The following is a 288,358-nucleotide window of genomic DNA, read 5'->3' on the forward strand; positions in this document are numbered from 1 at the left end:
AATGTCCTTTTTGAAATTAACTGTGATCATGGTCCAACTCCTGGTGGATGGTCCCCATCTCCCATGCACTGTTACGGCTGGCACTAATTGGCACCCTTGTTCTCAGTCTTAGTAGGCAGGTTAAACACCAGATTGGCAATGAATTATTTTCTCACTCCTGGGTGTGATCTACCTGGTCCAAGTTGAAGCAGAAAACAGAAGCAGCAAAGGAAAGCCCAAGTAATTACTGATTTTGCTGTGCCATCTCTGTGACTCAGATCGACAGGGGCTTTTCACATTTTGCAATCTTGGAGTCAAATGTGAAACAAAGTCACTTAAGAGATGCCCTTGAAAAACAACTTCTATTTTTATAATTCTTCAGTGAAGAATAGAAATCTGAATGCTAACACAATAACAGGTTGGCAGAAATATTTAATTACCTTGATTGTGGATGAGAAGTAATTCTCCAAAAAAGAAAGAGGTAACTTATCATCCCACGCTTCAGTGGGATTCTCAGCCGTATTCCGTTAGAAGCAGAGTGCTATAATGTCAGATGGTGGGTCCCCCAGGCTCCCTGGCAACCTGCATGCGACTAAGAAAGAGGCAACAGCTTGCTTCAAGTATCCTTCCTAGAGATGACATAGTTAGATAAACCCAACAGGGAGTATAGCACGTGGAGGGAGCAGTCTGGTAAGAGGAAACCATTCCCTGTGGGACTGGCTCCATATTGCCACATGAAATGTTCAAAACACTGCTAGCCAGGAAAGTTGAATTTATTGCTTAATGAGCAGAGGACCCGGAAAAGATCATTGACAACTGCAGTGTAAACACAGCCACTTAATAGGGTGTTACTGAATGCCAAGAGGAAATTAAAAAAATCTGTCCTACAAGCAGCACTTTCTACCATATAGAATATGATTGGAATAAACAGAGAACGCAGAAAGCAGCTGTAGAGAACAGATGAGATATTGGATATGGTGGAAAGAAGAGAAGAACTTATATCCAGAGGGCATTTTTTAGACTGCATTGAGTATGAGTTGTGTAAAAGAAAAGACGAAGGAAGACAAGTTAGCATAACAGCAGCAGAGTGACAGAAGTAACGCAAAATGACACTGTGACATTATTAAGAAGCTCAGCAACACACTCAACCTCCATCACAATGTCATCAGGACAGATGGCAACAATTGGCAAAGACAAGGCACAGCATGTCTGGAAAGCAATAAGAGCCTATAGAAGAAAAGAAATCATATGAGCAGCTATGGAAAACACAAGAGAATACTACAGATTTTTGTAGAGGTAAAACTACAATTTACCATCCACCCTATGCGTATTTGTCACAACTGCCTAGTACACATGACATAATTTCCCAATTTGTCAAAGATTTGCAAAGAATCAGGGCTTTCAAAGAACATATTACTATAATTTATTATTCTTTTTAGTACCTGTGAGACCAGCTGTGAAGGACTGCATCATGCTAGGTACTTATCTAAATATGAATTAACAAATAATTTCTGCAAAATGAGCTTACAATCAAAATGCAGCATGAAACAAAATATTTGTGTGCAGGTGCAAGGAGGTGCAGATGCAAAGAGGTACAATGAAAAAGGCTGGTCTTCTAGGAGTGTCAGCAAAGGTCAGAAAGAAATGACAAAAAGAGGAAAGGAAGCCTACAGATCATGTGGCAGTATTGGGTCATAAAGATCTCACATTTAAAATTAATTGAAAAAACAACATACATGAAGGACAGAAATAATAAAACTCAGATAGGAAGTAGAAACTTTAGGGAAAAAATGTCAAATGTACAATTATACCTGTATTATCTAATAGTGCAACATCTGAGACCAGGAAAGCACTAAATAAACAAATTTTTGAGTAGCAGAGTGGTGTATGCCAAGCAAGACACATGAAGCTTGTTCTTCCTGCACCAGGGTCATCTGTCATGAAGTTCCCTCAGTATTGCTGGGCAGTATCACAAAAAATTGAGCCTCCATATGTTGAGCTCCCACTGGAGGAGAAAGTTAAACTCCTCTGGCTAATTGAGCTCCTGGAAAAAAGGTTTTAAAAAATCTTCACGTGGTAGGGCAGTGGGTGCAAGAGTTGAAGAAAAAAATATTTTACTAGCCAATAGTTAGAATTTCATGGGCTTTGGCTGGACACCTTTTGTCTGAGAAAGGCTATCCACATGGTTTTTTTCTTAGTAGAATTTCATATTATTTATTTTTTCCTCTTTGTTTTTCCTCAAAGACACATTTTGAACATGAGTTATGTGAAATTTACAGTAAGGTAGAGAGCGGCAATACATAAAAAAGGAATGTGAGAAGCCGTATGTGGCACCAGGCCCTGCTGTTCAATTCCATGTGTGTTGGGTATTTGTTTGACCCTTCCCAGCTGTTGTGTACTTCCTGATCCCCTGGATAATATGAGCCCCTTGCCTGATCAGCTTCCAGATGCTATACTGTTCCCAGCTCCTCCTGATCGTAAGTCTCAACACCAGCTCAGTTCCAGCTGCCATAACTCTCATCCTTCTCAGTGAAGAGCTCCCTACCCAACAGTTCCCCCAAATGTCATAACCTGCCTGACCCTCCCCAGCTGTTGCAATCCTCCTGATCCCACACTGTAAAACCTCTTTGATTTGTCCCTTCCCAGCTGCTCTGCCCATTACCACTGAAGGCTGTGGTCCAGATCCTGTCTCCTTGAAGTGTCCTACAAGTGCAAAAATTTACTATTATAGCTCACAGATTCTTTACAGGATATAACTTTTCAGCCAGATTTCAGAAAAAATTTCCTGCTGCAGTAGATTTGCAGAGGTAAAAAAACCTGACTTAATGTAGATTTATCAGCATCTGGAATTTTTTTTAAATTACATGCTATAATACATACTATTTTGAATACACAATATCAATATTTTATTAATTTTATGTTATATAACCAATATAAAATGTTGTTATTAGAAGATTATGTAGACTACATAATCTTCTAATAAGTAAATAAATGAAATTTATTAATGAGCATTGTATTATGCAGTCAATATCTTAAAATTTATTTTTAATTAAAATTTACTCCTAATCAATATTCTTAAAATTTTACTTTATGGTAACTGAAATGAAACTGCACAGAAAACTGAAGCTCCCTTTACTTTACTTAGGAGCTCTCCACCAAACCTAGGCTTCAGACATCTTTATCACATTCTAACAGCATAGTCAAAATCTTCTTAACTTGTTTCAACTTCACATTGTAAAACTGATCCAAAGAAATACTGGCATAAAGGGAATTCAGAAGTCCTCACAACCTAATATTGGGATACAGAACTTTCTTTGTATACAGATTGTTACAAGAAAAAGATCATTGATTTTTCAAACACAACTATTAAACACATTAGGGGAGTAAGCTCATTGTTTACATTATTTTAGTATCTCTTGAATATACATTAAAAGCATCACAGTTTGGTACTATTTCACTTGAATAGTTTTCTCCAGAATTGCTGAAGAGTTCTCTATATGCCAATTGTTACGGTCTTCTTTTAAAAGATTCAATTATTTATTTAGAAGGTAGAGGGGGAAAAGCAAAACAAGACAAAATGTGTAACTCCAATCACCACTCCTCTAACTCAAATAATCTATATTAAGTATATGGAGAAAGGATCTGTGCTTCAATATCATGTCTTCAGCTTTTCAGTAGTGGGTTATTCCACCTCCACCCATAATTTCCCTGTTGCCCCATATACACTGTTAAAGGTGCTTTGGTAGTTCTATTTGCTGAACTAGCACATTTCCTCTTATTTCACATCCATTTCATGACCCCTAACCACACGTTGGTTCAGTAAACGTGAGTACCAGCTGTGGTACTCCCAGCTGGGGATGTGATGATACACTGCGATGGATGAGCCACAATTGTAGCTACAGGTATCAGGAACACCAGTTTAGATAAAGGAAAAATGGATCTGTGCATAATCTCACAAGCATGTCTGTGCTATCCTCTAGACTTTTTAGAGATCATAGATTTGGCTGCATGAGTCAACTGGGAAACTGATGCCTGAAATAATAATCACTTTAAGTAGTTCTAGACATGAGGAACTTCTAGATCTGAAAAACTGTTCTTCTATGATACAGAGGAAATACAGCAATGTAACCTTTCAGCGTTTTGAAGAGATTACTTTTTATTTATTTATTTATTTATTTATTTATATATTTGTTATTTTTTAAAATAGTTTTAAATTTATTTTTAAAAGCACAGATTTGCTAATGACACTGCACAGCAGTCCCTATAAGTGGTAAAAGTCTATTTACGTCTTCTTTTAAATAAGAATGTAATCCAACACCCATGTCTTCATGCCCCTCTATACATAGTGGAAAGAAATAAGAATAAATTTATCTCAGAATCACTAAGAGTAATTGTATCTTCTGATTCCACACAGTTGCAAAACTGTGCTGTTAATCTCATGACAATATTTCTGAAACACTTCCATTTCTGTACAGTCATCAGTATGACAAAGGCAAAAAAACGAAACAGGAAACAAAACCAAAAATGACAGCAAGATATTTTAAGTCAGACACACTTGGGTTTTCTTCAAAATTGACAAATGAATTTGTTGCCTTATAATTCTGAATTTATAGCGAGGTACAAAATAACTGTAACAAGGTTTTTGCATTTGCATTTTTTTTCACTAACAAGATATTCTAAAACAAATAATATTTATCATATAACAAAGTGAACAAGCTAATAAAGATAGAATGCCTCAGTGTCAATTTAGAGAAGCAACTACGGGGAAATGTGTAAAACAGGTAACATCTCTTTTCCAGGGAAAGATACTTTCAGATACTTTTCCTCTATGCTAAATTCAAATGGAATTCTTTCTACCTTATTCCCTAATAAGGACAAGGGTTAGTCATTAAATAGTTTCTTTCAGTTAGTAGTCAGAGTAGCATTTTAACATCTTCATTGTATAAGGACACAATTTCCAGTAGAAGTTCTCAGAAGAAAATGTCTGACAAGGACGATGAAGAGCAGGCAGAAGGTGAGGGTGGAGATGCAAAGGAGATGCACACTCACAGCTGGTGGGTTAAATGTCTGCCTCAGACTTGACAGTTTCTATTAGCAGCAGTCCCATGAATGCCAGTTTTTTATATATAGGAACCTGAGGACAAGTGCAGTTCACTAATTTGGAACAAATGCAGAAAAAGTAATATTTGCACAGGAGTCAAAAAACCACTCATTTTCCTTTGTGTGTGTAAGAGAGAAAAAGAGAAATCTCTAGTAAATCATATCTCTATGCCTCATTTTCCCATTCATAAAATAAACAATTGAGTAATTTTCTTCCTATCCCAGCATGCATAATTCCTGATGCACAAATATTTGTCATCACCTTTCTTAAAGCATTTGTTTTGCATAAAATTGAAAATAATTGTTCATTTCATTAATAGAATGTGTTTTGTAGCATCAGGTACTCCATTAATTTTAATCTCAATTCCTATATTTGAGTTACTGCTGAATACTTCTTTTCTAGATAAATGCAACATTTATCATGTCTTTTTCTATCCCATATGTGTGGACTAGTTACACAGAATCCCTTGGGATCAGAAGAGACCAGAAAGCCAGCCTGTTTTGTTAAGCCCCAAGGCCTGGCCTCAGGCACAAGTATGTTCTGTCTGAGAAGTTCATTCTCATCCTGAGCACATACGTAATGTTTTTTATTGTTAATGGAAGTGATGCACTTACACTGAAAGACCTGACATTTTGTTGTTTCTTCATTAAGAATATCAGAAATAGAGAGCAGAATTTTCCAACCAGGCAAGGAAATCTCTCCCCAGGGTTTGCTCCTCCTTTAAAGAGGAACGACCTGGAATCCAACTTTTGAAGTGAGAACTGTGATGTGTTCTTAAACTGAAATATGCTTGATATATATTGTTTGTGAAAGTTTCACTCATGACCTGGAGCAGTGCCAACGGGCCATTGAAAGAGAACCACACCAGCCAGGTTCTGGCATGGTAGGTGTAGTTGACATTGACACAGTAAAGCTGTTCACAAATGAGAGCAGGAAGTATAGGTATTACATCTCAAGAGGAGCTGCTTTGAGGTGGATTCTGCTCTATCATGCTTAAGGATATATTTCCTGCAAAGGAGATAGACTTTCCAATTCTGTTCATCCAGAAGTTTACCACCCAAGTGAGGGAGTAAAATGAATTACTACAGGCTACCCAAAGCTACATTCAAAACTTGATACACAAACCTTTAAAATCACTGTGCTCCTTTTAAATCAAATCCCTGATGTCTCATGGTACAAACACTCATATTCCACTTCTGTAAACTTTAGTCAGAGGCCCATGTTTATGTTTGAAAAATATCCACAACAGAGGTATGAGGACGCTACTGGCTCAGTTCAAATCATCCTTAAGTGTTTTCTGCTTTACACTCACCTCTCTTATTTTAAGGCAGCCCAGTTCCATACTTCACTGTTCACTCATGCAGTCTGAGATGAGGAAGATGAGCAGAGCAGCAGTGCTAACCAGCGACCCCCATGTATGTGCTGTGAGCACAAGACTGTCCTGGGCTGGAAGGTGCTATTCCACAGCCCAGCTTAGTTTGTAGCAGCTCATCGTGGGCTAAACTGGCTGTTTCCAGCCCACAAGCCTGCCAGATGGCTGTAGCTGCCTGGGCACCCTGATCATGAGATGACTGGGACAGCAACCGGCCCTGCTGGTGAGTCACTGAAGATGGGACAAATGGGAGCTGATCAGGAAGGCAGCTCCACTGAAGTGAGGACTGCAGGCTTGGATCAACAGCTCTCAGCCAGCTGTCATAGCACAAGCATTTATTGTTAGTGAAGGAAGGGAGGAAGGGGGAAAGAAGGTTGTGCTTTGACTGAAAGGTGACATTTTCTAAAAATGTGGAAATAGAATTTCCATGGGAAATAGGATTCAGTAGTTTTATAAGTCCTTGGATGTCAAAATAATAATTTTTAAAAATTGTCTCATTATTTCACTGACAGGGTTTAAACAATTCAAGAGCACATGCAAGACAGCAAGGCAGACAGAAGTGCTATATTTGTATACAAATGACCCTAAACTTTGTGGTTCCATGAGAGTTTCATCAATCTAACAAAGTATTGTAGTATAAAAGTCCAGCATTTTCTGGCAACTAGTCCACAGAGAATAAATTACAAAAGTTATTTCTTTGCCCCTTCAGGATTCAAGAAGAAAGATGTTTACCAAGGGACAGGGCAGTTGTATATAGGTTTGGAAATATTGTTCATATTGTTGTTAGCAGTGTTGGTGTTACTGCTGTTGTCATTATTATTCAGATTTTTCCCTCAAAGTGAACCCCCCCTCACATTTGGATGATTAGACCACATTTGGCCAGCACTCCACCAGATAGAAGAGCCGTCCTCCTTTGTATATTCAGAACAAGTTTCATGAGAAGTATCTCAGAAACATCTGCCTTCATTATAATTATATTTCTATTTCAGCTGCACCAAGCTATTTACAGATGAGCCTGTTCATAAAGAGCTTTATAATTAAGCAAACAGAAATATCTTTTTATAGGATGCAGATCTAGGGGTGATAATCACACACAAAATACACAGCAACAGTTGCAAATAGAGTGTTTAATGCTAGTTATATAGTTAGTGATGTGCTCAATAAAGCCTGACATGTCTTTGTTCCTAAATGTAAGAAAATACGGTCTTTACTACACAACTGTGTAAACTGCCTTTTTCATATACAAAAGGCCATACATTTCAAGGGGTATGTCTTGAAAACCTACATGAAAACAAGCCCTCATGTCTCCAATGCAATATGATTATCAAGCTCTTGGTGGAAAAAGGAGCTGACAGCACACATATGAATTTCAGATATGTGAGATCTTCCTTATGCATGAACTGTGACCTGATATTTCTGCTGATGGACACCAAAAGACAGAGAAATTAAATGAGAAAGCTTTGGCAGAAGGAAAAAAGATAATCTATTATTTACCAAAATTACTGTCTAAGATATTTTCACAGTGCATGTGCTCCAGAAGTTCAACTTTATCTCTTCTAAAGAACATATTTGTCACTTACTTCTCTCAAGATTGCAAACTTGCTCTTTTGCAGCATTTTCTTGGAATTTTTATAACCATTTGTAGAGCAACAAGTGGGTTTGTAAACTGAACTGCTGTGATACACCATATGAATCCCAAGTGTGAGCAACATGCCAAAGAAAACCACACAAAGATTAAATTAAACTATACATGACACCTCATTTTTCAAAAAAAGACTTTATTTGTAGGAATTTTTATAGTGGGTTTTTTTTCCATCCTCACATTTAAATCAGCCAAAATAGATGTCTGAAAGTAGACAGTAGAAAGCAGGCCCCTAGATACGACCTAAAAAATAGCTATGAACAGAAGTGATGAGTACAATAACATACTTGCTAAGATGTGTGCTAAATCATGTGCAATCACTTTCATATATATATATATTTCAGGTAAACTAGATAGTCTAATTTGGTTAAGAAATGGCTTTATTTTAAAACCCTTGAACATATTATAAATATTCTTGTGAGATATTCCTAGAAGGATTTGAAAGAGAAATGTGTGGAAAATTTCAGTATTTATCAATATCCTTTAGCATGAGTTCTTACAAGGGTTGTTCATGCTTTCTTCTTCAAGTTGGTTTTACACATTCAACATGGGTACTTTGCCTCCCTGGAGCACCTCTCCTTTGTTGACTACACAAAGTGAGGTACAGAGCTACAGGTGTGCAATGCAAATACTCTCTTGCATTCAATTGCACCACCTCTAAATTGGTTTCTTCATGGATTTCAGAAAGCAGTAAGTGGTTCTTACAATCACATTAGACAAACAATCTGAATCTCAGTGATGGAATTATAAAAGTGTTCTGATGCCTGACTTGTACTTCTGTTTAACTTCTTTTTATAGGGTATCCCAGTAAGCATCCAAAAATTACTTCATTAAATTCCTTGAAACTAAAATCTAAACAGTAGTTAAGCACTGGGTAAGTTGTGACATTCCCTTGTTTCTCCAATCAGCATGTTATTCTGATTTCTCCAGGCTTCTCAACCAAGCTCTTAGAGAAGGACTTCTTGCCATTCTCTCCATGCAATGAAGCATAATAGAGTCAAGAGCTATCACTCTTAGGTGCCACAACAATACAACTAAAAAAGAGTAAAATATTTCTTCAGGACTGCACAGAGCAAGGGACTCAATGGAAAAAAGTGTTATGTAAACAAGAATACTATTTCTCTATTATGTTTTCATGCACTAAAAGCAAGCTTGTTTGTTGATTATCAAAGGGTTTCTGGTTTAAATTACAGAGGGGGCAAAAGAAATATGTCTAAGTAAGGTTACAAGATGTTTCTTGCATACAATGTGGACAGCAAAATCTCAGAGAAAATAGTGTCCCAAGGGGATTGATGGTGTTAAAAATATGACAGAAACCATATCTCAAATAAAATTGGGCAAGAACCAGGCAATCTCCTGATGATCAACATGATCAATCCCTGAAGCCTGGCTCAATGTGTGACTGTTAAGCTGTGGGAATGCGTGAAATTTGGCAGCCCTGAAATCTCAAGTCACACGCAGAGAAAACTGAATGCATCACTGCTGTCTGTTTCAGGTTTGTTCCAGTTGTAGCTGCCTAGCATCATTGTCCCAGTCAAACAGATTCCAAATGAACTGACATTTCTAAAATTAGATCTACATTTCATTAACTTCTTAGTCTGCAGCTTGTGAGGCTAATAACACAGTCCTAGATTTTAGTCGAAATTCCCAACTGGATAAAGTGTGGAAAGAGAAATGTTAAAGAAGAAATTAAAATTGATCTTATTGATGGTTTCCATCATCTCTCTCCATACGCCAATATGAAGCTGGAAGGAATGCAAATGCAAAACATCTGATTCTTGAAGTCTTTGCTCCCAGAGGTGCTGGTTCTGGGTTAAGCATTCACTTTCTGGCTCATTCCCAGCTTGCTATCAACTCACATTACTGCACTGTTCCAGACCAAAATCCAACTCCACATAAGAGTGTTTGAAAGAAATGGAGGAATTATAATGAAGCAGCTTTCTATCAATTGCTTTTGATCGTGTCTGACAGCTGAATTTAAATGATTGCTGGCAAGCATCAATTACTGGTGACTACTGGATAACCTTTCTAGCTGAACAAGTAATGCAGCTAACTGTGTGCACATCAGGTGGGCTAAAATTTCCTGATAACCTCAAAGCTTCAAATGAAGACCTGTCACTATTAAGGATGAAATGTTGGTAGAGTCTGTGTGAGATGCAAGTGTTAGTACTGTAAATGCTGTCTTGGGGCCAGCAAGATGGCAGGAGGTTTTAGGTGTTGTCATATTCTCACGAGTCAAATAATCTCCTCCATGTTGTCCTTATGATATGGTCAGAACCTTATAATAGAACTCTTTGATGCAATTCAGTGCAGGCTGGATGAAAGAATAATTTGTAGTAGACAAATACAAAGCCTCTTAACTAGGGTTGTGATGTGTTCTGTGTGGGTTATGTTTCATCAGCATATTCATAGCATGCCCCTCTGACAGATCCGACTTTGAGTCTTAAGGTGTGAAGGTGTCAAGCTATCATCAAGTCCCATTTTCCCATGCATCAAGTTTCTCATGTTTATCAGGAGAGGAGAGCCATAAAGCCGGGTATCTTCTACTGTGACTGTAAAAAGGAAGAATAAGGATGAGAGTTGTAGCTGCCTTTATCAGTCTTCTCAGCCAAACAACAGGTTTCACTTAGTTCCTCCGCAGGAACCTGGCAATGGAGCTCCCAACTTCTTGTCAGTATCAGAAAGAAAGGGATGTAGTTTTCCCAGTCTTTTAAAATGACAGAAAATCCTTATGACAAGAAAAAAAGCATGGAAGGAATTAGCTTGGACAATACATGTTGTTAACAGTCCATCATCCAATTGTTAATGTGATGCGTGTGGTCTCCAATATCTGAACTGTGGGAATAAAAGCACTATAGCAAAAATAATAACTTTAATAATATCTAATTCTTGGATTTCATTTAGATAGCTTTTAAACTATCCTTACAAGAAAAAGAAAAGAGTTAATTAAGGCTTCAGCTGAAGACTTGGAGAAGGTGAATAGGGATAGTCAGAATCTGATATTGAAAGATAGCCAAGTCAAAATAACTCTTAAAATCAAGCTTGGTTTATAAACTGTCAAAATTATGTTGCCATTGGTTAAGAGGAAAAAAAAAAGTGAATTACCAAAATACATTTTTCTCTGTCTAAGTTTAATTTTAAAAAGAGAGAAGGAATAAGAAAAGGGCAGATAGACTGTCATCTTGAAAGCAAAGGATGAACTCAAAAGGGAAGCCCATCAGTCTTCTGTAGTACCTTTAAACCTAGATCATGAAAAAGCCCAGCATTCAGATCACAAGGCAAACAGTGGTCTCTTGAGACATAGCTCAAGATGAGGGATATTAAATAAATAAAAATATGTCTTATTATTCTACAATAGAAACTGATGTTTTATTTACCTTTTCTAAATGTCTCTAAATTTTTTTTTCCTGGAGAGCTTAACCCATTGCTAGGCTAATTGTGCTTGTTTCTAGGAAAGTCCACGTAAAACAGAAAAATGGGATACAGAATAATAAATGATCACTGCAGGTAATAAATATTCAGTTAAGCTGAGATGGCCATAGAATAGTTGAGTACAGTGGGAGGCAAGGGAGGGATGCCTTGTTGTCTAAAATGTCACTTTTCCTCTGACATTTGGAGCTCCAGGTTTTTGGGAGCAACAGATCCAACTGCAGGAAGGCAATACATCTGCTCCTGCTCCTTCGCTCCACTGCCCCAGCTCCCTGTTCTGGCACTACCATGGCATGACAACAGTCAGTCCTCCACAACACTTGCTCTACACCATGGTCAGAAACTGGGAGAGACAGTTCCTTTTCCCCGTGGTCAGACAGACTCAGCCACTGGTGAACCCTGAACTTGAGCAAGTCGTGAGTCAGGGACTGAGGGAACCCCAAAGAGTCCATCAGGACAGGGGAAGAGACAAGCTTAGTGAACAAGAAAGAAGTGGTGGCAAGCTGGTTAAAAGAACTTTTCTGGACTACATTAGCCAAAATCCTTTGTGAATGAAATTATTAATAACAGATGCATCTGTACAGCAGAAAATAAAATCCTATTTTATCTATATATATTTGTTTTAAAAGAGCAGAAGGCTATTCAAAGCTGAATCAATAGTGGTACTACTGGAACTCATTTGGAATGGACAATGTTTGGCCTATTGTGTTAAATTCCTGAGGGTTTGCCTATTTTTGTATCAGATTACAGCTTTATTAGGTACAACTGTTTTTACATTGCATTTTTGTGATTAATGATGCTAAAAGGATTTTGGCATTTCAAATGTTGTACACAAACCTAATGGGCAAAATCTTCTGTAAACTTCTTCTAAGCTCTTGGCAAACTTCCTTCAGGAGCAAATATTAACTCCAGATAGTGTTTATTAGCTTTTATAAAATAATCACTGTAATAGTGGCATGTAATTGCTAGAGGTAAGGGAACATCCAGGCCAAGAATTAATCAGGTTTGAGCTCCTTAATAGAAAAAGGTCAGGAACAATTTATTTCTTGCTCAGTTTGTATTTAAAATAATGTAATTTTCCTCTGATTTTTGTTTCATATACCAAGAGTGAATTCATACACAACATTCCCTGGATAAATTGTGTTCTTAACTAGAGATATGTCTGAACAGCAGAGTTCAGGACCCACTTCTTACTCCGACAAAGTATAGAGACAATTGAACTTTAGATTTTAATTTGCATATTATATGGGGTAGAACAAACAAAACATTCAGATTATATGAGGTAGAACAAACAAAACATTCAGATCTGACTCCAGCTCCATTGCCTTTTTTACCCTCTGCCCAAATTTTGCATGTTTCTATAGGCAGGTTTTTTTTCAGGGGTGTCCTGACAGCATCAGGCAAATGAGAACTTGTTCTTCAAAGGATTCAGAGTAAATATCCAGACTCATTAAGGTTTTACTTGTAATAAATTATAGGGTATAGTTGATTAAAAAAAAGTCACATCAGGAGGACTACTACTGTGGCTTCTTGTATGTGGTGCTATTCATGTAACAGGCATAGAAGTTGCAATTGCACTTTAGAAAGTAAGAGATGCCTTCCTGTTGAACAAGTGTGTACCAGTAACTCCTTGATCAGAAACAGTTTTTTGACAAGAGACATGAGGAAGGGTTAAAACATGAATATAGACATATATAAGATGATACCAGGTGGAAAAAAAGCCTGGAATTGCCCCCAAAATTGGACTTCTGAGTTTAGTCCAGTATAAACACCGCTATATAACCTCACAGTTTGGGAAACTTAGTAAGGTAGATTTATCATTTAGGGTTGATGTTACTTCAGACACCTTTAGTTCCCACTCTGTGTGCAGTGAAGCTGTTAGTCATGCTTTTCTTTGAGGTTAAAGCCATAGTATAAGTTGCATATCAGGAAATGTGATCTCTCAGGCGTATCAAGCTGCATTAGGACGTCCAAGTTCAGCTTCCACACAGACAAGTTCTTCTTGTTATCTCAGCTGATGTCTCTGCAAAACCAGACATGTTTAGAACCTTTGAGCAGTGAGGATGACAAACTTGGAATGTTCTGTGTCCGTGTTTGACTCTCTTACCCTCCAAAGCAAGGTGGTTGCATCTAAAATGCTTTCTGGGTAAAGTCAACTCTGCATTCCTATCTGGAAGTTATCTGGGAGAATGCCAGTTTGCTGAGGCAAAGTCCATGCCTATGATTACCCTAACAATTTAACAGCATGGATAACTGAGTCCTGGTAACTAGTTTTGTATGCTGAAGCTGGTAATTCACTAGGAAACAGAAGCTTTATATATAGTTATTCATAGGGTTTGTTTTGTCAGTTTGTTCTGGAAACAAAGAATTCTTAGTCACAGGCCAGACCTGGAATCTGCCATTTTCTGTTTGAAAGACAGTGAGAGACTTGCCATGGAAGTTTTAAGGCTAGGGTCTTACCAACAGGATGAAGTGCTCTGAAGGAATAAGCAGGAATCAAAAGCATGACACCCGCAGTGTGGAAATCCATCCATTCTCTAGTGCTAAATTTCATATTTTTATTTAAAAGAGCTCAAAGAAACTAGTTTGTTCTCCTTTTATAATCTGTTGAACATCAGCCATCAATCATATTTAATGTATATAAACACCTCTGCACAAAATCATAGGGGATTCTAATTCAAATAAAGCTATTAACTATAAGCTTTGAAGCTCCTTTTTTATAATCATAAGATTTGCCTTTAGATTTGTTCTGATCAAATCAAAGTTATTTCAATGTTATTATTTTCCTAACCCTAGCTTTCTAGCATATACTGTGAAATCACAATACTGTACAGAGAAACATTGTAAATGGATAATGACTTGCAGTTGTTATGCATTACATCATGGAAAGCAGCATTTCCCACTTCTTGATTCTGGAGCTTCACTTAAAAAAACTGCTATTTCAGTGCCTCACGGGGCTCCCCAGCTCCACAGGTGTCAGAGCCTTCTATTTATCTAAATCACTTCTGCTATCAGCTGTGGAAAAGGTAGTATTAAATCCAAATATATAAGCCTTTCCAGACCTGGACTTCATCCAACTCCATGCAGACCCACACAGGTGTCTCTGAACGCTGATCTCCAGGGCTCCAAGGGAAAACAGATCAGAAAAGCCCACGCTGACCCTCTCCAGAACCAGCACTGGCTAAAGATCAGTTGATTTACATGGGCTGTATATCTAATGATTGCCCTGCAAGGTACACCTGACTGGATAAAATACAGTGATAATTTTGATAAACTTTCATTTTGGATGGTCTATTTGGAGAACTAAATGTGGGCATGTAATTACTTTCCAAAAATATAATCACTTAGGTACCACAACGTACTTCTTACATAGAAAGAGGGAGAGAGTGGAGTATTTCACAGGAGTACTATTAAGTACCATTTACAAGAGGCCAGAGTAACACAATTGTTTTCAGCATTGCTCAGAAAAATCTTTAACAGGCCTTGAAGAAAAAAAAGGATTTTTCTTGCTTCTCTTCATAAATTGACTAACCACCAGAGCAGCCTTTCCTTCAGGTAAGAATCTCTGCAAGAGAAATTAAAACTGTAGGAGAGAAAAGGACTCTCCCCTCCCACTGCAGCTGGCCAGAGAGCAAGCCAGCATTTCCAACATCAGGACCACAGCAAATGCCTTCATGCAACAGACAGCCTGAGTTCTCACTCGACCACATATACCAGTATTCAAAAAAGTTCATATTAGTACCAAATTATAGTCCTAGTGAGAGCAAATGCCATAGAATTTTTATTGTAATGCAATTTTATATTGCATATATAAGAGTACAGTGCTCGCTGTACAGTTGAGTAAAGCTAAAATTCATCCCTAGAAAATCTGTGTAATCTTGTGTTTAACAGTACAGGACAAATGTAATTTATGTATAGAAAAAGACAGAAGACATGCAGAGAAAGGGCAAAGGAGAAAATTACAACATGAGATATTCACCTGAAAAGGCATTCATCAAAAATTATAGGTTTCATCCATTTCTGGTCACTTAATATAGCTTCGTGAAAAAGTACCTCTTAAAATGAAAATACACATCTCAGAAGTAAACACAGTTTTCTGACAGGAACAGGCTACCCAGAAGAAGCACAGAGACAGAACAGAAATACATGTAGGACAAGACAAAGTTTGCTTCAGTGTAGACATGATCTGTAGGGAGGGACAAGGCCTCCTTTCTCTAACCATTCTGTAGACCATTTTTGTGGGATCCTAGAAAAGAGCTATACCTGCTGGCATAGGTACCTTTGCATCTTCACCACTGGCAGTAAATTATGAGAAGGAAAAAAAAAACTAACTTGATTTCCAGTCTCCAAGGAATCTGCTCAGATTTCAGTAAGTCTCAAGTGTGATATCCAAAGTATCATGGGGAACAGGGTTGCCCACTGAGGCACGGACATGCAGCTAAGCCACACTTCTGGGCTTGTGCCTGCTCACTTTCACCAGTCAGGCAGCACTTTCATGTGAAGCCTTTGCAGTGATGGTGTCAGATACGTCTGTTTCAGACATAAAGTGAACTATAGGATGAAAGTCTAGCTGTAATTTTATAATCACTCATCTGGAAGCATATTACTATGTCAGTGTGACAATTACTCCAGTAAAGCAAATACTGTTTACAAAATCTTTTTTCTTAATGAACAATACCTACAGGGCACTGAACAATTTACTAATGATTAAAAACCAAAGTCCTTGTTTTAAAGGTTCATAATCTAAAGGAAAAGCATTGGCTCAAGAGAGCTTGTGTGATGTAAGAAGAAAGCTAGTAAGCAAAAAATTCTAGACAGAGCTCTTTGGATTTGGTACTTTTTAGAGAAAAATAAAAATCAAGATTTGCAAAAAAAAAAAAAATAGAGAACAACCCCACCTATTAAAGCCATAACAAGAAAGCATTTTGGAATGTTCCACATTTCTCAGTTATGTTCTTTTGGCGTCTATTTTCATCCACTTTTTTGCAGAGCTTTCAGCCTATGACTGAACTGAAACCAGCCAATCTTTCTTTCTGGTTCATGTATATTAGCTCAGTGCTGTTAGGTTTGTTTCTCCAAAACAGCAGGGTGCTGGGATTTTTTAAGGTCTCCACAGAAATTAAGAGGAGAGGCATATAATACCTTCAACTCAAATTTATTTCTTTTAATTCATTTTATATGCACTTGGGGCCTAAATAACTCAAGAGTAATTACTGAAAAGTAGCCTATTGTGTGACTTGCACCCCTTTGTGAGCAGCTATTGCCTTAACTCCAGATGCAGAGTGTTTTGTAACATGACTACGCTCCACATTCCCTTTGTGGAGCATACAGACAAGCAGTGGATCCATTTTTCACTTACATGCCAGAACAGCTAAGCATGTGTGTACAGTTACCAATTTATATAAATGCCAGCAATCAATTACTGCTACTAGAAGGAGCACAGATGCAACTCCTCACAACTGTCTCTCTTAATAGTAGTACCTCCCAAGCCTACCGCAATAACAAATTAAAGTTGCTCCTGATAACACAATGAGTCCTTAATATTTTGACTAATAAATGCCAACCTCTGGAAATGTGGTCTTGCATAACAATAGCAATAACAGGCAAGAAATTTTAAGCATTCATTCAAGTTGCTGGTCTCTGTCCAAATTGTTACCACTAACAGTGTGGCTTGAAAACTTTAAAACATACATTTGTTTAAACAGAGTCCACTTTGTGTAAGATGAAAAAGGCATCTCACACAAAAAAATTTAGGCAGCTGCACAATGTACATATCATTATTACAGGTCTACAAGGGCTGTGTGAAATACAAATCAATGTGCAAGGGTTATCAGAGTAAAAGGGCAGAAATGAGAAAAATCTGGAACCAGCTAGCCACATTTCTCTGAGCTAGATAACTACATCATTCCTCTCTTCATTTTTCCTCTCCAATACAAGCATCTGGAAAAAAATTAATAAGGTGTGTTGGGACGGGAGTCATGTCTGAAACCTTTTTCCTTTGCTTCAATAAGCTGAAAATCTCAGCTGAGATTTTTCCTCCTCCATTCAAAGAAAGGGGGATGGGTTTTTCCTTCCTTAGCACAATGATTTTTTTATTATTATTTTTCTTATACAGAAACTGACGCCTCTTTCTTTTAGAAGCATTCTTTGATTAGAAAACATTTGTTAGAAAATTAGATTTTAGATAAAATAATTAAACCAATACTGTTCTTGGGATGTTTAGATTTTCCATGTAATTCTGAATCCACATTGCATTATGTAACATAGACAGACACACATCTAGCTGAACACACACATATACTGTAATGTAGTCTCAGAATTAAATTTCTTTAATGTATATATTCAAATATATATATAAGACACAAAGAGACAACCTACAACTCAAAAATGGCAAATGGCAGAATTAGCATTGTTCATGAAAATTTCACTCATGCATCCTTTGGGAATATATATCATGAGACAGTACAAGATTTTATAACTGCATCAGCTTCTATTTTTGCATGGGACCTTGACTCATTTTCCTTGCCTTCTTCACTCAGTATGTGATGGCATGAAGTCTTCAGCTGGAAGACTTATTATTAACTTCTTTCTGAGAATTATTAACTTCTTTCTGAGCATTATGGCCATCCTGTCACCAGAGTAACTGAATTATTCTCTAATGTGAGTGAATATATACGCCTGACAAGAGTATTAAAAAAAAAGAAAAAATAACGATAATAATACTACTATGTAACTTAGGAACTAATGAGATATTAAAACTAAAATTTTCTATTTAGAGGAGTTTCTCAGCTGAAGAATCTTGTTTAAGACATATAGAACCAGATGTCTCAGAATGGCAAATGTTTTAGAGATCTTTGTGCATTCAAACACAACCACAATTACTTGTGTCTGTAGGCAGTCAACATTCCCATAAACCTTCAACAGCATCCTATGTTAAGCTCCCTATATATAAGAAGGGCCAAAAATGGTCTATACAAGAATGGACAAGACTAAAACTGTAGGTTTAAGCAGTGCTTGCTTAGGCACAAGAGAACTCCGTGGAGAACTGTAATCACAGAGTAAAATTGCATTACTTTGCACCTCTTGGGCCAGTTCATCTTTGCTGCAACTCCTTGGGTCTTTGTCCACACCCACTTACAAGATTAGGTTGTTTAGAGAATGCTCTTTAACAAATATGTTTCAAGCAAGTGCATAACCTTTCTGATGCACTAAATAAAAGAGATGCTGAAGCAAAATAAAAATATTTAAAGTTATATATTTAGTCAAATAAACAGCAATATTTTTAAAATTGAAGATACAAATACCCTGTAATTAAACAGTGTTATAGAATCATAGGACCATATAAATGCTTGGGTTGGAAAAATCTTCTAATTCCATCCCCCCTTCCATAGGCAGGGACACCTTTCACTTGGTCCCAGGGCCCCATCCAACCTGACCCTGAACACTTGCAGGGAGGGGGCAGCCACAACTCTGGGCGACTTCTCCCAGTTTGGACTCATGTCTAGGATCACCCCAAACCAAGTACCTTACACTTGGACTTGTTAAAGTTTATTATGTTCTCAAGCTTTTCTATCATACTGTTATACCATATCAATTTGGAAAAACAATTTCCTGATAAAGAGGCATGTTTCACTGGTAAACATATTTTCTACAGTAGTCTGTAATTGGGGCATCTTTGAACATCTGATTCAAAACTTCTGTTTGAAAATATGCAACTTCATAAGAGATAGGTAATTGGTTTCAAGTCAATTCTCTTAATTAACATACAGAAAACAAGTGAATTAAAATTATGTAAATACGTTTAAAATAGTATTTTATTGCTTTTCAGACCTTCTACTCACAAAATTAAAATTCTTCCACATCCCACAGATAGGATTGCAACCAATAATACTATCATATGGAACTAAACTTGTCCAGCATGGTCGTTGACAAGTCCACAATATGAACTTTGCTCATTTGGGCCAAACAGGTAACCAAGCATTCCAGTAAATAATCTATTTTCATGTAAATGTAATATACATTTTACAAGGGCATTGCAGAGCAAGCAAACATGCAGTTTCAGGAAGACTGAACTAGGATGAAATTTTCATAGGATCATAGAATTGTTTATGTTGGAAAAAAACTTTGTTCATCAAGTCCCCATAAACCTAACACTGACAAGTCCTCCACTAACCATGTTCCTAAGCACCACTACCCTCAATCAGTCCAATAATTCAGCCCTGAGTCGTTTTTGCAATCTTCTGTCTGTAGTTTCTGTAAACTGCACAACCCAGTGCCTGAACCAGGGCTCCAGCTCTCTCCACAGTGCCTCTTCTGGGAATAGGAAAGGCATCTGGACATGCTTGCCATGTCCTATGTGCCCAGTTTGATGCCCATGTGGAGAAAAGACATATATGTATGCCTTCCTAATGTGTGTTGTCCATGTTCACTTGGAGTGTGTGTGTTCACAATAGAGCAGCCATTTTAGGCAAGGCCTCCAGTGTCTCACTGAGATACTGATGTTTCCCTTTTCTAAGCCATGGTGTCTTAGGGCTTTATAGGTCAGCTTCCCACTGAATAAGAAGTAAAAAATCAGGGACAATCTGGGAATATTAGAGTTTACATACTTACGTCCATACATGCACAGACACCGAATGAGTAGCGGCTGAATTGGATATAGCTACTGTACATCTCTCCTTCAGAGTTCTTTGTATGATGGCAAAGCATGGTTGGCTGAAAGCAACTTTGTCTGAAAACTGTAGGATATTGCAGCAGCATAAAGCAAACAGCTCTTTCATCCCTGTCATTCCCTCCAATGAGGTATAGTGGGTTTTGCGTTTCTTCCCAAGACTGAACATTTGCTCCAACACAGAAAAATAACTTGGCAGACATGTACAACAGCACCACCTGGTGATTCCCTGCAAGAGCCACCTGCTACCCCAGCACTGGTGTTACAAAACTAAAATTGTCTGAGAAGCGCTTCAAATACTTAAACACTGATGCTAATCTATATAAACTATGCTACATCTTAAATTGTTTACATACTGTTTTGAAATTTATTATTCTTAGAAAAATGTTTCCTTTCGATGATTCATGAGTAAGCTCAAGGGAGAAACAATTTTTGAAACAGAATTGAATGCATTGAAAAAAAGGATTTGCACTATTAAGAGATTCACCGACGCTTTTAAAATGAAGATAATATTTTTTAATGACTTAACTGAAAATGTCTCATTATTGTTTAAATTAATCTCTTGCAGCAAAAATATTCTGATTTCATTGGAAAAAAAAAAAAGTTTTAGGATAAACTTGGCCCAAGTCTGAGCAAAGAAGCCTTTGAAATTACATGTATTCCATGTATGAATGTAAAAAAATGGTAGGATTGTTCTTAGCACAAAGTTCCCAGGTTGGCAAAATTTGCCAGGAATGAACTTCCCACAAGAATAAAAAACACACATTTTTAAATGTGTCACACCCCAGGTAGTGAAATATCTTAGCTATTCCTTGAGCTTTTTTTTTTTTTTTTTTTTTTTTTTTTTTTTTTTTTTTTTTTGTGTGTGTGTACAAGGATATTTTACACAATGAATGTCTAAATTTGAATGTGACCTTACGGACTTAAATGCTTCAGATGCCAAAAGTTTGGCTTATATAGAACACACAGAATTTCACTTTTAAAAAAAAGGTTAAGACCAATGAACACAAGGATTAGATAGATTCTAAGTCCTTGACCTCCTTTGCTGAAGACAATGGAAACTTCCATTAACCAAACTAAGGCCAAAAAATGAACATATGTAAACAGACACATGTTTCTGTGTGTGTCTACATATCCCTACCTATGGATGTGTACATTTACTACCTTGGATATGTGTATGTAAGTGTAGAGTGACCTTAGAAGAAATCAGGCTTTCTAAAAATAAGATGAGGATGGATGATGGTTGTACAATGGGCTTCTTTGCTTCTCCAAAATTTGTGTGTCACAATGTACTAAAAAGCATGAAAAATAATTAAGATTAACCTTTTAAAAAATGAAAATGTCTAAGCCCTACTTCTTGTCAGCAGTCCTAACCCTCACCAGGGACAGATCAATCTGCAGCAGCAGCAGGCAGCTATTTAATGCCAGCGGATGGGGCCAGAGCCATGGGAAGTGCAGGGCTGTAGCTCTCGCAGCCACAGCTGCTGCAATCCTGAGCTCAGGACTGAGCCACACACACTACTTGTGAGCAAGGCTACCATCGGTTTGACTTCTTGTCTCCTTGTCTTTGTCTGGCATCTTAATTTACATAGATCCCAATTATCCCCTCTGCATTTGTGCATTATTTTAAATGTCTGGGGTTTGTTTTGTTTTAACGTAAACTTTTGATACCAAAGATTCACTGGAAATGCCTTGAGGTAAGGGTAAAAACCAGGACCTGAGCAGGATAGGTGGTGTTCTAAAGTGTGTGTGATGTTTCTTCTTTCCTGAGTGGATAACCCCTCTTTAGTAAGACCTAAGACATGGTTACATCATGACATCCAGCCAGGACAAAGTGGCCTGAAATAATATTGCTCTAAGATGAAAATTCCTTCAGTGCAGCATAACGTTATGAAGGGATCCATGCTTCATCTGGGAGAAGCAAAACAGAATCAGCACCACAATAGTTGGCACACCTGCTAATCCCAGACCCACACTACACTGACTGCTGCACCACATGGGATCATGAAGCTATCCTGAATCCTGCAGCTTCGGCCTGACCTGCACCATGGTTGGGAGTGTGAGCCTAAAGTACTGTCATGAAATCGTCTCCACTCAGATACACCCCAGTTGCTTTATTTTCTTTGAGGAAAGAGTGGTCCTCATCTCTACTGCAATTACCAACTCTTTCTGTGACATTCACAGGAGCAGATTCAAGCGGGGTGCCAGATAGAGGTGCCTGTATGATATCAGTGTTGTTCTTCACCCTGCAGCTGAGCTCCATGAGGTCAGCAGGTGGTCCCAGGGCAGTGATTGCTCATGCTGGGATACCCACAGTGGGCTACAAGACTTATGTGGCAATAAGAAAACTAAAAATCTAAAAGATTTCCTTTTTTCATTTTCCTCTGTGGCCATGGGACTTAGACACTGTAGACAAACTGAGAGCTGTATGGAAAAGGTGGAGCCTCCTGCCCTGTGTGGATATATGGTTTCTTGATTGTTCTCCTTCAGGTAACTCATCTCTCCTTGTTACATTTGGAAACATTAAAATAACTGAATAGAGGACATAGACTGTACCAACTTCATTTTAGTAGTCTAGAGTATACAGGAATTTTAAATGTGGATCTGCATTTTTCTAATATTTTTTTGTGTCACCTCTCTCACTCACATTCTGTTGTCATCTACGTTTTCCATGCTCTGTTTTCACAACTCATTTTCACCTTCCCACATGCAGGATATCTCTGGCAAGGGACATTTATATTGTAAGCGACCTGAAAGTTTGAGTTTGCACTTATTGCACTAAAATATCAGTCAGAAGTCTTATAGCAATAGGGAAATGCATAGCCCTCGGTGGCCTTGAAAACACAATGTAATGTACATGGGACCTACAGTCTGTTAAACCCCCCAAGTACACAATTCTGCCATTCTCTACATTCATGTTGGGCTATAAAACTTAAACTTTTATTTTGCTCTACAAAACAAACTTGAAATGCAAGTAAAGGCCTAGAAGAGAGCAGAGGTCTGTTTACACATGATTCAATGGTGACTTCATGGAACAGAACTGTCTTATTTTAAGATAGGATAGAAAAAAGTGTCACTGAGAGTCACCACCTAATTTGATCAGGGAACCAGCTTTAATACTAATGTGGCACTACTTTGCATGTTTCCCTTAAAAAAAAAAAAAAAAAAAATACAAGTAGGTAAACACTAAAGAGATTTGGGTTTGGCAGTAAGAAGACCTCTGGGGAAATCCAAAAGTTTACAGTGTTTGCTTCATAAAAATGTTTCTTCTTAAGAAAAAGAGGAGTTGCTGTACTCTGGTTGGGCGCTTCCCCTAAGGGCCTTCAAAGAAACCCTGGCAGATGAAGTGCAATCTCACAAGGGAGCCTCAGTAGATGGCACTCCTCCCCCTGAGTCAACACAGGGGCTCAGATATGAATTAGAAGCTGTTCTTCCAAGGGGAAGGGGTCAAATTGTCTTCTATAAGATTTGGGATTTAATATACACATATACACAAAACCACTTATATTCAAGCTGTAATAATGCATAAAACTTAAACAGTCTTAGACCCAACTTGCCTGGAGATACCTTTCTCCATATGTCTCAGTGTGACCCATTTCCTTCTAACTCCAGCTGTGGTGGTTGGAGTAACAGATGCTGTGGGGCCTGGAAGGGACCAGAGGAGCAGACCACAGGCTACTGCAATACAAAATTACTTTTGAATATGAGGGGAATCTGTTCAATCTTCCTGTTTGCACAGGACATGACAAATGCAGTTCTTTAGTTGCCCTATTTGGATAACTTCTCTATGAAAATATAAAATCACCCTCCTGTTCTACACAGGAGATGATTGCAAGGTTTAGATAGGTAATTGTGCATAGGTAATAGGTAGCTGTGCAGATTTTTTTAATAATTTTTTTTATGTTTAGAACAAAAAGTCCACAACAAGCAGTTACTATTAATATATACAGGGGAAATAATATATTTATATCTAGCTACATCAGTTCTCATGACAGAAATACTAATTTACACTGCAGTTCCTTCAGGATGAATTTTCCATATATTTTACTCAGCTGAACAACATTTTCTTAATTCTTGCTGAAGGACTTACCAATCCATAAATGTAGTTCATATACCTCTATGTTATCTTCCAAATCAGAGTTTGGAAGAAAATTGTAAAGTCTAATGACAAATAATCTCAAGAGGGAAAAGTAAGAAGATCTAGAAAATAAAGAATTGTTGGAACAGATATTAGAATTTTCCATTGCAAATTATCGCCACGAACCGGCTGTCTGGGAAGCACTCCAACCTGATGTTGGGTTCTCTTTGATAACGTGGTGTTTCTAAGCAACATTTCTAGTCAGTCCGTATGTATGAGTGGTCAGCCACCACTTGGAAACTTCAAAACATGAATTTCTTTTGTTAGATGCAGATCCAATTTGCTGTTTGGTTTTCATATGAAAAATACAGCCGGCTTTTTAAGATACAGTTTTTAAAAAGGGAAAAAAAGGAAGCAGCACTAAATATTGTAACATGTTTCAACACATATAGCAGCACGTTTAATTTATTCAATACTACATTAATGAACCCCTTTTTAGTTCTTAAGCTAAGCAGATGGGTATTCAGGTAGCATGTGTTAAAGTTGTCAAGAATTTATGTTCTAATTCCTTTCACATAGCAGCCGAAGGCACTTCTTACATAAGAATGACAGTGATAACAATTAGCTGGTCTCTTCAGTCAATATGTTTGCACTACAATCCTAAATTAAATATCTTTCAGAATTTGGACCTCCTGAACTGGAATTTCTGAAGTTCATTTCTTTCAAACCTTGTGTGTGAAAAATATGTGAATTCCAATCCTACAGAGACCACGGACTGTCTGTCCAGCTTGCATCTATGCTTTGCACATATTCAAGTGCAAGGCATATATAATGATTAGGTAATTCATAATTTATTTTGGAAACTGTTCCTATCTCACACAAAAATAATTATAGTTTGATATGTAAGGTTCATCTCACTGATAAATAAAGAACAGGCATTTTCCTGTGAAGCAAGGAATAATCAGTTCTGCAACAGACAGGCAGAACTTCATTGTGGCAGTAGAAGGGACCCAGACCAGTTCCTAGTTCATGGACTTAACAGAGACCTATAGACTGCTGGCAAGGATGGAAATACAGTGGAGCCACAAGATCACAGTGTTTTGTGCAGTCAGGCACCATTTCCTGTGGCTGTGCTTGCACCTCAAAGACTGACTGCAGATCGCTGGCAAGGACAGTTGCATTCCACACTCACTGCACTCCACATTCAGGCAGAAAATATTTTAGATTTCTATAAAATCATCCTATCAAAATGAATATATTTTATCAACTCAGATCTGGAATACATGCATCCTACTAGCGCTAATTATAACAAGACATATGGTGAAACAGCATTTCAGATTGAGACAGTTTGGGGAATTTCTCTACTATGATTTCTTCTTGACACTGGAATCTTATGGACATCTGTCAGGATGTAAGTTCCAGCAGGAATGTGGCACACTCTGCTCCTTCTGATCCTTTTCTTCCATATTGACATAAAACCCACAGTAGGTGACAGAAAAGTTGCTTGCACCTGGTTCATGGCTAAAAATACTGAGCCATTAAACTTTGATGATCCCCCATTTAAATGGAGCACACTTGGATAAGAGATGGCAGCTATCCACAGCAAATAGTTATTTCAAGTCTGATTCCCAGGAAAGATAGCAATTGAACTACAGATTAGTTACCAAGAAGCAGATCATCTGATACACCTTATCTAAAGATCCCTGAGGTATAGCAAGGCTCTTAAAGAAGTTGTTTCCTCTGAGATTACTTCAGAAAAAGGAAAGAAGGAACAGAAAGGACAGAAAAAAACCTAAGTGGTTCAGACCTGAAACTGGAGAAATGTCATGGACAAGACAGAAAATCCTGACCAAAGGACAGAACCATCCAAGGTAAAAAAGAAATTAGGCAGAAGGCTGAATGTGGAAATGTTTTGTCCACAGATATATGCTTCTAATGCTAGCTGATGGAAAATGACATAGTCTTCATCACACATTTGTTCACCTCAGCGATTTCATATCTTTGAGAAAATAAACTGTGGGTTTATGTCGACCATAATGAGGAGTTCTGGGAAAATATATGCATGGAGAAGTAGGGGAGGAGGCAATGGGCTCTAGGAGTCTTCCTTTTCTGAAACAATAGTAGATAAAGAACATATCAAAGAAGTCAGCCTCAGTATGATTTAGCCTCTCTTTCTGGCAAAATCATAAGAAAGCTTAAAACATTTAGATATCTTGTAATATTACCCAAACACAGCAGCTTGGAATGTACAAAGAGAACTGAGCTTTATCAAGGCTATGACACACACAGTCCTAGCAAAATTAATTCATCTAGCCTGCAGCAATGTGTTCCTTTCTTAGCACACTGGCTCCCCTTGTTATAAGTCACAAGAGTATTTCTGTCACAAGCTCTCCTTTTCACAACAGCCACTCTTTAGAGAGGCCTCAATTTTGACTGCTCTTGGGAATCATCCCAAGGTGCAATAGATGAAGAGAGGGGCCTTTTGACCTTCTCTAAAGCATCCGTCAGAAACCCAAGTAGTCCATGGATTTCCTGAGTGCAGTAGGAAAACCACCTAGTGCAACCTTTTGCATTTCATGGCCATGTGAAAACATGACTAGACGGGTCACAGGTGCAGGCAGCTTCCTCTCTTGGTCTGGCTGCAGGCACTGGGAACACTGTTACAGCACCATTGGAATGGTATTTTATGCCTTCCTCTACTGGTGCTGGGTGTTTTTCTCAATGTGCCTGGAGTGCCCTGTATCTTAATGGAGAAAGACACAGTTCTCCTCTGGAAACTTACTGAAATTATGGAAGATCTGTATCATGCAGTCAACTTGTCATCTTTTAACATTCAGCATGAGCAGAACTTAGGTGGCATAGAATTTAAAATCCTGAAGTAAAAAAAAAAAAAAATGTTGATTGAAGACTACAAACATTTAAGATCACAACTGCTGGTGGAACTTCACCAACAAAAGTCATAAAAAAAATTAATCTGTAGAAAACTCATCACTAAAACACTGAATGAATTCTCAAATAAAGGAAACAACCCCAGCCATTAATTAATCCACGTAAATTATTCTTCAACATTTTTTTAACCTGGTGCTGTGTTCCTTGAGCCGTTGGAGATTTCCCACCAATATGTTTGTCACCAAATGCTGTGAAGAGATCTGTGTGACAGGGACTTCCCAGGACAGACCTCGAGAACAGCACAGAAATCAAACCCAAGGTCCATCTAGGAGTTTCTTTAAAGAGCAGTGAAAAGTAGATGGTTAAAGAAAGTACAAGTGCTAGGAAAACAATATGATATTTTGTCTATTACATCATTCCAGCTTCTAGTGCCGTGTAGATAAGTGACTTCATAAACCAGATGTTCTAACTTTGTGGTTAACAATGCTTGATTGATTTTCTGCTCAGGATTTTAACTGGTCACTACATCTGTGGTTCAGGCCACGGGCTCATTTCATTTCCTTCTCTCATGAGCGTTTCCATGCTTTCTACCATGCAGGCCACTACACTTGAAGTAACTTTTGCCTATTACTTCATTTGATTCTTCCCATCTTAAAACTCAACATTGCTGCAGAAAACCTCTGGGAAAGTAGCAATGAAAAGATTAATGAATGTAACTTTCAAGTTGTGCGTATGCTCAAAAGCTTGATCCAAAATCCCTTTGCTGACTAAGCAAAAACCAACATAGATTTGAGTCAGATATACACTACCTCCAATGTGATTTTGTAGTGAGAGATGCCAAAAAATCTCATGGCACTTGAAAACTCAAAAGTGATATAAATTAAGCTTGAACTTGAGATCCTATATTACCAGGGTTTGTTCCCTGATTTAATTAAAGCAATAGTGTTTTCATTGCAAATACAAACAGTTGTTAACTTGACAATGACATTTGGAATTATATTTACACAATGTGCATCAAATATTTTTGCCAGTTAACATGCTTGGTGAATATTCACAAAAATCTAGTATATAGCCAGATCAGAGTTTAATATTAAAGTACCAATAAACATTATAGTCACTTTCGATAATCTTCATCAATCTCACCAGTCCATGATTATACCATTCAATGCTGTAAAAAGAATAGCAGAATTGTTCACAAAGTCATTCAAACATCTTTGGATGTTTGATAGATTTGTCTCTTGCTGTTGAATCTGTAAATATGAAATCAAGAGATCAGCTTTCTATACCATAAATGACACCCAAACTTTAGGTTCACAAGATGGATCAGTCTTAAAAGACTCTTTTACATCTTTGAAAATGGGGTCACAATGATCTATGTCACAACTGATCAGTCCAACAGGACTGCCATTTGTCATTCCCTTTCTTTATTTCCTCCAAAATTTCCTGATCAGATAGCATAGGACGAAGCCATCCTTACTGGGAGCTTTTCATTTCCTTTACCTGACAGCTGTTGCAGTTTCAGAACAAAGCCATTTTCTTAATCTGCACCCCTATAAGCCCCAGCACATGCATCAACACACTATCCCAAGTATCAGCTCTTCCTGCTTGGTTCCTCTAGCTCCTTTTAAGCTCCTATTTTAAGACAGTCTGAAGACCTTGATTATCTTTCCTGCTCACCTTAGTATTCACCATGACTTTTTCCTTCCTCTCCCCAGGACCCTTAATCCCTTCAGTGACTCTTCACAGCCTGCAATGGGAAGCTTCTTGAGGATGCCAACATGGCAGCTAGCCTGCCTTCTGGTTTATCCAATTATTCTTCCAGGGAGAAGCCTGTATACACACTGTGCTCTTGCTGTCCTACTTCAAGCCTTTTCCTGCACTTAACTGTCCTGTTCTGTTGTTCTCCCTTGTCAGCTTTAAAAGGTTCATTATTCCTCCTCTCTTTCTTATCCTAGTCTCCCACCTCTCACACTTTGCCAAAATATCTTCTGATGTCTCCAGAGACCCCTCACCAGCAACTGAGATTTCAGAAAAATTTCTGCAAGCCTGTGTCCATCCTGCCCCTCTTTTTCCAGTTATTGTATTCAACATTCTTAATCAGTTCCAGTTGAGGTGCAAATGTTCAACCACAGGAAATTACACTTTGGTTTATTTGCCATCTCTCTGACAAACACTCCTCTACTTCACAGGATTGTGTAGGATGAGTCCTTTCAGGATCAGAACACTTTCCAAAGTCTTGGTTTGATTACCCAAAATATTTCAGGGTGCAGAATCAAATTTTATTCCTCAAATGTTCCTAATCTCTTAAAAGTCAGGACATTTTTTACTTGAACCTTCCACCTCAGTGATCAGGACTTGTGTCCTACACACATTGTGAGAGATCCTTGGTGCTCCTTGATTGCATGGAGTCAATTAGAGCATGGGCAAGTGTGGCTCAGCACCTTCAGGCTCCCTTGGCTGTGGTGAGGTGGTACAGGTCCTGACAGCACTTTTGCAAACTGCATTGCTTTCATTGTATGGCTTTCTTTTAAAGTAATCCCATTGCAGGCTTGGCCCTTCAATGTGCCTAAAGTTAAGCATGTAAATACTTTAACTGATGTAAAAGAAATGGCCTACATGCCTGCACATGTGATTAAATGCTTTGGTGGATCAGGCCAGAATGCTGAACACATTGTTGAATCAAGCAATGAGTATGTATATAAACAAGATCTTTACAAACTGACACAAACGTAGCACTTGCATTTCTTTAAGAATCTCATAATTGAGTTCAGCCCTTGCCTAAATGTACTGGGTTTTGTGGGAAAAGGCTAGCAATTACTTTAGCCTCCCTTCTTTTCTGATGCAAAGACAAATTCCTTAAGTGAAAGTTTGTGGTGTTATTTTATTTGTTACAGAGATATTTTTGTCCATTGCTATACAACCTTATATGATGATTTACAGTATTGACAATATGCAAAAACTTTAAAAATATTTAGATTTCTATTTCTACCAAGCTTCAGTTGCTTTCATGAAAGATGGTGTTTGTGTTATTGGCCACTGGAGCCCAGCTAACATCAGAACATTATCCTGCCCTGCCCTTGTAAGTAATGAACTCTTTTCCAGTCTGTAAAATGTTGGTGTTTTGTGGTTTCCTGAAAGGGAGATAGCAGCTAGCTGTTCCTGCTACCACTGAACATGGTGTCAGGGTTGTCAGCTTGTATCAGAAATTGCAGGCCCCTGCAAGCATGAGAAAAGAATTAGGGAAGAAACATCCCTTTATTTTATTTTTCTATCATGACTACACCACTGCAAGTAATCTCCAGCCTGATAGCTCCATTAGTAGTCAGCCTGTTAGCCACAACTTCAGGACAAGTAGCAGTGATGCTTTTACAATACCAAAAGTAAATAGGGATTTACACATACTATTTTTATCTTGATTTTGTTTCTTTCAGTAGTGAAATTACTTTTAGTAGTTGCTATGAATTTCCTTAAAACTTATAGCACTTCTTTTTTTTCTCCTACTTCTATACTGAAACTTATCACAAACCATTCTAAATGGCATTAAACTTGTCCCTCCAGAAGCCTCCCAACAGAATTCCTACTTTTTCCTGTCATTTATTCTGCACTTTGAGAAGACAGAGCTTCCACTGACAGCTACACATTCATATAACTGGGATTATTTGTGTGGGGTAAGAAAATGAATAAAAAATTAGAAGCGACTATTTTTGTAAATGGATGTGGAAATATTCCAACCTCTCCAGTGCTGATCTCCTGTCTACAAGTGGGGGTTCCATGCACCTCAAACATGCTGGCAGTAATGAGAATGATCTCTGCAAATGTGCTGCATGCAGCTGGGAAAGGAAAAGACTCCAGTGCTCTTGCTTATTAACATTCTTCTTTGTTTCTGCCCTCTCCAACTCAAATGTTTTCTAGATATTTTTCTGGCAGCTTTAGCACTATTAATGCATTCCAAACTAGAAAAGTTTCTACTTCAGTATCTTACAACTAACTCAATATGTACTGACCTCAAACCCAGGATAGTAGTAATTTGATATTGCAGCTCATTATTGTTACTCCCAGCAAGTTTCCCCTTGGAAGTGCCTGATGCTTCCCCCTCCCTCTCACACACCCTCCCACCCTCCATTCAGAATTTGTTTTTAATTGTTCGGGAGAAAAAATTCAGACTGCAAGCCAGGGATATATTTCCAGGGGGTACAAGATATTAATAGAGCTACATCGTGGCCCCATATATTGTAATAAACTGTGCTGTAATTTGTTTACCCACCGTAGACAGTAACTAACATTCAGATAAATGGAGTTGGCGCCTGCGAGATTTATGATATACTTCTGTGCTTAGCAATGTTTAATCAGGGAGTTAAAATATTACAGTGTAAAATCCTTTACAAGCATGCACAAACAGAGAACTACCATTAGAGGCTTGGCAGACACACTCAGTGTCAAATAGTACCTCCAGACACTCTCAAAACACAAAGAGGAATATTCAAAGCAGCTACTAACTGACTAGCATTATTTGAGAACCACGTCAGAGCTCATTTTTTTAGGGGGGCTTGCTTTTGAAGTGACAGAATGATAGGCAGGGACAAGTGGGCTTGTCTGCAGAGCCCATCAGGCTGAAAGAAGTTGGGGTGGGTGGAAAGCATTGAGGTTGAGGAGGGGGAAGGGAGGTGAATTTTGGTCAAAAAGGTGGTAGATGCCTGTCACAGAGCTTAGACTGTTTGGATAAGACAGGCTAGCATGTGGGGGGATCAGCATGAAGCATCACACCTGGAGGAAAAGACAACTAGCTCCAGCCTCAGTGCCATAAGCCTGGCTCCACAAAGTCTAGCCAACATCTGGAATGGATATCAAGAGACACAGTGCAGCCCTGACTGGCGCTCTACTCTACCTTTGTACTTTTCACTGCAAATTGAAAAGCAAAACAGACATCAAGGATATATTTATATAACTGTCTTCAAGCTGCATTTTCTACTCCCATCTGCTGCACATGATAAGTTTCAAGTGTTTTCTAATAAAAAAAAAAAGTGGTTTTTTTTTTTTTTTACTCCCTGTTCAGTATACAGACTGACCTTTTTTTATTCACAGTTTTAAAGGAACAGTAAATATTTTACAGACAGAGGAAGTGTCAGCACTGTAAGACTTTCTGCTATTGACATTATTTAACCACGCTGGCTATTGAGCCAAATGTGACAGGGTGTGAGTCTGTGCATGTGCAGATGCCTGCATTTGCCTCAGTGTGCAAAGGAGCTCGTTCATGTGCATTTGTATGAGCACATGTGCTTTGAAGAGGAATGTTCCTGAGAGTTTTTCACTTTATTTTCACATCATGCTGCTGTTATGTCACTGAAAGGGGGAGGTGAGCTCTGTATGTTCAAACAAGAGACCCTGTGTAAATTGCTCTTCAGGAGGGACGTGCTGAAGGAATGCAGCCTCCATATCAAAAAGGCTCTGGTTTTGCTCTCTGCTTCCCAGCTATGTAGCAGATGAGACCAGATCAGCCTTCTAGTCAGGTTGATTAATTATGAGGGAAATAACCAGGGTGAGAAATGGTTACATTTCACAGTGAAAATTTGCCTCCTGACCATAAGATACCAAGCTGGGCCCAGCCATACATGGGTTTTGGCAGAGACACAGACAGCATGGATTGACGCCCTCCTCAATAGAACCAGAAAGAGTCAAATATTACAAAATATTTTCTGGATCACATGGGCAGTGAGATGTATGAGTAGCCATGAGAAAGTACAGTTATCTGAAGCAGTGAAGTTCAACCTATGAGAGACAGTAGGAACCAGAGATGAAATATATCCTCTTTAGTACCAAGCCTATCCCTACCTACCTCATCTATTGAGCTGCATTAGTTGGAGTTATACTCCATGTAAAATATTCAGAATAAAAAAGTTTTTTGAGTCCAAAGGTGAGAAGTTTCAGCAATACCAGTAACAGAAATAATAATCCTAGAGAAATTGGCTGGAAAACTGTTATTTACTATTACTTGTTGCTCTCTTTAGAAAGGAGAATCATACTGGGAAAAGCTCCTGTTTCTCCCCATATTGAAAAATTCCAATTTTCAGCTGTTTTAGTACTGTGAACAGGAGATAGGGATGTAAAACATGCTGTTCTGTTTTGACTGCACAATTCACCTTATAAGCCTGGAGAAACAGTAATATCTCTATCCACTCCTTTGTAAAATGCATATTACAGGGAGAACATGAGGCTTAAACAGTGCTCCTAATTAAAGTAATCCTGAATTTTGTGTTGGAAATTTACTGCTGTGTTATGTGCATCTATTGAAGGAGAAATTTTTTTTTTTTCCTCAATGGGAACCAGTACCCTTTTTTCCATAAAATAGCATTCAAGGAAAAATATGTTGTCTTTAAAAGAAATTTTATTTTTTAGTAAGATATTTTTAAAAGTGAGAAATATTGTTTTCATCAACATTTCTTATATGAAAAACTCCATAATTTCTAATCCACTTTACTTGTAATATGCTTCAGAATTTTCAGTTAAAAAGTGCTGTATAAAATAATATCCTAATAGCGTGGTAAGAAGGTATACATTGTGAGACCCCATGAATTTCAAAAGAGACAGGAGATGTTTTTAGCTGAACTCGTCTAAAGTAATATCTCAGTCAGTGCAATCTCAAAAGTGGATCATTCCATGATATCTATTGATAACCTTTCTGTGTTAGCTAATGAAACATTTGCTCTCTTCTGTATTATGGAAGAAAATACCAATATCTGATTTTTGTTTGCCACTGTGTTTTCAGCAGCAATTATTTTGTTAGACAGCTTAAAAGATTTTTGTATTTGGGGTATTTTTTTTACCATTTAAAAGCCTATAACTACACACCATTTGGAAAATGGGGTAACATAGGATCCGTGAAGTGAAACTCACAAGAAAAAGTCAAGCTGGTGAGAAACCACAAAAAGGAGAAGCCTATTCTTTAACTGAAACCAGTCACTCTGAATGAATCAGGCAAATCTCACAGACAAAAAATAATTAATAATGCTTGTACTCTTAATTTTGTAAATATGTTTTTCCTTTGAAATCTCACTGGCAAAATTCAGGCATCTTCCCAATGTAATTTTAGAATTTATTACTTCTGAAGCTATGGTCCCAAGGGAATTTAATACAACAAAAGTAGCATATGACAAAAGAATTGCATGTGCTTTTAGTATAGAAACTCTGTGGAAAGAAACTCCAGGCCAGTGTTTGGACATAAAAAAGGAAGTGTTATCTCACAGCAGTATTTGAGATCTGTTTTGTCGTGCATATCCATTCAAAACAAAAGCTCCATGAGTTTGCTTTCTGGATAGAAGGACATTTCATTTCCCTTTTAACAGAAGGGATCACAGATCAAAGGAAAGCAGCCAGGTGGATCAGAGAGAAACACCAGCATTTCCTGACCCCATTACTTGTTTACAGATAAACACCAGACAGCTGTAAAAGTGGCAATATGTTTTCACAAGAGCAAGAAGGAAATAGAATTGAATAAATTTAAAGAAACAAAAGAATATGTCTAAATTTGAAAGTCTTGAGTTTGTTCAATAATGTTGCTGTAGTGATTTAGAACATGTTCAATATTATTTCTCTATCATTAATTTGTATTGTCTCATTTATTAAATTCTAATTAAATAAGTTTTACTCTACAGAAGGTCTAAAGAAAACAGAAAGTCATCTATATGTATTTTGGAGTGACTTTTCAGTGAGGATCTGCAGCAGACCATAATACCAGGTCACCTCATGCAACAGAGTAATGACATTTGCACACTGTAGAGTTAGACATCCCACACTGAAAGGCCCTGACTGCAAATTCCACATCAAAATTACATTAAACTCCTGAAATATGCTGAGTGAGGCTCAGTTTCTTAGTTTGTTCCTCCTTCATGTTTCAAGCGGTATATTTCTCAAACAGGGAACCTGTTCATTCTCTCTGTTTACCAGTATCTGCCTGATAAAGTAGAACTGAAAACACTCTGTTGTGCTGGAACGTGAAGAAGTTCAGAGTTCAAAACAATTGCTTGCTACAAAAATAAAGGAAGGCCTCTCCTATGAAATCTATGAACTCAAAACAGGGATACAGAACTAGTCGTTGCCAATAACTTTAACTTCATTTATCTATATTTGGCAAAAATTGTGCTGCAGCTGGAGATGAAATGCTGAGCTAAATAACTGCAGCGATGTGAGTTCCAAAACAGCAATTACTAAGCTGTGCTGCCTTGTGTAAGATTTTACTTTTATTTATTGTATTTAAAGAAATTCTGTATCTATGTACATTACAACAAGAACTGCCTGATCAAATAATGCCTGATTGCAAGGCATCTCAGCTCCACTGTCAATATAACTCTGTTTAGCAAGGAGAACATGTTTTACATGAAGCCAGACTACAATGCTGTGCATGGCAGTTTTATAGTCCTACATACTTTTATATTGTCTCTAATTGCAAGGAGTAACTCATATTAAACCTAAATTTGGCTTATCACAAATGATGAATGCATTTTGTTCTTAGTGTTAGAAAAGATAGTAGTTTTAAAAGGCTGAAAGAAAGGTGCACACAATCTCTTTCTTCATGGTGACAAGAAAAAAAAAATTAATAATGTTGTTGGAGGAACTGCTCACCAACAGTATTTCTATCATCTTTTTAAAAAAGAGAACAAGAAAGCTGGGGGCATATTCCAGGCAGATGTTTCTGTTCTCAAAAGAGAAGCCCTAGTAGTTGTAATAATGGGTGTTCTGTGGTACTAACTCCACATATGTGTCTACTATCACAGCGCAGCCTCACAGTGGCCTCCCTCTAAAGCACTTCATCTAGGGACATGTTGACATTTCAGAGAAAGAACAGGAGAAAATGAAGTGACATATGAGTATTCTTCTAGTTGTCCAAGAAAATGGATGCTGACACCATAAATCTAGCTCCTTCCCAAAAAGTAATGTGACTGAAATAATATCACAATGCCAGAAAAGCTGACTAATTGTCTGGATTCCAAAACTGACATAATTTTTCCAAGATGACATAGTATTATTAGTAGTATCCAGTCCCTCAAACAGTGAGTTTTGTCCTCGTTGACCATATTTTTAACTCCCTTTCTCTTTACTCCCACAGACAGAAATTCTGATACAGAGTCCTCCCTGCTTTCAATTTCTTGTTCATTCATGAGATTTTTAACCCTAACCAATACAAACTCTTTCACTATCAGTCATATTCTAGATTCAGTCAGCAGCATTTCTTAGGGACAAACTGCCTTTCAGCAGATGGTTCCCAGATATTTAGGGCCAGTGGATTATTGCTGCCCTTCAAATTAATCAAAATTACCCTGTACTCTTATAATTTACTTGAAGGTAATAGAAAAATTCTCAATGTATTTGCAGATTATCTCCCATGTCTTCATTGACTGACCATGAGTCACTGGTGAATACAAATCAACTGATCTATTAGAACTGGTGACATTTTTTCCTCATCATCTGCATCCTGGAAGCATCTAAGTCAGAAAAATAGACACATGGGTTATAGTAGGTCATATTGCTTAATTTCTTGCTAACTTCATCAATGTTAGATTTTTCTGTGTTTAGGGAGAACCAAGCTGGATCTTTATATGTCCTGGAATGCTTCTATGATTATTTCAACATACTGGTAAAGGCAAGAGATGGAGATTAGCCTCTTGCCACCTCCTCTGAAATTTTGGGCCCACCGTGTTCCATTGAATTAATGAAACCTTAGTCCAGCACTGGACAGAGAGATACATCTTTTGTTCTGATTTTTGTTACTCCAGTAGATCTTGTGATTCCATCCTCTGTTAAATTGCTTCATCTCTGAAGAGAAAGGAAATCAAAGCAAGGCAAAGCAAGCCAGGGAAAGGGATAGGAGTCCAGTATAGATCTTCAGAATTTTTGATGGAACTTATCCACCTTCCACTAGTGAATAGTTTGTCAAAGCCTGGCTTCTCTCTTTGTTTATCCATACAACATGTTACTCTTGCAGTTCCATGGACATAATGTAGAAATATTTCAATGTTAACCTACAACTGCATCCCCACCAAAGTCATCTATAGTTGTTGTCATAGTAGTTGTTAGTATAGGAGACATTTCAGAATGGAAATGAGGCATTGCTGAGCACATACATCTAGCAGCCTTTTGCATCCCTAGATCAGCTCTGCTGAATTGACTGAGAAGCTAATTCCAAAATCTTTCTAACCTGATATTCAGCCTGAGCAAGTCAGTGATTAGCTGCTCTTCACAGCCAGGTCCTTGTACCTTGAAGGACCTGAAAACCACATTGTAGTTTACTCTTCCTTTGTAGAGTCACTAAGAGACGGCAGAGTTAAACATTTCAGCAGCTATTTTAAATTCAGTAAACCAAATGAGCCGAAGCATTCCAATATCAGTGCTAATGCTTTTAAAATACAGTTTGTTTTCTGTTTTTAAATCAGAAAGTTCATACTTACATGGACATCCTGCTAAAAGAGAGAGACTGCACACATTTTTTCAGGGTAATCTAACTTGTACCAGAGGCTGCTAGGGATTAAGTGACTGGATGTTAAGGATGTTGACACTCTGATATATGGCTCTCCGCTTCTGCTTTAACATCTTACAGCCATCACACATGTTCAGTGTTGTTTGGGCTGTGGTGTTTCAACATAACACGAAGCAGGAACTACAGCAACATATAATTTACAATGGAGAGTCTACATTTTACTTTCACATATAGAACACATAGAGAATTCTTCCTTTTAAAGTAAAGTTTCCTTGTTCATTCATCACACACGACTAATCACCACCACTTAGGCGTCTTAAAGAAAACGATGTACCATGTATCAGAAAAACTGACAGGGCAAAACGACTAAAATTGAACACATCTGTACAAATTGTGAAGAAACTGCAGGACTCTTAAACAAACAATAATAATGGCAGTCACATTTCTTTTCTAAAAATGGAATCATTCCCCTGCCATTTACAACAGTTTATGCACGTCCACAATTCTTCAAACTATTCTTGAGTTGTTCGAGACCAGATTGTGGTTCTGTCTCTTTGGAAAGACCAACAACTAGACAAGAACATAACAAAATAACATCCTGGCTAACTCTTTGTGTTCAGCAGGATAATAGCACTAAGGAATCTACTCCTTGTGAACAAGGTTACATTCTGCTTCAAAAAGATCTTCGTGCACATGGATGTCTGATTGCACTTACTCTTTGCACTGAGCTTACTCTCCATTATCTAATTCACTGCCCTGAAGCAAATTACATAATTATCTTTTGTTCCATTCTTAGCTATTAAATAGGAAAGACTATGGTGTTGAAACTTGTATTAATGTATATATCACCTTGGTAATGGAATCATTTGGTATCTTCTTCAAGCTGATGATACGCATTGGCTGTTCTTTGTCCGCTATAGAGTTTTGCTCCTCTGGGCTACAGTGTCCCAGGTTCTCTGCTGCAGACCAGACATAAAGTTTATGTCACCTCCACAACCACTCAGATAGAGACACAAGAAAATAATGTCTTCTAAAACAAGGAGCTTCTTCTGAAGCAAAAAGCCTTTCAGCTGAAATTCTCATGGTAAGATATAGGCTGCTCACAGATTTTCCCACTCCTGCCTCAAGTAGACATTGTGCTTTGCCCTTCTAGAGACATGCATTCTCATTCACATGAGGTGCTGACATTTTCAAAAGATAGCTGCAGTGCAGGTAAATTACTGTCAAAGCAGTAAGGCAATTCCCATTTCCACACTCTTCTAATCTGTCTCTGCCTCAATTCAGCTCCTTATTCTGATTTGAGACAGTAATTCTTTCATTTTTAATGCCAGCTGAGGGCCAAGCTCATCAGCCTCTTAGCTTATGGTGTATCTCCTCTGTGAAGCTCATGGGTTTTTGTTCTTTTTTGTTTATAGCACAGAATTCACTTTTGCCTATTAAAAGAATAACTTAGCTCCATACATGGTAACATCCTGCATATTTCAACAAAGCACAGCATTGCTGTCATTCTGGCCTGACTATTGCCAGTGACTATTCAGATACCTCATAAACCTCATATTGAAGCTAAAGTATCTTTTACAAGGAAGTGCACTATTGTTAGCTTGTAACCTGCAATCATCTAAAAGGACCAGCAAAATCATATTGCACATCGTGACTTGGGATTTCAGCAAGGAAATAACTGAGTCAGTCATGTTATTTGATAGCAAACATTTTCTGAAGAGAAACTATTGTCCTAACTTCTCTAAATAAGAAAAAATAAAATACATGAAAAACAAATTATGAGGCTTACTAGACTTAAGGCTCTCAATTTTTATTTTGTTGGTTGGCCTGTTGGGATTTTTTGCTTGTTATGGAGATATTTTCTTTCGTTATATAGAGTGCAATATTGTTAATAACAAAGGATATACTGTTGATCGTAGATCTGGCCTGAATATCATTCAACTAACTTTCACTATAAGGTCAGAACTAACAGTTATGCTGTTATTAAACCCATATTCTAGCACAAATACTTTGCTAGCACTTTTCTTCATATGGTAGACAGGACTGAGGGAGGCAATAGTGAGGGACAATAATGTGGAGTCTCATTCATCCTAAAACATTGCATAAAACTTAGTTTGTAATTTTCATCTGCCATGCTGAACTGTTTCTCCCTAAATTCCCAAGAGAAGCCAGGTGAATCAAGAAAGTATAAGAGTGAAGATTAAACAGATTTCCTTTCCTACTCTTGCACTCAGATGAGGGGGAAGGGCTCCAAAAAAACAGTTATTTTAACTGGGTTTTTTTGAGAAAAAAAATTTCAAAATTGAGATGGTGCATTTTAATTTGCTAATTAACAACTTTTACTGTGGAGAATACTGCCAAAATGGCTGAGATTATTTGATAAAGATTCATTAGAGAAGAAGAAAAATAGAAATTCAAGGAATGAAGATCTTAGATAATTCAGAATGTTCCAATGAAGCCAACAGAGCCAAGGATGCAATTTAGGGTACATAGTTTCCAAATTTTCGTTTCCTGTATTTTCACATATTGCCTACTAAAGCAGCCATTATGAGCAACTCGATAGGTGCTGTGGGCTGATTATATGACAAATCAAGATCAGGTGAAATAACACGCAGCATTTGCCAAGAAGTATAATTTTGGGAATCCTGAAATTATTTCTGGATTTACATTGAACAAGTGCAATTAGGGTTTGAGAGCTAGATGCTGATTATGTTGCTAACTATCACTCTGTTTACTTACTCTATTCCAATTATTACAGCCCAACCCAGACACATGAGAGTGGTTCCATTCTGTCCTTCACTAAACACAATTTTAACCCAAACCACTTTTCTCCAAAAAGAATGCCCAAAGACATTGAACTAGGCATTTAGATTATGCAGACACTCTCTACTGTTATTTTAATATTCCTTGAGTTGACAAGAAAATAGCCCAGTAGCCTAGTGGCTACTGAGCCTGTAGACTACCTTAGCCTCAGGCACTGTTCTGAACCAATGACAACACGATCTGAATGTTATGTTAAAATCTTCCATTTTTTCAAGTGAGTATCTCAACAAGAGACTGCAAATCAATCTAAACACTAACCTCTTCAATCTGTTTCTGGTGATGTCTCACATTTATTTGTTATTTATCAGTCCAGTGAGTAAATCACAGTTTAGCCCAGTGGCCAGGGCATTGCTCTAAGAAACATGAAAGTAGCTTTTCATCCTCTTCCACTGATAGTCATTAATGAAGTCAAAACAATAATGACTTAAGAGCATTTTTACTAAGACATCTTAACCAGATGGCTCACATTTTCTACTATTAGTAAGACCCCAGGATTCAATCTTCACTAGGAGAAAAGAGGGAATGTTTCCCACACTGAATAAATAAATGATCAATACTTAAACAGACTAAGCATGGAAGAAGAAGAGTGGTAAAAAGGAGATAATGGAAAATGACCCTGTCTCAAATAGACAGCAGGTTAAAAGTGGAATTCAACCTCCTGTCAGCAAAGGCAGGCTCAGTTACTACAAAGCCTTGCCTGCCCTCACTTCTTTTGCTGCTAGTTTTCCTACCTTGTCAGACCCATTCATCAAGCCCCTTCACGTCACCTGGCTTTAGAGCCCAAACAGGCATTGACAAATTGTCCCTACGCTCCATTTCTGGAGACATTTCTTCCTCTTAATCTGGGATAGGTTCTAAGGTAGCTGAGGTGAAACATCCCTCCAGATTGCAGTGTTTGACTAAAACAGTGGCCGAGAGTGGTGAAACTGAACTGGGATGACTTATTTTCAGATGCCTGAACTACACAAGAGAAACCTGCATAATCCAACTGCTCTGTCCACATAAAACACCTGTTTACCCTGCATAGATATCATGATAGTTACTGCATGTTTCAAAATCTTCAGAAAAGGTATCAAGTATGCCCTATTTTCACCACTTTGCAGTCAAATTCAAATTCATTTATAGGTTGCTATTACTCTTCAGTTCTTAAGAAACCCATCCTAAATTTTTACAGAAGTTTCAGTTAACAAAGACTACGTTCCAACAACACAGTAACCACCCTCAATAGCTGGCTTTTTAATGGCATCCAAGACAAAGAATATAAAATGTTTCAGGGATGCTGACCAAAGAGATGTGCCATCTCTTCATGAATAAGAGAAAGCAAAAAAGCACTCCACAACTGAGCATACTCACCAGCTGGAAGAGATGGAGAGGCAGCAGGCAGGTGCAAGAAAAGTCATTTTGGGGCTCTAGCTGGTTCTCTCCGTATTCCAAAGGACAAAGAGCAGAAGAGCTTTCTGTGAAAAGAAATAAATCTAGATTTAGTCCAGAACTGACTAGTCAATTTAAAGAGACCAGAATCCAAACTCACTCATTTTTAAGGATTAGGCCCATCACACACACACTGTTTTTCAATATTGTTCTCTGCAATAAAAATTGAGATTGTTTTCTGAACAGGATGCCAGCTGCTTCCTGTTCATGCTACTAATACATAACACTGCCATTGTATCACATCAAGGGATCCTCACTCTGATCACCAGCCAGCAGAACAAATGCACTATATTAAGTAAATCCTCATAAAAGGCTACAGAATCAATTGGTGTAATTCAGCCTAGTCACACTGTCTTCAGCAACATTTTACTCCTGCTTAGGACCTAATCTGATTCATAATTTATCTTTCATGTGATTAACTAATTGCTGTACACTTATAAATAGGAAATCCAATTCTATAGGTTATGCACGGATCACATAGTTAGTCACACTTACATATTATGAACTCAGGTGCATTTGCAATGAAAAGGTACAAAAACAGAAGAAACCTCCCTGTGGCATGACTTGTCTTGCTGTCCTTTGCCATAAAGAAGCAAACTCTGACCTTCTGCAGCTCTTACTGTGAACGTTCCCTTCCCTCCCAAGAGGCGATCTTCCCCAAGAAGCCACGGCCTCATTCCATGTAACTCAAAACTGCTGTTACCATGGCTAATATTTCTGACTTGATTGGCACCACTAGTAATTGAACTGCAGTCTCTTGAGCACAGCAAGCTCTATTCATTAGCCCCTATTGTGTTAGGACACTGCATCAACCCACATTATTTTTCTGTGTAAAGGGGAAAAATCAGCCATGAATACAAAGTTATGTTGCCACACAAAATTTTGCAGCTTTGCTGTTGGATTAATTTTATGAGATTAAATAAAATATTGCACATAAATTTTATTTATGTCTATAACAGTACAATATGGGAAAAGGCACCTTCATTTTCACTGCATAATATTATGTACATCTAAAACACAAAATAGTTCAGTATCAGCTTTTTGAGAAGACTTTTGGTTTCATCACAAATTAACAAAACCTTTTCAGTCTTCTATTTTTCTCCTGCTTAATATAGAGTTACACTTTATATGAATTTTCTGATTTGAGTCACTATGTGACAGAATGCTATATAAGTGATGAAAAGAACAATATACCAGAAGTTTTCCTTCTGGTAAGGAAACAAGACAGATAAGCTTTAAAAGTCAGCTTTCAACTGCCTCTTTACACAAAGACATTGCGTATTTTATATATTTTAGTCGTTTTTATAGATGACACTTGTGTATATGTAAAGGAATTAGACCAATTAGAAATTACTTAATAAACCCTGTCAAAGGGGAGCTGACATTTTAATAGAAGTAGACAAAATATGAGACATATTTCATCTTCTGATCCCATAAACACTTCCATAAATTAATAACCTCCAACATCAAGGAGATGTCCATACCAGCAAGTTGTTCCAGAGTTATCCTTCTGTTCATCCTGCTGCATTTTTAGTGTAATAATGACCCTCTTGGTTTCATCTTTGCAAAAGTTTTCATATTTTGTCTGTTTTATCTCTTCTTCCTTTCTCCCTTAGACAGGACCATGAGAGATGTCTGAGAAATATTCATTACATTGATTTTATACCCATGGGGAAAGGGGGAAAAAAAGAACACAGTAAGAGAAATAGAGGTGCTAAAGGAAAAAGTTTAGCTTTACTCCATCAGCCTGCTTTGGCATTGTGAGACAGATGTTGGAAGACTAAAGAGTTTGCAGGGCTACAGAAATGTGAGCTAGAGGTGGATGCAAGAGAGAGCAAGAGACAATGTCAGATTTGACAGTGGAAAAACTGCTTCTCATCGTAGCTTGACATTAAGTGGAGTAAGATATTCTTCACACTCTCAATGCCGAGATTCTCACCTTTCCAAAATTTACACTCTGTGTTGAAATACCAGTAATTTATTCCCAATTCCTTCAGTTTCCAGCCTCACCTGAGTCCACTGTATTATGTAGAGACAAATAAGTGTACAAGGACAAGTCACACAGAATCACACATGTTCTAGCAGAGACTCACTCATACAACAAAACAGTGCAAAAGGTCAGCACTGAGAGAGTTGCCTTCCCAAGGGATGGATGTTCCTGTCAGTGGTTCTGACTTGTTTCAGCTCTCTCTGAAAGTGTTCAGTTCTTGGAACATCAGAAAAATCTAGTTGTGTCCCATTTTACACAAATGACTATAGAAGCACACAAAATTGGTGGCACTGTATATTTAGATCCTTTTCCATAGCAAATAGATAATACACTTATCTTTCCTTTTATCTTTGTGAAGCTTACTTTATATTTGCAAGGTATTTGGTTGATAAGACCAGCAGTTGCCAAAAGAAAATTCATGGCACTGTGAAAATTCCTTATCTGGTCCATGCCTGCTGCTGGGACTGCATATGAGGAGCACTAAGAGTGACAAATAGACTGTGAAATGCAGTATTAACTGAACCTGCTTCATTCTGAGTGAGTGATTCTCTGATACCTAATATGCTGGTTGAGCCAGCCTAGCAAGGTTCTGAAGACGCACACTATTTCCCCCTTCCCCACGTCAAGTGTAGATTAGATGGTCCAATAGATTTAAAATTAGAGGGAGTACTGTCCAGCAGAAAATAACAAAATACTCATTTCTCAGGGAAAAAAAGGTTAAAACTAATTATTGATCATCTGTCTCATCCACCAGTCTCTGTCCATGCCATTCAATAACCAATGTAAGCACCCTCTGGGAAACAATTATATGTGATCAAGTAATAGTTTTCATAGCACACGTGCCAATGGATATGTCTGCAGGAGCAATATTGTATTTATTGTATTATAAATTAGTATTGTGAGATCCAGAGATCAAAGCCTGGGGATCCCACAATACTAATGCATTCATGCTTCTGATTGCCTCATTTCCCAACTGTAGGTTGTTTTAAATGTAATCTTCCATTAATTTATCTTTGAGTGTGCATAATCTATACAGCTACATGTCTTCTTATATTTAGTCTGCATTTTGAGGTTAAACTGGTAACTTGATGCACCAGCCCACATTCAGCACCAACAGCCATGTGCTCCCAGAGCATGGGCATGCATGCTCCTGTAGCTTTCTGCCTTCTTTCTTTATTTCTCCAGGGCTCTATTAGGAAGAGCATTGCCAGCAGGTAGAAGGGGGTGATCCTTCCCTCTACTCAGCCCGGGTGAGGCCAAACCTGGAGTGCTGTGTCCATTTCTGGGCTTCTCAGTACAGGTGAGACATGGAGCTCCTGATGCAGATCCAGCGGAGGCGTCAAAGATCATTACTTGACAGGAACATCTCTTTCACAAGGAAGGGCTGAAGGAGCTGGGCCTGTAGACTTGAGAAGAGGTGACTGAGTGTGGATCTCATCAATATCTCTAGGTATATGAAAGGAGGGTGCCAGAAGGATGAAGTCAGGATCTGCTCAGTGGTGCTGAGCAATAGGACAAGAGGCAAAGGGCAGAAACAGATGCACAGGAGTTTCCATCTCAACATGAGGAAGAACTCTATTGTCCAAGTGACCATGCACTAGAGCAGGTTTCCTGGAGGGGTTGTTGAGTTTCCCTCACTGGACATATTCAAGAGCTATCCAGACACAAACCTATGCAATGTGGTCCAGGATGACCCTGCTAAGCAGGGAGGTTGGACCAGATGCCCCACTGTGGTCCCAGTCTGTGATTTCTGCTCTTCTTTTCACAGCCTCATCACCATGTAGGATTTGTAGCATTAAGTAGCCCCACAGATGGTCATCTATGCATTAACTATATATCCTTGTGTTTCACAATTTACACAGTCCTCTTCAAGCTCCTGCTGGGACCACTGCAAGCAAATCTCATGTATGAGCAGACTGGTTATTTTCATGCCAGTCAGCTTTCTTTCTTTTTGTTGGCCAACACGCCTGCTACATAAATAATCATGGTTTAAGAATAGAGCTAAATGCTATTTCTCTGTTTGACATGCTGAACTAACTGTGAATATTCTCAGCTCAGCTTTTTAGAGCAGTTTGTAAACAGCACAAAAACCAGATGTGACTCAAAGGACACTCTCATGTAAATATAAAAAGTCATAATTCAAAGTACAATGTAATTCACACCAATTTGAGCTTTCCACTTTAATGACAACAACCCTGACCTGACAAATACTACTGTGTAAATTTGTATAAAACTGAGTACATTACAGGGTCTCAAAATCATAGTCACATTATAATAATAGCACTGGACTTTTCCCTGGAGCCCAGTACATACACACAGATTTTCTAGAGCTCCTGAGGAATGTAGATGTATAGGCACTACTGAAGGTCAGTGAGATTTCCATGGCTAAATCCCTAAGATATGTTGGAATCAGTCCCTTGTAATTAATAATTCAGGTACCATATACAGCTGTTCACTTCTATATTTTAATATAGATGAAACAATAGGCTCCATTTGGACTGATCCTGAATCACACCTGCTTACATAACTTTACAGAGAGGTAATACATATTGGTAAAGTCATCTCTAATGGGAGAGAGAACATCTGAGTCTGGCTGTGGCTGTTTATTATCTTTGCTTCTATTCTTTTGGGTTTTTCTCTTTATCTTCAACATTTCCCACTTTCAAGATAATTTTTTCATGTATATTTTGTTATACACAGTGGTTTTCTTCTTGGCCACACACTTCTCTCTGCATCACCAGACTGGAATCAGAAGGTTTTAGTGACTTAGCTGCTTCCTTCTCCAAGCTGCATTTGAGATCATGACAACAGCATTTGTGTTAACTCCTTCTTGTTTTCTGATAGGACTGAAGCAAAATTAAATGTGTTTGTTAGCCGGACACTAGGGAAGTTTTTGAAGTTAGAGGTATGTCTGTGTTACCAGAACACAGTCAGGGACAAAAGAGACAGTCACACTACCCCCGCAACCCTCCACCCGTACCCATCCAGATTTCCTCTCCCTAACTTCCCTGTACATGTAAGTGGGATTCTATCCTGAACAGGCTTGCAGAGCCCTCTGATCAGCAGCATTCATTACATTAGAACAATTTTATCCATTACAGCACAAAATCCATCAGTGAAGGAGCAAATCATTGATATAACGCATGAAGCAATATTGTGCCTGCATTATGGAAAGGGAGTGCTCCTTGAGCAAACATCAGGTGCTGGGGAGAAACCCCCAGGAGGAGACTGCACATGAGGTCTTCTCCCTGAGAGAAGAGGTGAGCCCCTGAGAGATGACAGACATGGATACAGATCAGTGCTGCAGAAGGGCTACACAAAGAGATGTGCACTGGAGAGCAGCTGCTTGGACACGCTGCTCACTGCTACATATTGGATTCCAGTGAATAAAATGGTCACTGTTTCACTCCACAAATGTGAGGAACAACTGCAGCAGAGTCCAGGTGTATGAATGCTGTTCACTGCACTGATATTGAAACAAAACATTTGAAACTATTTTGTTTGAGTATTCAAGCAATAAAAATAAAAGCCATTTTAGTAAAATATTATCCTAATGTTTGACCCAGAGTCCCAAAGACATGGGCCATGTGAGGATCGAATCCTCAGTGTTCAGCTCCTTCAAACCTGGAAAGCAGTAAGATTTAATTATTTTATGGCTGGAAGATAAATAACAATCCCTGTAGGAAACTGCAAGTAGTATTTGCAAAAGATGAACCTTATTTGGTTTTGTTTTCTTTTACACAGAGTGATATAGTTGCTGAATCATTATTAATAATTGTTTATGTCACAGTAATGCCTTAAGCAACCCTCCAGGACAAATACTAGAAAGGATAAACCCTAAGCAATAGCTCCAGCAGAGAAAGGGAGATTTTGTTTTCCCTGAAGCTGGAGCCTCTTGCACCTGCAGTTGAGCTGCTCCCCAAACTGCCAATGCCACCCATGTGTGTGATACATGGGGTGCTACTCAGCAGGTGGTACTGCTTTCCTTTCTTCTGCTGTGGAAACTCAATCACCCCTCAGATCCTTAAGTTCCCAAGAGATCTGTCAAGGAAAATAAAACAAACCTGGCATGCACTCAGCTATGATAGTCAATCTGAATAATTCCCTAGCTTTGGTATCAGGCACCATGCAGCTCCCACTCACCTCAGTAGGAGGGAACTGGCCCTGTGCGCAGCCCAATTTATCAACATGATACATGAAGTCTGTCTGGAAGATAAACAAGGGGACATATTGCGGTGACATACAAACTCTTCTCAAGTTGTGCACCCTAGGAGATAGATTACATGATGAACATGTGCAGTGTGCCTTTTCCAGCTTGTGCTTCTGAGCTGAATTGTGATGTCCTTCCTGAAGAAAAGCTGCATTTTATCTCACAGATAAAGCTGGCTACCCTTTCAGGAGAAGCCTCTCAAAATTTGGTTCTCAGGTACTCGAGTGCCTAATGAGAAGAGGTTCATAACCCTTTGCCTGATGGCATTTTGTGTTGTCTTTCTCTTTGAGGAGAGGTGAAGCTGTACATTCCCTTTCAGATGAAGACAGAGGAAAAGGAACAAGCCTTATGATGTAAAACAATCACAGACCCTGTCTGCCTCCTACCAAAGCTGTTTGCAAAGGCAAATCCACCTCAGTTCCATGCTTCCCCTCTAACTCAACATCACTTGAGAGAGAAAAGCAGACAACACACAGTAATTTCTAAAAGGCATTAGGAGTAATATTGTGACAAACAAGTCAGCAGCATTTCAACACCTCCAAACACAGAATGGCAGAAATTTGCCTGTCAAAGCACAGCTACAGAACAATTTCTGGACTTGCCATCCCCAGTGTAAAGTATGAAGGTGGGAATTCTTCAGGAACCTGAAAGACACATTAAGACAGCTTCCCTTCTCCCAGCCAAATTAATGTGGGGAACTTTTCACTTCTTATGCCTTTGAAAACTTACCCTCCAAATGTAGTGGATGTTAGAGGTATTATGAAATCTGCTACACCTGGACTGCACTATTGCTGACAACAGATTATCTGTAGATAGTAATCTTTTAATAACATATTTTCAAATTATCTGTTCTCCTTTTGTCATTGATATGTTTTCATATGCTCCAAATTCATTATAAGTATTGATGCTAATCTGACTGAAGAAAACAGGCTAGCATGGGAGTTTTTAAGAAATCAGTCACAAAAATAACTCTCTTAAAAATAAATATATTCATATATGGGGAATATATTATTGAGATAGGTAGACAAACAAAGAGGTTGGCACTGGATATACATTTAGACTGTTCTGAAGTATTATTTAAAATGCTGGGTGCCTTAATCCAGCTTTTTACATTCACACCACTTACCCCAAGGCTACATGAATTTGTATCTTACCTTTTCAGTCCCAGGAACAGGCAAAAGTCAGTGTCCTGAGACCTCCAACTCACATAAACTCTTTCATCAGGTTGCCTACTGCTCCCTTGCAACCATGCTGCCCTAACACTGGAGTCTCTCTAGGCAGCACGTTTGAGCTGCTCAGACACTAGGCCAGCTGGATGCTATCACCAGGTACAGAGCATCCAGACCTGTCCATGTGAAGTATTCTTTTGCCCTAAAGCATACAATTCAGCCCTTGAGATCTTAGGTCTTCAGTGGTAGCCACTGGGTTACCTCAGGGCTGCAAGGCTGGCACCTGAGTTTGGCTCTACTGGGCTCCAAGGAAAAACCAAAATGTGCTGGTAATGACCTATCTCTGCTCCAGCCACATCTGTGTTTCGTTATAGCTGTGCAAATACGAGCAAACTAGAGACCTTTTTCTCACTAGAGATCTTTCCTTAAGCATGGCCCAGCCCTCATTCAGACATAGTCAAGACCTGAAAAGGATTGACTAATTGCTTTTTAAGGATAGTTCTTGTGACGTGTTCTGCCAGCTAGGTGCTGGTTAAATCCACTACAGGGGCCTTGCTTGGCAGTTTATGTGTGGACAATCCCATGCCAGTGATTGAGCATACACTGTTAACTTCTGTGTCCTCAACTGCCAAGGGAGAGACCAACCCGCTCTTGTCCTGGGCTTCCAGCACAAAGTCTCACCGGGGCCCACTCTGCTCAGTATTCCAAAAAAATTTGGGTCCACTTTTTGCCCAAACACACTCACATATGGTGGACAGGAAAGCCTGGGTGGCATTTATTAACACTGTGGCTGGTAAAATGAGACTTGGAAAGTGGTTAGAACTAGGACTAGCTGAGGGGTTGTACTTGAAAGTGTGTATCAAGACATTCCAAAAGAAGCAAAAGTAATGGGGTCTCTACATAATGTCAATAGATGTCAGAGCAGCCCAAAGGATTAATGAAACAGAAGGCACAGTTTTGTCACTTTGATTCTCAGCTTCCATGCAGCCTTTTAAATTAGCCTCCTTAAAATCAAACACACTCCTCTCTGCAGAGAAGCACAACACACACAAAAAGGAATATGCAATGCAATTTGGAGAGACAATATTGGGCTGGAAAATTTTGGACTCTTTCTCTTACAGACACAATCAGTGTCAGTGTTGTGTATCTGCCTACCTGCACGAACGAAATAATTACCAGACTACAGCATTCTGCAGTAATGATCATTAACTGCAGTAGCAATATTGCAGACTCTAGGGCCTTATTGTAATCCTCCTCATTTCAGTGTTAAACTACTCTAACTTCATTAGCTTCACTGGAGATACTCCACTTTACACCTACATAATTGAGAGCAGAATCAAGCCTCCACTGCTGTGGAAAATACTGGGTAGTGCAGCACTTTTCAAATAAAATGTAATTAACATGAAATTCTAGATCCATATTGCAATTTGCAGAATGATCACTGTGGGTACAACACGACTTCCAAATCCCTCTCTCATCTTAATTTAGTTAGAAAAAGGGCTGCTTGTGTAATATTTTCTCCATAGCAGGAAACAGAGGCATATTTCTTTTTCTTTTCCTATTGTTATTTTTTTCTCTTTATAAATCTTTGTCAGCAAAGGATTACTAGCTCACCTGAGAGAGGCAGTTAAAGTCAGATACTTGCCCATAATTAGGGAAACTTGGAATCCTTGACAGTGAACACCTGGCTTCTCATTACTACCTGAATTTTATACTTCCAAGTGTTAATCTCTCCTCAGGGTTTGCCTTGGAGTTTCATTCTGGTATTCAATGAAACCATCAGGTTTTCCAGGCACTGACACCTTTGAAATGTTTTCCACATGGGAACCAATATGAAACATGTGTGATTATTACTGATTTTACTGTGTTGATTTCTATTATGGTAGCACCCTGGAAAAATAGTACAGACAGCAGTAATAAAATCTTTCATTGAATAACTTCATACAGCGGGAAGAGTTGTGTTTAAAGGGGCTGGTTTGATGTGAGGAAGGGGTGGACATTGCTATGATGAATGGTGTTCTCATGATTATAACTTAGTTTAAAGGACTCTAAGAACTTGCACATTTTTAGCCTTGAGAGTAAGTTCTACCAGCACTTCTTTCCTCTTAAAAGCCATCACTGCTGCCATTCCTCATAGCTCTAGATGAAATACATGGGCTAGCTGGGAGCATGCTGATTGTGAAATCCCAGCTAACAGGGCTACAGTTCAGGCAGATTACTGTAATTTCCTTTACTTTACTGGGTGCAGAGTTTTCTTCCCAACCTTTACCAGCCTTATGGGCAGGAAAATTTTCTCATTCCCACAAGACCAAATGTGCTGGTAACTTTGTACTTTTTACTCCAGACATTGGAAAACTTAGGCAAAAAGGATATCTCTGGGGCTTTTCTTCTGTTAATCAGAGGGATTTACTATCCTGTATCTGAATAAGAGTTGTTTAAATCACTCCAGGCCCAAAGCTTTTACTGACTACTGCAAGGCAATAGAGGTAATAAGAAGTCAAAGTCTTCTGAAAGAAAAACACCAAAGAGTTTCCATGTAGCTGAAACTCACCCAGGAACATGAAAACAAATTAGTTTTAAAAAACTGGTGCATTTGGTTTTGGAAAGCATCAGGTGCCAATGAGAAGAAAAACAGCCAGATTTTCTTTCCTTGATCAAGTCCAAGCCCTGATGCCCTTGACAATTTTTAAAATTTTCACTGAAGTTGGGAAGAGCAGACTTACTGCAGGAGTAAGTAGCATGCTCAGTCAAAGAAAATATGTAAAACTTTTTTGGGATCTGAAGTGGAAAAAAAAGGAAGCAAAGCAGTGGAAGATTTTGTGACTGATTTAAGCCTGAGCATCTGAATTAGTAGTATTTAACTGATAAAAGAACAGTTGCCATGGAATTGCAGAAGAAAAATACTGAAGAAAATTGAGAATCCCCAAGTTTACCTATGGTGAGCTTTATATGTGAAATTAAGCAAGAATGCAAAAAAAAATGTAATCAAAACATCAAAAACTCCAACGTCCTGATCAAAGTAGTCTTTGTCTTGAAGGTAAGTAACAAAAAAACAGAAAACACCTTTGAACTACAAGTTCAACTCAGGTTCCAATGTCTAATGTGTCAAAGATGCTAAAGATGAGCATCACACATAGTCCAGTAGAACAAGAGAGTTTATTCTTCACAGGAGATACAGGAAATTTCATATCCCTATTTCCCAGAACTCAGTTTCATTTAAAAGCAACATGAGTCCAGTTCTCACCACTGACAAAGGACACCTGAAATTTTTTCCCTGGAAAATAACAATTTTTTTCTTTAGTTGCACAATTATTATTGGAGGTCTGGGTACAGGCCTGGGACACACTGCTGCATATACTTTGAAGGAGACTAAATAAGCTTGTTATCAGAACTGGAATGCAAGCATGTTTCCCCAGACCTTTTGTGAGGTCCAAGATGTATGGCATTTCCCAAATTCCTTGGGGATATCCAATAATCTTCCCAGTCTCCTGGTTGCTTGTGGAGTAGCTACAGAGTACTGACTCCTATTCAGCTGAGCTCAAGTTAAAAAAACAAATACGTCTTCATAAATATATGCTTCAGATTATTCAGAAAATAAAAACAAAATAAACCAAAAACAAACAAACAAACAAAAGGCACATATACCATAGGAAAAGTGTACATTATATACCTATTTGTATGTCATGCAAGGTAAAGTTTAACTTAGGTGCTTCTTTCCTCAACACTTTTTCAACCTCCATTGACTGTTTCATTTCCCTCATTAACCCCCTTCTCCTCAACTCCCTACAGCCTCTTTCCCCTCTCTGTTGTAATACCCCTCCTGTCTCTGCCTTTGATTTTATGCAAATTTGGGTTGTCTGGGGTGATGATTATAGAACTGAAAACAGAGTAATACAATAGTCCTATGCTAGAGCTTAAGACTCATACAAAGCACAGAGGATCACTACCTGCTCTGCTGGGAGCATTTCTGAGCACTCAATGCACCTTGTGCAATTCTTCAGATCTTACTATTTCCTACAGTTATGTGTGCCAGGAATTAATTGCCTCACAAGGCTACAGGGCAGATTTGTGTAACTGGGACTGTTGTCTTGCGTCACACACATGTGCCCTGGAATGACACTATGCCAGCTTTCCCACACTCAGCCATCATTGATCTAATTGTATCTGCATATAGATGGTGGTATGTGTCATTTGATATTTCTGCAAGTCTCACTTCCTTTGACATCAGCTTCTCTCATTATAGTTCTATAATGAACTATAGAGACACTATAGTTCTCAGTTTTTTTGCTAAAAATCCTCCATAGATGAGGTCATGAAATATGTTGTGGCGATGCCTCCTGTGAAGAGTTGGTGGCTCTGCCTCAGTAAAACTCCATTCACTCATGAAGTTACAAGGCAAATTGTTGGGCTCTGAAATGTTTCTATTAATTCAACTATAAATGTTTCTATTAATTCAACCCAATTTCAACTCATGGGTTCTCACAAGATGATGAACTCTGAGGAAACACTAATCTTAACAGCCATGATTTTATCAATTTTCATGGCTAAGGATACTGACTGATGAACCAGCTTTTACTGTCTGTCAAGAGAAATAAGGAATAAAAAGAAAATCCCAGAAGGTTTTAGATACATGCACAAAAGCGATGAAGGAGAAGGGTCAAAAAACTCATAGGACAAAGAGATATGTACATTCATGTGATGGGGAGCATCTGACTTAGCTAATGGATCAGCTCAAGAGGTGGAAATTCTTTCTTGTACAGAAAACAAGAGAAATATCTAAACAGAAGCAAGAGCACCAGCTTCCAGCACAAATGCTGTACCAGGGGAATAAGGAAAGAGCAAAAAAATGTGTATAGGATCTATCAAATTTATCTTATGCTAGTAAGTAAGGAGCAAAAGAAAGCCTGAACACAGACCTTTCAGACATTATTAATAAATATACCCATACCACTCTGTATACTTGAAATATAAAATAGTGTGCTCACATACTTGCCACTAGTGATTTCTAAGAAAACACATTTAAATTTGTGAAGTCTAGAGAGTTGGTGTTTTGTTTAGTGGAGGGAACCAAAAAAAATGTTGTTTTGGATGAGAACAAATGTTTCATTTTGTGTTTTCCAATTCAGTCAACAACAAAATATACTTCATTGCTAGCATCACTTGCATGTCAGGCACATACACAAGAAAACAAAAAACATAGATTTATGTTGTCTATTGCACTGGAGAAACCCAAGGGAAAAATCTGTTTGACAGGCAAAAAAAAGGAAAACAGAGAGGGAAGAATTCTTATTTCCAAATCTCTAACTGGATTAAAGTGACAGGGAACAAATGACTACAAGCCTCAGAAGCTGAGAACTTCCATTTCTAGGTGTGCTGGTGTTTTTATTATGAGCCTCCACTTCAAATATAACCACAGAGACGAAATTGATTTTCTGGTTTTATGACCTTTTTAAAGGCACATTAATGTTCTACATAACTGAGTATTTGCACAGTACTTTATTATGTGAAATACCATTAATTTCAATGGGAGTTTGTGTAGTATGGTAACGATGTCATTAAACAGTGCTGTTAAACTCATTGGGCTATTTACCATCCTGAATTACACCTGGACACCCCCTCCCCCTGAGCAGCATGGCCTCTCCCACACCTCAGCCCCTGAGCAGCACTGCCTCTCCCACACCTCTGTACCTGACTCATACTGCGTGCCCCTGCTTCCTCTGGCTAGCAGGGGCCAAAGACCAAAGCTCAGCAGCTGCAGGTAATGACTAACAGGAGGTTTTGAGACATGGCCCATGTTAAATCCATCTGCACAAGAGCAGGATTTGTCCAAAAGACACTTACCTTTACTGTGTGGCTATGGCATGAGTTTGAATGGTTTAATTTATCTCTCTATCCTAAAATGTCCCAGGTTTATTCTCACAAGACCTTTGTGAAGAAGAAAAAGAGCAATTTAATTCTGTGGGGTTGAATTAATGCACACGCAGAAGATATGATCTGCGCACAATAAATTCTTCCAGCAGCCTGAGCCCTGAGCAGCATCCTGGTCAGAAACTGCTTTACAGACACATTACTCCTGCAACCAGTAGGAACATAAGTATATGACATGTTTTATAGGTGATTATTTCCATTTTAATCCATGGATAATAATTTGCATGTTCAAGAATTTCCAAGACTTTGTCCCTTTAATGTTGAGGCATTACACGGCATCTTCAGGAAATGCTTGGAATAGGGGGGTTGAGTAAACTACACCATCTTTGAAGCAGCTTAAGGAGGTATTGTGCTCAGCATCCCTGCTCTAAGGTATCATCAAACCTCTTTCCTGTGTGTGCCAAGCTGAGAGAAGACCTGTTTTCCTTACTATTCTATCCATGCTGCTTGCCTTGAAGAGAGGAGAGAAACTGATGCACAGATAGATTAGGGAATGAGAGGCTGGAATGCAGCCCTGCAGGAGGAGATCTGAGGGTTTTGATTGATGGAAAACTCAATTCGAGCCAACAATGTTCCGTCAAAAGGACCAACTATGTACTTGGAGTGCATTGAGCACAATGTAGCTAACTGATCTAAAGGGATTGTCCCACTATACTCAGCACTGGTGAGGCCTCACCTCAAGTACTGTGTGTGGTTTTAGGCTTCACAATATCAGAGGGATATAAAAGGTTTAGAGAGTGCCCGAAGGAGGGCAACAGAGATGGAGAAGGACAGCTGGACGTGACTTAGGAGGATTGGCTGAGGGTCCTAGGTTTGTTCAGCTCAGAAAAAAGGAGACTGAGCAGTGACCACATTCCTGTCTGCAAACCCTCAAGCTGCAGAGCAGAGAGCAAGACACTGATCTCTTCTGCCCAATGTCTGGTGATAGAACACAAGGGAATGGCTTTATGCTGCATCAGATGAAGCTTGGACTGAATATAAGGAAAAGGTTCTTCCCTGAGAGGGAGACCGAGCACTGAGAGAAACTCCCCAGGGTTTAGGTCATTGCCCCAGGCCCCCTGAGTATTCAAGGAGCATTTGAACAATGCACTTAGACACCTGATTTAAGTTTCAGGTTTCCCTGAGTGGAATAAAGAGTTGGACTCAATGATCATTGTGAGCCCTTTCCAACTCAGGATATTTCATAAATTTATGAAAACACAGACAGCCCCATCCTCAGCTTTCCACTTGATCTGGACTCAGCATGCCAGGACAGACCTGAAACCAGCAAGGACCTGATACAAAGGAAGCTCTCATTTTCCATCTTCACATGACAGCTTGTAGCCCAAATCATGTCTTTGACTTTAACTTCTGTCATTTTCTCTCTTTCTCAGTAATGGGTTTTTTCTTTACAAGGGTTTCTTCCTGTCCCACTGAAGTCAATGAGAAATAAGATCAAGCTCTTTTCTTTTTGGATTTTTTGTTTCTTGGTATCTAATTTGGATTGCAGTTGTACTGACTGACAGCTCTACTACAACTGCATTGAATTGCTGCCCAACTCAGTAATCTACTTTGGTGTCTTAATTAACTAGAATCAAATTTGAATGGAATTGCTTTTCTTGGAGATCTTTTAGGGTGGTTGTCAATCCAAAGGTAAAGGCTTTTATAAAATAGCTGCTGCTTTTTATTTTGTACAATTGCTTTAGATAAAGATTTGTTTTCATCTCTTACCTCTCAGTACTTGCTTTTTCTTATTTCATATTTCCTTTTTCCCTTTTTAATGTATTCTTTTCTCCTTCTTTTTTTAATTAGCTTTCTATATGAATTTAATTATTTTTTTCTCTTTCAGTTAACTCCTGTCTTATGCAGAACACTATCTCACCACCCCCTTCAATAAAGCTTTGTCTCTCAGCTTCACCTGCCTCTTTGAATCCTCAACTCTCTGATTTATTTTCTCCTTTTCTAATTCCCTTCCCCCCAGTAATTCTTTTTTAACTCATGAGTTTCCATTCCAGACACAGAACCTAGGTTTCTCCTCTTTCTCTTCCCTTACATCAGTGCAATTCCGTGGGTCCCAAATGAGCAACACCAGATCTGTACCCTCCTGGTGTAGAGAAGAGTCAGTCCCATACAGCAAACCCAGTTAAGATAACTGAGATGTTTCCTTTTGAACACAATGGGAAGCAGCTGTTCAAAGTATAACAGATAATAGGAAAAATTTTCAAATTTCTGATCCTGTGAAGGGGGAAGAGCATTGCAGTAAGCAGATAATGAATATTCCTTGTCTTTATCCATTCCCTACCAACATTTCTCTTCTCACTCATCTTCCTTCTACAAAGTTTACACATGATGTCTCTTATGGGCAGAGATTCTGATCTTGCTTTTACACTGCCTCCACTGTTAATTTCTGTTCATTTCTCTTGAGTTATTTAAGCATTAGCAAGAGCAGACTCAGGCTCTCTGTTGGGCTGGGATTTTCTCTTATTTTTTTTCTTTTACTTTTTGAATTTTATGTCCCAGCTGATCTTAAACAGATGGCTTTTTTTCATTTCAGGAGTAGCTTAAGTCTGCACTCTCCAACATACAGCAGTTATCAGTTAATGAGATGACTTGTACCCCTGTCCACACTTGCAGCACTACGGCTGCCTAAATGAGCTGATGTGCTGCAACTGAGGATTAAACCATCTCTTTCAATCCTGCATGCACTGCAGCACAAGCTACTCACTCCAGCAACCACAGAAGCAATTGCAGTCCTGGGAAACCAAGATGAGCAGAAGCTGTTGTGCATTAAAGGTAAAGCAACTTCAGCAGTAGAAAAATGAAGAGGAACATATCCTCTTCCTGCTGTTCAGATGCTGCTGAAATCCCCTACCATTTTCTTTTCAATTTTATACTGTTTTGTGCATTTTCACATCCTTTTTTAATCCACCCACCCATGCTTCATTTTTGTAAGGCAGACTGTGAACCTGCTGTAGTTAAAAAGGGTACCCCAAAATTCATGTCTATAGACTACACCATTCTAAAACCATCCACACAGAGTATAGGAAACACTTTCCAGTAAAAGAAGAAAATTCCTAATGTTGGAATACAATCCTTGGGACGCCATGCTTCCAGGGTGAGGTAACCACTCTGGTACCATGAAGCTCAAAGTAGGGCTACTTTTATAATAACTCTGCATTTGTTGACGCCACAAGGAACGCAGAAAATTTGGCAAAATTATTATAAAGGTTTTAATCCAAGTTGCACCCATCCTAATATTCAGCTATAAATGACTACCTGGCCATTTAAACTGGGGAGCTGAAGAAAATTACATACATCTTTTTGCTTGTTATTGATTACAGAAACAAGGCAACCTAACTATTTTCACCCTAGGGCCAATTAGGTTCAGATGTACCCTCTCCTTTCTATGCAGACCGTAGAAAACGAAGATCCTTTAAGGAAGGCTTGGAAAGTGGTGTCTATTTATCTGTGTGAAAGTATAATTTGTTCAGAGAACCTAAATTAATTGTTCCATTTCCTTACTACAGAGATAAAATTAATAATGCTTCTTCATATGTGAAGGCAACATTTGCACTAACATGGTTATATTTGCCAAAACAAGAAAAATCCTCAGCAGCCAAATATTTTTTCTGTAATATGCTATTACTCCCTCTCCAGAAAAAATTCTGGATTAGACTTCTTTGACTTATTGAAGTAGAGAGCTGAGGCACAATTCTTATAAGCGGCTTTTTGTAGTACAAAGATTCAGCAAGATCCCAACACAGCTCTAAGCACTATGCAGACACCTACAGAAAGACAAGTCCATATACCCATTCAACCCTGAAAGATATTTATATCAGTGCAAAATGAATGTATAACAATGTCATTCTGGCTTGATAGTAACTGAGGTCCATCAGCTAATTAATTGTGTGCAGCACCAAAACAGTGCTGAAGAGACACAGCACTCCCTGCCCTGGCAGCTTCACAACTACTTTCCCATCCTTTCCTTGTTACACTTGTGTGAGCTCTACACACAGGCACCAAGTCTTCTGACTTAGAAAAGATTCAAAATAAAACACACCAAAACAAAAACCCCATTGTGTACTTTCTGATTAATTTTTGAGTGCACCTGAAGCAATTACAAGAGTAGTACTGGTATTCTTCATAGAGTCTGTCCCTTAATGTGCACCATGATTAGAGGAAACTTGGATCCCAACAGGCACGGTCTCTAAAGACTTGAGAGGTTGGTGAGGGAGGGGGGGAGCAGGGGGACAAGGAAGGTCATTAAACATAGGCAAGGCACCTCCGCTTGTCCCTCTCAGCACAGACCAATGCAAATATGTGATCTGAAAATTAACACAGTTAGGAAGGAAACATCCCAAAGGGAGAATCAATACCCAGCAAAGGATAATGGGAATCCTGTGCAAGCAGCTGTGGTCTGCCCTCTGAACATTAGCACCTGTCGAAGACAGCAATCAATGCTAGTCAATGGGCAGCTCTCCTTACAGCTCAATTCACAGTGATCCTTAGCTGGAACCAAAACAGTGGCATCCCATGCTGCCAAATGGTGTCCCTTTCTTGCTAAATGCTGACAAACAATGACTTCCCCAAACAATTGGCACTGATCTTTTTAATCTTCTGATTTGTCTTTTTGCAGTATACAAGGAGGATCTGTAGAATCCACAACTAGAAGTTAAGTTATTCAGGCTGATTTCAGAATGTGTCAAGGCATAACAGGCACTTCAATTCAGCCACAGCAAGGAATTTGAGTTTAACCGTTTCCATCAGTGCCATGTTTTTCTTGTACTTTATTATCATTATTAATGAACCTTATTTATTACCTTTTCAAGAAGAGTGGAAAAGCTGGAGATTCTCCAAGCAGGTTGGTATTTGAATTATTCTCCACAGGACAGAGAAATTTTGCAGGCAGTGACCTTTACATCTCAATTGCATCACTGAAGACTGTCTTGTCACAGCCTTTGTGCACAACTCCATACAATAGTAAAAAGGGGGGAAATGGATGTAAGCAAAGAATCATTTCTTTCATGGGGTCCATTGGACAGGATGATGAATTAACCTGATGTAGTCAGCAACAGGTCCTGAGAACATTTCTTTCATTCAGAAGGACCTTCTTTTCTCTGGTACAAGAAATAACAAACAATATCAAAGTCTGCAGATTTTTTAGAAATTTTAAGCATGTCATTTTGACCCATGACTGTATGAATCCTCTTAATAATCTCCAAATACTGTTGTACTTCAGTATTCCAAGAGAGTGTGAAATACATGCAGTAAACTGAACTCCAAGGAAATCAAAGCCTCATTCCTCTAACTGCTATGTGACTACTCACATGCTCAAAACTAGAAGTGTGCTTCATTATGAGTCTGTGAATCTTCTTTAAATACTAAAAGACAGAAGAATGTCTCCAGAAGTTTGCAGGAAAACATAATAGCCACCAAAAAATTACTCCAGATCTCGTGGTTCCCAGTCCCTTGCTCTCAACATAATAATATTCTGTTTCCCACTAGAGAACCCAGTAGCATTAACAAACACAGAAATGCAGATTGAGCCTACTGAGATGCCAGCAAGGGCGCTGAAAGGTAGACAGCTGAGCAGTGTACTGGAAAATGACCAGATATATTTAAACTGGCACGATCCAGTTAGCTACATTCTGAACTGATGCCAAAAGTTCAGGGGCATTGTGAGCACATCTTACATAAGGGACACACGTTTCTGCCATCTACTCCTGCTACCAAGCACAGCTGAGTGGAGGGCAGGGAGCAGAGGGCAGAGGATATCCTAGACTGTTCTTCCAAACTTGACACAGATTTCCATTTTGTCACGTTCTTAGCATGTGTGTTTATTTTCCTTGAATATTCAAGCATTTGGTGCTTTACAGTTGCCAGAGCTTATGAAAAGTGCATATTTAGCTCAAAGAGTTCCCAGATGTGAATTTCAAAATGACACTGTGTTGATTAGCTATAGAAGGCAGCCAGTCAAAGAGCAGGAGCAACAACATGTGACTTGGCATTCCCCAGCCAGCCAGAAAATAGTCACCCATTTAATTTTTCATGAATTTTCCAAAATCTGGGAATACAGCAAAAGTTAAAGGCAGGAACAAATGTTTCTGTTTTCTAATCTGCACCTAATGTTTTACCTTATCATCACTACTATTTTGACTCCTCCTTATGGGAAAGGGTTACAAGAAGACCTATAGGGTCACTGGAAAACAGTTGCCAAGACTTATTAAAGGTTCCTCCTTAACTAAAGTTATCCCACTATGAAGACACCTGGGGCTCTGCCCCACCTCTGGGGAAAAAAATGAAATTACAGTGAAATGCCTTTATTTTCTCTAAATGTTATGCATTGTTTGTAGCTGATCATTCATCATCACAGCTCCCCCCATGAATGATTCATGAGGGGACAGCTGTTCCCAGGGCCTCTGCTCCTGAGCTGCACATACCACAGGAGGCTTCCCCAGGCTGGCTATGCCAGAATCTGAGCACCTGAGAAGTGCAAATGCTTCTTCAGCTCAAAGACCTTCATTTTTTCAAATGAAGGCCAGGCCACAATGCACCCAAACAGTTCAATTAAGGGGTATGTAATGGGTAAGTGGGTTATATAGAGAAATAAAAATGTTTTAAAGCATATAGTAAACCAGACCACTGGAAATACCGGGATTAAATATCCTGTAGAGGATTCTTCTAGCTTCTGCAAAATGCATGCATAAAACACACAAAACTGCATTAAAATGTTGACATGTTCTGCAGATCCTATTTGGTTTGTGTCTTATTTTTCAAGAAAAGGACAGAATTTAAACTGTAGGCACTACAAAGGACTGAGTAAAGGCAGTTTTCATATCCATTTCTGATCTTCTTCTGAGTCTTGTCTTTGAATAACAAGCTGTATGTCCCACACATTCATGAATGGTGTGTATAGCACTTTCTACTGCAGGCAGAACTAAACTTCTAATGAGGCTTTCCTGCTTTCAATTAATGGTAATTTAAAAACAATATCTTTCCTCTCTCTTTACCATTACCTCAACTGAAGAAGAAAGGCTTAAAATAGAATTTTTTTAATCTACTCAAAAACCACAGTTGGTAATACCACAGTAATTGTTATTGTAAATCAGCTCTTTTTTAAACAAAATTATGATTTTACCCTAAGAAAATAGGAAACTAACAGTAGAACTGAAGTGACAAACAATTTCCGTACTGTGTCTAAAATTGCACAAATCAGGAACATATCCGATACCTTCTTCTTCTCCTTTGCATCCTTGCCCTTTTAAAAGAAAAGAAAGAATAAATTACTTCCAGAATTTTACTCTACTGGCAATTTTAGGAAGTCCCTATACCCCAACAACTGCGCTGAAAAAAGAGTGGTGCAACTCTTTCAAGCTCTACCAAAAAAAGAAAAAAGAAAAGAAAAAAAAGATTGGATTGCCAAAATCTGATGCCATTTCTAATAAACAGCACAGATGTTTAAAATACAGAGAAAATGCTACTTAGAATTTGGGGTTTGAACTCTTGGAAACTGCTTTGATTAGAAAAAACATCATGCACTGATATGTCAAAATAATAGTTCCTATCTGGAAAGCTTCAAAATCTGCAGTCCAAGTTTGGAATTCACACATCACTTCCTTCTTTAAGGAAGAGTAGTTGAGAATAATGCAGAATGGGATTACCTATTTCTTTTTCAACCATACAGCTTTTGTCTAGGTGTTCTTTATCCTTTTTGGCTGGTGTTTTCTCTCAGCTGCATTCTGACCTTTCACTCATACCACCACACTCAGTCTACAGAGTATTGAAGGTTATTTATACCACAATCATTTTTTATACAGGAGTGGGCAAGGGAAACTCAGTTGTTTGCATATGCAGGAGGGCAATTTAAAATAGAATGAATTTCAGATGCAGTGCTGGGATTCTTTACCATGTCTTCATAAGAGATGTACAAACCACTTAGTCTGCAGCAAACAAGGTTACAAGTCACACATCATACACACACTGGAATTACATGGTTTGTGGTAGACCTCTCTGACAGAGCCAAACTCTGTTCTCAATCTCCGGAGACAATGGGCTTGTGTTGATATAAAGTTGCAGAATTTGACTTTAAATCAGTAAGCAGAAACACCAGACAAAAAACAACAGGCCTCTGCAGACATATGTCATTGATCAGATATTACTTGCACATGGAAATTTTTTTTAGCTACAGAAGAAAACCTTTTGCTGACTCCAGAAACACCAATACTATGTATAGGCAGCCAAATGTTAAGTATTGCCCTGAAAATATTCACCTTTGATGTAAGGAAAGAGAACCATGGGAGGGTTTCCCTGGGGAAGAGGCAACTTGTCCAGCCACCTTTTTACCCATTACCAACACTTAGTGCAGTTCAAATTCCTCATCACAGAGACATATGGCACCAACAGCATCATACCTGCTTGCAGCTAGCCACCAGCTGGTTTTGACTCCATTTACCACCTCTCACTGAGTCCAGCTGTCCTGTCAGATTTTACCCAGTGGACAGTTCACCCATCTGAGCCCTGAGCAGTCATTTTCTCCATGAAAATGTTCTGGGAAATGGAGTCAAAGGCTTGACTAAAGTCCACATAAACACCCACAGCCTCTTGCTCATCCACTGATTGCCTTGTCATAGAAGGAGGTCAGGCTGGTCAAGAGGAGCTGCCTTGCATAAGGCAGCCTGATCTCCTCGCTGTCCTGCACGTGCCACAGGATGGCACTCAGGAAGATCTGCTCCATCCACTGACATTCCTCAGTACCTAGGTCAGGCTAACAGGCCTGTAGCTCCCCATACCCTCCTTCCATCGCTTCTTGTAGATTGGCATCACATTTGCTAAGCTCCAGTTAACTGCAACCTCCCCAGCTGACCAGACTCCTTACAAATAAGTGAAGGTGAGCACTTCCACCAGCTCCTTCTGTACACTTGGGTGGATCCCATTGGGCCCTGTGCGTGTCTAAGTGGTGTAGCAAGTTGTTAACTATTTCCATTTTTATTTTCCACTGGATTATGTGGCTGCATTCTGCTCTCCATCAATGTCTTCCAGCTCAGGGGTCTGGTTAACCCTGAGAACAAATGGTTTTATGTTAAAAACTGAGTCAAAGAAGGCATTATTGCCTCAGCCTTTTCTTTATTCTCTCTATGCCACTATGTTTTCCCCTACATCCAAAATCCATGGTGATATTGGATGTAGGGGAAAACATAGTGACATAGAGAGAATAAAGCCTTCCATGTATTTATAGAAATATTTTTGATTGGTTTTGATGTCATTAACTAGATTAGGTTCTAGTTGGGCTTTGGGCCTTCTAATTTTCTCCCTAAATAAACTCATTACATCCTTGTACTCATCCTGACTTGCCTGCCCCTTTTTCCAATGGTCATAAACTCATTTTTTTACCTGCTAAAGCTCTCTGTTCAGGCAAGCCAACCTTCTTTCCCACTGACTCATCTTTTAGCACAGGGGGATGGCCTGCTCCTGTACCTGTGGGATTTTCGTGAAGAATGTCTTTTCTTGAAGAAAGTCTTCCTGGACTCCTTCACCCTTCAGGACTGCTTTCCAACTAGGCTCCTAAATAGGTCACAGTCTGCCAAGGTGACATTTCTGCTGATCCCCCCTCCTTACTTCTATAAGAATAAAAAATTCTATCATTTTGCAATTGCTGTGCTCCAGATAGCCTCTAGCCATCATGTCACCCATTAGTCCTTCTCTGTTCAGAAACACAAGGTCCATCAGGGCACCTTCCCTAGCTGGTTCACCCATCAGCTCTCAGGAAATTAAAGCAACCCACCCTGATGTAGACCTCTATACCCATAATTGAACTGTTCTTGGGTGATCTAAGAGAGATTCTACAGGAGTTTCCTCAACCGAAAATTGATGAAGAAAAAAGAAAAAAATTCTGTGTATGTAATGATCAAGAGTGGAAATTCTTTGAACCAGTTAGCATAGCAGCATGTTCACAGTGACTTATGAAATATCTGTGGACTTTAGGCATTGTTCTGCGATGCCTAACAAACCATATATGAACTATAGGTATATACCTTATATATATGACAAAATAAAAAATTGAAAGGTTAGTTTTTCTTACAGCAACATTCTCTACATTTTTTTCCTTGCAAAGCTTAGGTTTCGGTTCCCACCATGAGTAATTTCACATCCTTACCTGAACACAGTAAATATTTGAGAAAACTCTGGAATAATTCATTCAGACAGATGCAAATGTCAGAAAAAAACCCAACTGCATTAAGGTCAGTTAGAAAGGGAATGATTTTGTAGGTGCTGTTGTTCACCACCTAAAACATCACTTATCTTTCTGAAGAACTTGTCCCAGAATAATGCCAGACACTTTTTCCATAGTATCAGTAGGCTTCTCTGCATATATTTATATCCAGAATGTCAACTCTATGTTTAGTCATTTGCAGAGATGTTTGTGTGCTTTGGCCCTTTTAAACACTACTAATTCCTGCAGAACAATTAACCCACTGCCCACTAACCCACTGCCAAGCATCACTGTGGGGGACAAAACCTCACCACTCAGCTGAAACTACTTCAGATCCACTCTGCCTTTGTGAATGTACTTTCTGTATAGTAAGTGGCAAAGAAAACTGCAAAGCAGAGATTGGACTAAAGTACTTCCAAATATCATTCCTCTAAATCTATCACAGAATCATAGAATAGGTTGGGTTGGAAGGGATCACAGTGGCCATCTGGTCCAACATCCCTGCTTTAACAGACTCATCCCAGAGCAGACTGCACAGAATTGTGTCCAGACAGCTCATTAATATCTCCAGTGAGGAAGACTCCACAGCCTCTGACAATCTTGTGCTGGTCACATGCATAGTAAAGTTCTTCCTCAAAATGAAGTGGCATCTCCTGTGTATCCATTTCTTCCCTTTGCCTCTTGTTCTATTGCTTGGCACCACCAGGAGGACCCTGGCTCCACCCTATTAAGGACCTGCCTTCAGATACTTAAATGCATTGAGGAGATACACTCTCAGTCACCTCTTCTGGAGGCTGAATAGGCTCGTCTCCCTCACTCTTTCCTCATGAGAGATGTTCCAGTCCTTTAATTGTGTTTTTAGCCTCTGCTGGACCCAGTCCAGGAGTTCCATGTCTCTCTTGTACTGAGGAGCCCTCCCTCAACCGGCTGGAAATGCCACTCCTAATGCACCCTTCTAAGCCAAAAGGACACACTGCCAGCTCATGGACAGCTTGTTGTCCCGCAGGTCCTTCACAGAGCTGCTTCCCAGCAGGCCAGCCCCAGCCTGTGCTGGTACCCAGGGTTGTTCCTGCCCAGGGGCAGGGCCCTGCATTTACCTTTGTTAAATTTGAAACTGTTCCTCTCTGCCCCACTCTCAAACTCATTGAGTTCCTTCTGAAGGGCTGCACAGTCCCTGGGGGCACTGGCTGCTCCTCCCAGCTTTGTGTCATCAGGGAACTTGCTAAGGAGACTTCCACCCCTTCATCCAAGTCATTGATTAATAAGTTAAACAATATTGAACCTTGGGGAACACCACTAGTGACTGGACTCCAACTAGACCCTGTGCCATTGACTATCCTCTGGGGTCTGCTCTTCAGTCAATTCTCAATCCACCACCTTGTCCACACTTCCTGAGTTTGCCTAGGGGGATATTGTGAGAGACATGGTGGTGATGCATGGCAGTAGAAGAGACAGGAGCCTGTCTTCCTGCAGAAAACTGAGGATTTACTGTCTGTTATTACTAGACTGTTGTTACAGTTCTCCCATCTGAGAGACTGATCATGTGAATTGTCTTCCTCTAATACACTTTTCCACATAAAATACTAATATATTTGTCTTTATAATTAATATACATGTAAATTATAAATAATACAATTCATTATATAGCCCACACAACAAAATCAATTGAAGATAGTGTGAGCTAAAATAAACCCCAAGCAACTCTTTGACAAGCAATGTCTGTGCACTGTACTACATCTCTTAAGCAGAAGCCCACACATGAAAATAGAATATGAAGCACCTTTCCTGGGGCTTTACTGGGGTTTTACAAGGGTTTTACTGCCAGGAACAGCACAGTTCTCAGCCATGTTCAACAGTTGTGCAACATTGATTTGGACCAATATCAGAATGGGATCCCCGCTTTGTGACAAAAATAGGGCTGACAAAGTTCTGGAAGGTGACAAAACTTAACAACAGATACAGCATGTGGTGAAAGGGAACGCTACTTGGAGGATAACGTAACACTCTCAGCATTGCTGCTTGCAGGAATAGAGATGTTATTCCTGCCCACCCCCCCTCCCCAACACAGAGACACTCACACATTGTAATGAATCACAGATTAACCACTCCGTTATTCCAGCAGATTCAAAGGGCTGTTGAAGAGTAGAAGGCTGTGGGGGTGGTTGTCCTGCTGCTAGCAGTGCCAAAGAGTTGCCTCATTTCACTTGAAAGAAGGCATTCCAACATTACACTAACAGAAAGCCTTAAAAACCTCTTTTCCCATGTATGCTGTGCTTGCTGTCAAGAATGCAGGTCTCAGATATCAACCATTTCAGGTTATTTCAATTAACAGTCCACTACCTGGTGTGCATGGCCAGGCACTCAAAATCCCCAGAATGACTCAAAGTAGGCACACTTCAATGGAGAGACATACCCTGACTTCCATCCTGGCTCACATGGGCTGAGGGTCAGGCTCTAAGAGTCTGCACATGACTGGTAATTTTAAAATTATTACAATGAAAGGAAAGACTGCCTTTTTAATGTCCAAGCACAACAGCTGCAATGTCACTGAGGTTGAGTTTTGAGATGCTCCTAGACTGCAGCCCAAATAAGCATCTTAATGATACTTTGAAAATATGTAAAGCACTTCTTTCGTATGCAATGACAATTCTGTCTGGGCACATTGTCTGTTTGTCCAGCCAGAACAGAATTAGAATTCATTAAATGGATTCTGCTCTAATTCACACAACGCGAAGCTACAGTAAAAAAAGAAGGTTACACCGTGTGTAAATAAGGGGAGACTTGGACTGCTTTATTTGTGACAATGAGATACAATTAGATAACACCTTTCGGCCCCATGGAATCTCCAGGTTCTCTGAAAAGCGATGTGTTACACAAGGCTCTGCTTTATTTACATGCTTCTACTGTTTAACAGTTCTCAACCAGCCACTTCAGAAATTTCATACAATAATAAAATATTTTATTAAAGTGACAGAAATTTTAGAGAAACAGAATACAAATACCTGTACAGGAATTTGGGCAGTATGCAAGCACTTCACCTCTGCTCCAAAGGTAAGAAATACCTTTGGAGCCTTCAATGATCACACATAATGATCGTCTTGTCTTGTTACCATATTGACAAGACAGCTTATCTGGCATAGTGTCCCAAAGGAGACTATGAGGACACAGAGGTGAAAGCAAATAGTGGTCCTAAAAGTGTATTGCTGACTCAAAGAACTATCATTCCTTAGCTGCAGTAATTCTTATGTATAATTGGATGCATAAATACATAATAACTAATTTGTTATATATTGAAATTTCATATTGAAATTATACATTTATATAGTATAAAAAAGATAAGTGGTGCTAAACCAGTAACAAAATGTAGGCTAGCTTCTTGTCTTTAAAAAAAGATAAATAAAATAAGTTCATTAGTGTGTGCAGCATTGTCAACTATTGACAACTTTGTCTCCACAGCCAAGGTCATGCAAGTCAGCACTATTGACATCTCAAAGGAAGTAAGTGATGACCTAAATGCAACACAGAAAAAAATAATAGTTGACAAAGCAGTAATAGCTGACTGTATTAGTGGGAGGTGAATTAGGAACAGACAAATGAAGCAATATTACTTCCCTCAAATTTCTCATATTCCAGCAACCCAGACCATTGTAAATACAGCAGCATCTCAGGAAATATCTGATGTATCCCAAGGTTATAACAGCTGTCACTGGAAGACATTTGGCTTTTGTGGGTTCTTCTAGAGCACATGAAGTGATATGCAGGAAGATATGAGCTTGTCAAAAGTTCTTCCAAGTTCTGAAAGACAATCCACCACTAATTCATAAACTAGTAAAGGGGGAAAAAAGGAACAGCTTAATTCCAAAACTCTTAGCTTCTTGTAAGTAATGTCTTGTTATATAAAGTAGGACAACCTAATGAATGATACCTGCTTGTCAGCATTCTGCACTCTGCACATTTCCTCATACTAATAGATTCATTAAAATCTGGAGATCAGAGAAGTCTGTCACTCTTCTCCATCCTGGTCTTTCACTTGGTTTTACCTAGAAAAAGCAGTTGTTAATTTTCTTCTTTCTTTCAATGACAGTCCCTGTACTTAAAATAAGACCTGGGGAAGAGGGTTCAGGGGAGAGGGGAAGGATGCCAATATAAAATACTGAGAAATTTTAAGAGGCCTCAGCTGTTCATTAGGTGACATCTACACAGCCACCAGTGTGCAGGTGAATAAGGGAGGCATATCTTAAAGACAAGCAACAAATCAAGTGTGAGACTCCAGCCATCAGATGAAGAGGCCCCTGGGAACTGGCAGCATGGTCCTGGATAGTAAAGTGACTTCAGTGAAAACGTATGGATGCCAGCATATGGTTATGCCATCTGACTCCTTATTATATTTTAAAGGACAGGTCTGGTAATATCATGAGGTTGTAATGCTACAGCAGTCCACAGCATATGTGCTTCTCTCCCAGTAATACTTTTTTCACACACCTATCAGGCAGTGTCTGTCTGATTGACTACAGCAAGTGACTTTGGCCGTGCAACACACAGTCCTGAGGAGGAAGGCTACAACATATTAATATCAGAATGTAGTTGATTACACTATAAGCCACTGAAAGTGAGCTGACTATAGCACAAGGCCTGAAGAATGTGGCTGTCTGCAGGGTCCCGCCGGGAGAATGCATCTATCTATACATGCAGTGTGTGGCTGACCCCAGGCAGCTGTCCTGCAATCTGAGTGGAGTTGTCACCTATCAAACCATTGCATTGCCATTATTTTGGGTTCAAAGACACCTCCTGGTAGCAGCTAACTAGGGTTTCTCTCCAGCAAGGGAGGAGGAGGTAGGAGTCTCACTGGATTTGTTAAGTTTGTGAATCTCCACCTTGACAGAAAGTTTCATCCTTCAACAGGCAAATGCCATTCAGCTCTTGTACTCAAGGGAGTGATTCCATTATTAAGAATCTGATTTATTTTTAATAACCCTTCTGCTGTTTATATAGGAACACCCTGAACATTATAATCTAAAAAAATCCCTAAGGGTAATTTGTTTTGGAATAAATATACTGTCTGGGATTTTTTGAATAGTGAACTGTAATCAAATGAGGTGCATTTTCTATATCTGATGTCTTATAAGACAGCACTGAAGTGTATGGAGTTTTTGTTTTCTGCTTCTGAAATACACAAGCAGCATTTAAATAATAAAGCATTATAAAAAATAGATCTAAATAAATTCTTAACAAAGAATAACCAGTCCTGCAACTAGACATATCAGGCCCATCGTTTCTGAAAGCCAAAGAGTCCACCTGCTCTGAGCTAACTGCTATATTTATATATCAGACTGGGATTTGCCAGTTACTCTCTGCCAGTTGACGGAGCTCAGCCCTGCATGCTCTCAGAGAGGATGCTTAGGATAACTCTGCATGGGGCTGTGGCCACCCTCTCCAGCTGGTGCAGCATGCCTTCCCTTGCCCAGCTCCCCTTTGGAGCAATGGGCCCTTTCAGGCCCTTATCTTCTCCTTAGTGGAGCAGCCCACTGACTTTCAGCTCTCACCTTCCCTGTCCAGATCTCCTGCCCCAAAGGTTTCACAGGGATGCATTAGCTGGCCTCACCTCACTTTCTTCAGCACTGGTACATGGGGGTCCATTTAAACATCCCCAAATGGAGCTTTGGATATCACCCTCCACCTCCAGATCAAGAAGTCTGAGCTTTTTCTTCTTCAGCTGCATGAGCTATTAGTATGTGAATGTTTTGTCCCTTTCTTCCCCTAAAAAAGAAAGCTTTAAATGTTATTTGCTTTGGATTCTGAGAAGCACAAACTCTACCACATGGCAGACACATGTGAATCCATATGCTAGCATGTCTGTAAAGCCGAGAGAGATTAAAGCCTGAAGTTTCTATTAAATGCTCTACTTTTTCTCTTGCATGCAACATTTTTAGATCAAACTCTAAATGTTCACCGACTCATGAATATTTTCAAGCCAGCTCTGTTCATTGTGATAAATCATACTGCTTGTATGTTGGTTTAGTGACAGATAGTTACCTGAAAGCTTCTAATGTAAAACGGTTTATGGCCATCTGAGGGGAATAAAAAAAAAAAAAAAGTGATCTTTGCCTGACTGCTGGAACAGTATGACAGAGGAAACATACTGTATTCAAGCTCCACAGTGTGCCAACTTTCTTTCTTTCTTCTAGAAATGGACAGAACTGAAAGGAAAATGACTGCTGGCATATTGTGAAAGTACTTCCAAGCTTCAGTGATAGATGCAAACACAGACAAAACCCTTCACAGGCAATGAAAAGTTTTGCAAAGAAAGCTGAAAAACATCCTATGAAAGAAACAGAACTATCATGGTTAGTCCTTCCAACAAAAAGAAACAAACGGTCTCTAGGCCTATGTTCCAGAGTCAGATTTATTGTAGTTTCTAGGCCAAGTATAGATATTAAAGGATGCTATTCACAGTGTAAAAGCTGCATATCATATTTGGAGTAATGTAAAAAAATAAATAAAAGAAGAAAACCAAATTTTCTTCTTTTACAGACCTTTTACAGAGATGGCATTGTCTCCCAGAAGGCCAGTTACCTTGAATCACCTCACATGACCTTGCTGCATGACCATAGAAACCAGCACTTCTCTGACAAGGTTCACCCTGCATGAACTGCCCTGTGATAGCAGCTTGGACATAGATATCACACATCTGTAAATGGAGGACAGTCTCATTTAGCTGATCCCTATTGGCTATCAAATTCAACCCTCAAGTTAGAGGTCCCTCTGGGATAAGGAAACAGTTGTCTTCTGTTCAGGGGAAGAATGAGAAGAAAACTACCCATAGACACCAGAGACCTGATATTCCTCTTCATGACATTGACTGAGCAGCAGCAACTTTTACTGGAGTCATCATCAGATGTCTCACATGCCCCACACCTGTGATAATGAAAACAGAGTTCTTGCAGTTCTTCCTCTGCCAATCCTTTTTTCCTAAATCATTTCTAAATGCCAAATTCTTTGTAGAATAAGGCATCTCCCAGTTTTGGAGAAATATGAAATTTCATTCCTTTGGGATAGTAATTTAAGAAGTATTGGAAAAAATCTTCTCCTGCTGCTGGGTGGAACTGCATTAGCATAGTACACGATTTTGCACTTAGTCTAAAAAAATGTGTTTCTTTTCTTGATTAGGAGTAAATCACATTACACCCCCACAGCAGGGGGTTGGAACTAGATGATCTATAAGGTCCCTTCCAACCCAAATCATCCTGTGGTTCTAAGATAGTTATAGTACTATCAATAATACAGCATCACTCAGAATCTTTCGGCTCTGAGATCTGAGTAAGACCTGATAAATATTTCTAGCAGGGTGAAAAGAAAATTCACTATCTATTTTAATGATGAAAGTCCACAAACAAAGACTCTTTCATCCAAAAGAACTGAAGGGAATAAACTATCAATAGGATTGTCAGTGATATCTACTCCCAGTAGATGCCTTTGAAAATATTAGTCTGAAGAGCTCAGCCAAGAGTGAAATTTCGCTCAGTAAATCCAGAAAACACCACTAACATCAGTTGCAGTTGCACTGAATGGGAAGGATGAAGGGTAATTACAGTCCCAGCTGCCAATTCACCTCAGTTGCAAGTAATCATGATTTGCACTGGAATTAGGAGATGGGGAGACACAAACACTCTGAAAATCAAGCCACTTTTATTAAATGCTAAAACATGGACATTAGCACTTCATCTGAGTTTGAAAATCTTCACCTCAGTGACTGGGTAAGGTCACTAAGTCTGCACAGGGATGTGAATCTGGATTATTGGGATGCACTAAATCTGCACAGGGATGACACTAAGATTACTGTGATTCCCAACAAGCTGACTATGCCTCCTCTTTTATTAAAAATATCATAAAGTACTTTGGTCCCTACCCAGATAACTAGTTTTGCATCTTTTATAATTAGATAATGCTAACAATGAACTTTGCATAACTACTTTTTACATAAAGTTATATGTATTTGTAGTAATAGTATAGTTGTTTATGAAAATTATTACACTATTATACCACTGTTCTTTACTAAACTACCCATTTGTTGTTCTTTTATATCTATCTGATAAACTAGTGTATTATAAAACAGCCCTTCTCATAGAAAGTGTTATTTACAGCACAAGAGCAGTTTAGACCAGGAATCTACCACCACGTGTAGCTCTTAGGGAGCCTCTGCAGGGATAAAAGAAGGCACATGTCTCTCTCTGCAAGGGCACCACTTCATTGCTGCTTCCCAGTCCTCTGTAGTGTCCAGTGTTTCCAACAGAGGTGCCCACCCAAAGCCCTGGTGCTCAGCACTCCAAGCAGGCTCCCAAGCCAGCCCTACAACAGCCACCGCATACAATTGCTGTTCTAATTTAGAGGAAACTCCATCCTGGAGAATTCATTGTAGTAAATAAGGAGACAAGATACTTAAGGCAGAAAATAGAGCTCTACCATGTCACCTACCATTCTTAGCATCAAAAGTCATTTTCATACTGTACCACTAAACATGCCCATCAAAACAGAAATGGCAAGTGGAATCAAAAAAATTTCTTAGGGAGAAAAATCAGTTTTAATGTTCTGCAAAGCTTTTGGCTCAGTGGCTTATTGATAGCATGCAACATTTCTCTCACACCATTCTGCGCATTTATCAGAATATTTTCAATAGAAAACACTCTATTGCTTTCAGTGGCCTGAGGCCAGATTTGAAGCAGGCATGTTGCCCTTACTAAGCAACCAATATCTTACAGATAATCACTCCAAAAGCTTCAGTCCAGAGCAACTTATTGTTCTCATAATTGTCATATCTGATCACCTTTAAGAGCAGACTATTTGGAAGCAGTAGGTAAAGATTAATAAATTAATGCCTTAAGTAAACACACCTGCATTTTTTCCACAGCAAACACTGCTGATCACTGATCTGTATCTAATCTCTTCCTTTCAGTGAAGCATAAATTCAGCAGTGATTTGGATCTCAATCCAGATTTGAAAGTTAGATATTTAATAGGCCAAACTAAGTCCATGATATGAAGACATTTGGAATTCAAGAAAAAATATGACTGATAACAATGCTATCACTTTTTTAACCTTAGCCCCCCTCTTTGTAATTTTTTCAGCTTGACAGTTTCAACCTGCCTCAAAACCACTCACCATAGAAAGCAACACATTTATCTGTTACTGAGAGTCTTTGCTTTTATTCTTGAGAGAATGAAAGGGAAAGCAAATAGTTTTCCCCAGAATCATCTTATTAAATTATCACCCTACAGTAGCTGAGCTAATTGCTTTTAACCTATGATTCTAACCTTTGATGACTGTTTTATAAACATGTCTCCTATGAGTTTCCCAGAAAAAACACTCCACCACTTAGAGTGATGTAGTCCTTCCTTGAAGGAGAGGTAAAGTACCCTGGTCCTTCTCCAGAGTGAGTTTTAAGGAGTTGAAGTTTAAGATCAAAGTTTAAGAGCACTATCCCTTATTGTCAGCGGAAACTATCAGATGAATAGTTATGAAGGGTAGCTAGATAACTCCACGTTTGGACTCTATGGGAAACATCTCATTACAGCCACCTCTCAGGATTCTCTGGACACAGGCATTTATCTAATATTCCAACATAGCCATAAGTTATAGATTTGAAGCAGTAACTAATTCAGCTAAATTTAGGAGTAAGGTCAGGAAAAAGGAAAAAAAACATGCCAAAAGTCAAATTGGGTTGTCATGATGGCTGATCGTAGGCTTAAAATACACAAATGTAGACCTGTTGTCCTGCAGAAATTTTTATATAATGCTGTCACACACTTCCTAGCCACAAAGATCACCACACTATCAGTCAAGTACTCCAACATTGTTATTATCACATAGAAAATGTTACAGGAAAAAAAAAAGGTGCCTTTTTATTAGCCAGTCTGCAAAATTCCCCTCAACTAACTCAAGGGAGAGTGGCCTTAAGCTGAAGGAGAGTAAGTTTAAACTAGATATTGTGTAAAATTTATTTACTGGGAAGGTGATGAGGCATTGGAACAATGCCTCATCACCTTCCCAGTAAATAAATTCAGGTTGCCCAGAAAGGTTGTGAACTACACATCCTTGGAAGTTTTCAAGATGAGGATGGATGGAGCTCTGAGCAGCCTGGTCTAGTATAAGGCTCCCTACCCATGGCAGAATCTTAGAACTAGAGGATATTTAAAGACCCTTCCAACCCAAACCACTCTATGATTCTATGTGCAATATCAAGCATGCTGTGACAGGAAACATCCTTCAGACAGGTTTATTGTTCCCCTTTCAGGTACATTTCAGAGGCTTGGTCTCTATGCAATCAGCACATCAAAGTAAATTTGTCTGTACTTACCCTGCACATTTTCCTGGCTTTCTGTATACAGAGAAAATACATGTCTAGTTTAGGTCTAAAGTCTTCACATTATTATTTTCAGACTAAATGTTGCTGTCTGGATTATGTGCAAAATGGGGAAGACAATCCATGTTATTTCCACATTATAACTGAATACGGATGAGTCAGATGATTACTGTTTTCTAATAACTACATGCCTTTTGTCTTTCCAGATTTATATACAACCATGTTGATTTTAGGATCACAGTGATTTGCCAAGGACCGTTTTTATTATCAGAATTTAAAGACAACGCCGGGCCACTGGATCTCAAGAACAATCTTGAGCACACAGACAAATTTACTGAATAACAGATTAATAGATATAGAAATCTAAGGTAAAGATGGAAATTGCATTCAATCATTCCAGTAAATAAATATATTGTTATGCTTATTTGGAAAGAAGCATCTAATAAAATCTACTACAATCCTCAAAAAAATTAAAGGTTATACTTTTCAGTTTGCACCTCCCCTTATTATGAATATCCCAGGATACTGTCAAAAAAACACCAATATAAAATTTCTATTTTTCAGCTGGGGTAAATGTTGAGTGCTGTCTTGCAGGACAGGAAAAGTTTGGAGCATCACTGCAGTTGTATAAGCCTTTAGTAGCCTACATGAGTGAAATAAATTGGTTTAACTCAGACATGTCTAGCTAATAAGTGTTCAGAGTAGGTTTTTTTTTTTTCTACTAGTGCAGTGTGCAGGTGTGTCACATCCTGTTCTGGTGTGACTAGCTGAGCACAAATGCCTCCCATAAAATTCATCCATGACTGTAGCGACTGTAAATCCAATTACCCCAAAATGGCTGTTGTATTTCTGAAGTTCAAGCAAACAATGCCAGAGGAGTGCTTCAAGAAATCTTTTCCCCCACATCAGGAGTCTTTCATGAAGTACAAAGAACAGGTGTGCATGTGAGCTAAGTTGTCTCTATTGTTTTATAACAAGGCCTCTCATTTTTTTGTACTTCAGCCCTGTGTCCATTAAATGTAATTCAGTGGGATCATCAGAGCTTGAAAGGGCAGATCAAACAGCTTGGAGAATCCCAGCTGTGCAGGGCCCAGTTCAGAGTGAACATTAACCTAGGCATTCAGCACTAATTTATTCTACTTGATACAAGAAGATGATCTATTTCTGTGTTGGATGTTGTCCCCATTCATTTTTTTACTTCTGAAAAATATCATAGAGACAGGTAGAGAGAGAGAAAGAGATATTTATGTATTTATGTGTGACAAACTAAGGCAATTTTTATATGAATATATGTACACAAAAGTATGTGTGGCAAGGAGAAATATAAATCTATCTCCCAGCTAATTTTGGATATGCACAGGACTGGCCTATTATCTCAGAAGCCCCTTCAGAGGAGCAGACTATTTCTGTTATCATTATTGTTGTTGTTGCTGTTATTATCAGTAAACACAATGATTCTACAAGCTTGTGTTCATGTCTCTGTGGTACCATGGCTGAAACCTGATGGCTGAGGACTGTGGTGAAAGCACATTTTTTAGGCAGAAGATGCTGATCAGTAATTGTACTTTAAAGGTGAAGAGTGAAGCAATGTTGAGTTGGGTTTTTTCTTCCCCTTTTAGTCCAGTGTTAGCTAAAGTTCCAAGCAAGACTTCTACTAGCACCTGAAGACAAGAGATGTGCACAGAGTGATTTTTCAGCCAGGCTGCACCTCATGTGACATAACTGTATGAATATCTCTCCATTTTGCAGTGTATTTTTTTAACAATGAGAGATGTACAGTGGTACAAACTCCAAAAGCTAGTCAAGAACCAAAACCTGCAATTATGCCTCAGGTAAAGGAAAGCAACAGTATGGGGATTCATGTCTGTGACCATCATTGCACAAACTGTTAAATTATGGACTTTCTCTCTTTCTGTTCTTTGCTCTGTACCAGATTGTGCTACATGAAACATTTTGCCTGCTTTGATTTTTCCTAAGTACTGAAGTTTATTTTGGATCAGTGAGGTGAAAAACCTCTGAGAGGCTCATGAGACTCCCTAAGCCCAAGAGTCCAGCACTTGCACCTGTCAGGATCATGGTTTCCTTCAACAGACTGCTAACTTGGAAATTTAGCAGACACATTTCTGCATTTATTTCCTTCCCTGCCTTAATGTGAAAAGAAGCAGTATTGTGTAGGTAACATGTAATCAAAGGTTTCACTTGTCAGATTAAGTGGATTGTGATTTTTTTCAGAAGTGAAAGAAAGCTGCAGAAAACTCTGTCTGCATTGAACAGTCCCTCAGGTACACAGAGACAGTAGTGAGCTTGTCTTAGAGAATGTTAGAAGGATTAAAAGACTAAATAAAATAGGGGGAGAAAAAGGAGTTGCTCTGATTAAGAAAAGCAGTAGTTGCCTGTGTGTTTGTTTAAATCTTTACAGTCACATTAAAAGCCTAATTACTTTTTAGTTAAGGATTCAGGTTCTACTGAGGACAAGAACTATGAAGAGACAAAACTAATTAATGCAAAATATTCAAAGTCATGGAGCACAAAAACCTCTTCAATATCCATTTCCCTTAAACACATTTACATTAGTGAAAGGTACTTCCAATAATATCATACAGAATTCTTCCCCTGAAGTATTGCAACACTACTTCTTTTCTCCATTCTTCCTTAACTTCAGAAATAGATCTAGTTTTTAACTTTTATATAATAAATTTAGTTACAAAACAGAAAGTGAAGAGATCCTGGGATCTGGACTTTTATAGACAGAATGTATCACAGCTACAGAAAGATATAAACATTATTTCAGTGTGGAGGTCAACAGTTTCAGAATCTCCTAAGCTCATTAGCAGTCCAAGTTATAAAGATAAACCCTGCTTTGAAAAGCAAGAAAATAAGAGCCTACGCTTCACCAAAAAGGGGAGAGATCATGCTCCTAGGTCACTTCCAGAAATCAGTAATAATTTTATTTGTATTTTTCAGAAATCTGTGCCTGCAGTTATGAACCCTATTGGAAAGCAATACTGGATATTACTGGAAAGTAATTTGAGCCTTCAGAAACCTACCTGCTTTTTAGGATATGGAACTATGGCCTCAAAGTATCTTAACCTCACCTACAGGCTGGCTACATCTGACTGCTGCTTAACTTGGAGCTGCAGTGTGAAAGGGCCATTTGATTTCCAATCTATCAGAAATACTCAAAAGCTGCTCCAGTTACTGCTTGGCCATAACACACTGAAAACCAAAATCTCTACCAATAGTCAACATGAACAAGTGTGAATGAAACACTACATTGCTTCCCCCAGTGCCTCGTCCCTTTGGACAACCACCCCCTTGATTTTATGTCAACAACACTAAGGAAGAGAATTGTAGGTGCCCCACAGCAGCTCATCATCTCAGAATTACATTTATGCTGAGCCAGATCCTCCTGCTTTCGTGTGAGTTTATGCTGACAGTGCAGAGAAAAGCAGCTGCACAATAATGGAGACTCCTGCCCTACATTTCTATTTCTATCTAACCCACAGGAACCATAAGAGGATGACCATATCAATCATAAACAATCCAAATGTATTTTGAAGCATACTATGAAGTTGGATGAATGTTGCATCAAAAAAGGTTGTGCCTATTTGTTAAAATAGAAACCATGGATGCAATTACTTTCGACTTCCTGAATATTCAGTGGTTATGTTGTGCTGTTAATATGTTCAAAGGATGCACATGTGCACTGAAACATTTACAAGCACATTTGTGCTAATATTGATGGAGGTTACAATCTCACTGCCCTCTTGACATCTCTTCATCAAAATTCATTTCAAATCAAGGGACAGAGACAATGGTATGTGTGTTTCTTAATCTCTCTAATACAACAAATAAAGCCTGAGTTAAAACGATCATGAAAGCTAAAGAGATTACATAGATTGTTAAACAAAGGAAAGCAATAAGGGAATTACCAAATATCCAATAAAATATAAAGGAAATTCATAGGTGAAGCATGAAAAAATATTCCCTAGAGTTAGTTGACACTTTACCATTCCAAATTCATCACATTCATATCACAGAATCTTGGAAAATTATCTTCACTTTTTACATTTACAATGGGTATCTAATGCAGCAACATGCAGTGAGGGACAGCCTCAGTCTCAAACCAAATTTTTGTCCAGCATGAGCCAGGGAGGTGAGTAATAGGATGAAGCCAATGTAGATGCATTCTGTAGATGCTCACACTGAACCATGTCTCAGAGGTGTGTCCCCAGCACTGTGGAGATATCTGCCTGTTAGAGGATGGCTCTCCCCAGCTTTGCTGAGCATGGACAATGGTGGCAGGCTGGCATTCAGGCCAAGCAGCAGAAAAGTGCTCACACCTGCCAGAATATGCTATGGGTAATTGACAATGGGGCAAGGAGGAGAGAAAGCCCCTCCAACCTCTTTTCCCCTGGTAAATAGATGCCTAGATAAGCCACAGAGAAGTGAAGTTATTGTCCTGGGAGTCATGCTGCAAAGTTAGGAAACCCCAGGCTTCCCAGTTCCCAACACACTGTGCTTTCTATTAAAGCATATTTTTCCCAAGTGCTCTTTTAAATTAATGTCACACTGAAAACTTAGCTCATAGTGTGTCATCTATTAACAGGCCACACATCCATTCCATCCATCTTTCCACCTCAAAAATCTTTTTTTGAAAACTATATTCCTCTGTGCCTTTGAATATAGAATCTATAAGAACTGTGAAGGGAAGCTCAGATTGAAGACTACAGATCTCAGCAATAGGCTTGCATCAAGTGTTGGCCCTGCATTCATCATTGCTGGCCTCTGTTTCACCACTGATTTATGCAGAGGTGTACACAAGCTACACTCACTCCTGAGAAAGTTGTTCAGTTGTCGCTGGAACCAGCAAGAAGCCTTGACAGATTAGGCATGGGCAAGTCTTCTGAGAAAGGGTTTTTTTTGCTAAAGAAAGAAAATTAACATGGCAAAGCAGCATCCAAGTGCGATATGATCCATGTAGCATTTTATTTCCTAAGTTGCACATTTCATGCTGCCTACCAGCTTTTAAAGGTCAAACATGTAAACTTAAGAAGGTGTGTGAGTGTATATTAGTTGCAAAGCTCTTTTTTTGTCAGCTCTATGAAGCAATAACCCATGAAATATAGTTGATATCTCATGGGCACATTTCTCCATGCCTGCAAACATTTAAAATTGCACTTGTGGTACATAAAAGATTTATAATGATCTCACCCACAAATATAAATTTTATCCCACATAGGACAAAAAGACCTAGAAGCAGAAGCAGTGAACAGCTGAACATGAGCACAGTGTCATAAATTCATAACACTTACAGCTTTTTAACAGCCAGTCATAAATGTGACTGATTTCAATTTAATTTATGAGACTTTGAGATAGAACCAGGAATACCTCCTCAAAACTGAGTTTTAAAACAGAGTGAGTACAATTATGGCCTTACTAGGATATTAGGTGAGGCAAACAGGATTGGGGTGGCCATCTGGAAGGTTCCTGAGCCATGTTGCATATACAGGGTCAGACAACTGGAGCTGAGTGGGCTCCACCAAAGTTCAGTGGAGATCCTACTACCACTGCAAGTCAGCAGCACATCCCTTTCCAGCACAAACTGCCAGAAAGGGACACATAAACACAACTACTGCCACCAAAACTCGGGTTCCTCCTATGGGTACAGCTGGGCAATAGATGGCCAAGTCATCCATCTTTGGACTGGAATTTTTCTGGCTGCTATTTGGAAGGAAAGGCTATTTGGGAAGGGAATAGAAGATAGGAAACAACACCAAACAAGACAACAAGGGATGAAAGAAGAAGAAGTGAAACATTCTTGCTTGAGTTTGCTTCCTCAGGCATCACTAGAACAGCTCGTGTAAATCAGATGTCATACATTAAAAATGTGATGTTACCTTTCTCTCACAACTGTATTGTTTCAATACAGAATCAATGGTAAAAATAAAAAAAACCTGAATTTCATCTACATGAATCTCATAAAACCTTCAAGACAAGCTCTTATATCTAGCAAGTCAAAAGGACTATTTATTTTCTTGGACATAGAGACTGAATTTTATTTTGAGTCTGGCAAGAGGAAAATTTTTTAAATACCCTGGGGAGTCAAAGTTTGCCTCAGAGTCTCTCTTTCTGCACCTGTCAGAAATTTGATTTTTTTTTCCTCTACTGTACATATTGGCAGCTTGGAAACCTAACAAACAAACAACTTGTATATTTTTCCTGTAACTTCATCAGGATAAAAACAGAAGGGAGAAAACATGTTTTACTACCTAAGCCTTTTGCTTCCAGCTTTATCTTATGCTGCACTTGTTCTTACACATGGAAGATAACAAACAGTCCCTTGTGTTGCTTATGTGTATGAAATTGAAAGCCAAATATTATGCCACAGTGTGAAGTTTTAATATTGAGCCTATTAAAACATCAAAACTAACTCAATATAGAAAAAGACATGGTGAGGTCAAGCTGCAGATGTGTCCCTAAAGGTATGAACCAAGGAGGACATTTCAGTCCCAATTATTTTTAAATGTGTGTTGATAACTAAAGCATAGTTCTTCAGGTTTTGGAGGATAATATATTTGCTATTAGATAATGGCTACATAATCTGAAAAGGTTAAAAGTTTTTATTTTATTGATTTTTTTAATGTAAAGCATTTAGATGTTTTTATCAAGAAAATAGTTGACCAGTTATGGAGACAAAACTTCGAAGGACTGACAGGTTAGTAATATTTATTAGTTATGGGTGGGTACCTTAGACAAACTAAATGTGGATCATTGAAGAGACGCGTGGTGGTCAATGTGAAATGTAAAAGTGACCTGAGTTTCTTGTATAAACTTGTATGGAAATAACTGTCATCAGTCCTGGATCAAAAATTAATGCTGAATTCTCACAATGCTTATAGAAATTCTTAAATCAGTTTGGAAAACAACAGAGACAATGCTTATATGTTCTGTTATAAGGAATAAAAAAGTGGCCAAGCATACCACCAAAATTCAGTGGTGTCAGCACTGGGGTCTGAGGACATGATCTGTGTTTTAGGAAAGGTATAGGAAAAGAAAAAAGCAATGCCAATTGTCAAAAAACCCTGAAGAGCTTGCATAGCTCTTTGCTTTGAAATAAAGTGGTTAATATGAAGAGCTCTTCTGTCTCTGTAGCACACTGAAATCATAGCAGCACCCAAAGGATCCAGATACGCCCTGAGCTGAGGTGCACAGTTGCAACAGCCAGAAGTTCCAGTTATGGCCTAAAAAACCACTGATCTAATAAAAGATACATTCCTGTCTGTAAAACCCCATTACAGCTTCTATTCCTGAGACCATCACAGTTACTAAACAATTGTTTCAGGTTCAGGGAACTAAAACACCTTCATCTCTGAGAAAAGCAAGAGAATCAATATGCATTCAAGAGTTTCACTAAGAAGCAAAGATTTGAAAGCATAAAATAGGATTTTTTTGTTTAAATAAGAAATAACATTATCACCCAAAATATCTCACCTTTCAAAGAAGGCAAAGTAGCCTCAAAATGCTGAAGATATATCACTGGAAACCTCACCTGTGACCATTAGTGGGATCTTTCACACAAAATTGGGCTGTGATATTCCATTTATCTGACCAATAATTAATTTGGAGGTTCTTTTAATTTTCTGCATGTATTCTATGATTACTTTTTTGCCTCCAGCTAAAAAAGAAGAGGTTAAACCAAGAAGAAACAGAGTTGTTTGTGTAGCTAGCACATGTCAGTGATCTGTGTCTTGCTCTGAGTGTGACTTCTATTCCAATGATAGAGGTGTGATTCTTTCCTTTTCAGCTTCATCACAAAAAATATCAGAAAATTTTACTTTAAGAAAGCAGAACTGGAAGACTTTTCTTCATCTGTGTTTAGTCTTCCACTCATGACAGCTTGGATGTTAAATTTACCATTGCCTCTTTTAAAATAGAGTGATGCCTAGGAGAGAGAAAGGACAGGTATTTATATCCTAATTGATGCAGGGACACAATTCACATTTGCACTGGTGCTTCAGCTATTAGCTAAAAAATAATATTAATTCCTTAGTGGCTGAGGAGAGAGAGGGATAATGTTTTCTCCTTGAATCAGTGGCTTGTACAAATGACTGGAGAAAACTGAACAAGAGGTTTCTGTGGGTTTAGTTCTTCATGTCAAAATATAGTTAGCCATATTTTTAGGGAATTTTCAATAAATTCTTTCAAATATGACAGTTCCAAAACCACAGTTATGATGTTTGCTCATTTCCGTTTGTATCAAGAAAAGAAATGTGACTATATTCAGGTAGCCTGAATTTGTAGCAGAATTTCCAATTCAGAGCATCTAGAGCATCTACCTTTAAAGGGTTTGGTGAGGCATCATCGCTTACAGCTGTCACACCCTGAGTCTCCTTTCACTCATGGGGTAACAGCAGCCACAGCCACCAAACTGGACACCACAGTAGAGAGTGTGAACAGCATCCCATGCCTGCAGTCAGGATTTATTCAAGAAGTTTTGTATGTGCCAGGGTATAAATAAGAGGTTCCAGAAAGGCTTTAAAACTGTAAATATTAGGGTTATCAGAGCTAAACTATTAGCAACTGAGTCCACCAAAAGAACAGTTACTCATGTGCACAGTACAATTTCAGTAGCAGATCCTAAATCTGACCTACTAGAGTAACTAAAACATTCTCTCTGCTCTTTCAGAATATTATACAATTGCCATCAATGTTTACCCACCCCAATTAAAACAAGTATTCATCTTGGCACTCCAATTACAGGTAGTAGAACAGCTGTGGAGTTGTAAAAATGAAATAGCCAAGCAGTTTTTCAGTGCTGAAGTAAGTGTTACTGTTTTCTCATTTTTTGGATGCATAACTTTACTGATCCTGTGCCGTAAAGCTTAAGCTGAACTAGTTCCCACTTTGCCATCAAAAGGATAACGTATGATTTTAAATGATTGTTTGACAGCCTAGACACAAAACTTCCCAGATAAGAACCAGGGAAAAATTTTAACATTCATTTAACTGTTCCATAGCTCTACACATTTCAGCTGAAAATTCATACAAGCCTGTTGTCATCCTATGCAGAATGTACTTTTAGTTTCCTCATAGACCCCAAATTCTGCCAGATCTTGTCCATTTACCAAGAAGGTAAAACAGATTGGGAAGACTTAAAAAAAAATTAGAATAAATTAATTCTTTAATTAGAAAATTAATTAATTTTTTTTTCCTCTAGTATCCAAGTACCTATACACCTTTCATGTGCATATTTATTATGGCATCTTTTTATCTAAAGATTCAAAGATGTAAGCCCGAACACTAATCATATCACATCTATTGGTGATCATTAACCCATTTTTTGAACTTACTTAATCTTCTTGGGCTTTTTCCAGGCTTTTTTTACTTTATTTGGAGACAAAATGGATGGTTACACAATGGTATGCCAAACTATCTTTTTTCCATGACACATGAGGCACCAGGTAACTAAGAACTGAAAACTCCAGGATCCAGACATTTTTAGATCTGAAACATTACTTGGTCCATACAAGGAAAGATGGACCAGCACCTCAGCCAACTACTGGGAAGCAATAGGAGACGCTGAAGGTGGTGGTGATGAAATTCATGAGGTGTTGGTTCTCATCCTGGCTGTGCTACTGGCTTACCTTACAATGAAACTGGAAAAAGAAGTTAAAATGTTGCACTCTCTGCAAAGAACAAGGAGGTCTTTGGGCAAGAATAAGCAAAAAGAGCCAGATATAACCATTATTCTGGCACAATAGCCACATAGCCACTGGAACATATTGAATCACATGGTAATCATGTATCACTTGCAGAGCTATCAAATCTCAAAGCAGTTACACCCTGAAGAAATAGATTTAGTCATCACATTCCTGCAGGACACCATGGGGGCTTCTAAAAGGCAGCCAATATTGGGGAGGTCATCACCCCCTCACAGTTTGACAAAGAGCAGGGGCACAGGTGGCTCTGAACTGACACCAGAGTGTATATACATGGTGTTGCTATTGATCACACTGTCATTTTTCTCCTTATGCTGCTCCTTTTCATTGTCCAGAAACTTCCATCCTTCCTTCCTTCCTTCCTTCCTTCCTTCCTTCCTTCCTTCCTTCCTTCCTTCCTTCCTTCCTTCCTTCCTTCCTTCCTTCCTTCCTTCCTTCCTTCCTTCCTTCCTTCCTTCCTTCCTTCCTTCCTTCTCCTCTAAACCTGTGACAGTATGAGGATGTTTCCAAACTGCACAGAGAACACTGTCAGGGTAGGAATAAACCACATCTGAAAAGGCAAGCATTTCTATTTTTCTTGTTTAACCATGTAATTACAAACAGGAGAAAAGGGGTATTAGACATACTTGAGATTTTGCTGTTTCACAAATTCTTTTCTTCACCTTCCCACATGCACAGTAGATATCCAACTATATTTTAGTCCCCTTGGCTTGTGAGGAACAGTAAACCAGTCCTACTGTTCTTAAAATGAATGGGTAGACCCACTAACATTAGACAGAGCCCAGCTAATGTAGACCAGAAACAATAAAAGTCCACACAATTTACTGCTGGTTTAATGAAACATATTCACACTGAAGAAATGCTACTTCTTTTCTTTTACCGGCTCCACTCACTTTATTACACAATCTTCTGTGCCTGTGTCATTAAATCCACCAACTTTCTGGACCATAGCCTCTACAGACATCTTCCCCTGGTTAATGAATATCTTCCAGACAACATTCATTTTATTGACATCCATAAAAGTCCAGGGTTATTTGCCTTGCAAAAGTTAGACTTTATTGGCTGTGTATGCTTCAGTTAGTTAATTAAGAAGTAACCAGCAACAGCCTTGGCTTATCTTGATTTTGAGAACTTTGTCTGGGTCAATTTCCAGTGCTTTAACACGTCAGTTTAGCATGACTTTTTTTTTCTGCACATTTTCCCACAGCGTAAAACAATGGCTAAATATCATTTACTATTATTTCTTTCTATTCTAGCCAGGCCTGAAGGTTCATACTCAACTGTGCATCTCATATGTCTTCCAATACCATGACAAAAAAGGTCCATGCTTTCCAGAAGCTCACAATACAACAAAGTAACAGCAAAAATTATATTATTAATGAAACATTGACTGATAAAGTGACCTAGTCATAAATAAAATTTAGAGCCTGTAGAAAAGCCACAGAAATTAGAAAAAGTTTGAGGGCATCAATTGTTAATGGATTTTAAATCCTGTGAAGTTCATAATGTTGTATCTAAAAAACAGCAAGCATGTTTTAGGCATTAAATATAATTTGTTTGGTGAGGCTTTTTCCTCCCATATTGGGTTTATTCACACCTCTGAGTATTCACATATTGATGATCAAACAAGCCTAGTAACAAAGCTCAGCCTTATTGAGTCTTCATGGTGTTCATTCAGCGATGAAGAGACTGAACTGAACAGTCACTTTGGATCGTCGCTCCTGATTGAGATGTGATGTCATTGCAGGATCAGGTCTCCAGGAAGCTCACTCCTCTCCTTCAGGTGCAGTGCGGGGGATTAGCAGGACTGGGATTTTTGCATCAGCCAGGGGTCAGGGCCAGCATCTGAAGACAAAAAACCTGTTTGTGGCAGGGACGTTTGCTAGCAAACCTACAGTGAGAAGCAGCAAATACCCATGGAGGATGAGGGTTGATCTATTCATCAAGTGTTTCCAAAGGGCACGGGTCAACAGGAAAATATTTGTGATTCAAAAACCAATATTTCACTGTTTTCTGACAATGAAGAAGAAAATACTCTTGGACACATCTGACTGCACATTTTTTAGTAGCTTTTCCATTTGTTACTCCCACCTATATGTGAAATGAAGGGCCATTTTCTATCCCTATAAAGTATATAATAGAATATTTGTCTGTTAGGCAGGTGACCCTTTTGCAGAAACTTCTTGAACAAGGGTATTATATACTTCATTAAATCATTCATACTTTCCACAGAGTGATTTTTTTACAACACAGATTTAGTACAAGGCTCATGGAGTAAAAGCAGAGGACAAGGGACACATCCAAGGCCCTCCTCTAAAACACATGGTCCATGGTATTCTGTGCTGTCCCTACAGCACCATCTTCCCCAACCCATTTTAACCTGATGACCTTTGCAATGTAGAAAGAATCCAAAGGTTTCCATTATATCAATCTTTTTCCTATTATTACCTCCTTATAAGAAAAAAGTACATTTGCTGACCACAATCAAAAATCTCTATGCCTCTCCTCCTTGACTTGCTTTTGGAATGAAGGAACAAAATCAAGCAGTGGATTTTCTTGCCCATTTTACATTACTCTAATTTAGAATATCTTGTTGAAATACTGCACTGAACAGAAAGCCTCTCCCTGTCCCCTGAGGGCATTTGTGATGCATTGATATACATGCTAAAGAAAGATTAGTGTTCCACATGGACCACGGCTTCAAAAATAGCAGCATCTATGCAGTACAAAAGGTGCATTGCTCAGAGGGAATGTTCTGGAGTCAGTCTGATGACTTCTGTGACCTTTTTCAACGAGATGAGGAAGATCATAAGACCTATGCATTGCCCTCTCGGTCCCCAGCCTCAGAGCTGTCAATGCCTTGGTGAAAGCTGTAGCTGCACATACTTCCCTTGTAGCAGCTGCAATCTGACACAAAAGATGACTTTGAAGACAGAGCCAGGCCAGCCACAGTGCCAAATCAGCACAGGGCTGATAGCTGTGTTCTGATAATTACAACTATTAAAGTATTTCCTGAATTTATCGTCAGAAAACGTGAGTCTAAAAGTAACAATTCCTGCATGCAGTGGTCCAGAATTTTAAAAAGTAATATAAAAATCACAGCAATCATTGATTGCACATTGAGAGTGAAAGCTGTTTAATGTCTAGGAAGAACAGCTAAGACATCTGGGTTTTTTTCTAAGCTCTGCTACAGATTTTTTGCATCTCCTGGGGCTGGCTACTTCAGCTGTAGAAAACTGCTCAGCAGCTGCAGCCTGCAGTGCTCTTTGGAGCCCTGGACCTTCACCCACTAAGAATGGGGATTCAGCTGGGACACACTGGGGCTCTCTTATGGCCTTCACGGGAAGAGGAGATTTCATTGTCTCACACAGCTTGGAGTGAAAGCAAAGAAATCGTCCAGAACCTGGGCAAAGTGTTCCTAAGCTTCTCCAGTACTGACCTCATCTAAGAATACAAGGATAGAGGAGAGGAAAGATGGGAAAGGCAATATGAGAAAAAAATATAGAAAGAAGGAAAGATGGAAAAATCTCCAGCTCCAGTGGATCCTAAAGCACCTAAAGTCTTCACATTAAAATGACTGTAAAAATTCAAAGAACTATTGTCTCCATACACTCAATGTATTACTGTGCCTTTGTGGGTTATGCCAAGGGAAGAATGTGTTGGTTGAAAGACATTAGGAACCAATGCTAAAGAGTAGCTTGCCTAATTCGGGAAGCTGAAAAATATAATAAGCAATATTATACACACTCAGAAAATTCCCTTCCTTCACTTGCTTTCTTGAACTGTGCCCCCAAAACCTGTACAGAGGTCTGAGTAGTGTCTTAGATTCTGACATTTCCAAACTTTTAACTGACAGGGAGCAGAAATGCCACTGGAAAAAAGAGCATCAACAGATGAGAGAGGAATACAGGCAATTAGGTCTTCACCCTGACACATTTCCCCAGGGAAGCAGGCTCAGCAAAGTCAGAACTGTTGCTTGAGCAGGGTCTAAGACCCCAGTGCAGAAAGCATTTAAACAGGTGCTTTTGATCTGAACAAGACTTGACCAGATACTTAAGCACAGTTTGATGAACTGATGCTTGATGAATGATCACAGAATCAGACCTTTACATTATTCAGTTCAAAGCTAAATTTAAAGATCCTTCACTTCAATGTTTACAATGTTCTCTTCTAGAAACATCACTATTCAATATAAACCTTGGTTTTTTTTCTTTACAGTGGCATTAACTCCTGAAATTAAATTAATTAGTTGCTAATTTTCACTCTGTAAAAATGTGTTGACACAAGTAGTATAATAAACAGTGGTTGGGTCAGATAAATAGTGAAGCATTTACCTGACCCCAAGCCATTATTATAATTAGCTTCCTCTGACACATTACAGTGTGTTCTTCAATCTACCACTCATCAAACATCCAAAAGGACATCCACACAACAGCACCAGTTCACAGTTCCTGGTGTACTGAGGAGAAATGCTTTCTGTCCCATAAACAGCATAGCAGAATGTAGTGTTAAGTCTTTCCAAGGCTTTAAGCACTGTGGGCATGGCTGTTCTTTCATTTTTTTAAGCATCATTTTACAGGAGAGTTGTACATTCAATTTTCTGTCAGAACAAATAAAAAACTTCTACACCTCAGGAGCAACAACAGCAACAAATAACCAACACTCATACAGAACTGCACCCACAGTGGAATCCTACAAGCCAACTGTGTATCATGCTTATTGCCCTTTGTCATGAATTTCCTCTTATTTGAATATCTGGCACTATTATGGATGAAAAAAAAAAGATTCAATTTAAAGAAGATTATCAGCTGTTCTGAGTTTTCGAGTCAAATGCCAGATCTTTCCAGTTTTCAGTATAAAATACAAACAGGTTATTTTTATAATCTGAAGAATTCTGGATTGTTTTTTTCTCTTTTTTTAAACAAAGGAATAAGTGATGTCATGGACAAACAAATATTGTGTTAGTTTGTTTCTAATAACGGACACATTTTTTAAAGTAAGGATAACAGGAAAAAACAAGATAAAAGGAAAAAAAGATGAAGTTAGTGTTGAATGAATTAATAGCAGGCAGGTGGCTGGGTGGGTGTCATGGCAGATAAACACTGAGATGAAGCCAAGGTAATTATAATTATAATCTGGCTAGTAATACTGTCAGCTGAGGGTGTATAAAAACCTCGGTAAGTTAATACAGAGATGATCAGATCAACCTCCTTCCTGCCTGATCCCACAAAACACAATCTCATACATTCAAACGGACATTTTATGCATTTTTATTTTCTGAGTATTTCATGTATATTTTAAGAGAGTACATTTTAAGAGCGCTATTCTGCTGTAACCAGAGTTTAAACAACTTTCCACTCTCCTCATGAAATGCTGGAAAACATGAGTATGTAATCAGCTGTCTCTCCTGACCTCCATGTTTTGCTGGACAGAATTCACCACTTTCTATCATTCTTCTTCACAGGCTTTCTCTCCCCACTGTGCTATTCATGGGGGTATAAAATGCTCAGGCAAACAGAAGTCAATGGCAGATGTGTCGGCAGCACTTCTTTCTGCAATTTTACTAAATGGATGTAGTCCATAAAAGCAGACTTAATTAATGGAAACATTTTAAAGGCACTTATAATAAGCCTGGAAAACAACAGTTGCCAATAGCAAACTTTATTAAAGAATATTTTAAAATTATGTTCCTGAAGATGACAAAAGATTTGTGGTGGGTTGACCTTGGCTGGGTGCCAGTTGCCCACCAAAGCTGCTTTATCACTGCCCTCCTCAGCTGGGCAAAGGAGAGAAAGTATAATGAAAGGCTCATGGGTCAAGATAAGTGCAGGGAGAGAGCACTCACCAGTGACCATCATTGGCAAAACAGACTGCACTTGGAGAAATTAGTTTAATTTATTACAAATCAAACCATGGAGAAATAAACCCGTATCTTACAACACCTTTCCCCCAACCCTCCCTTTTTCCAAGGATCAGCTTCTCTCCTGATTTCTCTGCCTCTTCCATCCCAACAGCAGGAGAGGGAGGGGGAATGGGGCTGTGGTCAGTTCATCCCATGGTGTCCTTTCTGCCCCTTCCTCCTCAGCAGGCAGACTCCTCACGCTCTTCCACTGCTCCAGCATGAGGTCCACCCCACAGGAGAGAGTCCCCACAAACTTCTCCAATGTGAGTCTTTCCCATGGACTACAGTTCTTTATGAACTGCTCCAGCCAGCATGGATCCCTTTCACGGGGTGCACTCCTGCAGGAACAGGCTGCTCTAGACTGTACCCCACAGGGTCTCAAGCCCTGCCAGCAAACCTGCTCCAACATGGACTCCTCTCTTCACAGGGGCACAGATCCTGTCAGAAGTCTGCTCCAGTGCAGGCTTCCCATGGGGTCACTTCTTCTCCATAGGCTGCAGGTGGATCTGTGCTCCATCCTGAACCTCCCTGGGCTGCAGGGGCACAGCCTGTTTCACTCAGCTCTGGCACCTAGAGCAGCCCGTCCCCCTCCTTCTGCACTGACCTGGGGGTAGGTTGGGTTGTTCCTCTCACATATTCTCACTCCTTCCTCCAGCAGCTGTTGCACCCCAGATTGGTGGGGGTTTCTCCCACTTCTTGACTACACCATCCACGAGGCTCCACCACCATCACTGATGGGCTCGACCTTGGCCAGCGGTGGGTCTGTGTTGGAGACAGCCGTCATTGGCTCTGCCAGACATGGGGAAGTTTCATGGGGAAGCTTCTTACAGAAGCGACCTCTGTAGCCTCCCCCTCTACCAAAACCTTGGCATGCAAACCCAATACAAGATTTTATGTGGGCAGTATTTTAAAAAGGTATTTCTTTATTCAAATCCTTTAAAAATCTTATGGGACTCACGCTTGCGACATGGCATGTTTTCTGGAGGATAAAAGTGAGACAGGACAGCTTTCCTGCTCCTGTGTGAGAGGCAGGAAATGCTTTAACTGTGTCTCAAGAGTCTTTTATTATTTAGAGACCTGAACCTGAAAGGTGCTGAGTGCTCTCAGCTCTCATTGACTTCAGTGTCACCCAGTCCTCAATCAGCTTCAATGGGATCTGAGGGAACATCACATCCCATAGCAGATGTTCACCCCACAGAGCATCTCCTCTAGCACACCCCAAATACAGAAATACTAAAGCCAATTTGGATCCAGCAGAGCTTTTAGATACATACTTAAGTCTCTCCTTAACCTAACACTCTTGAGCAGGATTTAGCTACATGTCTAAAAATTAGTATGTGTTTAAATATCTTACCTTCTTGAAAGAAGATGGCAGATTTTTTTTATTTTCTGTGAAAGATGTGACAATATATCCTTTTAAGTAATAAGTCACATTTTTTTAAAAAATAAAAAAAATACACAGTAAAATATATTCTCAGCAGGTAAACAAGCCTCTTGTCATTTTCTAAAGCCATCACAATCCATTTTTGCTGACATACACTTTGCCTTGTTTTGTTGTGGTGGGGATTCTCATGGAGAAATTGAATTAGCCCCACATTCTTGTTGCACCAAAGGAAATGTCTTTCCTTAGAAAAATGCCCCCTCACACACCATCTGACACTGGCTTTCCAATCAAATATAAAAAGCAAAAGCAAACTGTCCCCACCATCTGTGACAAAGTCCCTTTAATTCTTCAAATACTTCTCTGCAAAATGTGGCTATTAGTAATAGCCACACATTTTGCTGCATTTGTATATTAGAGCTGTTTTCTTTCATTCCTGATTGAGACAGAATCATTGTATTATTAACCCAGAGAAGTTCTCTGTGCTTTTTAATTCCAGAATAATGAAACTCATTGGAACTTGGCGGCATTGAGTCTTGCTGACTAATCATTGGCATTGGCTAATGGCAATTTTTAATCAAATCTTATTATTAAATCAGAATATAAAAGATTTAGAAAATGCAAGGTTGCAGCTAGAGGTCATTAGTCATGAGCACAAGAAGTAATCAATACAATTATGGTTGCTCAAATTGTGTTGGATGGGCCAGGTGGCGCAGTGTGATAATGCGTTACCCTTTCACCCCGGCTGTCCTGCCTGCATCGCAGATAGCGGCGCCTCTGCTGCCTCCATCTAATCTCTGGTGGATGCTTCAACGTGCAGAAACCATTAAAAGGAATTCAGCAAAGTGGGCTAAATTCAATTCCTGCTCACACGGGTGTAAATTTTCAGTGGAGTTATTCCAGATTTATTCTTGTCCCGTTGCAAATTCTTTAGCTGTCTGTTTGAAAACTAAGATATTGTTTTGGATAATAGGCATGAGATGGAAATGCTCATTTTACAATGCCATCAACAGTCTAACCTACTGTTATCCACTGTAGTGCCAGTATGAAGTAATAAAAATAAAGTCATTGCAGATTTATACTAAAGCTAACGAGTGCAGAGCTGGTTGTTAAGCAGTTTCTTGCAGTTCCTTTCTGTTACGAGAATGTGATACCGAGGTTGCCTTATTTTCTTTGTCTTAGGAATTTATTTAATAAAGGATCCTCAGGAAGAAAAAAAGGGGCTAGGAAAGGCTAAAAATTTTGAAACTCTGAGTACCAGGTGGAGCTAGAAACAATCTGTGAAAAAGCTGCACCTCATCCTAATAAATAATTTAATCTCAAATGGGTGATATGGCACTAGAAAAATTACACTACCTGTAAATCTGGCCCTACTGGCAAGCATTCAAACAAAAATATTACCATCCATAAGCATTTACTTTCCAGAAGACATGCTTTTCTTTATCTCCTTTCAACAAAATGATTGGCTCAACTCCTATCCTAGGCAATTTTTTTAAGGATTTCACACATGCATCTGCCTGGACAAGGGGTGCTGGTCTCCCTCCCCTCTCATCAGAGAACATTGAAAAATGCTTGGTTAACAACAGAGATTATGTCTGAGGCATTCACACATCAAGAGTATTACCTTCTCTGAGAATTGCAAAATTTTCCTAAACATTTTTTTGGAGTCCATTTTCTCTAACAGAAATATCATCAGTTTCAATTTATGTCATTTTATTCCTTGCATTTGTCTATACATCTACCCTCTAATGCAAACAAAAAGAAATTCCAACATTGTAAAAATCCTGTGTACTCATCAAGGTGACATTTCCTTACAAAAGCCCACAGGCCAAAATAAGTAGACTACTGATTTTTTCCCACGTTTTTGCAAACAGTGAAAATATCTCCTTTTTTATACACGCTTCATCCTGTGAACCTTCATATATGTATGAATAAGAAATAAAACTTCACACAAGCTAACTAACTATCAACCATATAGACATAATTGCTTTTGGAAATATTGTACTTGAAGACATTTTCATGTCAGCTGTATGTGTTTGAGTATCATCATAACATGGTGTTTACACCAGATTAATACCATATGCTGTGTGGGAATTATGTCAGGTTATAAATGGAAATACAGTATAATATCTGAAATTCAGGAGTGCTTTGGAATCTGATTTCTGCTAAAGTGCTGCTATTCTAGAAGAACATAAGTTTGAATAACATTACTTTTGATTTACACCAGTATAGCGCAGATAGAACCCCATTCCAGCTGCCTTAAATTTTGTTAAACAAGTGTTAAAATTATCACCAATTAAAACTGTTTCCACACACTGCTGGTGGATTCATAACCTCATTAAGGCAGCCAGGAGTGCTGCCACAGAATCATGGTGAGGCCTCAGATCTGATGAGAGTCATTTTTCTAGCTGTTCTTCTCCCAAAATGATGCCACTCTCCCATGTCTCCTCTAGGCCTCTTGTGAGACCTGTCAACACATTTTAGCTCAAAGCTGAAAGCACTTCTTTAATCTGCATTTTACTCACTGCCTAAGTAATTTAACAGTTGTCGAGCGGGTCAGGAATAGGAATAAAAGTACAAAAACACAAATGTGGGGAAAGATGAGGGGTGTTTAGAACAGAGCAGAAGTGAGCCTGAACAGAAAGCAGTTAAAAACAGAAAAAAAAAGGCAAATTAAGGAGCAGAGCGAGAGTACAAAAGCCAGTAAAATCCAAGAGAGCTTTCCACTGATTTTAATCAGACCCCCTGGGAATGACAGAGAGGAGAATAATAAAGGACATTGAGAGAGATGGCATCATTACAGTAGAAGGGCTTAGCAAAAGGAGAGCGGATGCTGACAGCAAGTGAAGGTTTACCAAGGGAGCATCTTCCCACACCGCCAAGGAAGAGGCAGCGGGCTCCTTCCTGGGCTAAGCCGACCAGCTTCAGGAGCCAGACTGCCACATCAAGTCAGCCTGGTGCTCCAGTCCCCATTCTGCTCTCCATGGGGCTCATTATCCGTGACTCCAGCTCAGTGCTCGGGCTCCCACACAGAGAGGCTTCCCAGCGAGCCGGGGCAGCACGGGGGCAGAGCAGCAGTACAGCTGGGTCACCCCCAAGTCCCTGCAGACCGACCCACCTTTGTTTCACATTCAGGCTGCTCAAAATTAGGCAAACACCTGACACCTTGAACAGCTTCTTAAATTCACACTCAACTTCTCCTGAGCAGAGCACATTACTCAGGTCAGCAGATTGGAAAAAAGGAAAAATATCCAAAAATGCCCTGAGTTTAAGTAACATTACATCCTTAAATGTACAACATTATATGAGAAGCTTTCAGAAAATTACAGTATCTGAGATCACAAAAATAGAGGGTGTACTAGTTCCTCAGAAAAAAAAATTCAGGTCTAAAGATGATTTTTAATTTAGAGTGGATATGCATGCTAGCATCAGAGCATCTCACGTAAGGACTAAAGTATCTTCTAGATATTCCATGGAATGCTTTCTGTGTGCTGCAATAAGTTCTCCCATGCATTTTCTACTGAAGCATATTCATCTTATTCCCTTAAACATTATTTAACTCTCTTAGGGATGACAGATTGCCATTTTGATTAAAAATTTAAGAGTTTGCTGTTGATTTGACCCTGATTCATACACTGAGTAGGACGTGATATCTTTTGTGCTAATCTAGTTACAAGCAGATAAAAATATATATTTATATATATATGCACATATATATGTATATAAAAAAAAACTATGTTGGAGGATTGACTGTAGAAGGAGAGCATTAACTCTGTCTTTACATGGGACCTATTAATATGAAAATTATTGTAATATGATTAACGGCTCCTCTTAACACCAAAGAGAGTGAGTCTTGAGAGATTATTCTGCAAGATGATAACGTTTCCCTATCCAGTTTGTAACCCTAGGGAAAACTGAAAAAATATGGATTTTGACTTGAACAATAATGAAATGGTAAGTGATATAGCTTTGCTGTCTTATAATGACTGTATTAATTTGCAAGCTGTAGTGCTAAACCAGAATAGAGGTGCTCGAGGAGATACACCCGTTATCTAGGCAACAGTTAATAAGATGAAAATGCTATTTAGAAGCGGCTCCGTATTTTTATCATAAATATAACATTAATTCCTTGAGAGTCTCCATAAAGTCCTGGTAGAATGTAATAAATGCCACATAATCTAAAAGAGAAGACTGTCATTTATAACCATTCCCAATATTAGTTATGGATCTTTTACAGTTTAAAAGCACTTTCTATAAGAGAATCTGTCCTATATATTCCACCCCATATTACTTCCCCAGTTTAGAAAAATGACTCAACTGTGATAAAGAGATTCAATTTTTACCTTTTGCTTGCTTTTTTGAGTTAGCATGGCAGACCTTATCTATTAATTTGCCAGGGAGAATTTCTCTTCAATGATGTTCTTTTCCTCAAAAGTGAAAGTCTTTAAAATTTTAATTTTAGTGTGAGAAGGAAGTACTCCACAAGCAAATGACAAAATGGAACTATATACAGACTGATGTTTTATCACTTTTCATCAGGCTGAAAGTGCAAAGCTTCTGTTAATGCAATTCTCTTACAATTGTCAGAATTTTATATTACTGATATTTATATAAGACTAGGCTGAATAAGCCTTTTTATTCACTGGTGAGGCTGTCCAATACAGATTTCATGTTATGTTTACTGACATTGAACTTAATTTGAAAAGACCATAAATGACAGCTATTTTTTCTATGACAATAGCCTAACTTCAGCTTTTGGGAAACAATATTTTTTAAGTTTCCTGGAAGTCAGCATAGTGGTCTGAGAGCTGTAGGACTGAACCAAACAATAAACACAGGGTCATAACGAGTAACACGCAATTATACAATATATAGTCCAGACCTCAGTCAGAGCCTCTCTCGCCTGGCTTGTGTAAGGAACTCACGTTTTTTCTTGTCTCTCCTTGGATCACAGTGCAAATATGCTGGCCCACTCTACCCACACCCCTGGGCAGAAATGATGAGGCAGGATGAGAAGGATGTACTGCAGCATGTAGTGGCCTCCACATGCTGCAGTACATCAGCTCTTCTGGTGCTGCAAAGGGCTGTTCTCCTTCACCAGCCACTGCTCCAAGTGTTTCACCCCTGAGGATCCATCTTACAGAATATCTAACATCAGCTAGCAGTCTGATGTCCATAAAGGGAGAGTATTCAAGATAGCATTGATAGATGTTTGCTCTTGCCTGGCTACATAAAACAGACAATCAGGTGGGTTTTTTCCCCAGTTTTCTTACGGAGTGCTGAATTAACTTTGGGCCTAGACATTATGGAAGTTCAGTTCAGCAGCTGCATGTTCCTCATGAGACAGATGTCTGCAACAGGATGAAGGGTGTGATGTTGCCACAGAGTTTGTAGGCAAGTCTGATGTTTCCAAATACTTAGTGGTATGATGGAATTACCTGAGGATCCTCAAGGATGGGGAACACTTAAATCCTTCTGGATAAGGGACAAAAATAAACCCTGCTTTTCAAGGAAGGATTGGGAGTTCTAATTCTGCTTAAAGCAAAGAGAGAGAGAGAGAGAGAGAGAGAGGGATGGGGTTAATTTGGTTCAGACCATGTCTTATGTTTAGCTGTGAAGTAAATTATTGGGTTTATTCTCCATGTGACAGTGCCATCAAAATGTACTGTGACATGTTGAAACAGACATCCATCTCTGAAGGAGAAAAACACTCAGGGAACAAAATATGGAGAATGTATTAAAATATGTATTCTGTTTAGGTTTTTTTCATCAAATATAAAACTGTTCATCAGCCAAACCAGCAGCTGATTTATTATAACTGAGAATAGGAATATCATGAGACAAGATTCTCTCTGCTTACCATCCTCATAAGCAGCTGCTCAAATAAGTTGTCTTTCTTTCTACATATTCTACACGTTGATGTGATAGCCACAGATTTCTGTATCACCAAACACAAAAGCCTCCACCACCTCCTCCTGAGACAGAACTGACAGAAATTTATGGGGAATCTGGAGGATATTCTCCCCACACTTGTATTTTCCTTTAAACACTCTCATTTTAAGGGAGCAGGAAGGAAGATCTTTTATTCATCTTTGGTGTGCATAAAGTCTCAGTTTCTGTGCAGATTGCAGGATGTTATGGCATTGTCTATGTCAATATTGTCTGAGTGCATTCTTAAACCCTGTAGCTCTGAGCAGGTAGGATTCTGTCTGTACCTAAATGATAAGACTGTATCTGCTATAAATATAATAACATCATCCACACACACATACAGATGGCTACAGAAGAGTAGTGAGACATCTTGTTTTGCCAAATATACATCCTAATGAAAGAAATCAGAGACTACTTTTTAGCTCTTGAGACTTTTAATCTTTAAACATTTGAGTTCAAGTTCCTCTTGGCTCTGAGAATATTCAGCTTTTTATTATATTATTTTGTTCTTCCTTTCCCCACTGAAATCCTAGTGCATGATTTAATTACAAATAAGACTCTTGGCACATGTTTCAATTTAAAAAGAATTTTTTTTCTGCTAAATTTATGTCTTTTCTTCAGTGAAGGGACAAGTTTAAATTGCAACAGGGAACACAATCATCCCATAAAGGTTTGGAAAAGCCCTCATTTTCTTCTAAAGCTTAAAATACTTTTCAAAAACTCACTCCCAGCAAGGCTCTTTCAACACAGCTATTAAAATACAAGTGACCATTTTCATTTAGGTTTATGCAAAAAAGAATCCATTGTCATTTAAGTCTACTGCCAATTTCTCAGCTGGTATAAATCACCATTATTCCAGCTTAGTGGAGTAAAACTGCTGTACCTCCAGTCCAGGATCTGGCTCCTGTTTTCTATTAACTCGGGTAAAGTGTACCTGGATGAAATCCTCTAGCCTGTTTTACAGGTAGTTAGGCTCCAAGCTCTAATGATCTCTCTTCTGCCTTTGAAACCTATGAATCTAATGAAAATTATGTGCATGTATCAAGGGGAAAATATACCTGTTTCCTGCACAAAATTCTTGTGCCTCATTTCACAAGACATAGAAACCTGGATATTGCTTAAGCCAGGATTTCTTTTTGCAGTATTGATAATTATATTACAAACAGCAATTAGCACATGAAATTAATAAATCTTTTGCTCCTTCATTTACACCAGTTTCCCATATTGTATTAGTAACCACACATTAGCTAATCAGCAGGTTGGGAGGAAAAGCTGCCAAAAGCAGATCTGATAATTGGCAGCAGTCAAACAATCATAGCAGGAAACTTTACACTTCCTGTGGACAAGGCTACTGATGGAGACAATGCTGAGATACAACATCAGGGGAAAAAACTACAATGTTTTGTTCTTTCATGTTTCATTATCTCCTGTCAAACTGGATTCATATATCACAGGGAGATACAGGCATTTTGCACAGAAACGATAGAGATAACCACCACTGGTTAAGGAAAACTGGGTAATCTAGTGATCACCTAGGAGCATTCACAGATTTGTCCTCTGCCAAATTTACAAGACATTGAAAACACAGTTCTATCTCTGTAAGTCCACACATGGTACAATTATTACTGTAATAAATGATCACTTGACACATTTCACTGCCCAACATTGCTCTGAGATAAATATCAACAAATCCACCCTCCAGCAAGGAAATTTAGACACACATTAGCTGAATTTTAGACCCAATCCAACACTTAGATGCCTCAGGTAATATTTAATTCAATATTCTAAATTTTCTCTCATCTACTGCTTAGCCTTTGCAGCATCTGAAGTTCTTCAAATGTTAAGACTAAAGTTTCCCTAGTCATCTCAGTGATTCTCCTTCTAGACACAGATAGAAACGCTTCAATTTTACAGTATAAAGAACCCAGGAATCAAAAATAGCTTTGACTCCAAGCATTATCCACAGCTTGGCATCCTTAATTTATCTTCTTCCTGAAGGCATTCTTGCTTATGTTTTACATCAAATATCCCCAAGACTAAATACAGTAATAGTATTTCAGAAAAGCAGAGTTGAAGAGCTCCCACTTCTGCTCATTCAGAGGTGACTTGGTCCCTCTGGGCCCCCATCTCTGTAAGTCTCCTTCACAAGGAGGAACATTTTCCATAGGAAGACATCAGATTTCTTTTCTGCAAAATGGCCTATATCTGGACAGACAGGACAATTCCAAGAACTGCACTTCATGCTTTAACAGATACAACTGATATATATTCACTACATAAAGCAAAGGGGTAGGAGAAGGCACAAGATTATAAATCCTAAGAATTAGCTTCCTATATCTTAATATGCGTAGTGTCTACACACCCCAAGGCCAGCATTTAAGAAACACCCTTGGCACTAGCAGTTTCCACCATTTTTCCCCACTACTGAGGGCTAATCAGTGTCTCTCCTTAAATTGTAGCTCCCCTCATGCCAAGCTGTCAAATTAGGGACCAATCCTAACAAATTTCTGAATGTGCAGAAACCAATCTATTTAGGCATCTTTTATCTTCCTAAAGAAATAACATGCAATTTTATTAAACAATGGGGAGCGGGAAGGCTGAAAAAAATCTTGAACTTAAAATTATAGCAAAACACAGAATAAAAGAATTTCAAATGGTAAAGGAAGAGGAGTCATGTATCTGGTCATGTATCTGGTCTGCCTAGACCTATCTGTCCTATTCACTGTTTTTACTGTCTTTTACATTGGTTTTGGGCTGTGTTTCTAGTCCATGCATATACAGGGCCCCAAAGAGAGGGTTCTTATCTGCACCGCTTTTCAGGCAGGGAACAAATAAACAAACACAAATCAATATAAACTAATGACAGAAAATTAACACCTGAAGAACAGTCAGTGCATTGCACTCATTTTCAAGCACCTTCAGATGACAATGCTTCAAAGAAGAGATGAGAAGTTCACTGAGATGTCCACAAAGAGACATAAGAGTAGGATCCAGAAGAGCAAGATCCAGTCCAGTCTGCCAGACTGCCTTTGCTGACAATGAGGGTAGATACACTCCTTGGAAGGTGTGGGTTTTGGGAAGAGATTTGTAATACTTCTGCTATGTAGGAATATGATCACCATCTGCTCAAGTCTGTTGAATTTTGCCTCTAAGATTTCCTTTAAAGATCTAAGATGGAGCTCTTTGGCCAGCAAATTCTGGGACTATACATCCTACCCTCAACTGCATCAAATATATGGAAAATGAGTCCACAAATTTGCACTGCTTCCTCCTACTAAGTGCTGAATACTTTAAGCTCTCAAGCATAACAGGACTTCAAAGGATATTGTCATTACTACCAAGTATCAAAATCAGAAGGAAAATGCAGGGTAAAATGCCATCCTTGAGGTAATCCCTAATCTCCCAAAACATAGCAGCAAGCTTTGCTTTTTACTTTCAGCGCAAGCAGATCAGGACCCTCTGGTAAACCATGTGTTTAGTGGATTAAATGTTCACATTTCCAAGGTCGCACAGCAAAAGGGAATGATAGTTTTCCCCTACAAATTTCAGATTTACCATTTAATTAATTGACTTTGGCAGTTGGCACACAACCTTTTTAAAAAAAATTCTGAAATGTCAGCCTTGAACTGGGAAAAAAATAATTTGATGAATTTAATCTAAGTGCCAACCAAAGCACAAATGTTCCCTGTGGACCCGTTACAACACTGGAGTTCACAACTGATTGCTTGGGAATGAGCAAACTAATACAGCAAAATATTTACTAGCCTAGTAGATGTAGTTTAATATATACACTCTACTTGCCAGATATTTATACCTGTATCCTGTAGAATGCTGAATTTTTCAAACTTGTTAATTAATTAATTTGATTAAGGTAAATAAATAGAAATACAGGTTGCTCTTTTCCCAGTCAAGAAGTTTCACTGACAGAGGGTATTCATTTATTATTTCTTTTTTTGCTGTTGTGTTGTTTTAGAAATGTAAGAAAACACAAAAAAAATTTGTTCTCCTTCTAACTCTACATACTTTTCATGTAAATTATATATAGTTTACTGGATAGTCTTCAGAAATGAACTTCAGGTACCATCTGTATATTTTTCTGGCACTATTTATTTGCAATTAACCAGGGCCTTATGTTTAATCCTCTGCAACTTAGAGTCTGAAATCCTGGAGGAGGTAAGTTTAGCAGAAGGGAATATTGAATTCAGCATCAGGCTTTCTAATGAGCAAAACCTAACTCACTATTCCATATTTAAACCATTGTGCCTTAGAAAGACTGTTTTTCCTAGGTAAGAAAATTCTCTTGGAAAAAAAAAAATACAAAAAACCCAAACAATCTCAGTTTTAATAGCACCTGCAAGTGCAGATTAAACTATTTGTAACGATTCATTAAACTTGATGGCTCAGATACTACACCAGTGAGAACAAGCTCCACTGTTTTCACCAGAACACAAGGACTTAACTGATAACTGAGACACTGTAGCAATTTATCCCAAGGGACTCAAGGTGTCCAGTCCTATAATAACCTTTTCATGCTGCAGAGCTTCTCCTGAGGTCAGTGTTTAAAAAGCAGAACCTGCAAGAGAACAGATATTCATGAGGCACCAGAAACTTTATTGATGCTGGAGACCGTTTCTTCTTCTCTTCTTTCAACCCACAACACTCATCCCACTCCACCCACAGAAACCACATATCTTGAAACTTGCAGATGCACTCATCTATCAGCAGAGACACACAGCTTTAGGAGAATGCTTGAGCAAAATGCAGCAAGCTCAGAAAAATCCCTTTATTCATAAAATCACCCAAATTATCTGTGTGCAGGTTCCTATATGAGATGTAGTAGCCAAAGATACAGCAATGAGGCATAGCTATGACCCATATCAACATTTTCCAGGAAGAAACAGGCAGATAAACACAGACAACTGCATCACTATTAGCTAAATCATTTCTCTACTTTTGAACATGGAGCTAAACCTAGCAGGCAGCAAATAGTTTGTCACAACATGGCACACCTCATGTCTTCATAGCACTGCTTTTACTAATTGTATTTCAGTGTCTTAAATGCTGAGTGTTAGGTGCTTTAGCACCCTTCCCAGAAACACCCACCTGTGATGGTAAGATTAGTGGAAATGACTTGTGATGCTGAAAATATAAACTTTTCATCCCAGACATTGGTCACATTCTGCTAAGCTGAGTGAAATTCTCTGAAACCTTATAGTATGCAAGTACATTTGTGTGTGAGCATGTACAAAAGCAAGTGAGGGAGTGGGTGGGGGAAATATGTGTGGTACAGAATAAATAAAGCAGAAAACCCCAACCTTATCTCTTGCTGTGCACAAGGAAAGTCTATTTGTGTCAGTGCAAGTAATTCTGAAGCAAACAAACAAGACAAGAAGGAGTAAATGACCGTGTTTCCCTCCAGTTTTTTTTAACATCATCCCTGAACATTGGTATCAACACATTAAGGAGAAGGAGCTGGTGAATTTTACAAGCAGAAGAAGACGAATAAACATCAACATAAAACAGGGAGCTAAGAAGTGATGAGGAATTTTGAAATTGGACTGCCTGGTTAAATTAAATCAGGACAGGGGAAAAAAAATATGGCCAAACCACAAAATATTGGCCTCTCCATTTCATAAAAACTATTTCTTGGTACAAATTTACTGGAATCAAGCAAGAAACACAGATAGCCTGAACTCCCTTCTCTCTTCTCAGGTTCATTAGCACCAAAGGGCATGATGAGGAAGCTGTGACTTGGAAGTGGCCCTGCTCTGAGCATCTCCTCACTGTGGTCACAGCAACTGCCATCAGCTACCACACACATTCACATGTGGGCTTTGCATATCATACAGATTACAGAGCAGAACAACAGAAAGTACCCTTCAATATGAGAACAGTTTTTCTGCATGAGACCAAGAGCATTTCCAGCCTTTTTTCTCATTTCCAGCAATGGAGCTAAGGAAGGGCAAAAGAACAGGGCAAATATATACTCAGAGTTTGTTGGTTGACTCACGCATCCCTTCATGATGTGTTGTCAGGGACTCTCTGATAAGAAGATATTTTAATAGTTCAGTGGATTTTTACTCCACTAAAAAGAAATGTTTAACAGCTTTCTATGAATGTCTAAATTTCTTTTGCGTTCGTGAAATAACGAGCTGCACACCTCAACTATGCACCTGGTATTTGTTTCAAACCTGCCATCCAGTGATTTACCTGTGGTGCTTTCTAGGTCCAGTGTTACCAGAAGGATTAAATAATAATTCTGTATTCACTTCCCTCCTCCTTGATCTCAGGCATTCCCTTCACTTGCTCCTTTCATACCAAAGACCCACAGCCTGTTTTATCTCCCTCTGAAGAAGATGTCCCACACACTTGACAACCTCCTCCCTTAATCATTGTTGAGATCTGGGCTGGTGGTTTTGGAGAACTCAGATATTCCTTCTGAGTTATAAGAGCCAGTTCAAAAGCCACTACTGTATATATAATGATAGCATCTCTTTACACTTCTAATTACTGAATTGTACCTGACATTTTGTCTGTCAGACAGTCAGTATCATCATAATCCTCTACAATTCTTTCCAGCATATATTTTTTATAGCTTTATATTATTTGTAAACTATGTTGTTTCAATATTTCTTTTGCCAGTTCTTCTACTGACTGTCTCTCATTTATATCTTTGAGGGACTTCACTGATGATTTTCTGTTGGAAAAGCTGACTGTTTATTCTTATGTTTTTAATTAGTCTTTATGAAGAAGCAGAGATGCAGAAGAATGGGATTAAATAAATATGAAAAATTGGTCTCTTATGATGCAGTGCTGCAAGTTTCATTATTGGTTCTTCTTGTGGTACCTGTGTTATAAGATCCAAATAATAAAAGTTCTTCCAAAACCACTCCACACTACAGAACTAAGGATCTTTGGTCAAGCAGATATGTCATAAAGTTAAAAATAATGTATTTTAGCTGAGAACCCTTCATTAATTTTCATTAATAGTTCTGGAAAGGTTTTTGTATTGGATACTTCCAGTTTTCCACAAAAACATCTACTTCTTCTGGAAATACAGTATTCTGAGAAAAAATCCCCCAAACACAAAGAACTTAAACTTGTAAATGGTGCCACGGTGGTGACTTATAGCAGTTGTATATGATTTGCCTTATTCTCATGTCTCTGAGCAGGGCTCTCTGGCTGGGTACTAAGATATTATTTCTCAGTGTGCACCACGGCCACAAAGTTCAATGATGGAGTTTCAATATTCAAACCCTACCTTGCTCTTCAAAAATAGCTGCAAGATATATGTAGAAAAACTCAATCATCTCCCACTATTTTCAATTCTTGTGCTTTTTAATTTTTTATTATTATTACTATTCTTAATTATTCTTGAGCTGAGTAATTTTGGAGTTCAAAGGAAATTGAATATCTGGGCTTCCAATGCTACCAAGAAGTTCAACAAATAATTTAGATGTACATTTTTAGAAATTCTAAATGTCCTATTTCCCTTCTACAGGAAGAATTAGGGAATGGTTATTATCCAGCCCTTTTCAATTGCAGAATATTGGTAATTATTGATTTTTGCAAATGATCAGATTCCTTTGAAGGCATTATTTGATCAGTAAGCTGCATTGGCAAGCCATAAATTGATGTCATAACATAGACTGCATTTAAATAAGTATTTGTAAATGCAGAGGATGTGTGTATCTTATCAAGTTGTTTTGTATTTTACAATATCATTATTCTATTTTTCTTTTCATTTACAGGGCTAATGATTTGCTCTTGCTCTGAATATCATTGTCTGCATAGGTCCTTGATCCCTCCACATGCAAGCATTATACTCTGCAAAAATTGTGGTTCTACTTCTCTTCACATCTAAGTCTTTGAGATGAGCCTAGGTGGCAAGGTGACCAGAACCTATCTGGAATGAGGAATTTTTAAAAAATGAAAGTAACAGATCTGTAATTTCTGCCTTCTCTGTACCTTGTAATTAATTTTATAGTGAAACACTGAATTCCTGTTTGTCAGTAGTTTGTTTTTTTTCAAGAAATTTTTCTTTTTTATATTGCTGACTTCACAAGACTCTCTTTTGAGTCAGATATTTTGTCCCTCTGAAATTTGCATGGTTTTTTGCCAGAAACAAACAAAACAAAAAAAAAAGGAAAGGAAACTTGATCTTTTTGGAGGTAAGGTTTTTCCTTTTGTAATTCAAAGCACACATATTAGCAGTTCAGTAGAATTTGCATTTTCCTATTTTTTTTTGTTAGTCTTGATCAGAAGTGGTCAAAATTAAAAGGCCTGGCATGAGATTATTCATCTAGCCATCCAACTCCGAAATATAGCAGTATATATTTGTGATAGGCTATGAGGTGAAATCCTTCTGTTTTCCCCTTTGTCCATTACCCTTTGTCCATTTTTTTTGACTAATCCTCAAGGTACAGTGACAATCCCTAGGAGCTAGGAAGTCCAGGAGCCATGCCTGATGGTACCCAAAACTCAGGGCAAAATGAATCCAGACAAGAGGATTGAACATATGGTTTTCTTCCACAAATTTCTACCCTAACCATGTCTTTTACATTTGCCTGGCCAATCACTTTCCCAAATCCATGGAAAACATAATAAGAACACATAATATGTCACTGGAAAGCTTCTGGATGAGATGGGAATCAGTTCCTCCTCCAAGTCTGTCATGCATGATATTAATTTGTGAATAAGACTTAACTGGTTGGAGCCTGCATTGCTATCACAGCAGCTACATGTGCTTCCAAGATGCTTTGTCAGACATGCAGGGTCAAGGAGAGAAAAGCTATGGGCAGGTACCGGGCCCAAGAATCCCTTGTGAAAGGCTATTCATCTGTGGCAGACAGATATTTTTTCCTTCTGCACATAAAAATGGACAGAATGGACTTTAAATAGTCTGGAGGTTCTTTCATAAATTTTATTTATGCTGTCCTGTTATTGGTTTCTTAAGTGGTCCCTTTCATAAAGTATTCTTTTAACAGCAAGGACTGGACTTGGCAGAGCAAGCACTTAGTCCCTGCTGCTCCATGGACTTTACTGCCAAACCATAATGCCATTGATCTGTTAAATAAAGGCAAACTTTGAAAGAAGTAGTACCACTTCCCCTTCACAGTAATTTTAAATGAAATGTACTTTTCATGCAGCAATTTAATTTCAGTAGGACTAGCTCAGTAAGTAAGGTCAAGACCTTGTAAGAACTATAGAGGCTAATGTTGCTGATCTCGACAAATTAGGTAGAGTGTCATAGCATTAGTTCATGTATTAGTTTAGGAGGTCAGTAAAATCAAGAGATGGAGGGTTAGAACATACTGTTAAAAGCAGTGTTCCTGCAGTTATATATCTAATACAATGACTGGAGACTTGAACATGCAATTTGGAAATGGGAAGGTACCAATCTCTATTTCTTATTTGGGCTGCAATGTTTTATGTGGCCTTGAGGACCATCTGCCCTTACAATAGTCTTACCTATTCAATAGAGGTGCTGTGAGCATTAGCTAATGACTCCTAAGTGCTTCAAACACATAAAGCCCTATGTCTCACAAATACATATATATTATGAAATATAATTGCATAGTTATTGGAAAAGTCCCCGACTGTCTCTCAGAAACAGCTGTCACGCAGCACTTACTATACATAGGGAGTGACACATAATGATGAGGTAGTTAAAATGATACTCTTGCTTCTAGACAGAGCATTTGCATTTTTGGAGAATTTTCTTGGTTTTTTTCAGGGATTGGCATAAGAAGCTTTCAGAAATGCTAAAAATATCTTTTTTATATTAACTAGCTTTCCTTTTCTTTGGGCTAAGCACACAGAGGTACAAAAACAGCTTTGATGGCTTCAGAATAATGACACTAAGGTTAGAAAACTGCAAATGATAGTATGTTATATGAACCTATTTTATGTAGTAGTAGGGAACATTCATTACCAAAGAATTAATAAACTCTGAAATCATGACTATATAGATTGCCCTTGGGCACAACACATACCCATCATATTTCACCCAATGACTCCTGCACAGACCCTATAATTTCTGGTCAAAGTCAGACAGCTTTTAGAAAAGGTATGTTTTGAAATCTTAAAATTACTAAGAATCAAACAATACCTAAAAAAAAAAAAAAAAAAAAAGCTGTTACAATCTCAAAAATGCTACATCTTATGTGAACTTGACCAGATCAAGCATTCAATCACAGGACCTTGCTATGGCTTTTGTCTGCTAAATTAGAGATTCCCCATGTATTGCAAAACTCTTTCTCTGCTTGGGATTTTGAGACCATGATCAAGCCATCTCTTAACCTTCTTTCAGATAATCTAAGTACACTGATCTTCTTTAATCTCTCAATGTCAGGCAGGATTTTCAGACTTTCAATTGTTCTTGCTTTTCTTTTCTGCAACCTTTCGAGTTTGCCTTAATCCTTCAAAAGTAAGGATATTCAGCAAAAGGATAACAGGATTCTGGGATAGAAACCCATGGGAAACACCCATAACTCTGAAGCACCAGTGATAGGATAGTATTAAAATCAGTGGCCATCGGGGTTTTTTTTGTGTGGCCCCAAAAACGTCAGGCTGTGAGGCTGCTCTTATGGTGGAAATTGAAGAATTCTTGTGACCCAGTGGCTGGAAGTGAGAGAAAGCAAAAGCTTTCAGAGCCAGAGCCACTAGAACTCAGTCTTCAGCAGGAGAATTTATATTTATGGGATTTTTTTTCCAGTCTGAATTAGAACCAAACAATTATTTTTTTAAAACTCAGAAATGTCTAGGAAATTGATGCAGCTTTCCTCAACAATTTTATTAAAGATACTAGCTTTTTTCCATTCCTTATTGACTGCATCCCATGACAGCATTTACAAGATCTGAAACTGGGAAAATATCTCTTTAAACTTTACAGATTGTTTTGCTAAATCAAATGGATTTCTATTAGCAGACCAGACTCCAATGACAGAGCAATTAATGGGTGAGAACATACATATACATTAATATTTATACAACATGATTATGGAGTATTCTGAGTATTTGAAATTCCCCAGTTAACCCAAAACCACCTTGGTGATTTAGACAATAGAACACTATCACACCTAATTTATAGATGTGTTGTCTAGCCAAAATTGTACTGTTGCACCAAATTGAAACTACTGCTGTGAACATAGAAAAAGAAAACAGAAACAAGTTTTGTTGAGAGAGATCTGTGTACAGGTGATCAAGAGTCCCCTTCCTGGTAGTTCTGACTTCCTGATAGATAAAATTAACAAGTTGCCATTAATAGGTTAAAAATAGAATGAATAACTGAGATGATTAATGCTGTTATTATCCTTATTCTCTGCTGTGTAATCTGTAAACTGTTGCTCTAGGCCAATTCATCATTGCCCTAATGCTTGTTTACTTGTTACTGGAATGTGCTTACAAATTGCTCCTGAAAGAGAATAATGCATTGGTGTGAATCAGGTCACATGATGCTCAACAGCAATGAATGGGGGTGTGGGTTTTTATTCTTTCTCTCTTCTTCCTACTCCTCTTGTCAGAGCCCACCTGTGCATGGTCCATCACCCCCAAAGGCACTTTTTCAGTAACTGTGCCATGCTAATGCCGTGCCCTGCGCTGTGAGTGAAGAGTCAGGTGAGATGCTGAAAAGACCCATTAGGTATCAGTCTTTCAGCTGACATCTTCCTCTCCTATACCACCTATCCTGCTCCATCCCTGAGAGCCAATGCAGAAAACCCAGCCCTTCAGGCCATATCTTATACAGTAGTATGTGTTCTGCCAGTTTAAATCAGTTCTCTGAAAGTCCAGACAGTTCTGTAAGCAACAGAGCAATCAGCCAGCACTCACAGCCATTTCTCTAAGGGAAGAAATGTAAACAACAATAGGAACAATGCAGGTGTATAGGTCTTCTGCAAAAAAGTAGCAAGTCTTGTTATGTCCATTGCATCCTGGGCAGCATGGAATGTCTGGGGCAACAAATGCTGGCTTCAAAATACAGTGGTGTATTGTGTGTCTGTGTCTTAAACACAGCTCTAGGAGTGTTCAAGGTCCCACCTGAGGAAAAGCTGGCTTGGGGTCTTGGCCAAGGTCAGCCTGCTCAGAGGAAAGCCTAAGAGGCCCCTTTGCTGGGTGGGAGCATAACCAACTTTAAAAAGTAACCCTTAATTTCAGAGAGAAGTTCTAACACCCATTCTGCTTCTTATATGTCAGAGACCAGGAAAAAGGACAGGAAAAGAAAACTTCTGGTCCCTTTGTTTTTAATATATTTCTGTTTATCTCTTTGTTGTATCATTTTGTGAGGCAGTTTCAAAGCTTAGTAGGCAGGCTGAATATTAACCATCCACTGCGATCCTCTCAGTCACTCCTGGCACAGGTTAATCCCTGTATCATAGGCTGCCACCAGTTTGCTAAGCAGCTTAAAAGGACATGTTATAACTTTGACAATGACCTGCTAATGGTTTTACATTTCTCAGAAGTATTATGAGCTATCTTTGTCATTTTTATCTTCTAATGAGATCAATAAATTTAGGAAGCAGACATAGATGGTGCAAACTGCAATGCCACAGCCAAGGACGTGGCATGTATAACTGTTAAACTATAAATAATAATGAAGGAACTATAATAAAACCTTGACTTTTACACAGGAAAATCAAGTTGCAAGTGCCACAGCATTAAAAAAATCTCCACATTTTTAAGGAAAAGCGTATCCCTTTATTTCTTCTTTGATATCACACCATATATCAATCCTTTAATGAAAATCTTCACACTGAGACGTATGTTTCACTTATGGATTTTTTTTTTTTTTCCCTGTGGTAAACAGCAGTTTTTGACGTTTGAGCCCTCTCTTCCCATCCTTGGTGACTCTCCCTGAAATACGCATGTCAGGTTAAAAAGTTTGCAAAGCCGCATGACAGATCTTGCTGTTTCTCACACACATAATATTGGCTCTCCTTCTTCCTTCCAAATAACTCTGAAAAGTTCCAGGCTTTAAAAAGGCAGAGATTGCAGGTTGCTTTCAGTGCTCAGGGCCAAAGCTCTGGGTGATATCTGTTCACATGTGCCACATGTACCTGTTTACACCACACCTTGGGGCTGGGATCCTGGGCCATCTCTGAGCAGCATGCATGCCAGAGAGACTCCTCTGCAGTATCCAAATGGTCCCCAGACATAACAAACCACTCTAAAAATGTTTGCAAGAGGGGTAGTTGTACACAACACCTGAATGGCCTGGGAGCAAGTTATCTTTACCCTCCTCTGAGCTTTACACCTGTGGTTATCCTCTCCAGGGCATATCTGGCCCAAAGAAACATGAAAACAAACTAACATTCAGTGACCCTAAGACCCACATTTGATTTCACTGTGTCTGCAAGTTCTGTTGGATGAATCAGAAGTTTAAAGTCAAGCAGATGAACCACTACATGTTTCTCCAGTCAGTAACCATGTGCACAGGAAGGTACAAACTGCAGGGCAAAAAGGTCTCTGGGAACATATGCCTTCAGGTATGAGTCCCAGGCAGAGAAACACCAAGGTATGAGACGGATAAATATTTAAATGGTCCTCATTTCTGCAGAATGCACGCACTTGTCATGCAGTGGTTGTGCTAAAGACAGAAAAAGGAAAGTACTATTTTACAATACATCAGCTGGCTACAGCTTCACACACAAATATAATAGTTTGTATTTCTCAGAGCAGGAGTCTGCTTAACCTACAATAGTTTTTAATTTTACCAAACTCAATGTGAAAAATACATTGTGGCAAACCATTACACACCTTACCTCTCTATTGTGTGCAGAAGATTAATTGTATTTAACACGGTTTGGATCTGTGTGCTAGTCAGATATAAAAATTCTCTGACAATTAAATTTGATGACTGATTTTTGCCTTTACAGTAATGATATCTTTAAAGAGATTACCCTTGACAATATAGAGGAGATACTCCAGTAGAGCACAGGTATTCTACCCCATTCTTAGGCACAAAGCAAACTGTGCTGCCTGATTACAGAGCCTTGCTCTGGAACACTGCTCAAGCTGTGATTGTGTTAAATGTGGAACAAGAGTCATACCAGCTGAATATGTGTCTATAAACAAAGAGAGGGCTAGCTACTCATCCAAGTACCCCAGGAACACAGGGATTGACTTGAAAAAGGTTTTCCAATTGCAAAATAGAATGGTTTGGTTGTTTGGTTTTTTTTTAGCAAATGATCAGAGGCAATGAAAATTAGAGCACTGAGCACCTTTGAAACACCAGCAGTTCCTGACTCAGGGCATTGCATTGTTGTGATGTCAGGAAAGAGCCCCAGGAAGGCTTTCAGTGGCCCTGCAGCCGTGCTGCTCTAAGTGCTTACTGCTGACCCTGGCTCAGATGAGCCCAAGATATATGTGAGCAGAAAATCCATTACAGAAACTAAAGATTGGGGAAGGGAGAAAAACAAGTCTCCTGTTATCAAATACCTTTCAAACAACTGTACACTCACAAACCAAAAACACTTTTTTCTGCCAACTTTAAAAAAATATTCCTTCTGATTTGGATGACAAAACTGGATTATGTTTTCTATTAGCTGTTAATGATGCCTGAGGTAGACATGAGTGCCCAAATTACTGGTTTTTGCCTAAGAAAAAGCACAGAGTTTAACACACACATTGTCCCTCAAGTATATGTGAGCAGGACGAATGTAAAGATACATGTAGAATATTTAATGTAGGATTTATTTCTCCAGCAACACCTCCATTCTGCTCTTCACCTGTTCCAAAAGGAGGTTAATAAGGGCTCCAAAATGGAAATTCTGGTCCCAGCTCTGTACCCTCCCTCAGCAGATGCAGCAGCAAAATCTCTTTGATGTCAATAAAAAGAAAATAAACTGCACTGTTTGTTGGGAAGTTCATGTTGCTGTATTCCAGATACTGTGAAAACCCACCTGGCCTTTTGTGGAGGGTTTCTCTCCTTTTTTATTTACCAGCACAAAAAAGCTCTTTCAGACCCTCCCTTCACAGTGGAATGGGTGAAAATCATGTGGCGTGTCTCCAGCATGATCAGAGCACAAATCACCTCACCTGTTTCTGATTGTTTATAAAGAAGGTGTTTGTGCCTGATGTAGCAGGCTAGACTCCAGTCATTAGAAAGAGCAGAGGCTCCACTAATCTGAAATCAGATGTCAGCCTCAGGGTGACACCAATCATGCCCCAGCAGTGCTTATGTCTCTCTGAGGACTGCTAAGTATGTCTAGAAAATGAGCTTAGACTTGGAGCAGTCACAGTGCACTCATCTGTGGTCTACCAAGTTCTCCACCAATTTATCTTCCATTTTCATGGACATTGTGGCTGAAGCCCTGGTTTTCTTGCATCCTTATTATTCCTAGCCACATTTTAATAAATTTTGATATTATCTATATCCAGGTTCCATAATACATCCAGCTTTCACTTTGCCTGGAACTACACACTTTTTGAGACCTCCCTCTACAAAGGTAGTTGGTAGTGATTAACCTCACATGTCAGCTTGGAATCTAATATAATTTGATGAGTGCACCATGTCTCAAAATCCTGAAATGCCAGTGAAAATCAGTTACATTCTGTATGCAGACAAGCAGGCCCCTGGAAGAAACACACTACAACCTGTCTCCATATCACATCCAGCTCATCTCTAGCATTTGCAGAGGATGTTAAATCCTAAGGTGAGAATCACCAAGCTGATACTAGGAGACATTCAAAGTGCTGAGTGAAATGGCATCTACTTTTGATGTAATAGTCTGCAGGAGTAGAGGAGCTGTGAAAGACAGAGCCTCTGGATATTTCTATACCAAAACAGATCCAGGAAACTGATAGCAAGGAGATAGAAAGGATTAAAAGATTTTACAGCTATTACCTTCTGCTGCTTTTCAACTTGTTTCCAATATTTTATCTAAAAATATTTATCTAATTTCTAATAAGTATGCTGTCCTTGTTAAATATATGTATTTTAATCAATTACTTGCTGAAAAGGCTATGGGAAGATCTAAACCAGAAGCAGAGTAGACAAGCAGTTCACTCGTACTGTTAGAGCATCCTTGGTACATGGAGGTTTATGACATGTGAACATTTAACATTTCAACACAAAGATAAGAATTTATGTTTTACTTATGTTTTAGAATTGCTTAGACCATTACATATGCACTTTCTGGCTTCACTAGAGACAAGCTAAATACAAAGGCTTAATATTATTGCAATGGATGGAATCTTAATGTCCACTGAAGCCATTGACCTAATTAAATATACAGAACTACCTAAATATATTAGCAAAGGTCTACCTTTGAAAATGATATTGCAATGCCTATTGGAGAATATAAAACATGCTCCCACACACACATGGAGTATCAGTGACACTGATGAATGAGTATTAGCATTTCAATGATGAAATCAGGAGACATGAGTGAACACCACCTGATACTGTAAATAAGCGTGATTCAGAGAGAGGAGGAATAATTTTCTATCTACAGTCTAATCATGACCTCAGTCCTGACCTGAAAAGACCACTTTCCTTAGTGATTAGATCAGAGTTAATCCCACTGTGGCATGCACCCAGGTGTGTTGAACTGAGCTGAAGTGGTTATGTGACAAATGCTGCATTTTTAATATTCAAAAGCAGGACCCGGCATATCTTGCAAGCTAAACTCAATTTGGGCACAGCAAGAATCCATTATTTTTAACTCTTTTAACCAACCACACCTGAATTTCATGCAGCATATTTTAATACCTTATCAAGTGTTCCAATTTACTGGGTTTTCCATAAATGTTATTTATTACTAGAACTGCTTTGTGATCTCTAAAACTCTGTTTTTTCAAGAAGATAGACTTTGGTGGTGCTTTATGTGTCTAGACAATCAGAACACTACTGGGCTGGCAAGTACACAGCATTTTGCTGATAAAGGCACTGAAATGGTAATTCACAGTCCCAAGCCAAGCCCTCCAAAGACTAAAAACCATGGTCACAATGCAACTATGCTGCTGCCTAAACTTGCTGCATACAAAAGTACATTTCATCTCTCGATGCAGTTATCCACCCCCACCCACTCAGCTACACAATTTTTCAACTGCCTGACTTGAGACTTTTTTTAAAATTCATGTGCAACAATAATCTTTGATCCCCAGCAGTAACAGACTTCAGCACCTGAAATATTTATCCTTAAAGCATGAAGTAGAAAAGATCTAACCAGATGCTGCAACAGAGTGAACAGAGCAACCTTCTCCTCATTTCAGGACTGTGCTCTCAAGCAAACAAAAAAAAAGGCATCTTTTAAGTCTCAGATCTCAGCCAGACAAGATATCAACATGAATCTGCAGTAATATCTGCAGTAAAAAAAAAAGGTCTAAGGTTCAGCAGACAGAGTACCCAGGCTCTAAAATCAAGGATAAGTACAAGGGTAGCAAATTGTTGCAGTATCTTGATCCAAGAGCTGACTGATCCCAGAGACCTGTGAGTGGATCATAGATCCCAAATCTCTCCCTTCCCTGCACTGACCCACAGGGCCACTGACCTGCCTTCTGCCACATGCAGAATCTGTAAGCCTGGTGCTGGCTGCAGGCAGGACATTCCTATTCCCACATGGAATCTTTAAGGTTGGAAAAGACCTCCAAGACCATCAAGCCCAACCTCTGTCCAAACACCACCAAGCCAACTAAACCGCAGTACTAAGTCCAGTCATTTCATGATCATTTCCAGGGACGATGATCCACCACCTCCCTGGTCAACCTCCAAAGTTTGACCACCCTTTCAGTGAAAAAATTCCTCTTGATGTCCAACCCGAACCTCCACTGGCACAGCTTGAGGCTATCTTTGATATTTATTAGCATTTATTCATTGAGATGCTTCAGATGTAAATACATGGCAATCACAATGGGATTTTGTACACCCCTATTCTACCAAAACATTTAAAAGTAGTAAAAGCTCTTTGAAGAGTCTCACTCATGCAGCAGCATTCAGGTCTGATGAGAACAATTTTCAATTTGTCACAAAGGGGTTTTATTTTAAATGTCAGTGTCACACTGGCACAAGACAAATCAATTGTGATGAAGCATCTCCAGTATATCTGTTCTTAGGGTCAGATTTAAGAGACACAACCTCAAGTGAGAGGAATTATTAATAAGACATTTTTAAAGTACAGAAATTTCCCCTAATTTTGCAGTAGCTATCAATTTCAATATTACACTTTGTAACTGGACAGGTCCAGTAATGGGTCCACTCTCAGGAAAGAAGTGAAGCAAGTGGACTAACTTGTAGTGCACTTCTGCATACCAATAAAAACACTGAGAATGACAAGCTGAAATTTTAGGTACCTTAAAAGTATGGTAAAGTACCATTCTTGTCACTATAGTTCAGGCTTGCTAGGCACAGTATTTTGTACCATAAATATTTTCTCTCTCATATCAAAGTGAAAAGAAAGCTAAGTCCAGAAATATTGATGATGTCTGGGGAGGAAGCACTTCTCACTGAACACTGCTACTGACCTTCCCTCTGGCTCTGCATCCTTTGAACTACTCTGAAATGTTTATCAAAATCACAAACAAGGAATAAGTCAATTACACTCTTAGAGCATAAAGCTCTGAGCCTTGATTACATGTGCAGGAGGAATATTGGCTTTTTAATCAGGGTTGACTGTGGGGTGTGGAGGTAAGGCTATTTTGAAGATTAATTAGTTCATATTTGTATATTGTTTTGAAGATGTGAGATACTAAGTATTTTTATGGCATCCAGCTAATGGCCTTAGCTCTTTCAGTAATACTGATGTCAAGGCCTTGAAGAGTGGCCCATCTGAGTTGTTTTTATATAAACCTTTGGAGGCTGTATCAATAAAATACAGAGACAGAATTTTCAGGCTTGGTCCCAAACCCTCTTCCATTTCTGCCAAATCCTACAGCAAATGATACATTTTAAAAACATCAGAAGAAAAGGTGGGCAGTGGGATAAGATAGACTTTTATGTCCTTCTGATTCAGCATTGGGGCTTAACAGAGATGAGTGGCTTACATGTCACAAACGTGGTACATCTGTTCTCGTGACAGCCTGCTGAAGAAAACTATGAGCCTCCATGCTCATTTTGCAGATGAGGTGCTCTGAAAACCTTAGGTTTTTGAAAATTTGGGCCTTTCTCCTATCCAGGTGGCTAAAGCCCACAGTGGGATTCAGGTGCATAAGTATTTTCTGGATCTCAGCCTGTGTGACTTCCACAAGGTCAAACACAGATCATACCTATACTATAAAGAGAGAAAAAAGTTCCAGTGTTCTCTAACCACTGCTTCCTTCATCCTTTCCTATAACAGACAGATGAGCTCCCATGTTTTGCATTAGGACAGTAATTTTTAAAAAAAGAATGAAGGAGTTTAGATTTATTTAGTCTCATCAAAAGTCAAATCCATGCAGAGGATCTGAGGTCATGAGAAGACATAAACGCACAATCCCTTTCTTAGGCAAGCACAGAATGTAAAATCACAGGGGATATTCAAACCTTGGGATGTACCAACTGCATCCCTTTTGTATCCCCCACAGCAGCTGGCCAGAGCACAGCATCAAACCCCAGGAGGAAAATGGTTATTCTGACAGCCACAATACTGGTGTGCATCTGCCACTGTGAGAAGGGGAGATTATGAAAGCAGGAAAAACAATAAAGGTGGCACACTGTGCCAGTCTGATATTCCAAGATCCATCCTCACGAAAGTTAAGAGGCCTCTTGGCATATGGCTTCAGCTGAGACCCTGGGTAAAATAAAACCCCAAGGTCTCCAGCTGAAAATACAAATGACAAATAAAGAGAAATTTCTGGAGGAGAGAGAATAGAAGGAGCCACCATGCATATAACTGGCATTTAAAATCAGAAAACAAATGAGAATCTTGTTACCATCAATTATGACAAAACATAATGTCACATAAAAGCTCAAAAAATGTAAGAGACAAGGTCCTTTGACTAAATATGCTCTAGCTGCATCCAGCACAAATTGCACAGGCTGGAAAACTAAGCAGATTCTTACAGGATCAGGTATTATGTGAAGTGTTCAGGATTTGGGTTAATGAATACAGCGTTCTCCAGATGTTCCATCATTGTTCCAGAGTGGGAGGAAAACTGGCTGCAGACCAAATCAAATTTTTATACTCCTTTAGATAGTGCCAGACACTAAGATTTCACCAATATAACATCTGAGGCACAGAGACAACGCATCATGGTTGGATAACCCTATATTCAATCCATTTTGCTGAAGACAGGACAAATAAACTAAGAATCAGAACATTCAATGAGTCATATCAAAGGTATAAATTGAAAGTCAACACTTGTACTGCATATAATCTAGCTGAAAAAGAATTTATAGTCTGGCATTTCCCATTTAAACATTGCTGCTGCTTCTTGCAGATATACTGCAAATGCTAACTTTAAACACTGCCAGTCCTTTTGAGTTGGGTTTTCTGCTTACTTTATAAAATTTTTAGGATGCACATCCTTCTCCAGAGTAATGGGGGGTTTGAGAAAAGAAATTAATTGCTAAAAATGCCTAGTTTGTTTAGAAAAAGTTCACCATGTAGTGTTTACTAAGGAGCTAAAAATCAGCCTAATTTTTTTAAACATTTCATTATTTTTTTTAACAGAGTTAAACAAGAAAGTTACTCTGTTAACAGAGTTAAACAAGAAAGTTTCTGGGATATGCAGAAACAGAGATTGTTAGAGACAAAAAAATGGCAGCATAACACTCTAGAAATGTCCAAGAGGTGATGACAGAAATAGAGTTAACATATACACTGGTCAACAGAAACCCACCACAAGAAATAAACCAAGCTTTTAAAAAAATACACAGAAATTAATAATCATTTGCAAGTGCATTTTGAGTGCATAGCTCATCCGCACACTGAGCAATAGGAAAAGGGATATGAGGGAAAAGGGTGTACTTGGGCAATGAGTTTCAGTTTTGAGGCTTAAAAGCAGACTGAGGATGAGGTCTGCAACTGCAAAGCTAAGGTCCAGCTCAGTCACACTAATCTGATTTGGCCCACACTTGTGCTTAAACTGATCACTTAGGCTGAGGACTGAAGGGGTGGGGGTGTGGGTGTGTGTGCATGTGTGCTTGCTTCTGGGAACACATCCATAAGAACTAAACACCTGCACAGATGTTTTTTACACTCTCTGAAAGCAGGTCAGCAGTGAGCATTCACTGGGCATGAAACAACATTAAACTATAAAACATTCCCTGCCTGGTGCTGGTGAGGATTTCAGTTTTGTGGCATAAGCAAGTATCTGGGAGTACTGTAGATATATTCACTATGAGTATTTGCTGTGCTGCCTCTACTGGCATGTGTCTGGGGGGGGTCACACTACAGGAGAGAAAACACAAAGGGAAAAAGAAAAAGGGAAAAAGAAGACTGCTGCCCAAGAATAGATCCTGGCTGTGGTCCTCTTAAAGCCCAAGGGCTACACCAAGGGTGCAGTAAAAACTTCTGTGGCTTCAGGGACACAGCAGAACCTGGAGGCAGGAAGCTGCTTTATCACAGTGCATAGGTAGATGAGACAGGAGGTGTGGGACAGCTGACTGAACATCACATGTGGAGCACATACCAAATTTATCTTGTGCTAAGCCTAGGGCTGCATCTTCTCCAGATTCAGCAACAACCTGGATCAGGACAGTAAGAACTAAAATATAGTCACAGCATTGAGAATTCACGGAAATGTATCTTGTTTGAGTACATCAATACTGAAATTCATCCAGAACATAGTGTTTGGATGATATTCCCTTATAAAACAAACCTAATCAAACAAAACAAAATAAAACAAATTTACTGAAACCTACCCAAAATGTTTAAACTTTAAGGAGACCAAGAAATTCTCACCTTCATTTATTTCAAACCTTTCACTTCTCCAGTTGCAGAAACATGTCATGTAAGTAAAACAGTATTGACTGTTTCTAAAAAGGAAAAATAATTTGCATAATACAAAGTAAGAGTTTCACAAAGCCTATTTTTATGTGTGTAACAATACAGCAAAATGATAAAGAAGGTGCTGTAGACTTAGAAATTCAGACTTCAGGTCTTGTTGACCTGTAGGTGAAAAATTGAATTATATGTATTCACCTGGGGAATATCTTGTCTTTTAAGCATAAAACATGCTCTCTTCTCCCTGCATTTGCCTAAATAGATCTTGAATTTCAATTCAGATCTAGCTTGTTGGTTTATTTCTTTTTAAGTAATTATTTACAAACTACACTTCTTGAGAGTAAACTATCCAAGGAGTTACACTCCCCTCTCTTCAAATGTATGTGATAGAGCTAATTATTTTTCTCTAAAACTACAAATAACCTTTTAAATAATGACAATCATTAGAAAACATTAGGGTCTGTCAATTATAATCCTTGCCAACTGCTGATAACATTTTATTACTGCTTAGAAAGGTTGATTAAAGCCTGTAATAGATTTAGTGAGGGTGAAAGATTAACAAAAAGGTATTTACGATAGAGACACTAAAACATAATATGTTCTCAGTAAACACTGGAAAAAACCCATCCCTGTGACATTTACAGAAGTTGCTCAAGATATCGTTTTTCATCTGCACAGTGAAACTGATAACAAGTTTCTGCATGCTGGGGGAAAAAAAAGACAGAAAGGAAGAGGAGCACATTACATTTGCTTGTCTCATGTCAAAGCGAGTGAGAAAGTGCTCTTCAAAAATAAACCATCTGAAACCCCTGAAGGAGCTCCTGGGAGTGCTCTTTGACCATTTGGACAAACTCCTTTGAAACTACAGCAATGAAAATTAAAAACCAGGCTGGATAAGAAGGCAGTGTCTAAGGGGTATATCTTTAAGCCTGGCCTTAGCCTCAGCCCAAACACCCCCAGCCCAGCATGGGGTTATTGACCCTGGTGGGGCTGGGCACCACAGAGCACAACAACTGAATGCAGCCCTCCTGGCACTCTGTGACAGGCTGGCAAGATGGACAGTCAGGTTTTCCTCCTGCTCATCATTCACTGGGAGAAAGTGCTGCCAACAACAGTCCCCATCTTTCTGTCTGGAGAGGTTACTAAGGATGGAGAGAACTGCAAGAGCATTTGGAAGTAACCACATCCCTCACCAGCAGTGATCTGGTGAGAGATCCCATCCTCCTCTGGAGGTGCCAGCCTTGCAGTTCATGGCAAAGTCTCCGAGTGGCTGGTGTCTCAGGTGAGAACACGCATTCCTGTGGCACGTTACAGTCTCCCTCAAACATCTGGTCATTTATCCAGTCATAGGGGTGCTTGCAGGTACTAATTTAATGGATGGCAGGATCAGCTTGCTCCTCACTTCAGAAAGCCTCTGCTGAGGTCAGTGAGAAGGACCTGGTGCAGATGAGAAGCAGGTGCCCAAACTCAGCAATTACAACCCCAGGCCAAGGATGTGGATGCAGGTGCCACGGCAGAGAGCTTCAGCTGTTCTAGCTCAGTCCTGACCTTCAGCTTCCTGCTCTGCCTCTCTCTACATCCCCAGTCAAGGAGATGGAGCAGGAGAATTCATCTGGTTTCCACAAGCCTGCAGCTGACCTTTCTGAAATAAACAGAGGTCCATTCCAATAAGATGTGAGTCACTGCATGCTGAGCACCCACAGTCAGACAGCGGGGAGCAGGACAAGACACCAGGAGGGAGCTGGAGCAGACATTGGGAGGACTAACTGGTTCAAACTACCCACCTTAAAGCAACACAGCAGGATTAGATGACCTGGCAAGGTCTTTTCTGACCTGATTCTCTAACACCCTCTATAAATAATCTTTGGTTTTTTGAAACCAGTGGGCCAATATTTAACACCACTCCACAACTGACTATCTGGCACCACAAAAATCATTTACCAGCAATAAATGACCAGCCAGATCACAGTCAAAACCAAACACATTTAAAAATAAAGACAATTTCTGTGCTGTGCATGTCTTGACACATCTATAGCCAAATATACATACACAGTCTGCAAACACACTAATGTGCTGCTCATCAGAGAGGTCAAACTGTGGTGAGGCAGAATGAGCTTGTGGTTAATCTGAGCAGAGAGCCATGGTCTGCAGCCTGTGAAAATGTTAGTACATTAAAGCACTGCAAAGTGGAGGATAGACTATAGAACCTGTGAATGCAAGCTAACCTGCCCCAAACCATTCCTCAAATGCACTACATAGGCAACACTCATTTCAGGAATTATTCTTGGCTTTCATGTTGAAAAGTGGAAAATTATTTTTAATGTCAAGTGATGGTCAAAGCTAGGCCGTTAGGTATACCAGAAAATGCAACCCAAACCTGGCTCAAGTTTACTTGTATCTACTGTGTCACAGCCAGCACATAGCTCAAACACAGCTTCTCAGATTAGGTTATATAGTGACACTTTTTCCCCCTCATTCTTTCATACATTGGAAATTAATAAAGCCTTGAAAAAATGTTTCCAGGCTATATAAAAATACACAAAGAACAATAAATGTAAACAAAGACCTCATGTTTATGTGTTGATGTAGTGAGTCAGAATAAACATGACAGTTTTACCTGAGAAGTTAGAGTCTGAAAACAAACGTCTTATGTTTGGCAACAGGCACAGAAGATTTTTAAAAGAAACACCAAAAATAAACTTAGCAACATACTTTACAACTCCCACAGGTAAGCCTCATTCACCCAGGCAGACTCACCAAAGTCAAGAAAAAATCAGAATCCTATAATGGTGGGTGCTGAGCATCTCCTTCAGGCCCTGTATCCCACACGGCTGCCACTTGAAACCTGTCCCTACAGGGCCAACCTGTTCAGACAGCAACCATGGTCCTGAAAACAACAACAAATTAGTTCAGCAAAGTTCAGCTAGCATAGTGAGCTAAACCCACAGAGCCCACAAGAGAAAGAAAGAGACTGGGATAAGCGCAGTTATTTATTTCCAGCTTTTACACACTGGACACCAGCTCAGACAGGATGTGACATACAACACTATGGCAAGGACTTGAACCCCATCAGGGAGTGCTGTCAGCCTCTTCTATCTCTTTGGTAATTCTGTTCTGACCTCTGTGACACATTAATTCCTCATGTATGATCCAGAATGATTATTTTATACCAGGGTAACAAGGAAGCAAAGGGGATTGTGAAAGACACTTCTAACCCTGGATGGTGGAAATGGAAAATTAATTCCACACAGTCTAAACCATTAGACAATGGATAGGGTACTTCCACCTGGCAGAAATTCCAGCTCAACTATGACAAACTTACTCATGGAAGAAACAGAGGGATATTTTTAAAGCTGGGTGTATGAGTAACATACATTTAATCAAAGAATAGATAAAATATCAGAAGAACTATGAAAGCCACAAAAACTTCCATACTATCAGCATCTGAATAAAGCTAAATATCCTGAGTATTAGCTCATCAGATGCAAAAGCATAAGATTAGCAGAGAAATCTGGATAGGTTGGATTTAGTAGGATTTCTGGCCCCAACCTCAGATAGAAGTAATATTTCAGTTTTTACCTCCCAGTTAGAAGGTACCACAACACAAAATCACATCAAAAACATTGGTCTTTTGACTGTATCCACTTGATTCAATAAAAATATAATGGTATTTCCCCCTTACATTTAAAACCAAAGGTTAGCAATCCAGAGGTTGAACCATGAGCTTTTTAATCAGGACTCTTTGCTCTTGAGTGCCAAAGCATTGCTTCCTTCTAGCTTGGGACACAGCTGCATAGTCAGAGTTATGGCTTGTGCTAACCACAGTCAGAGAAATGGCATCCTGTCTCTTTTTTTAATTCATAGTACAGTCATTTTAGGAAAAGATGCTGAAATAATGTATATTCATGAAGCAACAGAATAATTGCCCTTCCCAGAGCTGTGAACTCTAATTTTTGCCCCTTCTATCATTTCTTACACCTCAAGTATCACACATTCACTAATGGTGTGTCTCAAGCTGAATAAAGGAGAGTTATAACATGGCCCTCTGTGTGTTATATCTGGTGTGTCTTATTAGAAAATAAATGACTCTGTGTGTTATACCTGGTGGTTTTCGTTAGAAAGCAAATTAAACCCTAGTTCTCAAAATTTTACTGGCTAGATGACATGGGGATTTTTTTATCCTTCACTGAGTTCAGCTTGGTATCTTTTGAGGTCAGTGAGAGTTTTTTCACTGAATGTTGAAATACATCATAATTAATCAATAATTATCCAGAGTTGTTTGATAGATGTGACCTCTGTTATGTTCCACAGATATTAAGAGAATTTTCTCCTGTGTTACTCACTTTCATTTTTTCCTGCTGCCTGGTGTGGACACTCTCTGCTTGGAGAGAGCCAAATTTCCAGCAGAATTTTTTTCTGTTTAATGAAAGTGATCACTCTTCTAGAGAGGTTTCCTTTCTCTTGGCAGTATCTTAGCTGTTGACAGTCTGTTCTTTGAGGAGTCAGGGCCCCACACCTGCTACCCTTAGGGTGGGAATAAGCTTCCTAGAAGGAATCACTTCTGGAGGTGATGGGACAAGCCCTGGATGGTAAAACTCCTTCATTCCCAGCCTAGGGAGTCCCCTGCCACTTCTGGGCCCATTCCCTATGGTGCCCCTGCATCATCATCTCTCAGTGTTACTCAGCATTCATCTTCTTCCACTTCTGCTTGAAATGTTAAAAAGCTGAAAAAAAATTGGTGGCCCTATTACATTTCTTGAGGAAAAATCATTTAATTTGAAACATTTTTTCATTATTACTTTCTTTCTCTGAGTTCCTTCAATTTCATGAGTTAAGAGTACATAACTTTAGTTCTTGACCTTGAAGGAAATCTGATCCATCAGCAGAAATTTTATCTATGTCCATCTTGCACACACATAGTACAGAAGCAAATTGGCCAGAAAAGAACAGAAGAGTGCATATGCCTATCAAATGAGCTCTGGCTTGCAGGAACTACCAAATATCTTTCTATGTACAAGAGCCAGAGCTCTTCAAGGAAAGCTTGAGCATGTCAACTGCTTTTTTTGGGCTCCCCCAAAGCCCTGGAAAGGAACACAAAACTTGAGGTTCAACATACTTTTTTTCCCCCTTTGTGTGCACAAGACCCCCTTGCCTTGTGCTGATCAACCAAATATTTTACATTAGTATAATTTTCCTACTTTAATAGCTGCCTTTCTGTCCCACATACCAATTTCTGTTGATATGGGAGATATGAGGACTTTGATGTTACTACACTGTGCCTGTATACCAGTTTTCAGAATACAGCTTTTATGCTAGCCAACATAAGAAATCATCCTCTGCACAGGCCAAGTCAAAAGCAAGGAAATATAAATACTTATTTATAAAATCCAAAATAAGCAACAGAGTTGTAGAGATTTTTAACATATGGCTAGCAAAAAGGAAAGAAAACTTTCTCTCAAATCAAGTCCAAGAGGCCCACCATCATCTCTTTCCCCCTTGTCTCCCTTTGTATCTAACTGCCCAACAAGATCTAAACCACATCTGACCCACAGGGACATTGTCTCAGAGCCGGTGTACGCCCTCCATCACAAACATATATTCACAGAAAGGAACTTGCAGCCAAGGAAGAAGGCTAACTTATAACTTTGTACTCCATCTTGGAGTTTTGCACAAAGGTTCGTTCAGATTCATCTCCCCTCCTTCATTCAGGTGTTGGCTTCAATGTCATCTCCCTGGGTTTATTTACTGGCCTAACATTTTCAAATGCAAATCTCCCTTCAATAGGCCAGGTGCAAATATCTCTTATCCTTTACTGAGCTATCAGTAAATCATTAATCCACAGAGGAGCAAAACACTCCCAGTTATCAAGACAAATCTCAGTGTGAAGCTTTTCCAGGTTTCAAATTTCTTACTTCAAGTCAGCATATAGATAATCACAGCTGATGCCAGCATTAAAGCATGATCTGTGCTTTTGGGGTAGAGGTCTGTGGGATGATTAATGTACTCCAGCTTCTCCCTGAATGTGACCATGAGCCTGATGTGACATGGACACCAGGCCTGGAGCAAAAGCAGAAAGAGTCCTTGTTGTCAAGTGTGAGAAGGACAAGGATTAAATAGTTCTTCAGAGTTTTAGGCTTCAGGAATCTGCAGCATCTGCAATGGAGGATCTGAATAGATGTATTCTTCCAGCAGATCCGACATGTATTTACTAACACAACATGAAAAAAGGGGGGAAAGCCAAAGCAGAATCTAAGCCTAAGAATGTCTTAAGCCTCAGCAACACCACAACACCTTATAAAAAATGCCAGTAAGTCAGAGGGGCTGCTGACCCTCGGACAGCCCGAGAGCACAGCTCCAGCTGACCCCGAGCAGGTGTAGTGAGCATGAAAAGCAAACCTTGCTTAGCTGGGCCACATCAGCACCTCATCCCCCACACATCACCTGGCCCCACCCCATGACCAGTTATCTGAAACCAGACCCTGCACCAAGGCACGATGAATGTGGAACTGCGGCGCTGAGTCACTCTGTTTGGGGCTGCCCCCACATTTAAAAACATTTTGGTTATTGATCTGAAGATCCATGACTCACAGGCTCAATATAGCACTGGGTTTAAAAGACTGCTTTGTTCTTGGAAGTGACACATATGGTCTCCTCAGGGCAGCCACCCTCCTCTGCGACACCTGCTTCCTCAGAAGAAACTCCACAAGGAGTTGAAGAGATGCCCAAAAATTAAGTAACAGGAGAAGTGGGTTGTGCAGCTACCATACATACTCCATCCATACACTCTTTTCTAGCCTGCAAGGCTCGGATGTGGCAACATTATCCATTCTGTGGTGCATCACAGAGGATTACCAGAATGTCTCTTCTCACTTCCCAGGAGATGAAACTGAGATCTCCAGGACCATAAGGGATCATTCACTATGTGAAACTGACTGAACAGCTTTAAACCAAAAGAAGAAATCAAATTGGACTCTATGCACCTAAAATGTGACCTTGACCTAAAGAAGCACTCTCTAAAGCCACAGATATAATTAGGGGCCAAACTTCAAGGATCTCATCAAATTCATATATGGAAGCAGCAGCAGCTGCAAGTGACCACGTTCAGAAAATACAAGAGCGTACTCTTTCTTTGTGCTCTAGCATACTTTCCTTGCCTGGGGAAATTCATTTTGAATGTGTGATGTCTCTTTGAATTAACTGGCACGAGTTTTGTAATCAAGCACTGTTGAGCCAACAGGAAGACAAGGACTTATGGTATTTTAGTGTGGAATACACACAAAAAAAGCAAAAAATTTGGCCCAATATGCTGTAAAAGACCACAATACACGCATTCATTCATGCAAAAATTAAGTATATAATCACATGATGAGCAAAGGACTTCATATGATGGTATACAAATTTAAAACACATACAACCCTATTTAAATAAACTGCACACTCTGCTAGATTCCAAAAAAGATGAAGTTACATTAATTGTCACTTTCAGTTTTATATAATTTTCCAAATAAAAATGTGAGAGTTGCCATTAACTAGTACTGACAATGCACATACAGTACACACATTTGTCAATTTCATTAACCTTCCAAATTAGGTATTCACGGGGAGCTAATGGCAGCATAACACATCATTACAATATTCAATGCAATTTCATGGATATTATGTATAGGGAGAAATTTTAGGCTCTCTTGTTCTTACAGCTGTTAGAAAATATTATACTTTGCAAATATCACATTAGTGATCGGCAAATGCTAAATAGCAGAATCTAAATAGCTTGAATTATGTCCCACTCTCCCGCCTCTCCTCATTGGGAATGGGGTTTGCCTCTATTTGTGTCATATTTGGCCGTAAGTAAGAAGTGCAAATCATCTGCCTGGACTTTCCACCCTCCTCACCATTGCTATTACAGCTTCCACAGCCCAAATTAGGATCCACGAGATTTGCTCTTAATTTATCCATTAACTTTCTCGATGACCTTGGGCAAATCACTTAATTTCTTGCATCTGCAACAATTTCTTCTTCACAGGGCACAGCGCAGATAAAATCTATTATGGATCATGAGGGTCTGAAGGTTACTGGTCTACTGGTGGAAGGGTAATTTCCTCCTCATAACACTTAAGGGAGTTTTACTACAATGGGAAGAGGAGGTCTTCCAGCTGGAAATGAGAGTGGGAAGGCACTGGATTGAGAAGTAGAATGTGGGTAGGTGTGGGAATAAGAAGAAAACAACAGATACTTTGAATTTTCTAAATTAAGGTTTATTTGGTGACAAGGTGGGGGAAGGCGAGTGCCTCTTCAGAAGAGAAGCAAAATGAAAGGATCTTAAGTAAAAGGAGCGTTCTTAGGAAGTCAGAACGTGCAGGAAAGTAACTTTGTGGCACACAAAACAGAGAGATGGGTCATAGATTTGTACATCTCAAAAAATAACGTGCTCTTACCATCAGCAAAGAAATATGAAGGGAAAAGATCATCCTGCAAGGCCAAATGTGGACATGAATGACAAAAGCCAGATTTTTCAGCTTTGATGCCCTTTAAACGGTTTTTTTTTTCTAGATCTCTTTGAATCCTTCAAACCAGTCATATTTTAATAAAGTCAGCAGGACTGAACCTCATGGAAATTGCTCTAGCTTGAGCAGAAAATCCTTGATTCTAAGACTTCTACCTCTTTTGAATTACAAAGCGTTTAGAAAACAAATAAGGTAAAGGAAATTCTCAATACTTTTCCTTCTGATCAGCATTAAAGTGTTTAAAAAATAAAAACCATCAGCAGTTATGGCAAAACAAACACACACCCATGTGTAATCTAGGAAAACAACAAATTCCCAAGCAAACCATCCCTGACAAAACTGGTCAAGGTTACCCAAAGCCATTTTAATCGAGATTTGCCTCTCTGCTTGGTGCTGATTTCCCTGCAGACCCTACATAGAGCTCAATAAGAGACCTGTTTCCCTTGTCAAACAGGACTAGAGCTAAATGCCCTTATAGAATTCCTTGCCAAAGCAAAGTGGGGTTCTCCATAGGTGGCAGCATGGTGGGCAGCCTTAGCACAGTGCTTCTAACCCAGTTGGCTATGTTGCATCTTAAAATATCTGAGGTTCTCTATTAATGGGAAATAATTTGGATGGACCAGCTTCGCAACAGCCAACTCGTCTTAATTTGAATCACTTTGGTTTGCTTTTCTCACTGTTGCTCTCACTGCCAAGGGCTGTCAAAACACATTGTCCTGCTTTCAGAAAAGAGCCACATACTGTGTCATGGAGAGATACAAAACACAGCTGATAAAACTGCACAGAAGAGTTCAGCTGTCTTCCCAGTCTATGTATTTCAATAGCATTCTCCTATAGAAGTGAAGCAGTTTGTACATTAATTTGTCTTTCTTCCCCTCCATATGGAGCACCTGCTTCACTTAGCCACCTCATTTTGTATTTAGTTTTTTTCTTGTAGTTCAGTTTTCCATTTTGAAGATTTGAGAACCAGGAAAGTGAGCTTCTATCCTTCTTACTCTCAGAAGAGTTAAAGTCATCCAATCAGTTCTGGGGTTTTAAAAAGTGCTGCATTGACAGACTTTTATTGCTCACTGTCTCAACTTCTTGTTGTAGCATACAGAAAAAATATACAACAAGATGGGTGACTCTGCATCTCAAATAATACACAGAAAAAAACAAAGTAATGTTCCAACTTCTTAAAATTTGGGCCAGCACAAAACTGTCTGATAACTAGGAAAAAAAAATAAGATAGCAAGCTATATAAAAATAGCAAAATCAATAGCAACATTTTTTTTCTTATAGTTGGAGATTTACCACAGGCAAAAAAAGAGCAATCTTTGACATAGGAGAGAGGGAATATTTTTAATAAAGTGCTGTGCCAATTTGGCTTGTTATTCCTATGCATAAAGTATCCTGGTGCCCTTTAAATTAAAAAAAAAAAAAACAACCAAAACAAAAAACAAGTTCAAGCCGGACAGAAGTGCCAGCAAATGTTATAAGCCAGTGGATAGTGGGTGGGTGGTGTGAAAACGTTTCATAACTGCTAACAGCAACCCTGTTGTGAACCAAACAGCTGTGCACAGAACACAGGTGTGCTGCACAACAAGGGCTATTCATGCCTTCCCACAGGGCGCTGGCCAGGTTTGCAGAGCCACAGCTGACCACATAAAGCATCGAGGATGGAAAAGGCTGGGAGTGAAATGTCCACTACAAGTGTAAACACCGAAATTCACACACACACACACACACACACACACACACACACACACGTACATTTTTAGCACGTTTTGCTCACTGCTGTAAAGAAAAGAAGTAAGCAAAGCCTATTCTACTGTGAGAAGCAGAGAATATAATGACATAGGAAGTTAATAGGAATGTTATGTGCATGAAAAAAATAGGCAAATAAAACTGAATTGGGATATGGCACAAGACAAAATATTCATAATTTAACTGAACATGTTGTTCCAATAAATTCTTTCCTCAGTGTATCAAAGACATTTGTAATTTTAGAAAATGTAGAAGATATTCCAAATAATGCTAGCATAGGGGTTACAGAGTCTCTTTCCTTCTACAGAACCTCCAAGAGAGAATAAAAATTTCAGGAAAGTAAAATATTATGGTTAAAAATTAAAACCATTTCCCTTTCAATGCTCTGCATAAAGTGTTTTTGCAGCTTTTCTTCCACAAACATCAGTGCAGTAAAAGGTTGGGGGGGGGTTGGGTTTTGTTTCCTTTTTTTTTTTAGCAAGATTTTTAGGAAATTGTGTAAAAAAACAATTCAAGTGAAAAAGGAACGATAATCAGGAACCCTTGAATTCTAATTCTGGATTTAGAAATCCTGCATTGGGCATTTCACTTGAGCACACAAGTAAATATTATGATTCAGTTGCAAAAGGTAGACTACCTCTGTGTAGAAGGAAAGGACTGCCTGCCCAAGCAGATCTTCTCTATCTATTGTACCTATTATGAAAAGGTAATTATTTGTTAAAAACACAGTCTCCAGATACAATATTTGTAGCCACATGGTACACATAAGGAATGAATGCTTTCCAGTTGTAGGTACAGAAAAGCCACCTTTCATGAAAAAACATAGCAGTGAAAATGCAGCATACCATAACTGTGATGCTGACTAGTATCTCCACATTTGAAATTCTCACCAGCCATTTCAAGGTGAAATGCCAGACAACACCAGCTTTGACACAGCAAAGTCCTGTCTGATTCCTACCACTGCTGGTATTCCTGGCTTCATTTCTGCTTTCAAAACAAACTACAAGTCATTGACACTGAACAGGGTTGATGTGTCAGCTAATAAAGTGACTCTATGATACAAATATAATGTATCTATAATATAGAAAATCTTTCAATTCTTCAAGTACCCTTTTGCATGACCACAGTGAAGAACTCTAGTTCCTCTTTCGCATGATAGTCCCATTTCAAAGACATTTAAATATTGAACCAAAAATCCTGTTCGTTGCAGAAGTAAGACCTCAGTACAACTGTCAGAGATGAGCAAGAGCAGCATCAGAGATAGGTTCACTGGGTAGCTGCAGCCGCACATCTTTGGCTCCCGGCGGCGGAGCCTAGATGTGTATCTGCCCAACGCTCCGAGTGTGGCTGTCCCACCCCAAGAGCAGAAGCTGGTGGTCAGCCTCCTGAACCACACATCAGAAAACAGCACACACGAGCCCTGCTGTTTGTGCATTATGGCCACTATCTGGGGTAAACTGAACATCCTCTCTCACCAACTACAAAAGTCTAGAGAAACGTTTTTATCGTATTGTTATTTTTGCTTTCTTCTAAGATGGCCCCAGCTGTCACGGGAAAATGGGTCCCAAGATAACCAAGATCAGCAATTTGCATGTGTGTTTTTGCTGCTGTTTGAAAAGCTGATTTAAAATCCAGGGTTTGACACCATTAAAATACTTGCAACTGAATGGCCTGCAGGTCTGCACTCATCCAGTGAGCACCAGCAGCTGCGCTCCAGCAGGACACGCATTTCTCATTAGTCACAATTTTGCCCATAAACCTCAAGAAATGGAGCCATCTCAGGAAACCAGAGTGTAGTTCACACTCTACCTCCATTAAGTCCCTGGCCTCTCTGCCAAGCTGGTGGAAAATGTCTGAAGTAGCTGAACACCCAGATTTGGGCTGAGATTCCCAATTTTTCACCTCTAATCCAAGAAATATTTAACATATTCAATCAGAGGAGTTACTTCTGCTTCTTCTCACTGTTATTCCTACGTGAGGCGACTGATGTTGCAGGTACTTAGTCACACTTTCTTGTCTATAAAATATGCTGTAGAAATTTAAGTAGTACTAAGGCAAAAATAGTGTAAAGATTGGCTAGCAGCTTGTAATTAGGAACATTTCATTCGTCACAGCTTACTTAGAAGTGATTTACACTTGCCTCAAAATGTTGGGCAAACCTGAAGCACATGCTCACAAAATTCTCAAATTTCTTTTGGAGAACTCCCTGTAACTGACAAAAATCCAGCTTCCTTCCAAAAGTACCAGGATTTGATATCTATCAACTGAATTATATCTATCTCTCTTGCAGCACTGCCGTAAGCCAGCATCCTGTATTTAAAGAGTCACTGAGCAAATTACAGGACCACTGGATCTACTGTCTCTCAGTAAGTGCTGGTACTATGGAACCAACACGTTTGGCTTATATATTTGGCTTATATAATTGCTACAAGGATAAACACCCTGAGAAAGGTTTTCAAAAACTAGAGGAGCTGAGGTTCTGGACTGTCATATCTGTCAAAAAATTGTTTAAACAATGGCACTGGCTCTCCATTTATTCAACTGCTGCAGGTTTACTCTAGCTATGCTTGAGCAAAAGCAAGACCAATTCCAGCCCAGGCAGACCTAACACCTTTTAAAGAAAACCTTCACACTGACATTCTCATATTAAACCTTCCAATCAGTCTTACAGAAACCCTATTTTTATGCTTTTTCATGTGGAAATGAATGACTTGCTGTTCTTTTGTGTGATAATTTAGCTAAGCAACAATTATTGCTTTGTGTCCTCAGCTGTGGAAAGGACAGAGTTGAGTTACTCCAGTTCATTCCCTTTCCTCTCTCTTTGGAATTATAAATTATATATTTTTGTCTTTATAAGAAATTTGCAATCAGAAATAAATCAAACTCATCTGAATATTTACCTCACCTAAATATTACTATAGAAATTCGATTTCTAATCTCAAAAAGAGATAGAACTTTGCACTCATATTTTTTCTTCACAATTGTTATGTTTTTGAAATCCAGATGAAATATTGCCCTTCACTTTCTTAGAGAGATCTGCACATAAGGGTTAAGAAGAAAATATGATCAGAACAACTGGTGTGTAAAGGATTTTATTTTTTACATATTTTTTGTGTAAAAAATAAAGTCCTTGTTCATAAGATCCTTTCATTCAAGAACTGTGATTAAATCATGGATTAATATAAATTATACAAGTTATCTTTACAACAATAGATTAGTATACTATTAAGTCACACATAGTATCTTCTCTTTATTTATTACAGTGGTGAGCCCAGTAGCACTGGTATAGCTAATGCCGCTGCAAAAATTCAAAGCCCAGAGAAGCCTTCCATGCACAAATCACACTAATCACTTCTTAGAAGCAGATTACCTTCAAATGAGAAAATGTGAAGAAATTGCACCAACTGCAGCAAACAAAAAACCCACTCGTTATTTAAAGAAAATTGCACACAGCAATGTTGCCAAGATGTTACAGTGTCTCCATCACAGCTGGAGGTGGATGGCTTCTGTAGGCTCGGGCAATTCACATTTCAGATTCCTTTCCCACTGCCCACATGTTCAATTTTATTCAACAGCAAGCACTATTTCTCCCTTATTTACCTTCTAAAGCAAAGCCTACATTGGTGGGAATGAACACCGAAGTGACACTTAGAAAAAGCAACATCATTTGAACAGCTGTAGACAGTCTGTTATTTATCAGAAATTTTAACAAAGGCCAAAGGAAAAAAGCAGCAGTTCAGCAGAGAGCGAGTCCTGCCCTAGCACAGCTGTTACACAAGATGCGAAAATTTCAAAATGAGAAAGTAAACATCACTCTATATTCTAGAGAAGAGGGAAGAGATGTTTCTTCCCAATCCTTGGAAATAGCAAACTTAACACTAATGAAATGCAAACATCCCCCTACCCCTGAATACAAAAGCTGGGATCCAGTTGTGATTCTTTCCTTGTGGAATTACTTTGCCCACACTACCCGCAGGGTAAAAAGCTGCAGGTCCCCAGCAGCAGTAAACCAGGACTGCTTCAGCGGTGTTCACGTTCACTGCTCTCAGGGTCTGCTGGACAGGCACAGAGTTCACAGACAGACTTTGCCAACAGACCACAACTTGGTGTACTGCAATTTGGGAAAACACACGGGGGTAAACTCTGCCTCCACTCACCAGATTTGCTAAAAGCAGTGCAGAGAAATCTTTTCAAGGGTCTTTTCAACAGTTCTTTAATTGAGGGCAGGAACTGATGCTCCTGTGATATTAGTATTAAGAATTCCAAATGGTGCCCATTCTGCAAATGGAGACAAACTGATAGTAGCTCTAGCACGAGAGCTTGATTTGGCTGCTCTGTCATTTAGAGGCTTTCACTACTCAGTGCTGTTATTGACTGCTAAGATGGCAAATGTACAGAAGAAAGAAAATCCCAAACCTTCCCTTGAATGAAGGTGGTACTTAAAAATGCCCTCCTCTCAGCAAAAGGCAAGCCAAGCACAGCCCAGCTTTGCACCAAATAGTGCAGGTACTATACAGGCCTGCACTATTGGAGCCTGACAAACAAAACAGCCCTACATGGAACAGTGTGGTCCTCAAAAAACACACTCAACATGTCAGAGAGGTGAGGAGTGCCCCACTGCTCACTCATGTGGATGCAGGGCTGAAACTAGTGCAAGCAGACTCTGTGGGAGTTGATCAGTGCATGGAGGGAGACAGAAGCAGAAGGTCCCACCACCTGTGCTTTGTTTGTCTTTTACATGGTTCTACCAGTCACCTTCTTTCCTCATAGCTGGTTCCTAATATTACAATAGGCCAGTTTTCCCAAAATAAAACAAACACCTGGAAAGCCGTTCAGAGTTACTTACCCTGATTTACCAAAGGCAATATCTCAGGCTGACAGAGGATGCTAAGAAGTGGAAATAGGCCATCTTTATGTCTTGATCTCTGTAAAGAGAGGTTTGGGGCTTCAGCATCTTCCAAGCCATACATAGGGAAGTCAGGTGCCTGACCTAAGGCTAAGAAAATCTGCTGTGGGAAGCAGACAGCTTATCTCCACTGAAGAGGATGATGGGCAGGTCCAAATCTGCCCTATTTCAGATCTCAGACAGGCAACAGCCTCAAGAGACAGAGATGGCCAAGCTCTCTGTCAGGCACATTTGCCACAAGGTGATCCTGCAGCAGGAGTGGTGCTGACCACCCCTGCAGTGGCCAGGTGTCCACCCACCTCCAGTGGCACCACAGAGCAAACTACCCAGTAATGCAGGAGATAATAAGAGATACAAGGGTGGCAGGGCAGGTATTTCTTTGTTTAATTGTACTATTGGCAGTTTTCTTCTCTTCTTATTGTTATGTCTGGGGAAATCAGGGAAACAAGGTCTGGCCATCTGGGCATCTAGAAGAGCAGCTGTTTTGTACAGACACCTGTGCCTCGCAGGGCTGACACCAAAATCAGGCACAAAGCAACACGGGCTCTGTATCTCTGAGCACCACTGATATTCTTTGAATATTTTTTCATACAAAACAAAGGAAAAAGGCAGCTCACCACGAGCAAAACTGTATTTGAGGCATCTAGAAGTCAGATACAGGCTGGATATTAAATCTTAATCTTCTACCATCGTTTGAATGTCTGAATTGCTAGTACAGGGTTATTCTGGGATAATCACTATCCATCTCCCTTGTTGGAATAACTTCATTTCGTGTAAGCAATAATATATTAACTGGAAAGGGAATCTCAATCATCATCTTCCACCTACTGTGGAGTTCTTCATTATATAAAGACCCTATTTTTCTCCCTGATTCCTAAAGAAAAATTTCCATTCAGGGGAGCGAGAGGCCCATGCCAAAAAGGCTCAGGGCTCACTTCAGAGAACTACATTTCTTGCCTGGCCCTAAGCACTGAGCTGTTGGTTAGTCTGGGGTAGGAGACCAGAACCTCATCACAGTTAAGGCATCCTGGGGCTACAGCAATCTGACATTTGCCAATGAAAAATTGTGTAGTCAGAATTATTGCTGACCATCATTCCCCTTTACTCCATTCTACAGCTATTTCCCCTGGTTATTCAGTAAGCAGAAAGCTGCTGCAGTGCTCTGAATGCTCTGTGCCTTATATCATACCCCAAAGGTCCAAAGCAATACGCCAAAGAAATAACATTCTAGCTGTGCTCAGTTAGAACACCACGGACAATGGAAAAACCTCAATTTTCCAGTTATTAATAGAAAATCAGAAACTTCTGAAATTTTAATAATTCACTTGCAATATTTTCCTTTCTAAAACAAATATTCACATTTCTATGAATTGCTGACTACTGTGTTTATAAAACTGAGCCCATTTTTGCTATGTCTAGGGAAGGATAAGGAAAACATGATGCACAAACTAGGAAAATTGTAGAAAAAATATTGGCTGCAAAGTCTGTGCTCCTGAAGACAACCAAGGATAACATTTAACCAGAAACAGGTTTAGACATTCAGCTGTCAGTATTTCCCTTAAGCACTGGAGACTCTCAGTCTGCAGATAAAATCCTGATTCATACAAATGCATATGCTAAATAAGTATGTGAATCAACCAAATCTTTTCAGAAAACGTAATGAGAAATGACCATTCAAAAACTGATGTGCATTCAAATTGATATATATACTCATGACATATAATGCATGGCTTTGTATGTTTCATTTCACTGACAAAGCAAAATCTAATTGTTATTAGGAGAGCAGCATTGTTATTAGCATATCAGTGTATGCTCGTTAGCCAGGTGTTTACAGAACTTGCCTGTATGAAACATGATGGGGTAAAACCTGTTTATACTACTTGCATCCACAGCAGCATTTCCACATACAACCTCCTATGTTTTTCACCTTTGAAATTTAAAGCACATTAGCTCAGTGTTAACTTAGGACATCAATGTCTTTCTCTGGAATAAGCTGAAACTCTTTTTTTCTTTCTTATCATACATCAGCTATTCATTAGAGATCCAACATGTATTTTCATGTTCACAAATTATACCAATTAAAATATAAAAGCTGCAAAATGTAAGAATGGAAAGCAAAGACCATAAAAATAATTTATAAGATTTTTTTTCAAAAATAATATCAAAATAATTCATAAGAATTTATGCAAACCTATCACTCAAATTTAACAGTCTTCATGGCATTTGAACACTTGTCTTCTGAACAAATTTTGTTTAGCAGAAACTACAGCCTCTGCTAAATAACTACTAGGTTTTCTTTTCAAAGGACTCTCCTATTGTTGGTAGTTAACTCTGCCATAAATAGTATATTGTACTTAATAGGTTTTCCATAGCAGAAAAGCTATGTATATATTTTTGCTCTCATACTATATACTGACAATATTCTACAATCTAGCCCTACTAATATTTTAAAGGATTCAAAATAGAGGGAAAAAAAAAAGGCTGGTTTTTTTCTGAAATCTAAAATCTAAATTTTAGCTGAGATATAACTAGGGACAATCAACCGAAGAGATGAGGCTACAGCAACACCTTCACAAGTTTTCCATTACAGGAAAAGGAAAAACAAATGCCATTTTCACAGTTACCTTAATTGATATTAATAGGGGGCACAGGAGTTGTGAGCCAAATCCTACCTAAGGCAGGAGAAAGCTATGTAATGGCTGCAGTGGTGCTTTGGATCAGAACTATTTCTATCCTACTGAAGCTGAAGTTATAAAGCAACTTAGCTCACTCAAATTCAGCGAATCTTACATTTTGCAAGTGCTTGATGAATGCCTTTGAATAAGCAATGCTCTGAATCAGGTGAGTTTTAGGAAGACATTTAAATGGATAAAAATAGCCTTTCCTTGAAGAGCACATTATTGATGTGAGATGCCCCAGCTGGGACTGCATACTGTGGGAGTGCCCTGCTCCTGTACCATCCACCAGCATCTCCTGTCATCCTCTGTCAAAAACAGGACACCAACCTGGCAACCTCTGTCTAAAATAGCCTTTGAACCTTCTTATGCACTATACAGAAAATCCAACAAGTATCTTTGCAAAACTTCTTCCCTCTCCCCTCATACTCCCCACTCTCTCACAGTTACAGCATTCACAGTCATCATTCCATAAATTTTATTTTCGAAACTTTTTCAGTCTAAATCACTATCAAATTAAAACCAGGCTCATAGGACCAGTTATAGCCAAGTGCAACAAGCAAGTGGCTTGAACTTATTTCTTCTGGTAACAAGGCAGTGTAGGGCTCTCCCTACCCAGCATTTTACTAGAGCGTCTTTCAGAAGCATTAGCAGAAGATTACATAGCCCTTCTTGATTATCTTAGACCTTAAATTTATTATGGCCCTATCACACACAGCTATTATAGTAAACTGCAGGTTTGTAATTGCTCTCAGTGGGAGAAGGTTCAAGCCCTTTATTTCTTCCTCAGAAGGATATTGGGTCTGATCCAGTTCAGGCCAGACTCATAGTGTTCTCTTCTCTAAAAATCTATTTTCTTTTTTTTAAGATTAATTCAAGGTACAAGATGTCATCTTTCTCTCTGGCCCTTGACCTTCTAGATAACATTTCTTTACACCAGAAAATTATGTCTAGGAGAATATAATATTAAGTAGAAGGCAGCATACTTTTGATCTACTATCAAATAAAAATATAATATCACTGAAGAAAAAAATCTTGACGGTAGTTCATCATATAGACAGCAAGTAAAATCAAAGTGTAGCTGTGAGTCAGTATCAACAACATGAGCATACTCCCCTCTGGTGAAGATGCAGTCACTCAGCTGTGCTATCACTTGAATGCAGGGGTGGGATCCTTGCCCACTCACAAGCACTTTTTGTTTGCCCCAGAATCCCCCTGAGTTCTGCCAACCAGGAGAAGGAAAAGAGCCACTCACCCTGGGGTCCTCTCTATGGCAACCCTGATGCATAAATAATATGAGGCACCCACCCCTCACCCCCACACACAGACCTATACATCACCTGCAACTGTACTCTGGTGAGCTTGTGTCTGGGTATTCTCTTAAAGTAAGAGGTGTTTGTCTTTCCCATCAGTTATTCTCTGTGAAAATGCAAACTTTGCTGCCCTTTCTTTTCCAAGGCAATAAGAAATATTGTTCATTATGAATAATTATGCATAAGAAAAAAATGAAGCTCAAAGATTTTTGTCGGAAACCAAAATAAATAATAGTGTTTGCAGGGAAAGGTGGTACTTTTATTGCAACTTGGTGATGTTTCCAGGAATTCTGAATTTAACAGGAGCTCAATAGGGCAAACAGTCCACGTGTGAGCTTGGCTGTCACACATTATGAATCTACAAAACCTACCCCTCCCAAAAGATTCACTCACTGGTCAAACTCCTCTGCTTGAGAACCCCCCACAAAAATTACTTCCAAAGAGGAAAATCAATAGAGTCCTTCAGACAGAAATGTGCTATAATCAGATTCAGAAAGTGATTAGCATTGAAAAGATTGCTGATTTAGGAACATTAGTGACAAGTCCCCTAACATTTAATTTTGTTGGTAATCTGCACCACAAAGGCTACTACTCTTCCCAGATCCTCACTATTGAGCTAAAACAAGGAAAGGACTAAAATCAGCTTACAATATTTGCCAATTCCAGCTGCTGGTTTTGTCTTCTGTTTAAATGCTATTCATTCCTCCTTTACTACATTTTCAGCAGAAAACATTCAACTCCATGAAACTTAGATTTGGGACCAATTCTATATTTAGAAATATTTCAAAGCTGAGAGTTTTAGATAAGGAATTCTCATTTAATGAAGGATTAGAAAGTAACATAAATGGTCATTACCTATAATTTATAAAAAAACTAACCAAGCTAAGCTGGAAGATGAATATTGAAATACCTAACTTTAATTGGTGAATTAAAATGCTTAACAGTCAAAATCCAGTTGGATGATACATAGCACTATTGAGCAAAAATTTAATATCCTTTGGATGGATGTCATAACTATGTATTTTCATAGCCTAAAATGCTTCATTTTAATACTAAATTTCCTGTGTTTTATACTTATGTAATGTAGGGTTAATTTCAATACATGTACAATGTATGCTATGCTTATGTCACTAGAACATCCTGTCAATTTTAATTGCAATTTAGCATTTTTTCCTACTTCAGAGTAAAAAATCAATCATTGCTTTCTGTCAGTCTCTCCAGTAAGCTGCATAATAAAATACCCTAAGACCCCAATATTGTTGCCACATAAGCCAAGTGCTTTAATAATTTGGTTTATATGTATTGGTGACACACCTGAGTTTTTATATTTGAGAACTTCTGCATTAGCAATGGACTGAAATTTGGACAATTTATGTGCTGAACTGTCAGAGACTCTCTGGGAAGGCAAGGCTCAGCAACGATGCTGTGGCATGACACAAGATCCAAGCTAAGGATGTTTGTGAAACAGCTTTCATTGAGCCAAAGAGATTTTATGAGACTTCAGCACAGTAAAGCATTATTATGGCAGGACTATTAGGGCAGCTCACTGTTTACCCAGCACAGTCCTATTTCTGGTGTATGCAAAAAAAAAAAAAGTGTGAAAATAAAGACTACTTAGGCTACTAATACAAAATCTATTATCCCCAGAAATGCAGGGACTTTTCACTGTTTCCTATAACAACCTTGTCACACTTTTTAAGAATTGTCATAATAAGGAAACAGTTACAGCATTGATTTACTTAAAACTTTGCTACTGAGAACAGTCCACTTTACAAATTGCCAATTAGTCATGTTCAAGTAGTTGCTAATACAAATTTGCTGGAATAAATAAGTAAAATAACAACTGCTTTGATTTTTTTCATTTTTAATCTACTGGAACTTGACCTTTGGGAAATTGAGATTTTAAAAATGTTCTACATGCTGATTTAAAATATGGAACCTGGAATTTGCCCAAAATGATGATATCCTCATAAAAAGGCATGCTGGTCAAATTTGTTAGTATAAAGCAAAGACATCCAGGCTTTAAAGACCCATGTGCTGAGAGAGTCTCACATTGACATGGCTTTAAAGGTCACATACATACTCTGCCTCAATTGAACCCCAAGGGATGCTGTGGCTAAGCACACAAGATGTTCAGGCACTACAATCAGGTTTAAATGGGCATATGGCAGAAGAAATCTGTTCCCATAGGAGGAGGAAAAGGAGAAGTAATATCACAAGCGAAATTAAGAAAAATCAGGATGACAGCATATTACTAAACTAATAGAAAGGGTGATAAAAAAGGGAGGAGGTTGAGTTGCAGAGAGACACTAGAAATTAAGAAGGCAATTCTAGGAGCATGGCAATGCACTCAGTGTTCTTGCTGACCTTCAGCTGGAGGAAAATGTCATTCCTTTTGATTCACTTGGATTTTGGTATATTTCATATTTATCTAATATTTTCAGTACAAAGCAATCTAATCTCAAAAAAAAAAGAGCTTGGTTTGAAAGTTTAATAAATGAGGGAGTTCCCACAGGACAAAGAAGCAAATGAGGGATTACAGAATGATGGTTTTTTTCTACCTGTCTAAAGAGAAACTACTTTCACATACTGGCATCTAGACCTCAGAATCTTTCAGACACTACTGCCTCTGTCTGGCAGGCCTCACTTAGAGAGCAGAGGTCAACCTTGGTGATAAGTTTGGACCCAAATCTGTCTATGATACTTTCTCCTTGGATTTCCTTTCCTTGGGCTAATAAGACAGAAATCAGCCTCAGAAAAAAATGAACATTTTGTGAAATAGTTTTCCTTCCTTCATGTCTGCCCCCAGCTCTAAATGTGAAGCTGCAAATGCAGAAAGGCTCATTTGCCTTCCAAAATACATTTTTGATAGCACTTAGCTCTGCAGTATCAATAAAAGTGTAAAGGGCAGGTCTGTGAATACCTCCGTGCTATAGGCACAGGAGTACAATGCATCATACTCAATTTTCACATAAGATATTATAAATAGGAACACAGATTAAAAAAAACAACTTTCATCAAAGTTTTACTATCATGCACATTTTTAAAAATCCCTAAAGCATTAAACAAATCACAAGACCTTCCATTTAAAAAACCCCTCAAATCTACAAAGTCCTTTCTCCACCTGCCTGGAACAACATCATTTTGGGGAAGACTTTTCCACATGGACATATAACAAATGATGCAAAAATCCTCTTCTGACACCTTCTCTATTGTATCCAAACAAGGCAGTGTAGCCCCCACCAGTCTGGGAGCTGGCTGCTGCTGGAGCTGATACAGAATGGAGTGAGACACACCAAAAGAGGCACCACCAGGAGACTGAGCAAGAGAAGCAAATACCTCCTGGACCTGGCCCCCAATTCAAGCTCTCAGATGTGGACTCCTCCCAAACACAGTGCAGATGGCAAGAGCCTTTGCAGTGACTGGGAAGGACTGGATAGGGTCCTTTTTCTCCATGTTTCATTTTTTTGTGGCTCATTTGTTTCCTTTGTTTTCCTTAACAGTACACTCTAACAAAATTTTAATTAAAGTCATATCTATATACAACTTTGACTGCATCTTAATGAAGGTTTTTTTGTTGATAATTTGGGGTTGGGTTTTGTTGTTTTGCTTTGGGTTTTTTTTGGTCTGGTATTTTTCATTTGTAGTTAAAATATCTAATTACCAAGGAAGCTATAATGAAATCCACTAAATGTGAAACAACAAACAGAAATTCCAATTAGCAGGGGGACTGATAAAAGAATTTACATTTCCAAAGCTGTAGCCAGATACTTTTTCTTATTACATTACCTGTTATTCATTTCATGCTATCAAAGCTCCTTTGCACAACAGAGAAGCATTTATAAATTCCAGCTATGATTCTGCACCCAGATAAGCAGCATGTGAGGGAAGCAAGGAGTCATCAGGAACAAAAGAAACCTAGGAAGTTTCAATGAGAGTTTGTAGTGAGAAAATTATGAGATTTTTGTCCCTATTTTTCCTACCTGTCTAAATCTCATATAACTGTTTCACCCACAGGAGCACGCTTAAATCCTTCAGTTATTTTTGCAAATTTTGACTTTAGAGCCAGTAGAAAATAACAATAGGTCCTAAGACTACTGTAAAATACTTCACCTGCACACAGGAAAAATTAAGTCAGAAGACATCTGACTAACTGCTGCTTTCATTGATTTTGCTCCCAAGACTAATCATCTACTGCAATGTCACTCCACTTCACTCTGCTGAGAAGCTGCACCTCAGCTTTTGTTTACAGACTTTTTTAATTACCAAGCATGTGTCCCACAAATGAAGGAACTATTGTGCACAGAGTAACAGCACTGTCACCATCACTGCATTCAGGCAGTCTCTGGAAATGATTAGCCCAGCGTTATGTCTTACAAGAGTGAATTGCAAGCTATCCATTAAAAAAGGAAAAAAAAAAAACACTAAACCTCTTTTCAACACAACATTTAACAGAATTAGGGTGGGAAACATCAGTTGTAACGACAATACTTCAGTGTTATTAACAGAAAACCTCCTCTCAAAACTCAGATTATGGCAAATTTTAGCATTTTCAAACCAAATTTTCAGCTGATCAAAAATCAGATCAAGGGATTTTTCATGTTTCACCTTTAAATGCTAATAGCCTGTGGAAAATAAAGGATATCCTTTTCTAAACTCTTACAAAAAAATCCAAAACATTTTGTTTAAAGAAATGGAAAAAAAACAGGATTCTGGAGGATTGTTGATTTTTGTTGAACTGTTTTTATGGGAAACTCACTTCTTTTTCTCTCTCCATCCTATTTTTTTGGTCCCTCCTCCTCTGGAGAGACTCTGGCTGGAGCAGTGGCAGCCAGGAGATTGCCCCTGCTAAGGGCAGCACTGAAATTTGAGCCAGGCTCCAGCTCCACAAGTCAACCCTGTTGCTTGACACTGGGGTGGTTGGGAGTGGAGTAGGTGGCACAAGGAGCCAAACTCACCCCTTGTTTCAGGAAAACCAAGAGCATTCTCTGAAATAATCACATCTGTCCAGGGTATAGGGAGCCCAGCACCCTCATACCAGGAGGCCTCTTTGTGGAACCTCAGACACACAGGTGGAAGGGCTGCAGAGAGAAATGGTCTATGAGCCAGAAACAAGAAGCAGTGCCCAGATACCCCTGGCCAAGTCCTGGGAACCAGGATCTTGACAAATATTGTGAAAGTCAGCTATAGTTATCAATAACAATATGCATTACCAGCTCTGAAACAATCAAAGAAAAACGTGCAGCTGATTTTATCCTTTTCCTCAGTCCTCTCTGAATTTTAATTTCAATATCTGCTGCATCTTTTCCTGTTTTGTTGTTTTGCCTCCTTTGTATTTTCTGCTTGACACTACAAAATATTGAGTAATGCCTCTGTGTAATGGTAGGAAGATGTTCTGCTCCTCAGAGCTGCCTGTAATTCAGTGGTGTGGGAACTAATTCATGTGGCCACATGTAATTTGTATAGCACTTTGGGACCCTTTTGGAAGAAAGACACTATAGAACAGTCAGGTCATTTGCATTATAAAGGTTCTGGTGCCTGCTTCTTGGATTAGACACTTTAGGTTTGTATAATGCTTCTAGATCAGAAGAAATAAGAGCCAAATTGAGGGGAAAAATTTCCCTGAAGTCAGATATACATTCCATATATTGAGTAATTCTATATTCATTATTCATTAGGATTCTGATTTTCATTTTACCTTCCAAAACACACTTGTTTTCCAGATTCTCTTTCACTGTTTAAAGACAAACCTTTGAAACACTCAAATTAAAGTGTTGCTTTCTGAGGTTAACGTAAACATTGCTCTTTCCCAGCAGTAAACCCAACAGCAGAAGCAATTCCAAGCATCCAACTTCCCAGATCATTAGATGAAATACCATGGTCACTCTCTTTGATGGGAGAGTCCTCCTCTCACAGCAGGGAGCATTCATCAGTGCTTCCTACAAACCAGTATCCAGGAAGGGCCAATAAGATTTTTCTGAGGCAAAATGTTGTATTGTCTCTTCCTACAGAAAAAGCACCTGGAGAAAAAAGGGGCTGGGGTAAATGGGAATATCTGAATGAAGGAAACATCATAAGTAAAAGAGGTGTTAATATAAAAAGAACTGTAAAAAATAAAATTCTGAATCCTCTGCCCCAGGTGTACTACCAATAAAAAAATAAGATTAGCTTCATTGACTTCAAACTCAACTTACACCAGATGAGAATCTGCCTGACTTAACTTTATCCCTTACCTTTTTAAACAATGAAACGACAATCTCTGTAGTCTTACCTTCAGTAACAGCTGAGCAGAACAGATTCCCTACCAATAATAAGAATCTGTACTTTTTTTGCAGCTTTTAGCTTCTCTCAATAGTTCAACAATGCCCCACAGAGTGGTTTTTTACCCATATTGTAACACCAACTATTTCCCTGTGCAATAGGCTTATTCCAGACTTCATTGGAATTACTCCAGATACATTCAAATGAATGTACAATCCTCAGTATCCCTCTGACCAAATTTTTATATATGTGTCATATGATCCTGTGCCAGCACAACACTAAATTGTCACATTTTTCATGTCATTTCCTATAAACAGACCCTCTTCCTTTTTTAACAAATATTTTATAGTGAAGAAGTTGTTCAACATGATGCTTCTGAGTGGAGGACACAGTCAGAGATTCCACTTCAACATGTACAAAAAGAGCATCCTATTTTAAGCTATTCTGAAGAAGTCCTGCAGTTTATGTACTTGCAGTGTTAGCACTGTCTGGATCTGTTTCTTTATTGCATGACAATCTAATTATGCTGCACTTTCTCCCACTTGGAGATGCACCAAAAGTCCACTGCAGTTACCACAAATCTAGCTTTGGGTCAGGACCTTATTTCATAAGAAACAGTCTTTCAGCAGTAGGACTTACTGCTGGTGCAAGCAGCTATTCAGTGTGGGAATGAATGTCACAGTCTGGGCCTGAGAATGTTTTTAAGAATTCTTCCATAACTCTTTGTGCATGTTCTAAAAGTTTGAGCAAAACCTATAAAAAAGAAGATGCTACAGCAAACTACCCTAAGGAAATACCCCAGTAGAGAGTGTGACAATGTTATCAAATAAAACAAGATAGACATCTGTTATTTAAGTTATTACAAAGCATTTGGTGACATACTCAATAAATAATATTCCAGGAAGTTTAAATGTAATCCTGATGGACACTTAGCAAAAATAATTTTAAAATGAATAGCATATGTGGAGCGTATCTGATGGCTTTCCACTCTAAAAAAAAAGAAAGAGAGCTATTTGTGCCAGAAATTGACACTCTTCCAGTTATCGCTGAGCTCCAATACAGTATACTGTGTGCATAAAATATCCTCCAGTTTAATGTGCACCAGAAGTGTAGGGGGGGAGTGAAAAGGAAGGAAAAACCCCCACCACTGCTGTGGTTAGGAATTCCAGGCTGCTGGCTATTAAAGTGCCCTCCGTTCACCTGCTACCTCCAAATCAGCAGCACGGTGATTGGCGCCTGCTCCCGAAAGCGGGTATTGTGTGAGCAGTGGGCAGCTGGAACCCTCTGAGAATCTTCACTTGTCAGAGATGAATCAATCATCTCAAAAGATGTCAGCATCTGCCCAAACCATTTTATATTAGAATAAATGGCAGATGGTGGTGTTTTTATATTTAATCAGTTCCACCAAATGCAGTTTCATCTCTTATAAAACTAAACCATCTGCAGTGTGTAGGTGTACAAATCTAGCTAAATGCCCACTGCAGAGCCTTTCCTCTTAAAAGTAAACTACATGTTTAATATTTGTGGATGCTAAGTTCACTAAATTTCAAAAGCTTTAACAAACCACCCTGATTCTATAAACAATTTTATTTTATTTTTATATTTAAAATACTTAATAAGAATAGTCCATGCCTAACTCTTGCTTTTGAATCTTATTATGTAAACTGATGATACTTGGCAGTATTAAAATACTTTCTATGCAAGATCATTCCTTCCTTCTTTTTATATAATTTCAGGCCCAGCTTCATGAAGCATAGCACAGAAATAGGCTTAGTGACTTGTCCAGGGCAGAAGACCTCAACAGTGGTATAACTCAGGGAAAAAAGAGGTCTCACCCAGCAGAATCAAACGTGAAAGTCTTGACCATAGTGATGCTTTCTCTTGATTTTAGCCCAGCTTTTAATACTATCTTCTGTAACAACCTCATAGATAAACTGATCACACTAGATTAAATGGACAGTGAGGTGGACTGAGAACTGGCAGAACTGTTGGGATCAACAGCACAAAGTCCAGCTGGAGACCAATCGTTAGGGGAATATTATGGCTTTGATATCTGGACCTGTACTGCTTAATTTCTTCACTAAGGACCTAGATGATGGGGTGACAGAGCACCCACAGCAAGTTTGCAACCAATGGGAGTGGTTTATGAATCAGATATTTGTGCTGCCACCCAAAGGGACCTCAACAGGCTTGAGAAATGGACCAACAAGAAAGTAATGATGCTCAAACAAAGGGAAATGTTGAGTTCTTCAGCTGAGGAAGAGCAATCTCACATGCAATGATGTGCTGGAGGTTGACCAGGCTGAAAGTAGATTGGCAGGAAAACATCCTGCTGAGAACACAGAATTGAACACACACCAGCAATGCACCCTTGCCTCAAGGAAGGCGGACAATGTCTTGGGCTGCATCAGGAAGAGTTTTGCCAGTAGGTCAAGAGAGATGATCTTTCTCTGCTCAGCACTGGTGAAAAATATCTGATGTGCTGGGTCTAGTCCTGGGCCCCCAGGCTCAAGAGAAACAGACATACTGGTGCACATCCAGAAAGAGTCACAAAGATGGTGAAGTGACTGGAGTCCAGTTGTGCAGAAATTACTGTTCTTTGACTTTTTTTTCTTTTGTCCCAGTTTTTCCCTTTGTGGCTTTGCTGACAGTAGCAAGGAAACACATACAAATTTCAAACAATTTCTCCAATAGAACCTGGGTGAAGCCTGATCAACAACAGGCTGAATATCTGATTTCAAGTACATTTCATGGGATTTGATGGGGCAAGGGGGGCAGCAATAAAGCAGTCACATATCACAGCACTGTCTTCAGTCTTTGAGCTTTTTTCCATTTTATTCAGTCAGCACTGATGCTGTTGTGCAACATCCAGCACAAATCAGAACAACTGACATATACTGGACTCTGTTCTGATAAAAATTAACAGTGAAATCACTTGGAGATCTAGAAGTTCCCAAACTTTCATGAAAAAATGCTAAATTCTCAATCAGAAAGAGATACAATCCAACAATGGAAAATATTAAAATATGTCTAGCTATCTAGTAACTCTGCAACTTCAGAAAGTGATGTAAAAATCAAGTTTAGAAAAAGATCCTTTCTTATGCCATAAACTTACAGTCCAAGACAAAATTTTCCTTAGCACTGTGGCAATAAACATGGTGTGAGGCTTTTGTGCATTGTTAAATTATCCCTACTTTTCAATCCAAGAGTGGCTATGTATTGGAGAATGGCTACAGATTGCAAGAAATCAGCTGGTGTGGGAAGCACTTTGTAACCTTTCTACTTTCTCTAAAAAAAACCCGAAGATGTGTTTGAAGGATAGCTCCTTCCCAGTGTTTCATCTGAGGCAGAGCCCTTTACTCAGGGTCATCCACTCTCCTGCTAGTCCACAGGGAGTAAGTAGACAGGTGCCCCAGCTGGGAAATAGGGCACTCATCTTGGTTAACACAGTAGTTTCCACTTATAGCGATTCATGGAAAGCTTTTCTTCAGTTTCAGCCCAAGTGCATTCACAAACAGTCCACTCTGGTTTCAGTTTGACTTATTCTGTCAAATACAGCTTATTTGAAACCAAGTGACTCCTGAAACTGCTGTTTACTGCATGAAAATGAAAACTATCCCTCTGCTGTATTGTTGAAGACTTTGGGGTTTTTAGTAACTTGAGAGCTCAATACTCAAAACTCAGTGGTTTTTTTCAGAGTTACTAATTTAGTTTGAGCCTTTCAGTTTCTCTAGGTCGGTCTTTTTTTCCAAAAGCTTCCTATCTGTCTCTAAGGAGTTATTCAGGACATGTCTACATGCTGTACAAAAGCCTGGCTTCAGTGTAGGCATCGCTTGTATTTTTATGTCTGTCTTCACCATACCTTGGTTCATTACAGTTTGTATTAATAAGCAGGGAAGTGGGGCCAAAAAACTCTATCATTGAAAAAGTCTCTTGTAAGGGTTATTGTCTGGGCACAAGGGCAGGGCACAGAGAGGACTCAAATCTAGGGAAAGGCAGAATGTCTGTACTGGCTGCCAGAGCTGGAGCCTGGGAATTTTCCTACAGGCAGAAGAATGAAATGAAGCATTGATACAGTCCTACAGAAGCACATACTTTGCCTTGATAAAATCTCACAGATTAAGAAGCTGGGAAGGGCAAGCTGAGTAAGAAAGAAATCAAGACCAAAAAATGGAGAGGGCAGTGAGCCAACTAAGGAAGTAGGGACCAAATGAAACCAAGCCCATGAAGAGCTGTGCACCACAGGAAGGCTTGGACATAGACAGCTCCTGAAAGCAGAGGGGAAACAGAGGAAAGGAAAAGCAAGGAGCCCATATTTTTTTCATTTTAGGAATATACATATACACAGTTTTGTGCTTAAATACATATTTTTGGGTTCACAAACATGCATGTGCACTCATATATCCTTACACGTACATAAGTGCATGTGTTATTTCTTGTGCTATTTCAGGAAATAAGTGACTGGTGTGCAAAGAGTGCAAGAGTGTTTGTCTGTTTGCTATCAGCTGTCACATGCCCAAAGAAAAAATTGTAAACTAACTTTTCCAGCAGGACCAACATTCCTAGCAAAGATGAGCCAACACTAGTCAGGAGCTTGGTGGGGAGACCAAAGGGGCTAATACAGCTGTGAAAGCGTAACAGGCTGCCAGACTGTTTATTGGAAAACTGCCAGGGAAGCCAAAAGAAGAGACCATGTTTCAAACCACCCAGTCACAATGGAGCTTGGGAATTCACCATAAGTCTGAAAGCTGACTTTAGCACCAGCTCAGAGATGCCCTACCAATGCTGTGACACATTTTAAATAACAGTTTAGTATTTGTATAAAAGTCTTACTTGATTCATTCTAAGCCACTGACAAATCATTCCAAAGGGAAAGTCTCTGCAACACTAATTTAATCAAAACTGTTATTCCAAATTTCCAAACAGATATTTGTTCCAGAATCACACAAATGCATAAACACTTTATCTACAGTATCTACGTGTTTAGCTGCAAAGGACTGCTGTAATTAGTCTAGCTGCAGATTATGCCACAAAGTACTGGTCTCTGGCCCTGTCCTCAGATCATTGATATTAAGATACATTCAGAGGTTTTTTTATTATGGTCTACTGGGATCCTTTACACAGCTTTCAAAAGCACGATGCCACAAGAGTATTACTGATCTTAGCCCACCAGACATGTATAAATACATATCACCCATGACAAGCCAAAATAAACTATTTCATTACTCAAAGTCCTAATGATATAGATGAGGAAGGTACAAAAGGTATGTTAGGTGAGCAAAGAATTACTGACACACAAAAGCAGGAGGGTTTTCTGGGGAAAAATTGTAGCAGGCATAGAAAATATAGGGAGAAAGCAAAAGTGTAGGAAGGGGACAGATATGAAGCTGCTGAACTAATACAGAAAGGTGACCTGGCAGTGTAGGCAACATCTGTAAGGCTCTGAAGATGGGGTTGGGAATATTTCATGTGGGGCAGCTAAACAGGAAGACAATGAGTGACACAGAAGGAAAACAAAACTACTACTGGCTCACTTAATCCACTGTCAAGTCTCAACAGAATTCACAGCTTACATATTTACCAGCTAACACACAGCTCACTGCAAATTCATAACTGAGCCAAGTGTACACAAGTTTTCAATTCAGCTGCACCAATGTAGGGGGATACAATATAAGAAAATAAAGGTAGTATAGAAGGTAATCTTACCCCTTAAGGAGTTGCAGCTGAGCCATTTATTAGAGATTAGGAACAGGCCTGACTCTAACAGGCCACAGCTGTAGCCAATAAGAAGAAGAGTGCTATAAAAGAGTGGGTTGGGTGGTTGAGGGGGAACTGGAGTCAGTTGGCTGCTGTGAGAAGAAGGGTCAGATCTTAGAGGAGCTGCCTACAAGAAACATCAAGGAGGTGGAAAATTCTAGCAACGTGGAACCTTTGGAATATAATGACAATAGAACCACTGTACTATAATAACAACAAACGGTGACCCTGATGTGACTTTGGGAGAAAAAGGGCTCAAATACTGAACTACATGACCCTGGGGATTTGGGAAAAAGGACTCAAATACTAAAATGTATCATCCTGTGATTTTGGAAAAAAGGACTAGGGGGCACTTTATTAAAGTAATTGTAAGAACTGGAAAAACAATAGTTCTATTATTTAGTACAATGTGTTTATTGATTAGTGGTGTTATTTATGTCTGTTAAGCATCAGTATAAAAGATTTTGAAGATAAGTACTTTGTAAACTGAGAAGCTGTGAAACTGAATCAACACTTAGAAATATATATATGTACTGTAATATGTTGTCTGAACATTTGTGTAACTATTAGTTCTAAATGAAATATGTGAATGTGCCATAGGGCTAATTTATTTGAACATGTACTTCTAGAAATGCTGCAACTCTGTAATTAAAGGAAAAGGGGGAATTGTAGGGGGATACAGTATAAGAAAGAAAAGGTAGTATGTAAAGTAATCTTACGCCTTAAGGAGTGGCAGCTGAGCCTGTTATTAGAGATTAGGAACAGGCCTGACTCTAACAGACCACAGCTGTAGCCAATAAGAAGAGTGTTATAGAAGAGTGGGTTGGGTGGTTGAGGGGGAACTGGAGTCAGTTGGCTACTGTGAAAAGATGGGTCAGTGCTTAGAGGAGCTGCCTACAAGAAACATTAAGGAGCTACAAAACTTTAGCGGTGTGGAACCTTTGCGATATAATAACACACCAAGAATAATATTTTGTTTACAGCACGGGCAATGCATGAGGGGAGGGCTCTCATTTTCTGTCACTGTCATTCTACAATGTCCAGCACACTGATGGTGGCATCCTGACTGAAATGCTTGTGCTTTGTGCAGCCCTGCAAGGGACCTGGACAGAGAAACAACGGCATGGTCACACTCTCCAGGTAACAGAGACCAATTGTGTTGTGGTCATCAACCGTCGGCCACTGGGGAGAGGAAAAGGGACTGTGCCAATTGCTTTGTTCCAACAATATTTCTTCCCAGCCTATTTATGAGGCAATATTTAACAGCCATGGAGAACACATTATTTGGCTGCCCAACGTGGGGAACACAACTAGCAATGAAGGAGGAGGAACAACTGCAGAAGTAATGGAAATTATAAAATATATGCTGCATCAACTTAAGCAGTCTCTTTTGTAACTCAGAGCTGCAAAAAGGGATAGAAAGGGTGAATTTTGGGGCTCGGAGTATTAATCTGGATTTAGTCTCACCCACCAAATGCAAATAAATTTCTCTTGGAGAAGTGGAGCTGTTCTGCATTTATACCAAAAATAAATGTGAGCAGAGCCTCATCCAACATGATAACTACTTCTTCTGCTGATTTCTTTTGGCTTGTTTCTTTCTCACCCCACAAAACACTGTGTAGTGGGCAAATGAACATGGAGTTCTCCTGCAATAAATTGGGTGAGGGAACAGAGGGAAATCAATTCCTTTATGAAGGGTCCTAGTGTGAACAAAACCAGAATGCCTAATGAGTGCTAGGATGATGAAGTTTGAGGACAGTATATTATTAAATTATGTTAAACTAAAACAGCTTTGTTGACTTCAGTACATTTATTCCAAACTTTGCACAGATAGAAACTGTGACTGGAATATACAGAGTCTACAAAGTTGTGGAGCAGCCTCTGGAAATTAGAGTGACTTCGGCTTCTTCTGATACTTAGAACTAAAGTGGATCAATCTCCAATTACACAATACATAAGGACCAGTATTACTAACATGGGATATGACTGAGGAATTAGTAGTAAGTTCTTCTATTCTATGAGGTTTAAAAAATAAGTTCTTACCAGGGTTGGAACTAAAGACAGAAATTAAATTTTACAAGGACTTTTTAACAAATCATATAAAAATAGCAATACATGCTATGAGGGTGACCAGCAGAACAGATATGTGGAAGATATTCTCTAGCTCAGAATTTAATTAGAAATTAAAATGTCATATGCAATAATTAAAACAGATGTTCTCAAACTTTTTCCAAACACTTCCCTTCGAAGCAGTAGCTTGCTTACCTTCCCTTATACTCTTCATACCTATTCAACTAAAAATATATATGTAATTATGAAAAAACTCAACTCCTACTCTGAAATTCTACTTCCAGCAACTTGGAAGATTTGAGATGGGCTGTCCAGTGGGATTTTTCCATGCTTCTCACAGTCCCCATCAGACAACCTCCTTTAAACCTTATAAATCACTGGACTATGGTAATAATTTATCAGAGGTACGATAAAGACAGAACAAGAAAGATCATCCCATTGCCACACAGAGTTGTTCTCTGGCAAATCTGAAGGTAGGCAACAGGCCAGAAAGTGCTCTTATCTGGAACACTAATTTCTACAGTGCTTTAAAAGTGCACTGTTCAACTAATGAACTTCTTTTTTAAGAGAACACCTTGCATATCAATGCTAAAGAAAAGTGTACAAATGCTTAAAAATTCAGGAGCCATCTGCAGATGTCAGGATGGAGCATTTGAGTGACTTCAACAAGTTACCAATTCTGTGACATTCTTCACACTGCACATTTTTGAGAGAAGACAAGGATGACCAGGTTCTCCAGTTTGCTCCTGGCTAGGAGCTAGTGGCGACTCTGGGTTGCAGGTGTCAGGGGAGGTAACAAAATATTGCTGCTGTCAATGGCACATTGAAGCAAAATGAGGCTGTGCTTAGCCCGCAAACAACTTTCTCGAGCAGACTCTGCAGAACTCCACTAGCAGCAGAGCTGAAGATGGCATTTCTGTCTTGCAATAGGGTCCATTAACAGGACACCCTCCAAAGTGCTGATTCAGGTCTATATTTCTAACAAGAAATAAAAGAAAGACTTTATCTCAGATACTTTAGTCTGATTCCATGTCTTTATTACATCCTGCAGGGTAATAGCAAAAAAGAGTGAAGCATATCAAAAAGCATGTGCCTTTATTTGTTCATGTATTTTATAGTTTTACAAACCCAGGATGTTGGGAAAATGCCTTTAAAAAAGGAGCGTCTGTCTGCAGGCATATGGACCCTGAGGGCTGCAAATGACAGCACGCTTTCTGAATTACAAATTTTTCATTTAATTTTGTAACTGAAATGTCAGTCTTCAAAAAAATTTTCTTTTAATATCCAAATGTAAAAAAAAAAAAACATGTTTCTGCTTAATTTATACCTACTTACATGTTTAGCTTTTATTTCAAAAGGGATGCTAAAACATCCTGCTAACTGTTCACCGGTAGCCGTGGTTTCCAGCAGCACCTCTTATGCCAGTTCCCTCCTAAGAAAGAAGAAATCTCACACTATGAACCAAACTTTCATGACTAATTTTCCCATTCAGAGGCTCAAATTCGAAACCCAGTTTTGCAATGCATGTAAACCCATATTTAATTTTAAGCTGTGTTCCCACAGCATGTATTTAAAGTTTAAAATTTTGCTGAATGGTGATTGCCATAAGTACATCTTTAGTGCTCTGTTGAATCAAGTCACAAATGCTGGTTGTTGGAAAACTAATTTGTATCACAAGGAACTTGAATACAATCTTTAAAGGCATCTACTTTTTAAGGTCAGATTGTAAGCTCTGATATACTCTTTATATCTGCAATATCTCAGAAAATGTATAAACACATCTGCCAAACTGGGATGCACATCTGTGGCCGCTCCTGGTTACTAGACAGGCTATCAGATTCACATCACATATGCATGTACATTTCCTGGCTCCCTTCAGTACATGACCTACTTGAGCTTCCTATGTGGAAGAGTATGGTTTAAGAAGCAAAGGTCACGAATTGCCCTCTTGATACAGCACACCCTGCCCACAGACAGCAGGTGTATCTATGCAAGCTCCCCTGGAATATCCCCTGCTTGCAGCCATTGCAGCAGACATTTTGAAATAGGTTGTGCAAGCCAACACTTACCAGAAATTATAACCACATTAGAATAAATTCTAAATGTCCAGGACATTGCTTTTGTCAGCTACAGAACACAAAAAACTCTCCCCTGATTTTAACTCAGTGCAATATCCATCAGCTTAATGAGATTATACAGCAAGCAAAATACATCAAGGCTGGACTCAAGATTTGTAGGAGGCATTCAACCTGTCAGCCCCCACAAGAGGAAAAAGTATTCATCAGCTTTGCAGGAGACCTTTGTATGTATCACAAAGCCTCCTACATCGCTGGGCAAGTCTCTCCTCTCACCTACTGCATTTATGTAAAATGTACACTGCCTCCCGTCCTCTGAGCACAATTTGAGGAGCAAAATCATCTTGCCTTCTGTCAACCCCAACTGGGCAATGAAACCTCTTATTACCTCACTCCTCCCTTGGCCTCCTCAGAGAGCAGTGTTCAGATTTCTTTTCTCTGTGGTACTACACCAGTCACCATTATCAGCCTTCAACCTTTGCTAGATCTATTACACATCATTCTGTTAATATGTTCACAAAAATTACTTTCCATCCCTGGTCAGAATTCAATGCATATCAAGAAGTTCTGTATAAGGAATGGAGCCATCAGACATCATGTCATTCTGAAACAACCCCAAAAAAAACAAGTTGGCTTTTTAGAGGAGACAAAAGGCTTTGACCTTGGTAATTACTATCTATTCCTGAAGATTCTACATAGGAAAAGCCACAACCTCCCCTGTTCACGGAGGCTGCAGATGTAAACCCTTCATTATCACTTCTGCTATATAAATATTATTTTGCTTTTTCATGTATTTAACCTTTATAATGGTAAAGAAACTCAATATTTAAACCAGCTTTAATTATATATTTTCCTGAGTGTTGCAACAAGGTCCCTTGAGTGACCTACTTGTCTAAAAGGCAGAAAAGTTTGCACAAATTGCTTTTAAAACACTACTTCTGACCCACAGAACTATTTCTCTCATGGGGCACAGTACACAAAGAAAGAGATGGAGTGTTTGTCTCACACAAAAAACAAAACAAAACAAAAACCAAAAAACCCACACCACTACCACCAAAGATACAAAGGTTACAGATAGCATTGCAGTCTGAGAGGATTACATAACTGGGGCAGGCCTCTTTCAAGGCTGTGTATCCAAATTGACTCTAGTGTCCAGGACAATGTAAGACTCATAAAACACAAAGCCACTTTTGCTCAACTCCCTCCCAATGTGCTTTTTGTGGTGCATTAGATTTTACATGTAAAAATGACTGCATTTTTAAAGACACTTAAGCACTTTAATCTTCAGAAAACGGAAGGCCAAATACCTTTAAAAGTCTGGCCCGTTATCAGCTGGAAAGAAATTGGCAAAAACTATTTTAGTCAATTGTTTCTTTTCTCAAATGTGCTGCTATATGTGTTTTTATAATAATCAGTAAAGAAAAAAAACCCAATTATTTCAGCAAAATGATACTTTTCTCTCTCAAGCAATTGATATTAATGCCTCCAGCAATAGCTGATATTGCCTTTATCAACACCAGAACCTGGAAATGGTGTACATGTGTTTCCATAGTGTGTGGAGTTTGGATTCTTGGAAAATAATAAAGCTTTTCAATGCAGGATGTCTCTTGACTCCTTGCTTACATAAAAGCACTCTCCTTATCAGTACAACTTTTTACATTCACATGGCTAAATCATTAGTGAATCTCATGAGGTTTAACATCACCCATTGCAAGGTGCTGCACCTGGGTCAGAGCAACCCCCAGAACTGATCCAGGCTGGGGATGAGCAGATCCAGAGCAGCCCTGCTGAGAAGGACTCGGGGGTGCTGCTGGGTGAGAGGCTGGACATGACCCAGCCATGAGCCCCTGCAGCCCAGAAAGCCAAACCTGTCCTGGGCTGCATCAAAGGCAGTAAGGGCAGCAGGAGAGGGAGGGGATTCTGCCCCTCTGCTCTGGTGAGACCCCGCCTGCAGGGCTGCATCCAGCTCTGGTCCTGGGGTCCCCAGCACAGGAAGGACATGGACATGTTGGAGTGAATCCAGAGAAGGGCCACCAAGATGAGTAGAGGGATAGAGGAGTTCTGCAATGAGGAAAGGCTTTAGGAAATGGGTTTGTTCAGCCTGGAAAAGACAAGGGGTAGGGATGACCTAATTGTGACATTACAGTACTTGAAAAGAGACTACAAGAAAGATGGAGAGGGCCTTTTTATAAGGACATATAGTGACAGAACAAGAACAAGAGAGAGTGCCTTCAAACTGATTAAAAATAGGTTTAGGTTAGTTTGAGGAAGAGATTCTTTGCTGTGAGGGTGTTGAGGTACTGTTACAGGTTGTCTAGGGAAGTTGTGAATGCCTCATTCCTGGAAGCATTTCAAGTCAGGTTGGACAGGGCTCTGAGCAACGTGGTCTATTAAAAGGTGTCCCTGTCCCATGGCAGGCAGGTGGAGCTGAATGATCTTTAAGGTCCCTTCCAACCCAGGCCATTCTACAATTCCATGATAAGGCCATCACATCAAATAATCAGGAAATGCACAAGAACAATACAGGCAGTTTTAGCTTCACTATAAATTTCTTTGAAAGACATATATAACTGCTGTACCTACCTTAATGTGGGTCTTTTGTTCTCTCAGCTTTTTAAAGTGCTTCTCTGGCCCACATTGCATGATACATAAAGTGTGGTTTTATGCATATAGCTTAGGCTCTAGTGGCATGCATGTAAAATGAATGCAAAATATGCAGCCAAGATAAACTCTGGCAGATCCAAATAACTGAGCAGAAGAAATCACTTTTCTCATTACCTTTAAAATCTCTTCCATTTGATAATTATGTAACCAATAGAGGGAGAAAAGCACATCTCCTTGCCAGACTGCATTTTCCTGCAATTCAGAAGAACTTTGCAGGATGCCTACTCTCTATTTGAATCTTTAGGAATTAATTGTTTTAGTCACCCATTTCCATAGGACAAGGCCACTAAATAATGAAGCCCATCAACCTTTAGAATTAAGGAAAAATACAAATAATGTAGAAACAGCCAGGGCTTTTGGTGGCATGAAAGGACACCTCTAGCTAGTTAACAGGAATAGCCAATGTATTCCTGATCCTAAGTGCAATGATTTTAACAGCTGGTCTCACAAAATAGATCTCATGATTAATACATTTGAAACAAACCTGAGTTGCTAGATTAGGGCACTCTGTTCAGCAATGGGAGAATTCGTTAAACTGAGTATCAGCTACCCATTGTCTGAGCATGGTCCTGATGGTCACATTGTACAGCTGATTCTCTAATATTCTTGGGATGCAATGTACTGCATTTTTTTCATCATTTCCTCTACATGTAAAATGATCTCCTGCGTTGAAGCAGTACTATTTAAAACAAAAGGGTTTGATTTATAGCCAGTCCCCAGCCTCATAAATCACACCTGCAGTGTGGTGCTCTGAGCTCCCTGTGTTCTGCCAGCATTTACGTTTTATAAATGATTTGGGTTTACCTCCCATTGTGATGGAGACTAATACAATTGCATTCTACTCTCCCAGCATTCACTCTTGCTGTTGCTCATTATTCCCACTGGGAATTCAGACCTAGTTTTTGCAAGCTTGTCAGGGGGGAGGGGAGTGGAGGTGGTGTAGGTTTGTTGTTTTTTTAAATTAAAGAATGTTGAATTAAAAATTTATGTTTGCATTCTGTAGCTTTCTCTATCATTAGATATACTATGCAGTGGATTTTTTTCTCCCTATTGACTTTGTTTATATTTAGGCTCCCATTTGCTAAGCTAATGATTTGGAACTTAAGCAGGACAGCAGCTTGAAATGTTCAATATGCAGAGACTTGACCTTCAGAGTAACCCAGGTATGCACATCACTTTTCTATAAACTGCATGAGGAGTATAAATGATCATTTAAAAACAAATAAAGAATGAAAAAAATGATTACTTGAGTTCCCCAAAAGTCTAAGTGCAAGATTTTATTTTTAACTTTGAGAATCTACTGAAATGCCAAAAAGATGCCTATATAATATTTTGCCATTATGTTTAAAGCTCTTAACCATACAACAGTTCTAGTTGGCTAAGCACAGTTCAGACACTTGGAGATAACAAGACTTGCTCCTTAGAGCTGACAGCCTTAAGTCTTGAGACAAGAATTTATTCCTAAGTCATAGCACCATGTAAGTGACATAGATGGGATTTGTGCCTATACCTTTATTTCCTCTGTATCAAAACAATCAATGGTTCAATTGGTTCAATCAATGACTATCATCACGGCCTCCTTTTCGGTTAAATGCTGCTAATTACTATCCCCATAACCAACAGAGAAACAATTGTAGCTTAAACTTGGTAAAAGCCACAAATCTAAGTTACATGTCTGTCACAAATACTCATCTTCAATTCTGTTTTGGAGACCAGTCTTCTGAGCATTTAAATTGCAGCCTGTTATTTGATGAGTTGAAAAATACAGACTTGAGATTTGAAAGGCTGCAGTACATGTCAATGCATGCTGAGATCAAACATAGACCTAAATAATTGCAAAAATATTTCTAAAATTAATAGTAGTTATTCAGAAAAGCTATTCTCTTTCCAACATAATTTAGAGCTGGACTGGTATGTAGACCTGTTCCAGTTCAATGAAGGATTAAACTAAACACTGCTATTAAAAGTAGATTAAGTGAAACCAGAAGACATTTTGATTCCTGAATTAGAACTGTCCACACATGCACTTATGCAGGAAGAGCTTTTGTGCTTTAAATGCAAGCCTTACTTTCATCCAAATTAACTTTCAAATGAAGGCAGCAAGCCTTGAATTATTGTGCCCATTGTCTGAAAAAATCATATAAAATACTTGTATGAAAACTAGGATACTGAAGTTCATAGTGTGGGCATAAAGATAATCAGTTGCAGCAATTCCTGCTAGGTAACAACTAGCCTAATTTTTAGAACCTGTTTTGCATTTATGTAGCAACTAACTGTGTAAAAAAACAGTGGTTCTGACAAGTGCTTCCAAAACAGGAGTTAGTGAATTCACACATTCTGAACAACTGTTTTAATTCTCTAGCAGTTCAAAATTATATTTTATTCTGGATCAATTACTGAGATAAAAGCACCTAGGTTTTTAATGCCAAAATTTGTTACCTCAAGTTTAAATTTCTTTGGTTTATAACCAAAATATGATAGACCGATGAGAAGTGGCAGTAACTCTGCAAATATTGTCCATTTGATATTTTATCTTATTGCAGGACAAGGTAGCAAAAACACTGCACGAACTTCTCCCCTCACTGCAATTATTATTTGACCCACAGGTTAGTTTTACCATCAGATTTAACTGCAGTAAAAATTAATCATGCAAATTCTGGTACACATGTATAAGGTTAAATTACATCTTCCTTGTGTGTGTAATCCCCTACACTGTAAGAAACCCTCGACTATAATTTCTTTTATTAAGCATCTTCTTATTCAGATAAGAGGTCCATGATCATGAACTTCTGAAGTAGCTTCACATGCAATCATGTCCACTGAAATATTAGATAATTTTATTGCAGGTTTGGTCCATTATTATCGTAAGTCTATTTGATCGAAGTGCATATAAGGCTGCAAAGTCATGACATATAATATATCCTATACATTTGTTTCAAATAATCCTCAAATTCCAATGTTTCTTCTTGAAGGCAATGTCTTTATACAAGGTGCTATCAAAAACCTGCCATAAAAAACGTTTGTGTAAAAAAAAAATAATGTTTTGTTGAATGCATAAAACCTGCTCGTCCATCAAAATAATCATTTGAATTAACTTTGAAGCATGATTTAAATATTAGCAAAAGTGAAAAATGTATTGCCATCTCTGCAGAAGGCAAAAAGGCATTAAATGTGACCCAACATCTTCAATTAATGAAATTCATTTCAGTGAATGTACCTGTGTTTCAGTTAATGGCTTTGTTTATAATGTGAAGCAGCAACTACAAGCTATATCCAGAAAACTGATAAATTCATCTAATCGCCTCGCAGATATTGGCTCAATCAATTTCAAGAATCTACTAAACTTATGTTTCCTTAACTTCCATTGGCACACACAACAGCAGTAGCTGGAAATGTGCAGTTTGATTTGCACACAGAGTTTTGACTTCTTTACAAACATTTCTGAAGAGAGATACCTAGAATTTTGCTGGAAATTTGCCCTTCTATGATTCTCTACATGCTAGGATTCTTGACATAGTCCATCCATCTGTTTTCTGAGTTAATCCTTATATAATAAAAAGTCTTGAAATCCACTGTGTTATTGGAATCCAAATGTCTATTTCAAATGCTCCTGTAATGGAGCTGATATTTTGAAAATACATTTAAATATCCAGATCTAGCAGAAGAGGACTGCCTATTTCCACTCCTGCAGCTCAATTATCCCTGGGAGAAATCAATAAAGAAAATTTAACCAAGAAACTCGCCAAATAAATATCTGATAGATCCATTAATATACAGTAATAATCAATAAAGAGGGCTTTCCTGGCAGGGAATGACTAGCTGGAGGAACCATTAACTGTGAGAAATTTCCAATGCAGAGTGCAATCTGATCCTGAAATACTTATTCATATTATCAAACCTTATTCTTACAAAATGACCCTGATTCAGGTGAGCCAGATGTAACATCCTGTTTAAGTACCATTACATACCTATTGTTCCCTAGGTACATTAATAAAGTCACATTTTTGGACTATTTGTTAAGTTCTGCAAGTATTACTTAAAAAATTACTTTAAAAGAAAAAAAAAACTGTTTCTTTCTTAAGAGCTTCTTTAAGTTGAGTTCTACATTCCCGTGAATTTGTCCTGTAATGCTCTTGCTTCAGCACAGTAAGCAGCAGGGAAACAAGACTAACTCCCAGCATTTCACAGGCTTAGAGCACCTTCATTAGCTATGTGCTGCTCCAGTGCTGCCCAACGGAACACAGTTCTTTTTAAACTCTTTCATTCTGAGAAAGAACTTATTCTTGGTCAAGGCCCCATAGTTGATCTCAGCACAAAAAAATATGCAACTGTGTAATTTCTCCCTAATACTCCCCCAGGCACCTTTCTCTGTCTGGTTCACACAGTACTAGGTGGTTGCAAATTCCTTATCATTATCCCAGCTCATTTGTACAACACTAAGTATCACCACCAACCTCTCCCCCAGAAATAGGAAGTTCCCAGTTTATATACAGAATCCTGTTTTCCAGAAGAATTCTTAGAATAATGGAATGATTATCAATGTAAATAACAATCAAATACCTCTGCTCTGAACAAAAAATTAGTTATTCTGAGATGTGGCATGAATCCCATCTTATCCAACTGTACATGTGAGGAATAATTCTCTGATGCTACAGGTAGTTCTGCTTTCTTGTTTTTTGATGAAGATGATCATTATGGTCCCCTGGATAAGTCTCAAGGACATTTTTAAGGAAAGTGATTGGCAAAGAGAGAGCAATCTTGAAAGAAAAAGAAGCTATTTAAAAAAGATAGTTTTCTTTAGATGCAAAGGAGGCAGAGAAGGATTACTAGTGGAACACACAGGTTTTCATCTTTATATCAATACTTCATATATAGCAGAGGTAGTCAGTGATCAGAAGTGGTGAGTCTGCAAATGCTGCAAAACATCCAAGAGGCAGAGATTATTAACACCAGCATTAGAGATGCAAAAGAGGGAAAATAGGGTTAAATAAATATTAGCTTTCAAAATAACATTAAAACATCTCAAGAGAGAATACAGTTAAGAGAAATCCTATCTTCAGGATGAAGTGAACTAGTGACCTAACAGCTGTTTTCTACAAGATGTTTTCAGATGAGTAACAGGTCCATTGCTGCACCCAGGGCAAATTAAATTTTCCCTAGACTAGCTTCCAAGATTGCTGGTGGTCTTTCTAACATTCATCAAAACTGCCCTTTCAACTGTTTCATAAAAAATTCATCATCTATGTTTGCTAGGTTCACAATGGCCAGCAAAGTTCATCATAAAGTTCTTTTTAATTAAAACATTATTATTAAGCTCAATATTCTAAAAATCACTACTGAATTGACACCTTAAGGTAACCCAAGTAATGCTGTATCTAAATTACTGTAAAGACAACCTGTGCATCCTGCACCACCATCAGCACCATTGGTTTTGCTGTTTACTGTCTTCTTTCAAGTTTCACGTGGCCTCCTCAGCTTGCAGCTACTATCACCCAAACCAGCACATTGGATCTGATGCTGCCTGGGCTTTCAGGATGCTGTGCAGCACAAATCACCATCATGGCCAATATCTGGAGAGCTGTGACATTGCTAGATGTGAGCTTGGCTCAGTGACTCCATTAGCCCCATCAATACACATCCATTGGCCACGTGAGCCACTGTGTGATGTAGCAGCAGTCATTTCAGAGGAATCATTGACTAACTTACTGCACAGACACAGAACTGGCAATTAAATGAACTAACAGCTTCAGCTTGCTTGCCATGATCAATTCAAGCTACAATGCAGTCATGCAGGGAAAAGTTAGAGACGGCATGACCAAGCCTAAACCACAGCTCCCATTTTGTGACACATCTTCCAATAGAGAGCTTTTCTGTCAAGGGCAAATTAAGCATCATAAAAATCATTTTCACTGGTTAATCTTAAAGGTGAACTTTCCAAGACAGGGAAAAATATTTTGGCCAAGAGAAGTATGGAACAATTAAGTGGAGCAGCTACTTAGTGAGCTGAGGTTCCTTTGCCCTGAGCAGAGAAATTCCCTGCATCTAGAAGGTAGTCTACTGAGTATTTGTATACAATCCATACATGGGTCTGAGTCCTTGCTGTCTCATAATGAGTATTTATATCCATGCAAAAACTGAAACATGGTCACTCTGAGCAGACTTTTACAGCCACTTTGCAGCCCACAGAGCAGGACAGTGTAAAGCTGGCTGCCAAAACCAGCACTGCAGATATTACATGCAGTAAAACTTACATTTACAGTATATTTTTCCATGCTCCTACTAATCCAGGTTTTTTTCCTTCATTCTGGATACAGGAATGGTTTATTTACTTTTCATATCCTTATCCTGTCTGAAAAAGGTACATCACTCCTTAAAACTGATAAAAAACCAAGTCACACTGAAGTGGTTTTGTGAAAGTTATCCAAGTTCTTCAGAACAATTGACGTGTTTTCCTTTTAACATAGATATGGCAGAGTTGAATAGACTCCCTGGAGACTCCACAGTTATTTTCAGTAGCAAGAAGAGCCCATCCCAAACATAACTTCCAATCTGTCATCCCTCCTTGAATACTAAAAACAGTCTCTTCCTCTTATAATGCACTGAAACTGAATCTGTATAACAAAATCACCTCCAACACCCTAATACCACCTGAATTATTTTCTTTGATATGTATCCCAATGCCACAACTGCTCCCATGTAGATCAAGTCAGAAGGATTGTGCACTGCCCTTTCTCAAAACCTACCAGCATGTAGGCAGCATGGAAGTTCCACTGGAGACACACATTTATGCCAGGGGCAGCATATAGCATCTTGGATTTTATAAGAACCACTAAGGAGGAGAGGATGCACACAGAGGGAAACAGAAATTTAATGCAAGCAAGAAAATTTGGGGAGTCCCCTCCAAAAAAACCTATTTTTTAAAATAAAGCACCACCTCAGTAAGTCAAAAGTAAAAACAAAGAGAATTTATACTTTTTTTTTTTTTTTGCCAGTGACTCATATTTTTACAGGCAAGTAATTAAGAGCACTATCCACCATTATTCTTTTAAGCATTAGTATAGATATAGGATCTCTACATTTTTTGCAAAGTTATGGTTATTGTGGAAGGAATAGCTTTGATTTTATGACAGTAACTGTATGTACATATTCTCATTAAAGTCATAAACTTCAACAATACAGTCTGGAAACTGTTCATGGTTGTATTATTTTTTGTAGGACTGCAAGACTACTCTATAGAAAAGAAAACAATTAAGATTGTTTGATTGTGATCACTCATTTAAGCAAAGGCATCATTTACAAAACATATGTTCCAAGTTTATGTAACAGTGCGCTCCCTCTTTCCAGAAATTTGCAAGCAAGGTCTGAAAAAAAATTCTCCTACTGTGAACAGAATCCTACCCACACACACATTAGAACCTTTTAAATGTCTCTTCCAAAGGAGATGGGTCTTGGGATAAAACACAGACATGAAAGGCCCATAGAGCGCACGCAGTTCTCCGTGAAACACGAGCCGTGACGCTCTGGCAGCACGGGCAGCTCGCCAGCATCGCTGCGCAGCCCGACCTGCGCTCGGTCCCGAGGCACAGCTGGTGTCCCGGGGCGCTCCCCGAGCCCGCAGTGCCAGGGGTCCCTGGCTCGGACACCCCTGGCACCGGCCCTTGCTCTGCTCCTCGCCTCTCAGCCCCGGTGCCAGCGCTGGGGGCTGAGCAGCCACAGCTCCCAGCACAGAGGCACCGTGATAGCACCTGGCTGGAATGGAAAACGGGACCTGGAGCTTAACTTACCCTGACAGACAACAGAGACAATTAAAACCAGTGATATGATGTGTGTGCACCTATACAGAAATCATGGCAAAGGAAAAGGGCAGTGCTTTCTTGCTATCTCTGCTCAAAAGAGGACTTCTACTAATATTTTTTGGGATTGTATCCGTCAAAAAGTAACAAAGACATAGTATTTTGTTGTCTTAAGATATATCTCAGTTCCATGGCACGTGCATTCAAAAGATAACAACTTTGGTTTCCTATTACTAGGAATGCATTAAGCACAGCATCAAAAGTATTCCTGAAACCATTTTATTTATCTTCTGGCATTGAATTTGATATGACTAGAAACAATTCAAAATTTATTAAAATAATTTTTAAGCCAAATATTATCATCATTGAAGCTCATGCAAGTGCTCATGCCCCTGCACTGGAAAAATAGGAATATCATATTATATTTGTCCTGATTATTGATAGTAAAACATTTAGGACATGTTGTAAGAACAATTAAGAGTGGTAAGGAATGGTTGTATTATTAAGTTTCATCATTGGCCCAGTGGACTTAAGACAGCAAGTACACAATCTCTTTCTGGTTTTTGAATGATTATTTAGATGGACTTAGCTGTCCTCTATTAAATAATGTCATATAACCACTGACCCAAAAAAGCAATTGATCAGTTGAACAACATAGGAAAGTTTATCATTTGTATGCAACATTGCAGACGTTTTGCAGTTCGAGTACTTAAAGTGCCATTCAGAAAAATGTGTCACCAAAGGAAATTAATTTGGATTAATTTAGCTGTCTTGTTCTAGGATTGCAGCCTAATAAATTTTCCCTGATGCCTTCCTATTCCTTTTGCTCAGTGAGGTCAGACAGGAGGTTCAAGGGGACAGGTAATTTATTTTGCTATCAGTATTGACTTCTTGGTCTACAGTTTATCATCAGTTTTATTTCAATGGGAGTAGTGACCAAACAGAAGACACGTCTTGTTGTATGACCAGCTCAAGAGACAGTTCATCCTCTAACTACTAAACACAACATAGAATATTAAGGATCAACTTCTGCAAGCACCAGCTGATAAAGGCTTTGTTACAAACTGCTGTGAGGTGTACATCCCCAGTGTTCACACTACCAGCCATTCACTAGTGTTCATCCTACTTCCTGGAATCTTCACACTTCCTCCTAGGAGAGAAAGCCCCAATACAGCCTTTCCTCCTGCACACTCAAGAACTACACCACCAAGAGTCAAAACAGTTCTCTCGCCCATTCTGTGCTGAAGGAGCTGTTAGTTTCTTAAAAGTGGCACACGACCAATTGCTAACACCAAAAGCAACATTCCCAAAACCAAGACTGGCCAACAGATTTTGTTCAATGCCTTTAGGCTTTTGAATAACTAGATGTCAGCAGCCCAGATCAAGCAGATGCAGAATCAGTCATAGAATGGTTGGCATTGGAAGGGACTTCTGGGCGTCATCTGACCCACCCACCTTGCTCAAGAAGGGCTCCTTGAAGCAAGTTGCCCAGGACCATGTCAAGATGGCTTTTGAATACCTCAAGGGTGGAGACTTCACAGCCTTCCTGGGCAATCTGTAAGTGACCACACTCACCATGAAAAAGTGTTTCCTGATGTTCTGACAGCATCTCCTATGCTCCAGTTTGTGCCTATTTGAGCCCATAGCCTGCAACAAAGATGGCAGAGAGAAACTACCTGGAACACTATGCAGAGTTGGAAGACAAGAAGGCTTTGCTAAATGAGAAGACTTTAAACATGTCTATGCACAATTGCAGACTTCATACACATAAGGACCGTTTTTCCACTCCTTTAGTGGTCCTGTTATGAACTTTGTGACACAGCTTTTGTGAAAAGCTCAAATTGCAACCTCTATCAAAAGATCAGCTTCACTCCGCAGTGATGGACACAGATAAATAAATTACAGTGAAATTGTGCAAACTGTCATGTGGAAAGGGCCAAGAAGTCTGATTTTCTTCATTGCAGAAGCTTTGGGTAGGAGTTTGAGTCTTTGTTATGAGTTGTGGAGTTTTTTTCTGGTAAAATATTAGTTTTAATATTTTCGAAAAGATTTTGCCTTTTTTTGTAAGCATATCATCAAAGTGTATTAGTTTAATACTTGCTATCATTCATTTACTGGAGAAAAATCATTAAATGCATGTCACTTCAAAACTGTGTGACTTAATATGAAATTGAAATGACCTTTATTTTGGCACACTAGTGCACTGAGTTAGAGTACTACAAAGTCCCAAGTGTTGGCTGTTTACAAATGCCAGACAGACTACTACTATGGCTCTAATGTGCTCAGAGATTGTGCAGCCAATGAGCCACTGTAACTAACTGAAAATAGTGAATTAGCTGTGGGAGAAGATTCACAGCTTACCAATAGGAAAAGCCACTACTTCAAGAAAATGGTTTTATTTATGTTGGAAATTTGACCAACTAGAAGTGGAAATTTTTACCAAGTGCTCACTTTTGTTAGATGCTGTTTTGGTGTTTGGCCTCCTGTTTTGCAATCCATAGACTTGCATCTTGGGTCTGGGATACTTCTTCCCTTCCATATGGTTCTCACACCAAGTCTGTAAGAATGACAGCTGAATGAGTCACAGTCATGCTTAACTTCAAGCACAAAGGTGTCTAATTCTAAGTCTTAAAAATGCACATGACTACATCATAAAAAGCCACAGGCTGCAACACAGATCTTCAAAGCACAGATGTGTATGTCAACCCTCCACACCCACTGCGCCATTCTCAGGACTCGGGATAGTCAAACAAGAGTCAGATTTCCACTCATTTCCTGAGGTTGTTCAACAGCATCTGATGGATGCTGTGGATCACTAAGATTCTGTCCCCTGGACCTTTTAGCACACATTCAGCCATCCCCTCTCACATCAGGGGACTTCTGAGGAGGTGCAGCGCTCCAAGACAAAGAGGTGACTGATTCTTATATCTGTTCCAACAAGGAACACCACGGCTCAAGCAGTTGCAGTGTTTCAGTGTGTCCTACTGAGGTCCTTCTCCTGAGACCTGACTACACAAAAGGCATTTTGTAATAGCTCCCTTTGAAATCAAATTAGCGATGTTTCAAGGCGTGACCCGTAAAGGGCTGCTGTCCAGAATGGACATGTGTTTGACAGATACATGTTCCACCTAGCGGGACTCTTCAAGAGTACAGATGGAATCAAGATGTGTGAACAGAGCTACAAAAGGGGAGCCATGGGATATCAGGATATACAGCAAAGCTCTCTGCCTCAACAGATAAAAAGGAAATAATATCAGATACAGTGTGAAATAGCTCACTCCAGCTGGTAGGACAGATTCTGACAGAATTATATAGGTATGATTATTGCAGAGAAAGATGCTATTCCATATGTGCAAAAGCTAGCAAAATATAGTCCAAATTAAACTATATAACCTTGTGCCAACTCCTTATAAAAGTCATAAAAACTCACAATCTCCTACTTCCATTTGTCCATACACTGCAAAATGCTAAGAGTTATTGTGGGCTGTAGCTCAGAATACCCATGAACACAATTTGGAGACTAGGAGTATCTAGAAAGTAGCCTATTTTTACCTGTCTAGCTGTAAAATTATTGGCAAAGTAAGAAAAGAAGATGAGCTTTAAAGTTTGCCGCAATGTATTTCCTTATGCTACAGAAAACTAACCACCTCCTCATCCTGCGAGTCAATATCTCTGGAGCAGGAATGAAGATGAGAACTCCTGTCCATAGTATATAAAACAGGAAAGCATTTGGTGGTTGGACTTTCCAAATATCCAAAGGTCCCATTTGACTGTAGAGAGAATTAATTTAAAGCACAGCAACTTCCTAATGCAGTCCAGCTCCAAAATTCATTTTCACATGAATTCACAGACAAGGAAAAAAAAGTCGTACTAGTATATCAAAAACCCCTATAGCAGTCAAATTAAAAGAAACATCTGCCATCAGGAAGTCCATCAACTACTTTATGTTGCCAGTGTCTTCTGTCTGAAAAGAGGACAGGACAGAGATTAACTATGTGAATTTTACAAGATGAGACAAGGGTCCAGAGCAAGGCATAGGCTGTGTCAGGATTTCACTATGTGTCAGGACCAGACACATCTGAAAAAAAACCCAGGTACATTAGGTCAGGACTAGGAGCCAAGGCTAAAATACCACAGTGAAAAATGCCTGTGGATGACAACAGCAGATGTCACTGAAGATAGAATTTAACTTACATCAGATTCTCAATGGCTCGTTTCTTCAATGATCTCCAAGTTCTACCTCTGCTAACAGGAATGGCAACAGTTTCAGGAAATGGAACCCACTGCTGCCTTCTCACAAAAAGTATAGCAGAGTATGCCATACTCTACATAGCCCAGACATAAGGTTATAGCCAAGATTTGGTCCAAGTTCTTGTATATCTATCTTTTCAGCTGCATTTGATTACTTTAAAATCACTGACTAATACTTGTGATTTTCATGTTATTTTTTCAGGAAATTACTTTAGAGACCAGGGAACTGTCACAGTGATCACATAACTATATGCAATAAACTCACTTACTGATAAACTCACCATCCCTGAGAGACATACACAATACGAGATTCAAGCCTGATATGAAATGCCAACTCAAAAAAGGTGGGAATTCAGCTCATTCTCCATGTTCAGGCAGATCTCCTTCCTTGGACTGCAGAGACAATCAGTTATCAGATTGACTTTGATCATTCCCTCAGGGCAGGAGTGAGAAAACAAAACTTCTGCCATCAGAATTTGATGGTGAATGACTTTGCATCTGAATCCCAGTGTGGCTACAGCTTTTCCTCTTGGATCATAAACCTAGCTAAAGCTTTGATTAAGGACTTAGTAACTGAATGGTAATAGGATCATTCTCATCAGTGCCTCTGTATCAGCAGCAGAGAAACATCCTCCTATTGTTTCTGAAGCAGTAGGTATTCCTGTTCTCCATGTGGACTATAAATGAACTTGGCCCTGGAAACTGTGCAGTTGGAGTAGTCCATTCAGAGAAAGTATAAAAAAAATAATGCATTAAAAGACAGACTAAAGCCCAAAGGCAATGATCAGTCTGTCCTGTCACCCAGGTTAGTGAACATGAGCCAACACTTACGCTTTGAGTTCCCCCCTAGAGTGGAACCTTTTCCTTTTCAGTCCATCATGGACATATTTACAGCTTTGTCTCTCAGCAGTCCCTACTGAGACTCCAGGGATCCACACTGGCCCATCATGAATGTTATTTTTCTCGTGCTACTGCTGTTAAAAGCCCATAGAAGATATTCAGGAAGGAATTATTAGTCTGTGTTAGTGTGATTTCTGTCATCCCCATATATCTTGGATCAGGTTAAACATACTCTTTCTCCCCTTCCCCATTTCAGCACGGCTTCCCAATGTATATGCTATAGAAGTAAGCTTGCATTAGCTATACCTGCACTAGAAAATTGAACAAGCCAGGGACAATTCTTTGGGATTACAGCTACTGTCTGCAACATTTCCTAGTCATATTATTTAACTCTCTTTACCTCCAAGACAAGATGGTCAGGAACCTGTTCAGAATGGGTTCAGGGTTGGAGCTCATCCTTGAATGGTGTCTATAAATTATTTGAGAAATCTAGTCTGTCCAGGTCTAGAGCCTGCCAGGGACTCTTCTAACACTTAATTGCAGACAATGTGGTGCTTGTGGATGCTTCCTCACAGTTTTCTTTATTAGTATAGATATCGCTGTAGACAGCAGGAAAAGAAACTCAAAATCATACAGAATCCAGTGACCAGTGTTCTGGTTTTATTGGGTTTTTTTTGTTTTGTTTTCATTTAAACTCCACATCAAAGCAGCCTTCTACAGACTAATATCATATTCTACTTGTTTACAAAACTGTTCAATGCTCCTATGAACACCTTGATTGGCTATCAGTAGATTATCAAACTTAAAGCATTATAATAGACACTGAAAATACTATGGGTACATAAAACACACCCAGAAATGATACAACCCTTTCAGACTAGAAGGGTTTCTCTTTCAGACCTCCACAGAGAAAGAGCTTGAATTTCTCTTAAGAGGGTACCCAATCTGTATCATTCAGCAGATCTAAAACAAACTGAGTCACATTACAGAGCAAGCAAGAATTTACAGGTCTCTACTCTAAGACAGAGCTCCCCATCTCTTGCTGAGTGTGACAGCTCCCACGCGAAGGTCACTGGATTCTGGGTTATTCAAGCATTCAGTGTTGATGAAGAGTCGATCTGTTCCCACTCAGTTATGCAGCTAGGACACATCACCCCTCAGTTTCACCGTGCATTCTCAAGCACACAGACAGACACAAGGACAGTAGTTTTAAATCCTTACAGAATAGAAAAGTTCTTCCCCGCTCAGAGACAAAGATCCCTATCTCTCCCTGGCATCATTACTTGGTAGCGATAACTCCAAGGTGCTGAGACCACATTTAGCTTTATGGAATAAAACATAACAAGCTGTCAAAATGCGCATAAATAAATTAGAGTCATTATTCCAGCTTAAGGTTCTGGGGACATAAACAATCCTCTTGAAGTTTGCTGTGACATTTTTTGCAGCCGGAGCCAAGCATTAAAATTACGTCCTGTATACAGAGAGCTGTAAATGCATTCTGTCTCTGGCACTGCGGCACAGAAATCAACAGGCCTGCCTTGGAATAGAAAATACAGCAGTTCAGGGCCAATTCCCTGCCCCTGAGCACAAGTTTTATGGCACAGCCCATGTCCATATGGCTAAACTCTGTCCTTCTGCTCGCTCCCCAAAGAGGAGTTCTCATCCGTATCTGCCTGCCTGGAAGAGTCCCTGGCTCTCGCTGCTGCCCTGACCCATCTCCAGGCCCAGCTGCACGGAGCACTGGCTGGCACGGGCACAACCATGCCCCAGAGTCTGCTAACACCCAAACTCCTCAGGTCACCAATGCCACTGCTCCTGGCCCTGCCCAGTGCACCAGTACAGCCAGGTCTGGGACTTCTGCTAAGATATTACCCAAATGTTCACCCTTTTGTAAGTGATTTCCAGTTATATAATAAGAAATGCAGAAAATGAGATCCAGGAAAGACATGAGGAATGAAGACATACACACATTTTTTTGTGTATAGGGATTTAAAGGAGCTGTACCAGGTGAGACCACATATCTATCACGCCTGCATCACTAACCAATTACACAAACTTAGGAAACAGTGTGATATCAGGGTAAGCACACAGTGATGCCTCCCCATCATAGTCTTCTGCAGCCCTTAGTGACTCAGAGACCTCCTGAACAAGAAGTGGTACCCTGGTATGCTGTAAAATTAAAAATCCAGTGAAAATAGGCTTTAACAATTTGAATTATAAACAAGGAGCAAACCCATTCATTCCGAAAACATACTTTACATCAAAAGAACATCAAAACAAGGATGAACAAGAATAGTGTCATTACAAGAAAGTATCAAGCTGAAAGCTACAATCTCTAAGAGTAAAATGGCACTGACATTATGACAGAAGGCTTTTGCTTGGGCTCAGTACAGATAAAATACAACAGAATCAAATTTTGTAGTGTATTTAAGGCAGAACCTGCTATGGGAGAAATCAAAACAAATGGCTAGTAACTCTGGAAAAATGCAGGATCCCTCTTATTTCACAACAAACAATTTTTACAGCAAATTTCTTTTTCTAACATTTTTGGTATATAACTTTAAGGTTTTGAAAAAACACCATAACAACTGTGTCTTTGGGTTCTGATGGGTATTTTTGAGCTACTTGCTAAATCCATATTAGGAGCTGAGGCAGCTGTGGCAGTATGAAGGATTGTTCCATTCCTGAGTGGGAAATTCCATGAGATAAAACATTCTTGCATTTTGTCCAGCTGAAATACTGTATTTCCACTGAAAATGCCATACTAATAAGCTCACTGGTGATGTTTATCTAGAAATTATTAAGAGAGAAATACTTTTGATTTCTCTGTCTCCCCTTCTCTTTCTCTTCAATGCGAGATCAAGTGGGTCAAACCAAAAATCTAAACGCATTTTACCCCCTAATTATAAAGAAATTGATATTTCCTTGCCTTGATGTATTAAAAACATACCAAGATAGAATCATCCTGCTTTCCAATTTTTTTGTTGACCATTGAAAGGAAAGTCTCCGCAAAAATTCACCTAGCACAGAAAAGTTCTTGCTTGCTCTGTCCTTGCTCTGTCCTTACAGTGACAGAGCAATGCAGATGCAAGCTTGAACATCCATGATCTGACTCCTCTGAGATCTCTCCTCCATATACACTGCAAACATGACACAAATGCAATCCAATATTTTTATTTGGGAAATCATGGAAAGTCACAGAAATTAATTTGGAGCAGATGACAGAACAATTCTGACTAGGAGAGAAATCAAGAAGAATACAAAGACTTCTGCCAAACTTGGGAAGAAGGTAAGAAGACAACACACAATTCGTGCTTCTATAGATCACTATCTGCTGTATCTTAGAGGGATGCTGGTTATGTCATTTGATTCTCTTCTGCCAAAAATTTCCTCATCTGCAGAATGGTGACAGCAATATTGCCAACGTCTCAGGGATCCTGTGAGGACAATGATCTGCTTTCCAGTGTTCTTACACTGGGCAAGTATTAGATGAAGGACAGAGGAGCCCATCACCAGCCTATGGCTTCCTCAAATGCCAGAGAAGCATTACAGGGCTCCTGGCATGCAGAGCAGATCTATTCGTGTGTGATCATTTTACCTAAACCAGCACTGGCCTGCATTCCTCAGATCACTAATCACCTTCAGCTCAGAACACAACCACTACACCAATGCAAGATAAAAAATACAGTGATTACAATTACATGTGTAAGATCAAATTAATAGAGAAACAGAATAAAGGAATCTAATAATATCAGATCAGAATATATTTGGGTTGCAAAGAATTTAAGAAAAAAAAAAGGTGGGGAAACCCCAAAACTGCATTAAATGATCCTTCAGGCTAATCAGCAACTCTAGCAAGATAGCCATACAGCAAGGGCTCAGTTTGGTAGGGAAGAGAAGCATCCTCATCATGTGCAAGCTGTAATGAGAGTAGTGGGGGTGACACAAGCCCCTCAAAAATATTCCATTGTCAGTACTGCAACATCCTCTCAGAAGGAACAGTTTCATCAGACATAATAAATAGGGGAATGACAAAAAAAAAAAAAATTGGAATTGTTTTTCTGAAAAGAGTGTATGTACAAGATTATATCCTACTCCTTTCCCCTCTGATGGTTTCAGTCCAGCTTACATAGGCATGCCTTATCACTAAAGACAGGCAATTAAATATGGGAACGGATGTCAAGTCAGTGGTCTGTGTTCTTGTGAAACCATTTCCCCACTCTTCCACAAACTGGAAAACATTTAGCAAGAGGTGCAAACTGGGCCCAGGTGCAAAAGTGTGCTTGAAAGGTAAGTAACATCTGCTGGAAGCAGATCTAGTCAGAAGGATTCAGCATGAAAAATATTCCCTTAACTCTCCAGATATAGAATTTTATTCTTCTGGCCTGAAAATATTTGTTACTTTTATTCTGAAAATTTGAGTTTTCTATTCACGCTTCCAACAACAAACTGTCAACTGCTGTTACAAATTTTACCGTGTTTCACAGAAAAACCTACTGACCTCAGCAAAATATTCTTTTGCTTGCTCACACAGACCAAAGCATTTGAGACACCGGAAAACACAGCGGAGAATAAAGAATTCAGCCATTAAAACTCACTTACCCATTTAGTTTCTCTCTAAGAGCCTTTCAGAGCTCCAGGGACATGAAGACCTCTCAAATCTGGAAAGTGGTCAGTCTGCAGATAAAGCACTTTCCAATAGCTTTGATGTCTCCTGGTGAGACTCTACATTACTCCAGAAGCCCCAGGGATATACACTGTAGCAATATAAGGGCTGAAATTTGTTCTTATATTTTTGTACCACTAAAATCTAGCATAATCCTCATTTTGAAGACTTAAGTGAGACTTAAGCAGTACATAGCCTCATACCAAGTCTTCTTTGTGTTGGCACAAATTTCACCCAGGCAAGACAATATTTGCTCAGGTGCAGTACCTTGGATGAGAGTTAATCCCTTTCATTTCTGACACAATACTTATTATGTACAATAACTAATAAAAGCCACTCTTGAGATCGACAACCTACACATTTTCAATTTCCTCTCATGTACTGTTGCCTTTCATAAGCTCCTTTGATCCTGTATAGGTGTCAGTCTTTGCATGCATATAGGTCACAAGAAAGTTCATCTCATGTTAATAGCCCAGCCACCTTCAGATACATTGATTTTAAGCCATTTCCATTTCCAAATTTCAATTTAACATCTCACTTTAGTTATTGCATTCTTCTCAAAGATACGAAGAAACAGAGACTGTGATTTTTCTTGGACCCGTACTTAGGAGGCAAAAATCACATTGAAAATCAAAGCTTCCTTCTTGTCTGGCTGGTTGGAGACACACGTGCACATTGTGCTCTTCCCTCCCAAGGGAAAGGTGGGCCACCTGGGGCAGGGTTTGGGGGCCTACTGGCCCAGGAGCAGCATTCCTGAGACAGCAATCTGTCTGAAATCACACAAAATGCAGAATCAAATCATGTGGCCTCATGAAATCTGGGCCGAGGACTCTGAATCTGGGGAAAGACAGAGCACTACCTGATGCAGGCACTCCTAGGAGAGCTCTGATGAACATGGAGCATGACTGCACCCTTGTCTTCCTCCAGTCCCAGAGGCTGAGCACAGCCCTCCAAGCACAGCCCTCCACCAGTGCACAGGCTGGATCCTGCTGCAGCATTAAATGCCTGCCCAAAGTAAAACATTCTCCATAGCTTTTTTCTTTTTTTCCACGAACCACCAGCACTGAAAGTTCTGCCTTCTTTGGTGTTTCAAACAGGACCAGAGGCTGCCAGTGACAGAGTGCAAGACAAGAGGCACTGGTCTTAATCTTTTCTGAGAAGGCAAACCTTACAGAAATGTTTGTTTTCACTCTACTGTTCAACATTCCAGCTAGTGGGAAGCTTCAGGAACTTGTTCCAATGGCTTGTTTCTCCTGCTCCCTCCCATGGCAAATTGAAATCAATATTTTTAGATTCTTGTCATTCCCTTGAAGACTCTCTCTCCCTCCCTCCCTTTCTGAGGTCACACAAACTTTGCTTTGGACTCCAAACTATTAATTTTTCACATTACTCACTTTAGGTGTCTGAAAAGCTTCTCACTCATCAGCCCATAGAAGGAAGTTTTTGGGTTTTTTGGTTTGTTTTTTTTTTGGTTGTTTGTTTTTTGTTTTGTTTTGTTTTTTTACTTTATAAGTCAAATAAGAGATACAAATCTCAGCAATAGAAATTAAGTCTCTTCCATGCCATCGCAACAAGGTGTCTCCAAGCCTGACCTGAAGTCCCCCCTCCTTGGCACACACTTGCTGGCTTTCCTTCATGATCAGAGTGCTTTGCTTCCATAGGCCCAAGGAACAGCAAAAAAAAAAAATATATATATATAAAAATATATATTTATATACGTATATCTGTGCCAACTGAAGAAATTGGGAGTGATTTTCTAACCAGGCAAAGTAACTGCAGGGAATCGTAGTGAAGTTGAATTCCTCACAGGTCACCAAACACTGTGTCAAACATTATTGCCTTTTGGTAGGCATGAGCTTAAGTTAGGCTTACACTCTAACTAGAGTTTAACAGCTGCATAGCCCAGTGTCAGATTTAGGAGCTAAGCAAGGACTCCTGTCAGCTATGCCTGGAAGGGAGATGAGCATGTAACAGGAAGTAGCCTGTGAAGCAAGAAGCAGCCTTCCTCATTTACCAGAAGTTCCCTTTTCTGCTCAGCTCCTCTTCCAGACTCACTTGGACTAGCAGAGGAATATACCAGTGCAGTCCTACCTGTCAGCAGGGAAGAATGTTTGTGCATCTGATTCCTCTCTCTACCAGAGCTTTGCTCTTGGATCTCCTGAGGCTCCTGATAACCTCCTATATTACTGCAGCTGTTTGTTTAACATAAATCCATAAAATTCTTGAGGTTGCCACACTGCCCTTTTCTCCTGCCCACACCCAGGATCTCCTCATCTTCTTACCCACAGTAAACAATTCCCCACAGGGCCCACATTTGTTGTGATAACTCACCAGCCCATTAAAACTCGAACTCTGACGCACACCATGCAGCAACCTCGTGCAGTGCTGTCAGGTAAGACTTTGCTGATGCACTCAGACTTTACCAATAAAATAATATTTTTGTTCTCAAAACTATCTACTGAAGTCTCACAGAATGTCATAGCAAGAGCTACAAAGTACTTTTAAGGGGGGAAAAAAAAAAGGAGAGAAAATATTTTTCACCATAGAGACTTCAGCAAGTCAGCTTATGTAGACAGGTTGGAAAGCATTTTGAAAAGTCATAAAGACAGTTTTGTTCTGTTCACTTATACAGTTCCTTTGGTTGAGTAAAAATTGGATGCAAGTAGTACCATGATCAAGCATTTCTTGTTTGGTCCTCAAGTAGGCAGAATACAACTGAAATCCAGATCCACATGTTTTACATCAGGTAAGCCAAGATGACTTTTTGTTTTTAAATTTGCAAAAACAAAATTGCAAATTTCCCTATCCACATTTTGGGTCTGAAAAAATCTGCTGAGCTGCTTGTGCTTGTTTGGAAAAAAAAACTTTTGGAAAAAGTTTTAAGCCCGGATCAGCAAGAAGGTCTTTCCTTGCTGCATTGCTTCATGCTTGCCTGGGACAAGGTCCTGTGCAATTCTTTCTACGCTCAGTATGTCTGAGGTATAAGTCCTAAGTCCCTGCAGACTCTTGTAAATATACTCTGACAGACTGTACTACATACAGTTTCTTCATTCAGTTGTCTCTTAAGATGAGAGTCTCTTTTTTGATAAACATAAAAGTCTAAATTTACACAAATGCATAATATACACAGCCAAAAGAGAGAAAATGAAAGTATTAGTCAATCAGTATTAATAACAGCCTTTGTTTTAGTATGACAAACACCTGGAAGGATTTCTTTGCACATACCTTTCTGGAAGTCCACAGCCTATTTCCCAATCAAAGACAACATGTTGCCCATGCAACAGCAATAAAGCTGTCACACCGCCTTCGGCTGTAGCTAGCAATCTGTCCACATCCAATACTTCATTGAAAAAGAAAAGGTGCAGGCCCTAAATCTGGATGAATTGACTGGCAAAGGGCTGTGTACCTAAAGTTCAGCTCACTTTTTTCTTGGCAAAAACATTTAAATCCTGTAATGGAGATTTATGTCATTTTGTCTGGGTGCCTTTCCCACAGAGGCTTCAGAAATTAATCATGCTTCCTCCCCAGTCATGGAAACATCCCCAGGTTAGCATGAAATTACCTTTCAATTTTACCTCATCTTTTCCACCTGTCTCTGTTGTCCAAAATACCTGTACTGGCTGAAAATATCACATACTGTACTTTTACTATATGTTACACTTATGGAGAATTATATCTGTGATAGTTAACAAGATTCTGTAAATTATTACAACTGTAACATCTTCAACATTTCTTAAATTGTTTTACAGACTTGTCTGCTGTTTGATCAGACTCACAGACACCTGTAAATTCAATAACTTTAGAGATATTTTCTTATTTTGCCATTTCAAAGAGCTCCAGACTTGGAATTCATTTTAGAGACAAATGACAAGCAATAAACTTCTCCTTATTTATTATTTTTTTCTGTGTTTCATGTTTCATTAGAAGACGCAAAGGACCTTGACAAACAGGAACTGAAAAATAAAATATTGAAGCAGGACCCTCTGTTTGTAAAGATGTCAGTTTAATGTATGCAAAATGAAAGATATTTTATAAAACCTAATAATAGAAATATTTCCAAGCTAAACCAAAGTTAACTGCAGTATTTCCAGTCTACTTTAAACAATATTGGTATCACAACTAATTATCTCACAATTACTAATATTTTTCCTTGAAGAACTCTGTGCTACCTCATCCTAATGAAAGTGCTGCAAGGTAATACAGCAGTTAGATGACAATGCAAATAGGACCCATTCAATTTGCACAAAAAAAGGTTGCAAGGAGCAATTAGCACTTCATTAAAATGATATAAAATGCTAATTTGCCGTACATCCCAAGCGACTCAAAACTCCTTTCCATCCATATGTGCAAATAATAGTTAATATGATGCAGTGTGTGTGAACCAGGTTCATGGTGCATTAGCTGGAATCCCTGTGTCAGTTTTCAGTATAATAGCTATTAGTTAATATGAACAGTAGCTCACATTTAACCTATGACAGCAGTGTTAAATGATAAAAGGATCTGTTGGCAGCAATATCTCATAATTCCACCCCTGTAAAGTTCTCCCTTCCTTGCTATCCAGGATGAAGTATTGGAAACTGACTTCTAATCTAATTTATAAAGCAGATTGAAATGAAGTGCTGGTAGCACTCAGCTCTGCTGCTCAGCATTTTGAGAAGCAAGATCATTCCTGGTGAATTGCACAGCTCAGGCATTCAAGCACTCACTGGCAGCTTCTAATGATCAAAGTATTTGACTTAAATAATTGATTTATTTATACCAGTAAAGAAGCTCCAGGGGGTTGTGAATATTATGAGATATAATCACACCACTAGGGAATTAGAGACACTCAGATGTGCCTTGTGCTTGCTAATGCCCTACGGGTGTGATTAGGATATCAGACATCAAAGGAATTCGCTCTAAATTTTTTCATATAATAAATTAATAAAAATAATTTATTTAAATAATTCCATTGATTTAACGAGACAGATCTGATGCAAGATAGTGTATGCAGAGAACTACAATGAAGTGTGTTGATCTAGGACACCACAGAAGCCCTGACCATCTTCAGTTAACACCCAAGCTCTAGCAGGATCCTCTGGCTAGGGGGTCCCTTCCGAGGCATTATCATCACCTCAAAGATTGCTGTTTGCAATGAGCATTCCCAGATACTTCAGTCAGCCTGCATTGTCTGAGATGGAATAAAATGGTGCTCTCCAACAAATCCTTTCAAGAAGGGAAATGCTGATTAACAGTGACACACAAGGCAGTACAGCATTCTGGCACAGACAGGCAAAGCACGGCTGCAATATCTCATGGGGAACCCAGGCTCTCCTGGCCAGATTGTGTATTCAGATATTTTACCATCTGCCTTAATGGCTGATATGGTTTGACCATTGCGGGCTACACGGATTTAACAGTCCTTAATGCACTTCTTACTCCAGCATAAAAAAAATTAGGGAAGTGTTCTTCTGTCAGTTATAAGAAATTGAGTTACCCAAAGACCAGATAACCTCCTCAAGGGTACACTGACAGTCTGGGCAGACCATGGGATTAAACCCGTACTGACTTTCTGCAATACGCTTCAGAAAATTTCAGAAATACACCAGTTTGTCCACAATGATATTGCAGCAACAGGCAATTACATTGTGTTATTTTAACCTAGTATGGTGTAAGGGAACTGTTTAGATGTTCCACATTCAGAAGTAAATCCTTCTCTTTATCCCAGGACCCACAGGGACGCCTTTATGAGAGTGACAGGAAAAACAAAGGCATCTTTTTAGAGAAGAGTTGTGGAAAAACCCTGTAGATCCTTTCAGAGCCATAGAAAGGCATGAAGACAGAAAGCAAAATTTGGGGGAAATTTTTGCCTTGGACAAACTAGTAGTCCAGGTGCAAAATACAATTGCTGGCCTTGGGTTGCAGAAAAAATGAGTGAATAAGACTCTTTGAACCCATGTCTTAACTTCCCTGGGGTCAGGCCTGGTCTGTTTTATATTGCTTTAGTGCCCTCCTAAGATGTTGCAAAAGAACTTCAGAACTGCAATGTTGTTTAAACAAGCCATGCAAGTTCTAAGTGAAGACACCAACTGCAATCATAAATTCCTGCAAAAGCAACATCTCTATCACTAAAATTAGAAAGGGAGAGGTGTCAAGAGATTTACTCATGCCTATGGGAAAAGCCTGAGACTGTGTTTGACTTACCTACGCTAAAGTTTCATTCCCATCTTAGCATATGTGCTCTGATTTAAGAACAACAAGCATTGTATGTGCTGGCTAGGCCCACTATCAACTTATGCCACAGAAAGAGATACCCTTGGGCACATCACAGATCAGACATCCATCAAGTGCTTTTATTGCAAGGATCACATCTGAAATCAACTTCAGATGCACACAAAATTCAGTCACTCTCTCTCTCTCAGTGAGTTCAAAAGAAACTCTCCTGTCGTGGAATTTCAGTATTTGAGCTGAGCCCAGAGTCATGCAGCCCACTGAAAGTGCTACATGCATCATGCTGTGTTGAAAATAAATGTATACATTTTTCTATGTTTATACCCCTTTTCTTTTCTTTACCTCATTTTTCTAACATGCACATAATAAATACAGCCTGTCCTACAGACACAGTTTCACTGAAGTGCACAAGAGGACTTTTTTACTTCCCAGCACTAAGGATCCATCACTGTGGACTGGTTGAGCTGTGGCAGAACTTCAACAAGGGTGCAGACCCCACATTTAGGTAGGGCTTAATCTGCCCATATGGTCTTGTAATATGATGTGTATTTGCTTTGTTCTGCTAATGTTTCTCATCTGCCTGGGTTCTCCCATGGCAATTTACATTGTAGAACTGAACACAAGGAACGATGAAAACTCAGAAAAAGTCTTTCTATCTTGGCCCACTTTTAAAAAAATAGAAAATATCTGTAAATCCCTGACATATCTATCATAAGAGACAGTCATGTCACCAACTTTGACCCCCATTTCAAATTCTTAGTTTTTTGTTTGACTGCCAGCTACAGCTTCAACAGCTCCTGATCTGAGTCCTGTGTTGACTGTGAAATCTCAGATGTGATCCCAGTTGAGATTATAATACAGTTTAATAATTCTGATCCTAGCGATATCCCAGTATGTATCCCACAGCATGGCTGCCTGTTAGTTAAGACTGAAAATACCAGCAGTCTACCCTTGAAGCAGACTGTCAAGTTTATAAGCAGCCAGAGGAGATCAAGGATTATTAACAACATCAGCTCTCAGAACTGAGGCTTCTTTAAACAGTGTCTGTTTTGTTATCTATATCATCCATGACCCGTGTGTTACTCTCAAGGATAACAACAGTTACACCACCTTGAGCAAACCAACTTCTTAGGAGACCAAAGAAGTGATTCACTGAGAGAGAGCTCATAACAGAAAGCAGCCCAAGTGTTCAGCAGTGAAAATACCTATTCGTGACTAGAGACAAAACTTGAAAGCCAAGGAACACAACAGTATTAAAAGCTGAAGCTTTTTATACTTATATTCTATCAGTTATACTAGAATTTTCGATGCTTATTTATAAATGAAAATATTATTTATATTTATACAGGATTAAAAACCCTCTCTGTGTGTACAACCACGTTCTTTGCTTTAGTTCCAGTTATGGGTGAACAGCACTTCTCAAGACCAAATCTCTGGGGGGAGTCTACAATTACCATAAGGAGAGCAGGCTGACCAGCAAACCATGACTGAAGTCAGAGGCAGGAAGGTAACTGCCTGCCAATACAGCTGTATGAACCACAGGACAAAAGCGATTCAGAGAGGAGCTTCCATGAGCAGGATCTGTCCTTGAAGGCTCAGCTGCAGTAAATCAGGAATGGTGTTAACTTACACATGGCTCTTTGCACAAGCTAAGTCTCAAACTTGCCTCCATCCTCATCCTCCTTTGCAGAAATTCAGTCTGAAGGTAACAGAGGCATGAATTGCTCTGGCAGTCACATCCAAGTGGAAGATACAAAGTAAAAAAATCAGTCAGGAAAGGAACACACTGGGGCATAAGAAACCAAGAATGGACTCAGCAATGGGAGTGGACTTGGTAACTGAAAAGCAAGGGGTAGTTCTCCTAGGACCAGCTTTCCCTTCTGCAGAAAGCCACTCTTCCTTAGCCTCTCTCACTGCATGAATTCAGTTAGAAGACTCTCTCCTACATCCCAGTGGTTGTGTCCCAGGCATTGTGAAATATTACTGCTGTCAGCATTTGCAGCTGTAGGAAGTCAGATATAAGACCTAGTAACAGTACGCTGCTGACAGCACAGCCTGGTAGCCCTATCACCAGCTAGAGCACTCAGCACACAAAAAACCCAGTTAAATAAACCACAGACTTGGTGATCAACAAAAGACCTGCCTGCTCATTCTGCCTGGAAAAGAAATTCCCTCCTTTTGAGCAGGCTGTTAAAGTGCCACTCTTCTCTGAAAAACACTTGATGGAACATGACATCTTCCACCAACAAAGCTCCTCAGCAGAAGTTTCAGATCTGGGAGTTAAGGTAGGTGACTGAATCCACACTAGCTCCCCTGCAATAGAGGAAAGGATTTTTAGGCGTGCTTATCACTCAGCAACTCTGAGGACAAGCCATGTGACAGATGTAAGGGCAAACATGAGGCACTGCAACCCAAAATTGTCTCTCTGGGTACTGACTTCCTGCTCTGGACACCCTCTGTTCATGGAAGGAGTCACCCTACCTTGCGTGGATGCCTGCTCTGTATTCCTCCTTCCCATTTCAGGGCCAGTAGGGCCTTCATTCTGAGGTTTGCAAATTGAATAAACAAAGTGCTTTTCACTACAAGGCCACATTCAGTCCTTGGTGTATGTTTGTAATGATATAGCCAAAACTATCCAGGGAGGAACCCAGTGACATGTTTTCACATGGAGAGAAAAAGCATTACTTATCTTTTCAGGCCTTTATATTGCTCCTGATAAAATCAGTAGGAAATTTATCTTTGGTTTCAAAGAGCAGAAAGCTACACTATAAATTTAAAATTGAGTTTTCAAGGTGTTAGGGTTTTTTAACACCTGCCTTTTTCAATAAACTTGCAAAATGGGACAAGCTTCTTTGCCACCAATAAAAAAACAAGAAGCAAACACAGAGCTCATTACTCCTTAGCAGCCATTGAACATCACAGAAGCACTGTTTCTTAAAGGGCATCCCCCTTCTAATGAAGAACTGCAATGCTTTCTAGTAAAATGTCCAAATCTGACTCCTCATTACTTCAAGTTCCCCAGCCCATGGCCAGCCTGACAGCCTTGGAGCCTGTGAAAGGAGGAATGTAATGAGTATACATTAATGTTATACACTTTCCACAGCTCTTGTTCTGGTGTGACCAGATTTATGTATGGAGTCGTTTGAGTGTAAATCATCACGATTATACAAAGCATTGACTTCAACATTTCTGCAGGTAGCACCGTCTCCAAATTCTCTTAGCCACAGCTGTATAAAGGAACTGAGATGTGGTGACACAATGTTCATTTGTTTTGGTGGCAAGACTCAATTAAAACAACATAACAGAGTCTAAAAAAATACTAATCTGTGAAAAAGTGAGCAAGTGAGTTAAGTAAAACCTTCAAATATTGCCTTGTTCATGACAAGCTGTGTGGGCTGACAGCTTGTCCCAAGGGAGTGAGAGGTCTTAGAAAAAGCCCTGCTACAAAAGGACTGGCTGTTAAGGCAAATCCCCACCAGTCGGAGCCCTGAGGAGGCTGAAGCCCAGCTATTGATGCCCAAACACAGAGAAGACATTGTGAAGGAAATATGGGGGATGAGAATGGCTGTGGAGGAAACAAAATAGAGACTGCCTCCACACAAGGGAACAACAAACCTGTAAAAATAAGGAAGCTCTTTTTCACTAGGCTGGTTTTTAAGGAAGAAGGACATATCCCATGACTTTCAAAGTGCTACCTGGGCCATTAGTGATCTCCATGCTAGCACAGCTTGAGGCGTTGGGGGAGACAAGAGGGCAGGTTATTAAAAATAAAATGGAAACACAAGGAGGGTTCTTTTCAAGTAAGAATCAATTCAATAGCTGCTCTCTTCAGAGGGGACAAAAAAAAATAAAGTGACCTCAAGTATTGCTGTCTTCCTATTTTCATCCCAAGTTCTGCAATAGCCAGTGCTGTTCCCAGAGCACCAGGGTCCTCAGGCCTTGTCACCAGAGTTCCTATTTCTCACAGAATCACAGTTCAGCGACACCATGCTCTAAAGGCTTTTTTTCCCCACCCACAAGCTATAGCCATGAATGTAATGAAAACTGTTAGAAATTGTCATTTTTAGACAGTTTCAGTTGGGAGTAGGTGAGAGAGGGGAAGAAGAGCCATGTAAGGAAATTTGAGTCTCTGAAGCTGAGAGTAACTTCACAGAACTAGGATAGTCGAAGGGAAGCAAAGCTCTCTTGTTGGTTTACACTGTCCATAGCCATAAATGGATTATAATTGAAAACAATAATAATAATAATTTATAGTTAGAGTGCTTTTAATCATACAACTTAGAGGTGATTTTATATATTTGCCTTTCTCATATGTTGCTACACCTCTCTTTGTAGTCACTCCTATAGCTGTTTCATGGAATACTGTAGAGGAGTCCTGAAAGCCAAAATGCTACGCCCCAGGACACAGTCAGAGCAGCTAACAGGACCACAAAATCCCTCCCCTCAAGCCCCACGTCTCACCAAAGTCCCTAAGACATCTATACAGGCATTGCTAGTAAATGATAAGACTATAATGACTAAAGAGAAAAGAAAACATTGAAGAAAAATTCAACACTAAAGAAAGACAGAGACTTTCGTTATTAAGTACTCTAATGTTGTATTTCTAAGTCTCTTGCTCAGCTCCTAAGTTCTAACACTTGAGCAGTAAGAGAACAAAAAAAAAAAAAAAAAAAAAAAAAAAAAAAAAAAAAAAAAAAGAATATATCCCATCTGTGAGATTGGATTTGGATTTACCTCCCCAGAACTGTATTCCCCAAGAACCTTCTCACATGAAGTAAATCCACAATGGGAGAGGAATCTATTTGCAGCATCCATTCTTCACAGTGAATTGCCTAACATGAAGGTTGTTCCCACAAAGTAAGCAGAGTATTCGGCTGTGGAAGCATAACTGAAAGAAATTTATGCAGTTCCTGGAGTTCTCAAAGGGAAGATGTGACCAGCAAGACCCAGGACAGCCCATTAGCAGCCTGGTTTGCTCATGACATGAACTTTCTTGCATACCCCATGGCAGTTTCCACTAAGAGCAGTATTGCATTTGTTTAAATTTGCATTAAGAACAGAAATACTTTGTTTCTTAGAAGGCAAAATCCTCCCCAGCAATTACTTTACTAGAAGAGCATCTCTGCTTTCATTTTAAAAAATAAAAGGAGCTGTCTCTGGTGTGTGTCAAGAGCTGCAGGGACTGCACGGAGCTTGTGACACTCAATCTACCAGAGAGGTTCGAGGCAACTCACAATGCCAGCAGGGCACTCACAGGGAGGTGACAACAGAACAGCCACATGGCCCTGCAGTATCTCAGACAGCCCTGCCCTGAGCCTCTGGTGGTCTCCTAAGAGTCTGTGAGAAGGGATGCAGTGCCAACAAGCATTATTCCTTACTTTTCCCATATCCTACAGCTCCTGTCTGGGCCTGGTAATGCTGAAGTTCATCTATCTGAGCACAATTAAACAGAATAAAATATAAGGTTTGGCATCAATAACAGCTAAAACAGCTCACCTCCAAATCTCCCACCAAGCTGCACAGCCCTGAACACGATGACATCCCCCTCACTCCCAGAACAGACCTTTGTCTTGAGACACTGAGACAGAGCGGAACGGGATGTACCATGCATTGTTTTAACATATTCAAAGTTTCTTTTGGAAGGTCATCTCCTGTGTTGGCAATTCTGTGCTCAGGAACCAACAGCAACAAAAAAACATACAGCCCAGCTGAAGTGATGCTGGATGGGGCCTTGCATTTTGAAAATTACAAATTTGCAGCACAGTGCTGCTTAGGAGATGCATCCACAAGCCCCACAGCACCGTGGGCACCCTGTGAACTCTAATAAATGTGGCAGCTCATTCACTACAAAACCTATGACAAATTATTTCTTGTAGAGGCACCATATACTTGTACCAAAAATGAGTGTACTGCTTTTGAAGAAATCACATGGAGACAGCAGTGTTTGCTTGCAAAGGCCTCACGCACCAAACCAACAGTATCTCGAAAGAACAACCTTAGCTTACTGCACAGCAAGCACCTTTGTTGATGCTGATACAAAAAAAACTACAATAACATTGGGAGAGTCGGGGAATCCCAGATTCTCTTTCCCGAGCTCCCAGTTGCTACTTGATTACTATTTTCATCTCAAAATCCCAGAGAAAGAGCTGGGGATTTAAAACATATTATCAACATTATAGCAACATTTGTGGAACTTGGATGTTAGTAGCAAATCACTCACAGGGAAGACTTCGGAGGAATTACTCAAAACTTGGTCTGTGTGCACTGCTGGAATGCTTAGTGCTTCTCCAACAAAGTTCCAGTTTAGTTTTACAAGCATGGCAGCCTTTGCACTTTAGCACATGCTACGTGAAACACCACCCCACTCTCCCAAAAGTGCAGCTTTCAGCAGCTCTAATGAGTTTCACGGTGGCTGTCCCGCTGATCAGCCATGGGTTTGTGAGCAATACCAGGAACCGAGAGGGTGCCTGCGCCCATGCACCAGCCCAAGCACAGGCACAGTGCAGAACAGCTCCTGCCACCACAGGCACTGTGTGCTGGCTGATGGACAGGGAGACACAAATACAGTCACACCACAGTTCATTCATAGGTTCAGATGAAGTAGTAACAACCTTTTAAAATTGTTCAACAAAACCCTTCAAAAATGTAGTAGTCTGGATAGACCCTTTTGTTGGAAAACAGAAGCTAAAACTCACTCGTACACAGACAACAAAGGTTAAGCTTCTCTCCTCCAGCTGACATACAAGAGACAAAGGGAAAGAGACAAAAAGATAGAAGGCTTTCCATGCTCTCCCTTCTTCTACCAAATGCACACAAGCCCCTCCAGAAGCCAGCAGTAAGCCTGGGCTCCACCTGAGGGCATCATCCTGACACAAGGACACACATTAGGTTTATATGCAGTATTCAACCCCTAAATGGGAATATTAATACTTATCCTCTATTCTTTAAGGCTCCTATAACAGGGTACAGGAGCTGAGCAAAGCAATATGGCTCATCAGGAGATCTCAGTCATTGGTACAACTGGAAATTCGAGAGCCTAAAGATAAATTTCTCTGGCAAGGTGGATCACATCGCTTCTGTGGAAGTATGGAAAGCAGCCAACATGCTGTAATTCCAACTCCTAACATATGATCAGACACATACTAGTCTTCTGCTCAAAACATCAGTATTTTGTCACATGACAAGAAGCTCACACACACAACTAAAGATAGAAGTGGAATGACAAAAAGGTCCCCTTGGTCCATGACCAGGGAGAAGGCACATGGCCATAGCCTGGAATGCAACTAAGAGATCCTAACAATTGTGACTACAGCAGAAACATCCCAAACACAGCTGTAAATCCAAGAGCCTTTATACCACAGAGTCCAACATACTGCCATCATAGAAGGAAAAAGTTTTTCACACATACAATCATACAAGAAGGAGTGCCCCATCAGAATACCCAGGCACTCTGCAAATCAGTCCCTGCCTACAGCTGCAGAGCCTTTGAGGGGGCAGGTTGCTGGCCTTGAGCTGAGTGCATTTGATTATACAGCCTAAATTGGATATGACTGCCAAGAGTTTAAACTGGGCAAACCTACCACAGTGGGACAAAGAAGTACTGCCTGTTATATTTAGCTTTTAAGCTCTCCCCACCACCCAAAGAAGCTCAGCAAGGTGAACTGCTGTATTCCCATCAATTTCCCCCTAGAAGATCTACTTCCCAGGAGGCAGGAACTAGGCCTAGTTACTGTAATCATGTCCCAGTTCATAAGATCTTGCCCTCCTTTCTAGGAGCACATTTACCCTGGTATGCATTTGCTCAGCCTCTCACTATCACACGTACAATTAAGTTCAGCTTCTAAAAGTTCTACCTGTAATTGGAGCCAGCTGCAACCTTTCTGACACATACTAATTGCCAGTAATGATTTAAGTGCAGTCAATTCACATGCTGCAATTGTTTTAAATAAAGGAATCTCTCGTACCTTTTCCCTGAGAAAAATCTGTTAATCTTTGCTGCTGACTTATCAAATCCTCCAGTCACCTGTTTGCCATCATTTTCATGAGCTGATAACGTGTTTATTAGAGCCATAATATGCAGGTGGAAGCATAAAGGTCTCATTTGGTGGAGTACGAATTCCGTCTCATACATCTGTATGGAAAAGCTTGGATTCACCCTTCAGCTGTGCCTCGGAAAAGAATAAGTTCCGAAATAGTATCTTTCATTCTCTTCAAATGAAATATTCATTCTTTTAAGCTCAGTACATATCTCAAAATACCATTTGGATGTGCATGACAGGTTGTTTTTTGTTAAGCTCCAGATATCATCACTGCCTATGGTAAATCTATCTAGCCTTAGTTAATTTCCATTTAATTGTATTCTCCTTTTAGTTATTTTTCATATATAAAAGCAAGTTCTACAAAATAATAAAATGTCACATGGATTCTATAAGGTTGGTTTAAGAGTGCTTCCCACAAATTATTTCAGTTTCCTGCAGAAGACCTGACCTGAGATATTGCAGACAACACATTTATGGCAGAAAGAACCCAGTACCTCTTCAGAAGTTTTCCTTTCTTTTCCACAGTGTTTGGGGGTTATGGTTGGGGTTTTTTTAGGGAGTTAGATATTTTAGAGGTAGAAGTGTCTGACTGTTTTTTAAGGCATGCCAGGGAAATTACTACAGTCTATGCACTGGGTTTACTTTTTCCACTACTGAGTTACTCAGAGTGGACAACCAGAGAGCAAATGGATGTTCTGCTGCAGCTGAGTTCACTGGCCCTTTGTCTGGACTATGTGTATGTTGTACTGAATGCATTTAACTCCTGGGGCAGCTTTATTTACTAAAACCCAGCTTTAAGTGGGGTCTAACCCAGGTATCTGGCATCTCCAGATGGCAGGTACCATCTCCACTCATAACCCTTGCCTCACCTGGGAGATTCTGCAGGAGGAAAAATATGTATGGACCAGAATTGAGGCGAGGATGTTCTGCCAAGTATTTTTAGCTATCTGAAAGAGAAGAGAAATAAGTAAAAAAAGAAAAGTACTGACTCAAGAAATCAGGGCAGGTTTTTCATAGGGAAAAAAAAAGCCTGAATCAAAAGAGAAAATGTATAAGAAAGGAAAAAAAGTTGTAAACAAGAAGCAAAACAAAAACCTAAATTATGTTTGGGACAAACTTTCCAAGTAGAAGAGGAATTTAATCTGAGTTAGGATTCTTTGAATTGGCTCTTGAAAATATAAAATAGGGATCTAATTCTAGGACAGTATGTGGTTTACTATAAAACAAATCTAGTATATAATAATTTCCTTCCACAATTCCCATGACTTGTGGCACAGACCCAAACCCTCTTCCATGATTCACGTCCAAACCTCCCAAGAGAGGTGTGATGGCCAGATTGTTAGTTTTAGTGTATGAGTAGTTTGGGTGAAATGACAAATGCTAGCACTCAGTCATACTGTGGAGAAGCAATGACCACAGTTATGAGCAAAGGGCAGAGCTCCACTGGCAGTTTATTATTAGCATCTTGAATATGTGTAAAAACGTTGTGTTTTTTTTAAGGTAAATAACATTTTCCTACCTAACTGGCCAGTCCTCAGGGACAATTTGTTAGTCATTCCACAGCATGAGCCAATTCCTCTTTTCCAGAGAGGAGAACAGAATGTCTCAGCAGATCCAGTAGTCTACCGGGCTGATGTTCCGAGGCGCCTTACAACTCCTGAAGTCTGCTTCTGTGCCCAGTAATCTCCTGAATCTGCATTTTACACAAACTCTGAGCCAGTGCTGACCATGCCCAGACTAACACCTCCTGGAATAGCCTTCCCTACTGCCTAAAACCTTGCCAGAGTAAATAATATACCAGTTTGCTGATGCAGCCTATTCCAGAACTCCTCCTAGTTTTAACCTTTCCAAATAGTCCCTAAATGTAAAATATAGTTAATCTGTGCCTCTGACTCATCAGATTATTCATTCCAAATTTTATGTTTGTTGTTAATTACCCCCTTTTTCTTCCTGTTTGCAGATTAATCACAGATCAATCCATCAAAACATGCAGAGAAATGAGTCCCAGCCTCATGGTCTCTGCTCACAACTCATTGCTCCTGATACAAGAGTGATCATTTCTTCCACATGTTATTTCCTCCTCATCCCTGACTACCTGACTCAAATTCTTGAATTGAGGAGAATACTGACAAGTATCAAATAATGTATGCAGCTTTGACAACAGCATTGCAAAAAATAAAAAGAGGAATTTCTACTAAAATTTGTGAGCATTCCAGATTCACCAGTTTTTCTAAAAATACCTCTTAGATATCTCAGCATTAGCAAATGAAAAAGAACTGGAGAGTATAAAGGAAAAAAAAAAAGAAGAAAAACAGAAAAAACCTTGCAACCTTTGACTGTAAAAGCTATCATTGGAGAGATCATATTATGCAGTTAGTTCTATATAACAACCTCACCTAAAACTTGTGGTAGTTAGAGATAATTCAACAGAGGAAAGCAGAAAGGCAGAGGTCTGCCTCAAAGGGCCAGCAACATCCTTTTTTTTTCTCAGAGCAGTTCCTACTTCATGTGTGGTGTTCCACATGCCCATTGGACCTCAAGCTCTAAGTGGGAGCACGAAGTCAGTTATTCCTGTTTTTGAAGGGGAAGTGAAGGGAGAGATAGGAGGAGGCAAAAATGGTGGTGACTGCTGGAGAAGCAGAATTTGAAGATCAAGATTTCCCGACTAAGAGATTAGAAGAAAAGATGACTGAAAAAAGAACTATATCTCCTTGGATATTTTCTGACACTTCCCAAAATGTATCTAAACAGCACCAGTCTTATCAGATAGAGGCACTGAGAGATGGATGTGAGCCAGCTGACAGACATGTGAGCAAAGGAGGGCAAGAGACTGGCAACATGAAAGCTCAGGCTACTGCAGAGCAGGGAAAAGCATATGCTGCAATTTCCCAGGCTGCCCCTTAAGCATGGAGAAAGGAGAGGAATACCACAGAAACAAAGCAGGCTATGCCTGAACCCCTGGGTGATAAACATTTAAAGACAAGGTAGAAAAGAATTGCTTAGAGCCATTACAAACCTAGCAGTGCAGAGTTCAGCCTGGGCCAAGGCACTCCAGCCCAGTTTGCCAAACTTGGAAGTGGCTCCATACAAACCTAAGCAGCCTCTTACTTTCCTATCTGATGGGCTCTTAATGCAGTTCCTCCATCTCCCACGTGTGAACAGTTGTAATGTTATGTTCTTACTTGCTATAGGATACCAGAGCTGTAATAGCAGTGGAAAGGCTGTAAGAAATCAGCACAAGAACCTAAGATTAAAGAAAAATTTATTAGTTGTCATTAATAAAAAAACCTAAACAGAGTTACAAGTTTCTGTATTTATCATGCGAATTTCCCTTGAAAACAAACAACCCCTAGTTCCCTGAGGACTTTTCCAACAGTCACTGAAGATATCTAATGAGGCAATATTTAAGAGACCTAATTATAAGAAAAAATAAACCTTGATAACCATCTTATCCCACGAACAGCTCAAATATGACTCAGAGTTTATTTTAATAATCCTCTCAGGTTAACACAACACAGTCCAAGCTACACTGTAGCAATGCAGCTACTGAGAGATCATGAAGAGGAGCCAGGAAGTCACCCACAACAGGATGCCTGACCAAACAGAGGTGAAAGACCAGAGATGTGATACGGAGGGCTGCAAATAGCAGCCCTGAGAAAGCAGGGCTTTGCCTTGCAAACTCATATCATTATATCAATTTTGGCCACTTTGCTCTGATCACCTGTGTCAACAAGGCATTTCCTCTGTTCTGTACCTTGAGCCACATTGCTGCACCTGCCCTTGAGGGAGGAGTTATTGGATTAACCCAGCTTCCTCTTATCTGTGTTTACTCACCAAAATTACTCTGCAGAGAAAACTCCCTGAATCGTCCCAGAGCTGCAGTTTCACTCATATGCAAAAACTCAGATGTGGCATTAAACATGCAGAGCTTTAAAAAAAAAAAAAAGAAAAGAAAAGAAAAAAAATTAGAAAAAAAGTTACCTCATTGTGAGTAACCACCACAAGCCAAGCTGGGTGAAGTCACTGGGGATTTTTCCAGCACGCCCACACTGCTGGGACTCTTTCAGAGGGACAGACACCTGCAGTGCTGCTGGGCAAAGGCAAACCTTTTTTCTCCACTTTCCCTGAACCGGGGGAGAAGAAAGTGGGTAACCACCAGAACAGACAAGGAAACAGGTTCAGACATGTTACTTTTGCTGCTGGTGTTGGGCCAACAGGGAAAAAAAAAAAAAAAAAAAAAAAAAAAGTGGAGTAATAAGGAATTCTGCTTGCTAACACTAGTGTTGGCTTTGCACCAAAACCATGACCCTTACAACATGTCACTATGGGATTGCTGGGCAAGCTGCTAGAGTCACTGAAGCAAGAGAGAGAAATCCCCAGATTTCCTACTGTGTGTAATTCTGCATAGCATGAGCTAACCATAACCCCCCTGAGATACCTCTTGGTTTTAGTCTCAAAATGGCCCCAAAAAAGACACACACAACAACAACAAAAAAAAAAAAAATAGAACTACACAGCATTTATCTTTAAAGCAAGTAAATTCTGATAACCAAAGACAAAAGACTTCAGCAACACTTTGTTTTGCTTTAAAGCAGCCTTCCAATCCTGAACTGGGAATAAAATCTCAGAGCTGTATGCCCAGTTGCTGAGATGGAGCAAGATACAGCTCCTAATGAGTCTTCCCACCGAGCAATCACAATCGGCTCCTTCAAGGTGAGCAGAGATTTCAACTGAAGGATAAACAGGAAACTGTTAATGACAACCTTAAAAGGTTAGATAAGGAAACAGGTTCCAAAGTACCTTATATTTATCTACTTGGCTTTCACCTGCAGATACTTGTGCCTCTTACTGCCTCCTCTGCAGGCCATTAATGACCCACCATATTGCTTACAGAAGACTTCACAGTAAGTCATTTGTGCAAAAGAACTGTCATATCTTGGGAAAAATTGAAAATATTCTCCTTAAAGGCAAAGGAAACAGGCTACTTCTCTCACCTGCAAATGGTAATTTGCCTCTGCTGAGACCACTCTCTAATAATATAAGCCTGTACTTAGTCAAAAACAGTGACTTGCATCTTCAATGCAGGAACTCCAAAGATAGTTCTTCAACACATCTGCTGAGCCTTTAATATACTGTTTTCTAAGGAACTGCATTTTTTCACAGCATCCTGAAGTTCAGGAAGCTCTCATCATGACATCAGGGCCAGTTTAAAATTCAATGAAGACAAAACATACCGATGTAACTGATGCAAGTTAAAGTTGGATCTTGCAGCTTTCTAAGCCCTTGTGGCACTTCTACAGACAGACAAGCAAATCCTGGTCAAAACCAACCTATACCCACAACTATGCCAAACTGCATAAGTTTCAAAGAAATGTGCCACCATTTTGCAAAAGTGAGAAGGAGAGTAGGGTATCGGCACACTGAAATATTTTCTTAGCCTATCTTTCTAAGTACTTATAGCAGTGCTTCTGAAGTCCCCTTCTTCTGTCAAGTGGAAAATTTCTGAGATTCCAGAGGCCCACATGTGACTTGGCTAGAAAAATGCGAGGCCCAACCTTTTAGCACACAGGCCACCCACATGAACAGATCACTCACAGGACCTGGGATAAGAAGTCTGAACTCTCAAATAAATCAAGAGTTTGACCTTGGGCGGGTTTAGCAGAGCTTAGAATCAAATCTAGGGAGTCAAACACACATGAATACTGCAGCTCTTTTCTGCTACAGCTTCCTGATAGAAGAAGACAATGATCAATGTTGAAGAATAACTTGGTGAACAGGAATGTAGAGAGTCCACAGAGGTATATTGGAATACTAGACATTTTAAGTTGTTGGGAAGAAGAGATGGGAAAACAAAATTTCTCACTAGAGGAAGGAAAATTAGGACAGAAATTAAAAAGAGTAATTGACAAATAGCACTCTCAAATACAACCTGAGAGGACCTCCATACCTACAACATGGAATGCATCTAAGGTGCTGTGATAACTTGGTACCACATAATTTTCTGGTTGTTTGTGAATTTACATAGCTGCAAGACAATAATTTTCCCAAAAAAAATTATTCAGCAAGCAGGTTTCTAGTGATTCAGTCGACTTCTAAAATAAACACTATCACAGCTGATTATAAGCACTTACCCATGCTGTAACTGCTGTCATGTTCAGATACACAGGAGTATAACACTACCTTCAATAACAATACCAGAAAAATGACATTCATTTTCTAAGTCAAGCAAGGTCTTACTTTCAGCTTGAGGGCATTCAGCTGTCTGCCTGTAATAAGGGAACTTTTCAATGTCATCTCCAGGCAAGCCCAATGTTCAGGAAAAGTTCTACAAATCAAAGCACAGACCATATGATTTTGATGACAACCCGCTCACCCAAAGAGAAAAGTGCAGGATGCATGCAATCCCTTGCCTCTCCCCAGTCAAACCAATACCTTTATTTCCCCCTGCAATGGTTTATATACTGAAAAGAAAAATAACAATGGCTATTAACCATCTGCTTCTCACCCCATTACAGCTAAAATGTGGTCAACTGAATAATTTACTTCTTTTTGCTCTGCCTGGGAGATAAGATTGGTGAGAAGGAAAATTATATTCCCAGCTCCTAGCACAGGAACAAATAAGGGACCTTCAGCAAATGAGAGAGAGATGAGAGAGAGAGATAAGGAGGCCCTTATTTTCTGGTGGAGATGGAAGTGGGGATATGCCGAGCACAAGAAGGCAAACCTGCAACCAACAGGAATGTTTGAAGAAGGAGTAGATGGGAGAGGAACCTGGAGAGACCCCCAGGGGAAAAACATGGTGCAGGGAGGTCTCAGTGCCATATTCAGGGCTGCAGAATACACACCACATGGTGGTTGTCAATATTATAACAATTTTCTGGAACTAGTTAACAGGGTCCCCCTGACAGCCTGAGAAGTTTTTATGAGACAGATTCAGTGAAGTGGGTTGAAATAAATTCACGAGAGGTGCTGGACTTCCTCTGAGTCGTGAAGAGGGCTGGAGAGGTGAAAAGAGAAGGGGTAGGCGAAGGTACAAGCTGGCTGTCACACCTGGGGACAGCGAAGGAGCACGGTGTTGGCCTGCACGTACACTGGGGGCTGGTGCCTGCTGATAAAGAGGCAGCATTTTTACCCCAGGGTAGCCAACATGCATGTCGAGGTAAAATAACAGTGACAATGAGGCACTACAAGTTCTACCATGAAGTGACTTGCCAAGATGAGTATTGTACCCTGCCTGGGGTTGACCTGAGGGAGTTTACCTCATGGTAAAACGAGTGTGTGTTGCCTTTGCTGAGATTTCTTATTCAGACAGTTGACATGTACCTTTGTTACCCTGAGGAAAAACCACTCAGGTTTTTCTGACAGTGAAAATATGATGATTCACATCTTGGTGCCCTGTTCAAGAAACTGAAACCATTTTGCATTTGCTCTGGGTGTCATTAGTAATTTTTCTTCACTTACTTTCACTTAAAAGCATATAATTTGACCAATACACAGATGCATATGCTCACCAGACAGGCTTCTGAAATTTTGCAAAGATTTTTTTCATATACTGCAGATGTAATTTACTTTTCATTTCTGCACAGGGCCATCTTTCACTATGTCATTTTCTTGCAAACAGTTAAGAGGAAATGAACACAACACAAATTAAATTTTTAACCAAAATCACTCTGGAGGAATAACCCATCATCTTCTTCTTCTAATTAAAATAAACCTTATTGTTCAGCATTTATAAAAAGAATTAAAAGTCAACATGCAGGTGAAAACCCTTTCATGCATATATAACTCATTATTCTGCTCATGTGCCAGTATCACAACACACCAAATAAATACATATTAAACTTTTCACAAGCATTAATTATTGAGAAGAAAGCTAAATTCTTGCATGAGTATTATTAAAATATTATCAGAAACTTCCACACTAAATTCACTGGGGATCAGTTTCATACTCCTTGCATCCCTTAATACACATTCTGGGCAATAACTGTAAGCAATTTAGGGGAGGGATGACCCTTCCTTGTTTAAGAAATGGTCAGTACCATATATAATTTCACTCCTCCTTCACTGTAAACAATGATCAGTGACAATTAATAGCAGTCTTAATGGTTTATAAATCCTTTATAAAGGATTTTAGAGATAGGTCTTTTAATTAAAGCAACCTTGGCCTCTCTCTAGAAATATAGCTTAGGAATTGGCTTGCTTTTAATGTGCCTCCTTCAGTCAAGAAGATTGAAGATAAAACAGGCTGGTCAAGTTTTCTCTGACCCTCTTCCACACTCCCCAGCCTCAGCAAAACGACCTTTCCAACTCCATGGTACCATGAGCAGCCAGCAGATGGATACAACTGGTGGATGCTCTTCCATTACAGAACTCTACAAGGCTGCTCATCTGCACACAGCAGTCAGAAACACGTGGTGTGCCTGTGTTAAGCATTTTGTGCTCAGTGGTAGAGAAGCTCTCAGCTGCTACCCCTGGCATTTCCCACCAGGATAACAGAATTAATCTTCAGGGACATCCTGGCCAAGATCCGACATCTCACATCTGCCCTGCACCACCATTTCGGGTGCCTCTGCCCTTTGCATGACCACGTTAGGACTCCAAGAATGTGGGAGATCTATGCAGCTACCTCAGTCTCCAGGAAGCTGGGTCACATATCAGGCAGGAGCTAAGCAGGCACAGGTGAACATCTAGCTTTGGCTTAGATCCTCCTCTCACCCCTCTCAGAAGACTAAAGCTTTCCAGGCTCCCAGCTACACGAGCACTGGATGTCTGTGTAGAAATAGTTTTGCAGTCACAACTACTGCAGTGATGACAAACACAAGCATATAAAACACCTTCTTATCCATCACCCAGAGCATTTCAAAGGTCAGAAGTGTTTTTCCACCGGATTAATTTGTTTCCTCTATAGGACAAATTTATGGATCACATAGTTGCTCTGAGCTGGAATATGCAAAGACAGTATTAGCAACCAATGCATTATATAATGCAGCAAAAGATGGCCTGAGGTTTCTACTGTTTCAGAGGTTTGGGTCATGCTTCCAACCCTTATTCTACTGATAGAAAGGTTAAAAAATTAGTGTCCTAGTGGAAACCAAGATCCTCATTGCCATTACCTTCATTTCAGGAGCTAGGAAAATGTCAAATATTACAAGAATCAGAATGCAAATCACAAGGGAAAACAACCAACAATCCAAAGGAAGACCAAATCTGCCACGCCACACCAGGCCAACCATTCACGTCCAGCATCCCACTCCTAGCAGAAGCATTTAATCACTGCCTTGGATTTTGAGAAAGACACACATAATACACCTTACCAATTAAAAAATGCTGTATGTGGATAAGGGAAAATCCTTCCTGATCCCTACAGAGACTACCCAATGTGCTCAAATATGAGATTTAATTAAGCCTGTATTATTACTTCAAATGTTACAACTGTTCATAACGTTTTCTAGGCCCTTTTCAATCCAGCATGGCATTCACATTTACAGCCTCCTGTGGCTCAGAAGTCCACCAGCTCAGCCTCACTCTGTGAGGCACCTTCTGTGGATGATTACAATTTACTGGCCCTTTTGCCTCATTTTCTTTATTCAACACCATGCCAGGCAGAAATCTATAGCTTTTTGACAATGTCACCCACCTCGGGCAGTCACCTCCAAGTCCACATGGATGTTGGCTGGGTGATAGAGAAGGGAGGTTGAGAGGAAGAAAGGAAATAATTGAAAAGGTGCATCAGGACTAGCAGCACAATGCCTTCTCAAGCTTGCCTAGACACCCTGAGTCTGCCTACATGTGCAAAATTTGGATTATATCTATAATGGTGCAATTATTAATAAAAAAAAATAATTATATTATTGTTGCTTCAGCCTCCCTTCTAGAATATCCTCTGCTTTCTGCCTCTGCAATCTAACAAAAATTTACTTTTAACATGTTGAAAGCAGCAGATAAGAGAGAAACAAAACCTCAGGTCCAACTATAAAGAGAAAAGGAAGGAAGGAAGAGGGAAGGCAACAAGTTAATAATTGTTCAGAATCTGAAGTCTACAGTAAAGAAGGAAATAGTTTTGTTCTCTTAAACAAACACCTTACTAATGACAGGGTCTCCTGCCCATTTCCCACAATCCTCTGGATAATTTTTTTTAATAAAAGGATCTGTAGGTTCAGCCTGTGCCTTACATAAAGTCGATTCTGAAGAAAATTACTTGGAGGGGGAAGGAAAAAGGGGAACTAACAGGGAAGTCGATTCAGAGAAGAAAATGTTGTGTTTTTGGAAATTCTCCTCCCTAAAATTACACAGTACCTCATTTTGGAAACTGCAGAGTAATACCTCAGCAGTGCTGGAACAGAGTGAGACCCTGGGCAATGCCAGCTGACAATCTGCCCCAGCTGTGGCTGCAGCGCTGCAGAGCTGGTGAGCCCGGAGCCCCACAGCCCATCAGCTGACTGCCAGGGCCACATCTCAACTGAGAACAGCTTTCTACAGTGAAAAAGACATTTCCAATGGAAGTTTTTGCTTTTGAAGGAATTTGGTGTCTTCCTGTAAATCTGCATCACTATAAGGCAGCTAATCAATCAACCAGAGTGAGCTCAGCAGAAGTCCACCAGAACTGGAGCTCTTGCCCAGTGTGCAGGACCTGAGGGAGGTGGGCTTGTCCAGCTTGAAGAGATGGCTTTAGAAAACAGCAGCCCCCAGGGCTTATGAGGATAACCAGCAAGGAGATGGAGGCATGTTCTTCACGGTGGCACATAGTGGGAGAGCAACGAGCGTAAGTTGCAAGCAGGGTTCAGACTGGATTTGAGGAAAATATTTTTTCACAATAAAAGTCTTTGAAATCAAGCAGGGGAACAGGATGTCCAGAGGGGTTATGCAATCTTCATTCTTGGGGCTTTCAATACCTGACCAGACAAAGTCTGGAGCAACCTGGTCTGATCTTTTAGCTGACCCCATTTTGAGTAAAAGGTTTCACATCAGGCTTTCTAAATCCCTTCTAACCTGAATGATCTTATGATCTTAAAACTCTCTGCCTACTCCACCATACACAGATTTAAGAACTGAACCATTTGGAGCAGATGAACTCATTCAGATGCAAGCCACACCATCCCCTTGCATCTCCTTTAAATTGTGTCAGAACTCATTCAGCTTATCATCATCATCAGTGCCCATCTATTTGCAGTTTGTGTGACTGGAGATCTCATCAAGTAATTCTGTTATCTGACACTTGTTTATAAACCTTTCTACAGCATTTACAAATGCTGTGCAAACAGTGCACTAATGATAATGAATCAAGGCTCCTGGAACAGCCAGACCACATCCTGCAGCCACCCATTCATTCCCTGCAAGGCTTGGAGAGGCTTTATCCCATCCCTTTAGCTGTTTTATTTCTGTGTCTTTATGAATTGCCTGTGATACTGAGGGGCCTCTTTGCCCTCCAGCACAGCTTTACTATTAGGCTTTACTATCATTACCTACCTAAAAGTTTTGGGGAGCAAGCAGAGCAAATGCAGCAACCTCTTCTAGGTACTAATGCTTTTATTCCTGTTAATGTCACACTTGTGAAATCTGTCAGTATCCAACAAGCATCTAGTATCTAATGAAAGACTTTGGCAAGCTCTCAGCAGTCTTGAGATCAGCCTGTGAAATGTGAGGACACAACAATAAATGCAGTGGTCCATATGGGTCCTGAGGTCATTAAAGACCAGCACAAAGTATATGAAGTCACTGCAAAGATTCTAATAAAACTTTGCAGGCTTTGGAACAAGCAAACAGAGCAGGAACAGCAGATTGCTGCGATTTTGGAGAGCTTTGTGATTTTCCCCTGTTTGGCAAAGCAAAATGTTAAGAATAGGAATCCAGGGAACAACAAAAGTATAGGCTTCAAAATTTTCACTGTCCTATAACACAGTAACATCACACTCTTCAAAGTACTCATCTCTGCAACACCTCTGCAAGGCAAATACAGCACCCCTGTTCTACAGATTCAGAAGTGAGGCACTGGAAAACTAAGTGGTGTGCTGAAAACCATACAGTGAACAGAGAACTGAATCAGGTCTCCCAAATTCCAGGCCATTATCTAGACCTGGTAGATATGGTTAATATATATTTTCTTACAAAAATTAAGGTGTTTTCCTCCTCAGAACAGGTTTGCAAAGATTTTCTAAAACACTTTATCTTGTCTCAATTTACCAAGATTTCAATTTCTCAAAATTTAGACAAACATTTGACTGAAATGCAACACAATAAGTGTTCAAACTAGATCACTTTTGAACACTGTGAAGAGGGATTACCTTGGAATTTTTTAATTGCATGTGCTTTCCCTACCTTTTTTTTTTCTATTTTTGTACAAGAATAAACCATTGCTGGTTGAAAAGATGCAAAAACTGGGGTCGTGGTGTCTAGAAACTACAAGATTAGACAAGTAAAATCTACCACAACACCTGCTGCTCTTCTAGATGCCCCACACACAGCACTTTTAGCAAGAATTACTGAGTCAAGAGATACCTAATTAGCACTTAGTCTGCATCTGACCTTCTGCATCTGACCCAGGTACAGAAATGAATATGATAGCTGAAGTTTCTGTTTTCTAGCTTTCTGTTTTTAATGAAAAAACTGTTCTTCTGTCAAGCAAGAGTTTAATGGAAGTTTTTTTTTGAGCAGTCCCACTGCCAAGTACTCTCAAGGCCCATTAATTCACCCACTAAGGGCATTTAGTGTCTCTAAGTGCTCAATACTTTTATACTTGACCCTCTGGGATCAACATAACATGATACTCAGAGGGAGAGAAGTAGTTCCAAGTAGCACAAAACCTAAAAGTGTTGGTGCACATTTGCTGGCAGATTTAACTGGGATGGATGAAGCATTCACCAGCTGTCACCTCCATCCCTCTTTTGGAAGCCACCATCCCAAGGAGGCTTCAGCACAACAAGTATCCCCTCTTGAGTCAGCAGGGGTTACAGCCTGAAGCCAGCAGGAGCCCACAGGAGGACAGGACAGCAGGCTCTCAGCTCCCTGGCCAGGGTGCAGGCACACATCACATCCCACCAGCCCATGGCAAGGCACAGGGTGGGGAGGGAGAGGAGCTGGGAGCCGTTTCTCCTTCAGCTGCCTCTGACTGAACTCTCACCAAGCGTGAGTCAACACCCAAAGCCGGTTAGAAGGCTGCAGCATACAGCTCTGCTGGTTTATAAAAAGGAATGACCCTATAAAAATAGTTAGGGTTCAAATCTTCAGCATGCACATCTGCTCTTTGAGACAGACTCTAAGGTCACTTTGAATCACAAAGTGAAATTCATGGCTAGTGAAATCCAAGGAAAATGACTGCCTTTCCCCTTGAGTCTGAACTTTTATCTACTCATCTGAACATTTTGCAAAAAACAACAGAAACCTATTACAAAGATTGCTGGTGCATGAAATGATTGAGAAATATTTGCAGTTTGAAAGCAGTTTCACTTCCTGCCTGATACCACAATGAAGCTTTTTAATAAAGTTAACATCGCTCTTATTTGTTTTATACCTATGTCCTTATTTTGTCTGTTTTATATTTCTTGAATACTTCTGTTAAAGAAAAAAACCACATCTCCTAAAGCCAGAAGTTCCTGAGTTTTCATTGTAAGTCACACTGCTGATAATGTAATAATGTTTCTAATAATAATACTTTATGCTTACACTGTAGAGCAGCTCTCATCCAAATACTTCAATGCATCCTACCAATTTTAGCTAAGCTACCTATATATAAGCATACCATTTAACAGCTGGGCAGCTTGAAAGATTTTGTGACCCTCTTTCCACAAGCATACAGGCTGAAGAAGTATGTTATGGAGTCCTGAATTAAAATACTTCAGGAACCATTAAACTATACTGCCTGTGCAACACCTATTCACAGCAGTTAAGCTCCAGAGCTGACAGAATACTAATTAAATTAATTTTGCAAATGCTTGTGTGCTGATATTTGTAAGGTTGTGTTCCAATATGCAGACAAGCTGTTAGATAGTCATAAAATGTATTTGAGTCGTGAAAGTAATGAATTTCAGCATGAATAACTATCTAAAGACAGTCCTACGGAATAGAAAACATAACAAAAAGCTATCATATGTCCCCTACTATTATTTTTGGTTACTTAAAACGTTTCAGCTGCCCACTCAAAAAGCCATGTGAGCACTATCGTAATCTTGCAGGCTCTGTTCTCTTTCTAGAAACTGCTTGCATAGTATCCAGAATAAAAAAGCTAAATTTGTTCATTGCATTTTTAACCAATACAGTTAAATACAAACCCAAATACCATCCTGACCCACAAAGAAATTGCTACAGGGATGGCTGGCCAATTGTTCTTGCTTTTAGTTCCAAAGGAGACTCTGGTTTCTTTAACAGCCTCTTCCAAGGTGGTGTAATTGGCAGCGTGGCCATTACCCACTAAAATCACACAGCCAAACTTTGGTACCATAGTGATAACCCAGCCCATGCTCTGCACTGCCTCAAAGGTCATGCTTCTTGCATCTTTTTCTGAAGCCATCTGGGGGCACCTGTTGGCTGTTGGACTTGCTGGACTCTGGGATACTTTTGCAGCATGATGGACATTCTTATATAACTAAATAATGTGACATATATATTGAAAGTCTTTCCTTTTTAACCATTTTCTTCCTATATGGAGAGTTAGACAAGCATATTTAAACATGCATAGGGCTAAATGAGTTGCAAGACCCACACCAAAATGTGATTATGGTTAGTGACAAATGCGGGAAATACGCAGTAAGATAGGGTGTGAAGGGCAGGAAGCAAAGATGGTATCTGGGTGATTCATGTGTGTCTTTGTCTTCCAAACAAAAAATTCATTGCCCAGGGACAATCCCAGAGTGAGCTGGTGTGAAACCATCATAATATGTACATTCCTTCTGCCTAGGTAGACTTGTCTATGTTAGATCCTTCCAGTGCAGCACACTGGAGGGTTTATGGACCAGGACCCGAAACAACTGGAAATGGCAGAAATCCTAGAGAAAAGCTTTTTCTGATGTGAAGAGTTTTCCTCCCTCTTCAGGGAGTCCTGACAGCAGTCTGAGGCTATCACTGTTCTCTGTCTCAGCTTGCACATTGCCCACTGCCCACCAAGACACAGGGAAGGGCTGATGGCCAGCAGACACACAGGATTTGCAGCACATGTTTCCAGGTGGGCAGTGTCACCATGGGACCTGCAGAATCTCCAGTGCTTTAAAATTCTGCTCTTATCCTTCCTTCTTTCTTTAAGCATACTATTTCTTTTTTGTTTTCTGATCTTCACTATGCACTCACACAGAGATCATCAGGTCACCAGGGCAGGGCTGGGCTGGCAGTGTCCCTCTGCGCATGCACACACCTGGCAGGATAACCACGTTTCAAGCAAGACACCAAGAGTGGATAACAATTGAAGTGCAATATATGAAAGGAAACATGGAAATTGGAGGACAACTTTTCCCTGTTTCAGCAGGAAAAACAGGGTCAACTCATAACAAGGGACAAGATATTATAATAATGGAATTATCACTGTATAGGTTTTTTTCCTGGAAATTCCTAGAATTTCCACTGTCTGTGTGAGGATATCTTCTATACCCATACCCCACATCCTTGCATTCCAACCTACTAACCTTACTCTTTCCCAATACCTTCATATCCACCACTCCAACTTCTTACGGCTATAAAAACTCCATACAGACCTACATACCTGGAACTTACAGAACATACATATCTATATTCATTTTTGGGCACATAAAGAATATTTAGGCAACAGTCCAATTCCCTGAACCTCCTGTGTTCTTCAAATCCTCTTCTCTGCATTGCCCAGGATTTAGGACAAAACTTGGTATCTCCTTTTAAAAACAGAAAAAGGCACAAACTGCAATGTTGAGAGTGCAGGGAATTGTATCTCTCCATACCTATTTTCCACTAGACCTGAGCACTTTTCAGTCAGGGTACTAGCTTGGTCAGGCTGTATTTGTTCATTCTGTTTGGCTAAGATATAAAAGATATGCATCCATCATATGAAGAATGGATGTTACTAGGGGATGTTGATGGGCACTGTAATATATTACAGGTTGCACAATAAAACAGAACAATGACCTATGTCATAGGAATAACAATTGGTAAACATGCTGTCTCCCTTTTTATGGAGCATTTCAGATTTTGTCTGGCTTTTACTGCACTGCAAGCAACATTTGCTTTGTGTTAGGTTACTCTTCTCTTTTATTCTCCTTTCAAATCAATGGAGATTTGTTCTACAATTACCAATTTTTTTTTTCTTTTCTTATATACCACTCCACTATCCACACAAATGCAGCAAGATCAACCAGCCAAGTACAACTAAAGCAATCTTGGAAATAACAGAAATAAAGTAATATACCCCTCAACCCTTCCCTCATACACAAACAAAAAGTTGCTAAACAGTACAAGACAGCCAACATGAAAATCTCCAGCATTGTTCTCTTCTTGATCCTGATTTAAAAGGCAAAAAAAATTGGAAAATACAGGAGAGGAAAAAAAAGGCATAGGCATGTACAGTTATAAGGACAAAAATAAATTCTCATGTAGGGCATTGTATCAAATTTCCAAAGCTTTTTCTGGTGTATACCAAATACCTTCTCATTGATTCAACTAACAGAGGATATAGCAGTATATTGATCCAGCTAGCATAGCTGCAAGTTGTATGTGAGTACACAGACACGTATTAAACACATTTTGGAAACAAAAAGTAGTTTTTAGTACATCACTCCTCTCAACATGGCTGTAGCATTGCTGCCAATTGTACTGCAGTTTAATATAGATTTCCTATGGAAATTAATTCCACATGCTGAAGGCTTACTGGTTAATGCCGATGAGTCACTCATTTATCTGTTTTGCATTTGTTGACTGTCAATGCTATAGAATAACCCCCACCTTCTCTGGTTATGAGACAGTGAATAGTAGCTCCTCATGTTTCCTCTGTTCAGTAGTTTCCAATAATTGCCCTATGCTTCTCAAGGAAATTTTACAGTGTACTATATGTCTTTTCATACAGGCCTCCTTCCTAAGATCTTTACACTCTTATTTAGTCTATTTTGTTTCATACAAAGTTTGTGAGGCAATCAAATATTTATAGTATTATTAGTAAGCTCCTAAATTGTAGAGTATATTGTTAATATTTTCCTTATCAGTCTGTTTCCTTGCAGATAAAAAGCAGTTGTTAGGTGAAGACATGTAAACATCACAGCTAAAATGAGAGTGGATGTTGTGTATCTGCTTTCTCTATGTGGTCTCCTGTAATTCTGTAGGGCTGACTGAGCATGTTAAGGTTATAGTTTGGTTTGAGATGGAGTTCTGCAAGGAAAGCATCGCTTAATGCACCAAAGCTGGATCCTCTTACTTTGGTTTTTATTCTGCTTTATTCTACTTCAGCAAGATTTCACTTGGGAGATTTGCAGCTCAGAAACAGCCTGAAGTCATTGTCTCACTTTAAGAAAGCATATCTAGGGAGACCAATTTCCCCTCTGTATTATCAGTGCTCTTCGTGTAAGTGATAATTATAGGTCAGGGCCTGATTCTCAGCTTACCAAAACAATTGTGAAACTATTAACGTCCACTGAGTTTCTCCCAATACAATAGAGATTTCCAAACCCTGCAATCAGTTCAGATAAATATTACAATTTTGTAAATGACCTTCTGAGGATCCTGGTGACCATATGTTTGAATCTCAACATGCATACTGGACATAAACAGCACATTATTTCCAAACAAATTATGAAATTGGTTTTGTTAAAAGCAACATTTGGTAAAAAGTCCTTTAGTGAATGAATTCCTGCACTTAACAGAAAGTAAGAAAACAATTGTTTCCTGTAATTGGACAGTTTGATTAGAGGCAGGTGGTGCAGAGCTGAGAAAACTGGAGCCATGAAGCCAATTTTAACATCAAGTACGTTTCCTTTTCTTTAGGATCCCGAAGCATAACATGCAAATTGCTTCCCCAAAAAAAAAAAAAAATCAGTTTCTATTTATTATCCCTTCTGGTACTCTATCCGTAGTGGAAGTCTGCAGCTTGGAAAGAGCTGCACACTTGATGCTCATCATACACAATGATACAGGCATAAAAAGGACAGAGACTTAAGAGGAAAAAAAAAAAGAAAAAGTAAAAAGAAAAAGTGTTTAACATTTCCTTGAAAGGGTAGGCAAGATATGTGGTGTTGTGGCAAGCACCTTTTCTTGTAAATCCCAATTCAAACAACACACCCTCATAATTATCAACTGTAGCTTTATTACTTTTATTACCAGTAGTCTGAGAAGTCCCAGTGATGAACCACTGTTCTGAGCAGCATACAAAGAAGCACCTTGGACTGCAGTAGAACTAAATTTAATTTGTCTTTTGTTGAAATTTCAGTGTGTATCAGTCTCAGTTACCACACAAGTGAATACGATAACCAGGTCTACTCACCCAGCCTCAGCCCACATTAAGCCAGACACCATATCTGCTCAAGAAGAAACCAAAGTCCTGCCATGGGATGGGAAAGAGGTTGACCATTTTATATACAGCTGATTTAAAGTACACAGAATACTGAACATTGAACTGAGATAGAATTAGTTTTCTTTTTCATAGCCCACATCACACTGATCATTCACAAGAGTATGGCTTAAACAACTGAAGGATAAAAGCCCCAGGGACAAATTTGCTGCAGGCGTAGACCAACATATAACTTTGATCAGTACAATGGCACACCAGGAACTGCCAGCGCCACCAACCTCTCTGGAAGCTGACTCCTCATGTGCTGTGGTGGGAGATGCTCATCACTCCCATTCTGACATGGTGCAGAGGACGTGACCTCATCCCGCCCACTCCGAGCGAGAGCCCGCTGCACATCTTGTCAGAGGCGAGAACAGGAAGAAGGCGCCGCGCTGGGCCCGGTGCGTGGGAGGAGGAAGCCGCCTTGGTTAGTGTCACCCAGCGCGACTGCGAGCGCTGCACACTCCCACTCCAACCACCTGCATCCTACCAGCGAGCTACACCTCTGATCTGGACTGAGACGCCGTGTGAGCACAAATTTACCACCCCAGTGCTGCCGGGAAGGGGGAGGCCTGTGCGAATGGTGGCACTAAACCACTGAGCGTGGTGAGCAATGTGGTGGCAGGAAGGAGCTTCTCAAGTGCAAGGCAAAACTTGCAAGGGACACTTCCAGGCTTGTGAGCCCTCCCTGTCACCCTGCTCACAGCTGGGTCCAATTCCCCCACATGGCCATGAGTGTGGGAGTGCCTTTGGGCCAAGCTTCCTCCAGAAGCACTGTCTAGTGAGGTACATTAGCGAAATGCACACAGAGCGGGTCAGAAGCATCAGCAGTCTGATCACAGTGAGGGCTGACACCTGTGCAGAATACAGGTGGATGGCTTAAAACATTTGACAGGGTAGAACAAACCAGCCCAGCTGGTGCTGGAATGAGAGACAAGTAACACACATGGATATGTTGGTACTATTACAACTGCAATATTTCACGAGGGAGATAAGTACAGAACAATATCTTTACTGTATCAAGCTCACACCTACCTTCAGTCAGCATCAGCCATGCATGACCTCTTCTCCATCTATTCTTTCCCTCAACAAGGTATTTATTGCAGGCATGCTTGCAGGGCAAGTGACTTTCTGCATCAGTACTTGCACCTTTTAAACAAGGGTAACGTGCTGTGTATTATATCCCAAATATTTACAAGTTAGACTTTGTGTAAGAGTAAGGGACAACAGAAATTCCAGGTGGTTGCTTAATGCCACAAAAAAATGCTCCTTGTTAAATAAAATCACTAATTATGAGAAACAAAAGTGAAGTTATATGAAATCAAGGAATGTCTTCATGTCTCTAACACACTTCACTGGCCACTGCTAGTAACTTGCTAGCTCCAGCTCAAAATATCATCTGTCCTTTTCTTAGTTGTCCCAAAATTCTCCTTACTTTGCCATTAACTCTTCCAGAGCAGTGCAACCAGGATCCAGAAAGATGATTGTCAAGCCCAGCATTGATTCAGTAGTGACCAGACAAAAGGATTTTATATAATAGGAAGAGTCATCACCCACAATATGGGAAACTAAGCACTTTTGAGCAAATCCTGGAGCTCAAGCCTTCCTTGGCAAGTCTCTAAGACACCCACTAAGATGAGAGGAAAAGGAACTGTTCTGAACATAACACTCTGGATGCTGGTCTGGAAGAGGCTCCCTAAAACTAGAAACCTGATCCTCAGCACTGAATAAGCTTGATTATACTGTGTTACGTTTATAATATCCACTTACTTCATAAGATTTGTAAATTTAATTTTAAGCTCAATATCAATCCACCAAAAGTATTTCCGTTTCCTCTGAGAAGTCAAAACAAAAAAAAAACCCTCTTTGGTAGAGACAGTATTTCTCAGGCAATCATGCTGACTATGGATAATCAAATCACACCATTGAAGTTCTCTCACTGTACTCCTCTTCAGGTTTTCCAGCCTCCTCCACGTGGATATTTCCTCTTTTCATACTGCAGTATTTACCTAAATGATGCAAAAGCACAGGGATACACCAGACAAACACTGATTTTAAAGATGTTTGAGCATTTAGCTTCCTTGGCATTAGGAACAGGACATCTCACAAAATCTGGTTGTTAGAGTGGGACTGGAACAAAACAGCATTACAGCATTAGTCTGTGAAGCTGGAGTCGGATAGTCATGTTTGAAAACAGTCTTTTATCACCAAAGAGGAGAGAAAGTAGGCACAAATCAGCTAGACATAACATCAACAGCTATGCAAGGGAGGAGGAATTCCTGTCCTTATTTTGTTAAATCTCCAGCAATTCCAGTCTAACTAGGCCTAGTCCAGGAGCAGCTGCTACTGAGAAATGCAGTCTCCTCCCTAAGCTGCTATTTTCCATTTCAGGCACAAGACACCTCTCTCAGTTCATCCTGTTGCAACAAATATTCTACAATACACACACTAATAACAGCACAAAGATTTTACTAAAACAAGCCCTCCAAGAAACACTGGCTGTCCTGGGAGGAGAACCTGAGAGGGCAAAGACACCATGGCTGTTTTTACTGAAGGTGCTCAGATACTCCAGCAATGAGAGTGATGCAGAAACAGAAATTAAATAGAAACCACCCAGCTGACAAAACTCTGATCTACTTGGATTGTCTCTAGGTCATCACTGACATTTCACACTCTTGCTGGTCCTCCAGCACCTCCCAGTTTTCTCGTGTTTTCCCAATTGCCTCAGAATTCAGAGAAACTGGTTACCTAGGCATGGGTTATATCGACCTTGAGAAATTGAGTTTCCAGGCATTTCGATTTCATGATCACCTGTGCAGGTCTGATCCTGATCTTCTCTAGTAATTCTCTTTTCTCCCTTGGGAAATTTCTGCCATCTGTTCCCTTATTCTTTCCTGAAAATGGAGGCAAAAATATAGCTTTTAACAACACCCTCAGTAAATGCGTTCACTTTCTCTCACATGCCAGATCATCCCTTTCAGTAGCCTGTTACTCAAAATGCACTGCAAGCAAATACATATAATTGTATTTTAAAGTGAGCAAAGGTTTCAATTACCAGTTTCATTCTTGCCCAGTGCATATATTTATTTCAAACACTTATGCATGTTTCCTTTCATTCACCATCTGTCTTATTTTATTTCCATTCATTCTTTCTGTTATGCATTGTCATCTAATGTAGAGCATTGTAATGGAAAAAAGGTCTTCTAATTCCACCACTTATCCCTCAAACTCATGGTGTGACCCCATGTGTGTCATTAAGCCTTAATAAGCTTCATTTCCTACCTTTAAAAAGGATATTGCCTGTTTGAACCATTGCATTAAAATTGTTTAATTTAATCAGAGCAGCAACACTTTATAAATGTTAGGTACTATTTCCATTTCATGCCAATCATGCCACCCACATTAATAAACTCCTTTGTGTTTACTTCTAGGCTCACACATATGTCAGAATCTACTCTCAGGCTCTGGGTCCACAATAAACAGGTAAATTTCACTTTGTAGAGATCTGTCTTGCTCCTGAACAATTTTCCCTTTTCAAAAGCTTTCCTCCAAAAATTATCCTTCATGAAAACATGCACAGAAAACCTGTTAAAAAGAAACTGATTTTTTGAGCTGAACAACAGATAATGTAAATAATTCAGTCACCTATTCTGCTGATTGCTCTCTTTTGTTAGTAAGAGTATCTGAATGTACACGTCCACCCAAAGCATTTTTAATACATTGCAATCAACACTAAAATGAGGAGCGAGACCCTAGGAAAGAGAATTTAGGGATGGACCCCATCTATTTATTTGTGGCTCAAAGAGGTGCAGAAAGCCTGTAACACTCAAATAATGGTAATGAATTGAAAATTGATATGCTTTGGTTTGTTTGGGGTTTTGTTCAAGTTTGGTTTTTTAACTCCAGTATGATATAACTCTAAACTGTTGGCTGAGATAGGTTACTCTTGTTTTAGTTTTGAAGTGTCTCATTAATATTCAGCTCCACAAATTCTAGTTTCTTTAGCAAAGCAAAAATATCTTTCCTACTCAGAGTAACTCAACAAAACCTCATTTGGTTACTGCCACTGGAAACTTTGCAGTCACAAGTCCAGGTGGCCTTGTGCTTCAGGCAATAATTTGCTAACACCTTTTACACTTCAAGCCCCAGCTACATTCCTGACATGCTCAAAACTCCTCTAAACATCATTTTCACATTAGAACATTCAAGAAATACAGAATCAGACCCAAGGACAGCAGAGTATGTGTTGTACAGTTTACTGGGGTAGAAACATCTCAATTATCATTTGTCCTTGCTTGTAGGAGGTTATATCAGCTCTTTGGGTCTGGTTGCTCTAGCAGAGAGAACTGCCTGTCAGTTGCTTTCTATTATAATGTCAGACAGTGTCTGCTCTTGGCATGTTCAGTAACACAAATGGGTGGGAGACAGTTTATGAGTGGAAGAGTTTGGGAATTTTCATTATTCCTCTGAAGTAGGAAGGCCTGATCAATGGCTTGACCCTAGCCATTGAAAAGACTGGAGCAGAGTTGAGTGCCTATTTCATGTCTGCTATTTCTCTCCCCTGAACAGATTAAAAAAAAAATAGGGAAAAAACACAGTCATGACACTTTAGCTCAGTAAATCTGTAAGGCAAGACAACTCACGTTTGGGCATTTAATGCTCCATAGCAGGAGCAATCTAGGAAACTTTAAAGCTCTGAAAACCACAACATTTTCTCTAAGATTCACTTCACTTCTTTTTTTTAGTGATTCCTGACTAGCTGTTACAAAGCTCATAGCTACCATAATATACCTCCATAAGAGTGCAGCTACTTTTCTGTCCTGGCCCCTTAGATATTTACCCTCAGCCAACATCCATGAGTTTTTCCTGGAATTTTGTTTTCTAAAATTTTCCTTCTTCCTACAACATCAAAGTTATCTATTTTTTAGGTCGCCTGGTGTCTCAAGGGCTCACCACTAGTTTCTTCCTGTCTGATTGTCTAAACCCCCTGCAGAGATCTCTGCCCACTAAACACTATTAAAGAGCAAGAAGGGGGATGCAGAAGATCTGACACCTCAGCAACTATTTTGTTTGCTCTCAAAGACTGAGTGACTACTATCTTTCATTCATCACCCAAAAATAATTATACACATTTACCAGCCAAAAGAGCACTGCTACATAAATACAAGTGCTAGCATTACACAGATTATTTCATCTATTCAAGATGGACACCATTTCCCTGTTGTCTTCTGCAAGTCTTTCTTTGACTTCAGGCCTTAATTTTTCCTTCTTCTCTACAGAAGGGTACTTCTCTCTGTGCTCTGTTTTCACAGCAGTACAGCACTTCCCAAGAGGTTATGAATTTATTTGGCAGCATCATCCATCTTTCCCACAAGTTCCTTACACCTAGAGCTCAGTCATCAGCCTGCTGCAACTTTCACTCCTCCCATATATCTGCTTGAGAAGTGCTGAGTAGCACAACATGCTTCAACCCCTCACTTTTGCAGTCACCCAACTTTGGAGGCCTTGTCCCAAGGCACCTCTCCCTGCAGTGAAACACCCACTTCTTTAGACTAACACATGGCAGATTCATGCCCAAGAAAAAAAAAGAAAAAGGGAAAGGGCTTGTTTCACCTACAGACCTTACAGGCTCAGCTGATCCCCTGGTAGAGGAAAACACGTAGAATATGTATCGCTGCCATAAATTGTAGGTAGTTAAAAGAAAAAGAACCCCGTGGAGATATCTGAAATCTAATCTCAGACAGGCAGCAATCTAAAATAAACTACAGCTGGTGTTTCAGCTTTGATTCTGCTTCCACCAAAGGCAAATGGCACAATTCCCATTGATTCCAATTAAATCACAGACTAGGTCCTCTTCTTACTCATCTTTCTTTTTTTGATGCCTCTATCTGATTTTTAGTTGTAAATTTCCCTGCAATAGTGCTCTCAGGACCATAAAAAACTTTTGAGAAATCCATACAAGTGCAAATCTTGGTACTATTTTTTTTAATAAGAAAATAGGGTCGATTTTTAACTCTCCCAATTAATGGCATGAAAGGAAAAGCAGCATGGTTTTGTGCTAATGGTTTAGTTGGTTTCAGTTAGGGCTAGAATCTGTCCTAAGAACCAACATACCTTCTGTGCATCTCTACACTTCAGAAAAAGGCACTATCTTATGACAGTAAATACATAAATGCAAGAATGCAACTTTTAACCATTTTGCAGCTGGTGTTTAACCCCTTTTGCATCTAGCTTGCATGACCTTGATATGCCTTATCTGAAAGCAGAACATGCAGACACTTGTTTTTGGGCTGCACTCACACACCTGTACAGAGGAAGCTGTGGTGCTGTGCAACATCTCTGCACTGGTGCTGCCATTCTTGTGGGAGTTGCATTGCCAGAAGTTATGCAGCTTTTTGCTTCTCTCACTGTTCTTACAAGGACAGCCAGAGGGTCTCTTGGTTTCCACTTCAATGGTGACACAGAGCATGACACTGAATCTATGCTGTGGGCAGTTCAGCTGCAGCTGTTTTCAGACACTTGCCGGCAAAGTTTCAGGGTTGTCAGCTCCTGCATTTTACTGGGCTCTTTGTCCTCTTTCCTGGAGGCCTGCCCTTGAAACTCTGGCCTTCATGGTTGCAGAGAAAAGCCTGAAAACACAGAATCTTACAGTATTTTTAAGTGTGACTCATGACTTTTTGCCATGAAGGGCACATACGATTGCCTCCTTTCAACTTCCCTTTGTCTCTTTGCATGCAGCCGCACCTGCAGATGTTCAGGGAGGAGTGCCTGCACTCATCCACCCTAAAAGCAGCTTCTGTGTATGCAAAAGTCAGCACCCGCTTGCACAGGTGTCACTATTCCCAACGGGCGGGTGCAGAGGTTCTGCTTGATGGGGCTACATGTGTATAAGCAGCTGCCCCTTTGAGCAAACTAGTCTCTGAACATCACATTTTAGAAAAGTAGCACAGCTTTTTCCATGGGCTCCATCCACAGAACATTTTTTTAAAGTAGTTTTACAATGTTAGATATACAGATATCTACCTCAGACTTTTTTTTCCACTTTCACTATCTGAACTTCGCAGTTATTTCACACAAAGCCCAGAGCTCAGTTAGCTGTTTCTAATGGCTGCTGTTCAGAGTGCTCAGCTCACAGAGGAAGAACCAGCCAAACAAACACCAGCGCACAAGGGATTAGAAGTGCCCATCATCATTACCACCAGTCCTTCTCAGCTTTCTCCAGGGCCTGGGGGATGCACGGCCCTGGTACCATAACCAGTGTGGCTGGGATGCTGGCAGGCCAGTCAAGGAACAAGCCACACTGCCCTGTACCTCCTCCAAAAAGAACATTCCCTCCTGACTTCACAGCACGCCAGGGTCATATAGCAACACAAAACCAAAAACTTTTATAATTTAAGTTCATCTTAAGACAGATTTCAAAAATATGTACCAACAAAAATGTCACACAGCTCTGTCATTTTGCCTCAAAGAAAGCAAAAGAGGTTTGATCCTTCTCCAAACCAAAAGGTCAGAGCCTTGACCCCCCAGCAGAATCCCATCCTGGGACTCTGCAGGCAGAAGACTTTCTGCAAGCTGGCGACAAGTTTTCTGTATCAGGCAGATCACCCAAAGCACCTTGCTGCTCTCAGAGCACTACGGAGGGAGCACAGACCCTCATTTCTCTTTAAACTCCCTGGATCACTTAATGAAGAAATGACACTAGGTGATGACACTGACACGACGGCAGCCCCAAGGGAATCTGCCCAGAAATGGCCTCAGACAGCTTCAGCACAAAGCTGCCCAAAGAAATCTTCTCTCCAGATACCTTTCATAACAACGCCTGTGACTCAGAGAGCACTTAGCAGTGAGTGTGGAAGGTAGCTGAGCATCACTACCCTGTTCAGATGGGGAAAACCAGACTCACTGGGCTAAGTGATTTGCCTGTAGCCCCACAGCACCTGGCAGACCTCAGAGCAGGAACTAGGGCTATGGTGTGCTAATTCATGGCACAGAGCCAAAGCATCCCACCTGCCTCAGAGGGGTCACAGCCCACTTGCTCCTCTGCATGCATGAGGTGAGTGTGACCCCACAGATTCTCTTGCTTGGAGACAGGATGAAATATAAATTTAACTGCCTATTATTGCCATTAAATATGTTCCACCAGCCTAGCCCTACCATATCAGTATGGAATACATGAATACAATGCAAAACAGAACGTTAAAAAATAAAGTGTAAGTGGCTGGATTCAATAATGCCAATAGTTGCATTCAATAAAGTAACATGTTTGTGATTATGGAATTTTGCTAGACACATTCTGAAGATAACATCTTATTTGTACAATGAATGGTTAGGCTAATCAGTGCAAGGGTTTAAATAGTCTTAAGTACATTAGCATAATCACTCATGAAGCACATGTAGTTTATAAATGAATTAACAGCTACAAATTAAAGAATAAGCTTCTGCTTTTTGAATCATCTGCCATTTTTCTTTAAGGAGAAAAAGCTGAAGTTGGGCATTCTGATTTTCAAATGTTCTCAGCCTGAGCAGTGTGGAAATGCCTGCTTGCACCCTCCACTTCTCAACAAGCTCAGCCCCCCAGGAAGATCCAGGGGCAGCTCAGAGAGGTAGAACTGTGCAAGGATGAAGCTTTGCAGATCCCAGGAACTCTCATCAGTTCTAACTCATTCCAGTTCAAGATTTTTTTATGCTGTGTTGGGGTTAAACTGTTTAAGGTTTCTAAAGAGCTTGTACCTTTCCAGACTTTACTAAAAGGTGCATTTTTATTAATAGGATGATTTTACAGACCTATTGAGTCTTCTGAAGTGAGCAGGATGCATGGTTCCCGCTCTGTTCTCCCTCATTCCTACACCTCTTTTTCCTGTGTTAAGCAAAAGAGGATGACAACTTCTTCACTCCTCCCTGGGGTCAAGCATACCTCAGCCAAGCATTTTCCTCAGACATGAGGAAGTAAAGTGCCTACATGGCTACAGGCTCTGCCTATAGTCCTTAAGCCTATACTGGAGAAACCCCAGCTGGAAAGACCCTCTCCAGCCCCATATCACAGCCTCCATTGAACATGCAAAGATGCCCACATGATGGAGGTACAGATGTTCCCTTTTCCTGGTATAGAAACTGAAAGGGTAGGATTCTTATAAAAAGTGACATAGGAAGGGGAATAAGAAATGGTCACCCAGAATAGGAATGAGGCGACAGAACCAGAGCAAGGTTCTTCTCAACAGAACTGGTAGTGAAATGGAGGAGTTTGTCACCAAAGAACATTGTAAACAGTGCATGGTTTCAAGATGCACTTGCACAAATGAACAAGACAGATATCCATTTGGGTACTAGACACAGGCTTCATTGGCTTAGGAAGGCAGGAAACTGATAGGGAAATACTCCTGCTTTATACCTTATCTACAAGGAAATATTCCTGCTGTATACCTTTCTCTAGGCATCAGATTGTCAAAAGAAAATGCCAGACCAGCCATTTTATGTTCTTGTATCTTTTACTTCAGAGTGGCACAGGTGGAAGATGAGAACTGCATTTTCCAATAGACAAAGCACAGGGTAAAGCTTTACCCCATGGAGACAGGCTTGTCCCTTATCTTTCTTGCACAAGATCACTTGAACAAGATCATTCACCTCCTTCCTTAGCAGCCACCCCACCCACAAAACACAGCAGCACTGGGTGTGTTGGGGCTGTGGTAAACACCTCTTGCCCCCTCACTGTCCACCCCAGCCTGCAGACAGCCCTGAGGGAGGACACCAACAGCCTCATGAATCCTTCTCATGCTGCAGTTTCATTGTGAGCAATTGTCAACTATTTGTGGGTAGAGCAAAAATTTAGTAAACGCATTTCTCCTTTGGTTAAACCAGAACTACTACTACTTGTTTTCCTTATGGAAAAAAATACTAGTGAAGCATACTTAGCCCTTCACACTCACCAATTCTTCAAAGGTGAATCTGCCTTTTATTTTGGATGGATTTATTTTGGTTTTTTCTATCTTCCTGACTGTCTGGGAACCACTGCAAGGCAGCAGACAGGAGCCTTGCACTAGAAGTCCAACCTTCTGGCCCAAATCCCTAGTAAATGTACTGCTATTTTCATCGTAGATTAAGGGCAGCCCAGCCACCTCTCACACTGAGAAGTATTAAAAATACTTCCCTCAGTTCTCAGAAAGAGAATAATCTAAACTCACAAACTAACTGAACTGAAAAAGAAAAAAGAAAAAAAGAAGAAAAAAGAGGAAGCCTTAGCGTGAAGAGCTATTATTATGTCTTCTCACATTTTGCTGTAGCTAAAAGCATGAGTTGTATATATAACTAATGCACCACCCACCCAAGCAAAAATACTTGCTCAAAAAAGTAGAGGCATGCCTGTCAGAACTCATCCTCTTCCATTCAGTCTCCATTGTATATTTTTGTTCCTGTGATAAATTAGCCCACTACTTCTCAGGTGATTCTGGCATTTCAAATTCGAACACAGGACATGCTCAAGTAAAATCATATAGTAGCTTCACTAGCAGTCTGAACTCACAGGGAGCTGGTATTCCACAAAGCAAAACCGAAATGTGAAGGTAATGGGGTGAAAGTTTGAGGCCTGCCCTCCACTTGCACTCACTCACTCGCATTAATGTTTCCATCCTGGCAGCTATAAACACTGTTTACCATCAAACACCTGCAACAGATTTCCAATACTCTCATGCTTGCAGTCTAGGTTTGCATGTAATCTGTTTTGTACGCTAGTATTCAGCAGAAACCCGAGACTGCCCTGGAGGGTTATGGTTTGTAGGTGGAGCTGCCTGGTCACATCTTTCTTAGTTTCTCATTTCTGTCCTTCTCCTTCAAAATTCTAAATGCCCTTCTCAGTGTCAGCACCGACTGAAATTCCTTTTTTCTTTAAGCATAGCTAACATCTACATCAGCCTAAGCTGTAATCGTTTTCAGGCAGACTTTCCAGCCAGTGAATAGGAACACAGAAAGATACACCTGAGACACCTCTCAGTCAGTCAAATAGTGTCTTTGCACAAGCATCTTGCAATTTTAGCTCTAGAACCAGGCTTACAAAGATAGAGAGGAAACCAAAGAGATTTTACTTCATCTCTTCATGAAAAGACAGCACAGTCTGTGACCAGCCATGCTTTTGGAAGGCAGTGGTCACAAATTCTTGGAATTTCCTTGAGTTGTAAAACAAGGTTGAAAATTTCTAGGCAAGACTCAAAATATTTAACAACTTTACAATGGTTTTACAAAGATGTTGCAGTAGATCTTGGACCTCTGCTGTATACCATTACTAATGTCAGGATAAAGAACAGGTCTTCTCACTAGTTCTGCTGCTTTCAGAATCTCAAAACAAGCTCAAGTTCACTGTAGTTGGCTCAGATCCTAACTTTCACACAAAAGGAAATTATTATCCTGTAACATAATGTGCAGGAAAAACCCTAATGCTGTGCATTGTTCCTGGGCCAGGTGACCTCCTTCCTGGACCAGGTGACCTCCCCAGCTGTCATATGCTTCTCCATCATGCCCTTATGATGCACCCTAATTCCTCCTAACAAGACATGACAGAAACCCAGGTAGAGTGGGATGAGAGCACAATTTTCATAATGTCTCAGGTATTCCTCCAGTATATCTGACATATAGGGCAATGTTGCCTGTGGTCCAAGGGAGAGTTTTAATAAGTATCTAGACTGAGTTAGCAAAGGTGTAGAATTTGGGAGCAAGATGCTCCAGCAAGCACCATTATGCACATATTTGCCACTTGTAGCTGAGGTCAGCATTAACACGTAGGCATAAATAACTGCTAGCACGCAAGGACATAATAAGACATTCCAGAAGATCTCTTCTAAGATGAAGTATTTGAGTCTGCTCCCTAAGCACTGCAAGGTAAATTGCATTCAGGTATTTATGAAGTTCATGAAGTTCAAAGCCATTTCAAGGCCAGGTCACAAAAAGTGATGGATGTGATGATACAACAGAATAAAATCCTGAAGCAAGACTTGTACACTGATTTGATCCGAAACCACAGACACCGCTCTGCTCAATCTTGGAAGAAATCCCTGGGATTATTTTCTGAGTACAGTTTTGCCATACAGAATTTATATTTCCCAGGCTTGGGGTGCACAGGAAGGCCCATGTACTACTAAGTCCTTCTGAAAAGCAGAGTATAGTTTTCCTATGCTGATTTTTCTGTTTGTTAGAAGTTTAGGGCTTTTAAATCATGCTAATGTGTCTAGAGATTGCAATGGGAGGGTGTTTGAGAAATCCAAAAATAAAATAATGTAATGCAGCCAAATACTTAATTACCAACATGTGCATCTGTTGTCAAACCATACGCTAAGTGAGTGGCACTGCTCATTAGTTCTGCTTTCAGGAGCTACCAGGCGTTCGTGTCATCACTACCAAGAGTCTTCTGAGTCTGAATCATCCCCGGAAAGGACAGATTCTGTCACTCATGCAGTCGCTGTTAACAAGAATGCTGATGGTGTAGCAGGTGTTTCCTCCACTTCTCTAAACCTGGAAAGGTTCTGGCACAGCTTCCCTCCAATTTTCCCTCTTCAGAAAGGAAAAACAATCTTTCTCTCCTGGCTCACATGAGCAGGCAGGCATGTTCCAATAACTCAGGTATTGGACACAATTGCTCCTATTCACTCTGTTGCCTACAATACTGTGTGATTATCGTGCTCTGCTGGTTCCTCAGGAAAGAATGCTGGTTTATCCACTCCAATCCCTTTTCATGCAATAAAACTCTAGCCCAGTGAAACAGAAGGGGGTCTGTGACACACAGCAGTAAAAAAGGTCCACTTACTATTTAGCTGACCCATTGTTTTGGCAGTGGGTTTGAAATGCTCTTCCAAAGTTGCTGACTGATAAGTCCTTTCAAACCTTTAAGGGCATCTGATATTCTGAAATGGACTTGGAAAACTTTCTGTGCTTTGTCCACATAAAGCAAATGCCAGCTGGGATCTAAAGAAAAGAGCAGAGTGTTACTACCAGGAAAACAACACACAAGTGCCAAAGAAAGGATAGAAAGGATCTGAGCAATCCCAAATATGGGTTGCAGCCTGATAAGACATTACAGTAAAAGCTCTACAGAACTGGCTGCTCCAGCAGACACTGAATGTACATCCTGGTTAGCTCTTGCAGTATTGAGGGTCTAGGGCTGGCCCACTCCTTTCTAGGGATTGCCCAGGAATGGGGCTGATCCCCATGGCTCATGCAGTCAGTGTAGCCTCCTGTGGCTTCAGGTAGACAGTAGAAGAGCACTCACACCTCACTCTGGCTGCTCTTCTTTGGCAGCTGTCCACCTGTCCTGGTGTGCAAGAGCTGATCCAGCCTACACTGAGGATGCAGCAGAGAATCAGGGAACCATAGCTGGGCTTCATCCCAGGTACAGCTTTGCTAGATTCCAGTTGCATCCCAGCCCAGATCCACTCAATTCCCCCCCTTTCTCTGAACCAGAAAGGCATAACTTAAGTCTCTTCCCTCACTTTTGAAATGACTTGTGGCCTTTTAAACAGGTTTCTTTATAAAGAAAAAACTCAGCAGTTAGCAAACACTGAATGTGGCCAAGCCCAGGCTAAGGTAGTGGCATTTGCATGGGCACAGCAGTTTGAGGTTGTCCCCAGGCTGCTGCTACAGAGCTAGAGAGGGCAGGAATTCCCCTTCCTTCCCTGTGCCCCACTTTTCTGTGGAACGAAACAGGCAAACCAAATTCTTCTCCTTTTTTCAAACAGCTGAAGATGGCCCAAGCACTCCTTTCCACTCATAATCAAATACACATTTTCTTTTCAGTGCGGTGGCTCCCAAGAGCTAAAGCTCAAGCTGGAACATTGAAACACACAGCTTAAATCACCAGTAGAACACCTCTGGTGCTGACACTGATGTACCCAGCTTGGAGCTGTTCAGGGCTTGGACAGTACTGGCACTCCATGCTCCAGAATTCCCCTCTGCAAGCTTTCCTGTCCCTGCCAGCTGCAGCAACCAACACTGCCTACAGCAAATGTGTCACATATAGGTAGGTCACTAAATATCATGCCCAAATGCAACACAGACCAGATGCCATTAAGGAAAAAAAAAAAAAAAAAAGAAAAATCATGTTGATGTAAGCACTATGCTTTTACTTCCCCAAGTCTGACAGGCCTCCTACACAGCCAGCAGCAAGTAGCTATTTCCCTTGTAATATCATCAACTTCCAGTAATGTTCACTTGCCTGTTTTTAATACCCTCTACCGTCCTTCCTACCATCCTGTGATAAATCCCTTCCCCTCTACCATTTCATAACTGTCCAGATCTTTTCCTCTCTCTCCCTACCACATCTGGCTTCTGGACCATTCTCCACTTCTTTCTGTTAGCATTTTCAAAGCTTATCTAGGGCCCAACAGACTTTTTTTTCCCCTTCTTGGTGGTGGAGGGAGGAGGAGGGGGGACCTGCTGCTTAGCTGGCTTTGGCAAGCCTGGGCAGCTCTAGCTGAACTCCCCAGCCCTCTGCCAAGAACAGTCTAAATAGGAGCACCAGAAACATCTTTTAATGTCATTTGTATTAATATTTTTGGAATTAGGCAGACTTGAAATTACTTTAAAAACATTAAAAAACAGAGGAAAATGGTTGGCAACCATGTGAAGCTCAAACTGTACCACACACAGTACTGTCATAAGAAAGTGGCTATAACACGAGCGTCTAAGCCATTTGTATCAAAGGACTATTTTTCCATTACTTTAATTAACAAAATGTTCTTAAAAGAAGACTTCTCTCAGGTTCTGAACAGAAGAAACCATTCCTGTCTTTGCTCATCCTAAGCAACATACAACAACAGTTCAATGTATGATGTGTCTTGAGAAGAAGACCCTGTCCCCTCAAGGTATGTCCAAAAGGAAAAAAAGGCAGACAAGGATGAAAAGGACTCTTGTGCCTTTTGCCTCTCCAGCTCTTTTCCTTAGTCACATGTTCTTCATGCCAGGGAACCACGGTGACTCTCAGAAAGGTCCCTGGCTTGCTACCTACTCTCATCAGGCCCAAACAGTTCCTTAGAATTTCACTCTGTCTGCCTTAACTTTTCTTCTGTGATCATCAGAGATTTCCTCTGTACTCACCAGCTTTAATATCTTACAAGATCAGACGAAGGATCACTTAACCAGCATTTTCAAGGAGAGTTACAGCCAGCCAGATTCTTGGCAGCCTCCTTCCTTCTCAATCTTTGGCTTCAGAGGGGTAGAGACAGCACTAAGGGATAGACTCAAAAGATCACCTTAGAAAAGCACAGTCAAGGTTTCAGGCTGGTTTTCTGATGTCCAAAGCAAATACAAATTAAGCAATGAAAATTTCAGGTATAAAGGAACTGGAGACACTTCTCATGTAGAAGTGGGACTGGACAGGGAGAGGGGTTGTTAAGCCTTGGACCTTGGGCACTGCATAGTTCACAACCTAATGCCACCTTCCTCTTCTTCATCCCACACAGGGTGTAGCACAAAGGTTTCATAATGCTGCAAGGATGTCACATAAGACATCCTTGAGACAAAGCAGCTGCCCCCAGTAACAGCAGTCTGCCCCTGGCTATCCTCAGCTTGGGTTTGTGTCTCCCACACGATGATCACAATGCCTGAACTTCAGTATGGATACAGCCAGCAGGTCTACTTTGGGACAGGATCCACAGCAACTGCACCCACAAGTGAAAAGCCTCCTTACAATAACAAAACATAGGTTTGGAACCATGAAAGAAAGCAAAATAATCTGTAGGAGTAATCTAGATATATATGCACACTTTAGGAGGGAAAACAGATAAGAATCTTTCAGGTGAATTAGAGGTCATACACTTGCATAGGAATAATGCTTCGTGAGTCTACAATAATTTCATGATTAACATCTGCTTTCTTGGCCAAGGAATGCTGGTTTCTATTTTCCATAGCCCAACCCTTGTTCCTAGCTTCTAGACAGGTTTTTGCATTTTAGTTGTCTCTGTAAGAGAAATTATATTCATTCTAATTCATTTTGGATTTAATAAATATCTCAGGTTCTTATTTGTCCCCTTAAATTTATTCTCTCATTTAAAAAAATACAAGTAATTAAAAATTGCTAGATGTCTGCTAGACTTCTGCTAATCTCTCTCAGTTGCTATTATCAATATGGATTGCAGCCTAATTCATTTTGTCACAGACAGGAGAAGGAGTCTGCATTTCACAATGGTTTAGAAGTCCCTCAAAGCTTGAAAGGAACTTGTCAAAGTCTTTAAAATGTTTCTAGATAGAACTTTTCTGAGGAGCCAGCAAGACTAAAAAATTCCATATTTTTTTTTTTTTTAAATCAAGGTGAACACCTTCCTGCAAAAGAAAAACAAAAGCTGCCATACAACAAGTGTAATTATTTGAAGGTTGGTTCGGGATAATGTAAAACTTGCCTTTGGCTTCTATGACAAAAGGCAGCCCAGTCCTGGAGATCTGTTAAGTATGGGCCTCATTTACAAGTGTGGCTTGATAATCTGCAGTACTGAAAAGCTTTTCTTTCTAGAAGACAAGAGGGTTGTACACTCAGACTGCTCCTCATACTTATGGGAACTGTGAGAGCTAAAACATGACTGACACAATCTGCACTTTTCCAGAAAGCAATGAGTTTTGTTTGTTTCTTTAAATTTCTTTCTGCCATATGCTAAATGTGACTACCATTTTACATTATAATATTTTGAGTTGGTTTGATTTGCTGTACATTGTTGCTTCTGTAAAATAAGATCTATGCAGGAAATTTGATAAAGTAATTTTATGTCTTCTACTCATTGCTACTACTTTTGCTTGCTGATAAATTAAATTCAAGTCATCTGAGTCAGCCTCTTATTTTAGATCATCATCCCATCTCCACGTTTTGTCAAATAAATATGCTTGTATGTGTAACTACACATAGAAACCTACAGATGATCTACATGACACTCCCTCACTTTGCAAATTAGAAAAAATTATTTCTTCTAGAGTAATTTACTTAGGTTTCACAATCACTTTCCAGCCCAATTTTCAAAGCTATATCATGACCAAACTTCTATTGCCTTCTGCATACAGAAGGTATTTTATTAGCTGAGACCCACTTCCTTGCTTCAAAGTTATTACAGCCAAAGAGCCTGGCTATGAGTGGGAAGTGGCAGCTCAGAGCATTGCCCTGTGAATGCACCCCCATGACGGTCTGTCCCAGCACAAACGCGTGCGTGTGTGTGTGTGTGTGTGCGTGTGTGTGTGTGTGTGTGTGTGAGTGTGTGAGTGTGTGTGTGTGTGTGTGTGTGTGTCCGTGTGTGTGTGTGTGTGTGTGAGTGTGTGTGTGAGTGTGAGTGCGTGTGTGAGTGTGTGTGTGAGTGTGTGTGTGTGAGTGTGTGTGTGTGTGTGAGAGTGTGTGTGAGTGTGTGTGTGTGCGTGTGTGTGTGTGTGCGTGTGCGTGCGAGAGTGTGTGTGCGTGTGTGTGCGCGTGTGTGTGAGTGTGTGTGCGTGTCTGTGTGAGTGTGTGTGTGCGCGTGTGTGTGCGTGTGTGTGAGTGCGTGTGTGTGCGTGTGTGTGAGTGTGTGTGTGTGTGTGTGTGTGTGTGTGTGTGAGTGCGTGTGTGTGTGCGTGTGTGTGTGTGCGTGTGTGTGAGAGTGTGTGTGTGTGTGAGTGCGTGTGTGCGTGTGTGTGTGAGTGTGTGTGTGTGAGAGTGTGTGTGCGTGTGTGTGTGCATGTGCGTGTGCGTGTGTGTGTGAGTGTGCGTGTGCATGTGTGTGTGTGTGAGAGTGTGTGTGTGCGCGCGGGTGTGTGCATGTGCGTGTGCATGTGTGTGTGTGAGTGTGTGAGTGTGTGCGTGTGTGTGTGAGTGTGTGTGTGTGTGAGTGTGTGTGCGTGTGTGTGTGCATGTGCGTGTGCGTGTGTGTGTGTGTGTGCGTGTGTGCGTGTGTGTGTGAGTGTGTGTGCGTGTGTGTGCGCGTGTGTGTGTGAGTGTGTGTGCATGTGTGAGTGAGTGTGTGTGTGTGCGTGTGAGTGAGTGTGTGTGTGTGAGTGTGAGTGTGTGTGTGTGTGAGTGTGTGTGCGTGTGTGTGAGTGTGTGTGTGTGAGTGCGTGTGTGTGTGCGCGCGTGTGTGTGAGTGTGAGTGCGTGTGTGTGAGAGTGTGTGTGTGTGTGAGTGCGTGTGTGCGTGTGTGTGTGAGTGTGTGTGTGAGAGTGTGTGTGTGCGTGTGTGTGTGCATGTGCGTGTGCGTGTGTGTGTGAGTGTGCGTGTGCATGTGTGTGTGTGTGAGAGTGTGTGTGTGCGCGCGGGTGTGTGCATGTGCGTGTGCATGTGTGTGTGTGAGTGTGTGAGTGTGTGCGTGTGTGTGTGAGTGACCATGCGTGTGCGTGTGAGTGTGTGTGCGTGTGTGTGTGCATGTGCGTGTGCGTGTGTGTGTGTGTGTGCGTGTGTGCGTGTGTGTGTGTGAGTGTGTGTGCGTGTGTGTGCGCGTGTGTGTGTGAGTGTGTGTGCATGTGTGAGTGAGTGTGTGTGAGTGTGCGTGCATGTGTGAGTGAGTGTGTGTGTGTGAGTGTGTGTGTGTGAGTGTGTGCTGAGGCAAGGCACTGACCCTTTTACTCTTCCCACACCGCCCAGCCAAGCAGTCAGCCCCGCTCCAGCTCCCTCTGCTCCTTAAGCAGCCAGTGATGGGCCGGGTGATCTGACCCACTCCAGAAGGCAGCTCAGATCCTGGCAGTGCTGTTCTGAGACAAACAAATAAAACGAAAGTCCAAGCCAAGAAGTCCAGGAAGGGCTGAAGGAACAGTAGCATGCGGCCAAGAGTCAGAGGCATATGGGCTACTGCACTAGGCAACCAAAGAGGGCCAGGGCATGGGCCCAAGCACTGGCACAGCATCACCCGTTGCTCAACTCTCAGTGCTGTCCTTGGCACAGACTTGTTCCAGGCAACCAGCTCTCCCTCACACAATGCCTGGACACTTCCAGCAATAACCAGGGACCATTCCCAATACACAGTTTGGATGGGCCACCTTGTTAGGGTGGGAGAGGAAAAGAATTTGTGTTCAAAAGCAGTGACACTCCAGGTGACCTTGTGGCCAGTGAGTAGCTCCCTGGCTATTTTATTCACTAATGTTGAAGCAATTTTGAATACCACAATTCATTCAGCACAGAGAACTTGCCAGGATGGGAACTGCCTCTTACTAGGACTGCACCAACCACCCCAACACAACAAACTCAGCTTTTTTCTATTATTTTGCTCCCTGAGATATTTCTGTAGAGTCTATTTAATCTCCCCACAGTCTTCATGCATTGTCTGGGCTGATTTTTAATTGACCAGAAAATTACATGACTGCATCTATTAGGCCAAAGCACTATTTCACCTTGATGTGGCACTCGAACTGAAATTGTAGATTGCATCTCCAAGCAGCAATCTTCTACCTTACAAAACCCTCTTCCTCTCTCATGGTCATTCTGCCCCGAATCTAAGCTTCTCCTATTGGATTCAATTCCAAATACATGAAGTACAAGCTGAGATCAGCAGAGGCAAGTTATAGGAAAGATAAAGATCCTGCTTAAAAGAAAAACAATTTCTAATTAAGGTTATGCTACCTATCAATTTCTATTTTCAAAGAGCATTACAAACATGAAATAATTCTTACAATAGCCCAGGGAGTGAGATATATAAGCATTGTTATGCATCTTTTGCAGAAAAACAGGTGGTAAACAAGAGGACAAAATCACCTGCTAATTTAGGATGTCTTTGGTTTTTTGAGCCCTTCCATTCTAAACAAAACTGAAGTGTCTCACATCACAGGCCACATGAAAAACATGGCTTTCTTGTCACTTTTCCATGACACTATGATGCCATTGTCCTGACATAAGTTTCCACTGCTTGACACATGCAGAAAATACAGAACAAGTTAGGAAACTGATGTCTTCAATCTGAGTTATCTGTCCCCAGGCTGAATCTTCTTACCTTTTGTAAATGTAACAGGTTTTGTCATATAACTTCTATAAAAGGAATTGATGTCATTTTCTCACCTTTTGTAAATGTAACTAATGTCATCAGATAACTTCTTCAATAGAAGTTGCTTAATAAGAAAAGTACTTTGTGTTTCAAGCATTGCATAAGATTATGTCACACAAATAGATATGCACTAGGTACTTGGAGAATATGTGTTAGAGAGGAAGATTCACGTAAATTTTAATATATAAAAGATGTAACTTTTACCCCTTGGTGTGCTCCACCTTTCATCCTGCACAGAACAAAGTGTTTCCTTTCTAAACTAAACTCTGTCTGTCTAGAGAGCTCCTAAAATCAGCAACAAAAGGAACTAGGACAAGACAATATCAGGAATTGCTGGCACTCAGCCTACAGCTCAAACCACTGGACAACCTTACTTTTCACAGCTCAAGAGATTCACGGGTCCAAGGGGAGAATGGGTGAGCATGCACTAAAGCAGAAATCTGCCTGCTGCAGACCATAGAGTACATCTGCATTAGGCAAAAGAATAGATGTGTATAAACACTGAAAAAAGCAAGTAGCTGGACAAACACTGACTAGTAAGCGGTGAGATAGGTTTCTGTGAATGTAGCCCAGGTGTTCTTTGTAAAATTGATCTCATAGGGATTTTTTTAAAAGTATCAAGGTGAAACAATGTTCATCTTAAAATGGGTATTAGCAAATACAGATCAATCAGTTTTCCTGCTTGGGTGCTTATCATCTTCCCTTTCTGTAGTTGCAGTGATTCCTTCCACTGCTCTGCTACCCTGAGGTAGCACCTCAGCCCCAGAGTTCTGCTTAAATCTGCTGCTGCCCTTATCAGCCCTGATGCAGTCTGGTGTTTGCAACTAAATAAAGGTGACCAACACAAATTTCTGCAGACCTTCCTTCCTTCCTTCCTTCCTCCCTTCCTTCCTTCCTTTCTTCCTTCCTTCCTTCCTTCCTTCCTTCCTTCCTTCCTTCCTTCCTTCCTTCCTTCCTTCCTTCCTTCCTTCCTTCCTTCCTTCCTTCCTTCCTTCCTTCCTTCCTTCCTTCCTTCCTTCCTTCCTTCCTTCCTTCCTTCCTTCCCTCCCTCCCTCCCAGAGCTGCAACCTTTCTTGTGCTGCAGTCTCTTACTCACCTATGGTTTGAAATCATTATGCACTAGTTGCAAACAAATGTGAATAAATTACAATAATATCCAAATAAGGGAAAGAAGAAAAGAAGTATCAGAGATGGTGACTAGGAAACCAAGGAAGAAATGCTAATTAACTCAAATAGATGGATTTGCCCTGTTTACTCAAAAAATTAATTACCAAAAAATCATAAATTAATAATTAAAAGCTTACAATAAGAGGAGCCAAAAGGTTTTTCTCTGGAATCTATGATGAGTATCTGAAAAGGGATCATGTCTAATTAGACATTATTTTGCAGCAAGATGACCTCATATTATAATTAGAGATATGCTAAATTACTTGGAAATAATTGCAATGATAGGATACCCTCCATGACTGCCAGTTTGGAAGCTTTCATGTTCACACTGATCCTACACACCTCAGTTTCTTTTGGCTGGGAGTTGGGTGTTTAGCAGGTATCTAACATGCAAAAAAGCCAGCATTCTTCAACATTTCCATCAGGGGACAGACACTTTATAAGACAAGAGAGATGTACAAACCTTCATGTAATAAAACCGTGATCTAAACATGTGGCAAGTACTTGGCAGTATTTGCACTCTATTTCCTAAGCACGACATTCACAATGCAAACAAATGTTATTAATTTTTATCTTTAAAACTAATATATCCACAAATACTTTTTGCTTCTAAAACATACTGCTCTAGGATATTGCATATTGCAAAAAAGTTAGCCCAAGTTCTAACAAGTGTCAGTTGCTACTTCAGTCCTCTGGACTGCCTTGGTGAGTCAATCAAACTCCAAATGCTTCAGTGGCTACAGAAAAGGAGGAAAGACATGTCTAGCACCCTGGGCTGCAGACACTCTGGGTTGTGTGATGTGGGTAAGAAAATGCCAGTCATGCTAGAAAACACTCACAGAGAAGCTAGGTCAGAAAGTCAGGTCAATGGTAAAGCAAGAAACTGGAATAGGTAAGGAACAGCTATAGGAGATCCTGCTGTATTTCAGCATCTTTCTGATCCACATGGAGATCTGGAAGGATAGTCACAGTGAGCAAAAGACACTGAGATAAAAGGGAGCCTGCATACCCTGAAGTGGAGCCTGAGGAAAGGAACAGCTTCAAAGTTGCCCACAATGCTTTGAAAGGCACAAAGGATTAGGGCTCGTACACATCAGCCCTTGCATGGGGCAGCTGCAAATCTGTCTGGGCAGAAGAAATACAAAATCTCCTCCAGAACAAAAGAGCATGCAGTAGCCTTCATGTCAGTGCAGCAGCTAAGCGGCAAGATGGCAAACTTCGTTTTTGTGGGAACAACTAAGGGTGTCATAGGCTGAGTGCAGCTGATATAACTGGTCTCAGGAAACATGATTACAACATATCTTCCTTCTCAGTGTCCATTTCTGAGACTGTTTCACAAGGCATGGATATGGATCTTCCTGAAGGCAAGCACACAAAGATGGCCAGAGCACAAAGGAAGACAAGAAATTCCAGCAGGCTAGCACCACCCAAATACTCGAAAGTACAGGTCCACACAGCTCAGACCTGCAGAGGTACCCAGATGCCTGAGAATCCATGCAGTTCTGTGCCCTGCAATTTCAGTATGCAGAGTACAAACTCCTGTGATTTGTGCAGTTGTAAAACAGGCCAGCATCTGAGCTGGGAAGAGAAGGTACATTTCCCACATCCAGGCCCACCTCACATAACCACACGTCTCTGAGACTCACCACTGACATGCGTGACTGGTGGCACAGCCCAGCCACCAGAGCCTCATTCATTTCTAGAATGGCTCTGTAGATCTTGGCTGCTGCAGAGGTTTAGAAACAATGCTTTTAATATTTTGTGGTATTGACTTACCCATTCATTGTGTAGTGACATTAGCACACATGAATAATCATAAAATAAAAAAAAAAAGGATAATTAATATTTAACTTTGCCAGAGGGATGTACTTAAGGGAGAAACCATGTTTTTGAAAGAGCAGCTGATATTTGTCAGCTGGAGAACAGGACTAATTAGATGCATCAGGCAGTGGTGACACGAAGTTGAAAAACAGCTTGTCAACTCTGAAATGACTTATAGCAAATGATTATACATAAAGATGCTTTGTTATACTCTCACACACAGGTGTGTTCCTCATTTTCCAAACACTTCCTGTGTCTTTTGTTCCTCTAGTAAAACAGGTGCAAAGCAGATTGCCCACTCATAGATATACCATAACTATATTTAAGGTAGAGCAGATATGTAGTCCATTTCTTGTGCCCAAACCAACAAGGTGTTGAACACTAAAGTGCCCTCCATTCTCACTGATTTCAGTGGAAGATGGTCAACAACTCATAGGATCAAAGACTTGATGTCTGAACCACATAAGGAAAGTGATGTAGGGGATGAGGCAACAAACCAGGAGGCCAAATTCATGTCTGTTGTAATGTTGGTTGACTGCAGCCAGACAGTTCATTGATCACAGCAAAGGATTTGCCCCAGGGTGTTTTAATTTAAAACACATTGACATTAATCTGAAGAACAAATCACCCAAATCCTAAACTCTGATCTGATGCAAGTCAGATGCAATATGACAGCAACTCAATCTCCTGGGCAGCAGAGCTGCTAGCTTCAACTTCATACTCATTTCCGAACGGCGTCTGTAAGTTCTCTAATGCTGTTGGAATAGGCCCAGCAAGGAATAATTTATCCAAGGTAGAGGTACATATCCTTCAGAACACACAAAAGCTACCAGGAAAGTGAAGCTTCAAGGGGGAATGGAGTGCAGGTGCTGAGAAGGGGAAGGGGCCACTTTAGGAAGTAAGTGCTTGATTAGTGAATGAGCAATGCTAATGCTGAGCAAACAAAACAGAAGCATAAATTCTAAGATGCCGGTTAAACTGCAATCATGAAGTACTCTAAAAAGCTTATTAACTTATCTAGGAAATTGAACACAAACTGACTGTTTGAACTGAGCTGCTCAAACAATAAAAACATTGGAAATGTCCTGAAAGTAATTTGTTTAACACAGTATTTGACCTGTCACAAAAAAAAAGACAGTGTTTCTCTCCATCCGCAATGAAATCACACCAATACACACACTCTGGCACCAAAGAAGAATATTTAAAGCTGTACACAGCACCTGTAATACATTGCTCGTATTTATAGTCCTGGTATCATTGGTTTCTAAAGAAAAATTATGTCCACAGACAGCATGTTTTGTTCCTCCTCGTTACTCATATGCAAGAATGAAAGATGTATTACAACATACTCTTCCTTCCACCTGCTTTGATGAACTGCCTCAAAGCTCTCTGGGGAGACTGCTGCAAAGCCTGTGACTTACAGCTTAGGCTCAGAAAGCAGATACTGGATTGCAAGAGCAGACTCAAAGGTCAGTTCAGAGCAGCATGGGCAGCAGATTGCAGCTCCATTTCTAAAAGCAAAGGACACCGCTGTGGTACAGGTGATTCCCCTCAAGCCTATACCCTCACAAAGGAACAACTTAACAGATCTGCCTTTAGGGACAAATGTAAAAAGTTAAACTTGAAACTCTAACACCTGTTTCACAGAGACTTCTCCATACTGCATATTATTTAAAAATTGCAGTTCACCTCAGGACTATTTCTCACCAAGTCAGTTAATGATTTCTACGTCTGCTCAGTTTTCCTAAGAGAGTGTTTTGCTGTGCTCTGGTCTATGTAGCATGCCCATCATTGTGATCTCTCAACGCCTCCCTGCAGTGTGACAACCCACTTCCCTGATGTGCATCTGTCACACCTTGATCTTTCTTTTTTCTCTTCTCCTCCCATGGAAAAATCTTCATAGATGAAAATAAATATGAATATATTCAGTTCACTTTTCAAAAATAGCTATATAATGTATTTATACTTTCATATATTATATATAATTTTTTTATAATATGGTTATTGATGCTTGCTATTATCTGTACTTTCAATACTGAAGGCAGAGTTGAAGAAATGCATCTTAGCAAAGTACCCAGGTTTCTGGTAGGTCATACATTTTACTGAAATTTATTCCACAGACTTGTGTAAGAACCTGAGAAATTTTAGCAGAAGGAAAAAAAGGGAAATATATTTTACAGAGCCTCAGACAATCTATCAGGTGTTCATGCCACACGTTGTAGATAAGCTCTGAGATCTCAAACTGGACCCAGCAGATACCCAAACAGAGAGGAAGATAACATTGTGACTAACACTGAGCTTTGTACTCACACCAGAGGTGTGACCACCCTGATTTGCTGATGGCACTGACCTGGAGAAGCTGAATGCTTTGTCCTTTCTCACATGCCAGATCACTGCAGGGTTACAAACAGAAACTGGGGCATTAGGACAGAATCTCGTGGTCTAATTCTGTGGTAACCAGCATCTTGCTTACACAGACTTACACCCATCTGCAAAGAGAGGCAATTGACACACTTCCCATTGCGTTTTTTGCAAGCACACATGCAACTGCAACACTGAATGTGCAGCATCTACACATGGCTTTGAGTATTTCCTCAAATCTATTTTCCTTTAACCCTTTCAAGCATTCTGCTGACAATTGTTAATTACAGCATTAGAGAGAAACCTATGAAAACACAGCGGCATATTTCCTAGAGATACAGAGGTTTCAATACACACATCTGCACAGCATTCATCATTTTCCTGAACAGTCCTACACAAAACAGCATTTCTGTCATTACATTTTTAATATAACAATTCCCATGGGAAACTGTTGATGAGGACTGGGATACAGATGAAGAGAAAGCAGAAAGATTGCAAGATGAAGGGCTGTGCTCAGCTTACAGATGAATGATGGTTCTTGTAGGAGTTTATCATTAAATACAGATGAATGGTACATTCTGCCATTTTTAGTAAAAACTACTAAACCAACAGGAAGGCTGGATTTGATGGAGGAGTTTTTTAAGTTAAGAACTTCCTTGAGAATAAGAAAATGTTTCAGATTTCAGGTGTGGAAATCATCAAAATCCATGGACACTTCTGACAACCAGAGCCAAAGTGGCTCTTTTAGCTCCTTTTCCCATGACCAGATCAGCAGAGGAGATCTTGGATTATCTACAGATCACACAACAGGGGGGCGGGGGAGGACTTTGACATGAGGACGTAGGACCATCAGATATCAAAATGCAGTGGTAGCTCAGATAATCAGACTGAGCCATGGCAAAGCCATCCCAATGCCCCACAAACACTGTTTCAGGGCAGTCTGTACTGTCATGTACATCACTTGTGAGCAGGAGCACGTATCCTGTGAGTTTTCACAGTCGAGTTCACCCTCAGTAACTCATTAACTCAAATGCCTGCAACTGTCTGCCCATGACATTATAGTCTGACCTTGGGAAAGCCACTCTCACCTGATTGTGCGAATCTATTAATTGCTCCCTGGCAGGTGCTGATCCTCCATGTCTTTTTCTGAAATGGAGACATGGTGGATTCAGGCTTTACACATCATTGTGCTTCAGATTCCCCATCAGAAAAGTGGAGATAGTAACATTTACATACCTCAGCAGGTAGTTCGGATGCTTAATTAATCCTTTCAAAGCTTCTTAAAAAATAGATAAGAAGTAAAAAAAAACTTTTAATATAATTTTCACTGTGTAATTAAAAAAGTACAAAAAGCTGTTTTTCCAAGCAATAAATAGCTATTTAAAAGAATTCAAAACTTAATAAACTACTCATTACTTTAAGACCTGGTAAAAAAAAAGAAAGAACCTTTGAGTAGTTAATCTGACCTGATGTTTAATTAGAATAAATTCAATGCAGCAACTCACTTGTGATTAAAATAACATGATTTCTGCCATTTCTTTTTATGAGTTCAGTCAAACTTCACATTTTGTAGTTAAAGCCTTTGAATACCTGGAACCCTGGGAAATACTGGCCTGTCAGCCTCATATCTGTGTTTGGGAAGATCATGGAACACAGCCCTCAAGAAGTTATGCTAAGGCACATGAAGGACAGGGAGGAATTCAAGGCAGCCAATGCAGCTTCATCATGGGGAAGCCCTGCCTGGCCTTCTGTTATGGAGTGATGGCATCAGTGGGCAAGGGAAGAGCTACAGATGTCATTTATCTCAACTTCTGTAAAGCCTTTGACACGGTCTCCCCCAACATCCTTCTCTCTGTATTGGACAGTTATGGAATCTCTGGGTAGACTGTTAGATGGTTAAGAAAGTGGTTGGACACTCAGATTCAGACGATTGTGGTCAACAGCTCAGAGTCCCAATGGACACCAGCGACCAGTGGTGTCCTCAGGGGTCCATACTGGGACCAGTGTTTTTAATATTTGCATTAATTACATAAACCAAGGGATTGAGTACACACTCAGCAAGTTTGCAGATGGCACAGAGCTGAGTGTTGCTGTTGACAACATCCTGAGGGATGGGATGCTATCCAGAGGGACCCGGACAAGCTCAAGAATTGGGCCCATGGGACTTTCATGAGGTTTAATATGACCAAGTGCAAGGTGCTGCACGTGGGTCAGGGCAATCCCCAGTATCACTCCAGGCTGGGGATGAGCAGATCCAGAGCAGCCCTGCTGAGGAGGACTCGGGGGTGCTGCTGGGTGAGAGGCTGGACATGACCCAGCCATGAGCCCCTGCAGCCCAGAAAGCCAAACCTGTCCTGGGCTGCATCAAAGGCAGTAAGTGCAGCAGGAGAGGGAGGGGATTCTGCCCCTCTGCTCTGCTCTGGTGAGACCCCACTTGAAGGGCTGCATCCAGCTCTGGGGTCCCCAGCACAGGAAGGACATGGACCTGTTGGAGCAAGTCCAGCGGAGGCCACCAAGTTACTCAGATAGATGGAGCACCTCTGCTATGAGAAAAGACTGAAATTATTTGGATTGCTCAGCCTGGAGAAGGGAAAACCTCAGGATGACCTAATTATGGCCTTCCAGTACCCAAAAGGAACCTACAAGAATGATGGAGAGGGGCTATTTAGCGGGGCATGTAGTGACAGGACAAGGAAGAATGGCTTCAAACATAAAGAAAGTAGTTTAAGATTAGATATTAGGAAGAAATTCTTCACCATGAAGGTAGTGAGGCACTGGAGCAGACTGCCTGGAAAAGTTATAGGTGCTCCACCCCTGGAAGTTTGCAATGCCAGGTTAGAGGGGGCTCTAAGCAACCTGATCTTTTCCAAGTTGTTCCTAATGATGGCAGGGGGGTGGAACTTGATGATCTTCAAGCTCCCTTCCAATCCAAGCCATTCTCTGATTCTGTGACTCTGTGAATGCAATTTAACATGAGCCCACTCAATGGCAAAAGCTGCCTGCACCAGGAACTGTCACTGAGACACAGCACTACCAGCATTCCCATGCACTATGCAAGACATGATGTGCACCCCAGTAGGAGGTCATGGGGATGAACAGATCATTTGCTTGGTTAGTCAAAGTCACACAAACTGGCTCAGCTGGAATCCAGAAAGACTTGTGTACGCAAAGGGAAACAGTTACAGGCTGTCTGCCCATGGGAAAGGCAATCATTCAGGTCCACACCCGAATTGCAGGTCAGCCCCATCCAACAAGCCTTGGCCATGGCACACAAGGTCCTTTGTGCCAGGAAAGGTAAGAGGGTATGTGTGAAGGAGCAAAAGGACAGAGGCCACAACCAGCAGTACATGCCCATCAATAGCAATAATTTATATGAGGTGTTTGTTGTAAATTATTAATATTTGAATATGGTTTAACATCTTTAAAGGTATAGAGAGGTATAAACATCTTTTAGGTATAGAGGCAGGACACAGTTAAGATACAAAAGGCTTTGATAAAATTTTGGTTTTTATCACACACATACCAGTACAAGCTATTACTCTGTAGGACTGTGAATATGAGACAACACTGTAAACATTTAACTTTAAAAGATTGTAGGTGACTGTTGTGGGAGTAACAAAGAGGTTTAGCATTGTAATGCTGTAATGCATTGGTCTGAGTATTTGCAAACAGGATAAATGTTTTACTACTGTGTATCCTAAAAGATATACACAAGATCAAGCTGGTTTTCAGTGTATTTGTACTGTGAGTGTTGAAGTGTCCAGCAAGTTTGGTGATATTATAGTGCAATAGAACTCCATATGTGATGTTCACCAATAGACTGAGTCAGTCAAAATACAACACGAAGCAGATAAGTTGTAGCACCACAATGCCTATAACATTAATGCCTTGAAAAGTTCACTGTTTCAGAAATACTGATGTTTCTCCTACAGGAGCAGTCAGTTTTGTCCACAATAACTTTTACACACCTTGACAAAGAATTTCAAACCTGGATTTAACTTACCTAGCCTTGATTCACATTCAAGGTAATTTTCCTGCTATCTCTCAGTGGGAGAAATCATGACTGAGAGAGGACATAGAATGGAGAGAACCTTCTCCTACTCCAGGAATCTATCTCACATAGTCCTATTTCTCCAGCCAAGTAGCTGGATTACAGAATCTATTTTTCTCTGGTTTTTAATCAATCATGTCTCAGTTCAGAATGCCCCATGAATGTCCAGGAGAGCATTGATAATATAGCCAGTAAGTGATTGAGGAATGCCTGCATGTAGAAATGAAAGCCCAACCTTAGTTTCGGGGGGTGGGCATAATACCAGCAGGTCCTGAGAAATCCACAACCCACCCCAGCAAAAGTCACCCAGTGACTTTTTAGCCATTTATACCAGTGTTAAAAAAAATACAAAAAACCTCCTGCTTTCCCTGATGAAGTTTTACATCTAGATTTCAAAGATAATAAAAATTCCACAGGATTGTGGCACTGTATACTCATGGCCTATATATTTCTTATTAGCTATTACAATATATAAAAAATATTTTACTAATTTGACAGACTTTATTAGTACAGAGGTTAATTGCCTTTCTCTGACACATTTTCACTGCCTACATCTGTGTCACAACATTATTTCCTTCATTAGTTTTTAAAGTGGAATAGCTAAAACTCAGGTTATTGAAATAATATGTCTGTGCTTCTGCACCACACTATTTGCTTGCAATTCAGCTGATGGATCACCTATATTTCAAGCAGAGCTGGCCTTGTATTTGGAGGAATGCCAAGAAAACAGGTCAGTGTTATCAGCTGTATGCACTGCTACCCCTTTTCATTTCCTTTGCCATCTTCCAAAAACAGTTCTTTCCTGCAAGAAGGTATTAAGAGTTAAGATGACAGCAGCTGAACTATTCCTTTCTCTTTATTGGGAAGCTTTATTTCTTATTGCACCTATTTTTCAAGTTTGATTTGTGGCTTTAGCAAAACACAAGGTTTGGCTAGAAGTTCTGGTCTTTAGGCCATTACTCAGAGGAACACATTGGTGCTGACTGAATGATTAAGTAGGAAAAGGATTAGTTGACACACACCAGCACCAACTGAGCAAAGGACAAAACAGAAACATAGGTTTCCTGGTATGAAAATATGCCTGTCCCAATGGAACATCTCTATCTTGAAGCCCATGTCTGAAAATGCCAGAGGATGTGTCTGAAGTGCTGATGTGATAGTCTGTGTGATACTGGCCCACCACAGCAAATGATGAGAGCCATGACTGCCCATGACCATGACTGCCCCAAGCAGCCAACAATCCAATTAAGGCAGTAAGAGAAAGCAGGCATATAGAGAACACAGGAAAAGATGAAACAACATGGGCATAACACTGCTTTTTTTGTTTTTTAATAGTATGCTTGATCAGGAAGTACAAGATAAAATAAGAGATACTGAGTATGCTATCCCAAGAGTATCTTCCTGCTCTCTGTTCCCATGTCAGATGAAGGCAGGAGTCATGTGCAGCACAGCTGCTGCCCAACTGGGGCTGTGTCTCACAAAAGGGATCGCTCTCACGCTGTGGATGAATGTGTGAGTCAGCCAGAGCATGTCCTTTCACTTTCTGTCCTAAATGTGCCTCTGTACACAGTTCACAACATAACTCAGACACACATTCATTTGGTATCAAGTCCCACAAAAAATCAGCCTTCACCACTGATGATAAAATGCCTTTAAGCACTCCTAACTTTGCTCCTTAATTGTCATAGCCCACCTTCCTCCAACAATTTCTTCTCTCCTTTCTCTTCCTCACTGCGTTCCCTGTTTAATGTAAGAAGGATTCTAGGAACATTTCCTGACCTTTTGTGCCTTCAGTAATGTGAGAGTACAGAAGAAAAACATCTGGAGGAAAGCCCAGATGTAACAGCCTCAAAAAGGTGCCTCCAGACCATGCTTGTGGCTTGTCCCTGTATGGAGCATGGATGGGTGCAGTGTCAGCTCTGTGCTGGTCTGCTCACCCCAGGCTCCAGCCCTGGGCCAGCACATGAAAGGAAAGACAGCTAAGGGGGAACAAGTCCCCTCACTTTACACCCACTCTGCACAGACTCAGCTCACTCCAGAACAATCAGTGTGGATGCAGCAAGCCCATCCCAGACTGACTTCACCCCTAACAGCATGGATGTGAGCTAGTCTGCAATAACTTGCTGACCAGACAAGGCTTATTCTCTACTGCTGGTCACAGGGGTGATACGAGCAACCCAGAAATGCCACAAGCCAGGATGTCAGTGGTCTCATCCCAAGACAAGCTGCAGCTTGTATGGCAACCCTGAGCTGGTTTGTACAAGCTTACTGTGGCACAGGCTAGGAGAATCCCAAGAGAGCAGCAAGGAGCTCACTGCAATCACCTGCCCAGCTTTGTTCACAATTCTGAGCAGCTGAAACACAACTACACATTGCTATGGCTACGCTGGGTTTGATACCCAGCTCAGTGCTAGGTTGAGCACAGCTAAAAGTGCACCTCCAGAATACAGGAGAAACCCAGAACAAGCTGCCTTTTGACAGCAGCTGCCCCCTGTGCAGCTATTCCCCTGCACATCCTTTCCTCCCCCTTCCACTCACTGCAGAACAAAATCACTGAGTGCAGTGCACATGGGCAAGAAACATAATTACACACACACACACACACACACACACACACTATCTTGAGCCCTTCATAATTACATTTGAAATTGCTTTACTCAGAATCCTTTCAGCTAATCATTTTCACCCAACTCTAATCAACTCTAAGCACTAAAATAAATATACAGCATCTTTACCTGGTGTAGCCCCTCTCTTCTGCCTTAAGCTCTCACACTCCAGTTTGCTGGGCATTGGGAATTTGGTTATGACCAGTTTTAGGTTTAACTTTCATTATGAGCAAGCACTAGACTTTCATTGAAGCCACCAAAATGCACTGGCCAAATTCACACATGCAAACCAGTGGCTGCTTCCGTCTCTGTGGAATCCCACAAATATTTTTTTTGCTTTCAGTTCCCGTGCCTCTGGATAGCTCATAAATGTATGGCTGAAACAGAGTGCAAAAAACTCGATCCAAACAGATGCCTGATTCTCATTCAAAATCAGTAACTGGATTACTTTCCCTTACAACTGAGTCTGAACCAAAGAAGCTCAGTCTGCACCAAGGGAAGCAGTTCACAGCTTCTTACTTGCTATGCAAAAGTTCTTACACACACAACTGTAAAATCTGCATTTTCATGAGCAAGTCAGCATTTCTTTGAGCTGTCTCTGGCCTACACTTGCCTGCCTGCAGCTTGCATACACAGTTTAGGAAAGGAGGCTCAGAAATTCAACCCCAAGTATCTTCAATTTAACTCACCAGAGTTCTGTGTACTTCCCATACTCTTCTAGCTGTCTTTCATGACATGACCACTTTCTCTCTCCTTTACCTTCCTGTGTAAGTCCTGTGTTGGCTGGAGCCAGGCAGCTGGTGTAAACCTTGAGAACTGTGAAAGAGAAGGGCAGTCATTTTCCCTCAGTTCATACACATCCTTACTAACTCTCAGCAGCACAGCAGTGTGAATCTAGCTCTCAGCAATGCTTTAATAGCAAAGCTGAAGGTGTGAAGCTTCATTACTTTTAAAATATACTACACAGCTCTGCATATTCCCTGATATACATTATGCTTCATCTTACAGCACAGAGTGCTGCTTTCCAGCCACCCAGCCCAGTGCTTTAGTCTTACTTTATTCTTTCCCAGAACTCTGTAAGACTGCCTACTATTTTTAGCTTCTCTTTGTGGGTGGTGAGGCAGAAACCAAGAGGTTAACTGCTTTGTTTGATGGCTGGGCACGGGCACCATCATCTCCCCCCACAGGGCTGCCAAGGTCTAAACCCAGCAGGAGTGTCCTGGTCCTTAATGGCAGTTTCTCAGGTTTTCACTGGTCTGGGGGAGGTGGGAGGAGAGGTGGATTGCCATGCTCCAGAGACAGAAAAACATGTCAGTATTTTAATCACTGGACAGAAAAACAAGTAAGGAGGAAATTAGGTTTCCAAAATACCTTTTTTTTAATCCACATCATGAGTCGCCTCACCTGCTACCAGCTGGCTCACAGGGATTATTTGCCCTTGGGCTTTGCCTTCTCTTGCCACATGCCCTCCTCAAAGCAGCTGTGACCACATCACGCTCCCCTCAGCCCTGACTCACTCCCTGCCTCTCCACAGGACCTGAGCAAGCTATTCGCCCTCAGTCAACTCTTGTTTATGGGTTCTGATACAAAAGACAAGTGTTCATGTGGCATACTGTATCTAGGAAAATGTCATGCTTCATACATTCAGTTATCAACCACTATGCCAAGTGCTTTATGTTATCTACAAAAAGCAGACTTCAGAGGGAAATGAACTACGGCAAATCAAAGTCTATTACTGGGAAAGAGAGGAGAGCTGTAAGCCAGGCTTGCAGCATTCTTCCAGCTGCATAACTTTCGAAATAACTTTACCCAGCTGAAGAGTCAATAAATGGTCACCCAGTTGCAATCAAAAATAACAATTCATGTGCTGTTACCCAAAGGGGCTTTTCTAAGCCCCCAGGGCACAACTGCAGCAGACAGCAGCACACTAGGTCAGAGACAGCAACAAGAAGGGTGAAAAATGTCTCACACCTCCCCAGCAGCTGGGAGGGAGGCAATGAGAAAGACCCACTCATCCCACCAGTATCTCCAGAGGCCACTGCCACCCACTTCTAGACTCAAAGCAGGGCAGTACTTGGGCTGCCTACCCTCGTGCCCCCAGGGCCAGGACTGAGTGCTGCTGCGAGCAGCTGCCCAGCAGGACAGGGCAGTGATGTGCACAGCCTCAGCCCTGGTGCAGTGAGATCATTTCTCCCCACTGCTCTGTGATTGTCCATCTGCCCTTGGGGATACACACTGCAGCAGTGCCTGGACCAAAGCACTCCCTCCCAACCTGCAGAAATTCCCTACTCCTCGCAGTCTCAAGTTCTGCAACAGGTTTGAGCCCTGCATGAGGGGCAGAAGACAACCAGCCCCATCCACCAGTTAGATCTGTAGCCAAGTCCATAGTCACCACTCAAAATATAACCCAGATATTTTCAAAGTAGTCCAAACCAGTTCATTTCTGATTCACAGGAATGAAACAAATGGGATTCTTTTTTTCTGATCTTGATTCTCAAAGACTGAGAGCCACTGAATAAAAGATGGTTTTGAAACATGCCAGCTTTTCTGGAATCAGAGAGAAGGGATATGAAATTCAGAAATTAAACCTTAACCCAATCTTTATAGCTGTTCATTTGTATTGGGTCAAGACAAAACCAGGAGCCCACATTCATAAAAACTTTGGTAGTTTGGACATTGGACTTGCATCTGGATCTGTCAGCGTGGGTGTACATATATCAGCAGTGAGGAAATTACCATAGGAAATTAAAGGCACCAACACACAAATCTGCAGCCAGTAAGAACAATAAAGAGGAACTGTTTAAATTTGTCAGGAACAAACAAAATCCTAACAATGGGATAGCTCCACAGCTAGATAGGAATCTCAAAATTGTCAGTCATGATTCATAGAAGAAGAAATATTCAATAAATATTTCAGGTTTGTATTTGGAAACTAGTAGGATGATGTATTCTTATCTCATAGTGATAAGGAAACACTTTCTATTCCATCAGTTACTTAGGGGAAAGTTAAACAGCTGCTATCAAAACTGAACATTTTTCAATCAGCAGCACTTGGTAAGTTGCACCTCAGCATACTAAAGAAATGTGCCGAAGAGTTTTCCAAAATGTTTGTGTTGATTTTTCACTCATCTGGGACCACTGGAGAGCTTCCAGAAGACTGGCAAAAAGCTCATGAGGCATTACTATTTACAGAGGGTACAAAAAGTAGGCTGGACAGGCTGATTAGCCTAACACTGATCCACAAGTCAAGCAGATTGATGTGAAGGATTAGTGAGAGAACAGTCTTTACATGACTGATGCTACCCAGTGTAGCTCCTGGCCTGGAGATGACACAACTCAGCAAGTGCCCTCTGCCTCCATGTCTCATTTGCCTTGCATCTTCATCCCACTCAGATGGGCACTTGTGGGTCAGAGTTGAAAAAGGTTTAAAAGATTGCAGTGTAATTAATAGTCATCAGCATGACTTCATGGGAAAGTCTTCTCAAATTAGCTCAGTGGTGCTTTTTAGTGAAATTACCAGTTTAGCTGATAAAGATAGCTGTGTCTATGTCATGGGTTTCAACATCTGTGAGGCATTTAACTCAGTCCCACATGGCATTCTGATTAAAATAATTAGCATTATCCAGAATTAATGTACCTCTTATTAAATCGATTAAAAGCTGGTGAGCCAAAAGTGAGCCAAAGGCAATCCTAACTGAATCATTCCCATCTTCAGAAGATGCTTAATGGGATCCCCCAGAAACCTCTTAGCCCAGTGCTGCTCACTATCCTTAGCAATTATTTGAAGAAAATGAAAAAATGTTGCTATTAAAAGATAGATCTCATTTCAAAATTGCTGGAATAGTAAATGACGGAGAGAAAAATAGTTATATTGGCAGATATGCATCATGGGGTTTAGTGGATTCACTGACACCTGAGTTTTAAAAAGCCAATGCACCAACACACCAGTGCCTTAAAATCTACAACTCAATACGTGGCAGGAGCCCTGCAGCAGGAACAGAAAGTCCTCATGGGTAACTTCCATCTTAGCTCTCTGTGGTGCTCAGCTGGACAGGGTTATTCCTAGGTATAACCCTAGGAATAAATTTACCAGGAGAGAAGACAGCAACAGTGCTGGACATTGAACCCAGAGTATTCACATTTGCTGACTCTAAGATGGTGAGACAAACCTCTCCAGGAATCCTCAATGTATTGCTGAGATTGTCAGGCTCCTTCAAAAGGTGTTTCAGAACAAAAACACCCTCCTCACCCCCCGCTATCATCATTAGGTGTCAGAATGAATGTTGAATGGGAAAGGATGGACACAATCCCTCCTACCACTTTGCAGAAAGACATGTCTGCCTTCTTCTCATTTGAGACACTCTTGTGAGCATTCAGTCTCTCAGAAGTTCAGCAGTGAATTCCACTGTGTGAGCCAAATTTCCTCTTCCCCTTGATTTTCCATGTGATTTGCCTTTGGCCCAAGCACGCCTGTTTCCAGGTGTGCAGTTAGGCTGCATGGCTGAATGGGACATGGACTCAGCTTTATCCATGCCTTCCCTGTGGTGCTTAATCTTACAGAACCTGCTACTGATGGTGCACGTCTGAGCTTAGCAAAATGCAAACAAGAAATCTCAGGAACTCCTACACTGTCCCATACCCCAGTATAAGGATATGCTGACTCACAAACCTCATAAAGGTTTAAAGCTATTTTTTCTTAAAAAAAAAAAAAAAAAAAAAAGAAATTATTTGGACAAGTCTTTGAGCTCTTCTCCTTTTGCTGTTTCAAAGACATTCTTTTTTGATAGGCTGGAGCACCAGTCTCTCCACCAAAGCCAATTTCTGCTTTACTGAATATTCCTCTTGTTTGGGGCTCACTCGGGTGCTCCAGGGAAGGGAGCTGCCACACAGGGGAAGTCAGGGCGGAAGGGTGGAGAACAAACCCTCAGTTAATAGCCCTGAGCTCCAGTGACTTGGTTCCCTCAGAACAGGTGCTTCCCAACACAGACTCAAAAGTAAACCTAAACCTGCCCTGTCAAGGAGCAAGAGAAGCAATGTCCATGAATAGTGACCCTCCATGACTGCTGCACCCTGCTGTGGCTATGGGGACACCTCCAAACTGAGGTCAGTACATGACCAAAGTGCCATCAGCTCAGTCCCAGCTTGGATAGCAAGCCATTTTCCAAAAGGCTTAGGCAGAGGAATTATGTTCCTTTAAAACATCAAATTCTGGATTCAGAGCAGGGTCTTGTGCCCTCAGCTGCTTTAACATCTCTGTGGGACAACTTGGCAAAGGAGGTAAGAAAAATACCAAATTCTGGGCTTGTGGGCTGATGAAATTAGTTCTTTTTTTTGCTAGGAACAATATTGTGCTTTCAAAGCCTCAGCTGTAATGCTGCAACAATGCTAGAACAGAGATAAAACTGATACCACCTGATAAATACAAGGTGTATTTCTTAAGAGTGGCGTTCTTTAATTCCCATGACATTACATATTAAGAAATCCTCTATACAAAATTCCAGAGCAGCCTTTGCAGAGCCTCCATCCAAGAAATAATGCAGCACAACGCTCAGCAAGCTCTCCATTGCCTGTGTGCCTGGCGGAGCTGACTAAAAGACCAGTAGCAGCTGGCAGGAAATGGGTAAGAAAGCTGACCACAGATAAACTGTAGGATGCTGAAGAGTAGCAGAAGATATACTCTGGGAGAGGAAGCCAAGTTGTCATGTCCCACCGTAGCCTAGTGCATACAGTACATACAGTCCCTATTGAAGTATGTGGCCACCAGATAATGGTCAGGGACACAGCTGTCAGGCAACGATGAAGTAACTCCAAGGAGCCTGAAGCAGAGTGTGGTACAGCTGCGGATGTTTCTGTTGAGCAGGATAAAGCCTGCCTGTCTCAAGGGTACCATCGCAAATGCAGCGTCATGTGAGCAGTACCAAATAATTAGGTTCACAATGCTTATTTAAATCAGCATTGATTGAAACAGGATACCAGCGAAAGTTCCTCAGACCCAGAGCTAATCCGAGTTTACACGGGAGCACACAAACACTGCATAGCCTAAATAAAACAACTTTCATGTTTCATACTCATTTTACAGGTAATGCTCCAGGCAGCCTCAGAGAGGGTTTTTCCTCTGTGCTGCAGATTTGGGAAGCCAGTGGCTGTGCTGAGGCGGGGTGGGGGATTTACCTCCACTTCAGCAGGAGCAGCACACGGCCTCAGGTATCATTTAACATTGAAGGCTGTGCCCAGGCTGAGCCCTGGTCTATCTGCTGTGGAGATACTGAACTTTATTCATTATATGATGACGGTAATTACGGGTCATTAACCTGCTGGGTGGGAAACAGTGCACATGCTGAGGGAATCCAGGAGAAATGTGATGACAGAGCAGGGCATGTTTTGCTGGTTTTGCCAAACAGCCAGAAAGCGGCTGCTGGATCATAAAGGGATCAAAGTGCAGGAGTTTAAAATACATCAAGTAATGGTTTATAAACGCTGGTTCTTAGTCATGCTGCTCTCTGGGAGGCTTTTTCAGATGATCCACTGGCTGAAACCTGATTTCAGGCTTATGAAACTCCTAAGGTAAAGGGAAAGAGCCACATCCAGACCCACACATGTGTGTTTAACACCAGTTGCTCAGTGAGAGAAAGCAGGACCCTGACAGGCAACACTGGCCTTTAGACAGCTCTAGGACACGCCTCCGCTCACCCCGGTGCCCGCAGGAAGAATTAACCACGCTCCAGCTGGGCAGAGATGTTGGAGCATGAGGGAGAGCCGCCGCCGAGGCAGCGCCGCCGCAGCGAGGGGCGAGGGGAGGGCTACGAGCCCGCCCGTCAACCAGGGGCAGAAATTGCCCTTCAGCCTGGAAACCAAAGGCAAGATGGGCAAGCTCTGCTGTGTGGGGACTGATCATTTCATCCTTCTCACCCTTCAGAACAAAAGGAATTGACGCACTAACTGATCTGACATTTGCTTTGGTGGTTTTTGTTTTTTTTTTTTTTTTAATTCCATGCATTCTCTAAATAATGGGAACAACGGGGCTTTGCACCTGGGAAGGCCGTTGTGCATTTCTCTCCGATAGGCAGGATATCAGGGTTAGCTAAATATGAGTTCAGCTGTGGGACTGACTCACTGCTTGTTCCTGGAACTGTCTGAAGGAGGGGAGGATGCTGTGGGCAGGCTCTAACTGTATCATCTGGGTTAGGGCCGGTAGCAGATGGTCCTAAAAACATACTTCCATGTGGGTTTAAAATAGCACAGCACCCACAATCAGCTGAATGGGGAAATGTGAAAAAGGCTTGTCACACAAGGAATGCTGCTGTGAAGATCTGCAGTCAGGAGGGGATCCAAAGTTTCACCAGCCCTCACAGCACAGAAGTGCCCAAGGCTGTCTCCTCGCACACATTGCCTCACACCACTGCCATGTCCCACCAGCACGGGCAGGGGGATTCTGGCCTTCCCATCATATTTCAGGCAAGAGAACAAACTTTATCCCCCCACCACAAAATAAAAGGAGAAAACTTTCTCTTACAGCAGCTTTTCTAGTTAAGCAGCACTCCCTGTCCACTACATAAGCTTAAGCCCAAAAAATTGCACAGGAAAAAAACAAAAGAATTGCTTGTCCTTTGTGAGTCAACCTACTGTAGTGCTGGTCAGCAGCGACAGCCCTAAATACTCTGAGTCTATAGTTACATCCTGCTGGCTGCTCTGATGCCACACACGGAGTAAAAGAGGTGGTGACAGGGGAGGAATTGGCAGAGGGCTCCGAGGCGTCAAGCAGGCGGCTCTCCGGAAGAGGCAGCTGAACTACCCCGGGCTCAGCAGGGAGCAGCCCAGGCAGCCTCAGACAGATGCCCCAGTGCAGCCTTAGGTGAGTGTCCACACCACGCTGCAGCCCAAGGAGAGTGTCCAGCCGGCCGTGGGAGGCACAGCAGCGCAGGGACCACTGCAGGGAGCACTGCAGGGCTGCCCTCTGCCTTGCCCCAGCCCACCTGAGGTGGACTTCATTCAGCCAGCAGTGGCTGTCCACACCTGGGAGGTGCACATTTCCTCAGACCCCTCTACAACCAGCACAAAGAGTCCTTCTTGCATGCCTCCTGGACTGTGCCAGCTGATGTCTTCTGCTCGAAGAGTGATGGGGTGACTTGCTTGTCAATGCTCAGGTTAACTCCTGTGCCTGAGGGAGTGGGATGAAGTGAAAACTGAGGAACTGCATTGCTATTGTGTGCCTGACTTTCTTAGGCTGAGGTGAAAATGATGATGCTGCGGAGAAAATAACACCCTTCCATTCCCCCAGCCCTCCCCCTGTCCTCCCTGATTTGAGGGCTGTTACTGACAAAAGAACCTGATTCCTCTTCATTTCTCCATATTTGTGTCTCAGTAGGTATGCAAATACACCAGCAAAGGTTTCTTGCTCTTTCCCCTCTTCTCCACCTCCTGCCTTTTTGCCATGCAAGCACCAAGAGCAATCTGGCCTGTAACCTTTAGAGGAAGAGAAATATCACAGGCACATCTGTTTTTACAGCTAATTGGCCACAGTTTTTGAAACGGGCAGAAGTAACACAGATGAACTTAAAGAGTTCCCTGAGAAGCCCTGGCTACTGTGGGGGCCTGGCTTTAGCTCCTAGAGCAGTTCATAGCACATCCCACCGAGGCCAGAAAAACACATCAAGGTTTGCTTATGACTGCACCAACTCCTGGTGGAAACATGTCCAGCCCCCTTTGCTCACCTGGAACTTGCATGAGTACACAGCAGTGCGTTTGGTCCTCAGTTTGAAACACACTTCAAAAGCAAAGATTTTCCTAGGTGTTACCTCAGTCTTAAAAAGTAAACACCTTGCACTAAACAACACTAAACACCTTGGTGTCTACACCTTGCACTTAGTTTTCAACATCTCCTCTAAACTGCTTTTAGCACTGCAAGAAAGCATTTCAGAATGCGTTTTTTAAAAAAATATTTTCTGTCTTTCACTTCACTGGGTTTTTATCAGCACAGAACTATTAGTACAGCACTGGGTTGTTACGCACTTAGCCAATACAATAAAGGCTGTAGCAAGAGATGTTTTAGATTATTTTATTACTGCCAATAGATGCAGAGAAAGTGCTCATTTGGGCAGAGTGGGCTGAGGGGAGGAAAGGCTGTTCTGGTTTTTGCTGCAGCCTTCACTCATTACTTTTTCCAGAAAGCATTAAGCTTCCCGCCTGCACTTGCAGTTCACATCCCACAATTTTATCTAGGCTGAGCAATTTTAAGAGATTGGAAAGCTATTTGAGTTCACACAGGGTTGCCCTTTTCACCCATGTCTTCACATTTTGGTTCTAGCCAGCAGCAGTAAAGGAGCTTCCCTCCAAACTCATCTCTACCTGGCCCTACAAAACAGACACAGTCCTGCAGAAATGGTCACTTCTTCTGTTTAAACTAGAGTTGCACAAATTGGTCAGGGCACTTTCTAAATGTAGAAAAAGACACAAAGGCACAGTCTTAAAATATCTGAATAGCACTACTGTTTCTGCCTCCAAGTACACACAGAAGAAATTCTCCAGAATCAATAAGATAATCTTTTCCCTTATTGCTCATGCAAACTACATGCCCCTTTGACTGGAAATGATCACTTCCCAGGGATCTTGCTTAATTTTACTGACACTCCGTCTCTTCCCGAGAATTCAACATACAATAGTGAAATAGTGAGCCTAACACATGCTGCAGTCTGAGTACATAATATTTTGCAATAAATGTAAATTATATATATATTATATATATATATATATATATATATATATATATATAAAAGCAGAAAGAGAATGACTGTGAGAAAGAGCAACCCTACCTACTTCCCATTCATGTTATGCAAACACCTTTCACATGTGTCTTTGCTCACTGAATGCAAACAGTGAGTATGCATACAGCTATGCCCACAAAGCACATATTCCTCATTAAAACCCATGCAATACATTTGTATCTGATTGACTTTTAAATCCTTCATCTTCCCACAACTACATCTTCCCCAAATCTAGTGGTCCAAATCCTGTTCACTTCTTCAGGCAGTCTGTTGCAGTCAGGGTCTTCTGCCTCCATTAGTGGAAAGCATCCTTGCATCCCTGGGAATGTTACTGGATTGAACACCAGGAGTAGCCACATCCAGTTTTACACCATCAGCAACAAGGTGAAGAGGTGATACATGGAGTTTGGTATCATGCAAGGGGAAGAGACTGTGCCTTCCAACAAGGCAATATTTTTATGGAAAATTAAGGCACACAAGGACATTAACATGCTTCATTTTCACACAGGGGAAAGTTTTTCTCAGATTATTTTTAGAAAGATTTACTGGTTTTAATTTTGGTAGTCGGATCCTAAAAAAGGAAGCATGGCACATGGCCTCTTAAAAAGTTGCAAAACCCACTCTCAATAAAATTTAATATGCCCTGACTTGGCTTTCCTTTAATGTGCACTGTGTGAAGTACAGTGGTATAACATTTTTAGCATCAATCATTTCAGCACACTTCTGAGTAATGTGACTACCTCACACCTCTGCAGATAGGACGTTTATTCAACAGTGCGACTTTTCTCTGCACTATGTGCATGTCTACACACCCACAAACCTATCACTGGCAGCTCTCCCTTGCTCTCCAACACTACTGCCCAGTGGAGGAGTCACTGAGTGCACGGAGATCAAGAGAACTGTGCTGACACAAACTCACTTTAGCAGACCAGGTTGTCATCCCAGCAGAACAGGAGCTCTGGTGAGTCCATGATACCACGTTCTCTCAGCACTGTTGTGCCTGTTTGTACATCTAGGTAAATTTCCCACCCACTAATCCTTGATGGAACAAAAGTGGCCCAATCTGCTGCTGCAGTGAACTGATGGAGCCCTGTGTAATTTGACAGAGCTGTAACACATTTCACCCACTAAATGGTTGGCTCCAGGAAAGAATTTTGCTGCCATCGTTATTATGTGAAAGCAGTACTACTATAGATTGTATTATTTATTGCATATTTATGTCACTGGTGCAGTCAGGAGAGCGCAGCATAAAATGAGGAGGAGCAGGGCCACCCAGCTCACCAAGTTCAGTCCCTCCAAAATCATATAAATAGATGTTCTCCCAGAATGGCCTGTAAACACTGTGAATATTTTCACTGTCACACCCACACCCCCACGCCCCACCTGAAATAGATAAAAAGTGTAGCGTACAACATGGGAGCATGAGACATGAAAGTGTCCATGTTCTAGGCCCCAGAAGTAACAGAGAATTTCCTCCCATCCCCTAAAAGAGTCCATTCAGGTACCACCATATATCCTGGATGCCACAAGGAGCTTTGGCTTTGTGAAGTTAAAATGTGCACAACAGAGGAGTCCTCCCATCAGGGGTGATTATTTATTCAAGTTGATACTGACTGGTAACATTTTGGCTAATAACATTGACTTCCTTGAACTGCAAACCAAACTTTCTACAGGGTGGGTTAAATACCAAGACTGTACAGAAGAGGACTTCAGGAAGAAGCCCTTGTTACTCAGTATGTCCCCTTGTTAGTCTTTTTAGTCAGCATGTCACTGCATAACACATAAAGACCATATTCCCCATAGGCAAAGCTATAAAGTAGCAAAGTGAAAACCACTGCTGATTTAAAGCAAGAATCCCCATTTTCCTAAAGCTAGTTTTTCTCTAGGAAACACTTCCCATAAAACACAGAGACTCAGCACATTTGGGTTTTTTAACAGGGACAATCAGATCAGCTCAGCTTTGAACCTCTTGTGTGAGATATTCACTAAGGTTTTCAAAGGAACAGGTCGATTTTAAAGCAGAATTAGACACTTCGTATGTAATGATCTGGTTATCACCTAAGACTGATTTTCAAAAATAGAATATGAAGTGGCCACAGGACATGGTTAAAAGGAAGTTCATAGAAAGAGAGCATGTGAAATCTACAGCCAAAATACATATGGCCTAATTTAAAAACGGGATTAAAGGAAATTCACAAAGTCATTTGGCTGCCAGATGTAATTAGTATATTTAATATGTGAGATCACCTGAATTTACTTCTACTTGTTTTGTGTCCCATTAGGAGTTTCACAGGAGCAGTAATATGATTGAATGGCCCCTGTGAGGGATGAAGCTTAGGCTGCTTTGAAACAAATTGAATTAATTTGAAATGATTCTTTCCAGGTATGACATTCTTGGAAACAGATGTGGGGATAAGGAGGGAGGGCATCAAAAGTCCAGATATATAGACCTAAATCTGTACCCACCTTTTTCTATAAACACTGGCACCTTTTTAAATATTTCCAGAAATATTGTAATGCTTGAAAGCCTGTTCACATAAGATTACAATTGATGACACTCCCCAGAATTCAGTTACCATTTGAGATACTACAGTGACAAGGGTCCTCACACAAATTTTCCATCTCTATCACTTCTCTAAAATGGGAAAGTTGTGGGGATTGGATCATGCAACCTTTTTTTGTAGGATGTTAAAAGAGTAAATTTATACCCAGATGTTTCATGGTGAGTGAAACAGGCCAGATTCCAGTTCACTGGCTGAGACAAGGCCATCGTGGAGGAAAGGGAGCCTTATTTTGAGTGGCATTCACAGCCTTTCCACTAGACTTCACTATTGTTGATTGATTTTACATGGAAGTCACTCAGGGGTTTACATTGTTGAATAGCAGTGCAAAGTCCTAAATAGGATAGAGCAGATTTATACTGTTTCCCAAACAAATGGTATCATAAATGCTTTAAATAGTACAGTTACACAGCTAAAATACTATATACCAACAGAGGAGGTGGAGGTAAGGGCAATAAGGATAGTGTCAGGGGAAAAAATGTTCTGAGACTCAGAACATCTAAAATTTACACCCAACTCTGTAAGCTACGAGTGCTCAGCTCGACTGAAAACAAGCCCATGCATATGCATTCTCATTTTAACCTACAAAAACATTTCAAAATCCAGGCCCTGATCTGGCAAGATGCTGAATGTTTTCCTTTTCATCAGACAAGCCTCTAAAAGAGATACTGAAGCATGCATACTGCAAGAGCCGAAGCGCAGCCACAAAGGCTAATTTACCCAGCCAAAAAGCAGTCATTGCTGCCACTGCTATGCAGACATACCCACTGCCTTCAGCAAAACTTTAGTGAAGACTGAGGGCACTTGTCACTTCACAGGGAGCACTCAGTGTCTTCCAGGCTCACATTGGGTCTACATATGGATGAGCCGAATATTTTTCACTACAAACACTCTTCCCCTTCCAGGCCTCCTTCGCTTTCAGTTCTGAAGGGTGAATTCATTGAAAACATCTGCACTACTAGAAACATTCTGTGCTTTTTCCAAACCTCATCCCCATGGTGGCTCTGTAGTAATGGAGAATAGACAGAGCTGCATAACACAAGCCTGCAAGCAACGAACTACTGTAGGGAGAGGATACCAAATACTGGAGCTTTGCCTCCAGTACCTAGCCACTACCTAGGTTCTGCTCACCTTCTGCCCTCTGCCATACAGCCAAAAAGCTTCCACAGCAGCTGGCACATGCCATCACACCACTCTTATCTCCATGATATGGAACACAGCTTAAACAAATCCCACTTAGCAGTGTGTCATGTTACCTTCTACACACCTAGGAGTTGCTGCATGCTTCCCTTGGTATCAATGCCAGTTCTGGAATTGGTTTTTGGATATTTTACATAATTGCTATCTCTTCTTCTTTATCATTTTTCCCAATTTTCTTTAACTTTTCAGACTTGCAGCAGTAAAGAAAGGGCTTTATATCCCGGTCACAACAGCATGGTAGAGGCATAAATGAGACTGATCCTGTGTCATTCACAAGCAGCAGCAATGAACTGGGCTAAGACTGCCAGAGCATGTTTATGGCAGCAAACTTTAATGAGCCACATGAAATCTTCAAACAAGGGAAAGGAAAAGCTGTATTTTTGTTTGGGGAATAAGGGATGTGGACCAGCCTTCAGCAGGCCTACCAGGAAGGCATGTGTAAGGGCTTGCGTGGCCATCTGTTTCTCCTCCTCATCAGCACTCCAGTGCCAGCTGCCTCTGTGGCTGAGCCGTCCCACGAGCAGGTCCCCTGCCCGGTTCTGTGCTGCCTCTGTCTACTCGTCACTAATCCCACATAGCTCTATAAGCAGCTTCCTACCGGCCCTGTTTGGCCCCACCCCGCTGTAAACCCCATATAAATCACAGGGGGAAGCTGGTGTATCCGCGGTGGTGCCTGCTCACAATGCTGCTCCTTTCCCTGAGCAGTGGCTGAGGCACACGGGTCGGTGCTGCGCTCGCTTTGCTTCCCGCGTTCTTCAGCCGGCCGAACCTCCATTTCCTGCAGTGCCATAGAAGTGTGGTCCAAGCCTGAACAACCATGGGATTTATGTTTGCTGACCTAGCACCCACATCCCAGTGCTGCCATGCCCAAACTGCAATTAAAGCTGCAAAGGCAGCCCAGAAGTAGATACCCCGGATAGACAGGCAAGATAAGAACCTAATAGCAGATAGACAGGCTGATAGGCGAGTTTGAAAGCTGCAGCCACCTGGGAGCCATGCACGGTGATGCAATCCAGCAGTGGCAGTTGCCAAAGTCGTTCTGACAGCAGAGGCCAAGGGTGGGCAGGGCGCCCGCAGGGGCGCCGGGGAGGGGAGCTGGGTCCATCTGCGCGGAGGTGTGAAAACAGCAGAGCCACAGCCAGGCTCCCTTTGGGGCATCTCGCAGCGCTGGCAGCACAGCGCTCCACTAAGCCTTGTGCTCAGAGACCATGAAAAACCGGGATTGAAAAAATATGTGTAACCTGGCTAAAGGACAGCAAGCTGCTGGGGGAACGGAAGGGGAAGGCAGGAGAGCGTGGTAGGCTGTGGATAGGCTGTGGATATCTGGAGGATACTGACCCCAGCAAGGGCGCGGATGCCAAGTAAGAGAGCAAGAAATCACCAAGGATGCTAAGTTTTGCATTACTGCTCCCTGAATGAAATACTCGATTAAATTAGGAGAAGAACAACGAAACCCAGCCAGGCAGGACAGGCTGACAGATGCACTGGCACTACATCTCCTTTGCATTCCAGGACCTCCGTAAGCAGGGCAACAGGGAGGAAGGCATGGGAGTTACTCCCACAGCTCACCCAAGGCATGGCAGCCAGACCTGGCCTTCTCAATTCACTTGCAAAGGTGGAGAGGATCCATCTCTATTGTAATATCTTGCAGCCCAGGAGGCATGGTCACAGACCAACCATGAACACAATTCAGAACAAAACAATGATGCCACTCCCCAAAGAATTACCCGTTGATCTAAGTGTATGAGAAGTAACAGCAACTGGATGTAGTGTCTCCACAAGGGACTTAGAAATTTACAGTGAGTTGCCACAGTACTTTCACTAGGTTTTCAGCCTTCTCTTTAGCTTTACTGCCTTCCAGCCAACAAATTAGTCTATACAAAAGCCAACATTGAATGCAATTTTCACTTTAACCTACATGTTGAACTTCAATGTCTTCAGGGAACCCAGGGTTAGAGAAGGACTGATATAGTTTGCAGGATGGGTTTATCTGCCCCATAATAACTGTTGTTATTATAAGTATAATAATAGCAACTTCATAATTTAACTGTTTGTCTCCAAGTACAACAGCTATTTCCTAGCTAGTTCCCAAATACTGCTACCAGCACAGCAGGAGGTGCCTTTGTCACAGACCTCCACATCAAGATTAAGGATGGTGCAGGACTGACAACTGAACTGCAGTGAAAGTACTTGCTCTTGCTTCAGTGTTGAAGGATCTAGAAGGCCAATGCAGCAAAAGTAACATCATTATCAACAACACTGGCTTCCAGAACTTCCCTTCCCTGGGCTGTCAACTGAACTAGTTATTACAAACTTCTGAATATCTCTTGGAGGAGTCAATAGTCTGTACAGCTTATTTCTTATTTTACTTTTAAGTGGTGATTTGTACTCTTATGAAATAGAGTATGATCCAGGTGTCCTTGTGCTAGGTGCTGCAAAAAGTTTTTTGAGAATTTTTTTGCAAAGGGAACCTAAAAACTAAAACCAAAAATATTTAGGGGAAAAAATGAAATGGAGAGGAGATGTTCTACCACTGTATCAAACCTATATTCCTATTGAAGAACACATTCTCACTTGAAGAAGTGATTACAGAGTCTATTGGAGTTTCTGTGGATTTTACTGAGCACCACAAATATTAATTATTTAAAACACACAAGCTAAAACTTCCTGATCAAACACCCTAAACAATGTACAAATGTGGATTTGAGTGAGATATGAATTCTGACTGAATCCAGTCTCATGAAGGTCAATTCCATGTCATACAGCACAAAGCATAACTATAAGATTAAAGAGAACTGAAAATAAATCATTGTTCTGCTTTGGTAATTTTCATTTACAGAGATGAAAAGTACAAATATTTATAAACAATATTCTTACAGGAATTGGAGGATATTTTTCCTTTTCAAATAATTACTATTTAAAGAAATGTTGAGCTCACTTAAAATGCAATGCAACATGTGAATATGCTTAGCTTTGTTGGAGAAAATAAATATTATTAAAAATAAAATTAGCATTGGAAAACCTCTGCTACTAATCCCAACCAATCCACCTGGCAAGCTTGAAGGCAAACATGCAAGCAAGTCTCAAATAATGCAATGATGCAAGATGCAGAAGAATCTGCTTGCCTGGGTAAGATAGATGATCACTATTTAACACCACTAAGACAACACCTCCAGGCTCTTTTATTTCAGTACTGAGTTAACCTGACTCCATTTAGCTCACAAAGTGTGTTGGGACCAGATGATGATGAAGTCAGAGGCAAGATAACTGGAGATAAACTTTACAGATATTTCTGTTCCTAAAATTACTTCCCTTTCTATACTCTGCTAGTGGCTCTGGCTCACAAGTTTCTTATTCCTTCTTAATAAAGTTGAAAACAATTCAACCAGCTGAGGATCAGATCCTAAACTTTTGTTACTCTGTTAGAGTAAAATTAATGGTGGTTTGAAAGCCTCCAGAAGGTCAGCAAGAGGTGCATGGAGCACGCTGTGACCTAGTGTTATAAGGAAGAAATTCCAGTCCCAGTTTCTTCAGCTACCTTAAGTTCAGAGATACAGAAGGAATCAGGCACCTGCAAAATGCAAATGAGGAAGGGTATGTGATGGACTGCAGGGCATAGGTAGTTACTCAACAGTATAAACAATAAGTAAGAAGAAGAGCTTATGAGAACAGCAGTGGAAGGGGTCCTTTAGAAGTGCAAGGAAATGCAGCTACAAACCCACTGAGCTATCAGTGCTGTCTGCATGCTTCTATGGTGAGTGTTATTTTGAGGAGGTGAGGAATGCAAGGCAGGGGGTCTGCGGTCTATGGTTTGTTTTCCCATCAATACATATGTCTGACTTCGAGTAAAAGATTAACGAGACAGCTAGCAAATGTCCTCGGAGACAAATGGGCAAAAGGCTGTTTGTACATGTCAGTAGAGGGAGGGCTCATTCTCGTCTCTCAGTCTCTGAATGAATCTGCTAGGATGCACACCTGCACCAGGAAGACTTCCTTGACAAGGTAACCCTTTCCTCTGCAGAACACATGAGCATGTCAGCATACAGCTTACCTTACACGTGCATTCTTTCAGTCAATGTGGTTTGGAAAGAACCTTACACCTACTTTTTTTCTGCATGTGACGTACGTACGTTACCGTATGTTACAGAAAAGCCCCAGGTAAAGTAAATGGAAACTCTATCCAGCAGCTATGCACCTGGTGTTTTTGCATTTCCCAACAGATATTACAGTTGCTGGAATGATGTGTGAATCTTCTACAACACCTCCTATTGACAATTTATTTTAGGTGTGGCATGAGAGAGATCTGAGATACTGATACTAATGACCCACAGCCTGTTGCTAAAGAGAAGGAAGAAAGGAAGTGAAGGAATTTATAGAAAAAAAAAAAAAAAGAAAAAACAATGCCAAACTATAAAACCCCACAAATATTTACATTCTACTGCTTTTGACAGCAGCCATTCTATTACAGACCAAAAACACAGCAGAAGGGCATGCTGACACTTTAATATTTCCAGGGTAGTCATGGTGGTAGGAAGAACAACTGGACTATCACTAAAGCTCACCTTTTCTAGATATCAAAAACCTCTGTTGTGTTTTCCTGTTCTGTTGTCAACCTGTGCTGCTGGTGATCCCTCAGAGTTGATGGTGCAATGGTGTTGGCCTGAGTCCCACTGCAAGGAATGCAGTGGCGCCCAGTCAACCACCAGTACTAACCACAATCTCCCTGCAGATCTTAACTAACCTGGCAGCTCAGCTTTGTGTAGTAATGCCACAAAAAATGGGAGTGCCTTTCCCTTTCCTTACTATCCTTCATTTTTTTGGTCTTTTCTGCCCTTTTCTGGAAAAGTCTGAGGGATATTAGCAGATTCCCTTAGGAGAGAAGTGACCCAGAACTTGTAACACTTTCACAGACTTCAACACCTCTTATGTTCTGATTTGTGCTTTACCTGAAACCTGTCAAGTGTGAGTCACATCCATTTCCCTTATGCCATGATAGGGAGGAATGCTGATATGTGGGAACTGACAAAGAAGCATGAGGGAGCCGATGTTCACCTCTTAAACCTGACGAAATTTGCTGGTGAATCACAGGGTAAGAACTTGACCTCACCCATGAAGTTTCGTGAAGATTAAAAGAACTTCCTTGTACCTCCTTGCTGTGCCTCTGACTATACCAGATTTATTGTCTGGAGACAAGCAGTTAAACCACCCCACAAAGCTCAAGGAGAATGAGTTCAAGTCTTGCCATCTCTGACAAGCCAGCTCAAAATAACATGAGCTATCCTTTTTGATGAGTCAAGAACAACCAGTTCCCTCTATTGAACACATCAGACAGATGTGGTTGGCTGAGGAAAAGAATATACTGAACCATCCCAGGCCCTTTCATATCAGTGACATCAGATATATTTTGGTGTGAGAAGCTTGGAGCTTTGAATGAGAAGGTGATGCTGCAGGAAATTAGTCCTCAGGCAATGTTTTTATCTCACTTAAGTCTGACAGCCTGCAAGCAAGCACAGGAAAAGCTTATTCAAAAAAGCTGAGAAATGTTAGAAAACTATAAGACCATCTACAGCTACACCTGAAAAGCAGGAAAGGAAACAGTATGAAAAGAACATGCTTTATTATGAACCAAACAGCCTTCTGTAGTCAAGGTCCTTAGTCACCTGGGGATTAAAATGATCCTAATACTAGAGCTTTCTTAACACTCCTGACTGCAGCTCTTGAACTGAGGATCTGGCCCATAGTCACTGCCAGGGTGCTGTGTCCCTCCTCCCTGAATGCTGCCAGAATGCAGGAAATAAGACATATGTTGGTCCATCCTGTACTGTACTCTTACTTCTATTTTTTTCCTTCTTTGCAGCTGCAAAATACAACTGAGCAAGTTAAATTCCACTTCCCTTGAACACGGAAGCCAGCAGTGCATTTTGTCACATGGTCACATCAGCAGACCACAACAACAAGAACAGTCACCTGGTGAAACAATCCACACAGAGATTTGGAAGGAAAATTTCCTTCGGGCAGGTGACACCGGACATCTGGCAGTCCGCTACTTCTGTTCTGAGAGCAACACCCACGTTATAGGGCATGCTGCCAGAAGCTGCACCCACCTGGGATGTAGCCAGCCCAAGATGAAAGGGAGCACCAAATCCAGAAGGGATGATTAGCTGATGTTGTTCAGGACACAAGTACCTGGGAACATGCTAGCTCCCCTTAGGTGTTCAGTACTGCACGGAAAAGTCAGGGAACTAAGAAAGTTAATCAGGTCAGAGCCAGGCTTGCATATGTTTTCTCCACAGGAATTACAAACTATTTGCCAAATATTCAGATTGGGTAATTGCTACCCGGACTACTAAGGATATGAAGCCCAAAAGAAGATAGTTGCTCAGAGCTTCTGATAGATTGCATCACTCTCTGCCAAAGTATATGACAGAATGAGAATTACCAACACATAATGTAAGGATACAAGCCTGTGCATACAGCAGACCTGGACCCATCATGGCTGGCTGAAGCAGAAAAAACATTAACCCCCAGACTGCTCATAGGAAAGCAATAATTTGATCCTGAACTCCAGAAGCATTTGTGGAATCCAGAGATTCCCTGAAATAACCTTCCCTTCTTAGGACATAAGGGACAAGAATTTATCCCTGCTCTCTCTAAAATGTAAATTTGACCAAAGCTAATTTTACCCCAGCATCTAGCTATGACCTCATGGTTCTGCCAGCATACAAGTTTAGTCTCAAACTGCCACATATTTTATGACCAAATGCAACTTGGAGCAGAGCCTGTACTGTCCATCAAGGGTGCTGTTGTGTGATTAAAAAAAAAAAAAAAATCATCTGTTGTATTTAACTATAAAGCTTTGATGAAAATCATGCTACTTCTAACAAAAATCTTTAGGTGCTAGTAAGATTAGAAGCAGAAAAACCAGGCATCCAAAATACCTAATTGTATGTGAGAGTATGAGATCTGTGAAGCATTTAAGGGCTACATTTCTTCTATGCAACCAAACAGCAATATCCAGAGAAGAGAACAGATATTTATTCAAAGTTTCACTATTCCAGTCAGTCATGCATACAGTGCTGACTCAGGAGCAAACATTAAAAAGCAGGAGCCATGTGGGAACTTAGAAATCTAATTGTACATCTCCCAAGGGGAATCATTACAACAGTGTCAAACAGGCCTTAAGCAGGAGGAATGAATAGGTGGGGGAGATCTGACAGCAGGGGAAAACAGTGCTGGCAGAAAAGGCCCCCCAGAACAACAGGTACAATCGGCAGCACAGCCTTTGGACTGAGGCTTTTAAGGAGAAAACTGATAGCCCAAATTAAAAGTAAATAAGGAAGACATGGTACAAATACAATAAGGAGAGAAAGTACATTGAAAAAAAGTGCAGGCCCCACTTCTGTGTGCCATTAGGAGATTATCCTCCTCCTTTTTCTCTTAGGTTAATAACTGAAATAGTTAATTTTAGACATGACCGCAAACAAGCAAATAAATTCAAAACTACATCTCTAAGAAAACTGGAAGATGGCAACATTATTAGGGCTTATTCAAGGTACAACATCTAGCCATAGATGAAATACTAACTAAAGGTTGAATTCAGTACCTTCAGAAAATGACTAATCCACACAACAAGGGTGTTTTGCCTAATTGTGTAACATAGTTTTATTTTACTATGCATAGTAAAATTGCCCAAAATGTTGGTGTAAAAAAACCACAGAGCTTTAGTGATGGGCTGAAACTTAAGAAGGCATGTGTGTATTAATATTTTACTTCAGAAAAAATGCAAATCACTTCAATAATACAGTGTTTGTGTTCTGTATGAGATAATGGATAGTCACAGCTCCCTTAAACTGGGAGGTTTCCAAAATTCTGATTGTGTACCATGACTCTCTCTCCTACATATAAAAAAAATTGCTTCTTTATCTATTGTGAAAACATCTTTTTTCTTGATACAGGAACTATAAATTCCACTCCTCCCATTCACACCAAAAAGAACATTACTCCCTAAACAGCACCACTAAATCCAAAACAAACAGCAAGATATCTAAAATATTCTTTAGTTTACTCAGGCATGTAAGACACAAGAGACAGAGTACCTCCTTCTTGGAACAAAGGAAGGAGAGAGGTTGGATTCAAAGGGGCTGTAATCAAAAGGGTCTAACTCATATCCAAGTACCATGGTCAAATTTATGAGTATTTCCACAGAAAAAAATGTGTCAGAAGGACATCCTGGATTGGAATGCGGTAGAATTGATTCCCACAAGCCTAGGAATGTTGTTGGTTTTCATGATAGAGCTGTTAATCTTATAATAAAATAACTTTTGAATATATTTTGCACTCAGTGATGAGCTCTACTAGCAGTGACCTCAGTGTGAGCAGCCCTCCCCAGTAACAGGGCTGTGGAAATATTGCTGGAGGCAGGTCTTGCATTGCTTTCTTTTGTCTCTCCACTTAAGCTTAGCAGAAAGATACTACCAGAAGCACAGAAAGGCCATAAAACTGAAAACATCATTTTAAATCAAAAGGCTTTTAGTGGTTGTCTTAAAGGGGCTATCTGCGTTCCCAACAGTGACTATAGCAATTACATGATGAAAACATCTATGCAGGTGCATAATTTAAAAAGAGAAAGGACATCCTCCCCCTTTAGGAGAGGCCTGGCTTTATAATTCAGTAGGTCTGTTTGGCTAACAAAGGAGAAAAAATGAGGACTCAGTGAAAGAAGGAGAGGAGCAGGAAAGAAAAAAAGATGAGATGAGAGAAAAGAATGGCCAGCAGAAAAAAACAGCAGGGAAGGAGGATGAAAGAGAAGGATGACATCTGACTTGGACAAGGGGTGAACCACAAACCCAGTCATTACCAGTGTCCAGGACAAAAATAACTCGTTTGTCCAGCAGCAGCAGGGCAGCTGCCAGTGCAGCGGGACAGCCTCCCCCCTGCACTGCTCTGCCCAGCACATCCCCAGCACACTTCCAGATCTGCCCCTTTCCCTGTGCTCTGTGGCAAAACTCAGCATGCTCACAGTCCCTGTGGTTGTGGTTAGGAAACTGCTGCATGATGGATCTCAATAGAAAAAGTATTTTAATACAAGAAAAACAGGAAACTCAAGCACGTTTTGAGTCTAATTCAATTTCAGTTCCGTGATTCCTTTATTTTCTATGGACAAAAGGCATGTAACAAAATTATGAACTGGGACGTGAAGAAAGCAGAACTGTGCACATGACAGATAAAACTGGCTCATTATGTGAAAACTGAAGCCATGCAAAATAAAAATGCAGAGCAGATTAGAGCACCTCTCATCCAAAAACCAGTTAGGACCAGTCAAGCACATCCAGCACCTGGACAGAGTTTGAGCAGAACATATATGAACTGACACAGGTCACAGTTTCAAAAGAGGAGACCAGGTTATGAAGAAATGCAAATATTCTTTCTTCATTTTATGCTTAAAGCAACCTCTGGTTTAGGAATCTTCAGAGACAAAGTACAAGGTACCAGTTCAATGTCAGCTGCCTCACACTCTCTTTTCAATATCACCAGTGCATTTTAGTGCTAATGTACTAAAGCATGACACTAGCTAAAGATAACCACATTCTATTGAGAAACATAACAATTGAAATAATGGAATAAGCACTTCATGCAATTTGCTAGGAATGTAGTTTGGACACCAACAGCCAAAACAAACTAAAATGGCAAATGCAAGGACTCTATTTTGAAAAGATCTGCAAACAGACTCAGCAGCTTTACAGGGGGTCATATTTTCCACAAGGATAAACTGTCCTTGAACAATATTTTCAGTGTTCTGGATATTAACCTGCTTTCTTTTCATATGGATTGTTCTCACCTACACTCCTTTTCCTTGAACAAATATTTACTGTGACCAATAAAATTCTGCTCTCCATTTGCGAGTTAAATAGCATCGCATTCCCACACGCTGCTTTATATACGTGTGCTTTATATACATTGAGCATACGTGCCCACAGAAAATGACATCTCCCAACTACGTCTGATGGAATTATTTTTAAGCAATCACATTCTCTGTAGATTTCAGTCCTGATTCATCAATACATTTAATTCACTGCGGTATTAGCTCTGTGAGCAAGAGGCATGAAACATGCAGCTGAAGGAAGAAGGTGACATATTTCAGCAGCGATAAAGCATTCTGTGAGCATGTGAGAGCGATGCCTGATGCATTGCTCATAAGCATGAGAGTAAACACATCATCTGCACAGGGAACTACTGACATGTCTAATTTCAAGAAAGCAACAAAAAATATTTTTAGCGAATTATTCATACGCTTCTAAATGTGTTCAAGGGTTTTAACAGGTCAGAATTCAAGTGGACAAATTACAGCCTGCAAGATGCCAACAGACTGTAGGTGATAAGCATGCTGGACTACTACCTACTACTGCTATTCATTCATTATTCACCTATTTGCTGCTCACTGTCTTGAAAATTTCAGTAAACAAGTCAGAAATTGAAAGAATCCTTAGAACCAAAAATATCCAGCACAAACTATGTACGAAGAAAAAGGGTGAGAATTTCACAGGTTAACATATATAAAACATCACCTAAGCCTCTTTTCTTTTCTACCCAGAGGGCCAGACCCTCAGCACACCAGAGCCCACCAGCGTCTGTACTGTGTTTATATAGCTTAGGGAAAGTCTGGGACTGTGCTCCACATGCAGGTCCTTTTTGCTGAATTCCCCTCCAGGGGCACAGGGGTGAAGAGGAACACATCTCTCATGAACACCTGCAACCAGCAGTTCCTTCCTCAGACACTTAAATAGATTTTCCTCACACTACAGTAAAACGAGATACTGTTTTACTGGCTGTTCCCCTTCATACACCCCTAAATATAAACAGTTGTACTAACAAGAAAGAAGGTGAGAGCTGTAGCAGGTTAATCTGTGATGGAAAAGTAAAGCTATGCTGGACTTGGGTTTAAGTTGGAAATCCCAGTTTCTCTGCAGCGCCTCCCAAAATAGGCTGAGGTTCAGACTGCATAGCATGCCTAAGCTCTATCACAAACACACTCATATGCCTCGTTTAGAACTGTTCCTAGTCTTACAGATCTCTCTTAAGTCTTCTGAGACTAGTGGTATCTGACAAAGTTCACTACTGCACCCGGTATTGTTTGACTTATTCAACAAAGACCTGGATGAAGGGGCAGAAGGCTCCTCAGCAAGTTCCCTAATGACACAAAGCTGGATGGAGCAGCCAATGCCCCAGAGGGCTGTGCAGCCCTTCAGAAGGAACTCAACAGGTTTGAGAGATGTGCAGGGAAGAATGGTCTGAAATTCAACAGAGGCCAGTGCAGAGTCCTACATCTGTGAAGAATAACTCCAGGCACCAGCACATGCTGGGGCTGGCCTGCTGGAATGCAGATGCCAAAAGGATGGACCAGGCTCTTCTTAGCAATAGAACAGGAGGCAAAGGGCTGAAACTGATGTACAGGAAATTCCCCTTCAACACACTTCTTTAGTGTTCAGTTGACTGAGCACTGGAACAGGTTGTCCAGAGAGGTTATGGAGTCTCCCTCACTGGAGATACGCAAGAACTGCCTGGGTGCAATTCTGCGCAGTGTGCTCTGGGGTGACACAAGATTTAGCAGGAAGGTTGGACCTGATGACACACTGTGACCCCTTCCAATCCAACCCACTCTGTGATCCTGATCTTTACAAAAGAGGCTCAGCAGCCGCAGACAATCTGAGAGAGCCAATTGGATGGTCTCTTGGAAGAGAAAGAGGTGCACCCACACAGGCAGCACCATGCATAGATTGTGTATGGTCTCCTAACAATTTGACTAGGATTGGACCTAACTTGGTTTCGGGCTTATCTGATGTTTGAAATTATTAACATGGGCATGCATGCTCTGTTTTCTGTTTTACACATGCATTTGGTTTTTGTCAAGATAGCTAGACTTCAGGACAAGTGATAGCCACAAGGCAACCAACCACCAAGCTAAGCCCAAGCTAATGGCAAGGGAAGCACCAACTTCCCTGTGGGTGCAAGGAGGAGTAATATATCAGCACAGATGCCTTGGTTAAAGCAGAAGAGGGTGAGAAGTCCTGTCTAGAAAAGAGATGTCTGTCCAACATGAGGAAGGACAGGTTAAACAGCCCATGCTACCGCTCTGTACTAGGAGATGCACTCTGTACAACAAGCCCTCAATGCCAAACACCAATGAGGTGTTAAGCAGAGAGAAAATTAAGTCAACCACCAACACACTGGAAACAGCAAAAACTATTGGCTTTGGCACACATGCAAAGTGTGTGTATGCCTGGGCTGCCTGGAATAGCAAGAGATGCAAAATCCAGGACTGCCAGGATGGTTGGTGAGAGGGGAGGTGAGATGCTGCATGGCTGGGCAAAAAAAATATATGATCCTGTGAGCTGATCTCAAAGGAAATCCAGATGGTCTCCTGATAATCTTGAGGTGGAGGATTTCAGATCCATTAGGGCAAGAAAGGGGAACAACACAGAATTAGAGAATCACTTAAGTTGGAAAAGTTCTTTATCACCAAATCCAACCATAAACCTAACACTTACCAAGTCCACCACTAAACCATGTCCCTAAGTGCCACATTTACACGCCTTTGAAATACCACCAGGGATGGTGACTCAACCACTTCGCTGGGTAGCCTGTTCCAATGCTTAACAATCTATTTGATGAGGAAATTTTTCCTAACAGCCAATCTAAACATCCCCTGGTACAACTTAAGGCCATTTCCTCTTGTCCTATCACTTGTTAGTTGGGAGAAGAGACCAACTCCCACCTCAATACAATCTCCTTTCAGACATTTGTAGCATGTGATAAGGTCTCCCCTGAGCCTCCTTTTCTCCAGACTAAACAACCTCAGTTCCCACAGCTGGTCCTCTTAGGACTTTTCACTAGACCCTTCGCCAGCATGAGACAGTCATATCACAATGCTGAGGAGACTTTTTTGTTCACCGAGTTGTTTGTTTGTAAGGTATTTTTTTCTCTTAGCAGCAAGCATGTTCTATACTAACATCTGCTTGACAATTTGATATTTGAAAGCTGTGTCATCTGTAACCTTTGTTATCTGTCTTATTTATCTTCTGTCATACACTAAAGATCTTTGCTTTTACTTTAAGATTACCTTATTTCCAAATTTGCAAACCCTGCTTTACAGAGAAAACATCTTTTCATCTGTTATTTAGCCACTATCAAGCATTTAGCAACAAGAGCATAGAACAAGCCACACTCTTCTGCATACTATGTAATAAAAACAAGAATGGCTTTCTTTTAAATAGTCCCTAATTAAGCCACAGTGCTGGTTTCAGGGACTTTTCCAGTAGTTCTGAGAAGAGACCATAGGTTGAGTTAGACAGCAGTGGCAAGCAGCCAATGTGCAGGTGAGAAAAGAAAGGGACCCCAAACTTCATCTATGCCATACATTCCCACGTGCTTGACCCCTTTCTGCCTCTATGAATAAGATTTCACTGATTTTCTTAAAACAGATGCTACTGGGAATAACTAGGAAGTCATTAAGCACTGTAAATAATTAAAATAGATAATATTGTTGTAAAAATATACTGAAGAACTGTGATTTGTGATGCATGAGCTTTGCTGTGCTGGGTAGGTTAACTTAATAAATGGCAAAATTAATTTGGCCACAAAAGGTCTTCCAGTCAACCATGCAAATTAGCACGGTTCTGTTGAAATGCATTATATTTCAATACTGCTTCTAATCAGAGGATCTCAAAATACATTTGTGATCCATAATTAATAAGACATATTTCCTCGAGCTGTGCAAGTATGACTATATCATACACTGCAGTAGTCTCACTGCACTTCTCCACAACTGTAACATTGTACAACTGTATGAGTGGGCTCATATAACACCAACAAGCTCTGACCATTGCCTTGTTTCTGGTTTACCACCGTGCTAGTTATGTGAACATGTGCATATCCATGTGTTGCCATCGCTATTCTTTCCCTCCCTGCACAGGTACAAAAGATACAAGTTGGTGGGTAGATATTAAACTTGCAACAGTTTTTTCTCAGATGCCTATTTCTTGCAATTTTCCAGTGGGATCCTCCAAAGGAGAAGCAGCAACAGAAGTGAAAATGGAATGTGTTTGTGTACTCATGTGGATGCATGAGTGACAAATCACTACATCACATGGCAGAATCATGTAGAGTCTGAGTAGCAGATAGGTAAGCCTAATTTTTACTAATCAAAACTGCATACCTAATTTTTCTTGCTAATCACGCAGAAGATTATTCATGGTGAAAGAGATTTAAAAATACAATTTAGTTTTAACCATGTATTCTTATTTAAAGACTAGAAGAAAAGTGTTATTTTACAGATAGCAATCAGACGCCAGACTTATCTTTCCCACAGTTGCATTGTAAGTCTGTGCTCACACTGGCAGTTGCATCCACTCAAATTGCTATTAATTCTGCTTACCACATCAGTGCTTAAGAACTACTGCAAGTGTAGTGCCTTCACTCTCACCAGGCTCTGTCCACACAGAGCTGCAGGCAGGCCTTGCCAGGAGGTCTCACAGGCGAAGCAAGAAATGGAGGAAAGGCTGGAGGAAAGGCAGTACCACAGCCAGCAAATTGTGCAGGCTTTAGATAAAGTGGAGGGTGTGGAACTAAAAGAAACAAGTGACTGATGAGGAAAGATTAAAGGAGAAATAGGTCAGGAGAGATGAAGATAAACCAGAACAGACAAGGAGCAAAAATGAAGTGAAAGGACTGCAGGGAGTGGTAAGATGCAGAAGAGAGAGACAGAGCTCCAGTGAAAGAGGATGGGGTGCAGAAATTGCTCCAGAAGTGCAGCAAACTCTCACAGCTTCTAACAGTCCCTGTTTCAGCAACTCTGGTAGCTGTTCCTCTCTGTGGTTCAGGCATCACTTGTGTCCTAACATCCTCCGAGCAAAAGAGCTCCCTACACAACTCTGCACGGAGGGAAGGGGGAGGGATGGGCACTGACCAGAGCCTGTCTACTTCCCCATCTCCTCACAGCCAGCTCAGCCCCGGCTGCCTCTGCAGCTGCTCCGCCAGCCAAGGAGTTCGGCCGCAAGGCCAACCACAAGCCCAAACTTCTCCTGCTAGTTGGTTCACCACTCCTATCTCACATAACAGGCCTGCCCTGAGCCTGCTGCAAACACATTGAACACTCCTGCTTCTCTTCCATACCCATACCATTTCCCTTCCAGGTTCAGATGAGCAGAAATATATATGCAATAGATGAAAAAGGAGGAGAGGGAAGAGAAGAAAAAATGGAGCTTTCTGGCCCACCCAGATGGCTTTTTAGCTGTGTTCTGACAAACATGCAATACTCCTAAAAGCTGTTCCTATTAAACCCAACTGAATTTGAAGGACAGACTTCAATCTTTATAATTTTTGTGCGAAAGCTGGCAAAACCCCCAGATTTCAAAGTCTGCTGTACCTGATGGTTATGTCATGCACCCATTCCCTGCAGACAAAAGGACATGGACATACAGCACACCACAGCTTATGAGAGCTGGAAAGAGAAGATGGAGGCACTGGCACTTGCCTCCATATCCCTATTCCCCATGGGTGGAAATAGACTTCAAGGGGATGGAGGTACAACCACTTCCCATGGTATCTTGCTAGTCCTCTGCCCCTGAGTCTGTTATGATTAATGCTGATCCACCACCTGGAGCCTATGTTGGCCATTCATACTGCTTTTCACGGCGAGTAACCATAGTAATCATGTGTAATAGATCTCCACCCACATTTTTGAAGAGTTCTGGGATTGCTAGAAAGATGAAGCAAAGTTAAACTGGGCCCCAGACTGTACCATGTAACCAAGTTCCCTGTGGATATACTTTCTGCTGATGGGCTTGTAGCAAAGGCTTTGTCTCCCTTGAGGGTATATTAGGAGCAGCAAGAAATGAATTACGGCAGGGTCACTTCTCAACAAGCAGCAGGTAAGAGAAGATATTTTCTTCTCCTAAGCCACTCTGAATCCTGTTCAGAAGCAAGTTTCTCTCCAGAATCCTTCAGACATTGCGACACAGTTCACTGCCTCTAAAAGGCTGACCTTCAAACAAGAATATCAAAGTTAGGGCAACAGGTTTCTGAAACATTTCAAACAGTTTCTTGTGAGTCATCATTAAAATGGCAATTTGTGGGTAAGAACAAAATCCTGAGCAAAGGTTACCCCTGAAATGCTTTTGAAAAGCCATGTGCTGTGTTAAACAAAACCATTACAACACAAGCTGCAACCTATTTCCAACATCCAGAGCCAGAGATCATATAAAACTATCAGATTAGATTTGTATTGTGAAGTTTCTGCTAAAATAAAGTCATGCCTGATAACACTGATATACTACACCCTGTACATAAGTAAATCAATATTATCATTACCCCCCAGAGTGCAATACTCAAGCTAGGTTTGGTAATAAAAGCAGACTGCATTTAACCGAATATCAGAAGTATTTATGATTTCTTTAAAAAATTGCAATCCTGAAAGCTAGAGCCCTGATGATTCAAAGTACAAAGCTAGATTTTGACAGCACTCCATGCAAACAGAAGTTTCTTTCTTCATTTGGCACACTACCAACAGATCCCCTGCATGCAATCCAGCCCCACAGCAAATATCCAGGCCGCATACAGCACACATACACACCTGAAGGACCCAAAGTTTTGGCTGTTGCAAACTATCATTGCTTGCTTGACTTCAGCACAACTGTCTGCAGCACCTGAAGATCTGGCCCAAGAAACATACTCCATCAGAAACTGAAAAGCACCAGTTTTAATGTGCTTTTGACGAATTAATGAGGTTGGTGTTGTTTTTTAAATTAACATCCTTTAGTTCATGAGAAGTCTTCAGCATTTTTATATTACAGCAACCATCTTAAGCTCATCTGCAAGGTTTCAGGCCAATGCCAACAGACAGCACTGCCAGGCACTGACATTTGGGGCTTATAAGTTATTACATTTCAGTCACCAAGCTAAAGGCCTAGATCTCATCTGAGATTTCGAACTTTACCCTTCAGAAGTGCAGATCATGAGCAGCGACTGAGACTGTGGCTGCAACTGAGAGAGAGCCCAGCTTCACAACAAGCCCCACGAATTTTCTCATTCCTCCATCCTCACCACACTTTCCCAGATAAGATGCTTTGCTTCCAAGTTGAGACTGCTGGGATGTGAAGAGCAGGCTCTGGTTTAACAACAGAGTATTCTTGTCTTTCTGTGGGTAGGGAAATAGGATCAAAAGTTTGGTGAAGTTCACAAAATAAAATCCACTATTAATACAGTCTGGGTGGCTTGGATTTGTTTCTTTTTTTACTAGACTGTTCAGAAGGTTTACTAGGTTCATAAGAAGACTCACCTACTCATCTGTTCATTCTCAAGAAATGTAAACTCCTTAATTCACTGCACATCTAATTGGAAAACCCAGGGCCCTGTGATGTATCCTGAGCCCTGCCACCCAAGGAAACACTGCAATTTATTTGATGATACATTAAACAGCATCACCAGTAGGAGCAATTTCTAGGTATAAACACTGAAATTCTTTACAAGTACTGGTCAGCTGCTTGTTGAAGAAACTGCTATTAGAAGGTCCCCCTTCAGCTGGTTGCTACCACCCCTTTGCCAGTAGCTGCCCACACTGCAGAGCTCCTCTTCATTCCTGTTACAAATGCTAGCAGGTTAATTTAACACAAGAAAAGCTCTTTACTTTAATCTGGCTGGCATTACCCTGAAGCAGATTCTCACTGTCTCTTTCCACATGGCTTTCAGGGCAATGGCATTACAAAAAAAAAAAAAAAAACAAAACCAAAAAAAAAAAAAAAGTTGGTAACCAACAACAAAAAGGAAAGCACATCTGAAACCAGAGTGCTGATCTACAGTGGATGTCTACCACATCCTAAAACACAAAATGTCAGTCAAAGATGAAATCTGCAGGCAAAACCAATCTTTGCATGCCAGTGCCTTTCCTTTGAAAGAGATTAAAGAAAAAAGTAATTGCAGTGAAAAACTACCCCTTTACCTAAACAAAATCTGGGGAAATTCTAGGAACACATCCCTTGGAGAAAAAGTATACATTCTGGAAATTATTAACAACTAGTTGACTTCCCTTATGGTAGTGTTAGAATTTGAAGCTAAGGAAAAAGACAGTAAATTTCAGCAGAGAGATCTCAATTTCCCTTCTCTAGTGCTCAGACCTGAATGTTAACATGATAGCAAATTTTGGCCACAGCAACTTTTTTCCTTGATTTTTATTTCTTTCCTGTGAAACGCTGAAAGTGTTTTTATCTTTTTTAATTTCAGTCTGGTTTATGTTCTTCAAATTTTATTTTTCTGTATAACTGCCCAAAATGCTGAGTATTATGGTGATATACACAAATCTCAAACTCAGTTTCCAAGGCTTTCTTCTGGAAAATGCCAATTTCCTCTAAACACTCATTTTCTATGGAAAAAAAAAAATTTGATCTTCTTCTCTTTTCTTAGGATAGATCTCATTTCAAACTTGCAGTGATTTGTCACCTTTTCATCCACATCTTGGAATATAATTCAAGATGATTTTCCAATCAGCCAGATCTTGAAGTAGAGTGGAAGAGGCACTTCTGTGGAGCTTGCATTGGTTTGTAGGTTCCCCCTGTATCTGTCAATGAATATCATCTCTTGATAACGGCAAGGAAAGGAAAGGAGGAAAGGAGGCTTGAAAGAGTGGGAACACCCAGTAGAAAATAAAAACCTTTACACAGAATTTAAGATTTCTGTTCCACTCTGTCCTTATTGTCAGCAAATCTCAAAACAAATATAAATAGTGCCCCTTAGCACTAATATAACTGACTCTTTCAGGTTCCCCCATCCTTCTTTTGTTAATATCAGTGCTATGAAAAATGAAACCCAGTAACTTCTGATCAGCCTAGGCATGGAAACCGATGCTGCATTATGCAGACGAGAAGGATCTCCCTGATTTCAAACAGGAGTCTGAAAACTCAAGTGACACCAGTCCAACACAGCCATCCCTGGACCAAGTCCCCCATGCCCCTTCCCAGATGTCCCTCAGCCAGGACCTGCCCGTTCCCTGCTGCTGCAAACCTGGGTCTTTTCACACCAGAATACAGCACTCACGCCAAATTGTGAAGTGGTTTTACAAGGTGGAAAGGCACCAGCTTGGGGCTAAAGAAAGGCCAATAAACTCCTCTAACTTGTAACAAAATAACAGATTTAAACCCAGGTCAACTGAGGTGAAGGGCAAGTGCATTAATCGCCTGCATTAACAAGGCTCTGCGTGCCTGCAGCAGCCCTCAATTGGAAAAGACAGTACATCTTCCTGTAAATAAGACAAATAAACAGCAGCTACAACAACAAATCCTCCCCCAATTTCTTTTACTTTTCATTAAACGAGTAATCTGACTTTTATGAAGTCCTCTTCAAAGGCCGTGCAGGCCCCTCTTTGTAGCGGTGCCTGTTTGCAGCACGTGCGCTCTCCGAGACGCTCATCTCAGCCTGACGGGGGCCTGGAAAGGAACCTCAGCCAGTTTTGTTCTTAAGTGATAATCGAAGAAATCCTCTGTCACGTGTTGCAGCAGTGTGAGTTGGCCATACCAGGACGAAGAGTCATGCAGATGTTACCCAAATGCTTCCATTAACTTAATCTTCCTCAGAAGGGCCCTTCTGCTGCCAAGTACTTAAGAGTGTCACTTGGGATTTAGATGCCATTTTTGTTCACTACTGAAGACCGGTCATGTGTAGGAATCTGCAGCCTTGATAATAGGGTTTACAGAACACCATGAAAATAGATTACTGACTGCTGAAAACATTTCAAAAAGACAATGCTACCTTTTTTACTAGCCTTAAGTGCTTTCTGGCATGGAAGACTTAATGGTTGTTTACTCCAGTATGTTTTCTAGAATGTCAGCTTAGAACAAAATAAGGATCATCATAATAATTAGCTGAGATGCTGACAATATGAATCAAGAGTCGAGATCAATATATGTTTTCATACACATCATTTTAGAGAACGAAACTGGATTTCTGTGATCAGAAAATGCATCAAACTTTTTCAATTGTCCTAGTATATGCTTTTATCGCAGTAATGAAACCAGTTTTGCTTTTTTCCTTTTTTAACTCAGTTGTTATGTGGGAAGATGTAGTAGTATAAAATAGGAGGAAATAGTATGAGTAAATTTAACTTGAACAGTTTAGTATATGTTTTAGAGAAAAGATTAACAAGTCCTATTTTTTTAACTGTCTTTTCATCTCCATTTTTTTCATCTTGCATTTGCTTCAGCCAAGCAATTCCAACAGTTCAGAAGGACAGATGTTCTATCTCATTCTATTCCCAGACAAGTCACTCTGTAAAATTACATTTCTTTCGAAACATTAGTACAACAGTTTAAAGACCATCAGAAGTTTAAAAGGCAAATTGCAGAGGAATAATCAGCAATGTGTTTGGATCTAGTTTCTGTACTGGATTTTTTTTTTAGTTGTAGTACCACTCCTCAGTGAGGCAGTTTCAAATTTATTTTCCACCTTGTGGTTCTTACTGGTTTGCATCTATATAGTACCACAAACCTCAGTGCAACCTGAGCAGAGTATGTGTATTTGTGATATTCAAGGGTGTTATGTTCAGGCATATGTTCAGTGAACCAAGGCATACCAATACACATCACAAGGAGAAAAAAAATTATTTAAAATACACTACTTTGCTGACTGGCTAACCAGAGCCTACTCAATAAGGACATTCAGATCACACAGCTGCATTTCATAGCATCCCTGTTAATCTGCCTGTGCTGATACATTTCTACAACAAGGCCAGAGAAGTAGAAACCCTTGGTCGATGCTCCCAGGAACCACACACCCGCACTGTCTCTTCCTGAACAGGTTAGTGATGGCACAAGAATTAAATGCAAAGTCTCAAGAAAAGCAAATTAGGATTTGAAAGCAGTCACTTAACGCAGAGAGACAGAAATCTCTCCATGTGGGTGCATCTGTGCTATTGCTTCAGCTGGGATCACAGGGACTCTTTTGAGTCAAACCTACCAGCCATCCCCATTTACTGCACTTGGGCTCATACTCCAGAGTGGCCTCAGAGCTAAAAGAGAAGGAAATGTTCCTGAGAGCTCCTATTTACTCACTGAGACTGCTGACATTCACTCCATGGGACTAGACTAGCATCAGCCTGCAGCACCCTCCTGAAATGTACTCAGTGTGGCTACCAGGTCCAGTGGGCTGACAGCTCCTCTCTGCCAGTGCTGCTCTCCTGCACTGCTGGCCAATGTGGGCACACAGTCTGTACTGTGCCACATGGAAGGCACTGTTAGAGCCTTAATCTCCAGGTTCTTCTCCAGGTATGAACACTGATGCTTGTAAAATGGAAATAATGCCTTACATGCATCTTATATGGTTTAAGTCTGACACAACCTTCAAGAAAGTACAGAATTAGGCCCAGTATCTCAAATCTATATAATAACTGATCAGATCAATTAACTATAACTCATATGATATATTAAATACATATTTGATTTTGGCATATAGAAATAAATTTCAAATTAGACCCCTAAAATCCTATTCAATATAATGTCTTCCTAGGCCAATTACTTCTCAGAAAACACAGACTCAAGTTTACTAACTTGAAAGTGTGAATTTGTTGCTTAAAACTCCAGATCTGCAAATACACACAAACAAAACCTTGGCATGTGAGTATTTTATGTAACCCCAGTGTTGCCTACACATAGTAAACCTTACCACATACATTCTTGTTACCATATCAAGACTAAGAACTTCACAGAGAAAGGCTTGTGCATCCATTCTGTTACCAAGATTCCCCATGTGAAATTGTGATAGATGAGCTCAGGCCAAAATACTCAGCTTAAGGCAGTTCACACAGCCCAGCTTCATCCACCTTCCCATAGCAGATGCTGCTTATTCAAAGCACTGAAGATCTGGACTTCCAGCTTTTGAATATTCAACGTATAGCTAGAGATAGTGGAAAGGAATATTTGGGCTTTTTTTTCTTTATTTGTAGCTATTTTGGAGTTAGTCACCTAAGGTTACTGTTGATGGAAACAAACTGGGTATCGCCCTGTTGTGATCTGTACCTGAACCCCACTTTTATGGAAGGACAGCTGACTATAAAAATAACCAGGTGCAATAGTGGAAAATTCCTGCCATCTTAAAGTCACTAGGAATTTTACTATCGATTTCAACTAACAAAGTCAGGTTTCAAGGCAGTTGTGGATATCCTTTAGTTATTTAGCACTATTTGCAGCAGCAGTTTTTCTACTCCCTCTAGCAGGAATTAAAAAAAAAAAAAAGAAAAAGAAAAGATGTTCATGTTTGAGTGCAGAAATAGAAAATTTTATTGTATTAAGCTCCCTGAAAGCAAGATGGTACTCAGTGAAGAGTGTATTAGGCCAAATCCAATTATTTAGTAACTCCAAAGAGGTCAATGGAATTGCAGCACAGCTGAATTTGGTCCAGCACTGCAAGTTAAGAAAATTGAGCTAAATTCTGCCCAAGGAACATGCACTGAAGTAAGACTACACATTTAACAGATAGGAAAAAATTGAGCTTACACCACACACAGGATCAAGTCATGCTTGCTCTGGCAGTGTAAATCTCTTACCAAAGGCCGTGGACTTACTCCTCTAATTTGAAGCAGCAAGATTTGGATTTTTCTTTTTACAGTTACATATAAGAATGTGATCACATTAGGAAGATTTTCTGTCATCACTTTTCCTTCAATTACAAAACAGAATACAGAGGGTAGGGGATGTTATGAAATCACAGTATTGGACTGAATCCCAAACCAAGGATTATGTTAAATAAAAAAGGGAATTCAAACTTGTTTCATGACTGTGGTGCTTCAGTTTTACTTAGATAATTCTAACAAAACTAATACTCATGTCTGATTTACAAATGTGCACATACCAAATATGGGATGGAAGATCTTAGGAGCTTTTCTCAAAAAATGTGAAAAATGCATGCTTCCTAGTAAAAGAAAAACCTGTTTTTACTATTATATGACTAATCTTATTCACCTAATATAGGTACAATAATGGACTAAGATAACTTGTAGCTCCAATCACACAAATAGCCCCTTTTTTCACTTAATTCAGTGAGTTCCCTTTCTACCAAAGCAGCCGGAAAGAAAACTTTCATCTAATATTATCGTGCACTAATTACAGCTAATACTCTATGCTTAGAAATTGTAAAGTTCTTTCTTTATCAGTAAATGTAATATAGCTTATGGACTTTCAGAATCCTGCAGGCATTCTTAGGACTTTGCATAACTGGGGATGCAAACGGGGATACTCATATCTGTTCACCTGCCCAGTTCTTGAACTCCATTGACAAGGAGTCCTTACCTACTACTGAGGATGCAAACCCCAGTTTCCCACAAAAATAATCCATCAATACATCACAGAAAGAGGATACCAATGTGAGCTTTTCAGGCTGAGTCCTGAATGAAAAATGTGAGAAAGACTTAAGGAAAAAACTTCCTGCGTAATGATAGCAGTTTTGCTTTAAGTATCATCTGCTTTTTAAATTTTCAGACACTAGAAGGACTAAAATATCACATAAATGTTACATTTTAAAAAAGGAAAGTCCTGGAAGTAACAGAAATAAATGGAGTTCTCAGTGGCAAATTCTGCACCCTTTCTGTGGGAGTCAGCCTGAGGAAGTGGGAGTAGAATCACACTAATTGGTAACAGAGTCATTCAGTTCACTCCTAGACTGGTACTAATTTCATTATTACACTATATAGAAATGTATAATTATTTACAAATAATTTCACAAATAAATTGCCTGAATTTACACATGAATAAATCAGGCCAAAGTTAGGTTTTGCTCTGGAAAAAGCGTTTTTCAGCAGCCTATAAAGGCCCAGACTTTAAAGGAGGTTCGGATGCAAACAGTGCCTCTGTACGCTGAGCCGATCTTCTGCGCGAATTGGTTTAACACTAACGATGCACAGCGCACAAAAACTCATATGGGCTCAACACTGCAAGGCTGCCAATTTAATTTGAAATGACTTGACAGAAAATCTCTAGGCCACCAAATGCTATTATAAAGCACTGTATTCTCATTAAAGGTCTGAGCCCTTTTTTTTTTTCTCCCTGAGGGCAGGCTCCTCGTGAGGCTGTCCCTCTGGCATAACATGTGATAGAGCTAATCTGTCTTCACTTGGACAGCATTGCGGATATGCAAACCCAGGTGGCACTAATAGGTTTACAGTAATAACTATGGAATTGGATACAGTATGTTACACTGTGAGAAATTCCCACAGATCAATTTTTGTGGTGAAGGTTAACCAACAGACACGGAGCCATAATATTCTTTTTTCATGGGTCTGTTACCAATTTTATGGTTTTAAAAGTAAAAGAAGAAAGACTCTCCCATATTTGGACAGAATATAAATATTTTACTTTTCAAACATATCTACAATATATGTGCATAAAAAATACTCTCCTGGAAAGACAACTTCTGTTGTCAGTTATTCCAGCACAAACCTGGAGGAATTCCACTGGCTTCAAGGAAAGATACCACTATAAGCGAGAGCACAATATGCCCCCAAAATATGTGTAACATAAGATTGTGTCATACCATTTCGTTTGTACATTTTGGTGGCAGTATTGTGACTTTATTAGTAGAAATTACAATGAGAATGAAATTAGCTGCATAATCATAATGAATGTACTATACAGGTGAAAATACCCTTGTCACAGTAAAGCATTATAGCCAGAGACACAAAATTGTGATCTGACCATTTGTGGTCATTAGAGATCCCACGGTACTCTTTGTAAGATTAGGGGTTTTAATCTCAGGGTGCTGGCCAAATTCCAGCAAGGGTAATTACATTCTCTCTACCCAAATTCCCCACATTTCACCTAAGGTGGGTGCATTTCCATGGTGCATGAAGTGTTCTTTGCACGTGGATTTTAAAATTCTGTACCTGTTAGTGTAAAAGGTGTTATAAAACATGTGATACAATTTGTTACAATTAAGTACATTCATTCCAGAATAAAAGAAAGAGCCATTTGTCAATCAACTGCAACATTTAATGTACTGATTAAAAACATCATTTCAGCTCAAGAGGCATTCCTGTATTGTGGTATGTTATGTCTTTGCAGTCACAAATTCCATACCCCTGTTAGCTACCACAGATGGAACATATTGAGAAGTTAAACACACAGCACTGGTGACTGAAGAGGATGTATACAACCACACTGCAAATTCACCCAGCTTGTCAGCCCCCAAACAGCACTATTACCAGCTCAAGCCAGAGCATCTGTCTCACTTGAGACTAACAAAGAGATCTCCTCAAGGCAGTATAATCACCTAGGAGGGGGAGTTTGGAAACTGAAAACAAAGCCAGACAAAAGAAATACATTTCTCAGTACACAGCCACCTGAGCACTTCCAAGGCAGGGTACCTGTCTACCTGCAGACACGGGGATGATGGGCGACCACCTCCCCAGGCAATTTATTACTCCCTCTGATGATTCAGGTACTGCCTCCTACTGCAACACCTACTCACCCTCACTAGTAAGCAAAGACATATGGAAAGAAGGATGATACTCTGCAGCACTGCAAGATGGTTTTCCAGCCTAGAATGCCACCTCATGTGCATCTTGATTTTGTCTGCCATTTTGATTTGTCTTCCACAAAAAGAAATGGACTGGAAGTAAAATAGCAAAGCATCACAAGAAAAAATAGTCATGAAAAATACTTCCAAGCCCTCCTTTCCCCAGCATCTTTTTGTCTCATTTTTGACAGATTTTCAGTAAGAAACTTGATATTCTTCAAGCATAGAATGAAATCATTAGATTTGAGTTTCATATACTTAATTAATTTACTAAGGAGTAAAACAACCTTTCAGGATTGTTCTAATAATTGACCCAGTGAGTCATGGGCCAGGTCTGGGGATGCTCAGTTTAGCAAAATGGCATCTTCATTTGGATTGATACTGTTGCACTGAACCAAGTCATGTACAATTCAATTCTCAGAGTCTACTCTGATGAAACCAGACTTAAATATCTATCTTTCTGTCTATCTATCTATGCATGCTAAGTGCTTAACAAACAAATCACCTGTGTTGAGCAGCGCCATGTGCAATATTGACACTGAGTGCAGTTGGAAGCAGGAAATCACTGATTTTAAATTGATACTGACTGTTATTAGGCAGACACTGTTGTACTGAATTAGCACAAAATTATCTGATACATGAAAAAATATTAATCAAGGTAATACTAAGTGAACTTAACTGCAAACTTTAAACAGTTTTTCTTATTTGTTTGAGCCTTCCGCATCAATTTCTACTTACACAAGATACAGTTTATTGTTAAGATGAATGTTTTCTTCTGTGTTTACAAAATTGTCTCACGTGTGGGCTTTCAGATCAGAAAAAGACTTTATACAGCAGTTTCTCCTAAAATGTTTTTTGATAACTGATACCCTTTTTTACCCTGTGGAAAAGTGGAGGTATTTCAGACACAACATCTGATAATAATTTCAATAGCCTGTCTTTTTAATTTTGAATCTTCAGATTACCATACTATATCAGCATCATTTTTGTTTTGATGTGGGATCATATTCAACCTGTATATGGCTAACTTAGGGATCACAAGCAGTGCAGTCTCAAAGTCCAAGAGAACAACATTCCTTCAGATCCCACATAATCCAGAGCTTTCAGACCCAACTCCGTAGGTCAATGAAGAGAAGTTAAATTAGAGTTGTGGAATACAATACTCTGTGTTTCTGTTTATGCTTTGGATTGCACAGACATATTAAAATATGAACTAACCCTATACAGCATAGGCATCTCTGTGAGGTATCCAGTTGGAATACAGTCACACTTTGATCCATGTCTTGCCAATAAGGATAGGAAGACCCCTCAACACAATAAACAGATGAATAAACAGAATGATGAACAGAAATAAATTGTTATGTCCATTAAGTACAAAGAAATTACTTAGAAATGCTGGCTTGCCCAAAACCCCAGCAAACACTTAAAGAAAGGTAGAAATGAGTCTCAGTTCTATCAAGCTCTAGTTTGATATCTTACTTGTATGATGCCTTCTTACCATATGTGCATCCAAAGACACAGATTCCTCAATGCTTTATTGATCAGGGCCTTCAATTATAGCAACATATTTGAGAAATGGAGAAAAACAAAATTATTTTTCCATCAAAATATTTAAACAATAAAATTTCAGTAGATTTTTCCTACTTTAGCTCTGAGGAAAAGGCCTGGCTAAATCTTCCAGCTTTAGAGAAAGGTCTGAGTTTAAAGCCAATTAATAAATTAGTTAATTAATAAATTGGCAGATTCTGAAATGGCTACCACATTTTAAATTATCCAGATCTAAACCCAGCCTTTTATCCCAATTCCTCTTCTTTCAGTGAAATTTCAACAAAATCTGTTCCTACATTATCACACCATCAACTTCTGAATTTTCTTCATCTCAAACAGATCTCTTTTCTCAAAAACGTTATCCAGTCTTCTTTACTGGACTATGAAAGCTACAGACTCTTTTCCAGACTCTGAAAACTGGAAGTTTTATTCTTCACCAACTCATCTTCACCTCTGCTTTTCTCCATCCCCAGACACCAGCAGTCCTCACTCTCCCATTATGCAACCCACATTCCCCAGTACAAATCACAGCACTAAAATTACTGCTCTGCTTTGTTTTTTTACCAGCTTATCTCCCTCTACTACTCCCTTCCCTCCCTCTATCATATCTGTCAAAGAGCACAAATTTCCCAACCTCTCTTTCCTCCTTCCAAGCTATCTCTGAATTGCCCCATGTGAATCCTACTCCTGTTCTCACCTTTCTGCCCCTCTGTTTTAGGCTTTGCTCTCTCTTCTGTTATTCACCAAGTTATTTTTTCCTCTTTTGTCATTCACTTGCAGTGCATTTCTCCCACAAAGTATCTTAATCATAATACTACAGAGAGATTTTTAAATCTCAGTTAATAAGAATTGTGGATATTGAACCCATGTATTTCACACAGCTCAATATCTATTGTCTCACTCAGCCAAATCTATTGGAGGCCCCATGGGCAGCAGCATTTTCCCCTTGTATATCTGTGCAGTACCAAGTACTCTCCTGGAGCTCGGCAAATAATAAAGCAGTTGTGTATCTTAAAGGAACCAGATAACACAGTAATAATGATCATAAGCATATGCAGTAACTTTTCTCCAGATGGATCCCAAAGCACTCTATACCATTTGCCAATTAACAGTACAAAATGAAGTATTTACATAGGAATAATTTCACCCACGAACAATGGCATAATGCCAGCCATGCCTTAATTGCATGAAGTTACACAATACAAATTTAAGACAGGAAGTGGAAACTCACGTCATATTTTCAGGGAGAATTAAGGCTGGAATATTATAATTACCAAAACTAGCAGTAAAATGCAAATAAACTCACAACAAAATAAACTACACTTATTTCTAGAATTGTGGAAACATACTAAAATTTTTATCTGGTCAATAATGAGAACAGTTAATCCCAACCCAAAATCTGAACACTTTCAAAGATTGCTACAATTAAAAAAAAAATTCAAGAAACAAAATAAAAACACAAACAAACAAAAACAAAACAACCCAAAAACTGGCATACTCCCAAATAACTTTATTAAAAACTGGAAACCAGCCAGGATCTGAGACTTCTTTAATAATTGTTGTAGTGATTTAACTCATCATAAACTGGGACTTCAGATGACAGGAAATATCATGATGTGGAAGTCCAAAAAAAAACCTCCAGTTTGACTGTGTATTCACATATCCAGAGTCAAATTTTAATTTCAATTATTTAGATTAATAAAAGCTGAGGTGGAAGTAATTCCTGCTGATTTTTTTCTACACATTGGAAAAGTCACAGGTAAGTTTACCACTAATATTTAAACCAAGGTTCCATAGGTAAATATAACACTTAGTTCTCAAAAGACTTTTAATTGGGTGAAGTCTTGGCATTGGTCAAATCATTTAGAATATTTTCACTAACTTTAACACAGTCACAGTTTCACTTACAGTCCATGGGATAGAGGAGTGTATAATGAAAAAATACTTTGAATAAATTACTCAATGATTGCTCAAAATTTATGAATAATTTATTTAGAAAAGAGTATTTAACCATACATGAAGCTTGTCAAAGAGGGGCAAATATATTTCTGAGTCATTTATTCAACAATTAATGGAAAAAAACTATTCACAAATGTCATTCAAATAAGCTCTAGACTATAGTAACTTGGTTTCCAGTTGACTCAGTATGCCTTTTAGAAAAGTTCCAAGTTTTCCTGCACTCTAAGCTTGCTCTCATTATTTGAGATTCTCTTGTTTCTAATTTTCCCTTTCCCCCAGCAAAATAGCATCTTTTTCAGTACCACCACCACTAATGTAGGCTTTGACTGGCTTTGACTGCAAGCCCAGTACCCAACTCTTACGAAGTGATATTTCCCTTCACTAAGAAGCCAAGAAGTAAACAAAAATGAGCATGTATCTATATGCATTTATGTATCTTTGAATTTCTGAATATATCTTCTAGGTGGGGAGCAGAGAAGAAACCCACCTCAAAACAAGGGCATGAGTCAGAGGAAACACAGAAGAGGTGAGACAAGGGTTGGTGGCTGCATTCCTTCAAAGCTTCTCTTCCAGCCATGTCCACACTCGGACACACCTGCCTGGAGTGATCCAGGAGCACAGTGCACAGCCAGAGAAGATTTCCCTTCTCAAGCCACAACATGATTCATTGCAACCACTGGAGAAGTAGGTTGCTCTTGAAAAGAAATCCTGGCATTTGGTTTAATATGCTTTCCTAACTATAGAAATCTTAGATGCAGGAAATTCATGTTGTTATCATTGTTTTTCCAATATGCATTTAAAATGTAGCATTGCAAACACTGGCTGGTGTTCCTGCCTCAATGGGATTTTCCCAGTGCTTTGAGCACAGTATAATGGAGTGAACTCATCTTTCAACAACTTGGCACCTTTTTTTTTCAAATGCAACTTAAACAATAAAGGTCAGATTTAAAGACACAGCAAGATAAACAGCTCTGCTTTATGCTTTTTTTTTTTAATGTTATTCACTAGCATTTAATGAGAGTTTCCAAGGCACTGCAAATCACCGAGAGTAAACAAGAATGAACTGCTAAGAAGAATTTACCTGAAAAGGAGGTAGAAGAAGAGCTGTATGATGCTCTGATAAATTTGAATAAGTAATCTTTGTGCACAATGTGTGCAGAAATTGGTGACTTATTTCTTGTGCTCTGAGTAAGAACAAAGGCAAAGTGAAAGAAGCAGAAAAGATCAGAGTGCAAAGCTGTATAATAGCTATTCCTAAGCAAAACAGCCACTATTTTTCAACCAGATCTGCTTTAAACTAATGGCTCATAGAACTAGATAGAATATTTTCTTAATTTAGAATTTTCTAATGCAATATGATTTGGCATCTAGAATATATAATCATCACCAGAATGTAAATGTTATAATTCTCCTGACATCTATTCTACCTACTCTTTTTGATGCTATTTTGGCTTGACTCTAAGAAATTGTACCACACCAAGTATTACTTCAATTAATAAAGGTTAAGCATAGCTGAGTGCTGCTTAGCAAAATCTTATTTATGTGAATAAATAACTGCCTAGAAATGATGAGTACACACAGCAATGTGCATGCTTTCATTTCCACACAACATACATCCATTAACTCCCACTGTGTATTGGAGTTATGTGCCCTGTAGCAAGTCAAAGAGATTTATTTAACAGAGCATAATTTTAGAAGCGAGTTGTGGACTGTTTGTTGGCCTATACCAAAGAACCCAGGTCTGGAGCTGGAAAGAAGATAAAAAGTACATGATGTGGTTTATGGTGCAAGTCACTCCTTCATTTATCCATCCCTGTCACACCTGAAGCTGCACAGTGCCAAGGACAAGACACCACTGCAGGTGCTGCCTTTCAGAGATGTACAGCCCAGCCTTAGCCTACATGAAACCAGCAGAAGGATGAGGTCATGGCTGGGAACAAAAGAAGCAATTTGGGGAACCTGCTGATCAGTGAACAGCCCTGGGGCTTAGCACAGGCTTGGCAGGATCTCCAATCCTCTGACCTCGCTGATTAGCAAGATGGGAGAAGGGAGGAGAGGGAAGGAGTTTGTAAGGAAGATGAAAGAGCAATTGAATCCTGACAAAAACAACCTTCCTGAGACCCCTGTGTCTAATGTCAGCAGTTAATTTGCATTTTCACATTTAATTTGGACACTGCTGGACCAGAGCCTCCCAGGCACAACCTGTCACCACGCTGGTTTCAGCAGTGTTAAAGTGGGATACATTTGTCCTGTAGTCTACATATTAAACTGCCATCATCTCCTCTTTATGCTTGCAGCAGTAGACTGAGATTACTTCTCCACATTCATTTCAAGCAGCAGCCTTGCCACACACATTACAGCAATTGTGCCACTGACCATTTAACAACCAACACTGAAAGAAAAGAAGCCTCTTTCTTTTTCCCTCCCCTGTCCAGCAGATCAATGTTCAGGTCCCATCCATTCTCTATGGAAATGACCCCTCTCTAAATATCCTGTTACCCAATATTTACTGCACTGGCACAGAGTCCCAAAGGTAAACTTGAAAAGAGGTGAGTTCAGCCCTCACAAACAACAAACCAAGAAATGCTCTGGGAACAGCAGGCACGTAGGATTCGTTAGCTGGAGCAGGGCTACAAAAGCCATTCACAACACCCTTCTTGACACTGCTTTACTTCTCCAGGACTCTGCTTGCTAATAAAACTGCAAAAGGATTAACCAAGGAGTTGCACAGAAATTGCCACAAAATGTCTTAGCATTTTAAAGCAGAAAACCCTTGGCATTGATTTTACAGATGACATACTGAAAAGGTTGGGGGTTTTTGTTGCTTTTTTTTTTTTCTGTTAAAGAAAATAGGATTAGAGGTAGAGGCTTTTATATACCACCACTTCTGAGACATATGTTCTGCTCTCCCACCAGTTATGAAGTGATTACTGGAGTGGCACAAACAGATTTTTTTAACAAAGTAAAGGTGTGATTTTCTCAGGTTCTGTGAGAACATGCACACTTATTTTTACCAGCCCAATCTGTTTTCCAGTAGTTTAATGTCCGCAGGGTTTATAAGGCTATCTTAGGTGTTGGAATCAACGCAGTTTGCAGGGTGCTACCTGACTATGGAAGTTTAAAGAAAAAGACACAGAGAAAGCAGAAATTATATAAAACTCAAACTAACATGGGGACCAATTTAAATATACAAAAAAGATTGCCCTTTTTTTTGCTGTTTGCCCATATACAGTACTCTAAAGCTTGAAGGCCTTCATATTGTAAATAATTGTTTAGTTTTAGAAACCTCACTGAAGATCTACCCCTAAAAAATTTACATATACAGCCTGACATTTAAAAGTATTATTTTTACTCCAAAAAAAGGAATTTGATCTTATAAATACTTACTGCCAGGAGCAGCAATTCCCAAGTGGAAAGTGGGACTTGATTTCTTGCACTTTGTCTATTTAAGCTGGCCATAAAATGTTACCAAAGGCACAACTGAAGAGATCTGATTTTATATCCTTTCACACCAATTTTTCAGTGTATTAAAACCAAGGAAAGGAGATTTCACTACAAGGCAGTGCAGAGAAAGCATTCACACCTGAATTGGACTGCTCACCTATTCCAGATTCTCAGCCAAAAATCTATAAACACACTAACAGAAGGCAATGCTCCTCCAAGAGGCTTTAAAGTTAAATGTTGGCCTGTTACTGGGACAAATTTAGAATAACCACTTCAAATGCAGTGAAGAGACTCAGGACCAGAGGAAGTGAGAACAAAATTTGGTAGGGACTGTACAGGGAAGTACTCAGTTAACATTTAATCCCTGATGAAAATCTTCACAGTTGAGTTTCACTGGTTTAAAAACCAGTTTATCTGAAAACCCTTTCATGGACATATTTCAAGCTACACTACAGTATCTTAGCTTGTAATTTAGCAACAGAATCTAGACTTTATGTTTCCAGCCTGGTTGAAGCCTATGCATTTGAAATTCTGCAAAATTTTGATGCAATTTTAAGTATAACCCTTCTGGGGGAAAAAAAAATCTACCTCCTTTTCTGAATCACTGAAACATTACAGGCAGAGAAAAGTCTTACATAGGACAATATCCCTTCAGTATTTTTCTGCTCAAATGACTTTACTTTGTTAGTACTCTTAAGACAAGAGGACTGTAGGGTATTTTCTTGACACAAGATAGCTCAGCCCTCCTAATCAAAATTTTTTGCAAAAACAGTCTTCATCCTTAGCTCTGTGCTGAGGGATCAGAGAGTGAGGTCAAAGTCATTAGTCCCTGACAAAAGCCTTAACAGGTCCCACCAAACAGGCTAAGTATGATTTGTTGTTGTTGCTTTTTATATTGGATGAAAAGTCTCCCCTTCTTGAAAACTGGGATTTTCAGTGCAGCCTCTTCTGGCTGAATCTGGGCACATTCACAGGAGCAGAGAGGGGCTGTGTTCACAGCAGCACAGGTGGTGGAGACCCTGTGGCACAGAACTGCACCCTGCACTTGGGGCTCCTTTGAAATGCAGCTTTCCTGAAATCAGAAGTTTAACTGTAAAGTTGAAAGGAAAATGGAGACTGGGAAAAACTCTATACATCAAAACTTGGAGAACAGATAATCCTTTTGTAGGAAGTACCCAGAGATAGCCCTGGTCATTTCATTTAGACCTCTTACAATGCCAAAGGCACTTGAGACATCCAAGCTGTTCTTACAGCTTTGTTTTTCTCTGCTTGCCCATTACAGTATTTCCTAATCCAGAAACAGCTCCTCAGTATTGGAACTGGTGATGTTTTGCTCAGGTTTTTTTCACATTAGTTATCTCCTTTACCCCACTCCTTTATTTCCTGTTGGCTGTACCAAATTTGTATCAGACAAAGCTGTGAACAAATAGACATTCCCATTTTAAAATTTACTATGTATACTGCTTTATCCCATACATACACAAAAACCTTCTCAAACACCTTGCATGAATTATAGCATGGTATTTTTATTTACTTTTACTACCTGCTTATTACCATTAAAAAATCCCACACAAACAAAAACAACAATAACAAAAAAAAAACAC

General features: G+C 40.0%; 1 long non-coding RNA gene across 1 annotated transcript; it reads right to left on the bottom strand.

Annotated features, from left to right (window-relative positions):
• Nucleotides 1–91,417: 91,417 nt before the first annotated feature.
• On the bottom strand, nt 91,418–221,697 carry LOC127059469 (uncharacterized). The gene is made up of 5 exons (XR_007777363.1): nt 221,566–221,697; nt 194,126–194,219; nt 193,400–193,535; nt 123,280–123,409; nt 91,418–92,109 (listed from the first exon to the last, which is right to left on the bottom strand). It is a non-coding gene; the product is annotated as an uncharacterized LOC127059469 (long non-coding RNA).
• Nucleotides 221,698–288,358: the final 66,661 nt, after the last annotated feature.

This window comes from Serinus canaria, chromosome 3, assembly GCF_022539315.1.
Source record: "Serinus canaria isolate serCan28SL12 chromosome 3, serCan2020, whole genome shotgun sequence".
In the NCBI taxonomy this organism is placed as follows: domain Eukaryota; kingdom Metazoa; phylum Chordata; class Aves; order Passeriformes; family Fringillidae; genus Serinus; species Serinus canaria.